The sequence below is a fragment of the Plectropomus leopardus genome, chromosome 9, assembly GCF_008729295.1.
Source record: "Plectropomus leopardus isolate mb chromosome 9, YSFRI_Pleo_2.0, whole genome shotgun sequence".
Classification (NCBI taxonomy): Eukaryota; Metazoa; Chordata; class Actinopteri; order Perciformes; family Serranidae; genus Plectropomus; species Plectropomus leopardus.
This window is the reverse complement of record NC_056471.1, coordinates 22,778,603-23,052,530: the sequence shown is the minus strand read 5'-3', so window position 1 is coordinate 23,052,530 and position 273,928 is coordinate 22,778,603. Positions and strand designations below refer to the sequence as shown.

At 39.0% G+C, this 273,928-nt stretch overlaps 16 protein-coding genes and 1 non-coding gene across 23 annotated transcripts; 9 read left to right on the top strand and 8 right to left on the bottom strand.

Annotated features, from left to right (window-relative positions):
* Window positions 1-250: 250 nt before the first annotated feature.
* Window positions 251-3,716, top strand: pttg1 (PTTG1 regulator of sister chromatid separation, securin). The gene is made up of 6 exons (XM_042494000.1): window positions 251-331; window positions 1,109-1,201; window positions 1,324-1,457; window positions 1,571-1,658; window positions 2,042-2,203; window positions 3,568-3,716. Exons 2-6 carry the CDS (start codon window positions 1,114-1,116, stop codon window positions 3,648-3,650), a joined length of 555 nt encoding a protein of 184 aa, XP_042349934.1. The 5' UTR covers window positions 251-331; window positions 1,109-1,113; the 3' UTR covers window positions 3,651-3,716.
* Window positions 3,717-3,806: 90 nt separating this feature from the next.
* sowahd (sosondowah ankyrin repeat domain family d) lies at window positions 3,807-6,269 on the top strand. Of its 2 annotated transcripts, none has more exons than XM_042493999.1 (2): window positions 3,807-4,069; window positions 4,913-6,269. In XM_042493999.1, exon 2 carries the CDS (start codon window positions 5,028-5,030, stop codon window positions 5,982-5,984), a length of 957 nt encoding a protein of 318 aa, XP_042349933.1. In that variant the 5' UTR covers window positions 3,807-4,069; window positions 4,913-5,027; the 3' UTR covers window positions 5,985-6,269. The 2 variants fall into 2 exon arrangements, with proteins under 2 accessions (XP_042349933.1, XP_042349932.1); XM_042493998.1 differs by having other exon boundaries at window positions 3,807-4,118.
* Window positions 6,270-9,256: 2,987 nt separating this feature from the next.
* LOC121948581 lies at window positions 9,257-9,392 on the bottom strand. The gene has a single exon (XR_006106170.1). It is a non-coding gene; the product is annotated as a small nucleolar RNA SNORA69 (small nucleolar RNA).
* A 3,672-nt stretch (window positions 9,393-13,064) lies between these two features.
* Window positions 13,065-19,214, bottom strand: upf3b (UPF3B regulator of nonsense mediated mRNA decay). Its single transcript, XM_042493122.1, has 10 exons — window positions 18,984-19,214; window positions 17,724-17,830; window positions 17,528-17,634; window positions 17,335-17,433; window positions 16,203-16,313; window positions 16,046-16,089; window positions 15,769-15,957; window positions 15,522-15,679; window positions 15,109-15,436; window positions 13,065-14,057 (listed from the first exon to the last, which is right to left on the bottom strand). The coding sequence occupies exons 1-10, from the start codon at window positions 19,092-19,094 to the stop codon at window positions 13,923-13,925; spliced, it is 1,389 nt and encodes a 462-aa protein (XP_042349056.1). The 5' UTR covers window positions 19,095-19,214; the 3' UTR covers window positions 13,065-13,922.
* A 3,962-nt stretch (window positions 19,215-23,176) lies between these two features.
* Window positions 23,177-26,919, bottom strand: LOC121948352 (NFKB activating protein). Its single transcript, XM_042493737.1, has 8 exons — window positions 26,337-26,919; window positions 25,630-25,710; window positions 25,421-25,485; window positions 25,241-25,333; window positions 25,115-25,157; window positions 24,840-25,031; window positions 23,926-24,075; window positions 23,177-23,634 (listed from the first exon to the last, which is right to left on the bottom strand). The coding sequence occupies exons 1-8, from the start codon at window positions 26,756-26,758 to the stop codon at window positions 23,460-23,462; spliced, it is 1,221 nt and encodes a 406-aa protein (XP_042349671.1). The 5' UTR covers window positions 26,759-26,919; the 3' UTR covers window positions 23,177-23,459.
* A 3,602-nt stretch (window positions 26,920-30,521) lies between these two features.
* On the top strand, window positions 30,522-35,709 carry zbtb33 (zinc finger and BTB domain containing 33). The gene is made up of 2 exons (XM_042493094.1): window positions 30,522-30,630; window positions 32,219-35,709. The coding sequence occupies exon 2, from the start codon at window positions 32,221-32,223 to the stop codon at window positions 34,087-34,089; it is 1,869 nt and encodes a 622-aa protein (XP_042349028.1). The 5' UTR covers window positions 30,522-30,630; window positions 32,219-32,220; the 3' UTR covers window positions 34,090-35,709.
* A 510-nt stretch (window positions 35,710-36,219) lies between these two features.
* On the bottom strand, window positions 36,220-49,288 carry tmem255a (transmembrane protein 255A). 3 transcript variants are annotated; one of them, XM_042493458.1, is made up of 10 exons: window positions 49,001-49,288; window positions 45,872-46,014; window positions 44,656-44,718; window positions 42,196-42,285; window positions 40,185-40,250; window positions 39,939-40,024; window positions 39,694-39,765; window positions 39,181-39,343; window positions 38,906-39,052; window positions 36,220-37,899 (listed from the first exon to the last, which is right to left on the bottom strand). In XM_042493458.1, exons 1-10 carry the CDS (start codon window positions 49,056-49,058, stop codon window positions 37,753-37,755), a joined length of 1,035 nt encoding a protein of 344 aa, XP_042349392.1. In that variant the 5' UTR covers window positions 49,059-49,288; the 3' UTR covers window positions 36,220-37,752. The 3 variants fall into 3 exon arrangements, with proteins under 3 accessions (XP_042349392.1, XP_042349395.1, XP_042349394.1); XM_042493461.1 differs by having other exon boundaries at window positions 36,220-37,896; XM_042493460.1 differs by lacking the exon at window positions 39,694-39,765.
* A 5,147-nt stretch (window positions 49,289-54,435) lies between these two features.
* atp1b4 (ATPase Na+/K+ transporting subunit beta 4) lies at window positions 54,436-61,867 on the top strand. The gene is made up of 9 exons (XM_042493381.1): window positions 54,436-54,596; window positions 54,797-54,865; window positions 55,703-55,919; window positions 58,051-58,179; window positions 58,305-58,409; window positions 58,749-58,948; window positions 60,932-60,988; window positions 61,071-61,163; window positions 61,574-61,867. Exons 2-9 carry the CDS (start codon window positions 54,800-54,802, stop codon window positions 61,733-61,735), a joined length of 1,029 nt encoding a protein of 342 aa, XP_042349315.1. The 5' UTR covers window positions 54,436-54,596; window positions 54,797-54,799; the 3' UTR covers window positions 61,736-61,867.
* Window positions 61,868-67,911: 6,044 nt separating this feature from the next.
* On the bottom strand, window positions 67,912-80,197 carry lamp2 (lysosomal-associated membrane protein 2). 2 transcript variants are annotated; one of them, XM_042492756.1, is made up of 9 exons: window positions 80,031-80,197; window positions 76,673-76,788; window positions 75,598-75,808; window positions 75,346-75,507; window positions 75,033-75,262; window positions 74,812-74,919; window positions 73,682-73,736; window positions 73,420-73,590; window positions 67,912-68,069 (listed from the first exon to the last, which is right to left on the bottom strand). In XM_042492756.1, exons 1-9 carry the CDS (start codon window positions 80,074-80,076, stop codon window positions 67,927-67,929), a joined length of 1,242 nt encoding a protein of 413 aa, XP_042348690.1. In that variant the 5' UTR covers window positions 80,077-80,197; the 3' UTR covers window positions 67,912-67,926. The 2 variants fall into 2 exon arrangements, with proteins under 2 accessions (XP_042348690.1, XP_042348691.1); XM_042492757.1 differs by lacking the exon at window positions 67,912-68,069 and adding an exon at window positions 68,235-72,255 and having other exon boundaries at window positions 80,031-80,196.
* A 2,178-nt stretch (window positions 80,198-82,375) lies between these two features.
* Window positions 82,376-95,536, bottom strand: cul4b (cullin 4B). Its single transcript, XM_042493296.1, has 20 exons — window positions 94,640-95,536; window positions 91,817-91,932; window positions 91,626-91,729; window positions 91,426-91,495; window positions 90,126-90,199; window positions 89,879-90,041; window positions 89,573-89,662; window positions 88,188-88,270; window positions 88,041-88,108; window positions 87,760-87,878; window positions 87,455-87,647; window positions 87,269-87,373; window positions 87,069-87,179; window positions 86,855-86,940; window positions 85,877-85,984; window positions 85,663-85,776; window positions 85,470-85,575; window positions 85,176-85,348; window positions 84,947-85,099; window positions 82,376-83,551 (listed from the first exon to the last, which is right to left on the bottom strand). Exons 1-20 carry the CDS (start codon window positions 95,100-95,102, stop codon window positions 83,456-83,458), a joined length of 2,595 nt encoding a protein of 864 aa, XP_042349230.1. The 5' UTR covers window positions 95,103-95,536; the 3' UTR covers window positions 82,376-83,455.
* A 2,191-nt stretch (window positions 95,537-97,727) lies between these two features.
* mcts1 (MCTS1 re-initiation and release factor) lies at window positions 97,728-100,409 on the top strand. Its single transcript, XM_042493352.1, has 6 exons — window positions 97,728-97,911; window positions 99,267-99,419; window positions 99,499-99,596; window positions 99,679-99,812; window positions 99,994-100,061; window positions 100,155-100,409. The coding sequence occupies exons 1-6, from the start codon at window positions 97,901-97,903 to the stop codon at window positions 100,234-100,236; spliced, it is 546 nt and encodes a 181-aa protein (XP_042349286.1). The 5' UTR covers window positions 97,728-97,900; the 3' UTR covers window positions 100,237-100,409.
* Window positions 100,410-103,317: 2,908 nt separating this feature from the next.
* Window positions 103,318-107,378, bottom strand: c1galt1c1 (C1GALT1-specific chaperone 1). The gene is given in 3 exon segments (XM_042493194.1): window positions 103,318-104,322; window positions 104,324-104,559; window positions 107,238-107,378. Coding segments are annotated over 2 exon segments (954 nt in total). The 5' UTR covers window positions 104,546-104,559; window positions 107,238-107,378; the 3' UTR covers window positions 103,318-103,590.
* Window positions 107,379-109,693: 2,315 nt separating this feature from the next.
* On the top strand, window positions 109,694-112,611 carry urp1 (urotensin-related peptide 1). The gene is made up of 5 exons (XM_042492891.1): window positions 109,694-109,912; window positions 110,195-110,323; window positions 110,414-110,454; window positions 111,021-111,126; window positions 112,580-112,611. Exons 1-5 carry the CDS (start codon window positions 109,810-109,812, stop codon window positions 112,609-112,611), a joined length of 411 nt encoding a protein of 136 aa, XP_042348825.1. The 5' UTR covers window positions 109,694-109,809.
* Window positions 112,612-112,924: 313 nt separating this feature from the next.
* Window positions 112,925-119,396, bottom strand: clic2 (chloride intracellular channel 2). Its single transcript, XM_042493027.1, has 6 exons — window positions 119,148-119,396; window positions 117,468-117,577; window positions 116,770-116,895; window positions 116,554-116,654; window positions 114,315-114,496; window positions 112,925-113,507 (listed from the first exon to the last, which is right to left on the bottom strand). The coding sequence occupies exons 1-6, from the start codon at window positions 119,199-119,201 to the stop codon at window positions 113,346-113,348; spliced, it is 735 nt and encodes a 244-aa protein (XP_042348961.1). The 5' UTR covers window positions 119,202-119,396; the 3' UTR covers window positions 112,925-113,345.
* Window positions 114,503-132,930, top strand: si:ch73-335m24.2 (protein eva-1 homolog C). Of its 3 annotated transcripts, XM_042493026.1 has the most exons (9): window positions 114,503-115,597; window positions 123,776-123,917; window positions 127,916-128,121; window positions 128,217-128,340; window positions 129,825-129,977; window positions 130,313-130,456; window positions 130,547-130,618; window positions 130,706-130,786; window positions 132,169-132,930. In XM_042493026.1, exons 3-9 carry the CDS (start codon window positions 127,969-127,971, stop codon window positions 132,552-132,554), a joined length of 1,113 nt encoding a protein of 370 aa, XP_042348960.1. In that variant the 5' UTR covers window positions 114,503-115,597; window positions 123,776-123,917; window positions 127,916-127,968; the 3' UTR covers window positions 132,555-132,930. The 3 variants fall into 3 exon arrangements, with proteins under 3 accessions (XP_042348960.1, XP_042348958.1, XP_042348959.1); XM_042493024.1 differs by lacking the exons at window positions 114,503-115,597; window positions 123,776-123,917 and adding an exon at window positions 125,891-126,031; XM_042493025.1 differs by lacking the exons at window positions 114,503-115,597; window positions 123,776-123,917; window positions 130,706-130,786 and adding an exon at window positions 125,891-126,031.
* A 736-nt stretch (window positions 132,931-133,666) lies between these two features.
* On the top strand, window positions 133,667-162,355 carry ocrl (OCRL inositol polyphosphate-5-phosphatase). Its single transcript, XM_042492798.1, has 23 exons — window positions 133,667-134,096; window positions 135,843-135,922; window positions 138,646-138,737; window positions 139,623-139,661; window positions 140,024-140,137; window positions 142,692-142,880; window positions 143,037-143,277; window positions 143,422-143,595; window positions 143,729-143,830; window positions 143,940-144,054; window positions 145,254-145,370; window positions 145,715-145,896; window positions 146,124-146,235; window positions 147,294-147,403; window positions 147,872-148,007; window positions 148,122-148,232; window positions 148,425-148,590; window positions 150,694-150,929; window positions 155,221-155,340; window positions 156,549-156,633; window positions 157,305-157,432; window positions 158,155-158,266; window positions 159,277-162,355. The coding sequence occupies exons 1-23, from the start codon at window positions 134,055-134,057 to the stop codon at window positions 159,399-159,401; spliced, it is 2,928 nt and encodes a 975-aa protein (XP_042348732.1). The 5' UTR covers window positions 133,667-134,054; the 3' UTR covers window positions 159,402-162,355.
* A 61-nt stretch (window positions 162,356-162,416) lies between these two features.
* vimr2 (vimentin-related 2) lies at window positions 162,417-186,291 on the top strand. The gene is made up of 10 exons (XM_042492799.1): window positions 162,417-162,734; window positions 164,531-164,675; window positions 164,803-164,961; window positions 165,153-165,272; window positions 169,955-170,050; window positions 174,273-174,404; window positions 176,761-176,892; window positions 180,604-180,714; window positions 180,846-180,970; window positions 185,437-186,291. The coding sequence occupies exons 1-10, from the start codon at window positions 162,625-162,627 to the stop codon at window positions 185,477-185,479; spliced, it is 1,173 nt and encodes a 390-aa protein (XP_042348733.1). The 5' UTR covers window positions 162,417-162,624; the 3' UTR covers window positions 185,480-186,291.
* The last annotated feature ends 87,637 nt before the right edge of the window (window positions 186,292-273,928 follow it).

Here is a 273,928-nt window from a genome sequence, read left to right as displayed (position 1 = left end):
ATCTTTCACCAGTGTTTGAAAAAAATATTTGACGTCTCCCCTTTTTGCACCACCCCCACCTCCATCATAAATAACGAACAGTATCTATCGTTAGATTAACTACAGGGACTAAATTTCAAAATACCAAAGTGGTATCATCATTTATTTGGCTAAATTTTGGTTCTACTGGAAATTATTGTGGGAGACGCCCATCCGGGTCCTCTGAGCTGCAGCCAATAGGAGGAAGGCAGTGAGTTTAAAACGGAAGCGCGGTCCATACAAACCAAACCAAAACAACTTTCTGATCTGAGAGAAAAGCAGCGACCAACCGCGTTTAGCACATCTGACCGAGGTAACGTTACCGCTTACACCGGTACAGCAACTTATTGATGATGTTGTCCGCACTTTTAGCTTGCTATTACCTGTAACGTAACGTTTTATACAGTAACGAAGACGTTACGCGACTTACGTGAGCTAACGTTAGCTAACTTAGCTATAAGGGTATTTGTTTTCAAACGTTAATTAACTTGACATAATAAAGTTCACGTTACGTCGATCTAAATTAACTTCAATGAGCTTTTAAATGGTATTTTGTTATGTATGATGGTTAGCTTTGTTGAACTGTAACCGAAACTTATTATAACAAAATTGTGAAGCTGACGTTAGCTATATGATAATAACAAACGTTGGTAAAAGTTACACTGTTTTTGTTAACGTTTCTTTGACATGCTGCCATGACGAACACAAGTCTAACGTCAATTAAATGATCAAGGCGACCTTACAGAAGTTATTTTTTTTAATGTTTTTATGTCTTTCAGTTTATCTTTTTTATTTAGAGCTTGAGGTTGCAAGACAAATTTCAGTGAAAATGGGCAATAAAGTATCATCTTATCTTGAACTAGAGAGGTTTTTTTTCACATTTTCTGCTTGGAAAATGAATGAAAATGTTAGGATTGTTTATTTTGTGCCGATTATTTGATTACTTGACTGTTTCAGCCCTGAAAACATTACTGATCTCTGATAAGAGCACATGTACAATACCAGGGTCCTTTGAATGCAGCATTTCACCTGTGTGATGTGATGTGATGTGTTTGCTAATGTCACATTTTATTTTATTTATTTTTTACAGATACAATGGCCAATATAATCTTTGCAGAGCGAGAAAATGCACGTCTTCATCCACCTTCTTTGAAGATACGACAGCGGCTTCAGTCTGCTCCAGGTATGGAAAATGTCACCCTAATTGTCAGATTTTTTTTATTTTTTTTTTTTTATTTTTTTTTTTAGTGGTGGTAATTTGGTCTGTGTATTAACATGCTCTGCTTTTTTTTCTTACCCCACCAGAGAAACTGTTGTCTCCTATGACCGGCAAAACCTTGCACACTCCTCTGCTGTCTGGTCGCAAGGCTTTTGGTGATGTCAACAAAAAAATCTCAACCCCTGCCATCAACACCCAGGAAAAACTCCTAAAGCCACAGGTTGGAGTAAACCATCACAGCGTTGTGTTCTAAAAGTATTGCCGGGCTGTGACCGATTTGCTCTAAAGCTCAACTGTGCATGTACAAAAGCAGTTATTTTTTGTCCCCCACAGGAAACTAAAGTCAAACATGCTTCAGACCAAAAGACTAAAGTGGAGGAATATCCAGAAATTGAGAAGTTCTTCCCTTATGACCCACTAGGTAACTATCACACCTTCAGTGGTAACCGTTCTCATAGCTACCAAAGGAGGTCATAGTTAAAAACTTTACAGTAATTTAAGGAACACTTAAGAGTCCATATTTGTACCATGACAATATCATCATTAGCTGTATGGGCGTTGGAGATGAGGATGCTGCTCAATCATAAATTACATTTTCTGTGTAAACTCTGCAGCATCACATTAGCTTTTCTTCCTCTCAGTCTATCAATAATTTATTCCCTCTGAGCTCAACCCATTTAGGCTCATCTGTATACAGGGAAAACTAGGAACATGCCAAATATGTTGATTCATTAATATGTATAAAGTTTATGATTCACCCGTGATGTTATTTTTAACATAAACAATGATGTATTTGTTTTCCAGAGTTTGAGAAGTACAGCATACCTGAGGATCTGATTCCTCTCAGTGGCTTCGCTCTGCCTGGACTGGCCTGTTTCCCTCAAGCTCCACATCTACATGAGGACGACCTGGAAAAGATTGATCCACTTCCAAACTTGTCACCTGTAAAGATGCCACAAAGTTCAGGTATCAATGCTCTATTAGGGGCCGCACTCACATTTTAATGATTAGGTTTGAAAAACATGCTTTAACAAAGTGTTGGTTGATGTTTAATACCATTAAGTACAGGGTGGATAAAGGGCTGGGAATTAACATTTGTCCATATGACCTTCACCTGCCACTTTGTCTGGTGGAGGTCATATTTTAAAACTTTACAGTAACATAAGGAACAGTTAAGTGTCCATATTTGTATCATGACACTATCATCATCAGCTGTGCGATCACATTTTCATATCTGGGCATTAGAGAAATTACAATTTCAGAAATTACATTTTTTCTGTGTAAACTCCACCACAGCATCACATTTGCTCATGCCATGAAATGAGCTAATGTGATGCTGTAGTGGAGAAAATGTCATGGCATGATTATCCTGCCCAAAATAATTGATTTCCAATATTATCCCCATAATCAACAAGATTATGCTCAAAATAATAAAAAAAAACGTATTGGAATAACTTAACATTTTGTCAAAACACATTCGTATTGCATCATAGGATACATCTTTTTCTTAGCTAATAAACTATCTTAAAAAGCAAAGCTTTTCATTATTTGAGAAGGTGTCACAACTATTCGTTTTAAAATCTACCAATGCATTATTAAGATCTTTTTTGTTTTTTGAAGTTGATGTGTATGCAGCCTGTTTGTAAGAGTGTGTTTCATTGTTGGTATCCCAGCAGTCTTTGTCTTTATCTGAAATACACCAAACCCCCTTGGAGCTTTTTTTCCAGAAGTGTTATGTGGTGGTAAGATTCTAATAAGTTAAATGTTGTCTGAATTGGGTATTGGCAGATATTGGCTTTAAAATGAAATATTGGAAGCTGCCAACATGCTGATTTCTGCTGATAGCACAACCTATTTATTTATTTATTCACTATTTAAATAACAAAGTGAACTTGTATAAAACATCAACCCCAAGCTGAAGTATTTTTCTAATTTTGCACAATGAATGAATATTGTAAACACTGAAAACCATTGTATTTCATGTCTCCAGCTGCTGTCGGGTCATCACAGAAAGAGTCTGCATATATGAAATGTACTACGCAAGAGACTTGATGATCACTAGAATTATGTGGGAGAAAAAGTGGATATGTCGGTATCAATTATCAGCCAAATGAGTACCAAAAATATCGGATATCTGCAACCAAAAAATATATATCTTGAATGATACGAATGATTTCAAAAGCAACATGCAACACCTAATTAGAAGTTACAATTGTCTGGCAGCTGTAACCATAAAGTATGGTGCCCAGGTTTAACACTACAAGTATCATTAACTTCAGGTATCATTAACCCCACTGTATCATTAACTTCACTGTATGTCCCCTCTCCAGATTACTGCCCTGAGCTGGACGCCTTTCTCCAAACACTTGACGAGCTGACTGTTGAACTTCCTCCAGAACCTTCTACTGACTAAATATTGATACATGTTTTTATTCTGACTGCATTTTTCCTAAAATAAAGTTGTTTTTTAGCATTCCTGGCCAGCTGATATCTGATTTTGCTCTGTAGTGCTCGTAATCATTGGTGGCAGGCTGTGAAAGTATCAGGGGAGTGTGCAGTGTACTTACTTCCTGCTTGAAGTCCATCAGTGGTCACATGTGAGGGATTCTCGCCATTGGTTTTCACTCAGATTAGAATGAACTTTATATCAGTTCCTCTTGAGAAGGAAAGCAGACTCAGCAAGGCGCTACAGCTCCGTTTTTTGGGGAGAAACACTTGGAATAACTGCTCTGTTTTTAAATCGGTTTACTCCAAACGTTTGACGGGATTGGACGCGGTTAATGGTTAATGGATGGCATTAGGAGAGACGGTGTGCGCTTTGGACACAAACAGGTGAGGACGATCAACCGGATACACAGACGACGGAGTCAAACACCGACTGGTTCGTATTTAACCCTTTTTTAACCTGGATCGACATCAGTTTTGTTGTGTTGCGTTCAGGAGATAATTAACCATTTGAAACCCCAGTAAAATTATTTGACTTCTGTCAAACATAGGCAAAAGGGCAAGCAGCAACTCAACAAAAATGTCCCATATTGAGGAACTTGGAAAAGTATTTTTTAACAGACGAGAGGATTATTAGAAAATTGTCAACAAAAGGGAAAATGTCCAGAAAACGTAATTTTACATTAAAAAATGCTTTACAGAAAAGTGGAAAAGTGTAATTAAATATGTGAAATAAATACGTATACTTTAAAATATATATATTTCCAGCCCTCTTAGCATATTCTAATTCTTATGGGTTTTTTTTTAACATTTCTTTTGCACTCAATTTTAGGTAATTTTCCATAAACTTGTTTTTCTAATCAATTGTTTTGCTAACTCCTGGGCCATGTCTAGTTAAATTGCTCGTTCCTTTCTCCCTTTTTTTTTAAATCAAGCAAATTCAATCTGGGTTTCAAAGTGTTTAACTCGAATTAAATTCTAAAATTATATTAATATTTCTAAAACTGTCTTACAGAACACAACAATTTAACACTTTTTAGGGTAATCTATTTATTTTTGCTTATTTTAGGGGAATTTTCTAGTTAACTTGGTAATTTCTTGCCATTTTCTGAATGAGGAAATGAACAAAATGAGGAACTAAACGCTTATAATTGCATGCTTGTGCATTTCCCAAATGTTTCAGACGTTCATGTGTATATTAAAAATAATCTGTTTCCTCCCATGGCACAGGGAATGAGTCCAGCAGAGTGGAGGGAAACCGGTCCCTGTTTGTAGTGTGACGCTGATATCTTCGGGGTGTTGTCTAAATAAAGGAAGTCGCCTGGAGCTGCTCGTGCAGGGAGGCATGCATGAGAGCAGATCGGATGATGTTGTTGGATCCGAACCAGCTGTCAGTGACTCGGACGCCCACAGCAGCGCGAGGTCCAGACAGGGCACCGTTGTGGAGCGGCTCTCGCGGTATGGCATGCAGGTCATGTTACCCGGTGCTTTCCAGCGTAGGTCGCGGCTGCAGAGGCAGCATGAGGTCACTGACAGCTCCGGAGCCCTTCAGAGGGAGGCTCCGGAGAGGACCTCGCTCACACCCGCCATGCGTAAAAAATACCTGAAGGAGCTGCTCCTGAGCGACCCTTCACACAGCGGCTTCAGCAGCGTGCTGTCTCAAACCCCCTGCGTGTCCACGGAGCAGGACGCAGTCGACTGGGCGCTGTACCCGATGGAGCACGCGTGGATGCTTTCTGCAGTGGAGGGCAGCTACGAAACCATCCTGGAGTTCATCTCCGAGGACCCGTATCTGCTGACCAGGAAGGATTTTATCAGCGGGTACTCGGTGCTGCACTGGCTGGCCAAGAGAGGACAAGACGAGACTCTGCTCAAACTTTTGCGCTACGCGGAGAGCGCGGGGATCCCGGTGAACGTGAACGTGCGGGGCAGCGGCGGGCTGACCCCGCTGCACGTCGCCAGCATGCACAGACAGTACATGGTCATCAAGCTGCTGGTGGGAGCTTTCAGCGCCAACGTCGATGCAATGGACTACAACGGGAGGAGACCGTGGCAGTATCTGAGGGGAGACGCCCCGCTGGAGATGAAGGAGCTGCTGGGGACATGGGACGATGAGCACAGCTGTGAGCACAACGCCAACAAAAACAACAACAGCGCCGCGGCGATCAACTCCTCCGCTCATGATGAGGAGGAGGAGGATGGAGACACAGAGGAGGTGACAGACTCGTTTAAGAGAGCAGGCAGCTGGAAGTTTGGCTCTTTCAAAAAACTGCTTCCCTCCTTTTCTTTTCTCGGAAAATAAAAGCTGAGTGATGATGACACAATCCTTCAAATATGTACATTGTGTCACATTAAGTTTCCCAACACTGAAGAATATTCTTATTAGGGACTGTTCGTTATCTACAAGAAGGGAGGGGGTGGTGCAAAAAGGGGGAGGCACTTAACCCTTTGACACCTGAACAAATTGGCTTGATTTCTTTGAAAAATATTGGAGGGTGACGAGCAACTGTCCCAAAAAATGTGATAAATTGTGAGAAAATTGGTTTGCAATAAGCAAGTAAGTGTTTGGGGTTTTTTTTTTAAGAAATAAAGGTACAACAAAGTGTTAGAAAAATACATCATTTTCCTTTTTACTGTAACATAATTCTAAATGTGCATATAATCAAGGGAATTATTTTTTTTTAGACATTTTCTCCTAATTTTTTGATATCTAATAATCCCCCTTAACTTATTTTCAGATCATTTCCATAACCTTTCCATTTTTTAGGTCATTTGTGTTTTTTCTGTTTTTCAGGTAAATGTCTTGTAGATTTGAATCATGTTTTGCTAATTTTGGGTTGATTCATTCTTTGCTCTTTGCCTTCCTCACTCGTTTTTGAAAGAAATCAAGCTAGTTTGCCAGTTTTTGAGTTTGACAGGCAGAAATCACTGAATAAAATGAACATTGATAATCAAATGGATGTTTTTTTGGTAAAATACTTGATAATTTTAGCTCACAAAGCCTCTAAAAATCCTTCAAATGAAACTGCTCCAAAGTCATGTTCAAACAGGTCATAACCTTTGAGCAGGGTCACCAAAGACACGTTAACAGGGCTCAAAACTGGGAGTCACTATACTATACCATCAATAATCAATATTGCTATTCAGATGGGCCCAGAGAGGCATCGTGTTAAAATACTGGCACTTGAGTATTTTGCATTAACTTTCACTAAACCCAACTTAAATAAAACACTTAACACCGAGCTTTAGACTGAGCTTTTTCTTTACATTTCTTGCAGCTGACCCAGTTCTGCTTGTGTAAACAACTCAAATGTAAACAGCTGCAGACGTGGCAAACGTTTTTCCTCAGTTTTGAGCACTCTAAATAAACATTTCTTAGTCTTGCTACTAGATTCTTAAATGGCAGTGCTGTCTTTGGCACGAGCAACAGAGCCCGAGCTCAGATTCTGACCAAAATCTTCCATGAAACAGTGATTCAGAAGTATTTGCTGTGTTGCCAAAGAGTGAAACCCCCTCAGAGTACGTCTGTTACTGCAGAGCTGCGTCAGCGTTAACCCTCCCCACGTGATATTTGGTTTTGTTTCAGAAAAACACTCCTGCTTGTAAGTGGATCACAAAAGCAGCCGCGCAGGCTCGTATCAAGTTTGATCACAGATCTTTTATTGTCAAACATGAGAACAACCAGAGTATCTGTACAAAACGACTGCTGCTCCAGATAACACGGCTCCCTCCCCGCAGTCCGGCCCAGCAGCTGGACGTCCTGGCAGATGTTGGGATGGAGGGACGCTGGGATCCAGAGACCCTCGTGTTTACAGGCCCAGCTTGGTCCTCCTCCAGTGTCTCCTCTTGGAGTTGTACCTGAAAAGAAACATTTCAGGTATGTCATGATGAATTTAAGTATAAAACTCTAAATCATTGAATGAAAAAAAAAAAAAAAAAGTGACAACGCAACAGAAAAAGTCACCACTGAGTGCAAAGTATTTCTACAACCCTCTTACACAGAACAAGCTGTCGGATTTATTCTAACAATATTGCTATTCATGAGCTGAGCTGTTTGCAAACCGCTTTCTATATTCATGATAAACACTAAAGCAGAACATGCAAATTGCAGCTATTACCAGCGTGGTCTTTTGGTTGTGCAATGCCTGCAACTTAGTCCACATCCACACCAGAATATTTTCATTTAAAAACATTGATTCAGAACAAAACTTATCTCTGTACAGTGTTTAGCATATTTCAGAAAACATGTCACATGAGCATTCACATACAATAAGCCTGTGTGTTCCAATAATCAGTTAACAGTCTATATTCTGTCACTGGTGGCTTAGTTACAGAGGATGAGACAGCGAAAAGCAAGACCAGAGATGCTTTTCTTTGATAACGAGGTGCAACTGTTAATAACAACAATAGTGATAAGCTATTTGCGGAGCACTTTAAGCAAAAGCACAAAGTGCTGTCCAAAAATCAAAAGTAATAATTATGAAACACCTATTATGAAACACCTACACATAAAGTCCTACGTATATGTTTGCATACTTAAATATCTGCAAACACATGCACAAAATAACTTGTTTAGAAGAAATAAAAAAAGTAAATAAAGTAAGTCTATCAACTATTAGGAAAGGCCTTACTATTAAAGTAAGTTTTAATGTATGTAAAATGAGCGTACAGTGGTCAAGGTGGCGGAAAGCCGATTGGGATTCTTAGAAAGCAAATATGCTGAAATATGAAGCGCAGTATCCACCGAGGTCATGGACAATCACCAGAAGAAGTCACGGCATTAGGAGAGAAGGACTCACACAAGCAAAAAATCATTTTTAAAAAGTATATAGGCCGACCTACGATGCATCGACTTGACAAGCTGAGACTGATGAGACCAAATCGGAAACATGAATGTCAACGTGATCGTTTCCAAAAGTCTCTTCTGCCCATCTAGACTTTAATGCAACCCCAGAGCTGATGTGAATCTCACTAAAAGAGTCATTAGCACCCAAGTCCAAATCAGTGGAGTACTCTGATAAGGAAAAAAAAGTCCTGGAGCCACTGAAGAATCCACATCTTTCTACACATCTGAAAACTGATTTTTAAGCTTTAGTGGTTTACAAAGATAGTATTTATGTTTTGGATTGTATTCTCTTATTTCCTTGGACATGTCAAGACTAACTGAACTGTCCAAAAGTACTTACAGATGATACCAGCCTTCTCATTCAAATACCAAACAGTAAAATTAAGGGCACGTTCGAGGGTTCAGTCGAAACTATGCAAATTCTGTTGATGCTGCTCCGATTTCAGACACCACAAACTGTCACAATGTCCCGATTTCACCAGCCTGTGTGATCAACACTATTACTGAAGTCACTGCAATAACAACTTTCTTTTTGGCGACTGTAAACTCACTCGAAAATCCCCCTCTGAAGAAACAATTACATGTATAATCTCTTTCCACTGGCACTAAATCACTGAGGTTATTGTGGGATTCTTTCCAGACCACAGTCATTTCAGAAACAGCCAACACCATGGAAATCCTTCAGGAAAGCACTTTAGTGGGCAGAGCAGCGGTCGGGACAAACAGCCAAATGTTCAGCTACAGAGAGCTTCCTCATCTCGACACAGAGAGGAGGAGTGAGAGCTCTGTAGCAGGAAGATGCTCTCAGCAGGGTTAATGACAGCACTCCATTGCAGTAGAGTGCTGCAATTGCAGACCTGCTTTACATGACAGGAAGTTCCTGTTCGCTCTCAAACAGCTCTGCACTTAATGATAACACAGAGAGCTGAGAGGAAGCTCGACAATCAAACAGTGCTGAAGTGCAATTTTAAAACCAATAAAACAGAAAAGCTCTCAAGATATAACCATCTTCTAAACCTGCAGGATATTTCTTCTTTTCTCATTAAATTTCCCTGTGGAAATAACTGAACTGTCTGCACAAGTACATATAACATGTCATCATATGGATTTTGTTGACACTTATATGCTTGTTTTACATTAAATCCCCTCACTTACATAATGATTTCTAAAAGAACAGCCCATACTTTCTGTTTTATGGTCAATTTAGAGGCTATAGTTTGTGGTGCTGTTAAATTATGTTACATTATACTATAGTGTTAAACACACTGTTGACTATTCTTAACGTAACACTTCTCATTATGACGATGCAAATCAAAAACACCACAAAACACAACAGTATTTGTGACCGTCTTGCTCATATATACACACTAAATTGAGAGTGATATTGAACTGAATGGTTCTAGTCCAGAGCATCACAGTAAAACAGGTGAACCTAATAAACTTGCAAATAGGTATAAATAGAAGTGTATTACTGGGACTCAACACATTCGGATAAACTAAATTATACTAATTATACTATGTTATATGGCTGCACTATACACTGTAATATACTGTCGTACAGTATTACTTACATCATCACACTTCATCTTATACAACATTATGTATCTTAATAATGTATCATAATGTGTCATATTATTGTTTTAATATATCACATTAACTCTTGCATAGTTTTCTGATTAAGGGTCAACCAATATTGATTTTTCAGGGCCGACAGCTTAATGAGACCAATGAATGATATTTAAAACATATATGCACTTACAATAAAAAAATTAAATCTTTGTAAATATTTAGAATAATACTAACTCCAACACAAAATGTTGTTTAAAAGCCTTTAGCAAATGTTTTATCAAAATTGAGATGTGCAATATTATATACACCAAATTCCCAGCAACTTTTTTTTTATAGTCAAACCAAAATTTACAAATAAAATGAGTAAGAGCCGCTCCCTGAGGTTTTCACAGTAAAAGCTCCTCCCATGCTGACACTTTCTTTGCACTCTTTAATTAATTTCTCATTAAATTAAAATGTTGATACAGAAAATCTGTAAAATGCTACATATTGTCCCAAATAATCATCCAGGCCAAAAACTCTGTTGACCCAAAGTCTAATACAAGTGATGAGATCCAATTTAAATCATATATATTAGTCTGATGTCCATACTTTATCCTGCTTTCCACCACACCAAAGTCCCTTTACCATATCATTTGTTTCCAAACGCTTTAGTGTTTATTTTCCCTCTAATATTATTCCAGAGAATAGAGACCACGTTGGTGTAGTGCCATTGAGATGTTTGTGTCTGCAGGTCTTAATACACTGCAAGCCTCATTGAGAAATTTGATGTATAAAGTTATAGGTCGGCTGAACAACTCAGAGAACTGTATAATCATGGCTTTGACCGGCATCAAATTGAGCACTACACGCTATATGTCCAGGATATGGAAGCATTGGTATAGTAGTCTCCTCTGTGGTCATTGACTTTTTAAATTGTTTTTTAAGTGATCTGTACGTATTGTATTAGGGATTTTTAAAATTTTTTTTTTTTTATTAAGTGATCTTATTGCATTGTGAGTATGTTGTGTATGGTACTTCTATGTGTCTTTTATATCTTTTGTCTGTATTGTCTTGCTCTTATCTGGACCATTGAGTCTGTAATAAAATTTATTATTATTATTTAACTTTAGACCCTCAGATCTTCAGTCTATACTTTATACTTTTGCAACAGCCTCATTTTCACGCTGGGCATCAAAACAGTTGTACCTGATCTTGTCATGCAACTTTACAAACTCATGCAGATTGTAAACTTTCAGCGCACAGCTTCCATATTCACTGTGATGCACACATGACACAAAAACACGATACACTCACCTGATCTTGTTGCCGGTCTTCATCCTGATCCACTGAGGAATGGGCCTGTTCTGTTTCTGCTTCTTGGCGAGGAAGCGCTTGATCCTGAAAGTCTTGTGGGACGACTGCAAACAACAAACAGCGCCATTAGAGTCAAAACACAGACCTTTCTCCTGTTCTGTTTGTCTGCTACTTTAAAATAAATATGTTTTAAACAGAGTAAATATGGGCACGCTAGCAGCTAACACTTCAGGAGGCTAACATGCGCAGCTCTACAGAGCGGATACCGGCTAGCATCATCGAACAGCTTTAAAATGCTCTTATTCACTATTTAAAGGAAACATAAGGATTTATAAAGTAACATTAAGATATTTATGGATCACACCACGTATCTGTGAGGGTGTACAGTGGCTGCTGACATGGATGTTTAAAGATTTTGTATTTACCATTTTGTCCACAGTCCTTTCCCGACTATGGCGGTAGTCGAAGAGGAAGAAGGAAGTGACGTCGGCTCTTTTATCCAATCAGCGTCCGCCGAACAGGCTGCACGTTCTACCCACAGCGACCCCACGAGGAGGGTTTGTTTACATGCACCGTAGGACCTTCAGACATAATGTGTGTACTTTATTATTAGTAGTAGTAGTAGTAGTGGTGGTAGTAATAATAATAATAATAATAATACTGAGGTAAATGTACTACCATACCGTGACATATATATTTATTCAGTGTATGTTGGAATTACTTATGTTTACATGGTGGTACTTTATTGGTGGTATTTGTTTTACTAGCCCTCTTGTTGCTGTTGCAGTGGAGGAATGTACTTCTATTCAGTGTCTCTACCTAGTGTGATCCAGTGTGTAGTTTGTATCTGTGTCTTTGTTTACTTGTTGTACAAGTCTTCTTTTTTGTTTTTTGTCAATGGTGGTAAACCAGTTTCCCCTTTGGGAATTGATAAAGTGAATCCTTTCCTACATTATACCAGAGTATTTCCAATGCTACTTTATACCTGTACACCAAAACATCTACATATACATAAATGACATGCATATAGATACACAGTGAGATTAAAGTAAAAGAAGATACATTACTATAGATGAGACTACCCAAAATATTTTAAGTAGTTGGAACTGAGTCCACCTCTGCATGATATATTATTGAAATACTAATTAATTACATTAATTAATTACACAGTAAAAAAAAAAGTTTCATGTTGTACTTTGGGTGCTTTTACTTTTAACACTTTAAGGACATGATACTCTAATGATAATACTTGAGATAACTTACATCTTGGCATTACTACAAACTTAAATTATTCTTACATGTGGTTCATCCTTTGTCAATTATGTTTAAGTACATTATCAGCTAAAGCAGAGTCGGTATTATTATATATTTTTTGGGGAATTAAAAAAAGAGCTCTGTGTCAAGTCTAGTGCTCAAATGATACATATTTCCTTTGTTAAATCAAATTCAGTACTATACGAGTACTTGAAGAGGGTCGACAGGGGCCCGAGAGAAAATTTCTGGCCCAGATTCAAGACTACTTCCAGCAGTTAATTAAGCAAACTCAGCCTGGTTTAAAAAGAGGAAGAGGTGGACAAAACTAAACTACTGCAGTGTTATGAAACAGCTTAAAAGCCCATAACATAAAAAAATGAAAGACTGAGCATTTCACCAAAGAAAGACACAAAGACATTAGCAAAGGCCTCTTTTATTTCCAGTCAAAAGCGGCTCTTGTACGTTAGCATCACCAGCAGTGACGTGTTCTCATGCTGTATTCAGTTAAGTGCATCACACATTAATGTTTGAGGGGAGTTTCAGATTAGAAAAAGGGGGGAAGGCCACAGGTCGATCACTCTGATTAAAGTCTGCATGCAGGCGCGGCTGTCACATGGCAGTCTAGTCAGGAATGGCTATTTCTCCTCAGTCTCTGTATAAACAAAACACATGATCCCAAACTAGGTGAGTTCAGACTGATGTGTCCGTGAGACGGTTTTACGGTTACAGATCATGAAAAGTTTGAATAAAAGTCCTGCACATACATTTGGGTTGTCAAACTCCCTGCTCAGAGGAGGATGTAATGTCCATGAGTACACTTTAAACTGAAAATGGCAACAACAGAAATGTCCTTCAAGACAGTGTAGAAAAAATGATGTTGGGCTTGGCAATGTTGACATGGTGAAGTTAGTGAAACAGCTGTGATATGGACTAACATGTTTGCAGCATGTACAGCTCTTAACATCCGAGAAACAATACTGAAATAAGGTCACTTTGAGTTCACGTGGTCCAGAAAGCTTTGGCTCCATCTGATGTACCCTGCAGCCAAACTCTTTCCAAAGGTTATCGTTACCTTTCCTAACAAATAAAACTAAAGAGGGTCACATTCAGGCACTAAGAGGCTCCACAATCGCATCTCTGCCTGCGAGACTGGGAGAGCCGGATGCAGCCCTGGTTAAGTTGCAGTGGGTGTCGCCCTGCGGCGGCACAGCGCTGCTCTGAGCCTCACAGGCCTGTCTCCTCACCAAACTTAAAATGCCGTAAGTAGAAATCTGCTCAATCGTCCCCCTTGTCTGCCACTTTCTGGGACTCCGTGTCTGGCTTCCTGTCGGCAGGGTTGGATTCGGCTCCTCCTCCACCTCGATTTCGGCTCCTGGCCCCTGGCTGGTACAGCTGAATCGCAGGACGGTCCTGATGCAAGGAGACAACTCTAAATAATACTGGAAATGTTTGCAAAAATGACTTGATTTAACCCCTTAAAATCTGGAGCAATATCTCTTTTCATGTGCCGCTTTCAGATGCCTTTAGAAACTATTTAAATCTTTTAAACCTGAGTAAATTGGTTTGATTTCTTCGAGAACAGGGGAAAATCTGAAATGAGCAACTTGGGAAGAAATGTCAGGGGTGCCTTGTGGCTCAGTGTATAGAGGGGCACCCCATGTATGGAGGCTGTGTCATTGCTGCAGCAGCCGCAGCCCTTTGCTGCATGTCTCCCCCTCTCTCTCCCCCTTTCATGCTCACACTGTCCTGGCAATTAAAGGCAACAAAAGCCCCAACAAATTTAAAAATAAAAAAAGAAATGTCACACAAATTGTAAGAAATTAACAAGTTTAGAAAATTATTTTTTAAAAAGCTGGAGAAAATTTTCCAGAGAGCTATATTTATAATTTTGAAAATTATATATTTAAAATTATTTTACAGAATTTGTATCAATTTGCAGTAGTTTTTTTTCCCCAGGTCATTTTTGTTTTGGTTGGTTGGTTTGTTTTACTTTGATTTCCCATTAGTCTGTTTGTTTTTTTTGTTTCAGGGTCCTCACAACTTTTTATGGAAAAAAAACTTCTCTTTGATTTTTCAAGGATCTCAATTTTTTTGTCTTGACCCACCATATGGATTTTAACTTTTTTTTAAAAAAAATAAATTCACTGTTAAGTTACAGTATTGTAGTTTTATCTATTACAAACTGCACATGTCAATGACTTTTCCCAAACTTTTAATGATTTTTACAAGGTCCATGAGTTTTCCAGGTTTTCAATGACTGTGGGAACCCTAATGTTTGTGCTTTGTTTTTTTGTTTGTTTGTTTTTACTAATTTTTCAAGTGCTTCCTCTTCTTTTTACTTATTTGTTGCTAATTTCTGTGTCATTTCTTCCTAAGCTGCTTGTTGCCTTATTCCCATGTTTTCGAGAGAGATCAGGCCAATTTGCCAGGTTTCAAAGGGTTAAGAGGCTGGTGTCATTACCTTATTTCGCAGTCGTTCTCTTTTACCACTCTCCTCCTTCTTGTTGTCTTTGGCGGGTCTCTCCGGTCTCTCAGAGTGAGCAGAGTCTCCTGTGTTTTCACTCTTTTTCTTCTCTAAGGCACGCTCTTTATCTTTTTTAACCTCCTCCTCCCGTTTCCTGCACGAGTTCTCTCCATCCTGCCGTTCCCTCCTTCTCCGCCGATCCTCGTCCTGTCGCCTGATGCGCTCCTTCTCTTTCTGCCGGCGCTCCTTCTCCCGCTCTCGATCACGCTCTCTGTCTCGATCTGGGTCGCGGTCCCTGAACTCTTTCCTCCCATCTTCATCTGCTCTGTGTGTAAAGAAAATATCTGGCTTAAGCGTCCTGCTCGAAGTGAAAAAACAGATTTTTTAAAGAAACGAGTGAAGCAACTAACTTTCTTCCTCGATCTTCCTTATTTTCAATGTGCTGACGCCTCTTGTGATCAGAGCTCCCCGTGGATCTGTCCTCCTTATTCGGCCTCTCTGGTTTCTTGGACTTTTCCTTCGGCTTCTCAGAATCAGCATCATCACCTCGGTCTGGCTTCTTCAGGAGCTTCACAGTTGAAGTTAAAGACAAGATTATAATGAGATACTGGAGATTACACAGTGGTTTAAGCTAATTTAGTCTACTGCAGCACACACCTTTATCTTTGGTTCCTCCTTCACTTGGTCCTTTTCTTTCTCCAGCGGTTTCTCGAGTCTCTTCATCTTGTCGGCCTCTTTGCGCTTCCTTCTCTCCTCCTCCCTCCACTTACGACGCTCCTCGTCACGCAGACGTTTGCGTTCAAGCTCCCTCCTTCTTCTCTCTTCTTTTTTTTCCTCCCTGATTCTCTGAACAGCATTAAAACAGGACATGAGGCCGCCGTCGTTCATGCACATAAACAATCATAACTGTGTTGTGCCACATTTCTTTATTTACCTGTTTATTCTTCAGGAAGTCCAGTAGAGGGGTTGTTTTTTTAGCTTCAGAGAGGAAAAAAGTATGTTTAGATTCATCACTCCAGCAGCGTGTCTGTTTTAAAATATAAAACAAAACTTCCAGGTGCACTTTTTAATTTGAGGGACTGAACACCTACCAACAAGTTCCTTTGACTTTGCCTCAATCTCCTCTAACAGAGTCTCAGGAGTTGATGCCAACTTATCGTCATCGCCGTTGTAATATTCAAGAAACTTCTTGTAATCTGGATCTGAAAAAAATATAGAAAATACAAATAAAGACATGCTGCTACTTCTGGTAAGACTGTCTGTAGCTTAATATGGTGATATATATTTTAAAGGTCCAGTGTGTCAAAATTGGAGGGATTTAGTAGCATCTAAGGTTGAGGATTGCAGACTGCAACCAGCTGAAACTTCTCCTGGTTAGAATTTGAATGTTCATCGTTCAAAAAGTCTTTCGAGGAGCCAAATTAACTGCAGAGGTCTCTTCTTAAAATAAACGGCCCAGGTTATTAAACCAATAAAATCACTGAATAAAGCAGTTCCACATTTAACAATCAGTATTTTATTTCCAACACTCATCAGAGAGGCTGGGAGACACAATAAGGCATTTCTTGAAGTCTTTAGTAATGTCTGTAATGTAAGGATAATTAACACCATGTTTAGCTGTGTGTTAATGCAGACTTTCATCAGGCATGTGTTAGTTCCTCTAACTAAGCTGTTGCTGCTGCAAGATCCTGCAGATGGATGCTTTCTGTGTGCTTTCACTAGTAGAGTGTTTTCTCCAGTCTTTGTCAGTGTTTCTCTGCTCAGTCATTTTGTGAAATCATATGGAGTTTCCCATTTGGATATAAAAGGCTAGTTGTAAGGTAACAAAAACACAAAGATTCCCAGTGTCAGGAGATTAAACCCTAAAGAAATACACTAAATATTTTATGTTCCATTTCTGCCAAATCCGACACACTGGACCTTTAAAACTATACTTGATTGAAGTAAGGTATTCTCAGCTCAGACAAAACCATCAGCTTAAGAACAGTTGTCCTTAGACACAACATTAAGACAACCCCGAGCACCAATTAGTTATTTTGGATGACTATTTGAGAAATAAGTGGCAAATATATTCAAATGAATATATTCACAAATGTGAAGCAAATACTGGTAGTTAATTGGATTGAAGGCATTATGGAGGAAAAAAAGTCCTACTGAACCAAACCATCACCAAACCTCTCTTTTCAATTATAACATAAACGTTAAATAAATAAATATCTTTACCTTCAGCAATTGTTCCACATTTCGCATCCTTTTTCTTGCTTCTTTTCTTGGCAGTCTTTTGAAAAGGTGCAAACTCCACAATGGCAGGATACTCCTGACCTGTTTAAAAACAACATGTAGACAAACATGAAGCCTCAATTCACACACGAGAGCATCCTTAGGATTTTATTTAATAAATGTGTGTTCTTCATACCTCTGCTGTCAATGAACACATATCCATCAAATCGATCTCTGAAGAGAACTATGTCCTCTTGATTTTTGAAGTTTATGTAAGCCCTTGCAAAGAGGTGAGGGTAAAGGCTGAAAGGAAAACAAAATCACGTCAGGTCACACTGTTAGAATCACTGTTGGGATTTTCTAAACATAGAAACTACCTTATATAAATTCACCTGGTGTCGTTGGAGAAAAACTCCAGGTAGTCCACCTCTGGGAGAGGTTGTAGCTGCTCTTCCAGCTCCTCCTTGGTCAGACTTGGTGGTAGTCGTCTGATCACGATCTGAATAAGGTTCCCACATATTCACAAATTCAATTTCAAAACGTTTCCATATTATTTCATCCCACCTCCATCATGTTATTGAGATAGTTAAAAGAAAAAAAGAAAAGAGGTCAGCCTATATAGAGATAATGCCATACGCTATTGAACAGGCACTTGCAGATAAGCAAACTGTTGTGTGTCCTATGGATGTCAGTGCAATATGATGTGCCTTTGGATTACGATTTTGACACAATTTTGTGAATTTAACTCTTGTTAAGAAAAAGTTTTATGGACATGTCTGATAATTTTTGGCCACAGAGCACTTGATATTTAATCAGTAATAGAAGGAATATATTTTGCACAAACATGTTCTGAGTTTTTTTAACAACATATTAATCCTTTAAAACATGAGCAAATTGGCTAGACTTATTTAAAAAAAAAAAATGGAGAAGGCAATGAGCAACAAAAGAAGAAATGACCCAAAACAGAATAAAAACGTCTAGAATATTACCTGAAAATTAGTATGTAAAAAAGGTGCTTAAAAGTTAGAATAATTTAAATAAATAACATATGTTTTATTTTTATATATGTAATTATGATAATTATAAGTATAGTTTTTCCCCAGCTTTTCTCCTTTTCCCTAGCTTTTCTTTAAAATAATTTTGTAAATCTACTATTTTCTTGCAATTTGTGGATCACTTCTTACCAAGTTGTTCACTGCTCATGTTTTTAAATGAAAGAGTACCAATTTGTTCAGGTATGAAGGGTTAAACAACAGCCAAACAATATATATATAAATGTTTTCCAAAACATTCTGTTAATTCCAAAGTATTTCCAGGCTTGGACAACAGATTTCCTAATGAAATAACTTTTCCAGTAACCCCATGACCGTGGGAACCCTGTCTAAGGGAAAGATTACTGACAAATTAAGGTATTACCACGTCTATGAAAACATTCAGACTGGAAAATGAACACTTAATATACATTAACTTATAACTGGAGTTAATCAAGTTACAATTTATCTAACTCACTATATAAATTACAAACGTTAACTATGTATAATATATCTAACAAAGCAAAGCCAGTTGAGAACTTGCTGTAATTTTATGAAACTAAAAGTATCCATAACTGACGGTTTATAGCAGCAGTAGCTAACATAGCTAGCAAGTTTTACCTTTGTCATGGCCTCTTTCTTTTCCTTCGACTTCTCCGTCTTTTCTCCATCTTCACACTTTATTTCCACTTTTCTCTCCTTCGGCCGAGCGTTTTCCTTGTCCTCCTTCATAGTTGAAAAGCTACTTTTGTCCCGCGGTAGTATTTCATCTCATTCCGCAGACTTGTTTACTTTTTTAGCAAGTTAGCCGGCTGCTAGCAAACGGACCAACTTCCTTTAACCGTTGGGCCTGCAGCTCCGCGTGACCACAGCACGAGGGCGCTGTGAGTGAGAACCGTTTAAAAAAAAAAAAAACAAGCCAAACAACGAAAAAAAAACAGAGAATGTGGACTTTTTTAAATTAAATTTTTGTTTTCAATTTGTCTGCGTTATTTTTCTTGTAGTCTGACAAGTGCGTTATATTTTGTTGTTTAATCTGTTGTTTTTTAAAGAATGACCTCAAAGTCAGCTTCCTCTATCGGGTGCCCTTCAACATAAAAGCTTGCAGGTTTACGTTAACATTTTAAGCAGTTTATTTTTTGTATGACACGAATTATTACATCAACTTAGCGACTATTCAGTGGGCAACTGGTGTAAAAATAATCATTTCGATCTTAAAATAGCGAATACAAGCTAAAGTGATTGCTATGTAATCGTTTCTCCAAAAATATCAATTTGCTGCCTGAAATGTATTTCCTTTATTTAACTGCGGAAGCAATTTATCAGCAAATATATCTTCCAAAAATATTTTTTAAAATGTATAATAACTTCTGACAGCATGACTTTTAAACTGTTTGTACAACAATGGCTATTTTATCATCTTCCGCTTTTCTTTTGACGAAATCCGACCGGAAGTATTTATTCTGTAAGCGGAACACGTCAGGCCGTCAGCAGGACAGTCGACATTTTGTTAGCTTCTTAGCAAAATAAACGGTCAAAGGTAACCGCAGGGCAACTTGGTTGCCATCAAAATTGCTCGCTGTCTTGACAGTCACCGGCTGTAATCATGTGGTATGAAATCCTGCCGTCTTTCGGCGTCATGACCGTGTGTTTGATCATTCCCGGAGTCGCCACCGCGCTGATCCACAAGGGCACCAACGGAGGGAAGGTGAGGAGAAACATGTGAACCTGAACATGTTTACAGGAGGACTGAGGCGGAAACACGCAGACTGTCCGTGTGTCTGTTCTCCAAAATGCTGGACTGGATTATTTCTTGTTTGTTCCCTGTAGGAGAAGAGGCTGGCCCGGCATCCGTGGCAGTGGCATCTGATAAACAGAGACAGGCGAGTGTCGGGGACGGGACGGGAGTTTGACTCAAAGGTGAGAGTCCACGATAGAAATAAATATTTAGGAAGAAAACTCCTACTTTAAACGGTGCTTATTTTTTCTATTGTCCCAACCTCCAACAAGTACTGTTTGGAGGCTGTCTCTCAGGTCTCAACTCAAGGGACCGTTCGTTATTTATGAGAGAGTAGTGGGTGGTGTAATGAGGGGAGGCATGAACACTGGGGAGGGATATACACACACACACACACACACACAATATTTATTATATATAACTTTAAGTGTCTGTGTTTTGTATTTATATTAGTCAATTTTTAAAGGAAACATGCTTTTTAAGTCATCCAGCCTGTTTGGACGGCATGTTTTCTTTAAAATTAGGGTTCCTACAGTCATGGAAATCCTGGAAAAGTCACTTTATAGTCACAATTTCCAAGCCAGGAAACGTCATGGGATTAGCAAAAGTATAAAAAGTTTTCAAAAGGTCATGGAAATTTTGTTGCGTGTGATTAAATTGTTACAGTAATCGTTTGTTGTTACATAATGGAAAGTTAATTTTCTGTTGCTGACAATGTGACGTGACTCTAATGTCCATGAAAAGTCATGAAAAATTGTTGAAATTTTGTCTGTGGAAATGCATTGGACCCCTGTAAAATACACCAAAATTACACCATTTATCATGGGCAGAAACTGTAAAAACAGAAGTTATTGTTGGATGTATGATGTGTGACAAATGCTCCAGTCAGAAAATGCATAACCAAACCTAAGCTTAAAATCGTGATGTTTTGTCAAAATCACGTAACTCTACATTTAGTGTTTGCACTAACCAGTATGCACAAGATAACAAAAAATATTATTTGGGTAGGTGATTTAGTGTTATTTTGTTTTAGGACAAAATGTAAATCTGAAATCCCGAATTATTTTTAACAAATTTCTCCTCAACAATTTAATTACAACCTGACATTTGCTTTAAAGACACTGAAAGTAGAAGGCACAACAAGTGGTTCAATACAAGAAGACAAAAAAATGAGCAAACTTTACAATCATTAAATGGATTTAGATAATGAAGTTTTGGCTTTCATTATGAGAGGGGATTTAGGTGTCGTACTATTTTTTCCATCCTGCTCAACAGCGTTTAAACGTACAAATGCAGCAGAATCTGCACATCTGAGCAACCGGCTTGATGAACACAAACACGGCTTCGGGTGTTTTTAATATTTTGCTGAAGAGGCCTCTGCTGAGGCTTCAAATGGACAGAGCTTTGCTAGAAATTGAAGTTACCAAAATGCACTCTAAAAAGGGGGCGCAGAGGGAGATGTCAGTCTGTAAACACACTAATCCGGCACTTTTACTCCGAACGCCTGAGTCGGCCAACCGCGTGTGCGACGTGGTCACTGTGATGCGTTACACAGCTCAGTTAAGTTTGTGTCACATGAGTTTCATACTGTTATCAACTGAACTAAAAGCAAAAGCTGTATGGATGACAGAAAACGCTCTTCGGCTATGATCATCGTCTCTTTTTCCTCAACAGGGACTCGAAAACATCCACTGATGACGAGGAATTTCAAGACCCATCTGAGAAGAAAACTGTACATTAAAAAATTCTATTTAACATTCAGCTGTTTGTTTTTTCAGTCTTTTAAGGCAGTCGTCCCTGTTATCAAATAAACTCTTCCACGCTGGAAATCCTCTGAGGCATCTTGGCTTGATGTTGAATTTCAACACAACAGACGAGAATAAAGCTCCAGTCAAATAAATGTTTTCCACATGTTCATATGTTGCAGCTGTATTGGGGATAATGCACTGCGGTGCAGGAATATATCAGTGTCTGAGGTGACACTAGACACTGTCTGAGATATCTAGTTCTGATCAGGTCTTGAATGTATCCTCCAGGACTTAAAGCTGCATCGCAGTCGCTGGAAAAAAAACCCTCTAAAGTATTTTAATTGTTCAGACTGAATAAACAGTGAGTCTCTCTGCCAGAAAATGAATCGCCAACCATATAAAGGTTCCCTTTTTCATTAATGTAAGTGCTTCTTAGAGAAGTTGTGATATGTATTTTTCCAAATTTGATGACATTTGATAAACAATTTATTGCGTAACATGATAAACAGATAAATCCAGAGGATCCCTAAACCGACACTCACTGCCTCCGTATGATAAAGTGTCTCCTCACTGCATCGGAAAAGACGTTGGTGATTAATATGATGAAGACCAGAGTTCTTTAGTTATTAACTATAGTTGAGGAGAAAATCATGGACGATGTGAAACCAATGATCAGGATAGTCTGATATGACTCAACTCTCATCGGGATCACTTATATATTTAATCAAATAGTGAAAATAAACTATTGCATTTTTCTGGGGACCCCCGGGAACTCCCTATAGGACCCCCGAGGGTCTTCATGTATCTGGTTGAGAACTACTGGATTAATCAATAATTTAAAAAATAAAATAATTGCTTTCTTGTTAGCCATAAAGTCCACATTAAAATACTCCTTTCAAATCATTTTCAAAATATTATGAGATTAACGAGAAACACGCTTGTTTTTACCAACATCCACCAGCTGCAGTGAACTGGCTGAAAAAAGATACAGAGAACTAAAGTTATTTAACTATTAGTGAACTAAACTGACCTTTGACCTGCTAAAATATTTCCACAAGCAGCTCAAGTAAGTATCAACAAGCGCGTCACTTGGAATAAATAAAAAAATCGCTCTAATTCAGTTATTCTGATGCTGGGGTCGGGGAACCTCCGACGAGTCGAAAGGTAAATCTCACAGGAAAGTAGGGCGGGGGAAACATTTTTTTGACAAAATGATATGTTTCTTGGACATTTCTCTAATCTTTTTTCACTTACGAATTACTGTTAACATTTATCTCTCAGGGCCTCCAAAATTATTTAAAAAAAAAAAGAAAAATCTAGAAAACAACTTCATAATGAAAATTTATTACCGTTCTGATCAGGATAAAACATTTGCGAGAGAAAATGAAGGTTGAACAATTTGAAGGGAAGATTCCTTTGAGTAAATATGATGGAAAATATAAAACAAGAAAAACTTCTTAGAGTCACGTAAACACATTTCTTTACAGTTAAGATCGTCCCTCCACACTGTACATTTAACCACATCTGAATGGGATCATCTTCCAAAAAATAAAACACTGATACCTCAGGACAGACGGTAAAGGTGTCATATAATCTGTACAGACGTGAAATTCACTTCTCCTCTTTGCCTTTGGTTTTTCGGTAAACCATCTCCCTGAAGCTCGACAGGATCTTGCTCTCTCTCTTCCTCCTCTCCTCCTGGTTGAACGAGGCCAGAGCTCTCTTCTCGTCCGCGCTGTAGATCTGGTTTTCCTTTCTCAGACGCACGGCCTCCATACGACGATGTCTGCAGGGTTACGTTAGAAACACGTCAGTGTCGCAGTAATGATAAAGACGGGCACGTCGTGGATCACACCGACATCTGAACCATCACCATTTACTGAAACGCTGCAGTAAAAATCCTAACATAAAAGCCAACATTTTCATATCTTAATATTTGTATTTATATTATACTGCTAATATTTCTTCGTACCTCATAGCTGCTGTAATATTGTGAATTCACCAGGAGACTAATAAAGGATTGTCTTATCTTATCTTAAGATGAGAACGTAGATTCCTGTTTCTAAACATCACGTACCTGCTGCCGCTCATCACGTAGCCAGATTTCTCGAAGTTTGCGATCTCATCGCTGGTGAGACCGATCTCACCTCTTCTGGGGATACGTTTGCCTGCTTTTACGTACTCCGCCATCGCAGCACCTTCACCTGGCAACAGCGCATGACCAAAACTGGAGGGAGAAAAATTCACTTATTGAACCTTAAGAGTCAAAAGTGTAAACAAAAAAAAGACTCTAAAATATTTCCTGTGTGCAGTAAATAAAGAAAGAGTATTTGTTTCTTCTAAGCTTCTTCTCCAGTTCAGTATAGTATATAGTATAATATATAGTCAGTAGTAATGTTAATCAAGGGTTTGGGATTAGATTATGGACGATTTTATCACAGATCACGATTAAAAAAACAGAAGAAGTTGATTGTGGTGAATTTCCATTATTGGGATAATCATAAATATGGATAATTATCTGGATAATACGGTGAACCTAACTTATTTTGGCCGAGATAATAATTTTCATATTGTCTCATGCCGAGCCAGGGCTGCAACAAATTATTTTATTCATTATCCTGCAGATTATTTGGCCAAAAAAAAAAGTCAGAAAACTGAAAAATTTACACAAGCACAAGTTCCCACAGTCAAAAGATGTGGAGTCCACTATCAATTAAAAAAAAAAGAAACATGCAATATAATATTTCAGACGCTGCAATAAATAAATTAACAGGACAGAGTCGACACTACAAGCATGTTTGTGAGTCTGCGGTGCTCTGAGGAAAATGATAAATCCTGATTATTCTGCTCTAAACTGGATTAGAGCAGAAAGCTGTCCTCTTGTCTTCAGTTGCAGCGATAATCTGTCAGAGTTTATTTGTCTTCATTGTGTAAATTCTAATCACAATGTTTTAAACTGTGTTAGTGACGTATGATAAAAAGCGGACTCACTCCAGAGGTCTGTCATCCTGCGACATGTGCGTGAGCGGAGCTTCGGGGCCGACCACATGTTCATCCATGCACGTTTTCTCCACCCACATCACCCCGTTGGGATCCTCCTCTTCCTCCTCCGACTCTTCGCTGCTGGAGTTGCTGGACTCTTTGCGGCTCTTCTTTGCCTTCTTCTTCTTGGACTTCTTTGACCTGTTCGGAAACATTTGATGTTTGGTTAATTGGCCCTGTTCTGTGTGACCGACGCTTGTGTTTATCCGTATGTTTGCACTTACTTCTTGCTCTTCTTTTTCTTTTTCTTCTTCTTTATTTCTTCCTCTGAGGAATAAAAACATTACAGTTCAGCTGACCAAACTTGCGGAGTATGTCACGTAACTACGACATTAACAATGATGTTTTACCATCTGAGTCTGATTCCAGCTCGCTGTCCTCTGAGTGTTTTTGGTGCTTTTTCTTTTTGGATTTCTTCTTCTTCTTTTTCTTCTTCTTCTCTTCTGTAAATGACAGAATTAGTGTAAATTCAAACGGCACAAACTATCACTGTAACTAATTCATGTTCGGGCAGAGATTGTGCTCTTTACCTTCTGAGCTCGACTCGGAGCTGCTGTTTTTCTCGTCTTCTTCGACTGGTGTGAATTCATCAGAGCTGGTGGAGAACAAAGAAAGAAAGTCACGCTTTCTGCAGCCAGACGTGTGCAGAGGGGAGACAGGTGTCACCCTCTGGAAAAACAAATGCGTAGCGCTTCTTTAAAAACAATCTCACATGATTATCGATGTGTTACAGACTTACTCAGGCTCTTTCACTCTGGGTGAATATCCCCAAACTTCAGGACAGCCCAACTCCCCGATCCTCTCCCTCTCCTGAAGACGCCTGCAACAGAAAAACAGAAAGATGCAGCAGTCTAATCAAATAACTGACCGTTACACTATAAATTCAAATAAATGTGAAAAAAAGAAACATTGACACGTTCATACAACTTCCTCTTTTAATTTAACCCTATAAGGCCTGTGCAAATTAGCTTGATTTCATTAAAAAACATGACAAGAAGGCAAGGGGCAAATTGAAAAAAAAAATGACACAACAATTAACAAACAAATGAGTAAACGACAGAGAAAATGACAGAAAATTAGCATATATAAACATATTTTTATATGGAATTATGATAATTATAAATTTAATTTTCTGGACGGTTCCCTTTTTTAAAAGAAAATCTAAAAATCGTTTTCTTGCGTCCGTTTCTTGCTCATTGTCTTCATGTTTTCAAAAAGAGATTTGCTCACATTTCAGATGTTTAAATGCTTGTGAAAGGGATCTGAACACGACTGATACTGATCCAGGTTTCAAAGGATTAAAACTGGAATATTACATGCTAAGTTGTATGTAAATATTGGCATAAAACTTAGAATGTGATATTCTAGTTTCATGAATTGTGTTCTTGAAGTCAATCTTTTAATCGATGACGGATGTAATCGATAGTGATCAGGTGTTTCTGTTACCTGGCGATAAACGCCTCCTGTCTCTGTCTCTGAGCGTCGTCTCTCTGCTGCTCGTAGTAATAATCATCTTTGAAGCCGCCGTGTTTACCGGGACCGTCCCGCTGCTCGCTCCAGTGGTTGTGACTGTTGTTGTGTCGGTCTCTGGACCGGGACCGGGACCTGGACCTGGATCTGGACCTGCGGGGGCTCCCGATACGGATCCGCCTGATGTTTCTGGCCTCTCGGAACCGGCGGTCCCGCTCCTCGTGCTCCTTCTCCCGGTTGCGGGGTTTCGGGAGTTTGGGCCCGAAGCTGTACGGAGACAGGCTGCGCTCGCGGCTGTCGCTGCGGTGGCGGCTGCGCGAGCGAGTCCGCTGTCTCCGGGCGCGAGGACTGCGAGGCTCCCCGCCGCCGTCTGAGCTCGAGCGCTCCGACAGGGGCATCCCGACCGACCGCTTCACTGTCACCGGAACTACCGGACACACTAACGAAAACAAGGTGACCTGAGAGGGAGAAAAGGAGAGAAATGAAAACGCGTCAGTGTTGATGTTTCTAATCGTCTTCTTTGCGTTCAATAACAGGAAGTACCGATACGTCCGTCCCTATTAAGAAACGGTCCTCCGCAACTTTTCATGCACATAGTTCCGCTTTTACTTTGACGCGATAGTTTTGGGTTGTTTTTTGTTTTTCTTTCTTTTTGTTTGTTTGTTTGTTTTATTTTTTATTAACAGTTTTGAAAACGGTACATTTAGTGGTCAATACGTAAGTTTACAAATAAAAAATGAGCTAAGTCAAAACCAGACAGACCAAAAAAATAAAATAAAATAAAACAGTATGAACACACAGAGAGATTTACCTAATTCGTTATATAATAAAGTTGTAAGATACGTATTAATTCATAGTTGGGTTATTCTTTATTACATAATTTTAAGTTTGATATTGTTTTGAGATATTTAATTAGATGTGTTTTTATAGTATATGGGGCAATTTCTTTAAAAATATATATTTTCTTTTAAAAATATATATATATATATATTTTATGAATGTAAAATTCAGCTAAAATAATGAGCAAATTATTTTATACTGTTCATTCATGGAGACATTTTGATTTTTTTTAAAAATATTACTAATGAATCATGTTCTTTGAGTTAATCAGGTTCTTATATTTTCTCAATGCATACTCAAAATGCATGTCCATTCAAAATTCACATCGTTCCCATAACGCATCTCCAGATGAAAGTCCAATGTAAGTAATGACTGCAGCCTTTCAAAATACCTGGGATATGTAAGAATTTAGGTGCATTGTGTTTTTTGTACAGATAACATACAAACAATTTGGGAGAACAGCCTGAGTCTAACCCAATGACGAACCAGTACAAATTTCCGTCTGTCTCCTCCTTTGCGGCTTTAAAACATCTATTCAGTTTAGTCTGCACTAAATTGAATCAGTGTCTGTTTGAAAGAGAGACTGAATAATTAATAAATAATTAATCGATATAGAAAAATAAGTAACCACCATAAAGTTTCACAGGCCTCCATTTGTGCTGCTTTAAGGTTTACCTGTTCTCTGACCTGTCCGTGACACTGAATGTGACACATAAAAAAAATTTTTTAAAAAAAAAAACAGAAAAAAATATAAATGCACACAGAAGGGTATACTCATCTACTGCAGAGCCGTACACACAGCTCTGGTCTACCAGCAATGAGAATGAAATCTAGTCTATTTTTAAGCAAGTTTGCCTGTGTTTAAAAAAAGCTTCAATGATAGACTACTTTCTAAATGTAAACAAGATTTTAGACATATTAAACACACAAACAACGGGATTATTGTCTATAATCATGTAAATGTCATCCCTGTTTAAACTACACATCGCAAACAAGTGGGAAAATTTTGTTTCAAGAAACATTAAACTTTCACAAAGACATCCAACCATGGACATAAAGTTATGTGTATTTACATTACACTTGATTGATCCATGTGAGAGCAGGCAGCGCGCGCTCCCGCGGACGGCAATCAGTTTCTGGCAGACGATTACTTATTGGCACGTTACCGGAAATTCAAATCATTGCGGACTTTTTAAATCCTAGCAACCACGCTGAATGAGTGACCTCGAGACGCCACACAACAGCACCGCTACACTGTGAAGTAGTCCTGCAGACACGCGCTTAAATAGCTCAGGAAAACAGGATGTCTTCTTCATTTATAGTGAAAAGAAACATGGAGCCACTGAACAACAAAGTCAGAGAGGCCGTGGCGTTGGAGTGTTTTTTCACAGAGTTAAATGCGACCGCTACGTGCCTCATCTGCAAACAGAAAGTGTTATACAAGGAGTTTAATATGAAGCGGCACTACGTCGCTAAACACGCAAGAAGGAGTATGATTTATACAAGGGACGGAGGAGGAGGATCAAATGCGATGAGCTTCATGCACACTTCAACCGCCCATGGGGATTTCAACAGGCCCCGGTGAGAAAAGAGACTGTGAACCTCGACAGAGAGCCCCAGGTATATCCATTTATTTTATTTAATGTGTGATGGTAACAGACACTTTTATTTTGAAGGGTGTGAACCCACAATTTCCTCCCACTCTCTCTGCTTGGTATCTCTTCTGTATTCACTTTTGTCCTCTTAAGACCCCAGTGATTTTTTTTCGGCTGCCTATAAAAACTTAGATCTGGGTGCATCCCATCACACAGCAGCGTTTAGACATTTTTCAGTTGTTTGCTAGTAGACATAAAGGATTAGGAGGCGCCTTCACACAATACAAAGTCAATGGGAGCAGGGCTTGTAATTGAAAAATAAAATAAATAACATTAATATTTGTTTTTACTCTACATTACTATGATTAATAGTGTAATTTTGGGGATTTTTTTTAATTTGCAGGTTTGTACTCTCTTAAACTCCCTTCAAACTCCAAAGATGTAGCAGGATTGAGGACAAATGTAATTCAGTTTTTTAAACTTTGTTTAAAAATGACTAAATCTACCTTCTATCTCCTTAGGGTATTTAAATTAAATACAAAATACAACAATTTAAAGTTGAATGTCCATCCCCTAAGCAACATCAAAAAACATAACTTGCTTCTCAGTGCTAAAAAAATTATTTGAAGTGCCTCCCCTACTTTACTCCACCCTCTCCCTTATAAATATCCAACAGTCCCTTGAAGGCTAGCAGGGAGTGCTGTTTGATTTAGTGTCTTACATACATGTTGCATTCAAAAACAGACATGTTACATAAAATTTGGGATCCCTACCCGAACTATGTACAAGCTGGTGTCTCTAGCATCATGCTGCAGGGATTTTAATGTCCTTTTGAACATGATCATTTTAACTTCTGGTGTTGAATTACTTAATTACTCCATCGAGGAAGTGGGTGAGAGGAGGACGTTGGCTAAGCTGACATCCATCATGGACAACCCCTCTCACCCCCTTCATGAGACTGTGGGAGACCTGAGCAGCTCCTTCAGCAGCAGACTGCGGTACCCACGCTGCAGGAAGGAACGCTACCGCAGGTCCTTCCCTCCATCGGCCATCAGGCTATATAACACCAGCCTGAGCCAACAATAACCTGGACTCACTGCAATCAAAAGTTTCTGCCAGTTGCATCTTGCACATGTCACTTTTTTCTCTTTCAGTTGTATTTTAAAAATTGCCCCTGCCTAATTATCCTTATTACTATTTATTACAATACAACAACAGTGCTCCCTCATTCTCCCACATTCTTACCTGCATCTTGTTTAATCTGTATATCTTTGATTTTTTTTCTGGTATATCTTTGATTTTTGTATTTAAAACTGTACATTTTTTTCTTCTTCCTGATACATGCCTAGTTTTGCACTTTTGTATACTTTATATTTTGTATATATAGATATTTTATTTATTTTTTTTCTGTACACACGTCTGCTATGACAAGTTAGTTCCCCACAAGTGGGATAAATAAACGTGTCTAAGTCTAAGTCTAAGAATCTGATCTGTATATTTTGTTTGTTTGGTTTGTTTAGGCTTTTGTACCTTTTTTTTCCTCCCATGGGCGTTTCATGATGCATTCTATTTGTAAAAGAGACTAAAATGATCAATATATTGCCAAAAAAGTGTTTTTTCTAGTATGTCTTGTGATGGTATTCAGTTTTAGTTGTGTGTGGTTGTTAATCGGACACGACGGCGACTCCTTGTGGCTGCACAATCAATGAGGCTGTGCAGCTGGAGGGGGAAGCTGTCTGTTGTTAGCCATTGTCTGTAACGTTAGCCAGTTAACACTCACTACAGCCAGCGGTGGCGGTCCTGCTTAGTCTTGGCAGTAAACATCAGGGTCGCAGGTAAACAAAATACATTTTATGTGCAGACGTTAAAAGTAGCAAGATCGTACGTATTCATTGGGGTGTTGTATCTGACGCTAGCATGCTAACAAGATGCTAAACATTAGGCCGCGCTGTCTCATTAGGGAGGAAGAGGAAACCCTGCTAGCGCTACCTTTGTTAGCTAACAACAGCGTTTTAATATTACTTTAAACACATCAAAAGCAACAATTATAGATGTGTGCGTGGTTTATGTTAATATGCCAGTTAAAGATACATATATGTAATTGTGCAAGCGTGTAGTTTTCACGCGGGACTAATATTTTAGCTACAACTTTATTAGCATGTAGCTAATGTCATCTAATGTAACGTTATTTTGGTTCCTGACATATCTAACATTATGACTATTTGTTTTGCACGACGACAAACACTAATGATCACAGTCACGATAACTGTTCCCGTTTGCATTAATTACTACAACATGACCCTTTCCAGAACTTCAAAGTATCTTCTCTGCTAATACTTAAGATGCAATCGCACCTAATCTGTCTGATTTACAGGGCAAAATCATCATAATCCGTTTTCACTTACAAGGAGTTTGCCTTGGTGTTTGCTGTATACAATATACATACTGAGAGGAAATACAAGGGAGTACAGAAAAAGTCAAGAATATAGGTAAAATATAGAAATTACAGTTGAAGATACAAATATATGTTAAACCATATGTGTAATAGGCCTGTAACTGTTTAAGAACGAGAGAATTGTGAGTTATATTGGGATAATAGTCCAAAATGTGCATTAATGTATAAGGAAAGTTGGTTATGGAGTGTGTCTGTGTCAGTGGGGTACCTGATGTTGTTGATGAGGTCTGCTGCAGATGGAAAGAAACTGTCTTTGAGGCATGAGGGTTTTGGACCTAATGGACTGATGTCTCCTGCAGCTGGGGATAGACCCAAAAAATCTTTAGCTGTTAACACATCCAACAGTATTGTAACAGTACCGTTCAGTGTTATTTTGTTCACCACATTTTTCAGTGTTGGGAAACTAAGTAATAGGAACTATATGGGGTACTTGAAATCTGTTTCTGTGGTGTCAGACGACAAGGAGGTTCAGCACAGAAAAGCCAAGTACATATTTGTGTCACAGATATTGGCATCAAAAATCTTTTGTTGGTCAGATATAATGCACAGCAATTCAAAAGCAGTTCAAACTACAGCCCATATGACCCTGAACTTGAAACAACACCTCATTAAGACAATTTCCACATAAACAGACATTAAAACCCTCATGGATGTTGGACTTACAGTTGGCCTGTACACTCACTGTAAAATGCAGTGTTGCACAAACAAAAGGAAACAAAGTCAGAGCTGGTTTGTTGTTAAAATTCCTTAAACTTTCTGGACTTTTCACCCATTTACTGCTGGGGCGTCAAACATATTTGACTCATAGAACTGGAAAAACAGCTGAATAACAGCCAAACCCTTTAACTACATGTTTTGTTGACACACCTAATGATATTCTGCATGTCACTGTAATGCAGTTAACTGACTTCTCTTGAGCATTTAGAAATGTGATTCTGATTTCTTTCTTTTTCTCTCTCTCTTTACAGCCATGCCAAGTCTAAAGCTGATATCTGCGACTGACACACAGTATTCAGCGGCTGTGCTCAAGTCTATGAATGAGCAGCGAAATCATGGATTATTCTGTGATGTCACCATCATCATACAGGACAAGAAATTCAGAGCTCACAAAACAATCCTGTCTGCCTCGAGTACATATTTCCACCAGCTCTTCAGTGTCGCTGGACAAGTAATCGAGTTAAACTTCATCAGAGCTGAAATCTTTGAGGAGATTCTCAACTACATTTACACCTCTAAGATTGTCCGTGTTCGGTCCGATATGCTTGAGGAGCTCATCAACGCCGGACAGATCCTGGGAGTCAAGTTCATTGCAAACCTGGGGTCACCGTTATCACAAGTCAAGGGTCTGCCTGGTCTGTCCAAGGAGACAGAAAGCAAAACAGAGATGATGCCCATTATCACAGAGTCTTTCTCCATATCTGCAGAGGAATTCAATCAGACCAGCAGGCCTGGAGGGAACGACGAGGACTCGGACAGTGATGTTATGTTTGTTTCACAAACAGATGCTCAAACCAGAGCAGCCGATCAGAAAGCCTCCGGTGAGGTTATCGATTTGGATACAGCTGATACAGAAAGTGCAGCCACAACACCGAATGAAGAATCAAATCACGCAGCTTCAAAACCGAATGAGAAAGCCAAACCCCCCATTAAATCAACTGCTGTAAAGCCTCCGAGCATCACCTGTCCAAACCCCACTTTACCCAACAGCAGCCCCCTGCACAGCCCAGACAGCAGCTCCAATAACTCGTCTTCTCCTGCCAGAGTTTCCTCAGGAAGTGCTCCCACAACGCCAGCCAGGTCAAGCAGTCTCACCCCCGAGCCCTCGAGTGCCTCTCAGTCCTCTGAAAGCAATGATATAATGGGAGTCCACAAGAAGCAAGTGTCTGCATCATCTCAGCAGGGGGATTTAAAATTAAGGATTTTAGATGTAGATGACAGCCAGAAAAATCAAACCAACAGTCCCAAATCAATTATAGCAGCAAAAAAGACAGTGACGCTCAATACAGCCACAGAGATTGATTCAATTTCATCAGGCTGTAAAGTATACGCCAATATTGGAGAAGATACTTATGACATTGTCCCAGTGAAGGAAGATCCAGGCGAAGGAGGCTCTAAAGCCAGTAAGGGGAAGAGATCGTTAATGGCAACGCCATTGAAGCCTTTTGATAAATCATCCGGGTCACAGAAGACCAGCCCGAACAAGAAGAGGGCCAAAACAGAGCTCGAGGATCATTACGAGCTTATCATGGATGGTAAGACTTTCTATGTGTGCATTGTCTGCAAGCGCCCCTACGTGTGTTTGACTAGTCTCCGCCGTCACTTCAACACCCACTCGTGGGAAAAGAAATACCCGTGTCGCTACTGTAACAAGGTGTTTGCACTAGCCGAGTACAGAACTAAGCATGAAATCCACCACACAGGAGAGAGGAGGTACCAGTGCTTGCTGTGCAATGACATGTTCATAAACTACCAGCTACTGTCCACTCACTGCAAGCAAGTCCACAACCAGGACCCCAGCGGGAGGAAAGAGAAGGACGAAACGGACAACAACTTATACCGACTCCTGCCATGTAAAACAGTGCAGATGAGGCCGTACTCGTGGAGCACTGATGGGCAAGGAGTCCCCGTCATATCGGAGGATGGCAGCGTGCATCACATAACCAGCGTCAGCGAAGACGTCCACTCCTCCACCCAGAGCAGGATGTTAAACTGGGACGACATCTTTATCGAGCCTGATGCTCACATGCCATCTGAGGCTCACCGCCGACCGGGGTCGGCCATGAACAGTCCTCCGCAGGGAGCCACAGAGTTTGACTTTGTTATACCAGAGACCTACTGAGCAGCACTCGTTGCTCTATTATCTGTGCCTTTTAGGTGCCCCCCAACCCCCCGCCCTTTTTTCCTCTTTGGTTTCATGTCAACAGTGTTCTATAATTCTCAATAGTGTCAGCCTAAGGTACGGTCACATTAGCCTCTCTGTTTAATGAAATTCATGGTGTAATATTGTACTAGACATGGTGATGATGCACGCTAAGATTGTGTCAGGAGAGTGTTTGAATTTGTCAGTCGTGCCGTCTTCAGTTGAAGTGGGAGGGAGTCAGCTAAGTGTTACAGGATGGAAGAATAATGTGACCCTACCTTTGCTCATGTTACTCTGCTTGTCTAATAGCCTTGATCTTTTTTATCATTGGACTAAATGATAGTCACATTAGTACAAATACATAGAAGTGTTTCACACACAGTAAGGTAAATATCTAGTTCATATGAATCATGCAAAAATGTAAAACTTTGCCCCCCCCAAAAAATAGGGCAGAGTTTGAGACATAATTCAAAAGCTATAATAAAATCATGCGTTATCAGCCAGAACATCTTGGTTACACGATCTGAAGCACAAAGCATCAAAATGAGACATTTAGCTGGTGCTCTCTTGTTGTCGGTTACAGACATTAAGCAGCCTGCTGGGCTCCATTTCATCAAATGTAAATGGAGTTTACAGATTTGACAATGTGAAACCTCAACTGATGATCTTGTGGGTAACCAGGTGTCGTTCTGTTTCACAGGAGGCATTTTGTGCTATCAATTTATTTGTGTAAAAATAAGATGTGACCTATAATAAAATTCAGTTGCTGAAATTTGAATTTTGTCATTACCAGATGCATCAATCATGAGTTTCAGCCTGTTTTTGAAGATCAGATGGAAAGGTTTCCTGAGGACTTATCAGTCTTAACTCCCAGTTATGGCTACATTGACTTCTGTACAAGATAATGTTAAAGGAAGATAAGCAATGGTAATTTAATTTTTCAATCGTTGGAAAAACAATTATGGTTTCCCCCCCTCATTAAACACCTTTTTTGTTTTTGATACACCTGCTCATTATTTTATTTTTAATGCTTGCAATGTTCCCTAAATGCCATTTTAATGCAAAATCTGCTGGCTACATAGAGTAGGCAAGAGATTTTGCGTACAAATGTGATGTTAAGAGACGAAAATTGAGGATTATTTCAGTCCGTACATATAGCACTTAGTGTTGGAAAATGCAGAAGATTTTTTTGTAATATTTTTACTTTTTCACTTGTTTTACTTTTTACATTGTGTTGAAATGTAGTGATTGGTCAGTATGCATAAAAGTAGTGCTAACATGGGGATCTCTACTTAATGTCATTCAATAAATGCAGGATTTGTTTTAAATAACAGTTTAACATAGGTGTTTGATGTACAGTACATTGTGTTAATCCTGCTTTTTTTTTCTTTTTCAACTGTATCAGATGTATTTATTAGGTTTATAGCGGTAGACAAAATCAAATAGTTATCAAATACTCGGTTCTGTTGGCAATGTACAAAATGTCCCTCTCTGTCAATTTGCAAAGAGGATATCCTGATGGTAAATAAATTATTCTTTTACTATTTTAACTTAACTGTGTTGCACTACCAGCATATAAACATCTGCTATTTTATCTATTGTGGTGTCTCGTCTCTTTTAAATGAACACGGCAGATTCACTTTGTCTCTGGTAAAGTAAAAATAAGTCTGAAAAGGTGCTAAAAAATCCAGTCTAGACCTGATAAGAGTTGGACTCACTACAAACCCATTAACCGCAGTCACTAGATCAAAACAAAAGTAAAAAAAAACAACTTTTTTTAAACACTGCGTTAAATCATGGCAATTTTGCTGATTTTATTCAGTTAACCCTTTGAAACTTGAGCAAATTAGCATGATTTCATTCAAAATCATGGGCAAAAGGCTTTTAGCAACTTAACAACAAACAACCCAATAATTAGCAAGACATCAGTAAAACGTAACAAGACAATTAGCCAAAAAATAGCAGAAACCGAGAGGAAAAAACACAACAAAACAAAATAAGAAATGACCTGGGAAAAAAAGAAAACATGCAAAGAAAAATCTGTAACATTATTTTAAATATATAATAATAATTACAACTCTAGTTTTCTGAGAATGGGGGGGGGGGATTTGTTTGTACATAGCTGGAAGAAGCTGGAAAAACCCACAATGAAACATAACACAGACAAACTTTTTATACTTTGTTGTTTCTTATTATTTTTACTTTTCAGTTGATTATTGGTTTCTTGTCTGAAAGACCCCCAAACCCCGTGTCATGTTCCCCGCTCCCAAAGTTGCAACAAAACCTCCACCCTTGTGCTCATCAACTAAAGTTTTGGTAGTTAAGACTTTGACCTGCAGATGGTGCTATGTGCAAACTAAAGGCTCACCAACCTTTTTTCTTGAGAGGGGCCATGATCTGCACCAAATTTCATGGTGATCCATCCAGTTGTTGCTGAGATGTTTCCGTTTGGGCCAAAGTGGTGAACCGACTGACTGACTGGATCGCTAGTTTGGCTAAAAACAAACACACCATCTGAATTACACAAAACATTTTTTAATGGCAAGACAAAAGGAACTGACAATCAGCCCCTGAGAATGTGTTGTTTAAATTATAAAAAGCAGTGATTAAAGCTGACAGAGACCCGTCTTACGGACATGGACTACCTTTACTCTTCTTCACTCTTCCTCAGTGGACGACAGTTACTTTTCATGATGTCCCATCTCGTGTCAGTGAATCCAGCACCGACTGTACACACTTGGCCATAATAGTATTTACTCCTGACAAAGACAGCACATAGATGTGATATTGCGACTACTTATAAAGAGAGATGATATATGCTTACCTGCTTTACAGCTTTGAGTGAAAATACAATAAATAGGGTTTGGACTGTAACTGTTAACCATCTTTCCTTAATAAGTTATTACTAACTACTGCGATACCATGATCTGTTTGTATACCTAAGGCTTAACTGTTAAAAGAGCATCTGTATATCATACTGCTGTACATACATTATGAGCATGTAATACCTCCATTACTGCTAACTCTGCCTAATTATCTGCTAAAGAAAGCTTGGGCCTACACCTAGTCTTTAATTAACTAGCTTATTCAGTTTGGGGAACAGACTGAAGCTTTCATGTAACTGGGGTGAGATCTTACATGAGGGTCGTAGCTGTGGTCATCAGTCCAGATCCTCATAGTGCAAACAATGAGGACGTTATCACCTGTGACACTCGAGGCTCGAAGCATTTACAATATGTACTGAAGAGAGATGGACATAAAGCATGAGCTGTTGAGTTTTTGACCCTGTACAGAATAAGTCATGGTGACCGGAGCTGCAGCGCTGGAAGTCTGTTTGCATTAAGGCAGATAGATGTGTAAACAGTCCTGGCTTTGAACTGGTTGTCTCTCTCTAGATGTGTTTATGTGCACAAACACACACAGTGCAGGCATGAGTGTGAGTGGTGCCCAGGGAGACAAACACTTCTTGTGCTGGGATGAACTCAAAGTTAGTGTGCTCCGTGGCCTTCCTCCTCCTTCTCACCACCTTTTCTTCAGCACAGTTCTCACAGATTGTGAGGAAAAGATCTGAGGACATGTGCGTGCAAACCATTCAGTCAGCATCCAACAACCGACTTTCAGGTGTCTTTGCTCGAAGCCATCTTACGGGCTGTACGGCGGGGGCTTCTCATCAGGATGGTTGTGAGGAGGAGAGTAGCGTGGAGGGACCATGGTGGGCCACAGGTGGCTGGCTCCAGACTGGGAGTCATCCGATAGGCCTGAGGAGTCGGGGAATAAGTAGGAGCCCTGCTGGGAAGACGATACATTTATCACAATTATCTGTTAGTTTTTGTTTCCATCTTTGCCTCTTAGGAACAAATAAATTGATTGAATATACAGAAACCAAAGGACATAAATACAAAATGGAAATAAACAAAGAACACAGAAATTCTGACACTTTGGGTCCTTAATGTCACCTTTCTCCGAGACAGAGGTCGATAAAACTCAGCTATGAAAAGAACCAGTTTTGGCCATAAAAGAAAAAAAAAGATCTGGAGCTTAAATACATAATTGAACCTCATACTTGAGATAACACTAGGTTAACACTAAGTCTAACTTCACCTATCACCATTACTAATGGGTCTAAATGAGCATTTATTATTATCTTCTACCACAGGGAGGCTACACTGCAGAGGGCTATTTCTGTTTATAATGTATTTAAACTTATCCATTCACACATTGCTAAATTCTCCAACTTTTTTTCCTATTTCAGATTTGTAGTTCATAGCTAGCTTTGCTCGTGAGACTTAGGAGCAGGCATTGCTATTCAGGTTTGGCGAAATTTAGAGGAAAAGGTGCAGGCCGCACACGTACACAGCACTTTTTATCTATTTATTAGTTTTGGTTTATGGAAGCAGAAGGCAAAATCTGAAATTCTGCTTTCTTAGTAAAGTGTTGTAATTTTCTGCAGACGTACCACCGTATAGAGAATATTTTTCTTGTTTACAGTAAGGGAAGAATACTGACGGATAAATGTAAAGTTTAACAGCTAGACTGCTGCGCGCATGCATTTGTTCCCTGTTCTGTCAGAGCTCATACACAATGGCGTGGGAATCAAGTATTCCTTTATGTTACCGTATATTTTAGGTCAAAATATTGCCCCATTCATTTCACGTACAAATCCTTTTTCAAAAAACATAATTTTTACAGAAACCCGTCATCTGAGTGCGACATCACTGATAAAACAACAGCCAATAATAAATCAGTTACTGCTCTGATGCAGACAAAGTGCTGCAAATTCAAAGTGTCTCTGTACCTGCAGGTCGTAGGCAGTGTAAGGCGGGAGGCAGGGGGCAGTATTGTAATATGAGTTGAGGGAGGTGGTGGGTGGAGGAGGCTGTGAGGGGACTGGCGCTGTAATGGCCTCTGGTTCAGATGTACTCTCTGAGGCAGCAGAGGGAGTCTGACAAGGACATGAGCAATATTGATCAGTTCCTATCAATGCAAACACCAGACAACAAAAAAAAAGCCTTTACATCAGCTCACACTGAAATGTGTCAGAAGCCGTCTTCTGTTCTTTGTTGTACCCACCATGTCTTTGAAGCCTCCCAGCACTGCAGCAGTAATGATACCCAGAAAGAGGGCCACGATGTTGAGGATGGTAGCAGACCACAACAGGTGATAGAGGTGCACCACGTCCTGACAGCTCTTCACATCCGTGTATTCATGGTAGCCTCCAATCACCTCTACACGGCTGGCCCAGTGGGTGGGACAGAGAGGGAGAAGGCAAACAGTCAAGCCACAAATGTCACAAAAAAGCTTTCAATCTTGTATTCGGGACACAATGTAAGACAGACAACATATTTTGATTTATAAAGATAACTGAGTATATGAGAGCTAGAGACGCAGAGGACATGGGTGGGTGTTTGGTTGGACACAAAAAGGACATGCAGAGGCAATGGCACCCTATAAACACATTTCTATGGTGATTTACATCAGAAAAATTATGCAATTACTTTAATCATCACTTATTTAAAAAAAAACAAAAAACAACATAAGTTGATCATTGATGGCCAACATGGTTCTAGAAAAAAAGGGACCTACTTCCAAATCATGGATGATTTCCTAAACTTTTTCAAAACATCTTTATTCTGAAGTCCCATAAGAGGATGTTCTCTGAAACAAAGGTTAAAAGAAAAAGAAACATTCTTGTTCTAATACAATCAAGGTTGCAGAGCAAAAAAATCTCCCACAAAAATGGCACAACGGTACACGATAAAAATCCAAACAATCAAAGCAGCACAGCAAAGTAAACAGCCACTGATTCAGAGGTTTGTCGGCGTACTCACTTCCCGCAGTTGTAGAGGTCACAGCAGTAACAGGTGTTGCCCTTCACACGCAGGTTACATGATGTGCGTGATGTCTGACAGGGTACCTGAAGGGCAAATATTATATCACGGTCCCTTCACTTTGAGACGATTCAACAATGTCCCTGTACACCTTCAAGGCTAAACACCTAATTACAGTTTAGGTCACACACACTGAGGGTGAATTCATTAAATTTCTGTGAACAGAGAGTGAGATATGTTTCTTACATCACGTTCAGATGAAATCTCACTGGAGTGATACTCACAGCGGCCAGCATACAGAGGCCTGAGGTCCTGCAGTACAATAAACATTTTTATATATTTCACTGCACAATTCATCAATGGTCTACTTACAAACACGTTAGAAAAATGTTGGAAGCAACAAAAAAAAAAGAAAACAGGGTCAAGAGCTCATATTTGATAAGTATTGCATGATTAACGACTGCAATGTTAATCTTGACTATAGGGGGGAAACTACATCAATCAAAGCCCTCTTAAAAAGGTAGTACGCTGGATGATGAGTCGGTCAATTAATTTGTGGTTATTGGATCAATTACAGATCTGTTTGGTAATACTGTATGATAACTCACTTAATCATGAAATAGATGGTAAGAACTTTAAGGAAGCTCATGCATTTTTTATTTTTTGTTACATAGCATACATAATAAAAAACAGTTAGCAATATTTTTTCAAATTTTTATTATCATTTAAACCCTGTTCGATTACTGTGCTAGGAAAAACTATGGGTACATATTGTCCAGCATGAACCAAAGATGCAGGTGCAACATGCAACGTTGGTTTGTTTCATTTTTCGCTGGTATACAGAGTGAGCGTGTAGCAGTGGTGCTACTGGTCCCTTGTCCTCACCAACAGTGACACGGACTCAAGCACAAATTTCATAGACAGGCACATTTGATATGGTTTTCTTATGCTTACATGAGGCGTTGGCTTTGATATTATTTCAATTTTTATGCAAACAAAAAGTGCATATTTTTGGACGTTTTTAGCTTATTTTAACAATACCGTGATAATACTGATGACCATGACCTATAATCATCAATATTAAATATTCATACCATTTCATCTCTACATACATTGGCTCTTAGAATGCTTGTTTTAGATCAATATTGAGTATTAATGAATGTTTGGGAGAAAATTACCTTCACACAATCCCTGTAAATAAAACTAAAACTAAAAACTTTGAAAATGTTGCCTGTGTAGTATAATGCTTTGGCCTGGTGCTCCAAACAAACATGAATGAATGAATGAAGCACTTTGAATGCAAATAATCAATTTTTCATATAATTTATCAACTAGAGATATTATGATTGATGGTAAATTATTATTAGTGTTTACTGAACACTTAAAACATGAATGGTCCTATCTGGGAACAGTGTTTGGTTTGTCCGTTTTGGGCTACCCTTGAAACGGCAGACTCCATGGAAGAAGGCCCACTTGGTATGTGAATACAAACTAAAGATTTTAACTAAGGAAAGCACAGTGATTCTTCAGGTTATTATAAACTCATTATAAACTCAGTCATTGATATTATATTCCATTTCTGCCAATAGCTGTCCCTAAATCCCGCCCACTGGACCTTTAATTGCACAGCCTATGTGTCATGAAGAAAATGTGATTTAGTTTGAAAAGTAAAACTCTGACATAGGTAAAAGCAACAAAAAAGTACACACATGTAACAAAGGTGATACTGTATAACCATCTGACAGCATCACATCATCTGTCACTGCATCATATTGCTTTTTTCTAATTTTCTTTCAATTAACAGTGAGCATCTTTGTAGTTTAGTGTACAAAAATGTGTCTAAAAAGAAATGCACCATTTCCCATCTCACTGACGCCACTGGCAAATGAAAACCTGCTAATGGTGCTGATCTCCTTTTTCACAGAGCCACAACGTATTTTAGCATAATTGTTTTAGAGTGCATTAGTGGTTATTTATTGTTTTGAGTACTTTGCATCATGGAAAATAATCTTGCTCTACCACAAAAATGTGTTTGTCTTGCTGAGAGGGGTGCAGCAGCTACTACATAGAGCCTGTACGTGAACCGTGTCTTTACACAGGGGCATACGTTTTACTGTATATCTGCTGCAGACAGTATATTAAGCTTTAATGGGCATGGCATTGATTAATCAGCTTGTTATAGGTCGGGCCATGAGTGTTATCTGTATTCATAATTTATCAGTTTGGTTAAATAAGTAGAAGCTTCAGTGATACTTACAATGTGCCTCGCAGCAAACACTCCATCGACAATAGCACAGCAGAAGGCAGCCACCACTCCGAAACTGATGAAGACGATAGACGCCACCAACTGTGAAAGAAAACACAAGCATCATCAATCTTCATCAAATTTAGAAGCTCAACTAAAACTTGCACTACTCAAATCACTTCCTCTCACCATTCTGTATTGGGTTACATTCTCAGCATTAATCTGTATCATCCTGCACACGTGCTTCTCTTTGAATATGAATACTCTGAATGGGATGAAGGTGGAAGGGGCGGTGTGGGTAAAGGACAAAAGTGACAGAGCGCCGTGGCTGACACATAGCTCCAGTGGTGATGGTGGCTGGCACGGTGCCCAGCTCTTTATGAGCAATGCAACCCTTAATCCCCCACCACCCCCCTCCCCACCCCCGTGTTTGCTCAACTCTCTTCCTTTCACTTCTCAATGAAAGTAGTATGTATTCAATTACATATCACCCCACCCTGTCTGCAGCCAGCCCAGCTCACAGGAGGGAGGCAGTGCAAGTGACACAACAGATCCAACAGCTAGAGGTAACAGGGATTTATGCCTGCACCAAGATTTCTATAATGCTGACATGGATACATCCAGTTGCATGCGACTGAAAACCAAGGGATGAGCAGCAACAAATTTTATATTTAGATAAGTTAGTCAGGCTTGTCGTTCTTGTCTTTTTTTACTCTGATGTGCTCCTCCATTAACTCACCATTTCCTGACAAACTAACAACGGTTTTCGCTAATTTAATTGAAACATTTCTGTGTGTGTGTTTTTATTCTCTGTGCTCTTCATAATGAAAGGGGGTTAAAGAGACTTAGCTGGAAAAACTTAATGTCACAGCTATGATGCAATCAGGATTTAGCAACATTTGAATTAAAGTCTGATGACAGCTGTGGGGGTTGATTGCTGATGTTGCAAAGCCTCCATAAATCAAATCGGAAGAAACCACAACCACACAGTGCAGATGAGGCAGGCTTTGAGTGTAAACTCTTACTAAATATTCCAATTAATACTCTCTCCTCTTACCTGTAGTGTTATTTGTTAGTCTAGATTTTTTGGGTGTGGGTTGCTGAGTGTTGGAAATATCAACTGTAAAAATGTCTGCCTTGGAACTAGAAAAACCTAACAGCAATGTCTCTATACAGAAATCATGGCCCGGTTACCCAAGGTAATCCACAGACCTTGTTGTGAGCAGTTTTATGGAGGAACTACTTTCTTTCTACCTAACTATACCCGCCAAACACATCACAACACAGAAAGAAATGTGCATCTCCTGCTAGCTCATCCAGCACCACTGAGCTAGCCCAGGTCACAGCTCAGCCGAGGAGACGGCAACTTTGTTTACACCTCACACAGTCACGAGTTTCTCGTCCATGATTAGATGCACACTTCCTTCTGTGTTGTGATGCGGTCTGCCGGTGTAGTTCGGTAGAAAGAGAACTGTTCCTACATGAAACTGCTCACAACAAGGTCTGTGGATTATTTTGACTGACTGTTTAATGATTTCTGGAAAGAGACATTGCTGTTGAGTTTTTCAAATGCATTTTTTTGGTACTTTGAGCAACACAAGGTGAGCACCATCAAACATCAAGATGTTCCTAGTATAAAAAAATATATTTAGTTATTCTACTTACCTCACTGAAAACTTCAGCTGCTGATTATTCTCTCAGTTAATTACTAACACTAAACATCCAGCGCAACAGTCCAAAATCCAAATATATTCAATTATCTATCATACAAGATGAACAACACCGGCTAAATATTCCCACTTGAGAGGTTATGGTTAATGAATTATTGGCTTCTGTGCATTAATACTGAATGAAACAATGAACTGATTATCAAAATGGCTAATTTTGTGCTGATCAACTAATTATTTTAGCTCTACATAAAATGTAAAAACAATAAAATTATGTGGTTTTTCCAATGCCCCAAACTCTAAAATATTTCAACACATTTCATTCTAAGTTATAACATTTTACGGGGAACAACATATCAGGGACAGCGTGCTGCTACATGTCATGGCTTGGTCAGTTGTGGGACTGCAGGCATCCAACCTCTGCTGCGTTATGTGAAAAGGTGCCAAGGTACAAACTCATTCTTCATGTCTGCCCTGACAGTCCTTGCCCAGCACCTCCCACCTGCTGCCCTCATCTGCAGTTTCCTTCCCTACATTCCAGTGTGGACATCTATCCTCCTCCACTTACACCCTGGTTCTATTTCTGTCTCCGTCTCTCTTGAAGCGCAGGATACTTGCTCCGATACCTAAGCTTCCTAAGGCCGAGTGGGACTCACAGTCTGGGTTGGGTGTGCTCTGTCTATTGTCACATTAACAACATAATCAGGCCTGTAGGCTGCCGTAAGGTAATTGGGACTGATGCACGGTTTAATGACAGTTTTCTGAGAGTGATCTCAATGCACAGAGGTAATATAAATCCTCTTACCATCTGCCTCTTGTTCTCTATCAAGTGAGCACCAATAATTCCCAGAAAGGAGCCAAAGCCCAACTGAAAAAGAGAGAAAATAGCTGTTAGGGCATTTATCTAATTAGACTATAAAGCTTTGATTTCATAGTCCAGTGAGATAAATCAGACGTTAAGTGTTTGTGTCAAGCCCTGAGGGAGGCATTTTAGGATATTTACAATGTTATTAACAATTCACTTTTATAGATTTCCAATATACATTTCAAATATCTGTAAATCTCTGTAATATTATTATTCACATTTTCAAATATTTACAGAATATGCATTATAACGTATGCCAACATCTGCATCCCACCAATCCAACCCCAATAACAATTCTCCAATTCTAACTCCAATAACAATTATTATTACTATTATTACTGAAACAAATATTATAAGGAATGCAATTAAAAATGTAAAAAACTCATGTGCTAACTCAATTGGTGACTCTAAATTGCCCTTAGGTGTGACTGTGAGTGTGTATGGTTGTTTGTCTGTATGTGTCGGCCCTGTGATGGTCTGGCGAACTGTCCAGGGTGTACCCTGCCTTCCGCCCAATGACAGCTGGGATTGGCTCCAGCCCCCCCGCGACCCTTACGAGGACAAGTGGTTACAGAAAATGACTGACTGACTGACATGTGCTAAATCCAAAAATAAAGTGAATATGTGAACTGTGATTATAGTTATCAGTTGCAGGCGTCACGTTATATTTCCACGGTCTAAAGTGTTTACACAGTACCAGAAGCTCTGAATGGTGTATCGGAGCTTCCAACTTCAAATGAAACATTAGCTCCAAAACCTCTGTCTATCTCTTTATACTTAATGATTTCAACTATGAATATGATGACTTTGACGTCCTAGAAGAAGAGGCATCTTTAGAAATGTAGCCGACGTTCAGTGGCTGCTTTCCTGCCCCCTCTTTACTTAAGGCAGAATGCTAAAAGCAGAGTACTGTGAAGAAAACACATTTACGGACTGAGATACTTTACCTCACTCAGCCTCTAATGACAGCGATGCTGAATAATGAATGTGGGGAAAATTCACCCCTCAGAGACCTTCAGTAATAAGGTTCATCATGAATCCAGGAGCGGAAAGAGTTGGCTAAAAACTCTCTTGCTTCACTCACACCTCACTCGTTATGAACCCTGACAGTGGACAGGACTGCTGCTGTTGCACGCAGGTGTGAATGTGCACTCACAATGACTCCTGGGTAGTAGCCGCCCACTGTGATGTTCTGCGTCCTGGTAGTCGCTGCCAGGCCAAAGATGAGGATGAGCACGGATACGATGAGCAGCAGCACCGTCACTATTATGGATTTCCTCTTCCTCCTCTTAAAAGAACCTGCAAGACAAATGAGCGAACATTACTGCTGTGACGTGAACGTGGAGGTGATGAGGAAGATGAAGCCGCAACTAGAATCCACCACAAATATTGATCAAAGACCAGTGACTGGATAGGATTTTCTCTGTCACATTGACAATCAGTGGCCAATTCTGTTGAGGCAGTTATCTCTAAAAATGACATTAACTTCTTCTGATGTTTATGATGGAAAAACTCTAGCTTGCAAGCCAACATTTATGACATCCTTACATATTCCAAAAATAATGTGTAGCCGTTTAAAATATTTTCCTAGTTTCTACCCGAACAACACATTTAAGAATTACAGCATATTTACCAGTAACAAACAAATTGTCATTATATTTAGTGGCTTTTTCTAGTCTCTCTAAGTTTAATTGCAGGGTGTCAACATAGCTGAGGGTTAAGATGATCAACTAATCGCAACATTAAAGAGCTGTTTAAAAGGACAGACCACCTCAATTATGAATTTCAATATCTTATTTCCATGGTTTAGGACAGTGCAGTTAATATTTGTGAACATGAGCATTTCTCTCTCAAAGCCACAAACCAGAGAAGTAACTCTCATACTTGTGATGTCATCAAGTATTAAGTCTGGTGCTGCTCCATAGATATGTGTCCCGAGCTTTGAATCGGTCCACTCTAGAGAGTTTGAGTTGACAGATTCTTCAGGTATTATGAGACGAATCAGCGTCTGTTTAAATAGCAAACAACCAAAGGTGGCAGTGGAGGGGACTCAATTAATCAATCAGTGCCACAGGCAGGACTAATGTCATTGTCAAGCTGTTTTTAAGCTGTTGTCAAGCGGTGCGTTGGAACCAATGAGTAGTTATAACGACAATGGTGAGCACTTTTAGAGAGACACTGCTATCGAACCTGTCCTTAATCAAATACTATTAAAAACTTGGGGAGTTCATTGTGCAACAGTACACACAAAACATTCAATACTGAGTACTAATAATATAATCACAATTTCTATAAAAATATACTAACACACATAACAAAATATACATTAAGCTAAAACAAAATATCTTTGATTTCAAGAGGTTTTCCATTCAAGTTTCAGATAGATGGATGAGATTTAAAATACATATATATGATCCTCCTTACTGCTGGCTGAAAATCATCTCTAACAACATCCATGGTATTTTGGTGAAGTCAAACATTATAAACTGAGGAGAGAGGGGAAGGAGTGGCCAGTCATTTTAGATGCTGTCTTAACTATTTTCTCTAATGCGTTTGTTTCAGCAGTACTGATATAGAAAGCTCTATCTATTCTCCCTCTTCCTGTTATTTGTTGCGCAGTGCTCAGAAAGCTCATCACGACATCGTCACTGACTAATATTCATCCACGTCACCTCTATGATCTGTTTGATCAGTTTTTGCAAACAGAGCTGGCAAACCACAGACAAACGGCATGGCTACTGAATTATGAGGCTCCAAACTGGAGCTCAATAAAACCTCATAACTCATTGAACAGGAAAAGCGAATGGTTTCTGTCGAACTGTCTCAACAGTGTGACTGCATAATGACGGCCCCTGACGTCAATTATCTAGAGATGCATGTCCAGCTGGGAGTTATATTACAATAACAATTTTATGGTGATGGGACTACATTTCCTCTGGGATTGTGTTAATTGCAATTCTATGTTGGTAATTGTTTTCATTTCCTGGTCTCAAATGCTAAATTATTGTTAATTGAAACATGTATGTGGCTTTTTCCCATAAGTGAAATCAATAATAAATGTCTTGTTTTCCTATCATATCATGTCCCTTCAAACTTAATCTAAAAGAACAAATTATTTAGTGCTACCTTGTAGGGTTAAACATCATATAAAATGTCAACATTTTTGCCATTTTATATACCATCTGCTTGTCTATCTTAGTTTGACACAAAAACATTTTCGACACATTTGATGCAATCAATGCCCTCAGGCTGCATAACTAGATTTGTTCTACCCGAGACCAGGGGACTGCACGCATACAGTCAAGGTAAACTATTTTTTTCATGCAATGGTCAATATTGAGATTTTTGGGCCATTTTGCTTCCATGTCTTCTTTAAGAGACATGGTAGGAAAACATCCAATATACACATTAAAGTGGTCATTTCAGATCAGATTTCTGCTCTGTAAACTCATGCAAAAGGTGCACATTTATTGAGATAATGCTTTGCAAATTTAAACATAACATTTCCAAAAGCTTGTGGTACAAAAAAATAATTGTTTTAATCAAAGCAATTTTCATGGTGATATCTAGCACTTTTTTCTTTTCTTACCCTGTTCACCTAGGGTGTTTCTCAACTATGGGCATGGGTTATTTTACTTACAGTAAATACTGCCCATGTAGAAGAAAGATTACTTTTGTTTAACATCACTCACAAACTGTTACAAAAGTAGCTCTCTGAAGATTACACCATGTAAAAGTTACATATGGTCTGTGTGAGGTAACCGCTTCAATATGATTGTAACGCTAAGATGTGCCTCTTAGACTCTTGTAGACTGAGAACAACAATGAACAATCTACTTTCTAGTGAGAATTATCTTTTATAGGCTGCACTAGTGTGCAAAATATATATTTTTTCCAACGTGAATTTATTCCTTTCAGTGTCACGGTAGCAGTCAAGCGTCCTGCTAAAATCAGTGTCAGACAGTTAACCATCAGAGCCAAACATCCAGGCTCATGTGGACACTCAACGTCGCTGCACCTGCAGTGACGCGCTGCGGCCTGGACCAGAAAAAACAACGGACTGGTGATGCATCGACTGTTTTTGTCTGCTTTGTGACGAGAAAAAAAAAAGCTACTGTTTTTATCCGACAAAAACACCAAATGTGAATGATCTAAATACTAACCTTGGTGTAATTAAAATACGGTTTCAACGTTCAATAAAAATTTCCGCAGTGTGGTAAAACGGGTTTATTATTTCATTGGTAAAACCTGCTGCAGACACGCCGTTGACCTTGCACACACCTACCCATGCTTGTTTCAGAGAGGGTCAGTCCGCTGGATTGGAGGCTCTGAGGCGGAGGCATGCTGGCTGGAGGATGGTTAATGCAGTCCGCAGGACGATCCTCTTGCAAAATTAAAAAAAAACAAAAACAGCACAATCACGACTCTATGTTATTCGCTATATATTTAAGAGCTACCAGTGAACAATCGTGAGCTAACGCAGACGGCGTGTCCGCTTGCTGTGGCATTCTCTAACAACAGTCCTCTGTCCCAGCAGAGCCCGAGTCCGTCTCATTTACATCCCGGCAGCTGCTCACACGTCTGTCGGTCTCCGTCCTCACGGTGTGTCGGTGTCTGGATGGTGGGTCTCTGCTGCTGCTGCTGGCTTTATGTGCGCATGTCACACACTCACTAATACTCAACAAACAAAGTACTCTCGCAGCCGTTACTAGTACTTGTCTTAAAGCATGTGTAACGATACTTAGCGAACATACTAGCTGTCCACCGTCACTGTTAGCCCTCCACATTCGTTACAAAAATAAAATGGTGACTCTTGAGCGTAATCAAGTTGATATTCTCCAAATATTGTCGTTTCTGTCGATGAAATACATTCACTAAACTTTACGCCATTTTTTAGGAAAACTAGCTAACATAACATTAAGAGTTAATGAGTACGTGACCATTACACCACGATGTTTTTCTACTCTTAGTTACAGACATGTCAGTAGGTCACAAAATGAAATTTTTAAATGTGAGACAAGTGATATAGTTGCTATTTTACCAATACCATGGACTCTATGTATAACCTTCTGCCATCTTGAAGATAATTAGCTAACACAACTTTAATGGTAAGGAACCATTAAACCGCAATGTTATTTATGAGACATCAAAAATGTCTAGACATTAAAAATATTAGCAATAAATATAGTTGATATTATTCTTATACTATGGTCTCTGTGGACAAAATGCACACATTCACTAAATTCCCTACTATGTAAAACAATTAGCTGAGCTAACTAATGGTTAACATTGAAGCTAATGTGAGAAACCCTAAGCGACTATAACAGCATATGCTCGTTGGTCACAAAATGTGAGAGTAATAAATGTAGTTGGTATTTTCCTAATACCATCGTCACCGTCTGTAAAATAGATATATATTCACCAAACTTTTCGCCATTTTTAATTAGCTAACATAACTTTAACGGTTAACATTCCTAGCTAACTTGCCCGTTACACTACCGTGTCCGTTACAAACCTGCCAGCAGGTCACAAAATGAAATGTGCAAGTGTGCGAGTAATCAATATAGTTGATAGTATTAATCAAATATTATCGCCTCTGTCGATAAAATACAGGTAAACATTCACCAAACCTTCCGCCATTTTAAGATAACTAGCTATAGCATGACTTTAACGGTTAACAGGCTAACCTCAGTGTGTTACCGTTACACCGATATGTTCGTTACTTTCTGTTACAAACCTGTCAGCAGGTCACAAAATAACATGTTTAAATGTGAAAGTTATCAATATAGTTGATGTTTTCCAAATACCGTCGTGTCTTTCCATGAAAAACATTGTCAACAAATCTTCTGACATCATTTTTTATATGTATATAATTAGCTAACATGACTTTAACGGTTAATTAAACGTCCCAAGCTAGCGTTTCAAGAGAGGCTGGACGGTTTTTAATTTACAACAAATAACAAATGAAGTAATGGGAATACACGTTTAAAAGTAATCTGTAACGAGTTACTACCATCCAGGCTCACCACCAGGGTTCACCCAGGAATAGAAAAACAGCCTGTTTTGCATCACACAAAGTCAAATATTGATTATTATGTTTAAATTCCGTTAATATTAGTGTGTGTGAGATTGTCTTACATGGATGTGGAGCTTCTGTGGTGGGAGACTGTAGTATTTCAGGGACATCAGGGACATCAGGGACATGTTCAGGCCGAGCATCGAGCGCCATCATCTGTCTGAAATATAGCGTTGCATTCAGGAGCTGCGAGAGACATTCAGGGAGCAGCAACATGCTGCCTTCAGGTACGTCTTTTAAGTGAAATTAAGTGGACAGTACAATGTTTTGTCTTGTAGCTGCATTAAAAGAAAATTGAAGTTAAAAGAGGCTGATAATGCAGCTGCAACAAAATTCAAAGAGGTGAAATAATCACAAGAATGCATATATATATATCCTGGTTAGTTGTCGTTTATATTTAATTTTTAATGTGAGGGTAGCTGTAAAAAGAGATATTTCATAGTTGTTTGATATGCTTTACATGTCTAACATCTTACCATTTAGAATAGTTTTATCGTTTCAATGTTTTCTGTACATTAGTATAAGAAACTATTTTTACTCATGACCTTTCACCTTGTATGTTAATTTTTTTTGAAGACCCAAATAAAGAGTTGGGGAAAAAAGAATGCCAAAATAAAATAAGAAAATATAAATAAATATTTTTTCACCCTGGTTTTAATTTTATCTGCCACATTGACAGGGCTGTAGCCTCTGTTTTTTTTCCTGGGACTTTGGCGGTTTCAACAACAAAATAACTAAATATATAAGATTCTGTGTTTCCCTGTCAGACCTTTATGGTAACCCTGGTCCTGTTAAAAGGTGTTTGAAACACTTAATATAGGGGAAATAATACTGAGTTATTATATCAGCTTTATTGTTTAATTATTTAAAACATACATAATAATGTTATCAGAATCACACACTTTCTCACTAACACAAAATTAATATTGAAAATTATTATTAAGTGTACACATACTTGTAACTGAGACAAGGACAGAGACGTGATAGCAAAATAAACCAAATATATTTATTGAATTAATGAAAATAAAGAAATGTGCAAGGACTGCAGCTGCTGGGGAGGAAAGGAAAAAGTTAATAGACAAACAAATACTAATGAGGGGAATAAAATGACTTTATTACAAATGATCTAAAAAGGCCTGGATACTAAATCTAAAACCACAAATTGAATATAATGCAGTCCAACGTATAGGCTTAACAAAACTAAGGAAAGTGAGCCGAGGCCACTTGCAGAGAGGCAGGCGACACTGAGGAGTGCCCAGGAGGTGCTGTCACCTACTCACCTCTCATGTGACACAACAATCCTCACAGCAAAAACAGTGCAATCTACCCTCGAGTCCCAGTGCTCCTACTTTCATGCATAAGGTGAAGGGACCTCACCATGAGTGCCTCGCCTCCCAACAAGATGGCACTCCAACAGAATTAAAAACAACCCAGCTGGTTTAATCTTAACAAATTAAGTGCAAAACTATAAACCAAGCCAACATAAAAAGCTAAACAAAGGGCAAAACAAGAGTTATAGTAAAAATGTAAATGGGCTAAAAAACAAACAACCAGCAGCAGATTAACCTAAAGAAAAAGAAACACAAACGTTAATAGGGTTAACCATGCTTTTTGCTAAAATGTGTGTTCTGGTAGCTACGCAGAATCACTAAGCAGGTCAACTGGTTATTCCTCATGCATCCAGTGCAGCCACCGAGCATCAAAGCTGCTTTAAACAAAAAGCAGGCAACTACGTGTGCAGAGAAACAGTTTGAATGTCCATATAAAGTTAATTCTCCGACACATACCTGCTGCAGCACATCTACCAGCCACAGCCATGGTAGAAACCAAACAACTGAGCTCTGCCAGCAAGGGCGGCATATAGTCAGACCCTGATTAAGGGAGCCTTCAGGGAGGAGTGAGGCCTGAGGCTGCATTCAACAGCACTACATGCTTTCTCTGATAAACTGAAAAGAGGAGCACCTGATAGATCCATGACCTCACCATACATGTATTTTGTAGACTTTGTGAGACGGTTGTAGTTACAGTGAAAGACTTGAACACATCACCCCTTTATTTTCAAATTCTGGACATAGCTCTGTTCACACAGTCTGATAATTAAAACATCAAAATATCTGATGCACATTTTGTTATCCTCATTACTTTATGTTTAGGGCTACATTTTAAGTAATAGAAATCCTGCCCAGAAATCCTATTCTCATTAAAATATTTTTTTCTTTCTCAAAAACTGACATTAAATTCAGTGATGAACTCCTCTGGAATTTGCAAAAGTAACGTTTGTTCGAAATCAGCAGAGTGAATTTTCTGGTGTGTAGGTGGACTATTACTATTACTACTATCGATTGAGCAAAACAGGTATCCAAAATTATTCAGACTTAACACTCATCAAATCTGTGGTCAGGTGAGCTCAAACTAGGAGAACCACGAAATGTCCTTAATTATAATATGCATTTAAGACTTTAGTCTGAGAAGTTGTTCTTGTGACTTTATTTTTTTTTGTTTTTGTTCTGGTGTTTGCTTTATTAGTACACTTATGCAACAGAGTGTGTTTTGGCTGACGAGGCACATATCTACATGTTTGATGCATTAATGTGTTTATATCAGATAATTTTAAATAAACATTGTTTAAAAAAAAAATCTGTGGCCAGGTAATATTCCAGCATAAGAGAAGTGCACATGCATGTTTACAGGGGCCCAGCAGCTCATTTGTGCCGTGGGGCCCTGTATCAGGTAAACCCGGCCATGCACAAATTCATGTGTGTAATCACTTGAAGGGGACAAAGCACTGAATAAACAGCCCGTAGTTATCGGTAAGAAGCAATGAAGGCACTTTTAAATTACACAAATAAAAAGAATGAGATCAATTCTTCATGAATTAAAGCTTTCTATAGGCTTTTGCTCCAAAATGTTCTGCTGATTTTTGCTGCCAGTGTAAATGTGGAGGTAAGAACTGGCCATCACTGTAAAATACACACACATAAAACACACACACACAAGAACACGTGCACGTTTTTGCCGCCCAAATCTCAAAGAAAAGTTTTTTCCATGACGCAATTTCTCTTTTCATGTAAAAGAAGAAGAAAAAAAGTCCCCCCTCTCCCACTTTTTTTTACATGGGGGTAACAGCGTTACGTGACCGGCGTGCAGAAAGGATCAGGGATGAGGACAACTTGAACTTCTCCAGAGGGGAGCTTATGGTAAGCAGTTGCTGCAGGAGCGTTATGGAGCTGCTGGATTTGGCACATGGACCAGTATGCATGCGTGCGCACAGACAATACCTGATGACTTATATTTCATTTATGACTCTTTTGTTTCATGTGAAATAAATGCTCGATCGATAATAATGACAATAATACAATTTAAAAAATAAAAAATGTTAATTTCCTGAGTGTCTTTGTGCACGTACAGTATGCACCCAGACAATGATTGACAACAGTGTCTTGTGTTGGGATAAGCTATAAATATTGTATTCAGGCTTTGCTTCAGTCTCAGCTTAGCAGACAATGGCTGATGGTGTGCGTGTACTGAATGCAGTGCTGTGGTCCAGGCCGCTGCCAAAACGTCTCCAGGACCAAAAAAAAGCACTTTGTATCCCACCCCCAGTTTTTCTCTGTCCAGCGTTCATTCACTATGATGCGCGCCTAGTCGCAGGAGGCTCTCACACCCGGTCCCCTCCGCATGCCCAAAACTTTCTAATGAAATCCCCAAATACTTTTTGACAAACATTATTTTTTTTATCGCTCTGGGGGGGTCCAGAGGGCTTTCGACACATTAAGACGCGTTTTTATTGCAAAGAAAACTTCAGGTATGTTTCTCTTTTATGTTTCATTCACACTTTATTTGTCACATCTGAAAGTATTGTTTCTTGTGATTCTAGATTGGAAGTTATTCGCGCGGCTTGATGTGAAAAAGTTTTGCAAAGCTTGCAGATGTAAAGGTGTGTCGCTCTGAGTCAATGGTGGTAGATGTGATTGGTTTAACAAGTACCTTTTTCCTTGTGTGAAGAATATGGAGCCCAGTTCCACAGAGGGAGGAGCTGAGGAGAAGCTCCTTAAAAACCATCCAGCAAATGTTGTAAGTGCTGACATTAAATAGAAAACACATCGTCACCTTATAATTATAAGGTCATTCATTTTTTCTTATTCTGTGACAGCTTATTAACATTGTATGAGGTGTTTTTTGTTTGTTTGTTTGGGTTTTTTTTTAAAAAGTTAAATGCATTTTGTTACCTTTTTTTAAGGTTCACATCATTTTTGCTACTTGGAGTGTAAAAATCTGAAGCTCAATAGATATAACATTATAATTCTAAGGTGGCGATACACTTTCATAATTACTTTATTCACTTGGAGCAGATGCAAGAATTAAGGCATGTTTCCCCACTAGCATTGTAACAAAGAGCCAAGTTATTAATAATCAAGTGGTTTAATTGGCACAATATTTAACAACATTTAACAGCAGATTATTTGAAAAAGCCCAACCTCTCACAAATGACTTTTCGGTGACACTCTCAAGCGTCCTGCGGCTCCTCTGGGATCTGTGTGTCCTGGCCTGTGGATGCTGAGAGTCAGTGAGTAACATCTGGCTGTCAGAGTGACCCTCCAGCTCTGCTGTCTGCAGCTGCTGCTCCAAGCAGGAGGGTCCACTCAGAGGAGGTCAGCTCTCCCAACGAGTGCCAGAGAGGTCACCAGCGGGTTTATAATTTGCAGAAACAGGGGACAGGACCATCAGTGCGATGTTCATTAATATGCAGAGCACACTCTGGCAGTTAATATCGTCGGTCATACTCGGATCAGAAGGCATGCCATTTTTTTCCCCGCAGTGATTTGAAAAGAAAAATAGGTTGACTGCAGAGACGTAGCTGTTGAGAATATGTGTGGTGAGGGCTTTTTCTCTCCTTCTTCTATCCACCAGCCTCACAAAGTGCTACTCAAACATGGCCAAGAGTTGGAGGAAGAGCAGGAGGAGTTGGCCGAGCACCAGCCTCTAGAGCAGGAAGACCTGAACTTTGAGAGATGGAAGCGCAGGCCGTTACCCAAGAGGACACTCCACCAGAAAATAGACGACCTCAAGACGTACCTGTGGAATGCAGAGACCAACGAATTCATGGGCCGCTCTGGGAAGAGCTGGAGTGAGTTGATGATAAAGACAAGTTGTGTTGATTTGGGGAAACATTTGGATTATTGCAAAAGTACTTTTTTTAAATGCATGTGTCCAATGATAACAGATGTAATGTGGGATGTTTTATAGCTGAATGGTGTTAAACAAGAGCAGACATGGTGTTTGAATGTCTTTAAAAGATGCACTCAGATTTAGAAATGTCTCTCCAGTCCAGTGAATCACTGTGCTGTGAGTGTGTGTGTGTCCTTATGCTCAATGTTTACATAGGTGCATGGACAATTCAGAGTGGCCCGACAAAAACAGACTGCCTGGGGACGTATCCCCAGCGGGAGCTCACTGTCCCGGGCCTCGCATTGGCCGGGAATCACATTCCTCCACATCTTACCATGCTCTCCACAGCCTCTTTCCCAAAGCCTTGGCGACCTCGTCGCTGAACTTAACATGCTTATGGCCCCTCAGTTGCAGTTAAACACGTAGATCGCACTGCCAAACTGAGCATTGGGTGCAGGCGAACTTTATTTGGCAGAAGCGGCAGACTGGATGAGTTTGTTGAGTCAATGATGATGGGGCAGCCTCTTGGTATTCCAGGGTAGCTGCCATGTGACGCCGTTGCGCCCCCTCCCTCAGCTCCACTGTACACAATGTGCAAACATGATCCGACTGAGTGCAGAGAGAATATCCAAGGGAAGTGTGTGTTACTTGCATAAGCTGAAATGCTGGATCCCAGGCAGGGGTAAGAGCTCATTTCGGCTACAAAACCAGTGTGTGCACACTTGTGGAGGAGTGGGGCCTATGTGTCTGATGAAGAAAGGCCCTGAGTTGAAGTCTGTGCTGTGTGTCCTGTGAGACGAGTGTGTAACAGGGGACACAATACCAGAGTGGGGTGATTGGGGCTCCTTGGAGCTGGCCGGGCCTCTATGGCTGCAAAAGACCTTCACTACGATGGCAACCGGAGGTTCACTGTGTTCCTGAGTGAAAGGACAGCTGGGAGAATTCTCACTGAGCTCAAACAGAAAGGCCTTTGTGGCTCCGGGGACGCAAGGCTGGCTGCAGCTAGTCCCCTGTGAAATTGCCCGCACAGCAAAAGCCATTTAATTTAGGGCACGTTTGGCTTGATTAGTTGCTAATGGACTGTTAATTGAAAATTGCAGAACAATGATAAGTTCTCAGGGTTTCTGTGATAAGGTGTTCTCAGGATTGTGGATTTTAAACCAAAACTATTAGAGTCATTTGCAGGTCCAAACATGAGGGGAGGACAGTGCTTTTGTAAAGTAAACAAATTAGTGACCGTCCTGATCAAGGACAGTAGCTGGAGTCCAGACAGACCACACAGTCTGAGCAAAGAAAAAAAAAAGCAACAGTTCATTATCTCTCCACTCAGATCAGAGAGATGATTTGTTATGTTACATAAGCCACTTTTATGCATGTACGGCATCTGACCTAATTTGGAAATTTATTTCAAATGTGAAAAAGAGAAATGATCATAAAGACTAGCGGAAAGACAGAGAAAGTGATCTTTACAGACAGTGAAAAAAGCAAAAGAGATTCTCACACTCTTGATGACCCTGTTTAAATATTTGAAAAGGAGTGAAAAGTACAAACTTATTTAATCCCACTGCTTCTCTATAAATCATTGATTTACAATTAACCAGCTTCCTTATCGATTTAAACCTATACTCTCATTAATTTTCCTAAACTTGTCTAAATATAATACTTATTTCCTTTTATCTTTGTCATTCAAAACAATATAAAGTCATACTGATATAATATCCTTATTCACCCTTAAAGAATAGCTTGGTACCTATAAATGTTACATTACACGAGATAGATTTTTTTGTTTGTTTGTTATTTATTATTATTATTCTTTCTTTTGTCCTCTTTGGTTTCTTTCTTTACGCCCTCTCTTTCTACTTTTTATTTAATACAATTATTTGATGCTGTTTTCCCTGCTGCACCTGAATGTATTTTCTGATGTAATCCTATAGGTGGGTGGGCAGGATGGTAGGGAGGGATTAATGGTTAGACTGAAGACAAATATACATGTTTTGTAACCTTTTTTAGTGAGATAAACACTCAATAAAACTTATTTACAAAAAAAGAAAAATTCACCCTAATAACTCCTTTTTTCACTCCTCTTTCAGGCCTCATCCTTCTCTTCTACGCTGCACTTTATACGTTTCTCGCAGCCATGTTTGGCGGCTGTTTGTTTTGCCTCATGTGGTCCATTAGTCCCTACCATCCAACCTTCAATGATAGAGTGATGCCACCAGGTAAATATAACCCCACACCCACTCCACTGCATCCTGTCCCGCTCCCCTCTGCTCCACCGTCCTTCAACCTGTCGTTTCTACTGGAGTCTCAGCACAGTTGACTGTCTCTGTGTCTCCACTGGCAGGTATGACGATGGTCCCACACCTAGAAGGCCACGAGATCGCCTTCAACGCCTCTGATCGCAAATCCTGGAAGAAGTACGCCAGGTCTATGGATGAATATCTAAGGCGTGAGTCTGTACTGATTATTGGGGTGATGTTAAAGTTTAGGGGGGGGTCAGATGAGGCTGTTAAACGGGCATGCGATGGGTTAATCCTCATCTTCGCTACCTTTGTCCCCTTTTTCCATTTGGTTCTTGCAGGGCATGCTGGGAAGGGAAGCCTCTTTGTGGGCAGAGTGCAGCCATTCAATTCAGTTTTTTTTTTCTCACCCTGCTTTTGTCAAGCTTCCTTAATCAGAGGCCTGAGTCTGGCAGGGCATTGCTGTAGCGAGGGTTTATTTATGCCCTCCTCTCTCACTCCCTCCCTCCCTCCTTCTCTGCCTCTCTCCCCCTGCTCTCCATTTTCAGCGTACAACGATGGAGCTCAGGAGAGGAAGAACATTCGCTGTGCACAGGACAGATACTTCATGCAGGACGACTTGGAGGAGAAGGCCGAGCGGAAAGCGTGTCAGTTTAAGAGGTCCTGGTTGGGGGACTGTTCGGGGCTGCAGGACCCCCACTATGGCTATTCTCAGGGACGGCCATGCATCCTCCTTCGAATGAACCGGGTAAGACGAGTGTCACCAAAACCTGTAAAACAGCGCACTTTCAAAAAGTGCAGACAAAAGGGGGGACATAAAACAGCAGGGACACAGTTTGTTGCTGGACTGTTGAAGCTTTTCTCAGTGAGGGACATCTTGTGGCCGTTTCAGGGAGAGGATGAAGAAGCCATTTGTGCACAACTTTTTGAATGGAAAGTTATGCACAATCACATTCTTATACAAGTTAGAATGAAAATTTTGCATGTAGTTTTTCTTTTTCATGAATATTTTATTGAACTTTTTTTTTAACTTCAACATACACGCATCTATATATATATATATATATATATATATATATATATAAACAATAAATCACTACAAATATATAAATAAATAAAATACATGACTTAAATAATAAGTAATTAAAAAACACAAAAATAAAAAAAATAAAGCAAAAAAAACCAAAACGAACAAAATTAAATTAAATTAAAAAAAATAAAATAAATAAACATGCAAAATAAATCCATATATCTACATGGATATGCACCATGATCTACTCTGATCTACAGCAGGAAGTTAGGTCTCAGACACCCATAAAGTGTTTAAATAAGTCTCATGCATCTGGTTTATGATTCACTTCATGATCTGTCCACATCAGCAATCTACTCCAAATAGTCTCTCCACTTCGCCACATATTTCTCAGTCCTGTCCATACAGCTGAAAGACATTTGTTCATATGATGCCACTTTTGCCAACTCTGATCCACTCTTTAAAAGAGGGTTGCTGTAATTTTTAAAAAAATATTTATGCATAAAAATGTGGTGCAGACACTAAAATAGCATACAAAATGACAGATTGTCCACATAATGAAATTTTCATGCTACCAATTTGAAGCAACATTTCGACTGACAAAGTCTCTGACAGGCAAACGTCCACTGAAGTTCATTTTGAGGACATCCATTATGTGTAACCTCTTATCCTGTTCAGGGTCGCAGGGGCACTGCAGTCTGTCCCAGACACTGGTGTAGATTTCAGCGGTGACGCAGGGGGACATATTTAGAATATGTGCATTTGTCCCCCACAGTAAAAACATGAAAGTGGCAGAGGAAGTTTATTTAAATAAAATTATGGACTTTTACGCTATAAATTGAGGCAGAAAAACAACAAATTGGCACATAAAAACCCACCAGAATGCAGGAAATAAATTGTTTGATACTTGAAAGTTTTCAGCAGCAGATCCACCTCTCGATGTCGAAATGAATCCCAGCTGTGATTGGATGAGAGGTGGAGTACAACCTGGACAGGCCACCAGCCTATCAGAGGGCCGACACCAAGCAACAGACAACCATTCATTCACACCGGCGGCCAATTTAAAGGCACCAGTTAACCTAACCTGCATGTCTTTAGACCAAAACCCAAACGAACACGGGACAACTTGCAATCTCCCACTTTGAAGACATGTCAAATAGAAATTAGAACTACTTTTTTCTTTACTATTATCATTTCGGATATATTTTTTTGAGAAGCATGTGTACCGCAGTAATACAGATTTCCTTGGAGGAAAAATCATGCCTTGTCGCAGATATTTAACACAAAAACACACAATCCAAAGGAGTAAAGGAGTCAAACAAGACAAGAAAATAAGTAAACTATACAATAAAAAATATTTTTAAAAAAATCAATACTAAAAAAGTGTGTCACTATAGTACTTTTAAGTCCATTTTTATTGGAGAGCCTGATTTTACTCAAGTTCTACTTGTCTTTGAAGTGTCTTTTATTTCCTCAGTTTTATACATCAAATTGATTTTTGATTGTCTTGATTTTTAGACTTTTTTGTTTCTGTTTTATTTTACTGCCCTGTAAAGGATTTTGTATTGCTGTTTTTGAAAAGTGCTCTATAAATGAAGATTATTATTATTTATTATTATTAAGGAGATCATTATTTTCTCCAAATATTTTTGAATTCCCCCAGTGTGTCATTTGTTTCTTACTATTCTTACCTTTAAATAGATTCTGGGTTACTTACCAGGCCAGGGCAAACCAATTAATGTGACTTGTGGAGTTAAGGTAAGTATACATAAACATTTTTAATTTGATCTCAGCAATATGTCTGAAAATGTTAAGGAATCATAACTTCTGTCTCTTGCAGAGAGGACCTCCAGAAGCCTTGGGAGAAGTCCAATTTTTTCCTAAAAGCATTTTTGACCTGAAGTACTATCCATACTATGGGAAGCTCAGACATGTGAGTGAGAGAGTTTCATCCTTGTGGGTAACATAAAGACAATGTGATTTAAAGGGGAACTACTCCCATTTTCAATATGTTGTTCCTATGGTCTAAAGACAATTAAAAAATATGACCATGTCCCAAAATTCAAAATCTAGATAGCAAAAATGCAAACTTGCAGTATAAAGTCTGGAGCTGCTTCATCGATAGTGAATGATTAAAGATGTTCGATATGGTTAAACATGATGACATCACAAGTTTGAGACTTACTTCTCTGGTTTCGTGCTTTGTGAGAGAGTAGCTAAAGTTCACAGATATTAATTTAACTTTCTTCGGGGCTGTGGAAATAACATCTTGGAATCCTAAATTTAGGCGATGTTTCTCTCTAAATAATTGTGTCTCGTCCTCTCACGTCTCTGTTTGCTCAGGTAAACTACTCTTCACCGGTGGTGGCTGTGCGTTTTGCAGGAGTGCAGTACGACACTCACGTCCAAATACAATGCAAACTGAACGGAAAGGGCATCGTCAATGATTCACCCACTGATCGCTACCTGGGCAGTGTGACCTTCACCTTGGATGTCGGAGCGTAAGGCCAACATCTCGCTGCCAGCAGGATGCTCCCATGACAACGAGGCAAGAAAATGTACAAGAAAAAACATATTTTGAAGCATTATTTTCCATGAAATATGTAATTTCCCTCACCTTTCACTAAATATCCACATCTTCTGCTGTGAAATTCCTTAAGAAGTAGATATTTACTCTCGTGTTTCTGTTGTGTCTTTGTACCTTGAGCGTGCTACTGGCACCTGCACCCACAACAAACAGTGCTGAGCACAGGACGAGTGCGTAGAGTGAGTTACAATTCCTGATATTTTGTAATGAAATAAATAATTAGCGAGATTAATCAAACTAAATTACACTCTGCCCAATAGTTAGCATTTCTGGCTATGCAAATCCAATTATGACTTAAAACATTACTAGGCGATTAGAAAATATTGTTGTATCGGGTTAGATTTTGGTTTTGTGTGCACAGTTTTTGTGTGACAGAGTGTACTAATTTTGTTTTGAATTATATTTTTCAAACATGTATATTGTAAGAATTCAAAGAACTATCATGCAAACACTGAAAGCAGGACTTGTACTGTACTTACACAGTAAAAAAAGATATAATAAATGACTGCAAATACACTATTACTATATTTTTTGTTGAATAGAGCAGTATTATACATTTATGATAAAGCATCACAAGCCACTTCTTGCCTTCTTTTGTAAAAACATTTGCTTTTGAAAATGAAATACTACACAAGACTGATCAATAAAGAGACATGCTGTACTGTGAAATAGTTTGTGAAAGGTCTGTACCGTTTTAAAAAGTATAACTATTTTGTGATAGAATTAATCCTGTCTGAACTGTGCTACTAAACATGGTATAAATGTTGTATTTATTCCTATTATAGTTCTTATAATAAATACAATGTTCTGGTATGTACTCTAAGTTTTCTTCCACGTGGGATTATCAGGCTGCATCAACTTAAAAAATATTTAATACATCTCTGTTGTTTTCAGTAAAACTCTACAAATAGTGGGCTATAGTTTATTAATAATATATCGATGATTATCGTTAAACTTTACCTTTTCTTAGAGGTTAACACATTACTAAATTTATGATCATTTTGAACAGCTCCCTCAGAAATCTGCCACCAAAAATTAGACATTACTGTTGCTGTATAACATAAAATATGGTTAAATACGGTTGATTTTCATATCCTCGACATTTCTGATTAGTGTTAAGATTGATTTTTACACATCACTTCCAAATAATTTTAGATTTCTGTTTCCATAGTTTTATAACAAGTTTGTGTATCAGTGTCTCACAGAGTCCTTTTGGGCTGACAAAGAGAATGAATAGTCTATGCATGCTCACATAACTCATGAAACAACAACAGCTATAGCTATAGCAGGTCATCTCAAGCGGGACAGGCATTTCTGGACCGAATTTTATGGCAATCCATCCATAGTTGTTGAGACCACAAACGTGAAGCCTCATGGTGGCGCTTGCGTAAAAGTCCAGGGATCAACAAAGTCGTAAGGGTTCATCCTCCGGGGATTATGAAGAATCGCATTAAATTTAAATTAAATTTTGTACCAATCCAGCTAATAGTTGTTAATATATTTTTAGTTGGGAACAGACAGACAATGTGGTCACGTCTGTATTTTCTAAATTCAGGATTTGTAAGACTCTCATATCTTTTACTCAAGTAAAAGTAGCAATATTACTGTGAAGAAATACTTTGTAATGTATGAAAGTCCTGCATTCAAATCACACTCAGGTAAAATGTATTTTCTATATTTTTAATTAGTTATGCATTTATACGTGTAGATCACTTTAATGTTGCAGCTAGTAGGGGTAGAGCTCATTTTCAAGCAGCTTTACTCTCTCGGCAGTATTTAACATAATTTATTAGCTGATTTATAATTTTGTATTAATAATCTTTGTAAGAAAGTTTGCTAGATATATCAAGACATTTATGGGTGTAAAAAATGTCCTCTGAATTGCGTAAGAAATATAAAGTAGCATGAAAAGAAAATATTCAAGTGCCTCAAAATTGTACTTGAAACTATATTTCACCCACTAAATGACCATTTGTATGCCACCTCATTATGATGGTATATCTTGAATTTGTAAAGAAAACTTTGTTTTTCTCACATGCCTCCACAGGAAATGACAAACTTATTAAATTATTAATTGATTCAGGACAACATTTAACAACAAAACAAACTCTCACAACTCATGCAGTATAATCCAAGTCTTATTCATCCGACACCCATAAAAAGACAATTTGTACATATATATATACATATATATGTACAAATTGTCTTTTTATGGGTGGTATTCCTTTAAACAGTACTTGAGTAAATGTACCTAGTTACAGTCCACCTCTGAAGAATGAAAAAATATTTTAAAATAAAGCAATTGGTTGAATTTGCAATTATTTATGCAAAATCTGTGGGACCCCAAACAATGAGGAGGTAAAACAAAACATGTTAACAGTTCAGCTCCAAACTAGTCTCAGTAATAAGTTAAACCCAAATCAACCGGCGTGACCTCCGCGTTAACCTGCATATCTGTCTGAATGACAGCCAGAGTGAGAGTCATGCCTCTGCTCATAAACGACACGTCATTGATCAAAGTCTAACGGACATTTTGAGCAATCGCAGTGTGAATGTTTGGTTTACAGCCGTTATTAACCTTTGAATGCATCTGTCACAAGACCTTCCTGCTCTGCAGACTTCACACTAAAAGTACAAGCGTTAAAAAGAATGACAGTGATACAAAACAAGAACGAAACTTTATTTAATTTGTTCCCCACTTGTGTTAAACAAGCTCATCACATCACATTCTTCATCAGATGGAGACAAGCTTCAAGCAAGCAACTCAGAGGTGCACAACAGAAAGGCACGAAACTGTCGGGGAGGAGTGATCGAATGTGACTGAGGGTCATAAGAGTGAAATCACGACCTGCTCATGCTGACGATGTTACTGCACTATCACGTGGAGGGAGAAATCAACGTACATTCAGTCAAGTTTGAGCCTGGTGACCACTGTAGGTTTAAAGTTTTATATCCATTTGTTTTTGTGTAATAATAAAGAATTATAAGGAAACAACACTAGAATTAATTCACCAAATACTGAAACGTAATTCTATTATGAGAAGTGTACATATTAAGAAAATAAATCTTCCTAAGGTGAGAGGCAAACATAAAAATTCACACATTTTCCAAAAAAATAAACTAGTGCTGGTAAAGTGTCTCAGTTAGTGTCCCTTTCGTCAAACAACAATTAAGTGACTACATGCACTCTTAGAAATAAAGGTACCAAAAGGGTTCATCCTGAAGGGCTGAGGTTTTACCCAGAACCATCTGCTTCTGAAGGACTCTTTTTTTTTTTTGAAGAACGGGTTCTTCAAGGTTTTTTAGGAAAAACAAAGAGATCTGTTAAGAACTAAAACCATGATAAGTAGACGAGAGATCAATGGGTAATGTTGTCAGTTGGATAGGTTCTAGATGAAATCCTTGAAATATTAAATGGTTCTCCAAAGAATCCTCTAGGTCAGTTCTAAATGAAGCCTTTGGAATATTAAAGGGTTTTCGGTGGAAGCTCCTGGCTGGGTTCTACATGACACCCTTGGAACATAAAAGGGTTCCCCATAGAATCTCCTGGGTGGGTTCCGGATTAAACTTCAGGATTATGACAGGGTTCTTGGTAGAATCCCCTGGGTGGGTTCTAGATGACACCCTTGGAATATAAAAGAGGAATCTACAGAACCTCCTGATGGGTTCTTGTTAGCATGCTTATAAGGTGGACAGGTTTTGGATAGAACCCCTAGAAAGGGTCCTGGGTGGAACAATTACACCACAGAAGGTTCTCTATAGAATCTTTCATAGGGGGTTATGGTGGAACCTTTCACAGATGGTTCAAGGCATTACCCTTTGTGTTAAGTTTTAGGTGTATCCCCCTAAAAGGGTTCCAGTTGGAACCTAAATAAAAGGCTCTATGAGGAACTAAGAAGCATCCTCTATGGGAACAAGCTGAAGAACCCGATAGAGTTCCTTTATTTCTAAGAGTGTGTGCAGCAGGTGGTGTTTGATCTGATGTCAGGTGGAGGTTAAAATAAAGTCGGGGTGTGAACGGGTGGAGCTTGCTCGTTACATTCACGTCATCAAAAATCAACGTCATTCATTCTATACAAGAGAGTAATTTACACAGATACTATTATACAGCACAGAGACCGAGAGGGGAAAAGGCCTCTCTGAGGAGGAGGAGGAGGGGGAGGAGGAGGAGGAGGAGGAGGAGGAGGTCTCTCAGGGGGGAGGAGGTGGACGGCTAATCACAGCCAGAAATTTAATTTTTAAAACATGCAATCTACAATCAAACGATGCAATATTGATCATAAATGTTTTGGTACTCGATTCAGTCATTGGCATCAAAGCAAAAACAAACCATTGGGGGAGACTGCCGGGATCAATTTTAAACTGTGTACGAGAAATAAGCTTATTTTTAGGCGAAATGAGCAGGAAATTCAGGATGCTTCTGATGCACTGACGGGCAGGGAGAGTGTTTTTTTTTAAGGGTTGAGAAGGAGCGAGAGGCAGAAGCAGCCGGGGTGGATTATACAGACTGGTAGCCAGTGCGACTCTTCCTCCGGCCAATGAGATAAGAGATAAGCACAAGGATGATTAGGAAGCTGAGCGCCACGCCCACTGCAATGGGTACCAAAAAGCTCAAATCAGAGTCCAGGAAGCATTCCTCAGCTGACAGACAGACAGAGAGACAGACAGACAGAAAGCACGTTAGTGGTTTTAGTCAGCAGGAAACATCAGTCTGAGAGATCGAGGATATTTACAGTCAACAAAGGCTGAGAGAAAAGAGGCGCAGCAGCAAGAAGGGAGGTCAGAGGCTACAAAAAGAGGAAATGACAACACAGATGTAGATTAGAGGAAACATTTAAACGGCACAGAAAGGAAATCAAGTTATTACTTATTAGATTAGTCTCTATGAAATTTAATATTCAGGCAGAATGAGAAATTCTCAAAGGTGTAGTCTGACATTTTGGGAAATGCTGATCTAAACCACATCTGTTCAACACGAAGCAGCTTTTAAACAGTGAATTCATTCTCCTGCAGTGTCACAAACATGAAATTATTATCTATATTATATTTTTCAATTCAGTCCAATAACATGTATAGTCTAGTAGAACTGTTTCTTTAAATTATTATTATTTTTTTTTGAGGTTTTATATAATTTAGTAGCTTTCCCATGTTCTGTGTAAACTGTTTGATTTTAGCTTGTTTTAAAAATGTTTAATTCCAACTCCTAATGTATGAGTAAATTGTCTGCTATATAAAACCAAAATGTTTGAGCTCTCCAGGACACCGTACTGGCAAAACAGACATATCTTTGAAGGGAGTGATACAGTGGCTTCAGTTTCCGAACAGAAAGGGCTGTTTAACAGCGATGCCAAGCAGTGAAAATACTGATCTGACTTTGTGAACGCGACTTCTACAACTGCACTGCAGAGTTGGAATTATCCCTTTCAGCTTCAAGAAAATTACCAAAAAACCATAAAAGTGCTTTAAAATGTAATAATTCTGTAACACAATTTTAAATAATTATACTTATATAGTTTACCTTTTTTTTTTCTATTTTCTTGCAATTTGTGGAGCATTTTTGCCAATATGCTCATTGCTTTTTTCCTCATGTTTTCGAAAGAAATTGAACTGATTTGCTTTGGGTTCAAAGGTTTAATATTATCAGCGCTTGTCATTCTAACATACATGTATGTCACTGCTTTTTGCTAATGGCCGAGTGACCATTTCCACCCAGAAAACCCAGAGAGGAAACGCAAATGAACCCGCCCCTGAACGTGGAGAGTGGAAAGTCTCGTAAGTCATTTTTGTAAACGTGCTAGTAGACAGATTTTTAATACTTTTGGACAGAACTGCCAGCTGTTTCCCTCAATGTCCAGTCTTTGTGCTAAGCTAACTGTCATATTAACAGAAAAAACAAAAACAGTGGTTTTCTCATTCAACTCAAGCACATTTCCCAAAATGTCAAACTTTTCCTTCACAGTCAGTCAACAGCATTTAACACTACATGGAAACATCAACACAACACATGATGGTAATTTTTCAACAATTAGTCAAAGGCAGCGAGGCAAAGAGGCAGCGATTCACTGACTACACTTTGAAGAGTGTTAAGATCTAAACAAAGAGAGGTTAACTAGAAAGACTCGTAGCCGGTGGCCCTGTTTCTCTTTCTCCCGATGAAAAAGGCCAGCAGAACGATAAGAATGAGAACAAGCAGGGCAACTCCGACAATTATGGGAACAAGGAAGCTCTCCCCATCAGCCTGGCATTCCTCAGCTAGACGGGAGTGAAGAAAGCAGAGAGGTGAATGTTTTAAACATCGGACAAAAGGATGAAAAATATATTAATGATTAAGGCACGAATGGCTGAAAGAAAGACATAGCATCCTAAAGGACTTGGAAGTGTTTAAAGCAGCAAAAGCAATAAACATTTACTCAGGTGTCCAAGGCAGCAATGTATTTTTATTTCCATGAATCTTCAAAGACTAAAAAGCTCTATTTCAGTCTGACACACAACAGAGATCCAATTTACTGCAGCTAACAGCGTGAGTGAATGGAGATGAAATCACTTGTATCCACATAACACAGATCATGATTTAACACGATGGTTTTGCAGCACAAATTCCCTTTGCTGAACATGTGTGCAGTGTCAACAACTAGAGAAAAGATTTTTTTTAACAGTATTTAGTGAGTCATTGAATGAACAAAACAAAGCAAGGTACAGCTGTCATGATTGAGAAAATGTGTCACAAACATTTATGCAAGTGCTGCAAAACCATCTTTTTAATTAAGGCAACTGAGTTTGTACAAAGCTGAAATACACAATCACAAGCAAAAAATCAAAGCTCTTATTTGATTCATAGCCATTTCTCATACACATGTACAAAGTCCTGAAGCAACATTCAAGCATCTTAAAAACTATTTCTACTCATGTTCAGCGTAGCGCACTGCCTGCTTTGCTCCGGTCCTGAGGCGTTGGAGCGGCGCTGACAGCACACAACACTGCTACAAGTAAGCAACGATACACAGCTACCACCACGTGTCACATTGGCTCGCTATCAAAACAGAAACACACATTCTGGGGCTCGCCTCCCTCCCTGAAACTGCATCTCTTAGCCCACCTGACAGAATGAAATGTTGGCACTGTACGGTTCTGCAAATGTGGCATTCCACGTTTTATTATGTTAAAATTTCTAAAGTGACGTTGTTCAGGTTACATGAGTTTGAGTTTCTCATCAAAAGAAAAATATGGTGGATGACGTGACACTTCGGATGAGCAGCAGAGCACTGATCCAGACCAGCGACACTTCCAGCTGTGTTCGACGCACCGAGACTGGGTATTTTTAACGAGACCTTTGGAGAATTCGGGCTGTGTTTGTGGTGACAAAACCTGATTTTTTTAATGACACGTCAGGACATTTTCAACTGTGTTTGTAGTGCCAAAACAGGTGATTTTAAACTAGACGCGGGAACATTTGTGGTTGTGTTTGTAGCGATAAATCCAGGAATTTTTAAACAAGCCGTAGCGACATTTCCAGCTGTCTTTGAGGCTCCAAAACTGAGCATTTTTAAATGAGACGTTTGTGACATGAACCAAACCGGGTATTTTTTTAAACAAGATGACCAAAACCTAAAGGAGACATCAGAACAGTTCCAGTCGTGTTTGATATTTTAAGCCAAAAAATGATGTTTCCCCATCCATAACCACACATTATCCAAAGCTTTCAGCATTCACAACGGAAAATTAAAAATTGAAATGTAAAATTCATCAAATCCGCTACATATGACAATATATTCCGTGGTTTGCAGAAACGTAAAATGCCAACATTTATTCTGGCGATTTGGTTGCATCACTGTAACCTGCACTGAGTCCCTGACTTCAGTTTCTGACTACACAAAAACACAACTTTCTGCCAGCAATATTGTGTGTTTCTCAAGATTATATTGCGCACTGAAGTGTTTTTATTTTCCTAACAACTTTTGAACCAGAACGCGAATACAGGTGTGAGGTTTGTTTGTTCTGTCAATTCTGCTGAACAAAGCCACTCAACACTCACAAGGTCCTGATGGAGCAAATATGCTTTTAAAGGAACTGTTTGACATTTTTGGGAAAAACCCTTTTTGCTCTCTTGCCAAGAGTTAGATAAGGAGATCGATACCACTCGACACAAACTTGATATAACATGCTAAGTCAGCATGAGATGATTTGTTTCATTGTTCAGATCCAGGCCGACTTTTTACTGCTTCCAGTCTTTGAGCTAAGCTTATTGAGATGGCAGTGGTATCAATCTTCTGATGTATCTCTCTGTAAGAAAGTAAATAAGTGACTAAACAAAATGTCTTCATAAACAGGACCTTTTTTATATGCGTGAATTCTAAATGTTACAGAGAACTTAAGATTCGAACCAAAGTTTTCAGGGTCTTTAACGTCCCCTGATCCAGCTGCAGCCCTGAGCTCAGGCCAAGCCCACGCCTATACACAGGTGAGATAATGTGACAACGGTCTCAACATAACGCAAAAAACTTAAAGAGCGCCTTAGTGCATTTTTATGTATGTATCCTCGTTTCAGAATTATCTGTGCTGAAAGTGAATATCTACACAACAAAACTCTCCCTTTTCTAAACCTAATGCCAAAAATGTATTGAGTGAGGGGGAAAAAAAACCAAAAACTTTCTTTTAATATTATTCTCTGACTGGAGTTTGTGCAAATTTTAAGAGACCTTTCAGAACAGCAGACATCTTGTTGTGGTGCAGCAGGAAAAGCACAGGTGTAATTAATAAAAGGAACGACGTCGGCCAGTTCCAGGACTGTTTCTCTGTAAATCAGCCATCGTTAGTGTCATTTATTCCACCTGGACTTTTACTGCTCAATGTCCAAATGTCCTCCATGAAAAAGGTCTGTTAATGCTTAATCAACAAACACTTTCACATTCTCGGCACGATTGGAGCCACATTATCAGGACAACAATTCCAATGTTTCTCCTGCTCCACAGGGGCAAACACGGGCTAAAGCATTTTTTCCCCTTGACTACTTTCTGAATAAAGTAGACCGTCCTTGGTAATACATTTCTGGAAACAAAGAAAGAAAGCTGATTGACCATCTTTCTTTGATTTGTGAAAGTAGTGCCTTTAAAATTATTTAATGTCTCAATGTGAATCATTTTGGGGATGAAAAGTCAAACCATAAAAGGAACTAAAATGTGCACAAAGATTAAATAATGATAAAAGAAAACAACAAGGGAATGTCTGCAGAGCAAGTGCGAGATCCAACATGTTTAAACTGTGACACATCCAAAAATGCATGACAAATAAATGTCTGGAGACTTTTGTAAATGTAGATTACTATACCTATATAAGAAATCTTATATTGTATATTGAAAGTCACTTTTTGTGTGATTGTAATTACTTGAAGGCATACTTTGCAGGATTTTCTTTAAAAAAAAAAAAAAACAACCTATGGACTCATACAGAATCACTCTCAGTTATTACTTATGACCCACTAGAAGTGTGAGGTGGAGTATTTATCTGCAGAGACTCTGCATGTATCCTGTGCCTGTATTTTTCTTATTTTCTTCATATTGTCTGTGTTCGGGACATTCCTGTTCACAGTGGGCAGGTAACAGGTGATTTTGTGAAAAGGCAGTGACTAGTTACCTGACTACACAATTCACAGACACAACGCCAAAAGAAAAACGCAAATTTAGTGCATCTGGGGTTTAATTTTAGGGCTTATGTCCACATAGTGCTTTTTACTCAGCACCGGCATCTTTTTCCATCTGTTCCCAATGAGGAGACGGCATATGTGAAGAAAAAGTCCCCTAAGTTAAGGTTAGCATCACAGTGCCCTGACGCTGCTTTTTTGCTGAAGAAAAACACTTTGTTGTCTTTCACTTTTGCTGTCAATACTGTTTAAAAACAGTAGCTGACAATTCCTGCATAGTATACCTTTAAATTAAAATAAAGCTGTGTGGATTTTGCACTTGCTCGTTAACAAAAACACAACAAAAAAGGGAAGACAAGACATCCAGAAAAACAACAAAAAAGGAAAACAAACTTTGGGGGAAGTCAAGTTTGGTCCTTGAGAAAAACACCAAACCCTCCATTTTTACATGGGTTTCACTCCTCTTATTATCATTAAAATGCTCCATGTGCATTTCATGTTAACGACCAATCACTCCAAACCTGCATCTCTTTTTTCCCCCCAGCAGACTTCAGTTTAGATTTTGACTCTTGGATTTTTAAGTCATTTGCCAATTAAACAATTGCACATGAAACAGAAGGACCAGGCTTGGGAACCCCGTGATGTTGATTGCACACTGGTTTTAAAGGGTCTGATATCCAACATAAGTCTTTCTTCGACCAATCACGTAAGCGATCACTACAATGAGAATCAAGCCAGCCAGAGCAGCGCCAACAATGATTGGGATTAAGATGCTGGTGTCATCCAATGAACATTCATGGGCTGCAGATAAAAAGAGAGTCAGTCAACAGGTGGAACAGTGATTTCCTGAGTAACAACACAGCAGCAGGACAGCAGTTTTATCTGCCATCAGCTGTGAAAAACGCAACACTTTTCAGTTTAAGGTGTCACGTAATACTGTGCATATTTGAATGAACATCTTTGGCTCGACAGACGCACTTTATACAAATGACGACACACTGCAGGAGAAGGAACATTAATCAGACATCCTTTTCAGGGAGAAATGTCATTTTCTCTTTCAAGAAATTAAACCGGTGGTTCCAAAACTACAGGTCAGGAAATATTCCCAGAAATAAAACATGAAAAAAAAATCTGAAAATTATTTTAATGTTTTTTAAAAAATGTTGTAATTTCTTTCTTTTCTTCTTGTGAAATACTGGATACTTTCTTCTCTCTTAAAAAACATTCAGCTGTCTTGTATTGAGGGACCATGAGCAGCTATTGCTTCATTTTAAATGGACAATTTATCCCATATAATTCAGATGTTTCCTGTGGATTATCTCGAGTAATCAGGTCATGATTTCTGTACGTGAGACATTGCTGGTGAGTCTTTCAAATGTTTTTTTCAGCATTTTGAGCACAACAAGCTGAGTGCCATCTAGTTCTACGATGTTGGAGAGAAAGGCGGACATCTCTACGGCTGATATCTCCAACACTCAGCAACTCACAGCAAAGCAATGTAGACTGATATAAAGCACTACAGTACGAGGAAAAATATGTATTTTTTCATCTTAGGGTGAACTGACCCTTTAAGGGGATGTAAATTAGCCAACATTTTATCACTGTCTAATGATTATCAATTGTGGTAACTAACAATTTCAACAAAATACTTTTTTATATGATTTATATGGGTAATTGGCTGAAAAATTGAGTGCATACAGTTTTAAACCTGTATTCTCCGTTTTTTGGTTTCTTTTAGGAAAATTAATTGCATTTAAAATGTGGCATTATGATCACATAATCAGACATATAGTCTACAGCTATTCTGAATAAAATCAGCTAACGACAATCAGCTCTAGTGCTGGTACAAATACTACTCATCTGGTTGCCTCAAACACAACAAAGATCCATTTCCCCCCATTACTCTTAATAAGAACTAGTTTGTTGAGCAGAGTCTGTTTTTAAAGACTGTAAAGAAGAACCTACCTGTACTGAAAACACCCTTCTTCACTCCGAACGGCTGCACCTGCAGGTTGAAGGTGTTGATGGTGAGCAGGCTCGTGATGGTGAAGTTCTGCTTCTTGTTACACATGTAGGAGCTGCCGACAGCCGCCTCCCACAGACTCAGGTTGGTGTTCACCTCAGAAAATGACACACCTTGAGAGAAGCACAGATGTAAAAGAAAACATTAGCTGGGTGCTCATTGTGGCGTCTGGTCTATGTATGTAGATGTGATTCTTCTAATTACCAGAGTTGGTCTTTCCGGTGATGTTCAGAGCGTGTAGGCGGAATTTCTTTGTGTCCTGTTAGATGGAAAATAGAAACATGCATAAATAGAAAGTATTTTTAATAAATGAACATTTCAGCTCTCTTAATAACCAAAGGCTAATACAGACTCAGCATCTGGGATGACCTGAAGGAACATTTCCCTTCTCTTTTTACTGGGATGAGTGATACTGTCAGTGAACATTTCACATTTTGTTGCATCCTGTCCATTTCTGTGAAGTCACATAAAGTCAGTCACCGTGTTCAAGCATTTGTTTATCTATCAGATGCAGTGACTCCTACCCAGAAGTACGAAACAATAAAGATGGAAAGATGATAACCACATATTTGAGTTTAGGATGAAAATAAACATGAACATCAGATTACAGATTGTTGTGAAGCCGATGTAGGTGTATTTATTGACGCAATAAAAGGTGACCTTTGAATTACACCTCAGTTCCACACTGACCCGATAAACGATGGAAATAATACTGGAAACGATACTGTTAGTACAAGTAGTGTACAAATAGCATGACTGCAAAATAAAAAATTCTGTAAAAAAAAAAAAAAAAAAAAAAAAAAAAAAGTACACCGAAAACGGATCTAATATTACTTACTTACTTATTACTTACTATTACTACTTACTAATTACCAATTAAAAATTATTCTTTTAAAATGGTACCGGTGCCTGAACCAATCCTTTTTCTTTCTTTTTTTTTTAATTGTAGAGGCAAAATTAAGCTTGAAATTGAAGCATATATCAACTCTTAACAGTTTACAGTATATTTAAATATATATATCAAAAAATCAAAAAACTCTATTAACATATTCACATAACACATTCACAAAATAAATACACCTAAGCCAACTGCAATAAGTAAACAATAGATAACAGTGACAGTATTAACAGCAAAAAAATGTTGAGATCAACAATTGTCTCCCTAATTAAGGAGAGACTCTGCAACCACTCAGTTCTCCATTATTCATTTACTGATATTGTTATAGCGGCTGAGAATGACAGTTGTGATTACTATACTGAGACATCAGAGGCATCGATCAATCACAGCCCTTCAAAACCTGATAAAATGTGACCTACACGTTTTTCAAACTTACGTTGGTGAAAGTGAGGATGACGGTCATTGTGCTCGACTCCAGCACCAGCTCACTGACGTTGACTCCACATGATCCGGAGCTTTTGGTCCCATTTGGGTCCAAGTTCATCTTGGAACATTAAGGGAAAAGACGGGAATCAAATCAACAAAAAGGAACATGGAAGATCACCAGTATAACATCTGGAAATCAAGATTACAACAATCCTGACTTAATGAGCATACCTCTGCTTGCTTGAAAGTAACCTGCAGGCCGAAGTTGGCCATCAGACAGGCTGTGCTGTTTTCATCTGACTTCACGATGTACTCCCCAGTGGCGGGAGTAGGGAGGGGGGGGGTTGGGGTGGTTATAGGAGGGGTGGTGGATGAAGCGTTTGTGACCGGAGCTGCAGTGCTGGTGGCATGAGTGGTGGGGGCAACGGAGGTTGTGGGCACGTCGGCAGCACAAGAAGTAACTGTGTGAGAGAACGGAGATTTAATGTGAACAGAAGAGAAATGTTAGAGGCAAGATGAGATGTCATGCTGCATCTGCACTTACTGTTTTCACTCGTGGCGTTGTTTGTGACAAAAGCCTGTATGAGCACGTCCCACAGCGTCTGATTGACCAATTCACTTTCAATCATTTCTTTACTATTGCAGGAGTAGCAGGTGTTCACGTCGACGTCTGTAATGTGAGGCTTCACGAAGACAGATAGAGTTTCTATCGGAAATTAAAAACACATCAGGATCAGTACAAGGCCGTTCATCTATGTGTGTATTTTTGGTTTGCACTGTGAGGTGTATCAGTTACCATTCGATGATGCTTTTGGGAAGACTGTTGCGTCGCTGAGGTTGTAGGAGAAGGTGATGGTGTCTATCTGATACACTTTCCCATTCATGGTGAAGTTCATACTCCAGGAGTGTCCTTCTCCAAAATTAATCTTCAAATTTGAGCTCGTGGTATCACACGTACTTCCATCTGATGTGACTTTATCAGGAAGTTCAAACTCAGCTGGTGCACTCTAAAAGAGAACAGAGTGTAACCTTTTGTAACCTTTAATTACGTGTGTTTGATGTTTAAAGCAAACTTCACAGATCTCAATGAAAAAACTTGAGTTTTACTTCCTGTGATAGATACACTGACACTAAACATCATCATTCATGAGTGTTTATTGCCCTAGTTTTACAGTTTGTACAGTGAAACCGTGATATTTTCTGAGACTGTTACCTTACTAAAAAAATTTCATACTATGTAAACCTAATTGGTACTAGTCGGCCCTTGTTGGCTTTTTTTTGGTTGATTCAGCATGCTGAACTGATATCAGAGACGCCAGAGCCCGCCGGTCAGTGGGGAGTGTATTTTAATTGTTCAAACGATGTTGTTGACAAAGAACAATAATTTAAATATGTCTTATTCTTAAGAAAAAAAGAGTAAACATTTTCTTATCTTATAAATCACCCACAATTTCCAGTTTATGGCTTTAGCATTATTTTAATAGGCCGCAGTCTGATATGAATGCTTTATTAAAGTTAATTATAAATAAAGTTTAGTAAATTTCTCAAATGTTCATACATATCTATGAGCTGCTTTTTAAAAATATATTTGTTTTAAATCACAACAGCTCACTAGTGAGAAGACAGGACATAACAACTGCAGGATACCCACCAGGAAAACTCTGACTAAAATGCTGAATTGCAAGAATCTATTTGCTTTGTAGTGAGTCTCCTCATTTCCCCTTTCCATGGTGACATTTGCTTACACTACAGTTGTCTGATAGTCACGCTGGTGAGGCGACATGATAAGAGCAGAGCTGCTTTTCTATAGAGTAACTTCATGAAGATACTGTGTAGCCTGATGTACTAAATATACCGAACAAGACACTCACCGTATTGTCAGTTCTGTCATATGAGACTGAGAAGTTGACCATTAGTTTAGCGTAGAGGCACAACTTGTTGTCTTTGTCAGTGACTTTCACCTCAGTGCCATGTGACAGCTGGAAAGCTGAAAAGGAAAGAAAATAAATCACTATTTGTCATGTTCTAATTAATTAGAAGTCCTGTTGGGTTAATTTAAAAGGTTATTCTTTTCAATAACAATATAGCTGCAAACGACGAAACTCGTTTGCAGCTATTTCATATAAGGTCTGTCTGTTCCAACATGAGGGACTAAGAACACACACATTTTTAGGAAATCAACCACAAACTCAGTGCTGCCAGCTGGCATCGGATGACCTCCACTGCGAGCAGTGTGTACTAAAATACAACTTGGATCCGGGAAATTTTGTAAACAGGCTGGAAATGTCCTAGTTCACTTGCCATATAAGGGTATTTAAGATGTATTCTTATGTACAGACGGATCCCACAATCCTAAATTGACAAGAAACCAGGATAGTAATGTGTAACACTCTAAAGTCTCTGAGAACTTGCATATAATTAAACTGAATAGAGGCCAAGGTCCATTCAGATTTACTATATGGTTTTGCAAGTTTGCACTGTCAACAACTTAAAAACAGCTGCCTGACACAATTTCTAAGTATCATAAACGTATAAATCTCCAGTCAAGAACTCAAAGTTACAAAGATGTTTGTGACTTTGCTCCAAAAACATTGTATTTTTACAGAGGGGCCGGGCTGTCAGATATAGCCACATCTCACCTGAAAATACTCGGTCAACACTTAAAATATGTCTTTTTCTCACATAGAATTCAGTACGTTGAAATCTCAGCTATCAAACTGTGTGACCAGATCTATGGGAGCACCATTTTTGATAAAGACTCTCAATAGGAAGTGTGTGATAATGTATGATAAAAACATTTGCAGTGGAAACATAGCTGAAATTCCTCATCGGGTCACAGAATTTGTTGTAACACTATATCTGTCAGCATAAGAGGTTTAATTTTAAGAAAAACTACAGCACTATAAGCAAAATACCACCTCTGAGTATTAGTTAGCGCTCGCTTATTGACAGCACATGAAATAAATCATGACATTAGCTAACCACTGCCTTACTAAGCCACCTCTCTCAATGCTGTTAAAAATGACAGTAAACATGCTGTTGGTGAAGGGCAGGTATCGCTGCTCTATCTAAATGTAGACAAAACATCTGAGTCTTCAAAAGACAAACTTAAAAACTGGAAGCTACAATTACAGGAGGAGATCTCTGAAGAGGAAGGCTCAAACCCAAGCACTTTAATCTCAATACACATGCTTCAAATGTAACAATACCAAAAAAACACTCTTTTTATGGGAATATCATACAGTCAAATTTTTAGAAGAAGGTTCTTGAAATTGTTTGCAAAAACTCTGAGAAGCGTGACCATGCACTAATAGACTTATGTCATTGCAAGTTAAGAGAGCAATACTGTTGGTACAGGATGGAAACGTGATCAAACCAAACATAAATAAATGTGTAAAGGATCTAACAACATGTATTGGCATGAAGAAACTAACACATTACTAAAGGAAAGCTGACAGTTTCCTGAAAATGTTTAGGGGAGCTTCATGGAGTTTTTAAAACAAAATGTAGGTAATGATCAATAAAGTCAGAGACAAGGTTGAGTGCAGGGGAACTGGAATAAAAATAAAGTTGTTAAGTGCTAAAGCCTACGTCACCTTTAAGATTTTGATTAAATAACTTACATTCTAGCATTAATAACAACCAGCCCCTGCTTATTAAACAAAGCCACACTAAGGTTATTTTTAAAACAAAAGTTACTGAGAAGTTGTGGGAGGGTTTGATTGTTCAGCAGTAAAGGAGGTAACTTGAACCATCAGTGTGGAAGGGGGAAAAGTAGGTCATAACAATGGTTCCCAACAGATGGGTCCATTCAGAATGAACTGCAAATTAGTAATAAAACAGACTTTATTTTGAATTACAATCCTACAGACTGTTAAGGGCCTCATTTATCATGTCAACCTGTTTTTTTTTCCAGTATAGCAACTATTTTATTGCCCTGTTTTATGGTATTATATGGCCTATTGACATGACACGCCTTTGCAGTATTTTTATGTCACTGGTCTTGAGGCAGTAATAAGCACTTTTTTGTTTTAGTGTGCTTTTAAAATTCCTGACAAAAATAAAAAAAAATGCTACAGCATCTGTATTTCCATCCGCTATTTTTTTTGTTTGCGTTTTTAACTTAACATTACCTGCCTCTTCATTTGATGGTACACATTATTTGTTGCGGAGACTGGCCCGTTTATCAATAACACCAATCAAAAATATTGTTAAAAAACATAACCTACTATCAAGTTAATTTAATATGAGAAATCAGCTGAACTCAAGTTCTCTAATTTAAAGCTGATTCATTTTAAACGCCCACCTAACACAAAAAGTTATCTTGTTTGTAGCTATTACTATTTCCTTTTAATATCCGTTAATCTGGATATATCATCTATCCATAATCTATTATTATTTATCGTTTTAAGTACCGTTGTTAGCTAGCTTGCTAACTAGCTAACAGAACGTTAGCTTAACGGTAATTCGTTCTGCCTGTACCGTCACGTGCTAACTTACTGTAAACTGCCAAACCTTGCTAATGCTAACCACTTTAGCCAGTTAACACAATGTTAACGCGTTTAATGTTGTGCTAACGGGGGTTTACACGCCACTAATATCCCGTTAACGCAAGCTACACTCACCGAGGTTATTTTGCAACTCGGAAGGTTTTATTATCACCACGAACTTGAGCTTCAAAACAAGTGTTATCTAATAAATAAGCTAACGGCTAAGATAGCTAACGTTACCCCAGCTAACACAATGTAAAATGGTAGCATAACGTTTAAAAGACAGCTTTACAGTTACTGTCAGCGCAAAGTTTGGATTTTATACAATACTGTGAAAGCATAAATAGCAGTTATGTGAGAAAATGTAGTTTATTGCGGTGGACATGGCGACTTTACGGTGACCCGTTTGATGTTGTTGACGTATGTAACAATTAGCAAGCTAGCTTCATTAGCAAAACATCACGACTGGGCAACTCCTCGTATGACTAGGTTTCCTTTCAGGCCCGCGCAGTAAATTCATCCTCAAATCGTCTTTACAATTAAAAACACAGATAAGTAAATAATATAATTTTAATATCACTTGTTTCAGAGCAGCATTAAGCCAGAGCCCGGTAGCACCAGGCCCGGAGTGTCCCATAAGTTTCACATTAATCACGTCACTTTGCAGAAACAAAAAGCGATTTTTTTCCTCACTTTTTTTGACATTTGTTTAAAGACTAATCAAGGTGATGATACGTACCGATTCCAAGGGCGAGGAATAAAACAAATGCAGCATATCGGTACATGGTTGCCTTGCAGTTTGTAGTGTCAGCTACCGGGAGAGAGGATGAGAAAGATCCGATAGGGACGCTCTGTCAGCGGTGTTTGGGATGTCTGTGAGCCGCCGACTGTACCAGGAAATGGAAGTCATATGACAGGGACCGTCTCAAAGCAGAGGGAGGTGTGGACTAAAGTCTGGCTTTAGATATCTCTCCACCTTTTTCAGAGTTACTTATTGTACTGTGTGCATGTTCAAGGCTCAGGCGAATGTGAATGTTAAATAGCCTCAGACAAAAAGCTTAAAGGTTAGTTTTGTTTTTTATCCATAGTCAGTGTATTGCGTACAGTAGATGTCAGTCAGCACAGCCCAGTTTGGTGAAGCAGGCTGACATGGAAGTTAAATAATCTACGACTGTGGATGGGGTCAGCAGCAAAACAAAGTTTAGTCACCGTTAAAAAAAAAACACCAAAAATATTCAATATTAGTTTAAGTGTACGCTATATTGAGAGTATTTTCACTGCTTCACTTTAATATCAGATAGTGGTTTCTGGAAGGAAAATGAAGCCGTTACATCACTCTCCTTAAAGCCAGACAAAAGGACAGTGATTTAACATCTCTGAACAGAGCAGCTGCTGATCCACTGCTGCCTCTAGCAGTTATTTTGTTGGTGGTATTTTGTGACTGGTTCCAACACATTTTCATAGGTACAATTTCAAAACTATTTCATGGCTTTTTTAGGACCCATAATAAAATTTCTGAGACCGTTCACAATGTATAATACGAATGAAACCGCACAGTATACCATCAAATGTTAATAATCATATGAAAATGAATGTGAAACCTTTTCTGCATCTTTAATTAGGGTTATCTTTAGTTAGAGTTTAACTATTTTAACTATTATTACTATTAACTATTAACTAGGGCACAATGATATACTTAAAATATATCAGTCCTGCACTGGCTTCCATGGATGAGGTAAAACGAAAATGATTATACTATGAGCAGCTAAAATTTGTACTATACTATGAGTGTATTCTTAATGCATTTGATTTTTCACTTTTATCTGGATGTTTGTCTGAAAAATGTTGCTGTAACATAACAATGTGGGTATATACTTTTTAAGCCTTGGGATTGGACCTGGAAGATAATCTACAGGAGATTACTTTAACATTTCATTTTGATATCATAACAAAATTCCATTACTTTTCAAAAACGTTTGAAGACTTTTGCTAATTTTAAAACTTTTACAGGGCTAGAAATTAAGATTATGATGTTCTATGATTTTTCCAGGTTTTCCATGTTGGTGGGAACCCTGCTTAAGGGTTTTAAGACCGTGTTAATACCACCTAGAAGGAAATTTAATGCCAACTTCAAGGCCATACTGGCAAATGTCTAAAGGATATGCAAAATCGGTGTAGACTTTTAGCCCTAGAAATAATTATTTACCAAATATTTATAAAGTTTTTTGAGCCATGTCTATACTCTTGTAACACTGAGTTAAAAAAATATATTAATTTGTTGCATTAAGAGTCCAAACCCCTCTCATGGCCCCACAAAGTGTCTTTTGTTCATAACAAAAACTCCTACTTGAACTAAAGCAAGATAAGTAGGTAAAAATATAACAGAGGTACTGAGCAACATCACTGAGAGGAAAAGTAAAAAAAGGTGACCTTTGTACACAAAATGTATGACCTTGTTGTTGAATTTAAGACTTTTTAAGACCTTAAATTCAAGGCTTTTTAAGACTTTTAAGATTCTGCAGGTACCCTGTGCTTTGGTGTTTAAAAGGGTTAGTTTAGATTCACCAAAGTTGCACAATACTGAAAACGAACTGACAGGCGGTGGTAGAACAGCAGCTCCTGTGTTCAACAGCTAAAATGACTGTTTTTGTCAATGGAGTCTGGTGGCTTTGACCAAAGCAGAGACGGGGGAACTGAAGTCATTGACAACTTTCCCCTTGGGACGGGCTGTCTGCTGGAAAGGTAAAGAGGTAAAAATACTTTCAATATAGCGTCCACTTAAAGTGATATTCATTATTTTTTGTGGGGGGGGGCTTTCTTTAGGTGGTTAAAACACATTTTGTTGCTGTCCTGATCTATAGCAGTACATTGCTTAGCTTCAATGTTGGACTCCAGCCTGCTTCTCCAAACTGAGGGCGTGCCAGCTGACATCTACTTTAATAACATACATCTACTTAAGTAACATACCGTCTATGGAAAAGTACCCCATACGACCCCACTTAAAAAAATCTGAACTGTCCCTTTAAAAATGGGCAGCTTTCATACAAGACAGTGACATGTATGTAAATCAAAGAAAACCCCAGATTGAAACAGTTATTTTAATCTGAAGCAATAAATCTAACAGACTCATACGAACAAGGGCATGTCTAATCAATCATATTTTTCCTCACGTGTTGAGGCGATCCACTTCCACTCCCCGTCTTTTTCAGCAAGCTCCGCAGGGAGACATACAAAAAAATATAGTGTGTTTGTGGTATGACACCAGGGAAGATGGGCTCGGATGTCGTTGTGCTTTTAGTATACTTTCTAAGGGTTAACAAAAAAGCCTAAAAAGCAGTCGACTGTCAGATGAGATCGTTTAAAATGTTTGTGAAGTATGTACAAAAACGTACAAAGACAGAACAAAACTTAAATGCATATACTTGTACAACTGAAGTGTTTTAGCAGCTTGAATACACCCTATAACGAAAGAAGTGCTCTTTTTTTTGGCACAAACTCTGCTCTGTGTGTTCATGATCACAGCTTTATCAGATGGCCTTAATAACAATGTTAAAACTTTGCTGCAGGATCATATGTTTGACACAGATTTCCCTCCAATTTGTTAATTCCCTACAATGAATGTTAGTCCAATAGTCCCATATTTAACACTGACTGAAGAGACGAGCATCAGCTTAATTTTGTGATCCTTTTTCTCTCCAACGTGGGGTATATTTAGAGCGTTAAGTGTGTCAGCATTTGCTTGGGATACTGAGTGAACGGAAAAAAAAACAAAAAAGTGACTTGATAACAAAGAGCATATTGGTTCAAATTGTGGACAAAGAATCTAAGTTTGAAAATAAATATTTTTCCTCTCCTTTAAAAAAGAAAAGAAAAAAGAGCAAACGGATCATCTGTGTCTTCTTTGTCTGTCCACGGTCGCCCAACTCTCTCAGAGGCACTGAGAAATATGGACAATATTCTCTTTTCAATGGGCATGCAGTCCACAGGATCACAAGACCCCTGACAAAAATCCTGTGGAGCAGTATCCATTCACATGTCGGTCGCTGGGTTGAAGATGATAATGGTTAACATCCACCGTCTGGAGCAAAAGATTTAGAGACCGATCACCTCAGCCTGAATGGACCATCTGCATCTTTTCTTTTTTCTCTGTCACTCTTTCTTTCTCTAAGCCACGTAGTTGTACTGGTTGGAGTTCTCCTTGTCACGCTCCATATAGTCCCTGTCAATAAGAGACTCTATCCTCTTCTTCAAGTCAGCAGGCTGTAAGGGAGGAAGCAAAGGTTAACACACGAGGTACATGCCAACATTTCTGGTAACTTTACACTTTGAAGTGTGGGGTAATCACAGGGAAAAGCAGGTTCATGCAAGCCATGCCACCTCCCCGGGATAATTTACCCTCAGTACACGTCAGTTTAGATCTTATCCTAGTAGACTGGTCTAAAATAAACCTTATTTTAAAAGTAAAGTAGCTTGTTTAAAGGGATGGTGCTTTTATAAAATATCACCCAAAAGCAGGGCTGCAACAAACTATTGTTTTCATTGTCAATTTATCTGCTGATTATTTTCTCGATTAACTGAGTAGTTGTTTGGTCTATAAAATGTCAGAAAATGGTAAAAAATGTTGATCATTGATCAAGAAAACACCCTCAAATGTCGTGTTTTTGTCCACAACCCAAAGATACTCTGTTTACTGTCATTAATACGTAAACAAAACAGAAAATAATCCCATTTAAGATGCTGTAAAATTACTCAAACTTATTAACTATTTATCTGATTAGCTGGTGGCTTATTTAATATGTGACAAATAATTGCTTAATAAATGAGTACTTTCAGTTCTAACCAAAACAGCCTTATCAAGATTTTAGCAAATGGATTTAACTTGAACCACCCTCAGAAATGTACCATGGAAACAGCAGGATATTATCACAGCAGAAGCAAAAGATAATTCAGCTATCATTCAATATTTTCTTACTGCTGATGTTTTTTTGACTAATAAGTAATGAAAGAGGGTAGTTATACGCACATCATATATAGTATAGTATATGAGGCATTTGAGTATATGAGGAAATATGACCTGACGAAAATCCAAGCAGCATCAAAACATTGTCTGAAATTAACTTGTGTGGCATGAAGTAAGTGTGCAGGCGTTACTTTTCTCCTCATGACCCATAAGTAATACCACAGAAACTGAAAAAAACATTACTAGAGAAATGTCCCACAAAGAGCATATTGTGGTGACAATTCTTAGTAAAAAATAAATACATAGTAATCGTATATTGTAAAGAAGATAAATCTCTGTGTGTTTTTATATACACTTTTTTCAAACTCTCAAATATCAGTACTGACCCTAAAAAAATCATGTAACTTGGAAAATAATCCTAAATCTTTCTGCTGTAATTCATAAAGGATATAAATTAAATTGGTAGATAATGGAAATCCATCACTTTTGAAACCAAAACAGCTGATTTTAAATGAATAATAGCAAAATAACATCTGTGACCCCGCACAGGGATGAAGCTGACACAAAAAATAGAAAATTAAACACAAAAGATTTTGAGGAAAAAACAGTCACATGGGATTTTAAGACACTCATGACCCATATAAATCAAAGTAGTAATTTAAAAAAATTAAGAGATTCAGTGTTGTATTAATCACCTTGACGGGGAATTTGAGCTGGTTGTACACTTCAGACATCAAGAGGTTATGGCTCAGAGTCTTCCTCATCTTCATGATCCGCACGATGGCAGCATCAATCTGATACTGACGATCCTGAAAGACCCTTTCTGTGGTACTGGCTTGCTCCTCCACCTGAGAGAAAACAATGATTTAAAATAATTCAACAAATACCTTAAAGTGAGAAAACTACTGCAACATAATGTCGTACCGTTTCTTTCATCTGGATCTGGTTTATTTTGATCCTGAAGAGCTTGTGTTTGAAGTCGTCATTGCAAGAAAACTTGTCCCCGTCCTCCACGTCTTTGCTTTTTGGGATTTTGGTGAGGACGCGTGCTTTCCCACAAGCCAGCGACTGCAGAGTCCGACGCAGTTCACTGTCCTCTGTAAACCAACAGACACGCAAACAGCATTTTAGATCAGCGGTGCTGCATAATGCATACCTGACAACCCTCGTTCCTCCATCAAAGCGCTGCCAGTCAAACCCTGATGTGATCACACAGACCGATTCCTGTTGCCAGTTTGATCTCCTCCAGGGTGAACTCCTCTCCTTCGTTAAACATCAGTAGCACAAGTGTTTGGAAGAGTGACACCTGCAGCTCCTTCTTGCCCTTTTGTTTGAAAAATCAAAGAGGAAAAATTAGCACTAAGCTGTATTCGGTGAAAACAGACCTGAGCATTCTCTGATAGAAACCTACCTCTTTAAATTCAGCTTTTAAGACACAATGGCCCAGTGTTGATTGCCACTGCAGCTTCCTGCCGCTGTGTTTGCCCAGGTAGAAGGTCTTGAAGATCTCCTGCAGTCGCACCATCTGGACAAAGATAACGGAGGCGTTATTCAGGATATTTATTGCATAGCAGGTAATAAAAACAGCATGTTGCTGAAAATTTGTATATTTGCTCAGCACTAACCTCAGGAGGCAGGTGCACTTCCATTGGGACGTAGGTTGGCCAGTAACCCATCGTGAGGATATTCACTGTCAGCTCAATGTTGCCAGGAATGTTTTGGCACTGCATATACTGCAGAAACACAAATGACACACGTGTGATATCTTCCTGCATATATTTCATTCTTTGATTTAGGTTAGCGTTACAAAAAATTGGTGAATATTGGTGAAATATTGAAACCAATAACAGAACTTTGTTTAAAAAACGCCATTGGGAGCCAAGGTGGTGAGGGTACAGTGTTTCAGGCATCAGTGAGATGATGAAATATGATCCATGAAGCCCGCCTATATGATAAATCCATGAGTGTGAAGGCTTGTTGGATTTCAAAACAATGCACAGTGGTTTGTAATAAGAGGAGGAGGGATTTTACAGCTCTGAAAACTTCTCACAGTGACAATCACTTTGTCTTTTGTTGCAACAATCGCAGGCTAAAGTGTAGAAACAAGCTATTCCTATTATAAAGTAATCTACCAGGAAGATCTGAAACCACTGCCCGATTAATAAGTTTTGGCAAGTAACCTTAAAAGCACAGTATGTACTGCAATTTTGCCATTGTTTTTTTCTGTACAGTTTACTTCTGGGGACGTTCCAGCCACCAGATTTTGCTGCGGAGTGAGTGCTACTCTTTGCAGCTGCAAAATAATAGGCAGATAAGCCAAATTTTTTTGATAATGAAAATCCTAAACTGCAGCTCCTTATAACAAGTATTCGATATGATTGCAGTTGATTGCTAGATTGCTTTGCATTTGTTGTGGTAAATGCTGAGTCAGGTTCAACTGCTGTATAAATGGTGGGATAACTGAAATGAACGAGGAGCAGGCCCTTTTCATGCAGCACGAACGTCTGTCCGAAACTGCCCTTTATAAAACCTCACATAATAATAATAATCAAGTACAAAACTCACATGGTTACTCTCACAGATTTAACACACTGTTTTCTCACCTGTTTGAACTGTACCATGATGTCTTTTGAAAGCTCCATATCCTTGAACATCCCCTCCAGTTTGCTGGTGAACGCTGCTCCACATTCTGAGGAGACATCAATAGGTCACAAGTCAATGTGCATTCAGGGTCAAGATATCCCTTTCTGTGATGTATGTAACATTGTGTGTGTGTGTGTGTGTGTGTGTGTGTGTGTTAAGAAGGATTAAACTGACCATGTTTCAGCTTTGACAGCATCGATTTTTCAGCATCCACAGAGGCGCTTTTTCCAACCAACAACCTCTTTGCCAGATCCTTTTTGTAGAAGGCCTCGAAAACATCTTTTCCTACAACGACAACACATTATCATAACTAGAACAAGCACAGAGGAGGAAAAAGAATCCAAAAAAGGAACAAATGTGACAGCAAATATTACCATAGATGAATCTAAAGATAATCATGATCTTATCCAACATCTTCTCCAGCTCTTCGTCTGTAGCTTCTTTGTTTCCTGCCCTCAGCTTTGAATCCACGTGTTTTGCTGTAAACAAAAGTATATTTGTAGTGCATGTTTTTCATTAAGATTATATGCCGAATTACTGAAAGTGCAGAAGTAACTGACCTATGAGCTCTGCAGGTTTATTTGGCCGTTTGTTGATGAATGTTTCGAAAGCCTCCTTCATGGCGTTGACAAATTTCTCATTTTTCAAGAAGCAGATGTCAATGATGTGATCCACCTTGTCTTTGAAGTCCAGCAACTCTTGCACCATTGTTTTGTCTTTCTCTGGATTGATTACGATTGTGCTGCCAAAAGCCTAAATTTTCAAGACATCGGTTAGTAACAGAAAATGCAAAACACCTCTTATGAGCTCTGCACCTTCATGATGCATTATCTCCAGACTTTTATCACTGTCGATGCTGTCATACCTTTATGTACTCTATCCAGTGCTGCAGGAGGACCTGAACACCACCTCGGACTCGACTGAAGAGCTGATAGAGGAGAGACAGATCCTGAATTCTGTTTTCATCCAGCAGGTGCGTCAGCCCTGGAAGTTTCCAACAACAGAAATTCAGAGGACAGAACTAAAGACTCAGTCTGCAGTCAGGCAGGCATCACGTTTAGAAATCAAATACATCCGAGACATATGCTTACTGCTGTAATGTGACATGTATATGTTTATTTATATAAAGTATTCACAGTTGTGTACCTTTTTGCAGAGTAGCTGTGAGATGTTCACCCAGCAACTGCTTCTCCACAGTAGCAATGAGCGGTTTTCTGAGCACGGAGTAAAAAGCTCAAGTTACAAATGAATCTTTGCCAAATTGTAATCTGAATACTGAAGGCTAACACTCACTGTGTGCTCTGGTCTAGATATGTGATGACCCTGTCAGCCTCCTCCTCTAAGCGCTTGTTGACATGATGGAGATATTCTGGTACCTACAAAAAGAAGGAGAAAAGGCAGTTCTATTTAAATTAATACCACACTGTGATCGCTTAATATGAACTAATGTAAAGAAACTGTAGGTCTCAATGGCCTCTAACACCTAAAACAACATTTCATATGTGCCTTAAAGGCATACTGTGCAGAACTGTCAGTTACTGATTGTAAACACACTTGCCAGCGAAACTGATGCTAGAAAAGCCATCCCCAGATTCACTGTCATTCAGTGTTATTGCTGTATTGCAATATATGTAGAAGTGTCTCTGTTATTTAGCCCACTCCCATTGATATAATGGTGATAAATGGAGTAAACATTACTCCAAAACATCTTTGAAAAAAATTATGACAGTAGAATTTGTTGCCGGACTGTTCGCAGTTTTGGTGTATCTTTACAACGACACACATCATCACGTTTGAATTTAAGAATGTAGTGAGTAACAAGGCCAAGTATTATTTAAACTGACCATCCATGATTATGTGAATTGTGTTATTATAGTTAATAGTTTTATCAGGCAAGAGTAATTGATTTGTCTTGTTGAATAATATTCTACCTTTCTTAAATATAGTTTTGTTGAGTAAGAAAAAATGAATCTGAAAAAGAGATTTAAAAAATAATACTCAGCGAGCCTTACTTCCTTGACTAAACTTACATCAGGTACATTACTTCATGTGTTGATTTTGAGTTGACCAACTTAATCTTAATTGTGCGTACAGTACAGTCTGTTCATGAAGAGTTTTACTTTTAGAGAACCCGCAACCTACAACATCTTTAGAAAATAAATACATTTTTTACTTTCATATTTGCAAGCAAGTTGTTTTGGCAACCTGTATAAAAACATCAAACAATAAAGTGTGAATAGCAGTATCAAGTCTCAGCAAGTATAAAAAGCTGCTATACTCGTTATCTGAATCAAGGAAAAGCTTTTTCAAAAAAACCTTCACTCAAAACACACCATTCTGTCTGTACTGCGTTCTCATTGTCTGAAGCAGCTGATGTGTTTTTGTTCGTATATGATGGATGTCTTGGTTTGTGTGGTTTTGTTTGAATTTCTTGTTTTGGTTTTTGTTGTTTTGAACATTAACACAAAACGGCAAAAATGTGTGTTTCATTAAGAGGAAAAAATAAATACATTTCTGGTGTTGCATTCCCTGTTTTAGGTGCAGAAATATTACAATAGACACTGGACATATACAGATCATTTTATCTATCTTTCATCTTCATCTTATTCATTAAATAAGAAAAAAACACCAAAAAACAAACACAAATGGGCCCAGAGAACGAGGGTCACATAAATCACCTCTCTCTCCTGCATCAGCCTCTGTCCCTCTGCTGCGTACAGTCGATTAGTTTCCTCCAAAAAGCGTTGCTCAAAGGAGTCTTGATAAATCTGTCAGGGACAGAGAGAACACTGGTTTCATTAAAACCATTTGTCAACAGGAAAGCGACAACTCATCACACCCCTGTGCAGGTGATAACCACAAAACAACACAGCTGCAAGAGCCACAATTTTCCTTAAGCACAGAACAAAGATACAGGCCTTTAAATGCAGATCTACAGCAGCTGTAAGAATCATTATTAAAACAAGAATAGCACGGTGTGTTACCTGCAGGTCAGAGAGCATGCTCAGCAGGCTCCTCAGCAGACTGCGGTCTATCGCCTCTCCATTTCGCTCCCTCTCAATGAGCAGCAGGATCCCGTCGATGGTTTTACTCTGGACCTTCAGGTCACTGATGATGTAGAACCTGAACAGCTCCAGACCCATGTCCCTGCAGAGCACAGCAGCTGGTTCAGACACACACTTTCCACAGAAACCAGCCTCACACCGTTTTAGACCAGCTGTGATCACTCACCAGATTGACGGCAGCATTGAATTTTGTAAAACGTACGTGCGGTCCAAAAACAAAAAAATACTCCTAATCATGATCTGTGAAACAATGACAAACATTCAGTTAGAAATGAGCACTAATAATGATGTGATTATTTTTCAGCCATTTTCTTACTTGATTAAAATTAAGGGGTACCCCACTAATTTTACTACTGCAGATACGTTTTTTCAGAACTCATCAGCTACTGTCTGACAACGATAAAGCTTCTGGGGGCAATATTTCATGTTGGTGTAGCCAACAGATATCCAAGCAAAGGTTTCCTTTTCCATCATTTTGGCCATCGACTGACTAATCTTTATAAAACAGATATCTGCATATTATGACAAAGTAATTTAAAAAGAAGCCAATATAAAGCTAACTTATTGTGAGATAGTCGAGATTGCTTTTTGGCAAATGTGTTTTGCCTCTCTGCATGGACTGTTTACCTGCCAAAAACGTGATTAGTCAGTACTACTCTGAATACAAACGAAAACAAGAACTCTTCCCATTCCAAAATCTTGTCCCATCACCTACAGATTTCTGCATACTTATGCAGACACCTGTTTAAATGTGATTTAGAAATTGCTCCCCTAAGTCTATGTTTCACAAATTTGCACGGGATTTACTGACATTATTCCTCGGATAAGATGTCAAGGCTCTGTTTAGTAAATGAGCATCCCGCACTGGCAGCCTAACTGTTGGAAAAAGCTTTTAATTGCCATCACAGTCTCCATAATTCTCAACCAGGAAAGAGGCAGAACATAGGCACAAAGAAAACAAACGAAAAAAACTTGCAAAAATAAATAAAATAAAATAAAATAAAATACATATGACCCCAAATAACTCAAGATGCTAATTCCCAAAGGACTTCTATTATCACATGGCATCTGTGTTTGGTGAAATATGGTAGGTAATTTGAGGTCAAATTTTTACTTAACAAGTAACGGATATAACAGATCTGCACAGGATTAAGATCACAGACGACTTCCGCAATTATTACAAATGACCAGAGGTCCCCAGGTAATACAAGTCCAATGCCAATAGGGCTTTGTGAAAACAGAAGATTAACGTCTTCTGTGGCTCTGAGGGAGTTTTCTTTAATCTGAGAAAATAACCCTAATCTTCAATTGGATATGAGACATTATGATATATTTTAATATCTTCTTCAAGTTTCATGGAAGTGCAACACTAAATCAGCGGAATACCCCTTTAAACATGAAAATTAAATTAACAAATTGCATGGGAAGTAAGGTTATGTAAACAGACTTGACTTTATAAAACATACCATTTGTCTACAGTGATCTTGCCAGCACTTATCGATTTTCTTTAGGAAAAGCACACTGTCCAGGGCATCCGTATGATCAATGTTAAGGAAAAAGTTTCATTCGAGAGCTTTGCTATAAGACACAATCAACACTAAGCCATGCAGAATCAGTAACTGGTGACGTCCACTAATAGAAGTTAAGTGGACACTGAAAAGGATATTCTCTGAATTGATCAATTTGTGCCTTGATGTGGTCTTCACACACAGCTCTCAGCTGTTTGTAAAGCTTGGCAGATATCTTATGAGAGCACAGGTTCTCAACAGCCTGTGGGGACAAAAAAAAGGGTCATAAAAAGGAAAGTTTCTGTATGAACGAGCTTCCTGTCTGAGGTCAGCAGCTCTGTGTTGATACCTGATAGAGCTCCTCTAGATTGTACTTGATTGAAGTGCTGTTCTGTATGGCCTCCACCGCCTCCTTCAGCTTCTGCCAGGTCTCCTGCGTGTAGTTCTCAGGCAATTTGGGCTTTTCTGAGTGCAAAACAAAAACACAAACAGCTCTGATAACACTGTAAACTTAGCGGACCCTGAATGGCAAACAGTGGACAAAGTGCTGTGTCACCAGGGCTATATAAAACAAGCTTATTTGTTTCTATTTTAAGTATAGCCAGATTACAGTGACAAAAAAAAACAAATATGTGGTTATGGGATTGGGTTATTAAAGATGATATCATATGGGATTCTGGTTAGTGTGATATAAAGATATGACCAGGGCTCTTCAGTATATTCGGATCTTCTGTTAAAGCTCACACCTCTCCTGTATAAATCTCACAATGCAATAACTTTAGATATTCTATATGTATGCAAAAACATTGGCAGGTATTTTATGCACCTTTTAAATTGTACAAACTGCCCTAACACCAAGTTCTTATACTATTGTCAGAGATTTGAAAGTTTAACTGTGATGCTTTTCTATGCTTTTATCACTTTTTTAATTATTTGCAACAGCTCTGTTTGTTACTTGATTGCTGGTTGTTTGGCTTTGTGCTTTGTTGTTGCTGATTGTCTGACTGTGAATGTTTCTTGCAGGGGAGGGGAAATAATCTTTACAGCATAGTATCGCGATATTTTGCAATATGGCAATATTGTATCAATACATGGACATGGATACAAACCAAATTTTGGTAGCCTGGCAGAATCATAAAATCTGTTGCTTTATCAGTCCATTGGCAAAACTTTACTCCAGAAAAAAATGATTTCTGGCTGAAAACTTCATCCACTCAATGAAAGAGATGTTGACAAAGTTTTCCTTTTGAGGATTTAAATAACAGTTAAAAAAAGAAATATATCATATATGTAAATATATATAAATAAATTGCAATATACCACAATATATGTTATCTCAAAACTCATAATATCAAATCTCCACAATACTGTGTAATGATGTCAGTATTGTGATAGTACTGTATCACAGGGCCTCTGGTGATTCCCACCTCCAGTTCCATGCTTCGAAAAACAGATTAAAAAGGTAATTATGGCTGAAACCATAATCATACTATTACATATCATATTACAACATTTTAGCAATTTTGCAATACTGTTAAATTTAAGTAAAAAATAATCAGACTGATATTGAGAGTTATTACCTGAGATCTACTGTAATGACTTTGAGCAGGCAGGCCCAATTCTTCATATGTGCTTAACAACTTTAATAACTGATTTAGTTAGTTTTTAATTACTGCTCGCTCAGAATCATAAATTCAGACAGAAATTTGAGAAAAGATAACATCACCAGATCAAATGATCCCAATATGATGGTGCTGCAAATGACCATAATTTTCAATACTGATAAATCTATAGTGTTTTCACAATTAATTGTTTACTTTTAGTTCAAAGTGAAGCCTTAAAATTTTTCTATTGTACATCTACAGTCCAAAACCCAATGACTCTTATTTTACTCTCTTTTATTTTACCATCCTTAATGATTAGATAATATTTTTGACATAGTTGTTGTTCTTTCTCTATACTGTTTAACAAATGTTAAAATGTGCTTTGGCAATATTGTTTGATTATGGTCATGCCAATAAAACCTACTTGAAATGAACTGATAAAGAAAATGAGCAAATTCTCACTTTTAATAAGCAAGAACTTGCGAATGCTTGACAATTTTACTGAAACTATTAATTATTCATCACAATATTGGCTGGTTGATGTTGCTTTGACTGACAAATTGTTGCAAATCTTCAATATGACTTAACAAAAACTAGATATACAGTAACATTTAATTATCACCAAGACAGTCTTTTTTAGCAATTCCTAAGGGGATATTAAGAACTTATTTGACTTGTTTTAGTCATGTTAAATTAGCTATAAGGGCCTCTTCTTGACAAACTGATAATTTTCCAACATATTTCTGCCTGAATTAAACTAACATTCATCCCCAAGTTGACACATCAGTGTTACACTGTACTAATGAAATGTATAATTTTGTCATGTTTGACAACATTAACAGCACTTTTGAGACATATTTAGGTTGCATTAATGTCAATATGTTGGTGGGAGCATCCACAGTCCATTGACTCTGTTAACTTTATAGTATATTAGTACTTAATGCAGATTTTAGGACCAAGAAAAGGGTCTCAGAGACTCTAATAATCACAGTGCCTGGTGTTTAGTGTTGTTGCTGGTGGACTTGTTAGCAGTGTAAGTTGTGTGTTGCTGTGAGAGGATTTTTTGGAACTTGAACCACCAAAGCTCTTCAAATATGACTTTACAAACAGATAAACAGTAACATTCAACTATCACCAAGATGTGGTCTTTTTTAAGCTATTCCTAATGGGATTTTTAGAACTTATCTGACTGTATTAGTCATGTTAAATTAGCTATGAGGGCCTATCTCCCCAAATTGACACATCATAATTACAATATATTAGTCAATGAAATGTATAATGTTGTCAAGTTTGACTGTATTAATAGCATTTCTGACACATATTTAGTTCTTATTAATGTCAATATGTTGGTAGGAGCACCCATGATCCACTGACTCTGCTAACTTCATAGTATATTAGTACTTAATGCAGATTTTAGGACCAAGAAAAGGGTCTCAGAGACTCTAATAATCACAGTGCCTGGTGTTTAGTGTTGTTGCTGCTGGACTTGTTAGCAGTGTAAGTTGTGTGTTGCTGTGAGTGGATGTTTTGGAGCTTGAACCACATCATCCACCAGTGTTATCTGCTACCTTTGAAGTTCTTGATGACTAGTTTCTTGGCAGCACCGGGTTTACTGTTGGAAAAGGTGCCGGAGCCTGCGGTTTTCGTCAGTCCGTTTGCATGATGTCCCACGCCACCGGGCAGGAACACGGCTTTGCTTTTGTTATTAGAGCACGAAGCAGCAGCAGCCTCCTCAGCCATTTTCACATCCAGTCCAATGAAATCCACTGAATCCTCAAACCTCAACTTCTTCTGGATGTGCAGCGGAGTGGGAGAGCAGGAGGAGGAGGAGGAGGAAGAGGAGGAATTCAGGGTCTTGGGAGGTGAAGAGGAGATCGTGTCAGTAGTGTCTTCCCTCTCGGAGCCGTTTATTTTCCTCTTCTTCGGAGATGTGATGTTGCCGCTGTCGGTTTTGACATCAGTAGCCGCTGGTCTAGCCTCCTGGGTTGGCGGTGGTGGGGGATTAGGGGAAGATAAACCTGTTGGAAACATGAAAAAACGGGAATACTAATTCTTAACAGTCAGTCTGATCCGAAACTTCCAGTCCTGCCGGCGGGGGTGAGCTCAGTGTCCGCGGGATGTTAGCTATCTTCACACGGCGACGTTTGACCCAAGTCCTTTCTCCAGTACAAAACAGACAATAAATTGTAAAACTACACAGCTCCACTTGGACCTAGCCTTGTCTCTTTCTTGTTATTGCTGGCAGAAGAAGAAAGATGGTTGGCTATTGCTTCCTCTTTTCGCCTCTCGTGTCTAACCGCGTTGTCCAGACGTTCACGGAGAGCAGTTAAACTGAAGCGGCCGGTAACGTTTGTTGTTTACGGGAGAAATGTAGCTTAGGCCGAAAACAGGCTCTCGTAATACTAAAATATCCGTTCGTAAACAAGGAGAAAAATTCCGCTCATAAAAAGCTAGTCCGTGACCCCACCGGAAGTACTTTGTACAAAAGTACTTTTTGCACAAGCGTGTTTTTTTTTTTATACAGACTACAGTGTTTTATCGGCTCCGGACACAAGATGGCGCCATGACAACACCGACTGATGTCATCATTGTCCACAGACATGAATGAGTGAGTCTGTCACTGTTATACATCCGAGATTCAAGAGACAGTTTTGGCAGAACCTGCATACTTGGTCAAGTTCTACAATAGAGAACATCACACCTTTTGATATGAATCAAATCCTAATATACAAAAATGACACCGCTGAAGAAATATCTGACACGATCAATATTATCATGATTATGGGAAAATATCATATACATACATGTAAATGGAAAAATCAAAGACCTTCACTAATATCTTTTAAAAATGAACTAAAAACCTTATTTTCCTCTCTAGTACTTTTAGCCTAAAAAAAATGGACCAATACAAGAACTTTGCAACAACCTGTCACAACTTTTAATGCCTTAACTGACTGTAATGGATATGTCTTCATGTGTTAAAGTGTCCTTAAGCAGCACTTTTATGTGTTTGAACTGTGAATGAAATGGGAAGAAGGACTGTCTCGTGGCAAAAGATGGCCTGCCTGCATTATTTAGTTATTTATTTTATTATCTATTTTATGTTATTTTCTAATATGTCATGGTTAATATATATAATTTTATTTGCCTTGCACTTGTTTATGTTTCTGTAAGAAGTCATAGCGAAGATTCTTACTGGAATTTGTAATTATTGTCAAGTTCAATAAAGTTGTGAAAAAAAATACATCCAAGATTCAAGATTCAATCAAGATTCAAAGTGTTTATTGTCATATGCACAGTATGGAAACATGCTTCCCTGTACAATGAAATTCTTACTTTGCTGTCCACAGAATGCCTGACGTGTAGAAAATATAAAAGAAATATGAAATAGAAATTTAGAAATTTACAATAGAAAGTAGAAAGAACAGTGCAAATAAAACAGTACAGTGCAAATTCGAACAGTGCAATTGTGCATGTGCAAACGGAATAATAAACTCCAAGTAAACTCTAAATAGTAAAATCCATGGTTACTAGATATGAATGGTGTACATAGACCTACTGTATGTTCTGTTAAAAGTTGTAATAACAGATTCACTGAAGACTCAAGAGCATTTTTTTCTCCATCATCAAAATGTTTTTGGCGAATTTTGCGTTTTTATTTATTTTTCTTATTTTGTATTCCCTTTGTTAGCCACTACATCTAGATCTAGCCTACTTTTTATATTTTTTTTTTTTTTTTTTTTTTTTTTTTTTTTTTTTTTTTTGCTTTTTTTCAAACTTATGTCTATTTCTGTGGTTTCTTCCACTTTATCTATCTGTGTATCTATCTATCTACAATTCTACAATTTCATTTAGCAGACGCTTTTATCCAAAGCGACGTACAACACAAGCAAGAATTTAGACTTAAGGAAAAAAAACCCTTAGTAAGTGCAAAAAGTGCTTCAGGTGTGATTGGTTACATTAGTTTTTGAAACCAAAGCAATAACAGTATAATAACAATAATAATAACCAGTATCTGTCTGTCTATCTATCTATCTATCTATCTATCTATCTATGATAGACTGCAATGAAATAAAACCAGACAATAACAACAACATAGTTAAAATGGAAATGAAATACCCAACAGTAATATTAAAAAAAGATGATAAAACATGTTAGAAATAAAAATGATGAGCTTGCATTAATATGAAGCTTAAAAAAAAAATATGAGTTTTGAGAAGTTCTTTATGTACGTATAATGTAAACGTAAACGTATAATTTGTCAGTGTTTTGCATACTATATAAAAGTTTAAAAAACAACAACACACTAACATTTTAGTGTAGTGTATTTCTGTCTATTGGACTAAACTACAGGTTTTAACAATAGACTGGTAATAAGTCTGTAATAATAATATAATATATATAATATAATATAATATATATAATATATATATATATAATATAATATAATATAATATAATAATATAATATAATATAATATAATATAATATATATAATATATATAATATAATGTAATATAATATAATATATACAGTCTATGATTTTAATTTAACTCTCTGTGAAAGATCAGAGCCTGTTTTCAAATGATTCGGTTACAGAGGTTACCTAGGTGACAGGACCCGTCGTGTAACGTCAACAGTTGTCGTAAAATGACGCAACCCTTAAACTGCTGGCCCTCAACTGCCAAACAGGCGTGCAATTGCTTTAGCATTACTTGGTAAATGAATTGTGTTCTCTTATTTGATTGTCTTTACTATATCCAATCTACCGCAGTAAGTCCGGACAGGCTTTGTCACAACTGAGGAGCATCCAAACAGCGACCATCGAGGATGTTTAAAAAGTACGTTGTTAATTATTTCCATGTTGTAACGTTAGCTAGCCACGGCTAGGTGGCTAATGCTAACTGATTAGCTGTCGCTTCTTCAAGTTTGTTGTAGGCTGAAGTTCAATCAATGAGACACGAGTTCTGACTGTTTGTGAGATCCTCTGTTATTATAATAGACCCGGCTTGAAGAAATGTATTTAAATGTGTGATCTAAAGTAATTAATTCACGTTTCTGAACCACGTTAAGATTAGACAATAAAAATCAAGTGTCATCTAACGACAACTGGGAACATTCAGCCACATTTCACACTAGTTAAGCTTATTTTCACTTTGAAAAACAGAATCATATATTTGAATTAATAATAATATTGAGTTGTGTATTTCTTGTCTACAAAATGATGAAAACTGCCTCCACTGCAAGGTTGCATTGAAACGAAAGTGGGCACCTTTACACTAATATTCAATTGACTTGATCAGATATAAATTGATGCATATTTTTATTACATGTTCTGTCTCGTGCATGGAAATAATTAGTTGTTCCTCTCAAAGGCTGTAATTGCAGTCTTTCCTCAATATACAATCTGCATACTGGGTGTTGTGTTTTTTGTCTGCCATAGTGGAACCAAGCCAAAATAGTTTACTGCTAATATTTGCCACAATGCGGAATCAGTGTTTTCCAATGTGGAGTAAATACTGTGTGTTTGTGATATATATTTAGGCATCAGTATAGTAACCCTTTGAAACCTAAGCAAATTAGTTTGATTTCTTTTAAAAAGGATGCAGTAAGAGAAGGCATTGAGCATTTTAACTAGATGTGGCCCAAAAATGAGTTACAAAATATTTAAAAAGTTAAAAGAAAATTACCTGAAAATAAGCACAAAAAATGTAAACAACAACAAGAAAATAACCCAGAAAAGTGCTGAAAACTTATATATACATACACATTTTTCTAGACATTTTCTCCAGTTTTTGCTTTTATTTTCCACATACATATTTTATAGAATATGAGTAGCATGTTACTGGGCTTACATGTAGGGTGGCCTAAAGTGCCATGTATAAACATACCTTTTTTTGGTTAATAAAATACTAAGCTGTTAAAGTTATAGTTTTTGACAGACCCATATATTCATCACGCGACACATTTGGAGGGCACAATAATTTGGCAAAGGTAGCTCACATGATTCATGGGTAAAAGCCCATCACCAGTGTTGCGTGCTGTATTGTTTTTTTTTTGTTGTTTTTTTACTGACAGCTTTCTTATTGCTTGTGATATTTTGGACTCATGGTAATAAATTATTATTATTTTATTGATTTAAGACGTAATAAAAAAACCCTCTTGTACTAAACTAATTTTCTGCTTCCTTTTTCAGATTTGATGAAAAAGAAAATGTGTCGAACTGCATCCAGCTGAAAACATCAGTGATCAAAGGCATTAAAAACCAGCTGTTGGAACAGTTTCCCGACATCGAGTCATGGCTCAATCACATAATGCCAAAAAAGGACCCTGTCAAAATAGTGAGATGGTACGACTTCATCATTTTAATGGTTTTAGCTTTGTGCTTTTTCTTGTACAGTTTTAAATGTGTGTGATTCCTCCTGCAGCCATGAACACATTGAAATCCTGACAGTGAACGGGGAGCTGCTTTTCTTCAGACAGAGAGAGGGACCATTCTACCCGACACTCAGACTGCTGCACAAATGTGAGATCTTCTGTTGTCAGCTGCTTGAAGGTTGTGTTTAAATTCTCTAACACTGATAATAAAACATCTTTTCTGCTCACAGATCCTTTCATTCTTCCACACCAGCAAGTTGACAAAGGGGCCATTAAATTTGTCCTAAGTGGAGCCAACATCATGTGCCCCGGGCTGACGTCACCGGGCGCTAAACTCTACCCAGCTGAAGCTGACACAGTCGTTGTATCCTTTCAAATATGATGCTGCACGTGAGAGCTGTTTGATCCTCACACTGAAAGTTGTATTTGTGAAATTGTCCGATGCTATAGTTTTTTCTTCCCCCAACTACACGATAAAAAAAGTCACCTTTCTTCTACTTTTTTAATCACTTATCTATAAGTTTGTCTTTAATAAGCGGATGCAGGCCATAATGGCGGAGGGAAAACAACATGCACTTTGTGTTGGCGTTATGAAGATGTCTGCAGACAGCATGTAAGATTTTTTTCCTACATTTTAGTAAAGTAAGTAAAAAAAATGTCATTGCTGCTGCTATGACGCCTGATCTTAATCTGCTTTTGCAAACAGAGAAAAAGTCAACAAGGGAATTGGAATTGAGAACGTGCACTATCTGAATGATGGATTGTGGCACATGAAGACGTATAAATGACGACATCAACACCTGTAACGCCCACCCCCACCCGCAGAAAAGTGTGGAGCTCTCAACAGCAACCCAGGAGCTGCCCGTCACCTTTTTACACCTAAGGACTTAGCTGTGTAACCTGCTGAACGCTTTGAATCAATCGCCAAAATGCACAAATAAAAGAAAGATCTTGCTTTAAACCTCAGTCTCCGTTGGTATTTTGCATCAGATCTTACTGAAGATCTGATCACATAATCGTGATGCCAGTATGGTAAAAGTGATTAAAGTTAAAAATTTCTTTATGACTTGTTAGAACTCCAAGTCAATATATTCATGATGTAATTTTGACTTGTAGCAATTCTACGGGATATCTACAACTCACTTCTTAATTGTCAAAATGCAAATTCTTGATAACAATAGTTAAATTCTTGCACAGATGTTCATTGTAGATACTTACAATTGTTCTAACATTGCAGATATAATAAATGGAATTCTAAATATCTAAAATTCAATTCTGACTACGCTAAATTATTGACATGTAGGCTTGGGGCTGTAACTAGTAAATGTAATTTCAGATATCTGGCATACAGCTGTAACCAGTGGAAATTATCCAAACTAGTAGCAATTGTTTTCAAGATATCTGCAATTCCTTTTACAACGCAATTGTTGATATCTTCACTGACTGACGCACATATCCAAAATTAATATTCTATCTTCTGACCTCTGGCTTTGTGGTACTTCAGTGATATTATGCTGACATATCTGAAATGGGTTGTTGATATGTTAGAGGTTTTAGAAATGCAGTAGTTGGTTTCCAAAATGGGAAATTACATTTAATGAGTCAATCCTCTTTCAACATGTGGAAATTCAATTGTTTGATATCTGTAATCGTTATTCTTAGTAGTAAAAAAACAAATGAATGAAATCATTCTAGGTATAATCGAAACATTTGTAAATCATTTTACATCCAAAAACCAAACAAACACCACAGTTTTCTCATTTTTGTTTCAAACCTAAGACAAAAATCAAAAACAAATTTGGTTTGCTCTGTTTTCTTTATTTTTTAGTTTTTGGTTTGAAATGAAAAATGTGAAAACCGTGGTATTTTTCTTTGGTTTCTGAATCTCAAATTAATTCAGAATTATTCAAACGATACTTAAATCGACAAGATATTAAATTTGTATATATCTGTAAATCCGTTATTACACGTTGAAATTTATTTTTTTAATTTGACAACTAAATCATAACAGAGAATTTAATCTAATTGTTGACATGGTAGGTAGAATTTCATGATTACCTGTTTATCATGTGTTGTTGGGGAGTAATGATGAAGCGCGTCTGCTCACTAAGTCCAGGATGTGAGTGTATTTACACAGCAGCTGAGGGAGTGGTTGGGTAGCAAAGGTTTACAACTACTCCACCTGCTACTCTGCTCCTCTCTGTAAAGCTGTAAACTGTCTGTGCTGTTTGGTGCAATCAGGTGAAATGGCAATTTTAGAGGTTGTTTGCATAGATGTAAATTTTGGTGAGGTTGCAGGGGATACGTCTCCTTTAACATTTAGAAAATGTGCATTTGTCTGCCCAAGAAAAACATGAAAGTAGCAGAGGACTTTTATTTTGACATAATTAAAGACATTTAAACCATAAATTGCAGCAAAAAAGGCACATTAGTGCTTAAAATTTCACCCAAATGCTTGAAATTATGTGTTTAATTTTTTTAGTTAAAATTTGATGGCAGATTTCATACATATCCCGCCCACAATGTTGAAATGAAACTTACGGCCCTGCTTGGTTGAATCTACGGAGTTACTCGTGCAGTAGTATTTATATCCTTTGTTACAATATGACAATATATTTCAATAGTGTCGGGGCATCAATGAGAACTGCAATATTTTATTCTTCTCTTACCTGACAGCAGCAACATATTAACAGAGTGGTCGAGGCAGAACATAAAATAAGGGCAGTAGAAAACATTCACACACCTATATAGACTTTTTTTCAGCTTTACAAAGCAGTCCTTTACCTGTTAAAATATTTCCCTTTACCAAAAGTCATTCACAGTATGCTCGAAAATGTTACACCGACACCTGGAACCAGCGCTCTTTAGTGTGATTTTTAACACAGAAAACATTCATCCTCATTCTTCGCTTATAACAGTCGTCTTGGATCAGTTGACACCACAGAACTACATTAAATTACTTTTATTATCCAAAGTTTTTTTTTTTTTTTTTGGAAGGAGCCGTGCTTTTTTTGGGTCTTATTTGAAGTTGCATTGTGCAGAACTGAAACTTCTCCCATGTGTTAAGCGTGTAGGAGAACTATGGTCGTCAACACGGAAATGCAAATGGTCCTATCTAGAGCCAGTATTTGGTTTGTCTGTTCTGGGCTACCGTAGAAACAACACAACCGACTCCATGGAAGAGGACCCCCTCCAGATGTAGATATGAACGGCTCATTCTAAGGTAACGCAAACACAACAATCATTATTTCAGGTGATTTATGAAAACATAGTTCTGAACATTATATTCCATTTCTGTCAATAGATGCCCCCTAAAATGCACACACTCGACCTTTAAACAGCCCTCATTGGATCATTTAGCACCACAGAACCACATCAAATTGAATAAGAAACTCATTTTATTCAATTTTTCCTATCCAAAAGTCTTTTTCTTTTTAAGGAATCATGCTTTTAGAATACTAGTTGAAGTTTCTTTTGGTCTTTTTGAATGTGTAGCAAAAGAAATATAGTTTTACCCAAAGGTCAACTCTGAGGTAATTCATTTAGAGGTGAACACCCAATACGTCATTTTAGGAAAAAACCGAGCATAATGAGGCAAGAAACGCACTTCACTTAGAGCTGAGCCTCAAAAAGTTTGACTCAAGATTGATTATGGTGCGTTCACACAATTTTTAAATCAGTCTGGAGATTTTCTCATCTTTATTCTCAAGAGATTAAAAGAAAATAAGTTATTCATAATGTGGTTGAGATGGCGAAGCACTTTTACAGTTAAATCATTTCAGAAACTTTTTTAGAAAACGGGCATCACCCGATGACTCCTATGCAGCTTTGAGACAAAAAGACAAACATTTAAGACAAAAAAAAACCCAAACTTCCAGAAAATCTCCGTCTCATGTCCCAAGTTTGACACGATCCAGCTCTATCTTCATTCAAAAGGACGGCACACCCATCGACGCTGTTTACTTACACCACAATAGGGTGCTGATTGTGCCAAGTGCAAAAGATACAAATATACAAAGAAGTGTTGCTCCCACCCAGGATCCAGTTTTAGAAACAGAATTAGAAAATCTCCCCACAGTTAAGTTTGCCATCATAGAAGCAAAACATTTAAAACGCTGCGTCCATCTTGAAGGAATGAGTCTCTAGTCATTATCTGAACCTTCGGGGGGGTTAAATACTAGCGAGTCACGGAAGTCGTGGCCGTATGGACGAAGTCTGTAAACTCCAAACATCATAACCTGCATTTGATTCGGTGACATCCCGTTGAATGTGACCGCCATGTCGGAGCAGCAGCCCTCCACCACATTAGTGGGATTGTCCTTCATGCTGTCCGTTATCAGGGTGTTCACACTCTTGCTGTTGAACAGGCCCTTTCCGTGTGCGTCTTCTCCGTTCTCTGCGAAGACGCCTGTGTATTTGAGACACACAGCCAGCTGCTTGTCCTCGCTCAGCTTCCACAGGGCGCGCCCTCTTTCTGGACATTTGTCTTCATCCTCAAATATGTGCACCAACCTCTTCAACGCTTCGTAACTCAGAACGATGCCACTATCGTACGACACGTACTCAAGCTCCCCTGACTTCATAGCGTTGCCCAGGTAGAACGGCTCACTGGGATCTTTGGCGAGCACCAGGAATTTGAGGTTCTCGATGATGGCGAACGTTGTAGGTTGTGCCACAAAGAACCAGCGCAGGTCTCCGGCGTTCTCATAAGCATGCTTCAGAGCTTTACGTAACCTCGCCCAGTCGTCTTTTTCATTCAGGTCTACCGCCTCGAGCGCCTTGGAGGACTCAGAGGTGTAAAACACTGCCTTATCGCAGTGTTTGCTCCAGGTGTCCACCGCAGTGGCCCAGTAAACGAGGATCTTGGGCTGGACCCATGATGATGCAAGACACTCGGACTTGATTGCTCAACTCGTGAACGTGACTCTCAGAGAGGCGTGTCAGCTCGTCTTTACTCGGGGCCTTGACGTGATGGTGATGATGGTCGTCTGTCTTGGACTCCATGCCGGGGCTGAAACTACCCAGGAGCGACAGCAGCAAGCAGAAGAGGCCTCCCATCACCATCCCCTTCATGAAGGAGCCTCCTTCAGACAACATTTTGGTAGCAGACACTGGAGAGAGAAAATACATGAATATAGAAATTTAAGTAAAATCCTACTTAATTTATCAAGATTATTTAATTCACTTCTCTAGCAAAACATGCCAAACATGATCTATTTCCATCGTATCAAATGTGATGATTTTCTGCTTTTCTTTATGACAGCAAGTTGAATATCCGGGTTCTGGACTGTTGATTAGAGAAAACAAGCAATTTAAAGATGCTTTAGACAATTGTGATGAGTTCTTTTCCTTATTATTATGTTTTAATCGATAAATAATCGTCTTTGGTTGCAGGCTTTTACCTGTTCGTAGAGAAAATGTGCATTACAAGACACAAAATGTGACTGAAAAATATAGCAGCTGGTAAAGTTTAAGCTGCAAACATTTACCTGTTTCAGATGCTTTTAAAACTTCTTGTATTTTATTATCTAAGAGATATTGAAAACTGCCTTATAACTCTGAGTGTTACAGACTCTAAAACTATATGCTTTTAATTTCCTCACATTTAGATTATCTAACAAGTGTAAATCAGAAATCAATTCATGAACTCCAAATTGTACAAAATGTGGCAATTTGACTACTTTAAAAAAGATACTAAAACTCTCCTATTATTATCTTTACACCAGGACCAGTTTGTAACAGAATTGATTTCATGATATTACTTATAATCTTTTAAAGCATGGAGCTTTTTGTATCATGATACTGGAATTTGTAACTTTTATTCAATACCTTTAAAAATATAATATTCAATAGCATTTGTCAATACTGCGGCGAAAACTGAGGCCATACAATTAAACTTTTTTAGCAGAATGACTGCTGCAAAGATTAACAATAAGAGAGAGCTAGTACCAAGTATGAAGACTGCTGAAAATTAGTATCAAAATCATTACAAATATTCAGAAATGATATGTATCGATAAATCTGTGTTTTTAACAGCAGTAGAGCTTTTGCTGTTGGGGCGCCTCAGCTATGGAATAACCTGCCTGACAAACTCAGGCAATTTTAAGGCTTTTATGAGTTGATTTTCATCTCTATGAATTGTCTTGCTGTGTTGTCATGTTAATATTGGCTGTTATGTGTGTTATGATTGTGACCTCAAAGGCTAAAGTACCATGTCAGAAGTACAAAACTTAAACAGGGACACTAATTCTTTGCAAGGGTCATCCTCCATAACCTGTTTTGCAGCCTCAGATTCTTCAGAGAAACCACATCGTGTTGGCTGCATTGTTACCTGTAACTTACTGTAACAAAAAATGAGAAAGCTGCACTTACCCAGAACATGTGGTCTTTACTGGCTTATTTTACTCTTTACTTGGTTGGAGACAATTTTCTATACAGAAAGTTAATTAACTAAAATTTGCATAATTTATAAACTAATCATATTGTCTATTAAATATCAGAAAAAATGTGAGAGATGCCCATCACAATGTCCAAGGTGGCATCTTTTATATAGTTTGCTTTGTTCAAACAACAGAACAAAACTTAAATAAATACAGTTGACAATCACCAAGGACTAAGAAAACATTTAAATATAATACATGAACAGAATATTTACATATGAGAAGCTGGAGATTTAGTGGCATTTAGAGTCTAAAAAAAAATAACAAAACAATGAATCGCTTATTCAAATAGCTGCATTTTTTTTTTATTGTTGTTGTTGGCTAAAGGTTACTTATCAATTAACTGCTTCAGCTTTTCAGATCTATAAAACACTTTTTCTGTGGCATGTAATCAGATCACTTTGGGAAACAGTCTGCTCTAGATTCATTCAAATTGCTTATTTTACTCAAACTTCCTGCAGTTACTGTGTTTACAGTTTAAGTTTATTGTAAGTTTATCACTTGTTGTAACACTTTTTTCTTTTTTTTTGGCATGTCACAGACAAATCAATTGATTTCAACTGAAAAAATTGAGAGTATAACCCTTTGATACCTGGATTGACATAAGTTTTTTGTGCTGTATTCAGACACCTTTCAATACCATCTCATTTTTTGAAACCTGAGAAAACGGATTTTTTTCTTTTAAAAACACAGGAAAAACAAAATGAGCAACTTTGCCAGAAATGCCCCGCAAATCGCAAAAAAAAAAAAAAAAAAAAGTAAAAGGTGACAAGGAAATTATTTTAAAATGAGCTGGGATGCTTATGTGGCATTATCAACAAACAATAACAATAACAAAAAAATAGGGGAAAATGTCAGAAAAGTATATTAATTATTTATAATTCTCTTTATTATGTATTAAAACCATGATACAGGGAATATATATATAGTTTCTTGTAACTTTTTTACCAACTTCTTTTCATTTTTGGACAGTTTCTTTGTTGGGGTTGGGCTAAGCAATAATGATAGTTGCAGGGTTAGTGTAATTAAACGCATTAATAAAATGGCGTTAGCTTGTTTATTAAACACGAACAAGTTGAAAAGGTTTGAGCTCGACTAAAAACTGATGGTTTCGATGAAACATTACGAACACGTTTGAGCCGTTTACCTCTTGTCAACGTCGACACTTGATGTAACATAACTAAACAACAGGCTGCAGTAACATTCAGGAAACTTCTCCACATTAGAAGAGGTCTGTAAGTAAAACCAGCTGTTAGCTCACTGTTAGCCTCCTAGCTTCACAACGTCACACTGTACGGCTAACTCTTGTTAGCAACATAAATAAAACAAATAAAGAGCGTTTTCTGTACCTCGCTGTGTTAATGCTGCCGGGGAAGGTGGTGCTCCTGCTTTAGCTCGTCTTTCAGCTCCCACTTTTTCCTGTTTGTAGAGATGACCGACAGAGACAGTTAATGTTTAAACCATGGTGGTTTAAACGCGCTACAGCTACTTCCGCCCTTTGAGGTCACGTGACTCCGCTCAGGACAAGTCACAATAATGTAACAGCTGCTTCTGTTTATTGTTTTTTTGTTTATTGAGCCTTTAAAATATTGAAAAAAAGATAAAAATAATATATAAAAAACTTAAATGTATTAATCGAATTCTAAGTACATGGATAATGTACTAAATACAATAAAATACATTAATAAATGAAAAAAAGTGAAATAAAATAAAATAAAAATAAATATTTTTTTTTAATAATAATAATAAATATTTTTTTTTAATAATTACTTTATTATACTTAATAGACCTTTTTCGCAGCACGAATTTTGACATGTCGTAGTAGGAAAAATTAGAAAGTGATAACATGAACAAAGGCCCCGTTCCATTATGTGTCACAGTAAGGTATTTCAGGTGTCACCACGCACTATGTTAGGACCTTCACAAACATAAGTGAAATGCAGCAATCATTATGATAATTAATACACCTGTGCTTTTTTTTTTTTCATTATGACATGTCAAAATGTCTGTTGTAAAAAAGGTCTGTTTCGTACTAACAAAGTTTTTGGGGGGGTTCATATATATTTAATTATAGAATATTTATTTATGAAATGCCCATTTCCCCCAAAAAATATTTCATAATGATATTTTTTTCAAATTTTACTTTTTTCATATTGTAGGCTATTTGATTTATTAATTATATTTTACTTTATCTATTAATATGATTATTTTATCATTTCTTTATTTATTTATTCATTCAATATTGAACACTTTAGTTTTCCCATTGGCCCATCAGGATTTTGACTGCATGATTAATGACCTTAAAATTTGCATTCCTCATGACAATAAACAATAATCTTGTATGTGATTTTAACAATGATAGTCAGTTTTTGTTCCTGTCTTTTTCCAGATTAGAAGTTTGTTTGTTTTAAAGTTACTGCTTGACCTTAAAACTGAACTCTGTTGTGTTTTCACCTCCTCTCATTGACTGCTCAGCAGCCAAATGTATCAAATGTTGTTTTCAACATGGTGGAGACAATCTTATAAATCACCTGATACAACGTACTCTCATCTGAGGAGCATTAGAGACCTTTCAGTTTGACAAAGAGCCCTGCGACCCTGCAGCCTCCTCCAGGAGCCTGAAACTCTTCGCTTATTTTGATCTTTTAGAGAGTAATTATTTCTAATATCTATATATATCTATATCTATCTGTCTATCTATCTATCTGTCTATCTATATATCCATATATACACACACACACACACACACACACACACACACACACATATATATATATATATATATATATATATATATATATATATATATATATGTATGTATTAGATCTGTCTGACCTCAATAATCCCTTAGCACCTATCTGGAACATGTTTTGAGGTAATCCTTTGCATTATCCTGCTTTTTTTTGTGTATTTTGGCGCCTTAAGTACAAACTACCAATTGGAGACTCAAAATGACCTCAAAGAAACACAAAATAACTAAAAATATGGGCAAAATAACCAGAAAGAGACACAAAGTGACAAAAAGACATATGACCTAAAGAAAATCACACAAAAAACACACAAAAAATAAAGCCACAGAATGTCTATAGAGACACAAAATAACTAAAAAGAGGCCAAAATAGCCACCAAAAGTCACAAAATGACCTCAAAGAGACACAAAATGATAAACAGCTAAAGAGACACAAAATCATCTAAAAAAAAAAACAACCAAAACACACAAAATAACTAAAAAGGGGCATAAAATGACATCAAAGGGGCACAAAATGACAAAAAAATACATATAATGACTACAAAGAGACACAACAGAGAAAAAAAAACATCAAAAAAGGACACAAAATGACTATGAAGAGAAACTAAATAACTACAAAGAGATAAAAAAAAAACAAAAAAGGGAAAAACAACCAAAAAAAAGACACAATTTGACCACAAAAAAGTATGTTTCGATCAGGTGGGGTCTTTACATGTTTATGCCCAGAAGCCCAACGTCTCATAATCCTTACATGCATCAGACATAATGAAATGCTTCAGAAACGTTAGTCATTCTACACAACATGATACATAGCTCCACCAGCTGTGTACCTGAGACATGAGCGATGATGCGTTTGAGCAGGTCATCACACAGAAAGGGTGTCAGACATAAACCATCAGAGCTCTGCTGGACAGCTCCTGATTACTGCCGCAGAGCAAACATTTGTTAGGCTTCTCTGTACAAGCACAGATAGGCCGCGGCTCAATTGACAGGGTCCCCTAAATTGTGTCTATGACGCCTGATCCATCGTGTCAAAACCATTAAGGAGGAGACTGGGTGTGATGATAATGTATTGATCAGGTTGTGATGGATGGCCACTGAGGATATATAAGTGAAGATCTCTGCCGAGCAGAGTTTAAGTCCAGCTCTGGCCGTCTGAAGATAGAGACACCATGCTTTCTGTAGCTCTGTTTTACCTCTTAGCTGTGATTTGTTCTGCAAGACAGACACATGCTCTACCTCTGTACCCTGACACCAACCTGGAGCCACAGGCAGGTGAGAGTCTTTTCACATTGTTTTCTTTAATTTGACCACTGCTTTAGGTCAATTTGGTTTTTTTGCTGTCTTTAAATTTGACCTTTAATGTGCAAGATAACATACAGAAACTCAGCTTTGTCGTCCATAAATTTCATTTGAGATCAAATAAATTCTATCTTTACCTCACGAACATATTTGAATATATTTTGCTCTTCGAGATATGGTTAAAATAAGTTATTCTTCTTAAGTCACTGCGTGTAATATTCATGTGACAATAAGATGTTTGTTTTATCTCCACAGATTTCATTCAGAAGTTAGTGTCAGAGGTGGAAGACGGTCCTAACGCTGCTGAGGGGCAGCAGAGAGAAGTGAATGACCTGTATCCTCTGCTGATGCAGCACAATGGAGGGAGAGAGCCCTGGAACAAAGGTAAAAAATGACACAAATATTATGCAAATAAATCAGTCACATATGGTCTACATCAGTATTTATAACCCTCTGTTTTTATGCTTTTTTAAGGGGCTAAAGAATCAGCACAACACGATAAATTTGCAAATATGGTGAGTAGAGCTGTAACAATGAATAAATTAGCTGTCAATCAATTAATCAATCAATAATACTTATTTTTAAAAGTCAAAATTCTCTGATTCTAGTTTCTTAACCCTTTCAAATCTGAGTAAATTGTCCTAATTATTTCAAAAGCATGGGGAAAAGACAGTGGGAAAATTGAAAAGAAATCACCCAAAATAATAAAAAAAAAACTATAAAATTTACCTGAAAATTAGAATAAAACATAAACAAACTATGCCCATTACTTTTATACATTCTATGATTTTTACACACCATTTAATGCCTCTCCTGGTTCAATTTAAGGGTTAAATGTCTTTAATTTTATCAAAATAAAAGCCCTCTGCCAAATGTATGTTTGTGGGGGGAAAAATGCACATGTTCTACATATTGAAAGGGACTTCAAAAAATCTACGCCTGTGTGCCTTCAAGTCACACTAGTGCAGTTAACAGGTTAACACAGGTGACCTTATCCTTTTATTAAAGCTCTGTCTGTAGTGAACCACAGAGGAGTGTAACCACCACACATCACCTGCATCATGTTTCCTCTTGTATTTAGGTTGAGGACCTCAGAGAAGCCATGCTGAAGCTGGCGGCGGCTGACAAGCTTCGCTCTCAAGGTTTTCTCAGATCAGAGCAGAACTTACCAAAAACAAACAAAAGAGGTGAGTGACTCTTAATATTTTCTATCAAGGACACGCCACACCTGTTCTTTACACACGGCTGAAAACATTTTGTCCTGAGCTGACATCATATATAATACCTGACATGATCTCAGAGTTGACGTTATTTAAATGATCTAATCAGGAGGATGAAATACTGTGAAAGTACAAGTAAACCGAAACTATTACATTTCTAATTAAGTAGTTATATAAGTACTGGCACCCTAAAGCACCATCAGGCTATATTTAGCATGTCACATATATTGTATATATTGTTATTGTATTCTTACTTAGGTATATATTGGTTGTTAATAGCATTGCACACACGCACACACACACACACACACACACACACAGTTTTGTTAACTTTAATACTAGTTTTATATATTATATTGTATCATAAGGCACATCTTTATATTGTACACACTTCTTATATTTTACACACTTTAAACACTCAACACTTTATCCGTATTGCAATTTAAATATTCACATCGTGCTAATTGTCTGTTAGTGTATTTGTTTTACATTTACATTGTTACACACTTACATACTCAGCATATTACACATACTTTATTTATTTATTTTTTTAAATTAAAGTATTTACATATTATACTAATTGGATCACACAGATCACTCTTCTATTCTGTGATTGAACGTTACATTTCTTGCTGTTTTGGGTGTGATCCCATGATTATTTGACATTTATTGTTTTGTTGTTTGCTTTTTGTCTTTTTTTTAAATAGGTGTTTGTTTTCTATCTATACTTATTTGGTATTGTTTAATCATCCTGTTGTTAAATGTTTTATTTTATTGTGCTTGTTCTTATTGTTCAGGACCCCTTTTAAAACGAGAAAGTACATCTCAAGGGGTTATTCCTAACAAAGACTTTCCGACAATATGAGGATATTTGAAAACAAGGCATATTTCATATTATTACAGCTGTTTCACTATGTTGTCCTGTATTGTTCCTACATGAGCCTTCACTTTAGGAGTTATACTTGTTGATAAACACATTAATAAACAGATATATCTTCTTACAATGTCATCATAGTGTGCTATAAACCAGATATTAAAATGTTTTGCTGCGTAGAAATCCATAAAAAGGGACATAAAGTAAAGGGTTACCAAAAAAAGTGTAAGTTTACTTTTTATATAATATGCTGCAGTGGTAGATAACACATAATAATGTAGTTATATACATATGCTGTTACAAATTGAGCACCCCAGCACATAGTCAAGTGAAGTTTTTCATTTATAAAACCCAAAATCATAAATCCTGTCAGTGGACTTATTCTTTACAACATATTACCCTCTATTCAGATTAGAGAAAACAGACTAACAATAGCCTCGAGTAAATATAAAGGTAATAACTTTATGAACTTCAGGTAGGGTGTAAAAAGTGTTTAAACTGGAAAAAACTAATTACATTTTCCTGCACTCTCTGACTCCTCCTCAGCGTGTTTCTGGAAATACTGTGTCACCAACTAGAGCCCAGCAGGTGCAGGATGTCTGGAAGGACTTTGGCTCGACTTCATTCTCCATTGTCAATTTTGTTTCTCACCAAAGAGAATATTCATGGTCTATATCCGAACAACAGAAAATATATTTTTGAAGCTGTAAAATGGTCTTTTTTTTGTGGCTGAAAATAAACTTGAATATCAGAAATGCCATTTATCTCACCTGTTTTGGTTTTGTTATATTTCAAGGTCAAAATGTTTATAATAATTACAATACAAGACCTACTGAAAGGAGCATGATAGTATGAGTCAGAGCACACACACAAACAACACACAAATCAGGATTATGATGAATGCATTTGATAGTTTTTATTAGTGAGACAATAAAATTAACTTTGTGGAGGTTTCTTTAACTGCTGCTCACACACAATCACACATATGTTAATGAGGGTGTTTTGATCATAAAAAGTGTGGAAAAATATCTATTTACACTATAAACAAAAACTTACAGTCAATTGCACATTTGGCCTTTTCATCGTGGCATAAAGATACCATCTGTCTGTGAGAGAGTATGCATAAACAGTCAACAAAACATTTTGCTTTAGCATTTTACACAGTCTCACTGCAACAACAGGTCAAGGTGTTAAAGGTGGAAAAGCGTCTGATTCTTTGCCACAGTTTACTCTCGTAGCGCCCTCTACAGATCACCGCCTCCACATGCACAGTGACTGAAAACAGGACATTCATTACAGAGAATCAGAGGTTTTATTTCCTCTGGTTGGCCACCATGAAGTAAGCCTTCTCGATCTCAATGTCGGCCGGACACGTCTGTTTGAACTCCTCTCTCTCGTAAGCGTTTTGAAGGTATCTCCACACACCTGTGAACTCTACGGGGATGTCAAAGTCGCAGTACTTCTTGGCAGCAACCTGAAATAAATGGAAAGGAGGATCAAAATTACTGATGGGTACATAAAGATCATATTTGGAAGAAGTACTTAGATCATTCACTTAAAAGTACTCATAAAAAGCAATACTGTTAATTGTATTTTACAACATTGCATCATATTTTATGCTCATTAGAGGTTTCTAAAATCCTAATCTGTGACTGAAAAAACAGTATTTCTCCTCAAAGCAGTGGAGTGAATGTATAAAGTAATATGACACTGAAATATCTTAAGAAAACTATTTAAAAAATACTAGAAACTGAAACTGTGACTGATATATTATTATATTTTACATCACTACATTGTTAATGCAGATGCATCAATGTGTATGCAGCATTTAATTGATGTAGCTGGTTGAGGTTGAGCTTGTTTTAACCACTTTACAATGTATACAGTTAGGTAGTTTAGTCCACTGGTTCCATAGTAACAAGGGACCCCAAACAAGGAGTCACAGGCCAAAACGTTGGGAAACCACTGATTCAGTCTTTAATAATGCGTTAAATTTTTCAGGGTTATCATGTTTCTTTTTAAAGGTAAAATATAAATTAAAAAATTAACATGTAAGTATGGCGGCAAAGAGTACAATATTTCCCTCTGAAATCTAGTGAAATAGAACTGTAAAGTAGAATAAAATGGAAATACTCGTGTAAATCATGTGTCAAATACCTTAAAATTGTAATTGTAATTGTAGTAATTGCCTACAGACACCTAAACAGCCACGCAACAACCACAAAACCCCCCACACTGTACCAGAGATTACCCCTAAATAAAAACACCACTGATGTCTCACCCTGATGACGTGCAGTTTGGGCAGCAGGTTGCAGTCAGCTAAGGTGAGACGGTCACCGTCCAGGAACTTCCTCTTGGAGACGGTGTTGGTTTCTGTGGAGTTGTGGTCGATTTCCTCGGGGAGGGGAGAGATCAGATAGTTGTCCAGACGCTTGAACTCCCGCAGCAGGTTTTTCATGTGAACTGGGAGTCAGAGACACAGATTTGTTATACTTTTGTAATTCTGTGTGGTGTAATCTCTCTATACATAAACTGAATGGTAAAATGCAAACACATTGTAAATATGTATCCTCAATTATTGTATTTAAGCATAATTATGGAACACGTGAGTTTTCCCAATTTTTGCTACTTTATACAGTTATCAGTACAAACATTTGAACAGCTATAGTTACCTACAAACCTCTAATTTACAATATGATAAATTTATGGAATCCAATCGATTTCACCAGATAAATCGAACCAAACAGAATACAATATCAAAAATTATCTCTAATGCTAAATGTACATAGATATTATTATGAGAAGCATTGTTTTTGCATAATGAGTATTTTTACTTTTAATCAGAGGTGGAATAGGTGTTTGTGATTTTGTAAATTACAAGTACAGTACAGTAGTATTATCAACAAAATTAAGTGCTCATTATGTAAAATGGCTTTAGAGTTTTTCGATTCTAATATTTCATAATTGAATTATTGTTATTATATGGGGTGTGGCAGTGCCGACTTAAAGAATAGCGACCCTATGGATTGTCTTGTTGAGATGAGGATGTATGGACACTTAAATAATTACACAACCAGCACCATATGGAAACATGGACAATTATAAAGCAGCAGCAACAGATGTAAGAAAATGCTAAAGTACTACATCACAGTGCACAAGTTAGAGGATCCCATTTCACTGGAATAGTACAATGTTTATTTTCCACGCGACACATAAACGATAATTGACCTAGTGAACGAGAATAAACAAACTCGCCCCGCCCTCGAACGCCACGAGCCAATCACATTTCGCGCAGCTACGCAACGCACGCGGACATCCTGCTTCATAGAAAAGTATCACAAATTTTGATTTTCCCACGATTTTATTTGAATTTAAGCAGCTACAGCGTAAAAAAGGCCAAACATGCATGTGGTAAATGTAGCACTTATAGGTATCCCGAGAGGTTATTGAATGGAGTGTATTTTATATTGTTCCCTAAACCTCAAATAAACAGAAAAGCGTCTTCTCTGGATTAAGTTGTGACATGTAACGAAGATAAACGAGGACGTCTACTTTTGTTCTAAGGTAAGTCAGCATAGTTTTAGCAAAATTTGCCTCAAAGTAACAAGTATATATTATTGCAGTGGGATTAGTGGGATTAATAATGTTTTTTTTTAACTGAATTGAGTTGAACTGCTGTGTTATAGCATTGACAAAATCTGTCCTCAGACAGACAGCGACTAAACCCTTTAAAACCTGGAAAGACGACAGTTTTCATGTGCTGCGTTCCGACGCCTTTTACAAGCCGTTTAACCCTTTAAAACCTGAATAAATTGGTTTCATTCCTTTTGAAAATATAGTGGGAAAGGCGAGAAATGGTAAGAAGTGTTCCACAAATTCCAAGAGATAAGTAAAAGGTGACAAGAAAAAAAAAAGTTTTTAATAAAAGGGCAAAAAAAAAAAAAAAAAAATAGGGAAAATATCCAGAAAACCATTGACAATAATTCTAATTATTTATTAAAAAATATGTCACAGAAAACTATCCATATTTTTTCTCAATTTTAGTACTTTTAGGTCTTTTTTTTTAAATTTTTTAAATTTTACTTTTTTGGTTAACGTTCAAGTAATTTTCTTGTATTTTTTTTCTTATTTCTTCCTACTTTTTTGGCCTTGTGTTGTTAAGTTTCTCTTTGTCTTTCACTCTTCTTTGCTAGAATTTAAGATTCAAAGGATGAAACACCTGTCAAAATAGTTATATCATCTTCTGCAGTAGTTCCTACTATCAGAACCACACGTCACTATGATGACACACAGTAGCAGCTGTTGTAAATGAAAAAACAAGTACTTCAAAACTGTGCTGCAGTTTAAGTAGTTTAAGTAGTGCTTAATTAGTTTCCACCATGGATTAGTCATATGATAACACATTAAGAATATTTTAGTGAAGCTATGTCTATTTTTCTAAGCATGATATCTCACATCCATGATGGTGAGAATAAGTGAAAACATTAGAGCTGTTGTGTGTTTAATGAATCTCAACTTACAGGCGTTATTTGGGCTGTTCTTGATGAAAGCAGAGAACTTTGCAAAAATGTCAGCGCCTACGTCAAAGGACTCTTTGTTCAGTGGGCTGAGATGAGGATACCTGCAGGGGAGAGAGGAGAACAGAGCAGCCTGGGTGTAAACTTGTGTCATGAGAATAAAACACCACCAGAATCACACTTGATTAATATTTGTGTTAAGATTAAATGCAGTAGTACCTGGGCGGGGCCAGTGTTTGCTCAAGAAACTCCTCGATTTTGATGAAGTCTGTTTTGAGGGTGCCGTTGTAGAGGAGGAAAGGAGGGTTGGTGCCGGGGGCCAGGTCTTTGAGCTCAGCTGGCTTCCTGCAGAGGAGAGAGATGGAGGTGACGAAGGGGAGTGAGGGGGAGACGTCTGACTTATAGATGCATTTACTCATTTTATTCAATCATCCAGTTATCACGCACGTCAGAACTAATAGCGCGTTACTTATCGAGGCTGTCAGAACCGAATGTGACTCTGTGGATTAATGATTTCAACACTGGCTGTTGGTTTAGTTATAAAAACACAGAGTGCTGGGAGTGGCGGTGTGAGAGGCCCACTCCGTGTGTGTGTTTTCTGAATCATTCAATTATCAGTATCCTTTCAAAGTTTCCTGATCTTATTTGCTCACCGGTAATGACCTTGAGAAATTCACACAATAAAACCACAATTAAAGAAGGTGTTTGTTTGACAGCGACACAGAGCTCTTTGTGGAGGGCTCCTCCCTCTACCCGCCGTCACACAGAGTGAGCTACACACCTACTGATAAGTGAGAAATGGTTTTAGGTTTCTCTCAATTTCTGCCTCATTTGCTTCTTAATGGCGTTCTGTGTGAAAGCCCCTGTGACCAGATGCTCAGGAAGTGTTTTTGCCAGAGGAGGGGGGGAGTGCTTACTTCCTCATGTCAACAGTGGTCACTGTAAACTTGACTCCTTTCAGCCACAAAACCATGAAAAGCCTCTGACAGAACGGGCAGTTTCCCACATTCTCCCCGTCATGTCCAGCCTAAAAAACACAGAAAAGAAAGTTTAGTTTTATGACCACATGAGCCACAAATGTTTCAGCCAGTGAAGAAATCACAATTACTCTCCTCTCGATTTTGGAAGTGAAGGCGTGTCTGGGCGGTTTCCTCCACTGAGGGAGAAGCAGGCATTGTGTTGTAGCTGAAAACAACAGACGCTAACATTTGCTTTCCTGCTTTTCAGTATCAAAGCATTTTGACATTTTGGGAGATTATTTACTTTCTTGCTGAGACTTAAATTAAAAGATCGATACAATTTTCACTGTTTATGTTAAATCCAAAATTTGCACCTCTAAAGGTCATCCCAGGTAGCCAAAATGACCTGGCCCAGCATCAGCATGCCAGAGGAAGTAATTCGGGCTGTGTCTGGCCTGGCTGAGATTTGGGATGAATGACGCTCTAGAATCAGGCCAAATAAAGTGGCCGATCCCGTCTGCGGGCACTGCCATCCACGACCTGTTATCAAAAATGATCTGGCCCAGCATCAGCCAAAAATGTGTCCAGATCCTGGTTATTGACACTGCCATCACTAAGGTAACACAAACATGTATCCACATATGTCAAACTATTCCTTAAAGTGACCAACTGTTGAATGTTTTGTTTACATATTAACATTATGTTCTGTCTGGCAACATATTGTTTTGTCTTGAAGTGTTTTTGAGCTTCACTTGACCTTATCTCATATATCAAAGGACACAGTGTCTCTGCACAGATGACACATTTTTTCACAAGTATAGCACTCAGGAAATTAGGAAATCCTGATGTATATTAACGTTTGACTATTAGACAAAAACATGAGGTGAGAAAAGAGAAAAATTACTGTTTATGTGACTTTTTGGAGTATATCTGAATGTGTGTATGACAACTCAGTTAAAGTACTTATTTTTTTTTAAACCCAATGCCTTATTATCATTTTAATACTATTATAATTTAAAATTGTTTTATTTATGCTCATTCTTTTACTCTTTTATGTTTTCTTATCTTGCTCTTATAAATTTGTAGTTTTAATTTGGAATTGTGTTGTTTTAACGTCAAATTACTCTTTAAAATGTTGTTGTTTTAACTTATTTGCACAGCTCCTTGAATCTCCCTCCGTGTGTACAATGGGCTTCATAAATTAAACTGCCTCGCCAAAGTAAAGTAAAGTGGGTGTGCCTGGTTCAGACTTGGGGCCAGACACCCTGCGAGCTCTGAGCTCCGTCTGGGTGTGAGATGATAAGGTGCTCTGTCTGTCTGTGGTCAGAGGACACTGATAAAACCAAGTGCTGTGACCGTCAGCAGGGAGACAAACACCTCAGCATCTGTAGTGCCCGGTATCTGTAGATGGCACCCATCAAAATGAGAGATGACCTCTGATTGATCACACAGCAACAAACTGTAGATCTTTGCCCTTTTATGATACTGATAAGTGGGCAGAAAATTGTGTTTTTCTCTTAAAGTTAGGATAAGACAGGTAAATTATGAGAAATCTTCATGTGTAATTGGCTTTCCTTCACATGTAACAGTTTACTTCTCCTTTCAAGTAATATGTGAAACTGAGAGGAAATCACTGACCTTAATGAACAACTCGATGCTTGGCTCCCTGTCAGAGTTTTGCCGAAGTGCCATGTTTTCCTTAAAAAAGTTTAATTGACTTTTTTTCTTTTAAAAGTCCAGTCGTAGCTTCTCCTTCAGAAATCCTGAGAGCTGTAGAGGAAGAGAGGGCTGATATCAGTTCCCTTGCTCTGGTTTTAAGTGTCTCTGCGGTCGTGGATGTCAGGAGAAAGTGTAACACCTCCTGGCTGGTTGTGTTTTGTCTGAGGGCTCCTTGGAGGCTATCGCTCTGAACATACTTCACGGTCAGAAGAGAGGGGGAGGATCCAGAGAAATGGGCGGGGTACTTACTCTTATATAGTCATAGCCAAAATCTATGAGCTTAAAATAGGTTTCTCTGCTTATTGCAATACATAGGAACTGATAACAGCCTGTGACTCAAAACACACAAATTCAGACAATTCGTTTGGGCCTCTCAAATTCCACCACTGTTAGATATATAAAGGGAATAATAGATAAGACAGTTTTCACTGGAAGGCTGGAGTAAATTCAAAGCTCTCACTTTGTAGTGAAGGAAACACAGGAGACACCTAATTCATTTTAAGGCAGATGGTCTCACATCTGGTTGATTAAATGATGTTTGAGGTGTTTGATTTGGCTATAGGAATGTGAGAAATACCTGAATGAACAGTTTAAAAAATTAATTAAAAAAAATACCCAATACTGATTTTTATGGTTTGTGTTTGGAATTTAAATCATGATTATTGGGTTTAATTTTGCTGCAATGATGAGATACAAATCTATAAAATATGTCTCTGCTTCAAGGTTATTTGGGATAAAAAATCCTCAAAATGTTCTCTTAAAATTTCATTTGAAAATAAATACAGAAGTAGAAGGTAGAATAGAGTCAGTGGTAGAAAGTAACAAAGTTTTTGTTAAAGTGCTGAGTACAATTCTGTAAGTACTGCACTTTTTGCAACTATTCTTCGCAACCTAAAAGGAAATAGTTGTAGTTTTTATTCCCTCATATAATTAGACAACTAGTTGCTTTAAATACAACACATTTAAATACATTATCTTTTCAAAACTGGAATATTTCTGAACACAAGTGGGCACAGAGGTTGAGAGCCACAGCTTTATTGTGGTATCCTGTGGAAACACACTGCTATTTTATTTAGTGTTTTTATTTGTTCCCCAGTAGACTACACTGAACTCAACTGAAGAACCAGGCTTTAAAGGTACTCTGCTGGTTCATCAGTTTAGTTTAGTGTAGTTTGTAATGAGAAAGAATCAATACAAAATCTATAAAGATACACATGAGCTTAAAAAGTTCTTTGCATGGTAGCGGTATGAGTAAATCAACTAACACCAAAGAAAAATTTAGGAACCAAGATTTCTGGTGTGTAAAATGAATCTGAACTGAGTGTTCTTCCAAATAAGATAATAATGGACAAAGTGAAAAAAGGAAAAAAGTAATTGGCTTCACCTTGACCAGCTACAACACTGAATATTAAAATGCTGCTTAAAAGTTATTATCAGTAATAATAATTCAATAACAGAACGAATAATATTAAGACATTGGAATGACTAATTCTACATAGTGATGACTTTTAACACCTTCAAGTAAATTTTACTGATAATATGTAGTTTTACTGTGATGTTGAAGCTTTCCTTGAAGTAAACAGATAGTATACATTTTACTAATTGTATATTTTCTTCCCTTTTGTACCCATAGAAAAGCTCAAGGTTTGTCGCCATTTCGAACAAAGATGGGATATTTTGGGGGTATGTCATCATGGCAAAGGGAATCCCCTCAGTGATGTGGGCCTAAAAATGAAAGCGGTGAAGGTTAATTTTGTTTGTCACTGGATTTGCATTAGATGAGGCGTGACAGTGATATTAAAAAAGAGTTACTGCTTTACAGTTAAAGACATTTGATGATTCATTGAATAGAATACTTTTTGTGGTGATTGATAATGATAAGTAAATCTGTCCTAGCAGATAAATTTGTAACAGTTAACTTTCATATCATGCCCCGCAACTCCTCAGAGACTCGAGGAGTGAGGGCTCAGTTCTGTGTTTCTTGTAATATGATATCACTTTCAGTAAATAAGGGAAGGGAAATTTTATGACAAAATCCCCAAGTTGTGGTTCAGACTTCCCCAAAGAAATGAGACCAACATCACAGGCAGGATTATGAAACACATTACAAGGAATTTAAACTAGAAGATACTCAGCTCTGTGCTTCGTGTTTTATGTGGCTCTGTGCCATCTAAAACAAACCTATCACACTGAAATTCCAAACAGATCCTGGAAATTTGATGAATAACACTCGAACATCACAGGAAATATAACGGAGGCAGAGAAAGTTGTCTTAAAGATAAATATCTTCAAAGTCAGGGAGGTTATGGCCTGAGATTTTCCAAATATTTGAGAGCTGTTCTCCCGTCCTCCTCTGAGGAGACAGTCGTAGCCTTTAACGTCCTGCTCAAACATTTGGTAAAGCACATTTTGAGTCACTATAACTTCATTAAAAAATGTTTTAAACTTAACTCAAACAGACTGAGCCATCTCTACCACTCGGTTTAGGAATGTTATGATAAAAAAGCCCATTAAACGTCTCTGTATCTTTAAACCATCTGCTTTCAGTTCGCCTCTTACAGGAAGTTGATAATGAGACATCAGGGCTCTGTGTGGTGGGATTTTTAAAGGCACACATATTTAATCGACATGTTACATGTTTCAGAACAGATTTAAGTAACTTTACATAAAGATTAAAAATCAAATAAGAGTAAAGTCAAAGTAAAGAGTAAAAAAACATGCTTTACTTTTATGGTAAAGTTAGTGAAGCTTAGCTAACAAAAGATAAAACTGATGATTGCTTTGAACTAAAAAAAAAAATCTTCTAAAAATCTTCTGATTTCTTACAGTCTGAAGCCATGATTTATGGTTGACTTTGTTGTAAAGGAGATGATAAATTTCCAATTCTTATGAAATAAACAAGGATGAATATTCACTTTAGTTAATATATATATAATGTTATTTCATTATATATTTGATAAAAGATATTACATGAGTATGATTTTTTTCACCATTTGTGAGATGTTTTCATGGAAATAATATGAGTACTGGTAATACTTCTAATTTCATGGTTACATATTTAAATATGTTGGCATCCTAACATATTTCAGATATTATGACATTAAATGATTTGTAATTCTGATATTTTTCTGTTTAACCATTACCAGTAATGGCCATCTTAACTGTCTGGTAAAGGCCTTTATTTATAAAACTATGGGGTCTGTTAAAAAAAAAAAAAAAAGGATGATGAAATGATTTTTTGTTACTATAGCCCCAAAGACATAAAAAATGTGAAGAATGTGAAGATGTTTTTTTTTTAATAATAACAAAAATGTTTCCTTTTTTCTTTGGCCGTTTATGGTAAAACAGAGACAAAAAAAGCAAAATTACAAAAAATAAAAAATACTGATAATGCTGTAATATGTTAGTATACCAACATATATCAGTTTGTGACCATGGAGTTGTTAGTATTAGCAGTACTGATTTTATTTCAACTCATTTTTACCATTACAGTACAGTACAGTACTGACTTCATCAAATATTAAATGGACTAACATTAAATAGATAGATCAAAGAAGGCCAACTCAACTGTTTGGTAAAACATGGCTTTAGACAGTAAAAATTCATACTTAGTATTTTGTTTTTCACCATATTTATAATTGATAACATTAAATGTTTCATATAACAGCAATGAATGATCAGAAGTTCATTTATATCTCAGCAAATGGTCCATCTCTTTAGCTTAGCTTCACTATTTTACTGTTACCTGACCCTTAGTAGACTTTTATTTTTCGTATAAAGTGACATGTAACATAAAGTGTGTTCAGCCAGACCTCTGAAAGTATAACATGTCTTCGAAACCTGCTCACATGGAGCGCTCATGTCTGCAGTCTCCCGTAAAGGCAGACTGTTTAAAGACACAGCGACATCTAGTGGATTTTTTTTAGCAGAACAAACCTAAACCGAAATGGTACAGATGGCTCAATGAGGTTGAGCTCAATTCAACGCAATTTTTATCACAATATAGTGACTTGAAATGTGCTCAACCAAACAACTGAGCAGGATGTTTAGACAACAATTAGTCTCTTTATTGACACTTCCTGTGGGAGGTGAGTGGAATTTCACTGAGTATAAAATGGGAGTGCCACTTTCACTTACGCACATTATTAAAAGGTTGCCTCCTCCTTTCAAATGATCAGCCATCATTATAACTGCGCTGCCATGGAGGGAGTGTTTACTAGAGCTTGTGTGATAAATGACTGGAGTGCAGGTCACATATTCATTTAGATTCACCATCACAAGTGGCTGCAATCACTGATAAAGTCCCCGTCAGCACTGGTGAATGACTTCACATTTATTGTGTGTCAGTGTTTGGTTGGTATGACAACAGCCATCACACGCAGGGTTGAGAAAGAGAGGAAGGTTAAAATCACAGCTTTCATAGTAAACTGAAACTAACTGATTCTGGCTAAGCAGTGTGGATGCTCAACAGGAGACGTTTCCTGAGTATTTCTGGAAAAAACTGGCAGTAGTAACTCGCCAGTGACCTTTTTCTTCCTCTTCCACAGACAAAGCGATAGGAAGGCCCGATGTCATGGAGAGAGATACACATATCTCTGCTGGACACACACAGCAGCTGGAAGTGAGTCCTGGAAACAAGTGCCTTATCTCCATAAACAGGACCCTCACTGTTGACAACCCCCTTCAAGAGTGAGTCTTGATTTCGCCATTATAAACACACACACACGCAGGGTCAAGACTTTATAGTGCAAACAAAATATTAACACGCCAGTAAGCAACTGCAGGTCTGTGATGATATAATGTGGCTGTTTTATCATTTTTACACAGAAAAAGCAGTGTTTTAGACAAATACGTTCATCAGGCATTACTTAAATAGTTTAACATTATGGAAAGAGGAAAAGATTAACACTTGACTCTGTGACTCAAGTATGAAGTTGTAGCTGGGAGGTGATTAGTCTACCTCAGCACAAAAGCTGTGACTCAGTTCAGGGGTCATATCCTGTGAAGACAGTATTTGACGACCAAATACATCACAGCGGCGTGACAAGGCTGTCCCATTTTGAAGGGTCCTTCAAATGTGGCTGAGGATCTATAGCTGGATCCTTCATGGCTCAACCTATCCCTAGATTCACCGTGTGTTTTTTTTTGTTTTTTTTAATGAATATATTGTCCCCAAATATAACAGCGGCAGACAATTATACTTTTAAATGTAGGTATCAGGTTTCAACTTAGTTGACTAGCTAACAATACAAATGTTAATAAACCATTGAATTATGAGTTACCAGCAGAGGGAAATAGTTGGTCTGGTGTTCTGCAACCTTTAAAAAATGGTGTGAAATGGATTTTTAAAAATCAATTATTCACTCATTGTACTTTGTACACAAAAAAAATCTAAATTGTGCTGCAAGTATTCATGAGTGACGGCCGAGTGCAGTTTTTTCCTGGAGGCTAAATCTCTCTAAACTCTGCTCACCATCTGGATATGTACATTATAGCTGATTTACCGCCTAAAAAAAATAGCACAGCATATTAATTAGGGAAACTTTGAGGTATCAGTCGGCATATTTGGGTTAAAAGCTGGGTTAGGGTTTACTGTGACCCTTGTCCCCCTATGCTTCGAGTCTTTATGCTAAGCTAAATTAATCAAAATGAAAGTGGCATTAATCCTCTAATCTAAAAATCTGAAATAAAGCAAATGAGCGTGTTTACAATTTCACTCGATTTGCATTGCTGGACAGCAGATGGGTCCTCAGTCAGTCTAAATAAATATGAAACAACATTGTCCTAAAACTAAAGCCACAATTTGCAACAACCAGCCAAAAAACATCACAGGGTTTTTGCTGCATTTTGCTCTGTAAAGGTGTTGTTATTTCATATTTTGAGTTTAATGTCAGTCCAAAGTCTACAACCCAAATATTGCCTTTTTAATAAACTTAGTTCTGACAGTGTGACAGAGGGAGTTTGCCACATTAAATCGCATTACTAAATTTTCCTTTGAACCTGTCTATCAGGTCACTATACAAATTAACCCTTTGAAATCTGAGCAAATTGTCCTGAATTCTTTCAGAATCATAACAAGACATGGCCCAAAACTTGGTAAAAAATTAGTTAAAAAGTTACAAGATAATTACCTAAAAATAAATATAAACAAAGCCAAGAAACAAATGACCTTGAAAAAGTGCTAAAAATAAAAAAATATCTTTTTATTTTATATATTATATCATATTCTTTTTGTAATATAATTTTAAATAAAAAACAATTATTGTTATTATTATAAATAGAGTTTTCTGGACATTTATTCTTAATTTTTGGACTATTTTCTAATAATCCTCCCCTGTTTTATAAAACAAAATTTTAGGTAAAAACTTTTGCAATTTTTTGCCAAATTGTTCATTGCATTTTTTCCCCTATGGACCAATTTGCTCAGCTTTCAAAGGTCCATTTGTGTTGTACGAGGCGTCTGAACACAGCACAAGAAAACTGATGTCAGTCCAGGTTTCAAAGGGTTAAATGTACATGCATCTACACTGAGCCACATAGGGCTTTAACATAAACTGCAGTCAACTGTGATTTTTTTTCATTGCTAAAGGGAGCGGGGGCTGTTTCTTGTAACACAAAGGCATCATTGACCTACTGACCGCTCTCTCCCAGGCAGTCAATAGCACAACAAGTTATCAGAACTAAACCCAGAGATCTGACGTGCAGGATCTGCACGATGACAGTGCCATGGAGTTACTGCTTGTTCTCATTTCTTCTTTTGGCTCTGAAGTTTCGCACCGCACAACCGGCTCCTGATTTCTCTCGTAAGTGATGTGTTTTTGACGTCAGTTATTGCTTGTTCAGGAGAAAGTAAAAATGCTGACAGTTTATATTTAAACTGTGAGCATTTTGCAAAGGAAGTTCCTTGGAAACATTAAAAAAATGTTATCCTCTCTGAACAGCTGGTGCAGTTCATGCTCAAAGACGAGTCAGGGTGCAGAGGCTGCTGAACTCCAAAGATTAGGAGGACCAGATACTCCCAAGGCATTAAATAAACTACAGTTGATTTGTTTGGTTGTTGTGACTCCTGGCAATAAAATAGGATCTGTGACGTTATGTTAACTATGATTTGTTTAGACAAAGCCAAAGGTAGCTTTTGTGTCAGACAAATCTATTGTGAGTGCGGCAGTGTATCTTTCTCCATCTGACCTCAGCAGAGATTTCCATTTTTTTGTGTGGCCACGGGCTCCGGGGGGCCTAATAATAGTTCATTGTGAGTGAGTGCCTGGTACTGCCTCTCATTTGCTCCCTGAAGCTTCACACTGACTCACACACACACACACACAAAACAGAGGAGTCGAGGAAACACACATGGGAGGGGAGACTTCACTTTAGTGTCTGTGCTCTGTTGTCTTGTGTGTTTGTATGCGTGGTCATAGTCCAAATATTGTGTTGGAGAGCTACACCCTGTGACTGGAGCACCACCCAGACGACAACCAGGGCCGAGCTGCACGACTAAAAAAAGCATCTAAAAGAGTCACACTATTGACAAAGGGCTCTTAAATTATGTATCTTTGAGTCATGAGACCTGAGTCACCAGTCATTTTGAAATTAGTGATTTACATTGTAATTGATGAAGCAAATCTAAAACTGTTGTTTTTCTAACTGAAAAGAGTCAAAGGAGTGATATATATGTATTTGCGTATGATGAAGGTGACACATAAAAGGAGCAGTTTGTAGGATTTATTTGCATGTAGTGGTAAAAAATTGCAGATTGCCGCCAGCTGAAACTCCTCCTTTGCGTCACATGTGAACTCCTTCAGTGTTCATTGCTCAGGAGATTGTTACCAGGAGCCAGATTATCCTTTCTCTCTCCAAAACAAATAGACCTGGTGATTCAAACTGGTGAAACACTGAATAAAGGAGTTTTATGTTACTAATCAGTGTTTTTCCAAGGCTGTCCAGCATGTCGGACACAGGCCGATAGCTACGCCCAACTGAACATCCAGACGTTCTGGAGGTTTTTACCCGGAGCCAAATTTTCTTAAAAGATCTTTTCCTCTCCAAAACAAACAGTCCTGTTAAATTAAACTAGTAGAAACACTTTTAAAAACCGTTTTACATTGAAAAATCTGTGTTTTGCAGACGTTCCCATCGTGGTGGGGCTGCTAACTATGGTGGTTGATGAGGAAATGGTACTATCTAGAGCCAGCAGACTCTAGATGAGGACCTACAGCTCATTCTAAGAGTGCGTTCGTTATCCAATCTTACACTCTACACTAAAATAAAAGTGCTGTTGTTGAAAGAAACAAAGTGTTTTATTTTTACGTGAATTAACAAATGGTTAATTTAATCGTGCTCTGCTGCTCCGTCTCCCCAGACAGAGTATCCAGTGTACGCTCTGGTGCTCCGCGAGGAGGTGTTCAGACAACCGAACGGTATATTTCAACAGCGCTCCGAATTTAAAAACAGCACAGTCCAGTTTATTTGTAGTGACTATTTCCAGACACACAAGAATTCGTATTTTCAGATGATAATACACAAAATAAAATGCACTTATTATATTATGTTCAATTTATGGCAATAAATCACTCTAAATCCTACGCACTGGACCTTTAAACCACTGTGTTAGACGTTAGCCTTTAATTTCATATTTGTTTGACCTGTAAATGCTAACTGACTTAAATGGGATCTTATGTTCCCTTTAGTTTATCTTCACACCATCCTGAAGAACCACACGGCTCATGCTTGTGAAGGAGAAATGCTCGTCATCGAGTGTCCCTCCAGGACGTCTGTGGCTGTCCTCTCTGCTTTCTACGGACGTCGTGTTCCTAATCAGCATTTATGTCCCTCTGCAAACCCAAACACGACTGCGGAGGAGGATTACGAATGCACTTCTCCAGTTGCAGTCGAGGTATATACGTAAAGCCGCAGTGAGATGAATGTGAAATAATTTCAAGCCTCAGTAATTGCTTGATTACTGTCCACATGTTTCCCTGTCCTTTGCAGAAAGTCCTATCAGAGTGTCAGGATCGGCGGTCCTGTCACATCCCCGTCTACAGTCCGGTGTTTGGGCAGGACCCCTGTCCTCTCACCAGCAAGTATCTTCTAGTCTCCTACAAGTGCAGACCAGGTATGTCGCTGCCGTCCTGTATTTATCTTTTGGACAGTCCTGTGACAGGAACATTAGTGGTAAGGGTGCCAACATTTTGCCCCTCGGCTTTCGAACAACCTGTCTGAGGATTTACAGTTCGCCGAATCAGTGACTTCCTTTAACTCACTTTTTAAAAGTTATCTTTTCAGACTTACTTTTATAGGATGTCCTCTTTTTATTTATTTTTTAAAATTTTGTCATGTTATTGCTTTTGTGTTCTATTTACCTGTATAAATTCACAATGACATTTTGTGTCTTGCAATTTGAATTTTTTTGTCCTTGTTTAAACTCCATCCTAACTCTACCTTAGATTTGTCTGGCATACATTTTGGTAGGCTTAGCTCGCTGTTGCTATAGCACCCTCTGAGTATCCTGTTTCAGCATGTAAACTGTTTTTAAAGGTGCTACGTATAATGCTGTCATTTTCATTGTTATTATATTGTTATTATTTCAATCAGCTTTGTTGCTAAATTCGTAAAATAACTTAAGTTGTGTGTTTTGCATGTTTAAGCCTTCACTGCAAACAGCATGTCATATAAATGTCCCATTTGCCAAAAGATCTCATTGTCAAGCATCAAAGTTTGGTCATTACCTTGGAAATAGTAGTTTGACAAAAACAATCCAAACTCAAGGTCAGTCTGGGCTTTCATCCATATCACAAAGTCTTAATCAGCAGATTGCGTTTCCATAGATGGTGATCTGTTTTTATCTGCTGGCATGCAGGCTCAGAGGCTGTTATGAATTTCTCCAGAGAAAACAAAAAAACTTTTGGGGACTTTTTGACTTATGAACTGAACATGACAATAGATTTATCTTCATGAAGACAAAGAAAACTTCATCCGCTAATAAGTTTGATTTTGTTTAAAGCTCTAGAGAAAAAGATAAAATAAGACAAATAAGATAATGTGTTGGGATAATGTTTTTGTGAACCATTATTGCCATGGTTTTGTTGAAAGACTCTTTTCTTCCATTTCAATACAAGACAAACAACAACTTGACTTGAAACTTGTTGATCAATAACAGTAAACATCATCTCATTTTGACTTGACGTTATTCATTTTATTGTCTATTCACTGAGTATTCACATAGAATGAAACCAAATGCTGTTTCTCACCAGCTCCTTATCGTGCAATTGTGTGACAGTTCTGTGCAATTAAAAATGCAGTAATAAATATCCTAAAAACAACTACTAACAAACAAAATCAAATCCCTGAGCTAAAAACCAAACAGATATTTCAGACACACTATTGAGCAGCCGAGCCAACAAACATATAAAACACACAGCAACACGAAAGTAAGCTGCAAGGAGAGGAGTTACGATCTTTTACAACAGTACCATGAAATCTGTCTTTCACAGTCACGAGCCTAAACATGCAAACACATCAGTACAATGTGTTCCTTCAACTTTCTAGATGTTTGTCCAAAACACTCCTGTCTGTATGTGCATGTTATCTGTTTTTCAGAGCACCACCGCACGAGGCTGGTGTGTGAAAATGAGCGTCTGAGGCTGATTTGTAAAAACGAGACTGTCCTGGCAATCTACTCGGCCACATTTGGACACCTGCTGCACGGCAGTCCTTACTGTCCTCAGGAACCTGGATCACACAGTGACATGGGTCTGAAACAGGGCGCTGAAGTGTCATCTAGTGGCACAACAATGGAACAAATATCACTTATTAGTATACATTAGAGCTGACTTGAAACCAGGGCCTATTAATACAAAAATAAAACATTTCTTATAATGATTGCATCACAGTTATTTGTTTTTTTAAACAGTATTTTATTAAGTTTTTAGAACAGACAGAAAATGTTAAAGATACATGACAGCAATAGCTGGTGTAAGCACATCACATATACCATACTGGATAAAATAATAATAATTAAACAACAAAAAAAAGAAACACAAACACAGATCACAGTTATTAATTTTACAAAACGTTATTTATTCCAGAGTGTTTGTCACCCTCGGCTCTGAGGAAGGTGTCCCGCAGGTGCCATGGCAGAGCGAACTGCTCAGTGCTGGCCGATACTTTAACCTTTGGGGACCCGTGCTTCCCCGGCACCAGGAAACACCTGCGGGTGTCCTTCACTTGTGGTGAGTGACAAACTGAATGTTATTGCCTGTGACTGTCATGGTTTGCTGCACCATGTTAAAAAAAAAAAACCTCTTCATTTTCTCCTTCAGTGCCTCGGTATCTTCTGGAAGATGTGGGTCGAGGGTCGACGGATCCTTTCATGATCTCAGACTACACACACGGTAAGAGTGAGACTGAAAGATTAGCAGGTTTAGTTTCATGCAGCAGAGTTTGACTGGCGTCTGAGATCAGACCCCTCTCACCTGCAGGTGGATGGTACACTGGCCCCACCTACAGGCCTCAAAACGTGCTCTTAACCAACTCTCTGGAGATCATTGACAAAATATTGGGTATGTGCACTGATGCCTGTGGAGCTCAGGCGAGGGTTGCATGTACTTTTTTAAAGTAAATGTTGCAGATCATATTTAAAGGGCCATACCGGTGTTTTAGCATTTAGTTCTGTCTTGACAAAGACACAGTGGAAGAACTGGCTTCTCAAATGTCTGAGAAGATGCTGCCCGTTGAGGCCTATTTGTGTTGCTTTTACCTCTTTCTGCACAAACTGAGAGTCTAAAAAATATCTGCCCACTTCTCTGGATTAAACTGCTCCGCTCTAGTTCTCTGTGCAGTTATTATGAATACTTTGCATTACTGCTGACCATTTCCCCAAAGCATGCCATATTGTTTTATATCAATGTGTATTTTGTTCTTAATTTCAGTCAGACATTGGTTACTTTTCTTGGTTAAATAATCAAGGACTGGTAATACAATTCAAAGCTTGGATTGCCTTTTTTTTCAATTTCCTTCTGGATGCTGCGATCCTGTGCTGGTGAGAAAATTAGAGTTGGGAAACAAGAACCAGTTTCAGCTGAGAAAACGTTTCCAATCTGTTGGAACCATATGCCTCCGAGCCTATCAATTCTTTTTATTGATGCTGGCATGATTTTCCCACATTTGTACATTGTAAAACAGTCATGTCAAACTCACCAGTCTACGCTGCTGGAAACACACAAGAAGAAGGAGTCATGGCGGAGAGGAAGAAGCTTGTTACGTCTGTAAAATTTCATTTAAAGTAAGGGTGGAAACACTTGCAAACCTTTTTTTCAAACAGAAAATGTATCACAAATCAGTGAGTGAATCTATAAAGATCCAGACTGATAAGCAAAGTCGGTAATGACACTGGTATCAATAAAATCTTATTGATTCCCATCCCTCGAGAAAACTCAAAACATCTATGTCCATTAAGATAAATAACAAGCAATATGGAAACATATTCCTCTTGCAAGTTAATGTAAAATGTACGAATGTTTGCAATAATATTGACTATGATCCAGACCCAACTTTAAAATCTTGCATATTTGTTTATTTGCACACAATCGCACTGTCCAAGAGGAGTTTTCAGTGCAATCTGTACCTTTAACGGCATTTTAAGGACAGTAAAGACAACTTAATGTTGCCATTCATCAGTTGCCTGTGTTTAAACCTCTGCAAGTTGATTTTTATAGAGCACTGAAAGGAACTTGAGTATTGGCTGCTTGGGAAGTTGAAGTCAGCAGTGTTACAATTTGTACTAGATTGGTTGACACGTGTAAAAACACCAGTATTGTCTTTTAAGGAATAGTTTTGTGAACAAGGTCAGGATGTTTAACAAGATAGTTAACAGTGAATTTGCTGTTTTATGCTAGCACATTTTGAATTGAGTTTGATCATGTCATGCCTGAATCTCTTGCAGATCTCCCGGAGCGAGTGGCTCTGTATTTTGTCTCTGGAATCTGTGCCGGTCTGGTTTTCCTGCTCTGTCTGTTTGGTATTCGCTCCACATTGGTGAAGGATGTTAAAGAGCTCGTTTCAGAACTGAAGGATGAGCTGAAAGATTCTCGCAGACGGCGAAAAGAGCTCATGGAGGACCTCTTTGATGATGACATCTCAGACACGTCATCTTTCCGTCGCCTCACACAATCCTACCGTACAACAGAAATCCTCGGTCCATCCACTCTGACAGTAGAGATGGTCGATCGTGGAGTGGAACAGACGAGGGATCTGCCCAACGGAGACATGTGGCCACATCGGGACTCCAGCCCATATGCCATTCATAAGATTAAAACCTACAACAACTGAGAGAAGTTATTTAAGAAGAATGATTGCTAGAGCGTCTTAAGTTGTGGACTGAAATGACACGCAGACATTTATTTTAGTTTTAAAACATGATGCTTCTTTATCTATATATTGTCATTAATGAATAAATGACTCAAAACAATAATGAGTGAAACATAAAGTTTTTATGAGCTAAATCATTAACATCAGACAATTTGCTCTGTAAATTAATTTTAAATGCAAAAGTATTATAGAAAATAAAATAAAAATCAGCATCAACTACTTTTGTGCCCACAATTGTTCTGGTTTGAGGATGTCATGTAAAAATGTTGAGACCAGTATATACTGTACATTACAAATCAAGTCATGTTAAATAATAAAGACTGTTTTACTGGGGTGAGAACTGTAGTCTGTTTACATTAATGTTTTTGATTAATGTTTCAAAAAAGTGCCTGAAAAGTATGGAAATGCTTTAAATTATGTTATATGTGCACTTGTCACTAAGTACAATTACTCAAGATAATATTTGAGATACTTGTACTTTATTAGAACATGTTAATCTAATGCATCTTTTTACTTGTGCTCCACTACATTTTGCAGGGAAATGTTGTACTTTTTACTTTACATTTTTTGACAGCTTTAGTTAGGCTACCAGTTACCTCACAAATAAATATTTTTGCATACAAAACATGCAAATGCACAAGTGCAACTAAAACAACTAATAGATCAATTGACATAAAAAAATAATTGGAGACTATTTTCGATAATTATTTTAATTTTTCATGCAAAAACATTTTATGGCTCCAGTTCCTGCTTTACCTTTAATATATTTAAATAATATATTTATTGTACATTAGTAAGAAAAATACAACAACTCAAAACAACGTTTGATGACTGGTTGCAAATATTTAAAGAACCCAATATGTAAAAACTTATTCTTCCCATTTTACCTGATGTCCTAAAGTGCCTGACTTCACCCTAATTATGAGCTTTCCACATGATGTGGCAGATTTTCTGTCATATTTGAGGTTGCATTCAGTCTCTTGTCCACACTCCGAGGCAGCAGGCGGCGGTATGAGCCTCATCCTTGTTAACCGCAGCTGGAAATCAGGATGATGAAGCCTCGAGGAGGGAGAGGGAGGAGGGAGTCCACCTCAAAAACTCTCACTGGAGCCTCCAAACTAGCTGTCTCAATTCAGACACTACCCACCAGTTATGTAGTCTGCCCAACCTGTCCCGCAAACCGAAGAGAAGCCGGATATTTCACTGACTTACATCAGCTAACCAGGATACTTTGACTTCACGGCTCTGTTGAACATTTGCGCCCCGCAGCAACAACAACAACCGCTGGCTAACAAGCTAACCGCGGTTAGCATTAGCTTCCAGCCGCCGCACAGCTGTCATCCCGGAAGGCCGCCGCCGCCGCCGCCTCGCCGGGTGGGGATTTAACTTTCTCTCTCCGTCTCTGGACAACACAAAGTCGCTAGCAAATGATAAATAGCCATTTATCATATATCGGTAAGAATGGAGTCCTCTTTGGGGATATGCGGCGAGGAGTGCTTGGCAATATCCTTTTTGAATTAAGTTACAACCTTTATTTGTGTTTTTTTTTTATCTCCTCCCAGTTTGTTTTAGCTCGGTGGCTAACGTTAGCTATAACGACAGATTAGCTATTCGGATAAGTTGACAATTATTAGATAAAATATACTTAACTGTGTTTTGGTTGCTAGCTGGTTACCTTGTGTGAGTTTATTCAGCTGGTTGTTTTCTAGCTACAGTTGAACTGTAGTTCAGTTCACTACTAACCACACAAATAAAACCAGTCTCATCTTACTAATTACCTTGTTTACGAGCAGAATAACGTTAGCCGTGATTTATTTTAACTTAAAATGCTGCTACTAACCAGCTTGACCACTCTCTTTGTTTTTTGTGCCTTATGACTTGACAAATTTGTCACATTAATTTGCCTCCTAATGCTCACCAAGCATGGCTGCTTCTAACAGATCACCACCACTGAGTACTTTGAATCTAGCCACACGCCTACTAAGGGACTGTTCATTATTTATGAGAGAGGAGGGGTGGTGCTCTGAGGGGGAGGCATGCCAAATAATTTTTCACCTACTGGGGAGGAATTCGTGTTTTTTATTTTAGCTTAGAGGAGGGGCATGTGACTTAAATTGGCTTTATTTTATATTTATTTTTGCCAAAAACTGTTAAAACAGAAATTATTGGAGGATTTTTAAGAGACATAAGGACATTAGGACTCATCCATGAAACACGAGCAGAACGACTTTGTGTGTACACTGTTGGCAGAAGGAAATTTACCTGTAGTTTGGCATTCAACGTATTTGTAGCTCTGATCCTAATTTAGGCACTAACAAAATCTACACAAGCTTCTGCCTTCTTGTAGTGTTTGTGTTTTAGAAGAATGCACATAAATATTGCTTGTCATCATTAGAAATTACAACTTTTAATCTTATTGTGCTCTGTTATGTTCACAATGTGCAGATACTGTTGAAACATGTACGTTTAACATGACAAAAGTTTAGAAATATAACACATTCAGAGAAATTAGTTGGCAATTAGCAAATTTAGTGAAGAATTAATCAGCGATTGCTGTCAGAATGTATAACGATTTAACACTTAATATAATGCATACGTCACCTTTAGTGTTCTATATTGGCTAAAAAGAATTAGCTACATCCCAAACCGAAATAAAACCTGTGTGAGATGAAGCCTAAACCCGGCAACGTCCGAGATCATCACACGACCTTTAACACTGAGCCTGCGTGCTACTATGTGAGATGAACAGAATGCTTCCATCCGAAAAAAAACATAACTAAATCTGATAATAAAATTATTATATCTCCTCAAAATCACTTTATTCTACAAATAAAATTTGTTTACAATGAACTACACTCGTTAACCAGCATTCACAACAAGAGTAAAAAAATAAGTTTTTTTTTTTCAACTTCAGGATTTCGTCTGCAACTCTTAAACATGAACGAATACATTTTTAACATCTAAAAATTAATTTATGCAGAAAGGAGGGTCATGCATTTTCCTCAAGTCACTCAGGGAGGCTCAAGATAAAATAGTTGTAGCTTCGGGGAGGGTGAAAAATGAGAAACTAAACTGAACTCACACCCCAGCCACCCCCCTCCTCTGATAAATAAAGAACAGTCTCTAACTATCAATCATAAAATGACAGTCCCTTTTTGCCTGATTAATCAAAATAACAACTCAGTGCTTTTGATGTCCAAGCACATTTCTCATCCTCAGTCAAAATAATTCCTTGATTGTGATGCTCACACTGTGAGAGGTCAGGAGCTGAGGGCTGGCCAGAAGGAGCCCAGACTACTGTCACTAATTGAGCGCAGTGGAGAGTTTATGTAAGTATCAGATAACCTGATGGCTGAAAATCCTTGCATTTTTACTGATGGTGAGATGTCAGAGGCTTTAAAGCGGCTCTGAACACCTCGAGATATTAGATGTTAATCTGCGGCATTTGCTTCCTTAAGCTTTTGCTTTATTCTGATGAAAGCCCAGTTTTTGGCAGCTTTTTCTGTGTTTGAAGGTAGATACTTGCAGTTTGTTTTATGGGCAGGATTTGTAATCTGGGAACTGTTATAAATTTAATGCTTTCTGCAGTAGGCGTGCACTGAATAGGTGTGTTGCTTTTCAGGCCAAACATGGCTTTTAATGTGAAAATTAATTAAAATCAAGGTGGTAAAAATTAAAAATTTGTTGTATCAAAAAGGTTTGCACCATGATATTGGCAATATTATTTAGATTGTACAGTTTGATTATTGTGTTTGACGGTTGGTTGTCCTATTTTGTCAAATGAGTTGATTTTAGACGTTGGAGGCAGTTTGTGCAGCTAACTCAAACGTGTCAGGTGTACTTCTAGTAAAAACAAACAAATATTTTGCATTTGCATGAGGTTTTTCTGTTGCTAGACAGAAGACCTGAGGGATCAAATAAACAAATAATCCTGGTCAAACACAGAAGCTGAGGTCCTGCAACAAATGTTGCATGTCATAGTCACAAACTGGTCTGGGTAATATATCAGTATTATATCTATCATGAGACCGCATATCATCTCAAATTTTGGATATCGTATTATCATATTTTCTGCCTTTAAAGGCTGCATTACAGTTTAGTGATATACTTTTCTAAACTTACCAGACTTTGTCAATTACCCACTCAGTCATTATAACTACATTACTTGTGACTATTTATCAAAAATCTTATCGTGTTAATAATTTCTGAAAGCACTCATAGTCAACCCTAAAAAAGTCTCACAATATAAAATATAAAAAATACACTGATTTTTAATTTTCTCCATATTGCTCAACCCTAGAATTGCTGTATTTCCAGCTGAAATAATTTTGTTGCTTCATGGATCAATAAGTCTTCTCTGACCTCTTCAGAGGTCAAAAAGTCATCTACAGGGCATCTTTCAGTGTTACATTAACAGGATTTTCACTGGTGTCTTGGTAGCTTCAGTATTTATTTTGTGAAAGGGAATGTTGTAGGTGACAGCAGTGGGTGTGTCTAACCATCAGTGTTGTTTGTGATTGTAGCAGGTTGTGACGTTTGGCGTTCGCTTGAGAGAGAAAGCATTTACCAAGCAGCAGTCAGCTCACTAAGCATTATCCAGTATTCCTCCACTTAGTCCTGGAGTGTAATGAGACTCACATGGGCACCCGAGCTCCGTCCTCAGCTAACTGTGTTAAAACCGCAGACACTTAACTCCACTCCAGACAAGGAAACATGGTGGATACTAGTCATAGAAACCAGATGCTGTCAGTGTTTTAGATGCTGTCAGTGTTTTAGATGCTGTCAGTGTTTTAGATGCTGTCAGTGTTTTAGATGCTGTCAGTGTTTTAGTTGGTGCTGCACAGATATTTCAACACCTCAGTGTAAACCTATGAAGGTGATATCTGTTGACAGTTTTGTCATTATGGTATGTGCTCTTGTTATCGCAGTGTGAACAAAATGACAGAACAAGCAGCAATGCAAATTGTTTTTCAGTGTTCAGATCCAGTTGAAACTGTCTAAAGTGTTTATGGTCATCTTTGAAGCTTTCTTTTAGTGTTTTAATTAAATATCTTGTTATGGTTTTGCTTTTTTTGTTATTATTTTAGTGTGTTTGTCACAGTCACACTTTGGCAGATTTTACGGCTGATGCATTAATGCCAATTTGCAGTTATATTACAGGTGTAAAAACAAATATTTTAAAGTTATTTTAAGGTGAAATGAGGCATCTTACAGATGTGGAAAGAGTGCAGATAAAATAAACTTTAAACTAAAGTCTCTCAAGAATAAACATTGAGTTGAAGCAACATGTCTGACAGTCTGCAACATGTATATTAAATTCAGAGCTCCTGTTTTGTAAGTTGTTTCTGTTATTTCGTCCACGCCCGTAAGAAGGTCCCTTGTTGATTTTAATGTAGGTTACGACATCAGAGGGGCCCTTGCTGACTCTTAAGAACTGCGTGTCTTTCAGTTGAGCGAGGCTGAATCATTTTCCTCTCTTCAACAGTAATCAGACTTATTGTGAAGTGGACAGGAAATGTGGGCTGTGCCCAGCGTGCTGCTTTGACCCTCGCTGTTAGTCAGCCATTGTTAGAGAGTGAAATATGACCTTGCCCACATTAACCCTCATCAGATTTGAAGCCGCTTCTGCTGCTCAAAGCTTTAGCTCTGTTGAACGTATGCCAGGCTGCTACACTGGCCTTTTGTCAACAAAGCTTGACTAAAGCAGAACGCTTGTTACTTTATTGTTTGCTTATTCAACTAAAGCAACTGGACTGTGCATTAAACCAAAAGAGACTTTTTGCATGTGTGCATGTGCATTTCAGATTTTTTTTTAAATCTTAAATTCACATTTAATTACTTGATTATTTCAATCTAATCCTAATACATTTACCCATGATGCATCACAAATGTTGCGTGCATGCAACACAGTTTTAATTGCAAGAAAATGGCTTTAATGAGAAACTGCTGCAGCCCATCTGTATATGCTTTGTGTTTGAGATGATTTTATTGATAATCTTAAATGATTTTAACACATTACAGAGCTGATGTTAAGTGTGCTGTTTTCATCCAGATTGGGTGTTTTGGCCACCCCTGACGCTGTTGTGTCTCGTCCAGTGGCTCAGCTGAATATACCCATCAATGGTAAATTTGAAATTGTGCGAGGTATGTGCCTTTTGTTTTCAATATTAATTTGACAGTATTAACTGTTTTGGGTATGAAAGAGTAATCACATATTTTGGATGTTTTAAAGGTCCAGTTTATAGGATTTGGGGGATAAAAAGGCAGAAATGGAATATAATAAGTGTTTTCTTTAGTGTCTTAATTACCTGAAAATAAGAATTGTTGTGTTTTTGTTACCTTAGAATGAGCTGTGTAGATCGACACCTGATCGGGTCCTCGTTTATGGAGATCGCCATGTTGTACCGCCATGTTTCAACAGTAGCACAGAACGGACAAACACTGGCTCTGTATAGGACCATTCATGTTTTCACGCATTGGCCACCGTAGTTTGCAGCCTCTCTGCGACAAGAGTGTCGGGAATATACACAGATTTTTTAAAATGTTAAATTGCCTTTTCAGTGTTTTTGCCAGTTTTAATCACCTGGCCCGTTTGTTTTTTGCAAAGACATCCTTGTGGATAATTAATATTAATTAATTAATTAAAATCCTCTTGAGTGATGAACAATTAGGAGACGTTTCAGCTGGTTACAACCTACAATCCTCACTGCTAGACAGATACAACTAAATACCCCAAAATCCTACATACTGGACCTTTAAGTTGCCAGCTGCTACAGACTATTCTTCATTTATATGACTTCTTCACATTCTTTAACCATGGTTGTGCATACTAGTGTTACTGTTTACTCAAGGTCATGTCACAGTGGTGTAGAAGCGAAAGTCCAGGGAGCATTTCCTTTGCACATGGGAAACAATATTTAAAAATCAACAGACCTGAGCCTGTTGAAATAATTTATAACACCTCAGGTTTACTCCCACAACAGACCTTTGGACTGCACTTTTTAAGCTGTCTGTCCTCTTTCGTTACAGAGGCCGAAGAGGCTCTTCTTATTAACTTCTCAGTCAATTGTAAGTATTTTTTTTTTCTTCTTCATGTGAAACTAATTCCTCTTTCTGCAGAAAATGTTGTTTTGGTGCTTCAAGCAAGTCGGCATGAGTAAAATAGGCATGTATTGTGGAAAAAAAAACTAAAGCATGGCATTCATTGCAACACAGCCCCATTTTTAGAGCATGCCTTCAGCTGAATGTCTACATCCTTTATTTAGTAGCAGACACTGGTCATGAGTTGCCAGAGCTCTCTGAAAGAATGCTGAATTAGTTCACTGTTAAATCACTTTTCTTTGTTTCCTAGACAGTCTGCATTTCTAATGCATTTGCAAAGTCTTAAGGTGTCCAACATGTGTGTAAGTGTGTGTGTTTTCCCTCTCAAGCCTGCGTTAGGATACGAATCAAAGGGGAAAAAGCCCCAGAGCTGCTGTTAGAACTCCAGGATGATGATCGGACGCAGACTTTCTTAGCGCAGGTGAAGAGCGCTCAGCAACAAGGTAAGACGTCACTGTCTGTCGGTAGTCTAAGCAGTTGGATGATTAAATATTTAATTACTCATCCAACATTTATTCACTGAGGTTGGATTACACCACTCACTGATTTCCAGTGTATTCTTGCCACCCACTCAGCGGCACAGAGTCCCTTGGCTGCAGTGTTTGAAATCAGATCCACCTTTTATAGGTGCCTAAAGTCAACGTCATCATGCCTTCATTCTTACTGTTTCGCTTTAGCCTAGTCATACTCTTCAACTCAACGAGCACATTTTTGTAACTTTTTTAGAGATTGTTGAAGGTGATATGTTATGCATTTCTGTATTTTGTCTCACAAAGAGTGTTACAGTGAAGGGTGTTCATATTAAACATGGCCAAATAATGAGGTTAATCTATGTAGAAGTAATACCTATGAGACAAAACCTCAGGTTTCTTACCATTTTGTACTCTCCTTTTCCAACATTTTTTTTCTTCTCTGGTCATAATATGTTGTCATAGGCTGAAAGATTTCTTTTATATGGTCATCTACTCCAGGCACACAAATCCAAGTGTGCTACATTAAGCTGCATGCAAACTTCAGGGAAACATATAAACTTGGTTGCTGATTTTGGATCATATTACCGATGTCTGGTTGTGTCTAGAACAGTGGTTACCAACTGGTCCCACCAATGGGTTCAGGTTTTGTCCTCAGTCATAAATTCAAGGTCCAACAATAAGATAAATCACCAAATGTACAATTTTATTGCACAAAATGGAAACAGCATATAGGCTTAGAACATAGTGACGTAAAAGATATTGCAAGAATAAAGTGAAATTACCTAAAACTTCTTAAATAAATAGAACTGCAACCAAAAAAATGCACATTATGCTTCAAGATCAGTGACATAAAAAAGCTGCAAATTCACAGCATGTTAATAGGCCAAATAATAACAAGTATGGGGAAACGAAATAGTTGCTCAACCATAGGAAATGGCACTTCAAAATAAAAGCTCTGTGCTAGAAATTCACTGTGCTTCAAAATAAAGTGTGCTTTTTACAGACTTAACATGTTTGCAAGTCACTTGCGACCCATCCAGATTGGACCCACCAGTTGCGGACCACTGGTCTAGAAGCTTTTGATGGTGATTTTTCACAGTAAAAACAGTTGGTAGAGCAGGCATGTACAGAGGCTATGTCCTCGCCGCAGCGGTCGTGGGTTTGATTCAGCCCTTTGCTGCATGACTTCCCACCTCTCTCCCCCTTTCACACCTAAGCTGCCCTGTCCCAATAAAAGGCAAAAGCCCAAAAAAACTGCCACTATTCTCTGTCACAGTCATTCCCCAGCTACAAGCAAACTGTTAACATGCATATAGCTACATGCTAACACCAGGGAAACATTCCCCATTTTCAGCTCATATTCATGCTGGAACATGTCTGGTTGTATTAAGAAGCTTTTATTTTTGTGAAAATACAACTATGAACCTGAAAATGGGCATAATGGGTCTTAAAGGTTTACACATATTCTGACTGGTGTGTATGACATTTCACTTTAAAAAGGTTCCTGTAAATGTCTCTATTCATACAGCAAGTGAGAGGTTTTTTTTTTTGCAGTTTCACTTTTCAGTGTAAACTGTGGCTATTAAATCCATGTTTTGGTTGCCACCTCACTGACCAACACCTTTGAGAAATAATAGATTTTTATGTAGGATCATAATCATGCAGTGAGCTATAATTACTAATTACTTCTATATTTAGATCCTGTTTGTCCAGTTTCACTGTGAACCACTCACATTTACTTTTATTCACGAGTTGATAATTGTATCATGCTGTCGTAATTAGGAGTACTCCTGCTGAACTGCCCTCTTCAGTGTTATTAGCAACCAGCCGCCTGTCAGCTGGTGTACTCTACCAGGGCTCCTGTGAACCCAAAAAAAGTCTTACAAGGCACTGAATTTATTAATGTAATAACAAGGCCTTAATTGGTTGTAGATTTCAAAAGTCTTTGTTAAATAATTTAATCACTTCCTTTTCTTGAACTCTTCATTATAGGAATCCATCCAGAAATACCAGATATTTCCTCCTCTAAACTAAAAAAAACAAAAGAAACCCAAACTTTTATGACTATATAATATGTTCAGTGTCTTCCATGTGTTCCCTTATAAAAGGTAAAAAGGCCATGTTTTATGTTACAATATTTGGCCAGAATAAAATTGTCCCTCTTCAATTTTAGTTATTAAAAACATGGTCTTAAAGTGAAATCTGAGTGGCATTAAAAAGTCTTAGCTCTGTCATACCTTAAGCTGCAGGAACCCAGTCTACTTCCTGTAATGACAACATTGCTCGTCTGGGTGTTGGCTTATTTTTTTATCTGTGTTCATATTGACATTCAGTGCGGCCAGTTGAAACAGGATGTGAACTTACTTATGTAAAGTTTAATAAGACACAGTAACATCTTTGTTGAGGAAGCTGTAGCACATTTTATTCTTCACACATCATAAAATATTTACCAGAAAGATGCTTGAGTAGGTTTGTGTTGGATCATTTTGTGCTGCCTTCTGATGGTGCTGTTTAATTTTCTTAGTTGAATCCAAACTCACCAAAGCGATGGAGCCGCTTGCACCAACAGCCGTGAGAGGTCCCGTCCCCATCCCTCCGCAAAGAGCAAACAAGACGGCTAACTCTGTGAGCTCTGGAGTCAACCCACCCAAATCTACCACAGCACTGCCTCCCAATCTCAACAACAGCAGGTCAACAAATCAGACAAACACAGGTAATATGCACATACGCTGTGTTTACATTTAGGTGAATCCAGCAGTTCAGAAAATAACATGCACAAGTGGTATCTACTTTGAATATAAAGCCAAAAGTTCTTTGTTTTTATTGCTGTTAGATTAAATCCTCTGTTTTTTTTAAACTGTTTCTGAAGATCCAGTTCAATCACTTGCCTCAGACTTCGGATTCGAGGACAACTTCAACCACACTCTCAAAGTGGAGGAAAAGAAGAACCACCAGAATCGCATAGTTGCTGCGAGAGAGCCTCCTCCTCCTCCTCAGCCCCCGCTACCTCCTCGCAAAGCCTCCTACACTCCATCCAATCCTCTGCCTCCTCCACCGGTCCCTAAAGACAGAGCTGTCTCCCTTCAGACCAAAGACAACTCCAGACCAGAGTAAGTTGACCTCTCATGACATCATGTCAGGTTTACTGGAAACACTGGAAACTGGCTGAATATCATGAAGCCAAATAGGCTCAGTGAGGGGAATCCATCCAAAATGCTGCTGGTGCTAAATGATGTTTACTTTTCCCACTCCAGTAGTTTTAGGTCTGGGTTTGACCGAGTGGACAGGCCGACGTCTTGGTGCGAAAGCCCCACCACCAACACCATGAGACAGGCCATGTTCTCCAGTCAGGCAGGACAAAGAGAATACCTCATCAAACACCGCCTGGGTAAGAAGGAGAACGAGTACGTGGACATCCAAAACTTCAAGTAAGAGGAGCTTCTTTTTTCCTCTATATTATTAATTTTGATATCTTGATGTGAAAATATAACAGTGATGCTGCGGCACACATTAACTCTACAATGTCTGCATAAACACCGCTCTTTGTTTTTGCTCTTTTAGGTTTTTCACGGGTACGTGGAACGTGAACGGCCAGTCTCCAGACAGCAGCCTCGAGCCGTGGCTCTGCTGTGACACAGAACCTCCTGATCTTTATGCTCTGGGGTCAGTGACGATTTATCTCACAGCACGTTTTCTGACCATGAATTGGACAAATTGTCTTCTGGTCTTGCTTCACTAACATTCAATACGATAACTTGGTTTGTGACTCTAGTTTTCAAGAACTGGACCTGAGCACTGAAGCTTTCTTCTACATGGACTCGTCCAAGGAGCAGCTGTGGGTGGAAGCTGTGGAGAGGAGCTTACACCCGAAAGCCAAGTACAAGAGGGTGAGTAGAAAAAAAAAGATTACTTTAACCCCAGCTCCTCCTGTCCAGATTTATAAGTGTCTTTGGTCGGGTTGTTAATGATTATCTGTTTAACAGTTAACCATAATAACAATAGTGAAAACAACCTTTTTATACTGTCAGTTTAACAGCCAAAGTATACAGTAAATATAATATACTGGGGCTACGGAGGGAGATGATGAGACATTGAAGTCTGCTGCTGTCCAGACTGGAAACATTTAACTTACGCTGACACTGAAACGGTTTGACTGTCATTAAACCTGCAAGGTAAAGTTAAACATGTGATGCTAATAGTTAGCTTTGTCGCTGTGTGTGGGAGGCAGACACACTCTCCACATCCCAGTGTGGAGGTCACACTCCCACAGCAGAGAGAGAGAGAGAGAAGGGCAGGGGATGCAGTACGCTACGTGCAGGTCATATGAAATAAGATTTGATTTGCCGGTTAATGGTCTGTTAACAAGGGACGGCTAACAGTCACAAAAATCATTCTAAATTAGCATCCCTAGTCCCTGGCCAAGACACTGAATGAATAAATTAATGAATGACTTTATTTCGACCCAAAAATTAAAACTTATTATAAACAAAACATCAAAACAAAAGTACAGTGTCCAAAAAGGGGCAGGTAGAAGTAAAACTTCTATACCCCTGCCCCTTTCTCACTTTCTTTTCTTTTAACACATAAATTACGTCAAAAAATTCCCAATTTTATTTACAACTAGTGCACAAACAACCATCCCTGGTTACTACTTCCCTACCTACTACCTCATTAAAGAAATAAATAACTCTCTCAATTTTATTTACAATCTAAATATCCACCAGTGTTAGAAAATTTATACAAACACCCAAATAACAACCTTTTCCTCATCCAAATACCTGCCAAAAATCTTTTTGTATAGTTTTTAAAATTGATTTATATCTGTGCTTTGTTTCAACCCATCACCTAACCCATTGCAATGATATAGAAATAAATAATAATACATTTTTCCCTGTGTGTGTGTGTGTGTGTGTGTGTGTGTGTGAATGAATGGTTGACTGTAATGCAAATTGAATAAAAAAGCGCCATTCAAATACAGCCATTTACCATAAATTAATGCTGTGTAGAACAGTTCTTTTCTCTCTGCCATGTTGATAAATACATTGGTAAATGTGCTAACTTGTTTTATTTTTCTTTACGTCGACAGGTTCGCATCATCCGTCTGGTTGGGATGATGCTTGTGGTGTATGTCAAAAAGACTCACAAGAATCACATAAAAGAAATAGCAGCAGAGCATGTGGGGACGGGAATCATGGGAAAAATGGTACGTTCACATTTCTTGGGGGGGGGATCGCTCTGTGTTAAGAAATATTTATTTTCTAGAGCTGCTACTAGATCTAGATCACCACGAAACATCACTTGTTCCTTGCCCATAGTCTAAATTTTTGCCAAATATTATCAAAAGCTGTTTGGTTTTTGAAAGATTATACTAACTACACAGTATAACGAAGCTAATATGATTCTGATCACAGTTTTTACAGGATGTCGCACTTGGCTTCTCTTTGATTTAGTCAATATTTGTTACAAAGACCTTTCTGCCTATATTTCCCTAAATTAAAATAAGGGACTAAATGAATGTCTGATCTTTATTTTATTTATTTTTTGCAGGGAAACAAAGGAGGCGTGGCAGTGCGGTTTGTTTTCCACAACACTAGTTTCTGTATTGTCAACTCCCATCTAGCAGCACATGTGGAAGACTTTGAGCGCCGCAACCAGGACTACAAAGATATCTGCGCCCGCATGACCTTCCACTTACTGGACTACCCCCCTCTCACTATTGTCAAGCATGAGTGAGTTCCTCAGTCATTATGTCCAGAGTGAGAACATTGAATTAATGTGCAAAGTCTGATTTCACACTCATTGGTTGTGCTTGTATCACCAGATTGAGGTTTGTTCACCATAGCTGTAAAGGATTTCTTTCTTTTTTCACATTAGGGATAGGGATAACCATATTCAGAACAGAGTTGTTGCTGTGAATCTGTTGTTTTAAGTATCTCTGTATCTGTTTGCGTTTCAGTGTGGTCATCTGGCTCGGGGATTTAAACTATCGTCTGTTCCTTTACGATGCTGCTGAGGTCAAACAGCACATTTCTCAGAATGAGCTGAAAAAGCTTCAGGAGGTTGATCAGGTAAGAGACTGTTTAAAGAAAACTTAGCACGGATTCTGTTTTTATAATCAATTACAGTTTCCTTCTTTGGCAGTTTTAAAAGTATTACAAAATTAATCAATCTTGTATGCAGTCATGTTGACACTAAATAAGAGAATTTGAGCCGTTACTTTTCTTCAGTAGCCATCAGTAAAATAAAAATTTTTGCAGCTCTTTTTACCAACTTTGTTTTTCAGTTTACACATTTAAGAAAACAACATGCATAAAGTGAAGAGGAAAACATCACCCCATGGGATATAAACAGACAAATTACCCCCAATTTGAGATAATAATGTGCAATGTGCCCCCATAAAAATATAAAAAGAAAAAAACATATAGGAAAAGTAAAACAAAAAAAAGAAGTTATTAAAAAAGTGTGTGTGTGTGTGTGTGTGTGAAAATGTGCACCTGCAGTTTAAAGTAAAAATCTATAGCAAATATTTGAAAACAAGCCCCACCACAACCTCATAGCAGATATTTAATCAAAAAATGCCAAATTTGTCCCTGTGTCCTCAAAGGGTAAACCTTGTTTTGCAACTCTTTGGTGTGTAAATGTATGACAGTAAATATGATGGTAAATAAATACACTGGTGGTGGCGGTAGCTCAGTTTGTGGGGACTTGGCTTGGGAACTGGAGGGTTGCTGGTTCAAGTCCCCCCTGTATGAACTGTAGACGGGCAGCTGAGATGCCCTTCAGTAAGGCACTGAATCCATAAACTGCTTCAGGGGTGTCGTACTATGACGGAGTGTCGTGTTTAAAAGGGAGATATGGAAAAAGGTGCAAATCAACTATCAGTTTGGATTGTGTGAATTGCAAAATTAAACCAAAAGTTAAAAAAAAATTAGTAATTTAATGATAAGCAGAATTTGGCAAATGTATAATGGAAGCTGTTTTGCAAATAGCATTATTACACAGGTTGCTAAAGATTGCCACGCTTGCTGTGTTTTTAATCTGCCGTGATTTCCTCCTCAATCTGTGTGGTAATGATCGAGGATTACTCTTTCACTGAATAATACTGTTGCTACTTGTCATCATGTAGCTGAACATTCAGCGGCAGACGAAGAGAGCGTTCACAGACTTCATGGAGGGAGACATCAACTTCATTCCCACCTACAAGTATGACCCTAAAACCGACCGATGGGACTCAAGGTAAAAACATATTTGTATGCCTTTGTGCCAGTGACTGCTACAGTCTAAGGCAGTATGTTTTCGAATTGTCCGAATGTCTGTGCGTATGTATGCACGTATGCATGTCCCATCCTAGTGGGACAGTTTCTTCAAATTTGGCACAAACATCTACTTTGACTCAGGAATGAACTGATTAGAGTTTGTTGGTCAAAGGTGCCTCTGAGACTTCACGAAACGTGTTTTTGGCCATAACTCAAGAATTCTAGTTTTCAGTTATTTAACACACAGACTCACTTCAGGACTTTGTATTGCTGTTGCCAAGTTGTCCTCAGTTTTAGTTTTTCTATTCTGGAATCCTGATTAAATTTTGCTAATAGGGCTGGAAAAAAGCTCCCCTATCATTAAACTAACACAGAATCAGCAAAACCGAATGTCTGTCTGACGTCTGACCTTCAACGATTTCTCAGAAACTGTGACTTTTTCCTGCAGCGGGAAGTGCCGTGTCCCGGCTTGGTGTGACAGGATCCTGTGGAGGGGCAACAATGTCAAGCAGCACAAATACCGGAGTCACATGGAGCTGCAAACGAGTGACCATAAGCCGGTCAGCGCTCTCTTCAGTGTCGGGGTAAGATGCTATATTGTCAAATAAAAAAAGAAGAATAAACTAACTGATTTTGGTTCAAACACACACCGTTATGTTATTAATTTTAATGTGAGGGACCTTTGTGTTTTGTAACAGGTTAAAGTGGTAAATGAGCAGCGCCACAAAAAGGTGTTTGAGGAGATTGTTCGGGCGATGGACAGAATGGAGAACGATTTCCTCCCGTCTGTAACTCTGAGCAGGAGAGAGGTACGAAATAAAGTCACATGCACTCATCATACTGACAGTCTGTCTTATAGTCCTTACTCCGTGATATCATCTGAAGCACTAATCACTGATACCCTCTGAAACAGAACAGAGTAGCTTGTTATAATGGCTCCTAAACTTTATAGATATAGTTACTGAAAATGTGTTTATGTTATTTCTCTCTCTGTCCTGCAGTTTACATTTGAGAATGTGAAATTCCGGCAGCTTCAGAAGGAGCGTTTCCTAATAACAAATGACGGGCAGGTCCCCTGTCACTTTGCCTTCATCCCCAAACTCAATGACTCGCAGTATTGTAAGCCTTGGCTTCGTGCCGAGCCAAGCGATGGATTCTTAGAACCAAGTAAGTCTGATTAACAGCCTTTTCTTTTTTCATTGTCCATAGGCTTGTCAGCTCGAATTTTACATCTCTGACCATGTAATATTTTAATTATTGGTAATGAAATTTAAAAGGGAAGATTATACATTTTGTTGTATCTGGGGCTGTGTTAATAACCGCGTGACCTTAATACTCCGCTCATGTGATATCTAACGTAGGGTTGAGCTCTTTACACTTGGGTCACACTTCCTGTGTGAGGGCTACATCGCTGAACTGCTGCGGTGTTCACACAGACAGTAGCAGCCTACTGCTCAGTACTCAGTCATTGCAATTTAAAGCTGTGCAAGATGTGCAAGTATTTCACAATAAAAAGCCGTGGGTCAACAATTAGAGATTCTGTCCATAGAAACGTCAGAAGACTATTATTTTGAAAGGAAAGCCATAAGTGTTATAAATAAATATTTATATATTTTTTATGTCTGTGACAGATAAAGAGATTTAAACTGTAGTGAAGGGTGGTATGGTGTCTGTAAATTTTCAGAGGATCATTTTCACTGTCAATTTTTGCTAAAAACTGCATGCGTTTTGTGAAAAAAAATAGGCGACACTGAATCTCTACATGTTCTGCAGCAGATCAGCAGCCAAGCTACACCAGAGCAGCGTCACACCTGCGGGCAGTGTGGCTGCTCTAACCTGTTAAAACGGGCGCCACAGAAGGCAGGCAGGCAGTGTTGCTCTCGTTTAATTTTGTTTTCATTTTTTTAAGATGAGGTGTGCATATGGCGTGTGATATGAAATATAATAAACACAGTAATTAATGTTAAATTATCACCATTGACAGCCTGTGTTCAAGGGCATCTGGGGGAAAAAAAAATTGCCCATGTCAAGACCACAGGTGTATCAGATGTGTTTTTCACTTCACACATCACACGCTATAGATGTGTTCTCCTTTTAATCTATGCAGCTTTCTGCTCTGTGCAGGATGTGTTTTGGCTGTGTCTGACCTGAAGCGTTTATCTGGGCTTTAAGTTTCTGTTCTTCTATTATTTCTCACAGTGCACAGAGTGAGGTGGATGCCCAATAAAAAAGGGCAGTGAATCAATATCTATTTGTCTAAATTTTGCAACACAGGCAGAGCTGAGTGTGCTGCTCTCTGAACAGAGCCAGAGAGCAGCACACTCTGCTCCCGTTTGTAGCCCCGGACTCTCACATCACTTTTGCCGAGCAGCTGGTAAGCAAGACACAGGAACTTCTTTATATTTAGGAGCTGCAGTGTTAATTCAAAACGGTAACCTACACTGTGCACTTACTGCAACCAGACAACTTCACTGCTGCTCGCCTTTTTCTCTGCTCCAACTGCCAAAAGCTGTCTGCCCCGAGTGTAGTCACCGTCACTTTCTCACTATTGCTTCACAATATACACACACACTACACGCTGCCCTATTGAGCCATGCTACTCTTGCAATCATGTGCATCAGTGTTGATTGAAAAATGCACTGTAAATACTCACACATATCAAGAAAAAAACATGATATAGGAGGCAAACTGGAGGATACTTTGCTTTTTCACCGCAGTAACAAAAAATCCATCCTGTCAAAGCCTTAGCTGTACCCCTTAGAGGCAACTTGGTATAATTACATGTTCGAAATTTTGCCACTGTAATACTGTCATTTGACTTTAATGGAGTACCATGTCATTCACCCTTTTGTAATTTTTTTACAATATTTTCTACTGGGGTTTTTCAATTATAACAGATATTACATTTAAATAAAACAGTCTTGGCAGTAAATGAAAAAGAAGGTCAAAAAAAAAAAAAACAGTTATAAAAACAACAAAAAATAAAACAGAAGTGAAAAACAGATGTTACAGTAAATACAACTTACAGAAATCTCTCTCCCTTTTTTGGTTTTATTGGTCTATTAACATTTTGTTTCAAAAAGTCCATGAATCTCCCTGAGATATTTTAAAAAACTGCCACCTTTCCTTCTGCAATATTTGACAGTTTTTCCATAGCAACACATTTTGATAAATCCTTAATGTATTACTTTATACTTGATATGTTTACATCTTTCCATCCTATCCTTTTGTAATTGTTGCATTAAAGCTCTTTGTTATCTTCCTGCACAGATGAGACCCTGGAAATCTATCTGGAGGTCTACGTCAGTAAAGACTCTGTTACGCTACTGAACTCCGGAGAAGACGCCATAGAGGATATTCTGGTGCTCCATCTGGACCGCGGCAAGGACTACTTCATCACCATCTCTGGCAACTACCTGCCCAGCTGCTTCGGCACCTCTCTGGAGACCCTGTGCCGCATGAAGAAGCCCATCAGAGAGATCCCCATCACCAAACTGATTGACCTGGTGAGGGAAAAGGAAATCCAGTTAGATCAGTTTAAAGTGACAGGATTAGTGAACACACAGACATGTTTTCCTCAGATTAGTTCTGATTGTGAAACACTGACCGTCCTTTACACAGAGCAGTCCAGCTCAGATTGTAATCGTTTGCTGCTCTTCACTCTGTAGCTTTTCAACACCTGAATCCTTAGCGAGGACGCGTGAGAGCTTGTTCACCCCCTCAGGGTAAACTCAGTCACACAGAACTATATTTGGAGTGCAAAAAATGTCTCAACCTGTATATTTCTGGCCAAAAGGGGCCAAGGGAACGAGGAAGTGGCAGAAACATAGGAAGGGAGCTCCTAAAGAACAGGGAAAACTGACTCAGGTTAGATCCATATTAGTGCGTTATATAAATAGACTCCTCTGTTCTTCTCACGCTCAACTCTCTGTTTCCATAATGCTATTTTGACATAATTAGATTTTCTTTGAAATATAGTATTAGTATCAGTCGGTACTCTTTTTATTTTCTCTCTAAACCATTTCACTTTCCTCCTGGCCTGGTGTATTTGATCAATGATTTGTGCAAGAACAATCAATAATCTATCTGCTTTTCTGATTCAGTGTTGATGCGTACCTCTTCTATCTACTTTGTTCTTTCTCCTTTTGTTTCCATTCATCGCCTTTAACTGCCTTGATCATTCCTTTCCAACTCTTCACTGTGGTTGTGGGCTGACTTCTTGCTCAGGGAGAGGACAGCTTCATGGAAAAGGTAAAATATTAACACTCATACTGATCAGCTATCAGGCAAATCAGGGTCAATAACACCTCAGTTACATGACCAGCTTTATTACACTTTATTCACCTTCTTCAATGGCGCCTGTCGTAAAGAGAAACTAGTACAAGTGTAATTAAAATTAGTTGTGAGGACTTCATGTCAACAAATACCTGAAAGTGGACTGCATCCTGTTAATGTGTAACTTAAACCTTAAAGAATCACATACTTTGGTAGAAATAGATTTCTAATTCTTCTCATGTATAAAATTATTCGACAAATTACTCGTTCAACCATTAACTGTTATTAAGTAAAGGAATAGTTTCACATTTTGGAAAATATTCTTACTCGTTGTATTTCTGAGAATTGGATGAGTAGTTTGATACCAATCTCAGGTCTGTACGTTATGTATCAAGCTAGAGCTGGGAGGCAATTAGCTGAGCTTAGCATAAAGGCTGCAAGCAGAGGGAAACTGCTGGCCTACAATACCTCTAAATCCCTTTTCACACGGCACTTAGCCCCAGGCTTATGTAGCAGTTTGCCCGGGGCTAATAAAGCTTTCACACTGTCACTTTCAAAGTGGGCAAACCCCAACTTTAGTCTTGTGCTTGTTGACCTGCTACAGAGCAAAGTTAGCCACAGTTTGCAATATTATCCCCTAAAAATCGACTAAACACGGCTTAAAGTTGAGTATGAAATACAGCTAATGGCAGCTGATGGCATCGCATTTTTGTTTTCCAATCACACAACTTCTTCATCACATCATCAGTACGCACATGCTCTCTGTTTGCCATAGTAACAATGGTAACCTCTACCAACCGAAACTGGAGCTACCAAGCAAGCTAGCTAACTTTAAACACAATATGCCTGGAAAAGACTTAAAAGTAAAATGATTGATGCCTTTTTTGCAGTCTTTTCTTTCTCCGCTCTTATCTCTCTTTTTGATGTTTCAGCACTGCTTTCACATAAAGCCTTAATGGTGACATTTTAACTTTGCAGCATGCTTTTGAAGGGTAGTCACATGTCATTCAAGAACAGCAGTGCAGTGTGAATCGTGTAGCCCCGGGCTAAAGTTAACCTTTGGTTAATGATGTGTGTGCCAAAAGGCGCTAAGTCAGCATAGTGATAATCTTAGCCCTGGGCTAAGAAATACAGTGCAAAAAGCTGCTGAGTGAGTGTTAAAACAACACAGTGTCTGTGGGGGCCTGTTGCTCCCGGTGCTTGTTCAGGGAGTCCTGTTTAAGTAACAGATCCAAGAAAATGCTCTAAACAATAAATATGCAGTTTTGTAAGTGTTGTTAGGTATGTTTGATGTTTGGGGAGAGCCCGGCTAGCTGTTCCCACATGCTTCCAAGCTCTATCCTAAACTAAGCTGATCTTCTCCTAGCTCTAGTTTCATACTAGGAGTTTCCACGTGGTGTCATTGATGGTGCCGCTGTCGCAAAGACAACCAGATCAATCTCTGTTTTTCTCTTTTTCTACAGTTTGGCAGTTCCACCGTCTGCCATTTCCACCACTGCAGATAGTAACGGCAAAGAACGTGGATAGATACTGCTTGTTAACTGGGGATAGCTACTGACAGCTATGGGGGGTGGGAAAGCACCATCCTCTTCTTGTTGTAGTTGTGCAATAGTTGTCGCACTTCCTTTGTGTAAATCGGGGCTTCATTTTCCCGGGAGATCAAACTTGGAGGCAGACAGAATTGGACAGTGAAATCTAAAAACTGATGGTGTCATTATTCTGTAGCCATTAACATTCATTTCAGAATGACAAATTAAGGCAAAAACCGTCAGACACGAGGTGTATCAAACCTTTCATCTAACTCTCGTGAAGTAACAAAGCATACTTCCTAAAATGTTGGACTTTTCCTTTAACTTGCATTTTCATTTTCAGCAACAATTTTGTGCACATTGGTTGATTAGAAAGTGGCTTCACTTGCTAATCAGAAAATTGAATCAGTTTATACTCTCTCTGCATTTCAGAAAGCTGACAAGGGCAACAATTGTTAACCCACAGGCAATCACAGACCAGCTTAGTGATAATCTGTGTGTGGATCAGTCACCCATTAAATCTCCCCTGGCCCATTGAGGACAGGGTACACCAGTCCGATGAAACTTAAACACACGCAAACACACTAAATCCCATTTCACAGCAGATCAACCCCGACTGCACAGCTCCTTCATTCACATGATTAAAGCTAATGAGAAGAAGTATTAGCGTCTGTTCAGCTCTGCTATGAAGCCAAACGACAAGTCTCCTCTTCCATTTAATAACTTGTTACTGGTCAGTGAAACTGAGTAGCTCCACATGTAAACGGATATCCACTTAGAATATGAATTAGGCTCTATTTTTTAAAAATGTAGCTGTTCATACAGTTAATATTAAAGCTGTCTTGATCTTGAATCCCCTCTGGAAGATTCAGCACACTGTAAATACCCTGAAGAATCACAGTAGAAGCTTTTGGTGTTAAAACATTTTACAGACTATCCCATTAGTGCTGCTTGTGAGCACCGTGCCCCATTAAAGGCCCACTCCAGTTTCCTCTGTGCAGCCTCACTAGCTGTGGTTATTTTTGGATTTCTCTCTTGAGTCTTGGGAATCCATTTGCAGAGACAGAAAGGATGTGATATTCAGCCCCTTTTTAAAATGGCTCTCCTTCATTCAAGTATACAAAACCCCTGAGATAATCCTAACCCAACGCTGCTGCTCCGACTCCAGCACCGATTGATCAGATGTCTCGTGCAGTCACTCTACAAGTCTATAAGAGACACAGTGTTGTGTTAATGTCATTAATTATGATAATTTGATTTTTATTGCACAAATGGGAGAATTTTCAGGTTTCCTGCTGATCCTTAAAATGTCTTGAAAGGAATTGAAGTAATTTATCTATAAATAAGGCCTAAATCGGTATTAAAATGTCTTAAACCAATCTTTTAAAAGTCTTGAACTCGAACATTGGAAGTAGGATATTAAGAACCATTTTTCCAATGTTGTGTCATAAAATCTTAAAAAAGGTGATATATTTTCCTTTTTTAGAAATAATTTACGGAATTTAACATTATGCATCTAGATAGAGAAACCAACAACATTCATATACAGTTACAGCATCCAAACAAAAGGAAATGAACAAGTTTATCCAAGGGATGGATACTAATATGATAACATATGTTCATTGTTTTTCACATGTTCCACTCTAAAAAAAAAAGTTTTAAATATTTTCAGCATTTATAGTGGATTGTCAAACTTTTTAACTTGACCCAAAAAAGTTATTAATTATGTTGAAGTAAACATTTGTGCAAAATTGTCCATAACCCAAGTAGTTTATGTCAGTTCATGTCTTATTTTTCGTCAGTTTGGGGTATTGTAAAATTGGTCTTAAATTGCATTTTTGGAGGTCATCAAAAAGTCTCACATCTAACTTTCCTAAAGCTGTAGAAACCCTGATTTTGTTATTTTATTCCAGGAAACAGGAAATAGTGTAGTGACTCAGCTAAAATTTGTCACACGTGTAAAACATGGTGACTGACTGTTATCTCTCCTCAGGAAAAGTCAAAGGTGAGCTTCCTGATGGTGGATGGTGCGAGTACCGAGGACAAACCTCTGAAGATCCCCAAAGAAGTTTGGATTCTTGTCAACCATCTCTTCACCAAGTCCTGTGATCAGGTGAGAACGCTGCAACTGATAAAATACTGGCTACAACAAACAATATTTATCTTTGAGAAGTGATAGTGATACTACTGAAGAAAGTAGTTCCTTGTGTCAGCATCTGTAACTTTCAAGGCAGAGTTACATTAGTTACTGGAGAGTTCGAAGGAGTAATACACACAAATGCTTGGAAAAAACAGTGTTGTATATCAGGTGGTGAGAAACACTGACAAATTAGTAAAGCTGGACCCAAATATTCGGCTTTTCGTTGATTGGGTAGGTATTCGGTTTTCAGTTTAGGCATTCGGATATTCTTTCTTTTTTTTGAGAGGGTGAATGCCATTTCAGTGTTCGTGATCCTGCGGTTGTGCCTTTCACACACAGTGACGGTAATGATCATTGAACGGATATTAATGGGTTTATTGACTGAGAGTGGAGCTCTGTCCTGCAGCACAGAGCAGGCGGATTTCAATATTATCCATGACAACACTAACCATTTTAGACGCACAATGATACAACAGACTAATTTCGAACACTGGACACAGATTGTTTTACTGAAAACTGAGGTTTTTTTTAACTTAACAAACCATAAAGTGTCACAATTGCTTTCCCACCTGAAATGCTGAAACTGTTGGGCGTCAGCATCCCGTCTCTCCCTCACCATCCCGCTCCCACTGACCGAAGCTCTGATTATTCGCTGTTGATAAATGGCGAAGCTCCGGAGCCCAGAAAATCACGCTCGGGACAGCCCTGCAAAATAGTACTTAAAAGAAGAAAAAAAAACCTGAATGAGCAGACTTTAATGGATGGATCGACATCATCAATGTTCACTGTCTGTGAATGGCCTAATCACAGTCTCACTTAATTGTAAGTAAACAAACACATTTAGACTATAACATGATAGACAAAGACAAAATATCAGCGCATTTTTCTTCAAAACCTCAACTTTTTGGGCGACCTCTGGCTCACCTTTTAGTGTGTGCACCCCTGAGGCATCTGTGTTCGATTTCGAGTTGCTGGGAAAAATATAATAGTTATGCTGAAGTATGACAAATATATCAGCTCTGTAACAATATCTTTTTGTGTCTTATAATTGAAAGTCCTTGTTGGCTGGGTGCGTGTATGTGCATAACACCATAAATAACTATAGTGATAGTAACTGGGCGCTGAGGTTCTTATGGGAACATTTTTTAAATGTTCAGTATTTGTCTTTTTGTGTCTCCCAGGAGGACTTGTTCCAGACACCAGGCCTGCAAGAGGAGCTGCAGAGCATCATCGACTGTCTGGACACGAGCATCCCAGACTCCATCTGTATCCTTGTTTATGAAGCCGGTCCCATAAGACCAGATTTCATTAAGACCCAGTCCTGCAATCACTGAAATACCAAACAGCATATTAAATAGAAGACACACACAGAGCAGCAGGGACACATACCTGCACGCTGACTAACTCAGTTATCTCATGGTCCCTGTTGTGTGTTGGTCACAAGGATGTATTGGCATTATTATCATGGTAATGAAAGCATATATAACAGTAATCTGAAAATAAGACCTTAATTTAAATATTAAAATTAGATAGTATTGAAATGTCTTAAATCAATCTTTTAAAAGTCTTGAAAATGCTTAGAATCAAAATCACTTTAGTCGCTAAATGTACAGAGTACACAAAGTTAAGTTTAAAAGTGAATGAAAAAAACAAACAAAAAAAAGGGAAGTAGGATTTTTGTGAATCATTTTTTGACGTTGCGTTGTAAAACCTCAACTAAATGTGTTACCAAATGCCTCTTGCATTATTGCGCCAAAAATAACGTTTAATGTTAAAATAATATGTTAACGTGTTTTCCTTTTCAGTTTTGGCTTTTGTAAAATTGGTCTTAAATTTCATTTGGAGTGGCATTAAGAAAGTGTTAAACCCTCTTTTTCCTCTCAGTGTGTCTGTCACTGACACCACAGTTGCTTGTTGTTCCCTGACTGTTCACGTAGCTGGTTGTAATCACTCTGTAGCCGAGGCTCTGCTGATCTTCCTGGAGGCCTTACCGGAGCCCGTGGTCTGTTATGAACTCTACCAACGGTGCCTCGACTGCGCTCATGACAGCCGCCTCTGCAAACAGGTGCAGTGACTACACCTTTGCTGCGTTCCATTCAAAGACGGAGGTCGAAATTTCCGACTTCCAAGCGTTCCAGGTGCACAACACCAAACGTAACGGAAAAACACGACAGACAGTAACGAACTGTTGTTTCTGTGGCTTTTCCATGGACTATTGCACCATCAGCGGGGCCGCCTCCTTATACTTTAATAATACATTCATATTTAATATTAATATCATAAATACATACTAAAATTATAATACTAAATACTGATATATTGACATAAATTTACATGCAGAGCGGGTTTTACTATTTGATAAAAGTGTTATTTTGATGAAGCACATGCAAATATATTTTATGCTGCCTTTTAGTTTATTTCTTATCATTTACAGTATGCGCCTTGTGTGCCTCAATGGCCTCCAGGGATGCTGCCATTTTTGAGGTCGGGGGTAAATCCATGCACCCCGACCTCAAAAATGGCAGCTTTGAGTGGCGTTCCACTGTCGGAATATCTCGACCTCCGACTTTGTACAGAAGGCAGCATTAGCATATCATGTGATGTGTGTCTGTATGATGTACACTTGTTAGATATTTTCTCTTTTCTTAGAGGACGTTTGAAGCTTTTTTTCATGCATCTGTATAGAAAAGAGTGCATAGAGGTTGTGTTTTAGCTCAGCGTCATCACAGGGTTTTTCTATGTCGTATGCAGTAATGTGTAAGACTAATCTTTGTCTATTTTTGACAGCTGATCTCCCAGTTGCCCCGGGCTCATCGCAACGTGTTTCGCTACTTAATGGCCTTCCTGAAGGAACTTCTCAAGCACTCACACAACAACAATCTGACAGCCAGCCTCATAGGTATGAAACAGACACCTCCAATCCTAATGTTCTCTCTGATGTATAACTCATTGAATAACAGCCAGATTAATGTTTATTACCCCAGTGTTTCAGTCTTAATCAGCTTAGAAGAAACATAAGACCACTGTAGAGTAAACTGGCCTGTTGTACGTGTGGTTTTCTACATATTTGTTCATTTTCTACAAACAGCATCAGTTACTTCCACAAGTTAACGTGACGGCAGAAGCTGCTCTTTTGCAATACTTAAAATAGCATTTATGACATCTGGCATCCTTCGCTGAGACAAAACAACATAAGACAAAACAGTGTTAACACTATTATTATTTTTTATAGGCTTGAACATAAAATCTTGCGTTCAGGCAATAATTTAATACAATTTGGAGTCGGTTTTAAATTGAAGCTACAGCCAGAACTTCTAAAATATTTCCTTATCCCTGAATATACTATTGTTCACAGGTAAAGAGGTGATAATATTTTATTCAGTCAGTCTTTTCAGCAGACCACTGAGTCGTTCTCTGGAAGCAGGTGGGAGTGATGTGTTGTACCTGATGAATGCATTGTGGGTAAAACTGAATTTTTGAATTCGAAGTTTTGAATCCACAATTCCTCTGTGAATTCGAGGACTATCATCTCCCAGAAATCCCTCATATGTGACTGCTCCCATGTAAAGGGGCTCGCTCCCACGTCAACTTCGATCGGAAATAGTTACGGCCGGTGCGGTGGCTGCAATAGAAATAAACCTGCTATTGTTTTGAACATCCATCGCCATGCTTTTCGGAACAATAGCATCATTCAGTGGAAACGCAGTAATCTCACAGTTGTGTTTTATCAACATTTCTAAAACATAAATCTGTAATGTAAACCCGGCTATTGTCATGAAATTTTTAATGGTGGTTATACAAAAAATGTAAGTAAATTTCTTTTTTTTTTTTTTACTTGAGCAGAATGAGCTATGTTAGTATATCTGTTTTTTTTTTTCTTAAACTCTTTGTGCTGCTCTCGTATTTTAGCTACACTCTTTGCCAGCCTCCTTATCCGACCGCCTCCCAACCTGATGGCCAGGCAAACGCCACACGACCGGCAGAAAGCCATCGACTTCATCCTTGGTTTCCTCATGGCCGGAGACGAGGAGTAACCGAATCAGTGGTACCTTACAACATCAGCCAGGTTCGGAGTTGATTCCCAACCTGGCTCACTGCCGGCAGAGGACCTGGACCTGAGACACTGTGTGGTATTTTGTCATCTATTGGAGACCAGTGCAGCTGTTTGCACCCCACCTTTCACAAACTCTCGTGTTAGAGGAATTGAAGACGTTCAGTAGAAGTGTGATGAATTTACCAAGTGTCATATCCTCAGTTCATTCACAGTATGACGGCTCGCTGGATTTGGGAGCACTTTGGAGAGGTTTGAACTGATGCCTACGCACTTTCTGATGACCTGAAGGCCCCGTGGCTCCAGACTCGTCCTCAGCTGACACTTCTTGTTGTAGGTGCTTATGCCAAAATAGCCCCTGAACAGTGAGTGGTATGAATGTGAAAACACTATGTATCCATAGATGCGAAGCGAAAAAGACTCAATTACACTAAAGAAAAGGAAATTCCTGAAGTTTTAAGATGTAGACTGAAACAAGTATAAAGCATTAAATAGTTTGAAATGGGATAATTGTGGGAAAAGTATCACTAAGAATGTTTAAGATAAATCATGACAATCATCCATTTTATCTGAGGGGACAATATTATAGATATCTTAAAGAACTATTTGCTACCATACTCATTGTATTTTAATTGTTATTTATATGTTTTCTTCCAAGTTTGCACCATGTGAACTGATTCTGGTTCTGACTACAGTATGGTTTATTTTCAGCTCCACTTTGGTTTAAAATATTCATCGCTTGTTTTATCATCCTGTTATAGAGACTCTGTGTCGTGATGAATGTGTGCTGTTTTTATGTGACTCCAGCCGTGAGCCTTACATCTCGTTTTGCCAGTTCCTCTTGAGTTACAAAACAAGTCTTTTAACACACTAACTTCCTGGTCAACCGGAATCAAGTGAAGAGTCACCCTCTGTGGTTCTCGATGTCTTAACTGGTGTAAATAGTGATTGTTTCCCTGTTTCATGGGTGTTTGAGTGTCGGTACGGTGTTGCAAATCTGTGACGGTGTTTCCTTTTTGTCATGAAGGTGGTACTGTTAATGTCTGTGTTTGTTTACATGTCTCTTTCCTCGCTTCTGCCGCATCTTAAAGCTCTTATTTTTTCATTGTTTTAGGCCTGTGTGTTGCCAAGACACAGCCGCTGCGTTCCTCGTGGTAAATCCAGACGAGCAGTACTTTTTTTAAGCGATGCAGCACTTTCTGGGTGCAGGATTTAGTGGCTCATTACTCTGCAGGATACAGCTTGTCTTTGTGCACCTTTCTCATTTGTGCCACTGAGGACTTTTTTTCTGTACTCACTGTTGCAAAACATGTCACAGTTATTGAAATAAGGAACTTCTCTGCTGTGTATAATGAGCAGTTGTTTCCTCTTTTACAGTTTTACTCAAGAGATGTCAGCACTAGCTTTCCCAGTCGACCAAAATACTCACATTTATGACAATAATTTCCCTTCGCTCCTGTAATGTAGTGATGCCAGAAAAAGCTGATGTTTGCGGGAGGATTTATTGTTTGGAGACAATGTGGTAACACTGACAATCATGGCACTTACGGAAATGCCTGTTGGGCTCAAGTTCCTCAGTTCTTAAGTAGTTTCTTTCGCCTTATTGCCATCAATACACTAAATTCCTCTTTTGGGCTCAATCAAGCCGAGCTTTGCCAAAAGGTGGCACTGATCTGAAAGAACAGTTCCAGGATGTTCAGATTTGGGAAAGCATGTAACACCCGATAATGTAATAATTCCCTAAAAATGTAATAAAGCCTGAAAATGCAATAAAATTTGCACGTAACTCGATTGAAAATGTAATAAAACCCAGTAATGTAATAACTTTATAATGTAATAAAATATTGTGACTGATAATGTAATAACATTACAAAAGAACTAATGCTGCTCACATATCTGACCCCAACCTAAAGCACATATTAAAGCTGTATTGGTGTAACCACAGGTAGCCAAAAATAGACCTCTACTTAATAGTAAATGGTAAATGCTAATAGTAAATAGTAGCAAAAGTAAATAGTAAATAATAATAATAAATAAATGATTTTCTTCTGTACAACCAAACTTCCCTATACCCACTTTCTGCTTGTTGTTACCCTCCCAAACTATTAAGGGAATTCATTTTATCTGGAATTTATTAGGTTTATAGTTGTTTGTAAACTCCTATCTACCAGGGGGATCAAATAAAGATTTCAGTTTATAGCATCTTTGCCTGATATCAACACATCACTTGCCATCTGCTGTAGAAATCATATAAAAACATAAAGCGTAGCGTTTACATTTCTAAAACATGAAATGGTTTTGTTTTCAGTGGGCTAACGTGACACTAACAGCATTAGAAATTGTGTGCACTGGCGCACTTTACATAAACAAAACAAAAAAGAGCTATTTTATTGATTTCTTACATTATTTGCTAAAGTTATTGTACCATCAGTTTTTAAAAGCAACAACAAAAAAAAAGATCCAACATGTTAGGTTTTAAGATTATCAATAAAAATATTATTACAGTATCACTCAGGACATTTAACTACATTATTGGTCAAATTATTACATTATTGGGTTTTATTATATTTTCATCAAGTTAAGAGCAATTTTTTGTTATATTTTCAGTAAATTAATATATTATTGAGTGCTACAGAGCCGTTTCTCTGCTCAAGAGCTATTTATTCATTCTCCGTGTCTCTTGGAATACTATCCTCATCATGTCAAATACGCAATCAGTATAATCAATAACGTCTGATTTTAGGTGTTTTCTGCCACTGTACCAGCTGATGTATCTGTGGATTCATTGTGCTTCTTGTCTTCAGTTTTGTCACAATCTGTTCATAAACTTGAGGTTTGTTTAAAGGTACACAAGGAAACACTCGCACCTGTTTTCAACTTTTCAGATTTTTGGTGCTTTTAATTTATTTAACAGAAATAAAACTATGTACAAAGCTGTTTTGTTTTCCCACTCAACACTGTGTTTTTGTTGACAGCTTCTTGTTTAGATAAAGTTTGTTGAGTTGTTTCTGAGTCTCACTCCTCAGGTATGTGTGAAATCGTTTCTGGTTGATGTTCACGATATATTTAGTGCATTCAGTGGCCGGTGAGAGATCCGTCACCTTAATGCTACATTCTCATACCCTGTGAATATAAAACCCCCACCTCAGACCTGCTGCCGTTATTTGTCTGTTGTGTTGTAGCCCAGATTGAACCCGTCCAGAGCCATGGCCATGCTCAGAGTGTCGTCTTACCGCAAGCTGTTTGAGGATGATGGCTGGAGTCGAACTGGAGGGTTGAGTGTGCAGTGTGCAGGGCAGTACCGGGCCGCCGTCAGGTCAGTGTGGGTGACTTCAGGATTTGGGCTTTAACAAATTTTAAAACATTCAGTGTTGTTCCACGTAAAAAATGTTCATATTTTCCAGCCTGGACCCAATTTTCCCTTGATTTTGTGTGATTAATTGGAACAACAGTTTTTGAAATTGTCCTTGTATTGTGTTAGAAGCCTGCAATGTGACCACAAGGGCAATTATTCACCGTCAGTTTCTGTCCACTACAGGGCTTGTTTTTGTCACTGACAGGCTGAGATTGTTATTGTAAGTGTCTGATAATTAACGGAAAGGATCACGACAGCAGTAGATCTTTTTGTCAGACTTATCCTTTTTATTAAAGGAGAAAAAGCCCCAAAATCACTCGCTAAACTCATCAGACTCCATTTAAATTAACAGTAATTTTGATGTGTATACAACCAACATATTATCATATAAAACTGGGCCAATTAGGGTTTTTTTTCTCAACCAAATCAGAGTTGGTGGTTATTGGAACAGTGGGAATAAATACTTTTTTTGTTTTATTTTGATTCTGTTGATTTTAAGTGAAATGTGCTTTACAATTATAAAATTACTATTTATTTAAAAGTAGTCCGGTGGGTTTGGCGATAGAGATTTCGGATCTGTTTCTAGTAAACAAAAATGATTTCATTTTAATAAAACAAAACGGTCTTTGTCTGTAGGGATCCTTTCTAGAATGCGGTCCAACACTTAATTATAATAATTAACTTTTAGAAGAAGTAAATAGATGCTGCAAGATCAGAGTTCTCACAAATGTTTGATCTTCAAAATGAATATTCTTGTAAAAATTTTACACACTATACAAGCTATGGTTGTTTTTATCTGCAACATTTAATATGATTCTTTTATGAATTTTGTAATTGCATTAAATTGATGTAATTTTTGTGTTTAACCGCCAGCAACCCGCTCACTCAATACTGGAAAAAAAAAGAAAGAAAATCTTGTTTCCGTTAGTCATTTAGGAAAAGAAACAATTGCCCATTAAGATGTTTTTGAACAGAAACAAATGTTTGGGGTCTGAGTTCATGACTCTGGGTGTTGTGATTCTGATGTACTGTACGTGTTCAGGTTTTCTTGAATGGTGATGACAAATTCCTTTCATACTCATGGAAATAATTACATCATCTTCATGTACCGTTGACGGGCAAGTCTAGTTTGCACTCAAGCATTTAAAGAATGGTAAGAATGATGCTGTACTTTTTTTTTTTTAACTTTAATTGTGTTTTTTGTTAAAAGTGATACAGTACTATAATATATTCAGTGATATATGTTCACAACAATGACAAGAAAAACAAAACATAGTGCTAAAGAAAAAATACAATAATAAAAGAAACAAACCCTCAGTAATCAACGGTAAATAAAAAGCAAAAGTAGAGGGCTATCAGATACATATTTCTAAACATTTTAAAAGAAAAATTGCAGAACAAGGAGAGCTGTCTTAAGTAAGCGTGTTCAACTTCTGATTTTTCAATTTTATGGAACAATGGGCATCTTAACTTTCTCTTCAATATGATTAAGAAAAGGATTCATGATGTTAGTTGATATATTGTATGTTGTTTCTCTCAAAATGTGGCAAATAATGACATAGGGACTTTATATTGCAAATGAATGTTTTACCATAATAATAGAATGATGATATGTAATAATGTAACATAATATATGATTATTTTGGTTTTTACTGTATTTAACTTTGTGAAAGAAAACTTTTCCTAAAGGCAGATCAAAAAATCCCTCAAGAGATCCCTCAAAGTCCAGTCTTTGGTTCTCTGTGTCCTCCTCTCAGGGTTGCGGCCGTTGACGAGTGTGACTGTGACAAGTTAGACTTCGTAGCTGCCAAGGAGCTCAACAAGGAGGGTCTGACCCGGTTTGTCCAGGACCGAACCATCATTGCTGCCCTCAACAACCGCCTGGTCAGGCTCATTGAACTGGTGAGGACAAACTTCCAGCGACACATCAGCACTTTGTTTTCCCTCTGCGGTGTCGTGCCTTTGTTCTCAGTAAATGAAGCACTGCGTCTATAAACACAGTGCACCTGTCTGTCTCTGTGCCCTTCAGGCCCATTGTTTCGAGGAGGAGAACGAGTCTCTTGAATGTCAGATTGTTGATCTGGAGGAGAAGCTGAACAATCGACAAGCCTCCTCCGGCATCACCTCCGCTGTGGCCAAGCCCGACTACAGTCTGGATGCAGTGGTGGAGAGACTGCGCAGGCAGAGGGTGGGTGCTGCTGCTGGGTGTGTCTGCTGCATGTTTCTGTGTGTGTGAGACATTCCTAAATTGGGTTTTCTCATAGACGCTCCATTGCACTTCCCATCCCATTAATTGTCCCTCAGTTTGTACAGCGACAGGCAGGACTGATCTGTAACCTTTTCGAGATCCATCACTGTCGTCACTGCGTCTCCCTGCAGGATGAGATTCTGTGTCGCACCGAGGAGCTGCAGAAGGAGCTAGAGCGTCTGATGAAAGAGTACGAGAAGGCAGCACAGCAGAGGATCCTCCTGCAGCAGGGACGACAACATGTTGCTGAGGTAATAGTTGTAAATACAACAGCATCCGTACCTGAAAGAGAGCTGACAAGTTAGTGGAAGTCTGGGCTTGGACCTAAACTCAGAAACACAAAGTCTTCCCACAAAAAAATAAATGTGTTGTATATCATACAAAAAAAAAGGATTAAACTTAATTATAGCAAAACAAGATCTACACTCAAAGACATCCATAAGGGGTTTCTAAACAAATGGCAAATTACCACTCTTGTACAGAAAAAAAACATTAAATTGCAGAAATGAAAATAACTTTTCGGAATATTTTTAAGTGAAAGATCCCTGAAGCTGGAGGATATTTTCAAACCCAGCTGTGTTCATATCTTGTCATTTTCAGAAACTTTTCATCATTTCGTACCACAGATTTAATGGCTTTTTGTAAAGAGAAAAAGGACGGCTCGTGGGTTTTTCCTCTACACAATAAACATTGTGCTGCAACTGACCCTCCAAACCAGAAGACTGGTTTAGTCATAAGATTATAAATAATTATGTTTAACCCTTTTAAAATTTAAAATGAGTATATTGAGGTTATGGGGCACTTGAGAAATGTATTAACTCAGTTACATTAAGTTTGGGGACTTACGGTAGACTATCAAATTAAAGCAGAAATGCAGAGAGGAGATCGCTAACTGCATTAACTTTGCCTAATAGCTATTTACTGTTAACAAACAATGAAACAATAATTTATGTTTGATAAATACTAGTAATGCTACAATATCTTGTTAAACACATGATTGCACTGATAACATTTTCTATGATTACTCAGTGATTTGTAAATTTGTAAACTTCAGAGAAATTGTTAAACATTACATAGATAGAGAGACCAGATATTTGTAACACTTTTTTAATGTTAATATTGGTTTGTAAACCATTTATAAGCATTATTTGGATGGTTAAAATAAAGTTGCAATTGATTATTACTGATACTTTGTTAAATGGTGAATAAATACACCAAATACATAAACAGAATAAATACTGTAGTGTATCTATAAACATTGCAACTTTAGGAATAATTTAAACGATTTTTCAAAGGTTTACAGTCATTAATGTGTGCAACAAACTGTGAAAGTAACAAATTAATTATCAATTGTCAAGGTACAAGGTAGATTTATAAGTCATTTTTTAAACTATGTATTAGTCTTTTTTTATTAATTATGTTTAAAAAATGAAATTAAAATATGTCCTTGATCCTGATACATTGACATCATTTTAACAGAAAAGTAACTATCAACTAAGTTTAATTAACCATCATTTTGCCATTTTGTAACGATGGTTATTATAAAGTGTTGCCTTTTATTCTTGTGTTGTACACAATCAGCCTGTTGTTGTGATAATGTAACTTTGGCACTAGATGGCAGTGTTGTCAAGCGTCTCCCTACTGCTGCTCCTCCTCCTTCTCCTCCTCCTCCTCCTCCCCCCCCCTCCCCCCCCCCTCGGCCTCCTGGTGAATCAGCTGAAACTCGGCACAGCTGCTCCTCTGTAGCGCGACCCAATGGGTGTTGATCACCAGCAGTCACACAGTCTGGGCTGGTGGCCCACTGCAACCTGAGCCACCAACTTTTCCACATCACCCCCTCATCCTCCCTCCCTCACACATGCCAGAGCCCATCTCCTCCCAGCCGGGCCAGATGCGAGGGAGGCTTTAATTTCCCCCTTACAGATGTAATGCCGGCTGTAATACGGTGCCGTAATGTTCCTGCTGGCTCAGTTCTCTGGTTCTGAATTGGAAGCAGCTGCAGGGTGACAACACTTGGTGGGAAATCGACAGGGAGGTAGAGGAAGAGCAGAGATGCGGAGGAGAGGAGCGAACACAGCACAGCTCAACCCACAGCTAGCTGCAGTTCTCTCAACATAATGCTCGACTGACAGTGATTAAGCAAGACACGTTTGGGTTGTTTTAAAGTATACAGCTGGATATTGTGTCGCTTCTCTCCTGCCAGATCTCCTCCATCTTCACAAAGTCCTCCGCGCCATTGTCTCACAGAGATTTTTTCATTTTGTTTCAGCTGTGTCTTGAATCAGCAGACCCAGTTGGCTGCAGTAAAACACACTTGCTCATGTGAAATGAGTTTAGCAACATTCACGAGAACTAAAATAGTTATAAGGAAGTGGATGAATGAGGAGGCCAGGGGCTCAGTCTGTTTCATAAGTGCAGCACTGTGCTGTGAACAAAAAAAAAGGTCAGAAAAGAAAATGTTCTTCACGCACTCTTAGGCAGAACAACGAGAGAAGTTATATTAAAGCCTTTATTTAGTCAGGCGTGTCGGTTAAAACGGCTCCAGGGTTCGACCTCACAGGGACCTCATCAGTAAAAACACTGCATTTTGAAATGTTGAAAAAACTTAACAATCAGCTTCTCATTGTGAGTGATTATACACAAACACAAACATTTCTGCAAAACGGTTTTGGTTATTTCACATGACAGATTTCTGTGTTTCTGTTTTTCCTCTTTTGCATTGGATCTGATGGGACAGGGTGATGTCATGTAGCTCTAAGCACTAATTGGGATTTAGCAACATTATGCATCAGAATTGGATGAAAGTTGGTCAGTCGTTTGGCAAAACACAATTGATGAAGCAGATAAGATCATGTTTTTGACTGTCTGTCTCTTCATAACTAATACCTAATGATATTTTTTCATTGATTTTTGCATTGTCAGCAGCAAATACTCAAAGCTATTGTGAAATACTTCAGATCTGAGTTGGATGATATTCACTGATCGTTGCTGTTTTATGGCCCAAAGCTTTAATTTTTTGGTTCACTCTTACCGCGCTCACCTGTCGTCAATTTCAGCAACGGATCTGCTTTAAATCTACTTTACTCCAGACCTTGGCCCTCTCCACCGAGTTTACTGATTTTGACTGAGGTTTCTCTGTGGTTGAAAAGGCAATTGATCCAATTAGCGCAATGGAGGAGACAAACAATTAGCCAATCAGAGGCACAGGTGCGACTAATGTCATTGTGAATCATAATCAGGCTGTGAGCTGGAATGACATTTTTTCTCAGTATCGTTCAACATTGTAATTTGCTCATTTCCCTCTGCTCATTTCCTGGCAAAATCAGTATGTTTGCATTTCTACACATCGGTGTCAACTTTTAATGACGTTACATTCTGCAAACACGTTGAACTCTACCACAAACTGTATAACATAATGGACATAGCTACCATGACGTTACCTGTTGGTTTGTGGATTCCTGTTTTGAAGCCTCGAGTTTGGCATTTTGGCTGGATCTTGGTTTTTTGAAGCCAGAAGTGACCATATTTGTACGAGAGGGAGGTCATTACTGTACTACGTATGCTACTTGTCGGAGTTTAGTGCAGCAGTTTTGCAGACTTGAATATTGCATGGTGAGAAGAATCCAGTATTGTTAATGTACCTTGCCAGTTGACGTGGTTCTTTCGCATTTCAAAAGCTCTTTGCCGACTCCACCTCCCTCAGCTTGTCAACAAATTCACGGTGTCTATGAGGGGGAGGGAGTAACACTGCTTAGTGTTTTATGACAGTAGTGTTTCAGTCAGAGACCTTTAGTTAGTTATATAAAGTTACATATGTAAAAATTCACCCCTGTACAGTGGTCATGAATGTCGAAATTAGCTATATAGACCAAAACTGTTTTTTTTTTGTACCAGGCTGTAAACATTTTTGGGGATTTAACATCAAGGTCTGCGGGGATTTATTCTTATTTGGAGTCAGTCCCAAGAGCCCATTAGAAGAAATGGCTTCATTTCTCAGCCTTGGAGGTTCCCACTTGGTCTCGATTGATTAGTTCAGGAAGATCAAAATCCCCTCTCAGGGCCGTGTCAGACTGAAGATGGAAACAGTTTTTTATGAGTTAACAACTCTGTCTGATGTCAGGCAACTCTTCACTGTGGAGCATTTAGCTGCGAAAGAGCCAGATATTTCCTTAAGTTGGAGTCAACCAAAACAGAGCTAAAAGGAGAGTCGATATTGGACTTACATTGGTCGGGGGACTCAAAATTGCTGCTCATGCTGCTCTCCTGGGTGTCCAGTGTATTTGCCAAATGGACTTCATAAGGTGTAAATCTGTCGGTGTTATGTTTCTAGCTTTTTCTGTTGCCCCAAATGGCCAAAAAATCAACTAATGCTGCTTTAAAGATGTCACGTTTTGTGATTTACAACACATTTCTCCCAGACTGCTGGCAGATATTCGGACACAGGCAGCAGCAGCATGACTACACCACTTTTGACCACTGCTGTCCATCAAGGACGGTGCCACTCTCCCAGCGAGGCTCCACAACTTTACCACCAAACTCTCTCCGCATGTGTCCAAATGTAAATGCAGGCATCCTCAGTAATTGCATCCAACCCCAATTAATCTGGTTCTTTTAAAAGAATAGATGAGCTAAGAACCCCTGCTGGCAGACGGATGGTGGACAGGGCTTTTGTGTCTAGTTAGCCTCCTTCTGATCTTCCTCCTCCTCCTCCTCCTCCTCCTCCTCCTCCCCCTTCCTCTGCATTGCGGTGTCTTCTTGCTGTTCAGTGAAACAGGTGCTGATGGTTCTTAAAATGGTTGAAACAAAGCCTTTTTCTACTTTTTGTCAACCTGTGGTGTGATTTACTGCAGCGTTCCTCTCAGACACCTCCACAAATGAAGTTGAACTTTTTTACTCGCAGCCTTGTTCTCTGTTAATTTGATTTTCTTTGCAGGAAGTCGATGCTGTGGCAGCAGAGTGTTTGGCGCTGAGGGAGCAAGTGGCTATCTACGAGGAGCAGCTGGCCAACATGGAGGCACAGCACACAACGGTAAAAGGGGGGGGGGGGGGGTATAGCATATATAGCAGCAGCGCAATGAAACAGGAATTGTTTATAGCCATGAAAATGACTCAAAATGTAGCACTTAGGTCAGACGGGAATGTTGGAAACATGCCCAGAGCTGCGGTGACAAACACAGCTGTGATGACCCCGGTCACCTTGCTGAAGAGCCAGAAGCAGCTCTGTCAACACAAACATCCGGGGAGAGGATTAAAACACAAAGTGTGTAATCTAGTGTATCGTGCAACAGGTCAGAATTAGGACTTCATTTAATTTAGAGCTCATTTCAGCCCTTAATGCAGTGTCTTAAAGGGACACTTCACCCCAAAATCAAAAATCCATATTTTTTTCCTTTTACTTGTAGTACTATTTATCAGTCTAGATTATTTTGGTGTGAGTTGCTGAGTGTTGGAGATGTGTACTGTAGAGATGTCTGCCCTCTCTCTGATATAATGGAAGTAGTTGGCACTTGGCTTATGCTGCTCAAAGTGCCAAAAACAAATACAATTTAAAAACTTAGCATAAAAGTCTTTTCCCAGACATGATTACACAAGATAAGATAAAATAATCCACAGACCTTGTTGTGAGCAGTTTCATGGGGGAAGTATTCTCTCTCTAACAAACTACTCCCACCATCCATCGTGAGAAGGAGGCATGCAACTTCAAATGCACTTATTTGTTAAATCTGAACAAAAAATTAAGGGGGTTATGTGCCAGACTAGGAGGTCAGTGCTCCTGGCCAAGAGACAGTTTGGCACATGACCCATCGTAGACCCACATTTTGATGTTTTTACCCTTTGGTTTTTGTTCAGATTGAACAAATGATATGTAACATGTTAGTTAGTGAGCTTTAGAGGTGCTGGTTGGTGGATTTTGTCACCTTTGGAGCCAGACTACTGTAGCTGTTTCCCCCTGATTCAAGTTGTTGTGCTAAGCTAAAATAGCCATCTGCTGGCTGTAGCCTTAGAATGCAAAGCAAGTTTTATACACAAATATTTATGCAAATACATCCAAATTCAACTCAGTGGAAAGATGGTAATTGGTGCAAAGTTTGGTGTTCACACAAATTAAAAATGTTTCAGCCTGTGCAAAAAATGTGCATGTATCCTGGAGTTTCATGAAACATGCACAGTTGAGAAAAGGGAGAAATCCTGGAGGGAAATAATAGAAAGAAATTGAGTTTGTGGTGAGTTGTGAGATCTGTCGGGCGGAGCTGAACACATACACACTCCCACAGACATGGTCAGTGTGTCTGCTGAAAGAAAAGGAAAGATGCTTTATTCATCAATCAACACGAGGCAATTTTAAACAAGGTAGTTGAAATGCATCTCTCTGCATGTCCCTCCTTTTACACCACACACATGCATGTCAGAAGAGTAGCGCAGCGTCCCGGGAGCAGTTTTGGGGTTTTCTGTCTTGCTCAAGGGCCATTAGACAAACTGACGCTTCTCCAGCTGCCACTCAGCACTTCATACTTGGTCTGTGGATGACTTGAACTCGCGACCCTCCACTTCCCAAGGCACACTACAAAAACTGAAGTCTAAATAATAAGAAATATCTTAAATGAAGGCAATATAAGCTTGTTTTTGGGGTGGCAATTTTGTGACTTGTTTTACGCTGTTTTGTCCTTTTGCAGCATTTTTATGTTTTGTAGCTGTGCCAGTTTTCAAATACAATTCCCAAATACATAGCCATATTCTAAGACAATAGCGCTAGCATTTGCTAAATTTTTCTTCATATTGAGAAAATAACTGTAAATCTTATATCTCGACAGATGTGCTTGTTTTTAGTCTGGCTGCACTGCTTTTCAGATATATGGTTGTTTAAGATGAGATACTTTACCTGCCACAAAAAAAATCTTAAAGGAAGTTTTCCTGTTCCTGTTTTGCTAATTTTAAGTAATATTTTCCCAGTTGTATTCATTATTTCCCCTTGTTTTTAGAGTTGCCTGTTGCTAGCTGGCCTACAGCTAACGTCTGTACAGTATAATGACAGTTTGGGGTGAATAAACACAACCCAACCTAATTCTAGTGACGCAAGGTCAAAATTCACTTCCTTTCTGTCTAAACACCTTCATATTTAATCTTCAGTTTTTGGATGTAACTCTTTATAAGAAAGCAAATGTACATACAGTAAATCCCAGAATGTCAAATTAAAATGGGCACATTTGCAACCACATCCAATGCACATCATTACCTGTGTCACATCCACACACACCCCACTCTCTGCACCTTCTACAGTATTCTCCACCTCACCAGGAGATGACAGACGCGCCCCAGCATCAGAGCTGGAGGCTGTAGGCAGAGAGAGAGGCAGCTGAAGCAGGACCAGCTCCATCACTCTGTGTTTTTCTCTGCAGAGCCGGGCCGCCCGGCGTTTAACACACTCCCTCTGGGCCACGCTCGATAACTCACAGTCCGGGAAATGCAGCTGAATACCAAATGAAAACAGAAGTTCCCTTTGTTTTATTAACTGTTGTTATTATCAGCACTTCCAGATACCCCACAGTCCCCTGACAAATCGGCAGCCATGTCGTTGTTTCGGTGCAGGGGGAAAGGAGAAAAATGTTCGGCTGCCACTGCAGCTCAGTAACAGTTCATTTTCTCTGTAATGGATGTGGGTTTCTTACTAAAGGGGCTACATATTGGAAGCTGAAGACAAGTATGATGGTGTTTGATGTGTGTGTAAATGCATCAAAAATGTTTTGTGTGTTTGTACTATCAGATATGGAGTATAACCAAGAACATTTACTCAAGTACTAAATTTTAGTTTGTATTTTAGGTACTTTTACTTTTCTCCATTTCATGCCACTTCTACTGCACTACAATTTTATTTATGTAAAAGATTCAGATACTGTTTATGTTACAAATTAAGATTTTACATTAAAGCATAAAATGGACCAATAAAATATGATGCATTGTTATGCCAAAAACCACTTAACAGGATAAAAATCAGATAAAATGACTCTACTTACAGCAGTAAAATATTACATACATATTAACGCATTAGTAATAAACTTCCAAAAATATACAATATATATATTAGAATTTTTAGTATTATAAACTCAAAACCCAACTTTAAAAAAAACACCAACCTACAATTCCTGTCTCCCACTGCCTCCCCAAATCTGAACTGCCATATCCTCCACATTTTGTGTTTTTGTATCCTGTTCTTGTATTTGTATCTGTTCTGTTCATGCAAGCGTCTTTCAATATTTTGTACTCCCAATTTAGCATTTGCATTTATTTTCTTTTTGCATTTCATGTAAAGCACCTTTAAGTACCGAGAAAAGCGCTATAAAGAAGTAATATAAAGCGCTACGCTATTGGTCAGCCGTCGGTCAGTTTCATGCTGTTGGTGAACATCTGTTACCTTGTTGTTTTTGTGGTGTGTCCCACACCGTTGGCACTAGTCGGCACTTAGTTGTTGTTTTTGGGACAATTCAGGATGCTGAATCGGCATTTGAGACAGCAGAGTTTCACTCTGACTTGCAGTTCAGCGCAGCACAGGAGAACAGAAACAGAAGTTAGTGAAGCAAAAACAACTAAAGTCAAAAGAGAGTGAGATCAAAACAAACTTGTTGTATTTGGTAAAATTATTATTTTTTAGCCATTGAGCTCTTTAGCAGAACGATTTGTAATTGTTTATCTTATAACAAGCGTCTTAAATCAGTCCTGTTGGTTGAATAAGTGCCAATGGTGCCAGACACAGCGCAAAAATCAGAGTGGCAGATGCTCACTAAGGGCCCAACACTGACAAATGGACGACTGTCGTCTTGGTGTGTCAGGGCCCTAACACTCACAGGGGCCATTTGTTTACATAACACGTACTTATGCCTTTACACTTTGAGTGCATTTTTCAGACAGTGCTTACTTACTTAAATAACAGCAACAAATTCAACAAATGCTCAAGTGAAAGTTGTAATAAGACATGGAGAAAATACTCTTAATACACGCAAATGTGCTGCATTCTAAATATTATCAAAATGTACTTGTAGTGGAGTAAAAAGTACAATATTGTAGTGAGGTAGAAAAATGATGTAGCATTAAATGGGGACACTCAGGTAAAATGCAAATACCTCAGAACACATGAATAAATGTACTGATGTACTGAGTTACATTTGACCGCTGAATGAAGGACATGAATGTATTTTCTTGCTCTGTGTGTGTGTGTGTGTGTGTGTGTGTGTGTGTGTGTGTGTGTGTGAGAGCAGGAGGTGGAGAGTCTGCTGGAGCCGGCTGAAGGGACTGCAGGGGCGGTGGCGGCTATTAAATTTGGCAGCCCTGACATCACTCCGGCCCTGGATGTAAAGGAGTACTACTGCCAGCTGGCTGAGAGCCTCCAGGTACAACACACTGCAGCAAAAAACACACAAACATGTCAAGAAGCCTTTTTGTTCCTGATCCTTTACAGCAGCATGTCTGTGTCCATCTGGAGGATCACAACAATGAGATTTCTGGCTTTAGTTCTCATTGAGCTACTTATGAATGGACTCCTCACACACACCAGTGGTGGAAAGTTGTAAAAGTACAGTTACTCAAATACTTCACTTCAGTACAATTTTAATGTGCTTGTATGTCCATCATAGTACTTTGTACTCCACCTTATTTCATAAAAAGTTTCTGTTGTCTGGCAGCTATAAATACTCATTATTTCTTAGATTAATATTTTCAATCTTTGAAAAGACACACTTATAAAATAATGTTTTAAAGATAAAACCAGTCTTTTCAAAACTTTTTGCACTTGTGAGCCCTTACAAAGAAGCAGTGGCAGGTTGGGCAGATGTCTGCAGTCAGGCTACCATCCAAATTTACTGCAAATTGAGACCAAATTTTCAAAAACTCAGCAAAAGAATGCAAATTAATAACTTTCTCCACCCACCACTGAATATTAGGAGCTAAAAACATCAAAATAAACAGCTGCTGAGGCCAATTCTCCAGTCATGTGCCATTAAACCATTGCAAGAAAAGAGGGAGCAAGGAGATAATGTAATTAAAAAAGCACCAGTCAAAACTCAAATGGTGAAAGACAATCTAATAAATGTGATAGGAATATAGCATTTATGTTTGTTTTATGTATTCTTTCGAGTAAGGTCACAGTCTCCTCATTGTTACACACAGATCTGATGTTTTTACGCCTTTTTTCAGATTTTCGGTGGATATTAAAGTCACATGCTGATTAATTTGTCAGTTCCTTTGCTCTTAGTCACACTTTTTTTCATATGTATACCAACTTTTTCACAAAATCTGCATAAAAACTGGTGCATAAAAACTCACTATGTCTTTTTCATTTTCACATGGTAGCATAAATGTTAAAATTATCCAATTTTCTCTGATTAATCGCTACACAATTTATTATCCTTTTTTTTTTTAAATAAAAAAAGGATAAAAAAATTTATTATAATAAATTGTGTAACAGAACTTTGTTTTTTTCTTATTTCTTCCCATTAATCATCTCATGACCCCTCAGATTAATCAGAGAAGACTGACCTCCAGCCTGCTCGCTTTATTGAACTAAACTGTTTATAATGAAGCACTTATTAAACCTCAACCAACCAAAGCAGTAAAATACTGCTTACACATTGATGCATTGGTGTTAAGAATCTAATATTTCATCTAATATATCGATAATATATGATATGATATATATATGATATATGATAATACATCAGTGACAGGGAACATTTTTCTGCACACTTGAGTAATTTTACTAAAGGAGGTTTTTATATACAGAACATTAACTTTGAGCTTTTTTAAATTATTTCATTGCTACTTTCAAGTAAAACAATCTGAGTTTTTCTCCCACCACTTCTTGCCATTCTCGTCCTCCAGCTGACCACTGATCACCTCCTCTCTCTCCCTCCGAAACGTCTCTGTCAGGTCCAGATGCACATCTCAACTTTCACAAATCACACAACGATACTCCCTCTTGTTTTCTTTCCTTCTTAACTAAACAGCGGGGAGAATCTTGAGAATCAGAGGTGCAGGACTCGACCCGAACAGAATGCCTTTGTCTACCTGTGCGTGCGTGCGTGCATGCATGCATGCTTGCGTGTGTGCGCGTGTGTGTGTAGCGAAGGCATGCTGCATTGGGGTCAAACTATAGCTCCGGTGGGTCTGACCCCCTCTGGGGCGAGGATGTCTGCCCAGTTCAGAGGTCAGGGCTGTAATCAGACTGCTGGCCGCCTTCCCAGGCTCCTCAGCAGCACTGGAGTGGACGCTGGTGTTTGTGTTCGTGTGTCCTTTATTTAGCCGCATGGCTGAAGGGTATACATCGTATTTTTATATTTGTGTGTCTGTCTGGATGCGTAGGTGTGTTTCTTGTTCCCCCAAACCCCGTCTATTCCCTCTCTCTCCCTCCCACTCGGTCTCCTCTCTCGCCAGCTGGACACCGTCCTGTCTGCCTGGCCTCGATTACGAGATGCAATTGTCTCGATGCTAAAAAATGATTGCTATTGGGTTTGAATAGTAATGGTGATTGCTGGCTGACTCCCACACACCTGTGCACCCTCATGTTGCTCGTTTCAGCTGCATTTGTTCCATCTAATCAGGAATGTGGCGGACAAGAGGAAAGCTTTAACCATCAGCCAGTGAGAGAGGCTCTGATTGCTCTTTGCTCCCCTGTCAAAGTGCACTTAACTGCCCAAAAGAAAGCTCCATCCCCCCTGGTCTGCACTTATTTCTCTTCTTCTGTCTCTGCAGTACCAGTGTGGTGCAGCCTCCTCCGCTGTGGTTCGCCATGGTGATGGAAAACAACTGGAAGTGGGAGGAGCTGCAGGGTCAGCGGTCAAAGACTTGTCAGAGATAAAGGACGTTGGCGAGATGAAGATGCTGGTGAGTGGACTCACTGCTCACTCACTGTTTTTATTGAATTTAACAGGTCAATTCACCCAAATTACGTAAAAATAATTTTGGCATGCACATCTTGCAAATCTCAACAACATGTTGTGTAGACCTTTGAGTGAGGCAAGCTGATTGGTTGATCCGGCTTCTGTTTGGATGTGGGTTCAAAAGGGAGAAGAACAAAAAACTAAAGTGAAGCAATTCATAGTTTTCAGTCACATGACTGGCACAGAGCCCTGGAGAAAACGACATCGCATCATAAAACAAAGACAAGAAGATAAAAACAGATGAATAAGAGATAGCTGAACAAGTAAATAAATTAAAACATGAATGATGGTAAGAAAAGGACATAAGAGGGATAAGGAACAGATAAATGGAGAAAGAGCAGCAAAATGAATAGAGGAAGAGAGATAAATAAATAAAGGTGACATCACATAAAAGCAAGCCTTTTTACAGAAGTGGTTTAAAAGATGTCACTGATTGTGAAAAAGCACATTTCCTAAAACTTTTAACTATTTCTTCAAGAAATAGACCCCTTGAATGTTGTTGACTGTGTGTTTTAAGGATTATCCAGAGTAATGGGGACATTGTAGTATAAAGTTTAATTCTCAGAAACTAAACCTCTGCATTGCTGCTACTGGTAAGTGAGAAAATGTGTATTTCTTGGGGGTGAACCGAACCTTTTAGTCTCACATTCACACATCATTTACATCCTTCAGTTACGGCCTACTGATTCAGATCTTCCCATGACACATTTTCCATCTCTTAACTGACAAAGAAAAGAGGAGTCTTAACAACCCACAACTGGCTCTGCGTCGGCCATCAGCTCCTAAATCAGACATAATGGTGAAAATGAATGGTTTCCCACAGTGGGCGAAGGGAGCGGGGAGCAGCTGAGTGACAGCGGAGCAACAGTGTGGGAGATCCTGCTGACCAGAGTGTTTACTCTGCGGACACTTTCAGCGGGAGATGTGAAGGGCTCTGCTTCAGCTCAGACGGGATTTATTGCCCTCCGTGTCCTCAGTTATTAAGTACAGTCTTTCAGAGCGCCTGCAGAATCATAAATGTCTTAAAACTTAACACACACACACACACTGAATGGAGACTTCCTCTGTGAATGGAGGCAGAGGAAATAAACCTTCATCTGATATTTCTCATCCAGACAGCAGAAAAATGAAATGAATGAAAAAGCATCAATAAGGAGACGAAACAGGAAATTCTGACTCAGGTAAAATCACCAGGTGACTTTAGTAACTACCTCCTCTTCCTCCACATGAGCCTCTTTAACATCCATCAGCGGTCCGACCGCAGCCGACGCCGAACCACATCTGTAACAAACACGGTGGTTTGGTTCTCATTACTGTGGCTGCAGCTCTACCTCCAGCTCTTTAAATAAACACTGCGCCTCTGTAACCACAGCTCCCAACATCATCTACTTTTCTCTAATATGCAGCTCACAATCCGCAGCTCTGCTCAATCCAGCCTGACGGATGAACAGCACGGCCTGATCTGCTCTGTTTCCTCTCTCACCGGTGATGGACGCCTCGGGTCTGCGTTCTCGCTGAGACACAACATGGCCAAACAAACAGATTGCAGTGAAATCAGCCCTGACGCAGAGATGTATATAATAGAGCGGGCGCTGATGGGGTTGTACGCCACTCCTCGCACACAGGCCAGGCCTCACTCATCATGCCAGGGAGAGCGGAGGAGTGGGAGTTAAGTGACTCGACCAGGTTTGGGAGTCATCATCAGCCTGTGAGTTGTAACCAGGTCTTCTTCTCCTCACATGATCTCGCTGAAAGACGAGCACGACCGCCTGGATCCCCATCTGGCCTTGACAGCTAATTGTTGAACTTCTGTGATTGCTGTAATTACTCACGGCAGGACACCACAGCCTCAGACACGGGGAGGGGGGCCGGGATGCTCCTGCGTTAGTCCGCAATGAGTAAAGGAACCTGTTTTATCTGTGTAGGTCGGGTTGATTGGCATACTTAGGTTTTCGTTTGGTAATGCTTTGCTCCTGTTTATTATTCAGTGTTTCCCACAGGTGGTAGCCAGAGCACTGCATTAGCCTACATCATTATGCTCTTTTTTTAATCACACTTAGAGCTAATTCTTATCATCCCCCTGGCAGCTTGTGTGTGTCTGCTTGTTTCGCTCACTCTGTTTAGACACAACTGACAATTATTTGAAATAATCAGGCCACATAATAAACACAATCACAAAAGAAAAGTGATTCCATATTCTGATAAATAGATCAAGCATGTATGAGCAAATCTTGAAATTTTCGGTATCCTTCTGCGTCAGCTTTTCATGCTCCAGGATGCCACTTCCATGATGTCAACAAATGCACATGGTGGGAGGACGCAGCACGTGGTTATGTTTAGACAACATGTCCACATGGTAACCAACATGGACCTTCAACAAACGCACATGTGGGGAACAGTGGTTATGTTTAGGCATGAGAGGCACAGGGTAAGACGTAGAAAAAAACATCACAGGCACACGGGAAGCGAACATTGGACTCCCGAATGAAATCTGTTGTTGGAACCCATCCCCCACCCCACCCGCCCTATAGGCACACTGGCGCTCCTTACCTTACGTTGTTACTGGCAGCGGTTCAACCTGACGCCATCATTCTCCGTTTCATGCGCACACAACCGATTCCATCCGTCCACGTTCTCAAGTAATGCTGCCCGTGTGTGCATCATGTGCCCTCCGCCAATCCGCCCATGTATAATAAAAACACAACAGGTTCAGTCCAGCCGCATTGTGGAAGTATTTGAAGAGTTCGAAACGAGAACTGGCTGGAATAGACTAGACGCCAAAACTATCATTGCACATTGCAAGTCGGCTGTGTGGCGTCCTATCTGAAAAGCCCAATGGGTTAAAAGGCTCACAGCGCTGCAGGAAAGTGTGCAGTGCTTCCCGGTGGCAAAATTGCATTTCCTTGGATAGCAAAGTCATGACCTGCCCTTCTCTGCCTTACACTGCCTCTGATTAGCTTACTCGGGCATTCTTACCCTGACCCGAACCGATCCCACTCCTTTTGCCCAAATCTAACCAAGCCAAGCAATGAAGGCATCGAGTACTAGCCAATCAGAGAGTGTTGGGCAGGTCGTGCCTTCGCCATCCTTGGAAATGGAAATTTTTTTCCCAGTGTTTTGGGGTTGGTGAGAAATTTCACCATAAAACCACAAAGGTCAACATCATGGTGGTGTTGAGCAAAATATCAGAGGATCTTCAAATTCAATAGGATTCATAATGTGGGAGCAATCAATGTCTTCACAAGATTACATGGAAATCTATTCAGTAGTTGTCGAGATACTTCAGTTTGAACCAGAGTGGTGGACTGAATGTCTGACCGATGCTGCTGTTCATAGAGTCGCACAGCTGGCACGGTTAAGAAGCTCTAATGAACCGAATACCTGCTCAAATTCAAGCAGAAGACAGGGTTTGTCACATGCTGATACACGGGCATCTAAAAACAAAGATATATTTTTCTGTACATCAGAACAAAACAAAAAGAAGAGTTAAAATGGAATTTGCGGATTTCAGGTGGCCGGAAACACGATGATGTCTGTGACGGTACATCGAGATGTAGTTTAGTAGTATTGCATTATCATTAAGTAGAAATCTTTGTTTGTGAGTATATTTTAAATGAAAAACCTTTTGTGCTTTTTGTCGTCTGCTCTTCTGTAGATTTCAGAGCTAGAAAAGGAGCTGGCAGAGCTGGAGAAGTGTAACGAGGAGCTGGAGGACGAGGTCGAGATGAAGAAAGCGGCATACATGGACGAGATCGCTGAGCTGGAGGTCTGAGAGCGGACTGATTAAGATAATCATAGACTGCAAAGGACCAGTGGTTTGGACTCATTCTGTCATTTAATCTCACCCTCTAATCCCAACATGCTGTGTGTTTCCCTGTGTGTGCGTATGATTTTCAGTGTACTATAGATGAAATGCGGCACCAGGAGGCCGACTTCCAACTGCAGATGAAAGAGCAGTGTGAGGACTACAAGGAGCTACTCAATGAGAATATGGCCAGAGACATGGAGATTACCGCCTACAGGTCAGACAGTCTGCTGTAATCAGTGGTGTTTGTATGTGTGTGTGTGTGTGTGTGTGTGTGTGTGTGTGTGTGTGTATCTGTAACTGCTCTGAATAATAATAATAGTAACAATATTCTAGATTTTACAATTCAAGGCAAAACAGTGACACATCCTGGCCTTTGCTGTTGCTCAAAAACTGACATCCATGGAAAAGTTTGCAAGTCTGCAAATTCATTCCATACCTGAAATGTTGTGACCCACTAACGTCAGGCACATTATGAGATGAATTAGTCCCCATTTTTGTTATCTTTGCTGCCATCTTGACTGTAAGGGAGCTGGAAAGAACAATTCTGTTGGGCACAGCTGCACCACGTTCCTGCTGCGCCACGTTCCAGCTGCCATGGCTGCGACCCAGTTTTGTTCCTCTTGTTGTCATACCAAACTGGGACGGGAGCGTTTCTGAAGTGGAGCATTTTGCTTGCTCAATTTTATTGATTTGTTAATTTTTCGTTTTGGTCATTTTGCCATTTTCCTTCTTTTACTTTTCTAGTAAAAAAAAAAAGGTATCGAGTCGTTATTTGGTATTGGCCATGTCAATAGAGGGACAGAAAGAGTTGGATTCATGCGTCTCTATTCAGAATGCAAAGCAGCATGATATGATTGCCTATTCTCTATATATAACAGAGTCTGAGAGGATGTGATTGATTTTTACTCCTGGATCTGACTTCACAGCAATAATTACATTCTAACTTAAAAACTTAATAAGCTGTAACAGACCATAATGTACGAGTGCTGAACCAACTCTCAGTGCTGCCATAAATACAGCTCTTACCTTCATACTCTCATTCTCCTCTTAAACTGAGCTGCAGGCTGTTACTCTGAAATGAGAGCACTAAAATTTTAAAGCACACTTTATATTATACCAAAGAAGATACAGAGACTTTGGGACTGTGAGGTGTAACTGTCAGATTAGACTAGTGGTGGAAGAAGTATTCAGATCCCTACTTAAGTAAAAGTACTAATACCACTCTGTGAAAGTACACTGTTACAAGTAAAGGTCCAGCATTAACATGTTATTTAAGATCAAGAAAGTATGTGTAATCAGGAAAATGTAGTTAAAATATGAAAAGTCAAAGTATCAAATGCAGAAAAATCCTCAAAAAAAAGATAAATGCAAAAAAAAGAAAAGAAAACATTTGAAAAAAAAATGTTAATCAAAATAGTTAGCAATTCATATTCTGTCAATAGACTAATTGATTAATCAACTAATTGTTGCAGCTGAATTCTAACCCTAACTGTTTGGGAGTAACATATAATTCTATTTTATAAACTCTTCTTACGTTTTTTATGCAAAAATCCTAATTTTTAAAGTAACTAAAGCTGTCAGGTAAATGTAGTGTGGTAAAAAGTACAAAATGTCCTTCTGAAATGTAGTAAAATAAAAGTACTGAAGTAAAATTCATACTTAAGCACAGTACTTGAGGAAATGTACTTAGTGACATTCCACTGCTGGACCAGACTGACTGTCTAGACTGTCAGAGATGGACAGGTGTGTCTGCTGGGGGACACAGAGACATTTATTCCAACAAAAACACGGCACCAGGTGGTTTCACTGATTAGTTGGTCTTCTCCTGTGAAAGGTGTCAAAGTCAACTGCTGGAGTTTCTGATTGCAATTAAAGTCTAAAGTCATCAGAGCCGTCCCTGACATGTGTCGTAGATCCTCGTCTCTGCGGTAGGAGGTCGAATGAAAACAGACGTCCCCTGCGGTGCCACACATTTATAAACCTGTTGAGGAGAATGAACTGATTTCATTAGATTAAATTAACTCAATTGCTCTGTTTACTTTTGACTTTTTTTTTTTTTTTTTACAAAGAGTATGAGCAAATCAGACGGGAAAACACACGTGGAAATGCGCAAACGACGCGTCTCTTGTCACTGATTTCCCTCAACATCAACAAGAAGTTTCTGCGTATGCATCAGCGTGAATAATACAAGGAGTATTTCCTCAAGATCCTGTGTGTCATTCTGGTGTTATCTCGTACGATGTCACCTGGACATGTTTTGTCCATAACAAGACATTCCTGTTAACAAAAGGCTGACATCACCGGGGTCACAGGAAACAGCTCCTGAATATGATGCAGTTTCCTGTACGTGACCTTAAAGACTTTTTATGTTATTCACGCTGTCTGCTGAGATTTTTTAACCATCTGCCATCCTGGTATGTGGAGTGACATACTTCAGCCACCTCATCCGGCTGCCACAGACTTCCTCCTGGTCTGTCCATCGCCGGTCCGACTGCGTGTGACCCCCAGGGGGCCCTGCTGCAGACCCGAGCTCAGATGCTCGCGGTGCCTCATTAGAATGGGCAAAGAGGACCTCACACTGTCAGCGCTGTGTGCTGGGACTCTGCCAGCTCTTCTCCACGCCAGCCTGTTAATGTCAGCCCTCCCCTTACACACATTTCCAAATTCGCCACAGTTTTAATTCCCTTCATTACCCAACAGACTGTCCCAAAGACATTTAAAGCACAGGAAAGACACATAGTCGTCGCCAACTTTTTTTTTCACCCTCCCCTTTTTTTTTATTTACTGGATGTTTTGTCATCCGTGATTAAAACCATGAATAAGAAATGAAAATGGTGGTTGTTTATTCTCTCTATGCCGTGGCAAACTGTCTGCACAACAGACCTTAATGACCCCAGGCTGCCATTACTGGGTGGCTTATTGCCTGTGAAAGCATCTTGGAGCAGTTCAGGCAGATGCTCGCTGCTTTTTCTCACTGCTAATGTGAAGCATATTACACTGTAATTCAGGCTTCTGTTGACTGTGGTCCGCTCACCCTCCTGCATGACTCAGCAACAAGTAGCTCAGCTAGGGACCATTTTTTAGACGGTACTGTTGGTCGGTCTGATTTTAAAGTTGCTAAAATAAACATTTTTACACTAGTTACAAATCAAGTGACTGCCCTCAGCTCTACTGAGCTTTACAGCATCTATCTGCTCATTATTTAGGTTTTCTGGCAACTTTATTGTTTGGTTCTCATCATTTGCATTTCCAGATACAGCAGGCAGCTGTTTTCAGTGATATAGCTTAAAATCCCACCGTGTGCAACCTGCCAAGCACCAAACAACAGACAGACACTGTTAGCAACAAGCTGGTGAACAGAGTGGAGCATTCAGCTGCTAAAGGAGCCAGCATTTTTTTAAGGAGTTTGTAAAGATCAAACACAGAGTTTTAAAGAGAGGAAATACTTCAGCATTTGTCATCATAGACCCTTTCTTCCATGTTTTTTGTGCCTAAATGCCTAATGTGTTCAACAACTTTTTAAATGTGTCCAGTACTGAGAGAGAGCGCCGCAGCCATACAAACAGCCCCAGTGTAACCAGATGGGGCAAACTGTGCACCATCACAGTAGATCCATTGAAAGTGGTTACTTTTGCCGCAGACAGGGTCGGACTGTTACATAAGTGTCTGAAGTGTCTCTTTACACTTTGCTTGATTTAATCTGTTTGTCATTGAGTCTCGCTCAGTGAGACGTCTTATTCTAAAATCTTATGAGACTTGTTGTAAGAAGACAAAGCTGGAAAAGTGAGTGAGTGGTAATAGTTTGTTGTGTTGGAGTACAGAAAGTGTTAGATAGATAGATCGATATACTTTATTGATCTCAAAACTGAGAAATTGGGGTGTAGCAGCACCATACAGTAAGAACAAAGAGAATAAAGAGCAAACAACATTAATAGAATATAAAAGGAATATGCTTAAAAAACTAAAAACTAAGAGACTATACATATATTCAAGTGTAAAGTGCGGAGTTGTTTCGTGTTATCTAAAAGATTTTAATGTCATGCATGATTATTGAGCTATATTTAACAAAGTGGAAGAGGCTGTTGAATTCGATGGCCAGCAGTATTTATTTGAGCCGGAGAATACGGATGAACACTTCCTACTATTTGAAGGGTGGACAAGGTGAGAGAGGGACGTAAAACAGGTGGCAGAGGGTGAACAAGCTGCTGTAAGGCTACGAAGCTTGAGAAACTGGTGGTGTTTCTGTCTTGTGTGATTTCAGAATAATATTTCTCCTTGGGCAGTGGTGGATGAAGTTACCTGAAAGCCATACTTAAGTACAGAAAGTTACAGAGTTACAAGTTACAGATTAGAATATTACTTGAGTAAAAGTCTTCAAGAATCTGATATTTACTGTACTCAAGTATCAAAAGTAACTTTATAATATTAAATGTACTTAAGTGGGCCTTTTGAAAATAAAAGCACGTATAAATGCTGTCAACAAAAAGCATGCAGTCAAAGTTCTGATGATCATAAAGTTTCTGTTTTTTTAACTTGTATACCACTTTAAAACTTGAACATACATTTTAAATGTGCTATATAGATACTATACTTTGATAAATGGCAGTGTTCATTCTCCCTGTGAGTACTTCACTGTAATCACCTTTACCCTGTGTGTGTTTGTGTATTTCTCTGGTTCAGGAGTCTGGTGGAGAACGAGGAGGAGAGGCTGTACTGCCTGTGACTCGAAGCCGGAGAGTCAGATTGGCAGGATGCTCCCTCTCACATGGATCAGAAAACAGACCAAAGTGAAAAACACACCGAAACCAGCACTAGGATGAAGCTAAAGGTACCAACGCTGCAGTTAAAGCAGAACTTATCATGACAGATTAATGCCGTCTGGAGGCCTTAAGCCGGGCCATTGATAACAGGTCGCTGCCCGATGACCCCGAGACTCCAAGAAAGATGGAGCTGTCTAAAAGAGTTTGGGAGGATCGGGGCCGCGCCGTGAGAGTGTATCCATTCAGTGTCTGGCAGGGATATTTCCTTAAGTGGGTTTTATCTTTACCAGCTCACTGATATGATTCATAAATGTTTTGTCGCCTCTTTGTTGAACACACACGAGTTAAACTTTGCGGCTCCGTGAAGTCATCTCCCCTCTGATCCCACCTCATCCATCACTCAAACTCTGTCTGATTACAGGCTCTTAACCCTCGACCCCGTCACTGTTAACAAACATATAGACAGCTCTCCGTTTGGTAACTAAAAACATCCCGCCTTCCTTCTGCTTTTACAGTCATGTTTTGTTTTACGTATAACTGACTGTCAGTGTGCGGTGCTCTGTTTGCTTTTCAAATGGTTCATGAAGTTGTTTTCTCTCACAAAATGAGCACCTGGATGTTTCGACAAGAGAAGCCGGTGTGATTCATTATTTCTTCTTTGAAAACCAACGGCCCAAATTTGCTGTCGTTTCAGAAATAAGCATTCGGTAATACATTCCTCTGTAATCTTTTCCTTATTTTCTACATGACTTTCAAGATGTCTGTGATAAATCATTCCCGCTTCTGCACAAAGCATCGAATCTGCTTTAGATTTAAATTAAATAAAACTAGTTGCTTGAGAGATCATCGCATACTCTGTGATTTTTGTCCCCGTTTCATGAGAACTGCTTGTGAATCTTTGGGCTTTAAGACTTTCCCGGCACTGTAAAACTACGCAGAGAGAGCACAGAGTGATTTATGTTCAGTGATCCTTCTTTCATTCATCTTCATGTTCAACGTGAGATTTGAACATTCCCAGCTATTAACGATCTCAAAGGCTTGTTAGCTCTGCCATAAAGATGAAAAATGCTGCTAATAACGGATCAGATAAGATTAGCCACACTCAGTGAACTGATGAGGAGTTAGCCTCTGTAATAATTGAGTTCAGTGTCTGGAGAAGGGGCTGAGAAACGGGTGGATACAGTGACTTGTTTAATTGTCCCGACATGAAACATGGCCGGCTCTCGAGGAAGCTGCTGTGTGTTTTCTCGGGGCCACAGAGCTCAATCAAGAGCTCAGAGGAGGGGAGGTAAGATGTTGTTTTCCTTCAGAGCTCTCCTCTCGAAATCTCAAATAGAAAGCCAACGAAGCGTCCAGTGTTCCTGATCTCATGGGACTGCTTTGTCTCTGCCTGCTGGTAAATCTGAAAATATCTGAGAAAATTGTCTTCCTCTTTGAGGGGTGTTTTCCCACTTTTATTTTCTCTGCTCTGCCTCTTGGGGGGACGGTGGTGGACTGTATGGAAATCAAGGACAATAGACTGGACCAGAATAGTAAAATTTAAACCTCCAGGAAATTCATCGTTCATCTGGCCTCTGTATATGACATAAAAAGGTATTTTTGTCAACTTTTACAAAGAACAACAACCAGTCACAAAGCTGTTTTCCATTAACCCTCAAACCGAAATTTCTAAAATGCATCTAATGGAAACATGTCATTTAAGAAAAAACTCCCATTTATCGCAAAAAAGTTTTTGGGCTCGCATGAGGTGGTATTTCAGCAGATTCTAAAAAGCCATGTTTTGCAAAACTGCCATGGAAACACTTTTTTGGCTTTTATAGGTCACATGATGCTGTGGCTATGTGTTTGTTGGTTTACTGGCTCCCACAGACATGATGCAGCAGGTGCTACAAGAGGAGTTACTGCATTGCATAAAAGTTTAGTGGATCATTCAGAAGTTTTGAATCCACAATTCCTCTGTGAGATCGTGGACTGTCACCTCCCAGAAATCCTCACAGTCGCTCATATGTGACTGTGCCTGCATATAAGAAGCTTTCCTTTCCATCATCGCTCACATCACACGCCTACGTCTCCTTCAGTTGGAAATAATGCAGCTAGTGCGGTGGCTGCAATAATAATAAACCTGCTGATGTTTTGAACATCCATCCATGCTTCTTGAAATGTTATCATGAGAGGAGAAATCACATAACATTTTCAGTGGAAACGCAGTCATCTCACAATTGTGTTGATCGACATTTAGGATACCGCATACGTTTTGGTGCAAATCTGGAAACCCACCTACTGTGAACAAGCAGTCAAATATTCAAAAAGACTTTAATCATACCTGTAAAGGGGTGTAGGAAGACAGAAAAACATTTTTTGGGCACAAATCTTCAATATTGCGCTTGAATCCAAACAGTATTTCAAAAAGCGTTAAATGACTATAAATTGTTCAGTAATGTACAACACATTATAATAAAATAAAACATCCTCTTTGGGTGATATAAAACAAACAAAAGGACCATAAGAAAATCCTTAAACAATATTTTTATTCAAAAAGTAACACAAAATAAATAATGAAATAGGCTGTTACACAATGAGGCAAATCAACAAATGTGTTTCTACAAAACCAAAAACTGTTTAACTTTTCCTTTTAAAACACAACTAAGTATTTCAAAGACTTGATATTTGTGAGTGTGGCGACCTCTGAGCTCCTCTGTACTCCTTTGCCCTCATCACACGTCCTTGACAACTGAGAAAAATGCGCGTTAACCCCTCAAAGCTGGCCGGTGACACCGAGCGGCCCGGGGCAGGACTGTGGCACCTCTGCTCCTTGAAGCCGGACAATTTGATTTGAAGGCAGAGATTTTCAAAGCTGAGTCATGGATGAGTGGTCAGCCAGTGGCTCGGCCTTTTCATCCCTTTTTTTTTCTTGCCTCGATGGTGTCTGTGGATGGATGTCGGGGGGGTTGAGAAAACAGCCGAACCTGCCCAACACCAACAAACAAAGGAGTGACTGCTGGGAATAAAACAGAGTTTGGTCCCTCTGGGTAACGCTCGCTGTGAGATTGAATGCTTCATGATGGTTTGCTCGTGCTGAAAGAAACCATTTCACACAACATGTGCTGTGGACATAACATCCCATTAACTTCACATGGTGCAGGAATGTCTGTGCATTAAGAGTGGCAGCGCTGCGCTGATAAATTATGACATCTGAGCTCGCTGCATCCGTTCGCAATATCTTCAATCTGCAGCAGAGGAATCTGATTAAGGCCTGAGGTAACGGTGATCGAGGTCAGCCTGTAACACTCACACTGTAAAATCTGACAAGCTGACCTTGCCTCGAAAAACTGATTGCTTGAAAAAGTAATGTAGATATACCTGTAAACCTTAATTTGTGTCTACTATATATCTTAGCGTTACATTTACTTGAAACGTAGGTGTACTCACTTGATTTTGTGAAGTTGGTATAACTTAAAAATGACAAGTGAAATTACCTTATTTTTTCTAAAGTTTTTGAAACTTCAGTAAACTAAGTTAGTCTGACTTAACTTGATCATCACAAAGAGGATTTTGTTGAGAGATCAGCAAGTTCTGTTTTCTTAACATCTTTAAGAAAACACAAATATGTTTGACTTATTGCAACCAGCAGAAAAAAAAAATATGTAGCACAGAATACTTGGTTTACTGAAGTTGGTTAAACTTAAAAGGATAGATTTAGTTAAACTTGTAATTTCTAAGTTGCAACAACTTCATAAAATTAACTACACATAATTACATTTTTTGTTGCAAGTTAACAATCAGATATTAATTAGGGCTGTCAGTGTTAACACGTTTATCACAATGTGATTAAGGGATGAATAATGCTCCAAAATTGGGCTTAATTTCGGAGATGGATAAAATGCATGGCCATTTTCCTTGACCTCAAGATATGTGAATGAAAATGGGTTCTGCTGATACCCACGAGTCTCCCCTTTACAGACATGCCGACTTTATGCTCATCCCATGCAGTTTTTTGTTGTTATTTGATTCCTAATTAAGACAATCTGGTAAGAACTGATTCACTTTGTCAGTATGGACTTCTGTGATGCAAAATCATGGAATTGAAAACACACAATTGAAAAATGCAACTAATCGCAATTGACCATTGAAATTCTGCGATTAATTGCGAATAAAAAAATAATCCTTTTAAAGGCCTTATATCAAGTAAACATAAATTACGACTAATAGTTATGTTTACATGTAATTGGTTTCCTACATTTAAAAAAAAAAATAAAATCAACTTGTCAGATTTTACAGTGCAGCTCAGCTGTCACCTACACATAGGTATCCCCAAAAATACTCTCTCCCCCTTCAGGTCCACCCAGACAAATAAACACTGTCCTCAGTGAGGACAAAAGTAATTTTTTAAAGTCTGTTCTTGGCAGCTTGGACGTAATGAACCAAGCTGGTGTTTAGAAAGCAAATAAATAAGAGAGGACAGGGTTGAGTCAAGGAAGAAAATAAGAACAGTAAAAATATACAAAGGAGAGCGAGAGCTATTGAGAAAGTATTTCCTTAACAAGAGGGGAACAAATAATAAATTACGGGGCCCCTCTCCCTTGAGGCAGGACTGGCACGCCTGAGGGTAGCAGGAAGTGGGCATCCCTCTCTTTTTTATGGGGGTCGTGGACAGACTTCCACTGTGGGAGCATCGCTTGGTCCTGAGAGAAAACTCCTTGTGTGAATGTTTACACACACACAGCTCGTCACACTCAGTTTAAACGTTGTGCAACGCTGGATGAAGATGGTGGTAGTGTGACTGCATAACCCCCGGGTCCCCCATCATGTCATCGCTGTAGTTTTCCTCCTATCAGCTGTCCCACTCGGCCTGTATAACCGAGTGACTGCTGACAGCTGTGACCCCACATTTACCCCACACTCCCCCTCGTGTCTGTCTCAAAGCAGGTGGCAAACACCCCCGAGACTCCTCATCTTGATCCGACTACTAACATATGAAACTCTGGTACCTTTTATATCTTGGCAAACACTTCAGTACCTTGTCTTATGATGAGGAGATAAAGCAAAGCAGCTTTTTTCTTAATTTCCCCAAACTCCAAACACATACACACACACACACATACACACACACAGTGGGTTAGTCATGGCCAAAGTTGATAAAAGTTTCTTTTTTGTCCCGAAGTGTTCAATTAATCAAGTTCACAGGGCGTGCTGGATGGAAGCGGATAAAAGTCTGGGCTACAGGGACCGCCAAAGAGAACAGGCAGGATTTGTATTCTGCTGCAGTGGCTTTCATACCCATTAAAGGATGTTAGCATCTTTTTAAGCATAGTGACTTTATTGTCGGCTTCGGGCTTACACCAATCCAGCCATTTGCTGTATTGGATTCTTGGCAAATAGCCTGCGTGGATCTTGGCCACCCTTGAATTTAGTTCTCATGTTAAGCTTCACTTGTCAGTAAATGGGCTGCTCCCCACACTCGCCCTACACAGAGGAACTTATGTCTTGGTTGTAATGGTTTCTTATCTCATAGCTGCTGCTGCATGAGGTCCTCCCACCTTCTGTAGCACTTAACCTGATTATTTTTCTGGAATTTCTGTTAATAGATGGCATACTACGATATACAGTGAGGGCATATAGCATCACTGTAAAGATGTATTAGGTTTGAATTATATTGCATCTTATAGAGTATATGTGAGTGAAGAACACATAAGTGCATTTGCAGACCACCATAAGGATGTTCAGTTTGACATAATGTGCGGCACTACAAAAAGTATCTTATTTATGATTTATTAAACCCGCCCATTTTTCCCATTTAACAGCCTGTAAACAAAACTGCTATACATTATCAACTGAAGGTGTTTTCAGACAGCGAGCCGCCTCCATTGTTTTCAATGTAAACACAAGCAGAGGATGGAGGCTGCTGCTGTTGTAAAAAGGCTGCATTGATAGTTTAACTTTTTTAATTTACTGCTGCTGCTGACTGTGGTAACCACAGAAACCACACAGAGGAAAAAAGCTAATTTTACTGATATCCATCTGATGTCTCAAACATATGCTATCAATTAAGAGAAACCCTCCAAGTCTGATTATTATTGTGCGACAATAAACAAAGTTTATATTAGTTAACATAACATACTTAGTCTTATTCACCAGATGTAGTCTGTGGCTATAAATCTGCCACTGACTGGCTATTTAGGGCAGCAAAACAGCAATGGCTCAGTAAAAAAAAAACACTGTTCGTCACATTATTCAGTCAGAAAATGCAGCGATGCTCAGTAAAAAACAGCCGCTTGTTGTGAGCAGGAAACACAGCTGTCTCGGTAAAAATATCTGGTTTTGTTTGTTTGTTGGTCTCAATCAGTGGTCGATAGCTACCATCCCCTCCACCTCCCGATGACAAAGGAAGCTTATATATTACGTCACTCTAAAAACATTGATGTGATTCGTATGAAATGTGTAAATGTAACATATTCGTGGTTTGCGGAAACGTACAATGCCAATATTTTCTTATGTTTACTGAGCCATGTCTGAATGAACATTTTAGTCAACAGTAGCCTCTTTACTCAATCATCAGACATGGAGCAATATAATCAATCACTGGAATTAAAGTACTACTTAGTACTCAGTATTCTTTTAGCTCTGTTTTGGTCTCCACCAACTACTGTGCCACTAAATTCGCCAGCTAGCTGCTAACTGTGTTGAGCACAGTGGGTTTATCAGAGGTTTTGTGCTGAAAACAGCTGATTGCTGCTGCTGGCTGTAAAACCAAAACAATGGGCTGAAAGTAGCTAAAACTTTTAAAGAGCTGAGTATTTCTTTTCTGTGGGTTTGAGCGGCACCTTTAACATTAAACAAGGTCATCTGATCCATTGTTTTTATAACAATATTGATTAGTGCAGCTTTAAATCAATAAGAAGGTCAAGTTTAGCTTGTGCATTTGTCCTTGTTAACACCCATTGACTGATTTGAGCCCAAAACCAATTCTTCTCCTGTGCCTCTGAGGACTCAGAACCAGAGCAGCAGTAGTCCAAACTATCATAATTTGTGCTGGGAAAAAGAAATCACATGTGTCACAGTTTATGTCGGCGGTCATAGCCTGGAGCAATGACTGGTTTAGAATTTGGGGGGAAAAAACTCCAAAATCATTTTCTTTGCACACCAGTCATTCATCTTTTTCCCAGACACCCAGACATCTCGGGCCTGCTTCCTCTCAAACTGACGTGACCGGCAGGTAAGCAACATTTTCCATTCTTGGATCACATGGACGTTCTTTAAAACTTATATTTTAACATACATTAAAATGTAATCTGCTTGAGCGTTGACATGATTTCCACATCTTGAACTTGAATCTGTGTCTTATTTGACAAAAACCTTCCAGTGTCATGTGAGGGCCAAAAACATGTCGACCAAACTGAGATCCTGTTGTGGTGTAAAGTAAATTATCCACCATTTACATCTTTGAATTGTCTGCTGCATTATTTACTGCGTGTAGGACAGCTCAAACACTCCTAATCTTTGTTGTACTTCAGCTCTGAAGTAGGCTCTTTGTTCAGCGTGTCTCCTGAAACCTTTCTTCATAAGTGACCATTAAATGGATGGTTGAGCGTTCAGCCACCAGTGAGCCTCAGTAGACCTGCTACAGGGCAATATTGCCCTTGTGCCGTTTCACCTCAGAGGCTCACCAGAGGACCTGTCAGGCCTGCGATGTTTTACAGCTCCGTTTGCAGACAAAACACCTCACAACCAAATCCCCTCAACAACATCTGCTGCCAATTTAGCCGAGGCATTCCTGCAGTCTGTGCTGTTTAATATTCACAGGGGTTAGGATCTGCCGGGACAGGGGTGGACGGGGATGGTGGGGAGGGGGGGGGGGGGCAGCTTCTAGAAGCCTTTGGTCCGAAGTCCAGACACAGTGAAAAATGAGGGGTTAACAAAGAGTGAGCTGGAGCAGGGGTGGGTTAACTGGGCTAATTTGCCGGGATAATAGGGGTGCTCATGGAAGGCCTTTGGGGAGCAGTGGTGTGGAACAGACCTGATGGTGCAACCACACAGGAAGTTTACAACACGGCCAAAAATGTATTTAATCATCAAACAAGCAGAGAGGAGCCGGCAGCATGGCCAGAGCCAGCAGCCGTCCTGAAGATGAAGACAAATGTTTGGACAAGAGGCCAGACAGAGCTGCAGATCCACACCTCCAAGATTTTAGAGCGTCGAAACTCCTGACTTTATTGGCCAGCTCTGAGCACAACATGTCAAAGGTGCATATTTTCTTTTACTTTTGACAGTAGCCTTGAGCCTCATATTAACATTATAGATGGAGTACATTATATACTGAATGGTTTTAATTATTCTCATGTGAGTATCTGATAATATTAACATAAACCTGGATGTATTGCAACTTTTATAGGAAATTATTTGTGAAAAGTAGGACTAAAAACAGTCTTTTATTAGCAGTAATAAAAGTATCCTGCATACATAACGGCACATATGTGCCGCCTGACTGAGTTGAGAGAGAGTAATAACCCAGTTAATTGATAATTAGACTCATGGCCTCCTTTATTATGGCCACACAACGTCCTTGTGAATTTTCATGGATGTATCCCAGGCACTGCTAACTTTAGAAACAAAGGAAATTCAAACCAGTTTCCTTCCTTTCGTCCAATCTGTTTATTTCTATGAGAAAATATATTTTTGTGTATGTGATGTTTTTAAGATATACAATACCTTGCAGTAACGGAAATCTTGACATGCAAGCAATAATACACAGAACTTAAAATACAAAAGTTCAACTGTATTTGTTTCAGTCTTCATTTGTGGGAATATTTACTTTTCATCATGTGCAGAAGCCATCAGTAACTCCTTCGTTGTTTTGGGGTGAAATGGCAATTTATGTGAAAATAAATTCTGTCTATATTTTGCAGAAAGGTCCTCGTTCCCATCAGAACGTGCTGACTCCGTAGAGAGGATGGTATTTCAGCGGTTGACACGACCGGGGCTGTCTCATGACTCTCTGAAAGGGTGATGTGGATCTTGCGACACCTCCGCTGCTCCCTCACTAAAGGACACCCCTCGCCATGGCAACTGCATAAACATCTGTCTCCCCATTCAAGGGAAGGTCTTGAGGGAACATACAAGGCTGCAATTTATTATATATAAGAGGAGACCCAGCCTGTGTGTAATGTGTTTGTCGATATTGCTGCTTAGTGGACCAAGAGAGAGCTACATGTGATAATGAGGACATCAGGTTTCACATTTATATAAAGTGCAGTTTGTCCTGTGCACAGTGTTGCATTACATGTGAAATCTGATGGCAGTAGGTTTTACTGTATCTATATGTTTTTAAAGAAAACGAGGGAAATATACCTCTTTGCTTTATTACTGAGAGTTAAATCTATGCCAGTCTCATGTCCAAGTAGGTGGGTTTTCATTAACCCTCAAATTGTGCAAGTTGAAATTGCGAATATAAAATGGAAACGGAGTCACCAAACTAGTCACCAGAGTTTTGAAAAATCTGCCCGTGAGGCGGTGTTTTTCAAAAAATAATAATAATTGTAGTTTTAGTGATCTAAAGCCCAGGTCAAATTGTATAGGAAATTGGTGAACTGGTAAACCAAAAAGTTGTTCATCTCTGTTCAATAAATTATATAAATAAATCTCCATATATTTAATTATTGGTTACAACATATTACCATTTTACAAAAAGTGTCTCATAAGAAACTGGTACCTTACAGGCTTCAGTCTGTGTTTCCTGGCTCTCGTCTGACTGTGGCTGTGCGGCGTTCTACTGCTTCAGTTCCGTGGAGAGAGATCGCCGTTCTTCTGGCCGTCCTCAGAGCCACCCGCCGGGCGAAACATCTCCTCCGTGTGAGTGCCGCTGGTATTTACTGTTCTGATGGTACATCGACTCCCCACCCGTCCTCGTTAATCCTGCTGCCTGCTCCTACTGGAATCATCTGCTCTGCCGCCTGCCTGTGTGATGCCAACTCTGCTTCCTCCTTGACCACGAGCCCTGGCCACCTCTCTCTGGAGTCCCCGCTATTCCAACAAGCTCCCCACTGTAAATGTTTCTGCAGCTTACCTGATACATTCACCTGCCAGCCCGCTCCACGTTCACAATTTCCCCACTGGAACTCCGAACTATCACCAGTGAACGTGAGCTCACCCCAGTCTCTCGACCCTTGAACTCTGCTCCACCCCAGAACTGATAACTGTCCCTGCTTACCTGCAACCTGATTATACTCACCTTTGCTCCATTCAACCTGCCAAAAAATTAAATATAGGCCATAACCAACTACTCGCCTGCTCTGTTCTGCAATTGGGTCCTACCACACCCTGTTACATGGCATCCAAGAGCCGTCCACACTCTTCAGCATGTTTTACATTCCCACCTCACACCATGCATCACACCGAGGAGCAATCGACTGGATGTTGACAGAGTCAGTAAACATTCTCCGTGTAAGGATGAGTTTGCTCATGTTGAAAATGAAAGCATTTCAGAATGAGGGAAATGCATGCCGTAGCCTTGTTTAAAAAATGATTTATGTCAATATGATTTATGGCCAAATACCACAACTTAAGGTACAGGACTTGGAAGTTATGAGTATTTCTTGTCCCAAGGTTTTTTTCTGCTGCACTTGTGCACTGTTTGCTGCACAGTAATACTCATGAGCAGAGCATTCATATGAAATGTGCTGTAAAGTCTTGTTAAGAGCAATAGCTGTAAAAGTAGTTTTTTTTTTGGAGGGCAGAGTTGAGGTAAAAGTCTTTTTTAACCATTAATAGATATTTTTTATGCTAATGAGTCCCAGAATCAAAAACACAACAGTCTGATAAATACATTAAGTATTTTTCTAACCCCAAACAGAGTCATTTTGATTGTTTGAAGTGGTTGTTTATGTACTAAAAAACAAACACTGGTTGGCTAAAACCACAGCCAGGAGCAGCCGATCTCTATCTCTAAGCCTCAGTTGGCTCCTGCATTTATTATCTGGACAGTAAATGAAGCATTTCTAATGGGATAATAACCTGTCAGATATCCAGGTTGAGCACAGAGTTGCTTGTGTTTCGGGAGAATGCTGACTGTGTCAAAGAGCCAGAGGTTTGTTTTGGTGTCCCTTTTGTTGCCTTTTGAGTTGTGTTGCTGGCGCACGCTGAAAGGTCCATGGAAAGCCGCCAGTGGCTGAGCTCATTACAGTGTGAGCTTCTAGTAAGCTGTGACCACAAAGTTACTTTCACTGAATCAGACTCAGCAGACAAACAATGCAACCAGTCATCTTCTGTGGTTTGGACTGGAGTCGTTACTGCAGCTTGAACAGTGAATCCGACTATATTTAGACAACAGCCGAAAAGACTGTCCTTTGAACCCAAAAACTTTGTCTTGTGTTCAAACCCAACATGTGCCCTACTGAGTACCTCTGAGCACAACACTGTCTTTTAGAAATTATCTTTATATACTACAAACAGCGCATACATTTTGAGTGAAGTGTAAGGCCCAGTCAGTCTGTCCACCAAACTGAAAACACCTATTGAATGGATTAATATGAAATTTAGTCCAAGTGAGGATATCAAATAGTTCTGACAACCCATTATTACGAAATTCCAATGTTCCAAAAAAATCTCCTACTGCAGCGAAAGGTCATTTGTCCGACAGTCTGTTATTCCAAAAACAAGTGCCAGTTTCTCCGAAAATGCACACACTCCTCAACAGAAGCACATGGCCAAAAATCGTGCAAAATTGCATCACTGGACCTCCCTGCTGCCATTTTTCTTCCTACTATGGCAAAGACATGACCCGCCCTACTTTGCCTCTGATTAGCTTATACTCCTTGCCTTTGTTTTTTGGGTTGGTTCGACACGTTCTCACCCCAACTCGTCACATGGTACTACTCTGTTAATGATCTTCCACATCTATTTCTGATGTTTTAGGTATCCTTCTGCGTCAGCTGTTCATGCTCCAGGATGCCATAACTGTGATGTCAACAAATGCGTGTGGCAGGATGACGCAAAAGAGGCACATGGTAAGGTGTAGAAAATAAAAACACACACATCAAAAAGGGAAGTGAACTCCGGACTCCTGCACAAAAGTTGGTTGTTTGTGGGTCCCATCCACCTGCCCTATAACTGCTCCTGAGCTCCTTATATTACGTGGTTACCGGCAGCGTTATTACCTGACGCTGGGCTCCAGCGTTTCATGAGCACGGACCAGTTCTGTCTGCCTCAAGTGACGCCAACTGTGCGCGTTGCTTGTGGACGTGCCGGGTGCCATCTTGGCGTCCATCAGCATTTGATAACGCCACTGGTTCTGTCCGAGCCCGTTCTCATCTGACACCATCCAGCTGTGTTTCAGTTCAACCCAGAAGGTGGCTTTTGGCGTCATGCTCATACGCTGAAAGCATTGACAGAGCTGCACTATGTGACGAATTTGGAGCGAGAACAAGCTGGTCGGTTAGGTTTAAGCATGAGGATTGAGACTGGTTAGAATTTGGGTAAGATATCAGAGTAAGCCAATCAGAGGTGGGGTAGGGCAGGTCATGCCTTTGCCATAGCAGACAAAAAAAAGGCAGACAGACTGCAGACCATGAATCTTTTCAACTGCAGGGAGAGTATGAATTTTCAGAACAGTGGGAGTTTGTTTTTAGAATAATGGACATCAGACTTGCACATTTAAGTCCGGGGCTTGTTGGAACCATCCACGGCCCCTCCCACCTGGCCTAGAGGTGCCCTCGCGCTCCCGTCATGCTGGCTTTCCACAATTACAGGCCATCCAAACCCACTTTCAGCATGTCTTCTGTACGATACAGGATCATAATACTTCCTTGATTTCAGACAACATCAGCAGTGATCACAATCATGACAGCAGTTAAGTCCTTTAAAACGCATTTGGCAGAACACAATAGTGAGGTTGTACACAAACAGAATTTTTAGGGACACAGGAATGTGCGTGCAGCTTTCTGAGCTGATTTGAAATTTTAAACCTTTTCTGTGCCAGCAGGGCTTGAAGTGAACTTCTCTGCCACGGAACAATAATTCCCAGAATAAGAAGACATGAATCTGACAACAAAGTTTGTAAACTGACATGTTTTTGAGGGATTATTTCCTGAAGGTGACTTGTCATTTCTTCAGGTGGAGACAGTGAGAGAAGTGTGGTATAATGATGAGAAAACAGTCAACTCATTCACAGTGGAAAGTTAAACGCAGACTCTGACAAAAACTAAAATTAAGTGTTTTTTCTTTGATGGATTTCTTTGCTTGTCAGTGTCACGTCACTGTGGTTCTTCATGCGGCACAAAAATGTACTTTTTAAGGTTTGTCATCACCAGTACCAGTAATGTAAAGAGCAGTATTACCGTTAAGGAAACCTCTGCTCCTCGAGATAGCACTCAGTGGAACATGACAGGAAATTCGGGAAGGAAACAGATGATGTCTCGCAGAGGTTGTGAGCTGGTTTTGAACCCGTGATGACAGGAACACATGGCGTTCACCTTCAGCCCGCTGAGCCACACAGACCCATGATTTATCTTTAAGTTTAGAATGTGCCACTGCATGTGTCTCTATCTCTGCTAAGCCTCATGTGTTTGGTGCACACATACTTGGGGATTTTCAAAGTGCCTGCTCTGGTTTTATAGCGAGTCCCCGTAGAATGAGATTACTTGAAAAAAAATCAGGCTGCTGTTAGTCTAACGGAGGTCATGTTTACATGAGTGGAGTAGCTGTTGAAGGGATGGCCCCATGTGGGCCAACTGAGCTACAAGGCAAATCTGGACTTTTAATGGTCAAAATGATGTATAAATATTCTCATCACAGCCCCTGGGGTCATTGAATGAAACTCTTTTGTGTTTAAATTCAAATAATATTAAACAATTATGTGAATTTATCAGATTTTATATAAAGTGCATGATGTCAAATATTCTTAGTTGCTTGTTTGTGTTTTTTTCTCAGAATGTTAAAGGGAATTTAGGGATAGTTTTTAAAGTGGGGTTGTAAGTAACCCACACGTCTGACCTGTTGAGATCTGAGTCATGTCAAATAATCCTTAATCCAGAGTTATCCTTATCAGTCTGTGTGTACACTGGCCACCACTGGGCCTCCTCGTGCTGTGATTGGATGGCTGTGTGTTGATCCATGTGGTCAGTAATGTTTACCTGTTGCAGGCAGATGTTCTCCAGGAACAGCAGGAACACGTCATGTCTGGATGTCAGCAGCTCTGTGTACCCAATACAAACAGCCAATCATGTAGTGAACAGTAAACCTAACTAAACACATGCCTTAAACTGTAAACAACAGCATGTCTAAGCCTGTGGGTCGGTTTGAAATATCAATATTGTTTTGTTTTTGCCTGGATTTACATGCAGGAATCATATGTTATTAATGCAGTCACACATAGAGCTGCAATGATTATTAAATAGTTATCAACTAATTGCCAACTAACCTCATAACTGATAAATCATTTTGAGACATTTTTTAAGACTACAAGCTTTTTAAATGGGAATATTTTACAGCTTCTTTCCTCTTTCATTATATGACAGTAAAGTGAATATCTTTTGGTTGTGGACAAAGACATTTGAAGACAGTATCTTTGGCTTTGGGAAAAGCTGACATTTTTCACCATTTTCTGACATTTAATAGACCAAATAACTAATCAGTTAATCGAGAAAAAATAAACAGATTTATCAACAATGAAATTAATCATTGGTTGTAGCCCAACACACACGTTATGACTGTTGGGACCATTATAAATGTGGGTCAGGTGACTGATGACCATGTCTGTTCCTCTTTTGGATCAGCTGTTGTCAGTGTTCCCAGGTGTTCAATAACTATTATACTTGTAAAACAATTAAGCTTTAAATGCATGACTAATTTACCATGTTGCAGTTTCAGTTTTTTGTTAAGGAACTGATTCCAAAACAGTCTTTTTAATAGTATGCATCATATGTACCATGCTTGCATAATGACAATAAAGTTCTTGAATCGTGTCTGATTTTTATTTATATGTTAACTGTTTCAAGGATGCATTAGCCGACAGAAAACCTGATCCTGGATCTGTCCAATTGTAGCTCTGCTGAGATCTTGTGAAGCAGCTACTCGCAACCTCTTATAAACACTCTGTGACAATTTAAAGCTTTAGTTTGGTATGTCAAACTTTTTTTCATTTGGTATGGTTATTCTCTTGTTTGTTTGGTTTGGTGGTTCAAAATGTTTTCTGTAGACTATATCCCTAAATGCAAGGAAGGATAGTCCTGTAGTCCTCACAACAGATGCTGGCCACAGTGCCCAGCAGTGGAGTTAATTGCAGTCAACCTAAATTTAACTTGAGTCCTCTTAATCAATATATGATTAGTCTTCAAACAGATTACTAGGTTAGTGTTGACATTTGGCAGATAAAATCCTACAGTGTGATGTGTTGAAGGATACCAATCTTTATCAGGTCCAGATTCTGCCTGTTCTTGTCATTTAGATCATTTTAAAAATGAAAAAAAAAATGGATGATGGATGTCTGTTTTCTGTTTTAGTCCAAAAACATGCAAGAATTACTTTATAATTGTAGAGTTTACCAGTTAAGGCCACTTGTGTTGTGCAATATGTGCTCCTGTCTCTCAAGGCTAAAAGGTCTGTAAATGCTGGTGTGGATAGTTGTAATGCATCTAATCTTTATAGGTTGAAATAATCTTTATTGTTTATTCATTTACGTATTTTTTAGGCGTGAATAGGCCTATTGGTGACAAAAAGTTAGATTACACTTTACATATTGTCACAAATTATATGGTTGTAAAAAAAACTTTCCTCTTTCAAACCTAAATCTTGTTTCCTGTGAGGAAGTTGTAAAAAGCTACTTTAACATGAACCCTTGCTACACCCCCAATATCCATTTGTTTTGTGTTTAATTACAATATCTCCTTGAATCTGTTTCTAAGATAATGACGAACAACAAAAGCTAAAAGGACCTGTATATCTTATTAAAACAAACAAGGTGTATATGTCTTGGTTTAAATCTCCCTTGTACCATTTAATGTCATCTGTATTATTGTTTTTGTTTTATTTTGTGTTTTTAATGTATTTGGAATTGAAAATGTAAAACAAATAATGTGTACTGTATGATTTTAAAAATGGTAAAAAAAACAAAAAAACAAAACAAAAAACAAAAACAAAAACAACCAAACAAAAAAACGAAAAAAAACCCCACTTCCTGTCCCACAGCTGACTGTTTCTGGCGCTCCTCTACTGCCCGTCTTTCTCACTGTTAAACACAGTGTCAGCTAACGTTTCACAGGTTGGATCCATGGATGTTTTACAGTGGGTTGAATCCTGCTCTAACTACAGTCTGTAATTTCCGAGTTTTAGTCGTCAGTCTGTGATGAAGAACATGAACATTTCCACTTTCAAACATCAGACGTTAACGTAAATAGACGCCATCTTGCTAACCGGCTAACTGTTGGGGTTATCGTTAGCATACTTCAAGGACCAAAAAGGAATAACCACGAGCACCAAACAATGAGTAAGTGTTTTGGTTACAAGTTGTTATGCTTATTTTATTAACGTTGGTTAATAGTTAGCTAGTTGACTAGTTATAGTGAAATGTCTGGCTAACGTTAGCTGTTAGCAACATTAGCTAGGTGCTAATGACCAGTTATTAACATCATGTTTTTTTTTTAATGTCGGCTAATTCCTCCAAACAATTGAGATAATTCGCCATTATTTGGTTGCCGTGAATCATAACTCCTAACTTTATTTGTCAGCCATGTAAGTACAAATTGTTTATTATGCAGGCCAAGTTCAATGTTAATGTTGTTAAAGATATTAGCATCTAGCTCGTAGCCATTGTGGTAAATAGACTTTGCTGTGGCCATCACTAATAAACAAACAGCGCTGCCTGGTGTTAATCAGGGTGCACTGGGTGCATTAAAAATATTAAAATTAAGACACCCCCTGATAGTTTTACTGGTATTGGTGTTGCAGTGATAATTTTGTTTTTAAAAAAATAACACTCAAATGATCCTTGGCAAACACAACAATGTTTAATAACTTTTCCTTCTATTTAATTAAACACAACCAGAGCACACAAAGACTCCAAAAACTAATGTTATTTGGATTAAAAGTAATTATTCAGTTTACTGAAAAAACAGTTAAAGATTTTTTTCCCCACAACTCAATTTTCTTGTTTTCTTATTGTGAATAAACAAAGAAACACAAGATATGTAATGTTCTGGCCACCATTTCTGTTTGGATAGAAAACAGTACCTTTGTGAACAGGTTAAAAAACTGTTTATACCATGCTGTGGATGGATAATTGTTTTCTCTCCAGATGGTTGGATGGATCTTTAAGTATTTTGGATTTTATGCCATAATTGTTGTTTAATCACCTGCTAGGTTCTTTTTAATTGTTTCTTTTTTGGGGGGGATATATCTTTCAGCAGAATTAAAGCCTTTCTGACTTGAACACGTTGAAAAGACACGAGAAAGACAAACAGGCACTTCAGTGATACATCTTCAAAATTGTTTTTCAGTAGACTCAAATCTTCAACTGAAGGGGACTGCCCACCACCTTTTGGGGAAAAAAATCTGTATGAATAAGGTAAAGTATAAAACTATATGACATAATTGTATGACATTCAACCACTATAAAAAAAACTGTAAGTGCATCTCATATATAAAAGCAACGTGTGCTCTTTTCAGCTTTAATCTGCTGGCCCTTGATCATTTCCTCCACCCTCCGGCCCTCCTGACTCATCTCTGCTGTGTCTCCCTGTGGCATCCACGGTCAGTGTGCTTTGTATATTGCTGATGTCTGTGTTTACCAACCTTACACGCAATGTTGCCCAGAGATGTCACCTACCGACACACAACTCACACAACTATATGTGCACTCACAGAGATTTACACAGAAACACTGTAGTTGAGGATAGAAAAGTCTTCAGGGTTTGTGTTTGATAAACAATTCAGTGGAGATAATTAGTTGACAAGACATCACTTTGATTTACTGTGGGGACTCGACTGCATCTATTGCCTGCAAGCAGAGCCTCACTCACAAGCTTTGTATTACCATATGTTGAATTTTTAATCAATTAAAGTCCTGAAGGAGAAATGGGAAAGTGCAGATCTGCTCCAGTGGGGATGTAGGGGCAAGGACAATTCTCTGATATTTGCATATGGCTCATGTTTGCACTCTTATGCACTGTTCTAATGTGTGCTCCTATATGGCTTGAGCGACTGTCGAAAAACTGCTGTCTGCCGCTTCTGAAGTAATTAGTAGCTCTGACCACTCAGACAGCTGGCCAATTAAATGTGCTCGTGGCTGCTGCTGCTGCTTGATGTGTACTGGGCTTCACACAGAGGTGTAGATGGGAGGACAAACTCATCTCTCCGTAGTGGGGGGAGAGATGCCAGGAAAGCTTGGCTGTGTCTGACAGTGCTGTGTCTGTGTGCTTCTCAACTGGCTGTGCGAGCAGATAAGAAAGGAGGCAGAGGGAGAGCTGCTGATTCTGGGTTTATTCCACAAACCCCCCGCCTTTCCCTGGTCTGTCTTTCTCTGTGCAGCTGCAGGTCTGTGAGCTGACCTGCATTAAGACATCAGAAACTGCCTGACGGGCTAATAGGAACAGTTTTCTTGAACGTCTTCAAAAGCTTGTTAAACTGTAGAGTTTTGGCAGTGATTTAAGGAAATGTGCTATTATGGTTTAAATAGAGTTCACCTAATCTGTGTTGGCAGATTAGAAACGCCTGGACATCGCCCAAATGCTTCCTCACTAACTGATATCTCTATCTCCACACTAATGTACTCATTAGACATGCGGGAATGCAACCTTTTTCTATGTTACTGAATGAATGAAATGAGTTGGGAGAAGGTAATTATATTCACATCATGTAGAGGCAAGGCTATAAAAAAACATTTTTTATAGACTTGGACACACAAGCAACTTAAAATTTGTTTATCAGTATAACTGGTTTGTTTGTTATTGTAACATTTTTTGTTTTTAGGTGTCTTTTTGTATGTATTGGATATTACTTCTGTTCTCCCTTAACCTTAATTTAATGCAGTTGTGAACGCAGGTGATGCAGACTGATGATGAATTGTCAGTTGTTTCTGAGTGGTTCAGATGGTTAACCACACCTGCCACCACAGAGTTCATCAGCTTATCGGTGTGCATTTTGTGTAAATATAAGTTTGGTTTCATCTTTTCAAACATTTTGACGCGACAAAGATCCTAGTTGGATGGAAATGTTGTCTTCATTAAACTTGTGCGTGGCATGGAGTAAGTGTTTAGGCGTTACTGAATGGATGAAACATATGAGCCAACATTTCCATAGCTCTATTACTTTTCTTTATGTTACTTTTCAGTGCACTCAAGACTGTCATTATTGGAGAGTACAGTATTGTGCCAAGATAATCTCTCATTCTCACTCAAAATGCACTTTGTTCTTTTTTTGAAACTTGTCGCCTTAAGGATTCTTTCTGTTTTATTGTGCTCATTTTGCTTTTATTGTTTTCTGTAAACCCTCTGATGCTGATGGGAAAATAGCTTTGGTTTGGAGTGGTCTAGCCAGTGGGCATCTGACAGTGATTTGCTGATCCTTTGCAATTGGATGATGGCTCTCATCCTCAAAGGCCACAGGGCCGTCAGAACCAGCCAATCACTGCCCCTCAGCACTCTGCTGTTGGCAATTATAGGTCAGTGTGTGTCACGACATCATTGTCTTGGCTTTTAAAAGTTCGGGATTAGCTCTCGCTGCAATCAGTTATGTTTTTCTCTTTGCCATTTAAAGTGAAACAGAAATCCAGTAACAACATGACCACTGTTTTCTGAATCATTGTTGTTTGAGCTGTTGTAGGATAAAGCTTTCTTGCCAAATTCTGGAAAAAAATGAGAGTGAACGCAGTAACAAAACTTTCCTCTTTTTCTGCTTTTAAAGTTATTAGTTTGATCACAACACCCATTCCTCTAGTTTTAATCTTCCAACCTTGGTAAAATAGATATTATCTGTGATTAATTTGAGATTTTATGTGGGAAAAGAAAAAAGTTTCAGTGTGAAGTTAGCACAAACTGATGTGTTGTAACTGCTTAGTTTCACACATAACTCCCCACTTTGTTCATTTGTACAGTCTGTGACATAATTTAACTCCAAAACAAATTGCCAAAATGTGACCTTTCACCTGTTCATCACTCGGATAAGATGGGGGTGAAAGCCACAATCAATTATTGATTGAATTAAGAGGCCAACAATACAATAAATTATTGAAATGGAGAATGGAATATTAGCAGTCATGTGTGTACCAGTGAACAACGCATGTTTGTCTGCTACATCATTAATAATTTATCCTCATTTATTGATCGCTTATGTTGTGGTTTGATTGTTTTTTCTATGTGTTGTTTGTTTCTATCCAATTGCTGTGTCACATAAATTATGAAAACACAAACAAAAGTCTCTGGAAAATGTCCATCTTCGTGAAATAATTCTGCTAATGTCAATACCTGAACAGTTACAGGTTTTTGTTTCAAACAAGCACATGCTAACAGCATCAGATTCCATCTCCAGTAAATGCTGTATGAAAATCACATCATGCCCTCATTTAATATAGCATTTTAGTACCTAGATGTAAAGAAATGTAGTCTGTCACAAACACAGTGCTCCCAGTTCAAATATAATATATATAATATAAAGGAAAACACAAACAACATTTTATACTTTTACTCCTAAACTGTTCGCCAGATTTCAACCAGATTCTCTGTGAATCAACACTGGAAAAAGTTTACCAAAAGTTGTGAAAAGCTTGTTGATATTTCATTGCGTTTTGAAGATGTTGACAAATAAACTGTAGAGGGGGCAGTGGCTCAGCACATAAATAACCCTAATTTTATAACTGTTGAGCTAATCCTCACAAAACGTGCTGGATATGTCCACAAAGTTTCTCAAAAACACCCTGAATTTTCCATTTAAATTGACCACTAGTGGGCACAACAAATGTAAAAACAAATAGGTGAAAAAAAAATCAGACTATAAATTAGAAAATCACGTGTCCAATCACTACAAAACACGCAGAATATGTTTCATAACAATGTTGAATGAGAAATTACTTTGAAATTGGTTTATATGGGCCTTCTTATTGTAGGTCTTATTTGTACCAAATTTTCTGTGGAAGATTATTGGACTATCAGCATTAAATCTTATCAAAAGCTTGTCGAAAATTTCTCAAAAAATAAAAAGACACATTCCTCTAGATAATCAATCTCTCTTAGTCTTTAAGGGATACTTTAAGACCTGTTTGGGGGACGATTAAATTTTAAGAAATAACTTGTTAGATGCAGAGCTTTATTGTGAGTTAAAAAGTAACTCCCGTACTATGTTTAATTTAAGCCGTATTTGAATTTACACATAGCTGATGCAACACCCTGCTGCATAGACATAACTTGTTACTGCTTTGTGTAATTTTGGCTGCTTAGTAATTATATGAACATTGATTTTCTTAGTGTTATTTAATTTAAATTACTTGGAATAATAGCTTTCTTAATCTTATTAGCAGGTTGTGTCTCTCTGCAGACTCAACTCCTTTTAGCCTCTTGACAGATCAGGGAAATACCTTGGGGGTAGTCATGTGACTCAAGTTGTTGTCTGTCTTTGTGTGTGTGTTTTTCTTTGAGTGTCCATGTGGCAAAGAGGTTTGGACCGTTAACGCCTTTGTGGTCTCATGGCAGCCCACAAAGTGACGCCTTCCTGACAGGGTCGACTTGGCCCTCAGAGACACGGCCTCTTAACTGGCCTTAACAAGATAATAACACTGCACGGATCCCCTGATCAGCAGCAAATTGTTTCTTTAAAAGCTGTGGGTTAGCGGAGGACAGGAGTGGGCTTGACTGACGTGACCTTGAATAGATCTCATCAACAATCTCTGTAAAGTCAGGGATGTGTTATCAGATAATCTGTGCCGCTCACACAGCTGATAAACAGCTCGTTTTGGGTGACACCCTTATGATCTCCTCACTCACTTCCTGGCACTGAGCACGCTATTCATGTGTGCACTGTGGTTACAGACAGGGCTATCGCAGAAAACCTCAAGGACGCTTTAGATTTTTTTTTAAAGCCGTTAACATCCTATGTTGTTAAAAATATAACTCGTTGGACGGCATGAGGAAGTTTTAATGTTACAAGCATCCGAACAATAGAAAGCATTGCTGTAAATAGTCATTGCTTAATAAAAAGTTAACACGACAGCCCAACACAATGGATTTGCACAGCTTAGTTTGTCACATAAATCCCCTGAGGGTTTCTTGTTTACCACCTCATATACGACCATAAAGATTTTACTAAACTAGCTACACAGGGCGCGACACTACATGTGCTCCTAAATGCAAAATATTAGGAGAACACTTAACAATGTTCCAACATGGAGTCTATTAAACCATTAATTGCATACATTTTTACACAACTGCAGGTGAGTACCTTCTCGTTGTGTGTTGTATTGGTTTTTCCTCACTCTATAGGTGAGGATGCTGGTGGATTTTTTCATCTACCAGACATTTTTTTCAGTCAGCCAAAATGATAAATTGTCTTCTATGTTTTAAATAAACATTAGTTCCAGTAAATTTAATTGAGGTAATAGTGTATTATGTTGAAGGCACACTTAAACAAGAGGCCAGAGCAGAATTTGAAGCAAATTTATTTAAACATATTGAACAGCTTATCACCACAGCCTCAGCATGTGAATAAGTTTACTCTGGTAAGCTGTGATGCAGTGTTTATGTCCAGGGCTTTTATTGTAAAAGGTAAGAACAAAGGAAGTGGAACTAATGGGAGCTCTGGGCAATGCTGTCGTGGTTCAGACCACAACTTTATATAAGCCTTCATAAGTATGCATGCAACGCTAGCTAGAAGCAGACCAGCGGCAAGTGATAATTAGCTGATCAGCTATGTCCCATATGGAAAACAGTGCTGCAGAGCTAGCAGTGCCCAAGACGATCACGTTTTGTCAAACCGAGGCAGGTGTGTGTGTGTGTGTGTGTGTGTGTGTGTGTGTGTGTGTGTGTGTGTGTGTGTGTGTGTGAGAGAGAGACAGCCAGCAAGGGAGCAGCTTAGAAGTAATGTTAACAGCAGTGTGCCCCTCATGGTCGTCCTCAGCTGCGGCTGCATCCGCTTTTTCAGGGCCAGTTGCAACGAAATTTCGTTCCATATACACAGTTGTGTATATCTGGAATGACAGAATTAAGTCTATCTATCTATCTATCTATCTATATATCTGTCTGTCTGTCTGTCTGTCTGTCTAAATCATACCAATTGCTACAGAGACATTCAGCATAGTATAATTACATTACTTTTTGGGTACAAAGATTGTGGCGAACAGCCTTCGGAGATACTCCCTAAAAGAATAATCGTCCTGCATTTGACGCTTGGCGGGTGTTAATTTCGGACCCTGCTTATGAATATCCCTCGCCAGATTCCTCCTCCTGCAGCTACTGCATCGAAACAGAGTGTTTGTAAGCAAAAACTGTCTGTCTGTGACTGTGTCAGAAAGTTAGTCCCGCTGAAGTTAGTGTTGCCAAAAGCTGTTTCTGTTATGGTGAGACTGCTCTTAAATTATTTTTCCAGTTTACACATATCAGTTTTTCAGATGCAGTTGCGAGTGAATTGTTCGCACTGTAGAGCCCTGCTTAGCTAGCTACATGGACAACACATGTTCATGCTCGTGTAAGCGTGATGAAGAGATAATGTCAGGGAGACGGGTGCTAACATTTCTTTGTGTCATAAGAAAGGAAGCATCCTCTTGGCCCCGAAAGAGATCCCTTAAGGAAGGGCTTTAAAGAGCTAACAGTTTATATCCTAAGTCCATCCGTCATCAATGTGTAATGTTGAAATGATGGGAAAGTTATGACCCTGATTTTATTAGTCTATGGGCCAGTGCACTCGCTTTGTTCCTGGCCTGTGAGCTAAAGCTGATGTGGCTAAGCTGCGCAGTGTATAGAATAATCCTGAAGGAAGTCTTGGCTCATTAACAAAGGACTCGAGTTCAGAGAAATTCACTAGTCACCATTGTCATGTTCTCTTATTGATGTTTTTAAAGAGCACGAGAGGTTAAAACTTACAGTAAATCCCAAACACATGGACAGTAGAGGGGAAACTTTTGGCAAGTCAAGCAGCCACTAGTTCCTTTTTCTTTATGTCACCCCCATCCCAGCTTTGCATTTCTCTCCCAGCTGCCCCCCGTCCCTTTGTTTGTGCTGGCCTTGTTTTTATGACCACGCCAGTGATCCGTCGCCACTGCAGAGCTGCTGGTGTTAACACAGCTGAGGTGCATTACAGACTGTTGTTCCTGCCTCTTACCTGGCTCCAGGCTCTGTTTGCAGGCAGGAGTTGTTTTGTGTTCACTTCAGAAGCAGATGCAAGAATTTACTCTCACACACATACATCGGTTAAAGGACAGAGTGCACCAAAAGATAAAAACGTTCTGTCACTGCAGCCTGCCTGCACTCAGTTGTCCACCATAAAATCAAGGGGACGATCAATGCTCGGCCAAAGATGGTTTGTTAAAGAGAGAAATGCTTCTCTGTGCCATTTAAATATATAAAAATTTATCGAGGAATCTGTTTTTTTCTGTTGAAAGGGACCAACAGAGTGATGAGTCTTTTGCTCAAAAATCTAGTGTTTGTTGAATGTGCTCTTCATTTTACAGCCCTGTATGATGTAGCTAGATAGGGGGTCTGTATGTGACCCAGGATTCATCTGTTGAATAATATTTGGCTGTCAGCAAAATGCAATTTTGAAAATGTCCTAAAACTTTAGTATTATTTTAAATATTATTTTGTAGTAGTAAACAACATACAGTTTTTTATAGTATTTGACGCGGCCTTGGAAAGAGCAGTGACTGTCTTGGCTCAGACACTGCAGACACACATACTTTTAATCATCCACTTTTTGCTACATAACTAGAATTACATTGATTAAAAAAAAAAAAATGTAATCCAAACCTTTGCAACACCTGCCCGCTCCATGTGCGCTTCATTTGCAGTCTGTATAATTTAAGTCTGTGGAGTCCAGGTGGTTGAGTGACAGTGGGTGAGCTGGGTAATATCCATCGCTGTGGGTTTGTCAGCGGTTCTCTGGGCTTTGTTGGTGGTATTGTGGGAGAGCCAACTGCAGTAAAGGTTTTTATGATGTGGCAGGAGTTGATTCTGGGACTCTGTGCCAAGAGCAATCCAGATGTTACTTCTGCAGTCTGTTTCTATAGTATACATACATACATATATACATTGAAGTACCGAAGGCGCTGAGCAGCACATACTTGTGATCTCCTTTTCCTTTTTTCTCTAGCTGAGGGGAAGTTGTCAATAATTTAAAAAAAAATCTCAAGAGAGCTTGCAAGTGTGTCTGACACTCATTATCCACAGTACCTCACTCATCATGCTGAAGGTTTTATTTTTTCCTCATAACAAACCGAATATACCCACCGTCTCCTTCACCCTCCCAGCAGTGTACTGGTGGCTGGCAGGCAGTGACACACATTCCTGCAGTGACAGTGTACAGGGCTGGAGCCGCTCTCGCAGATGGACCTTGAACTCTTTAAAGGGACGTCTGGTCTCGCAGTAATGCCCCATCGGCGGACCTCACTGCCCGGCTACAAACTGTAACTCTATAGCCTCATTGTCACGCTCCATATCCTCCCAGTGACCCCAAGCCCAATTATACAGCTGACCCAGGCTTGATGATATAACCTTGGGCGTCTTTTGGGGGCTGCTGGGGCTCAGGGGTGCACGTCTTGTCTATCATGACATGTCAGCTCTGTGCGTTAACCAGACACTTCCCTGAGTGGTCCCAGTGGGGATTTGGGAGGAAGAGTGGCTCCCATGCAAGGCCCAATGCATTTCAACACATTGCCTCACTGCAGCACTCTGTTTAGATAAACAATATGGTGAGAAAATAGCGTGTGTGATATTATGAAGTGTATAATTTCCAGTAGGGCTGGGCGATGAGGCTAAAAATGTTATTATGATATACAATTTCCATACTGGTATATTGATTATTTTCTACCAAAAAAGTCACATCATTATTTCTTTAAATTTCAAAGGCTGATTTTTTCTCTTGAATAAAATTCGACAAAGTAATATGGTTAATTGTTGTTTAAACTGTTATTTATTGTCAGAACATGAGAGACATTTTCCAAACAGCAGAATATTTCACGGATCTGAGGTAGTTTAAAAAAAAATTATAACTGAAACAATGTTAAAAAAAATAAACAGATGAAGAAATGGTGATTATGGTCGGCAGCACGTCAAAGTCTTAACAGATGGTTCAAACATTTTCCAAGTGTTGTATTGACAATTTAATCAGAATAAAAACACAAAAGAAAAATCTTAACTGTGGTCAGTAATTTCCGTGCAGTTTCTTAAACAAAATAATAACAAAGATGAACTTTGACGATGTCGTGAAGTAGTGACGAAAGTCTAGTCTAGGTGGTAACTTGCATTTAAGGTGCATTACTGCCCCCCTCTATGGGCATACATCTATATGTAGGATTTATCAAACATTTATTATAGCGGTATGAAATTATATTGAGATAATTATTGTTGTTTGATTGTCCAGCTCTGATGTCTTATGTAACTTAAGATAAATATTTAGCATACACACTTGGAGGGGTTTATTCCAACAGTAAGTGCTCCAAAAAATCTGACATATAAATGTGGACAAAGTCCGCTTACCTCTGCTGAATTCTTTTCTGATTATCCAGCAGTAAAGACTCTATTGTATGTAGATATGACATGTTTGTATGCTGAATCTCAGTGCATCCAGACATATCCATAGTCTCCATGCATACTCAGCAGCTGCGATGCATTAATGTGCAGCATGCTTAGTATGCACTATAAGCTCTAGAAAGGCTACCTGTCACTGGTGAAATGTTCCTTAATGGATGAGGAGTTGATTTACATTTCCAAAGGCCTCTGCACACTGCAGCGGATGAATTTCTGCACAAGATTCAACTGAAGGTAAAGGTTAATGGCCATGGCAGTCAAGTAAACATGTCTTTTGTTGAGTGTGAGGCCTGATTCAGCTACACAATGGTAGAATACACAAACAACCAAGCTGACTTGAAGTAAAATATTTTAAAAATGTGAATAAATCTTCAGGAGCTGGGCACGTCTTTAACGCGAGTAATGAGATTGTTTTAATCTCTTAGGGCCCTGACACACCAGGCTGACAGCCTGCTGTTTGTTCAATGTCAGGCTGTTAGTGAGCAACTGTTTTTGTAAAGTGTTGGCACTTATCGGCCCTTGTCGGTATTTTTTTTAGCCCATTTAGTATATGAAATCACTCACTGCACAAGAAAAGAAACGAAGGTGCAGAAAGCAAACAATTGGCTAAAGTCAAAGGGGAGTGAGATCAAAACAAGCCTGCGAAGTGATGTTAGATTATATTTTTAGCCATTGAGCTCTTTAGCAGAGACGGTTCATAATTACTTGTGTTGTTGTTTACATGTTCAGGTAAATATCCTTTGTTCTTTCAACATTGTGTTTTGTTGTTAATGTTTGAAAAGGCTAACTAGCGTCTTGAATCCGTACCATCAGTCTTCCGGTTTCCTTTTTTTAATGACGTATACAGACTACTGCTGCCTGCTCATGCAGAGAGTTATTTCCTCTCACGAAGGCGCAGGACATAAATGATAGTTGGCTGCTGGCAGTAGTTTTTGGGGAGTGTTCAGGTGCAACGTTTTGGCTGAGACACAGATGACATGAGGTGACAATGCGCCTTCATTGGCACTAATTCTTTGATGTCGGTTATTTGTGTCGGGAAATTAACTAACCAACAACTTTGTGTTTAGTGCTAATTAGTTAATAATAGCATGCCAACACTCTAAACTGAGACAGTGACCATGATAAACATTACCAGATAAACATCAGCATGTTAGTTGTAGTCTTGTCAATTCATTTTCATAAATGTAAACTTTTTCATCTGCCAAAAAAAAGACATGACACAGTGTTTTCTTAAAATAAGATTTTTAATATTACTTATTATCATAAAGATATATTTACACACTTTACAGAAATAGAAAATAAAAACACAAAGCTACGCATGAAAGGAAAAAATAAAATAAGTACTCCAAGAGCTAAAGCTTATCTTTTATAAATTAGAAACCAAAAGTTCAAATATGTACACAGTATTTCAACCATTTCTGATACACTTGTTTTATTTATTTATTTATGTCATTTATTTTTGCCCAGTTCAACATCAAAACAGAGACAGGGACTGTACATTTGGCCTGGTGAGTAATATGAGCACACACCATAAACAGAATATAAGTTTCAGGAGTAATACATTGTCTTTTAAATGGTATCTGCTTGAGACCTAGTAACACTGTTGCGATGGCGTGTAAGCCTACAGACTGCATCTCTCCTTGGATTGTTCTGAGTGTAGCTGATCTCGGACACAGTGGTTACATAGATGGAGAATGTGTCGCAATCAAGGCAGGAGGGGCCTGTGCTATTCTGGGTGTAGGAAGTCTCATTTTGAGGCTCCAAGATAATGACAGATCTTAGTCATTTCCCTTGGGAGATAAAATCTAGTTATCCTTTGGATTGCCCAGCCGGTGGAAATGTGTGAATGCATTGGATTGAATATCAGCCACTTGATCTTGCAGACACCCACTCTGAAGGCCAACATGATACAGTTTGATGGGCTTAGAGATTCACAAGGTAAAATCAAGGAATGTGTTGCGTGCCAACTCTGTTTCCACTTCCACAATGAGTGAAAAGTTCAGTGTCGTTTTAAAAGGAATTTAATCTGGTAGAGAACTGAGTATAGAATGACAGTAGGATAACAAAAACAAACAAACAAAAAAAACCTTGTGTTTTTCTGTGATCTTCTTGTGTTGGGGTTGTGCCTATAGCTATTGGGAAACAGAGATCAATGGCTAAGCTAATATTTTAAAACCTGCTGCTGGCTTATTCTCGTCTCCACCTGTAACACAAATCTATCCCTCTGCTCATCCCCACTCCTTACACACTCCCAGCCAAATGCATTTGGACAAAAAGAACTAAACACAAAGGGGTAAGTTCTCAGAACAAACATTTTTCTACCAGGAAAACATGCTAACAAGTGCATAGGAACATTACTCAGGCCTTGTGATGGTCACAGAGAAGAGGAACTGGAGAGGAAACATTGAGAGGATAGGAATCGTTTCTCTTGTGTAAGCCTTGCTGGAAAAGACCATTAAGGAAAATGGTTTTGCTCCCCGAGCATAATGTATTGGTTTACCATTTCAGTTTGAGCCTGGACGTGCTTGTCCTTCCACACCACAAGGCCCATTAACCTGATGTGCAGGGGAGGGCTGTGGGCTATGATCTACAAGAAAAGAATGCCTGAAAGCTTTCACGTGTCCACGACATATTGTGCTGCAGACTACTTTTCTATTTTGTTACATCCACAAAAGATACAGCTTTTCACACTGTATTCAAAAAGTAAGCTTTGGACAACCAGCTAGACAAGAATCAGACAAAAAAATTGTCACAATACACTGGAAAACCATTCCATACCAAGAGACTCTTGTTTTCAGGGTGTATTTTTCCAGCAGCATAATGGAATTGCAAAAGTGCAGCCTTGCGAACCCATACAGAGAAGTCTTGGAGCAAAGCCACGTCTATTTGTTGGGACTAGTTGACACCAGAGGCTTTGGATCAGCGGGATATTTGGCTTTTGATTTGTTTTTTTTGGATTCAACTGATAACCAGACCAAGATTAAAAAGAGTACTTTACATAAACATTGGTTTGCTCTGGTCTCTGAAAGGGCAGCATGGCTGGTGCAGATGGTGAGGATACATTCATGAAGAACAGTGCGGATACAGACGTTGCTCGGCTCCGTAACAATAACTTCTGAGATGGGGAAATATTGATTTTAACCCCTTGTCATGACCCAGTCTACTTGCAGCATCCCAACTCCTGCGGCTTTGAACTTCCATCCCCAGCTCATATCTTCCTACTGTCTTCCCCAATAATACATGAGACATCCTGAGCAAAGCTGTCTCACTCCCGAGGAGCATTAATGAAATCTACATCTCTGTCTGAGAGGGTATGAAAAAATAATGGTGGAACTGAAATTATTACTCTTCACAGTGCCCTAGGATTTAATACATTTTTAATCACGGTGATCTTGGCTGGGTGGATTACCACTGTGATTTTAGATGCTCTCTTAATAAAAGCTTCTCATGCTGGGACTGAGAAGACTCTGCTTTTTTATTATAATATTTGCATGAGACATGGCGAGAGGGAAAATGTGTTGGAAATCTAGGTTAACCTACCAGTTGCTTGTGTGGTCAAAACTGACTTGAAACAGGAGTGTTTGCTGATTGAATCGCAGTGGATTGAATTCAGATTTCCATCTTAAAGGTGAAGTGTGTAAAATTTAAGGGGATTTAGTGGCGTCTAGCGGTGAATTGCAGATTACAACCATAGAAATGTTATCCCTGCTAGAATTCCTTTAGTTTTCATTAATCAGGAGGTGATTATCTGACCTCTGCCGAATTATCCACAGACTCCTCTTCCAAAACAAACAAATCAGGCAATTGAAACAGCTATAAACACTGAATAAAGCATTTTCATGTTATAAATCAGTGAATCTCGGCTGCGGTTTAGCATCTCGGGGATGGGCTGCTCGCTCACAACATGCTCACCTTTTTCTGATCCAGACAATCAGAAGGTTTTCACCAGAAGCAGAGTAATTCATAAAGATCACTTCCTCTCCAAAACAAACAGACCCAGTAATTAAAACTGATAAAAAAAACTGAATAAAGCAGTTTCAGGAATATTTCTGATGCACTTTGGCATTACGCTGCGAGTGGCTAGTCCAACACATGCTACTGTTAAGTCAACTTTTTTCACCGATTGTTTCAGATCCAGACCTTCAGGAAGTTTTTCACCAGAAGCAGAATAATCCACAAAGGTCACTCCCTCTCCAAAACAAACAAACTTGAGTGATTTAAACTGCTATAAACACTGAATAAATCACTTAAATGTTACAGTGTAACTCTGATGATGCCCACTGCAGTTGGGCTTCTCACTATGGTGGCCACCGCGAAAACATGAATGGCTGTATCTGGAGCCAGTGTTTGGTTTGACCGTTCTGGGCTACTGTAGAAAGATGACGATGCAACATGTCGATCTCCTTAAACTAGTAACCTGATTTTTATGTGGATATAATTGGCTTATACCAAGGTATGGACAACAAAAATAGTCTTATTTTCTGGTGATTGTACACTAAAGAAAACATACTTATTATATCATATTCCATTTCTGCCAATATATCCCCCTAAATCTTACACACTGGACCTTTAAAACCTAATGAAAAAAAACAAAGAATTAGGTAGTTGCTCCGCACACCTAATACACAACAAACAATTGCAAGGTGGCTGCTCTACAGGTTACAGTCGTCATATGTTACATGAATACACACTGAATCAGCAGGGGTTTGAGGATTGGAAAAGGGGGAAGGGTGTGGTTTCAGTCTAAGCCAATTTAACAATGAGCTCAGACTAAGTGGCCCCGGCCAGCCTTGGGGAGATCCATCTGAGAAAGATTAACTCTAGGATTTAATGAGCGTAATGATCAAAGCCACGACCACCTGTGCTGTGGTAGGGCAGACTAGAAAGGCAACTGTACCCGACATAATGTAGGGAAAGGACTAGAAAGGACTGAATCTGGATACATGGCTATACTGGTGAATACATAGAGGGAGAGTAAGGAAATATACGAAAATATGCTCATATAAGCTTTAAATGTCCTGTATGTTTGTGTTTTGTTAAATAAATGCACAAAATAGACTGCTCTAGTACAAGCCTCTATCACAGCACCCTGAGAAAAAAGAAATGAAACTACTTAAACACAGAAATAAACATAAACAGTAATATATTCCAGTATGATGGAAAGGCATAGCATTTCATTAGTGAAAGATTTCGGTCAAAGGGTCAAACCAGCCGTATGCTGAATATTAAAACAGCCAGAGCACTAGTAGAAGGCCGATCATGTTGGCATATTAACTGAGCTGATATTTGCTTTTAAACATCTTTTCTTTTTTTTTTTTGGTCTAATTGAACTGTCCTCCTCGCTAACATTGACTCATGTGGGATTTCTGTTTGCAGAAATTTAAAAATGCATAATGTGTCAGTGTATCAAGACTTCAAACAAGAGGTAATGTGTTTCTCCCTAACCTTTCATTCCTTCATTCCTGGCAGCATTGTGGAGAAGGTTATTATTTGGCACTTCATTAAAAGGCGAGGCAGCCTGTCGGTGGAGCAGACTGCCCCTGCCAGTTAACAGTCGTGTAGAGCAGCTGCACAGGGCAGCAGTGTGGTGAGAAGGCTGGGGATTGGGGACAGGATTGGGATTGGGATTTGGGGTCAAAGGACTCATCCAAGGTGGGACATGTTACAGTAACCTTGAGCGCATCGGTAAACCCCCCTAAGGTGTTAATGAGTTCAGAAACACCAAAATAGCTTTGGATTAAAGATTCTCCTAAATGAAGGAATTATTCAGTCACTTAAATAGATTGTTTCGACAATATGTGCTCTCTTTTCAGTCCAACTTTACTTTGCATGTGGACGTACTGTCATTAGGAGGTACAAAGCACCATTAATAATGATAATTAAGCAATGGATATAATGCCATTCAAATGTCTTGCTCTTTAAACACCTTGAATTCCTTTTCACAGCAGACATCCAGAGTATCATAAGTGAACTTAATGTTGTCAACTGTTAAAACTGACACTGCCCTTCCACATAAACCAGCGCCCTCTCCCGCTAGTAAAGCCGTTAAGTAGCTACACAGCAATGAAAATCAGCGGCTGCAGTAACCTTGGATCTGAGAGATGGGAATACCACACCGTGGAGAAGTGACAGATGCTTTAAGACTCAGATTGTTTTGACCGGGCTCCCTCTCCACCACATGTCATGCAAAGTGTGTGAGACACTCAGGGAGATTGCTATGATTGGGCTCTATTAAGCAAATGATAGGAAAAAAAACACTTGGGAGAAGACAGAGATAGATAAGTAGTGAGGGAGTGAGAGTAAGAGAAAGAGAGAGAGACAGAGAAATAGAGTCTGATAGCTCGGGCTCCATACCCCACCCACCCCCCTTCCCTGCCCCCAATTCCTCCTAGAGCTGAGGGTGAGCGGCTTGTCCTGATTTTTTGTGGACAGAGTTGCTTGAAGAACCAGCAGGTGCTATGGACATCACTCTTCAGGCTGGGCAAGCGTAGGCCCTTCGTTGCAAGGCCCCCCAAGGCAAAGGAAGAGCATAGAAATCAGAACCTGGGGGAGGGCGCTCAAAGCAGTGCCTGCAAAACAGGAAAATAACAGAAAAATGCTGTCAGTACGTGTTTCCAAAAAATCATTTCATGAGTTCTTCAGGCATTTCAATTTCCTCTCCAATAAGGATGCCCTGCAGGGAGTTCCTACACTGTAAAATCTGACAGCTTGACTTTTATTTTAAAAAAATGTACGAAACCCATCGCCATGAAAAATGTAAGTAAATGTAAATATTAATCTTAATAATCTTAAGTCATTTTAACATTATATGTAATTTTTAAGTTTACTTATAATTTAGTCATATTTACCTAATTTTGTGAAGGTAGTGCAACTTAATAATGACAAGTTTAATTAAATCAATATTTACAAGTTTTAGCAACTTTAGTCAACCAAGTATACAGTGCTATATATCTGTATTATGTTGGTTGCAAACTAGTCTTATTTGTATTTTCTTAAACATGTTAACAAAACAAAACTTGCCGATCTTCTAACTTCATCACTCTTCATCAAAATCCTCTTTGCGATGATCAGATTCAGTCAGACTAAATTGGTTTACTGAAGTTGCTAACACTTAGAAAAAAACAGATTATTTCAGTTGTCACTTTAAAGTTGCTACAACTACACGAAATGTAGTAAATACAGCTTAATTTTAAGTAAACTTAACAATTAGATATAAAGTAAACATTAATGAAGATTCATAGTCATATTTACTTTAATTTGTCAAGGCAATTAGTTTCAGGAATTTTTAAAAAGTAAAATCAACTTATCAGATTTTACAGTGTACTTGAGCTTTTTCTGTGTTATACCCTATGTCATCTTGCAGCAGTTCGAAAACAGTGAAGACCTCGGACATGTTCCAACCAGATGTCATGGTCTTTGATGGAAAAGTGTGGCAGGGAGTAAGAAAAACAATTGTAGCATATCTCGCTTTAGAAAACACAAGCATAACATTATTCTACGCTCTGGGCTCTGGATCTCTCCTTAACAATGAAGAAATCTTTTATCTTCCCTTGTCTTTTATCTCCTCATGTTCTGTGATAATTTCCCAAGATTTTAGATGCAGTAAGCTTTGTTGCATGACAACAAGCTTCATTCATGTATAAGAGTCTGCTCTTGTTTCAAGACAGCATATTTCTGTGGTCATGTAATGCCCCCAGAGCTGATGCTCCATATATCTAATCTCCGTTGAGTTGTTGTTTGTTGCCGTCCTTTGTGTTTTTGGGTCCACGGTATGATCTCAGCGCTGCAGCCCCTTGAAGTCGCACTACATCACAGACTGAGTGTATGGGAAGAGTTGCAGACCTGCTATGAAAGACTCATTCACTGAGCTTACCCACGCTCAGGGTCTCAAGGGGTTTTCATAAATTCCCTCCGGCTTTAAATCTGTAATATCCTGTCATCTTTTAGACTGTCACTGGCATGGCTTAGATCCAAGAGTTGTGAAGCACATTTGGATCTGAGTCTACTTTAAATACTCAAAGAAGATGACCCGGGTCGCCATCTTTCTTCTCAGAGTCGCTCACATCTGGAATGTGTAATGATGAAAAGTCTGACTTTGCGTCAGGTGTCTTAGGGAATAAAAGAAGAGATGCTTTGACACTGAAATTAGGGGATGTTGCTAAAGAGTACAGAATTAGTGGACTGACACTGCCAAGTCAATCATTGTTTTTAATCTCTACTTTAACAGCGCTGTAATTAAGTTCAGGCAAATAATGACATATCCACATACAGTCTGTCTGCCTTCGAGTTTCACCAGCCCTCAGCTGGATGTCTCCATTGAACTGGAGCTTTGATCAAACAAAATGCATCTCCAGCTGCTTCCAGAAGGTGTTTTTCCCATCATCAGCTCAAAGTGAAGAAGAAAGCAGGACACATGAGGAAGAACAGAGTCGCAAAGCTCTTAGATGGCTGCTGGATGGGTTGATGCTAGATAAGCATTAATTTCTTTAGTCAGAATACATCATATTAGGTGCCGTTACATGGACCCTAAAATATAAAAGACACTGTCTATAAAAAGTGTAAAATTGACACGCCGTACTGGAACACCAAAAACAGATGTTGGAGGGTACCTAGCGCATAATTTTTAGATATGAAGGTCCACTGACAAAGTGGCGGTATTTGACAAATTGAGATGAAAAGTCTATAGTTTCCAGGAGCATGAGCTTGCATGTAAGATGTCACGGGAAAATTGGTAAATTGTTGGGTCTTCCGATCCAAAGGTGAAGTTTTTAGGGGTCATCTGTAATTTGCAGCCACATAAAATAGGTTACACTTATGTTACTTTTGAATTGTATTGACAGGCATAACCACTTCTTCTCCTCCTATACTTTATGTACTGAATGAATTAAATTTTCGCAATAAAGACAGGTAAAAAACTTCCTCCTTCTGTTGATTTTCAGCAGGTTAGATGCTCTCTAGATGCATCCATGGAAAAAGCTAAGCTGGGATATGTAAACAGATAAAAAAATAACGTCCATGTGGCTGCAACTACTCAGGCATAAAGTCTGACCTGTGGAGAAGTTTAATGTGCGGGATCATTTCCTCATGGCAAGTTGGTAGCATTATCACTGAAATGCTGCTAACGGACAGCCTGATTCCACTGTGTTCAGGTTGGGGTAAATTGGCATGTTATGTGAGGAAACTCTTCAATGAGCTGAACTATGTACTCAGGAAGAATGAGAGGAGCTGGAGTGGGAAGCTAACACAAAAAGGAAATCTTCAGCGTGTTGTGGTTAAGAGGTGTTTGCAGAGACAGCATTGTGACTCACTGAGCCGTCACTTTTACAGAGCTTCACAACTTCCTGTAGCTCCCCGTATTTGTGGCCAGCACTCTGGCACTGAACACTGAAAGCTCTGACCACTCAACTCGCAAAGAGGATTCTCACATTTTATTGGCAGACTGAGAAAAGTTGGACTCGTGTTGTCCTTCAAGTGCAGACTGCTCTGGCTCAGGCCTTACTCATTGTTTTCACTTTTTTGCTGAGCCTCGTATTGAAAGCGGTTCAAAAGGAGTCTTTTCAAAAACGCAAAAAATACAATAATGATCAGAAATTCGCTATAGATTGTAAAACCTCTGCGGCTGCTTTAGAAAAAAGAGCTCCCAAATTTTTAAAGCTTTGATCCCTTTTCCTTAAAACTGATTAACCATGCCTTGACACTCTCTGGCTGCAGCCTACTCTCGCTATGCATTTAATTTATGGCGACCCTCTGCAGGTCAGTGTTGTATGGTCAGCACCTCCTGCTGGGATATTGTGTCGTGGTGAGTTTCCCTCTCTTTCACAGTGTCTGGGAGAGACATGTGAATAGGTCTTGTGCTTCTTTATGCAGTGACATATTTGTACTGCTGTTGCTTTCCATTCACAGAGATGTGCCAACATTAGCAAGTGCAACAAGAGTTTTAATCTGTATATATTTGATCATGTTTAATTAGCTGAAGTATGTTTTAGTTTCTCAATGAAGCTTGATCTGTTTTTATAGAAATACTGAGTTTGTTTTTGGTTCAGAAAAGAAAATCAAACTCTGAAAGGGTGATAAGTAAAATATTATCTCTGATTTTGGATGAAAGAGCTTTTACACAATGACTTGTTTTACTTGACAGCAAGTTAAACATTCCCTCACCAGAAAAAGAGGTGCTGCTAGGAAACCCAACTCTACCAACTATTATCTTTGGAAAAAGGGGGTTCAATTGATTTTATTAGGTGGAGAGAAAAGATTTTCGTTAGATGAATTGACTCAAAGGTTAGGTTTCTAAGTATAAGTGTCTCCCATTTGAGGAAATAAATGACGTAGCCATGAAAACAACCTCTGTTGTACTATAAAAGCATGCAAGCTGGTAGGCTAAAGTCCAATAATCTGTTAAGACATGCACTTATTTTCAGTGCCAACAATAACATCCTTGTGTTTGAGTTGAGTCTGGCTGCAGAGTTTCAAGTGTTCCTATAAGAGTTTGAGTTTCCCATTCGTCATCGAAAACATCCGAACTGGTTCTGCCAACAAAGTATTTTAGGACTCAACATCATATTCCTCTCAGAAATTCCTCTATGAAATTGCGTTTCCTCTTTAGTCAGCAGTTATGATTTAATATATCGGGAAGTGCTTTTGCTTGTATTCTCTCGAGAAACAAGTAGCTCTGACTTGACAGAAAATTGGACGGAAAGTTGGTCCGATGCAGCAGAGATAGGCTTTTCCACAAGAATCCACTTTTACTGTTTGACACTGACAGTTTTATCACAGGTTTGATCTTTTCACCCCTGACCAGTGGTTGAATGTAATTAAGTATATTTACTCGAGTACTGTACTGTAGTACAAATTTGAGGGCCTCGTAGTGTACTTGATTATTTCCATTTTATGCAACTTTCTGCTTCTACTCCACTACATCTCAGAGGCAAATACTGTACTTTTTACTCCACCACATTTATTTGACAGCTTTAGTTACTAGTTACGTTTCAAATTTAGATGTTTCCTTGTTTGTTTTGGGTTCAAATACACGGTTTTGTTGTGAGAAACATGATTGTAAAATGTCCTGTCATCTTATTAAAAATACCTTGTTTTTTTGCCAGAGAATTGTCTGCAAAAAGTCCTTACAACTTGTTAAAAATACCTGGTGCTAAATGTTACATATCTCATTAAAAATACCTGGTTTTGTTTACAGAAAACTGCTGCTAAACATTTCCATGTCTCGTTAAAAATACCCTCATTTGTTTACAGAAAACTACTGTTAAATTTCCTGAAGTTTAGTTAAAAAACCCTGTTTTTCTTTTTTTTTCCAGAAAACTACTGCTAAATGTCTTGACATCTTGTTAACAATACCTGGTTTTCTTTACAGAAAAATACTGCTAAATGTCCCTACGTTTTGTTAAAAATACTTGGTTTTGTCCCCAGGAGCAACAGCTGTTAAGTGTCCAGATTTGTTATTATAAATACCCAGTTTTGTTAAGTACTTTTCATCCTTAAAGTACATTTTGCTGATTATACTTACATACTTTCTTACAGAGGGTTTTGAGTAAAGGACTTTTACTTGTAACAGTTTATGTTTAGAGTGTAGTATTGGTGCTTTTAGTCAAGTAAAGGATCTAGATACTTCCTCCACCTCTGCCCCTGACTACTATAAACTCACCTTGCTCTAGAACGGCATGGGCCCCTTGTGGGAAAGACGTGGCCGTGGGCGTCTCCTCTTCCAGCCGGCTGGTCTGTGGCTCTGACCGCCTCTCGCAGGGTTTTGCTGGACCATTTTTCTCACCGTAGCCGCCTCTTCCAGCTCTCTGCCATGCTCCGTGGAGGCCATGGGACCTAGAGGACACATGTAGAGGAGAGAGACCAATTAGATGACCTCTCCACTAAATGGTATTTCACAGTCTCTTCTCACCCAGAGTATCACATTTGATTATCAGCTGAGTCCATCAGTGCCTATGGAAAATGTGTAGCATGATCTAAAGAGGGATCACAGTGGTAATGGATGAGGAAACAAGAGACATGTATAGATAAGTGTGAGAGTGTAATAGTGAGTGTGGGTGTGTGTGTGTGGGCCTCTCTAAGCCCACCCAGCATTGTAGCTCATCGAGTCAGTGTGGTGGAACCGAAGCACAGCAGATAGACGAGAAACCCTCGTGTCTCATGTCTCTGTCACTCTCCCTTAAGATTACAAACAGCGCCAGACCTTGCGGAGGTGCATCCTGTCGCAGTGTTTGATCCAAGATTAGAGATGAGTTTAATAGCGGTGTGTCTGTGTGAGAATGTGTGTGAATGTCCTGGGTGTGTGTGAGTGCACGTGTGTTTGAGAGCGATCCCAGATGTTCTCAGTCATCTCTCAATAAGTGTGGCTTGATCCCCTTAAGCCCCTCTTTTCCAAATGGTTCAGTCCACCTTAAGTGTCTCTATGACCTTCCGACCTTTCGCTAACCGACAGACCTCCTCAACTCTATTTTAAAGATTGTTTTGCAGTAATATCTTTACTTGTAATAGGATACTTAACGTGTGTGATCTTTCACACTACAGCCAGTTATTCAGTCCAATAAAGTTTGAGTGTAGGCAGAGCAAGATTTTTTTATTCGCATGTAAAAGTGGTTAAACGTCTCAGTACAGAGTTATTGTATGTATTAGAGCTGGGCATGAGTACTCGAGTACTTGATTAAGATGTCAGTATTTGTTTAACATACAGAGTAATGTGTAAAAATAGAGCTTCTTATCGAGCTGTGTGCAGTGTATGGCTTCACACAGTGCGTCATTGCCCTGCTGTCACTCTCTTTCAGTTTATCGTGAGGCTGCTGCTGCAGGAGTGGGAGCTACACCTGGGAGAATAATTGCGTTAGCATCACACAGCTAACATTACTCAACAATTATTTAATGGTTTAATGACAAGAGTCAAGTTGTTTTGGTGTTGGCGTGATTTTGTTGGGAATAATAAGCGGCTGCTGCTGCCCGGTGATCTTGTACAAACTAGACAAATGTTGAACTGACTGGGAGGTAAGCGGCTCAGGACTCCAAAGATGGTCCTTCGGTGCTAAGTCTAACCAATGTAAAGGCACTAACAGAAAGTTTTCCGATTTTTATTAACTTTGAATTTATGGTTTAATTGGTGCCTTGTTTGTCATTTGAATTGAATTTCTTTTTTTCTTTTTTTTAGTGAGTTATCTATCGCTTTATAATAATTTAATATGAGTACCTGAGTTAGTTAAAACACCCACCGTTAAAACGTATTACTTACACAGTGATGCATTTTAACTTTACAAATAATTAAATGTACACAAATCTTCATTTATCTCATCAATAATGTTAGTTAACAGAGATGTGTAGATTTAATTAAAAGTTTATTTCATAATGCATTTTCCTCCCTGCCTCTTAAATTATCACTCTTCAAATGCCAAACCTCTAGTTCACAAGTCTCAAAACTGAGCCAAGATTACCCCGATGACATTATCAGGGATCTTTTTTAAAATCAAATTCATTGATAAAAATCAGCTGAGAATCCCCTCAGAAGGACACCTTGCTCAGTTTTTTTTAATTAATAGTATGTCTTTGATCCCTTCTGCATTTCTAAGACTTCTTCAGACACAGTTTAACCCCCTTTACTCACGAGACTCTACAATTTCCCGTTGGGTATTTCCTGTCTAATCATTGATTGACATAACTCACATGGGGTCATGACATTCCTGTCTCCTCTCCTCCAAGACACTGGCACCATTTTTAGAATTCCCAAGAGAATGAGTTTCTTCCAGTTTACGAAGGCTCGGGTGAGGACACAGCTTAAGATAAGTCAGCCAGAGACTGCAGAGGTTTAGAAAAGCGACAAGTCTACTGAGGACAACAGTTTAGCAGCTTACAAAAGCCATGATGATGCAAGGTTCCCTGGTTACTTAAGACTGTTTTCATCAGTTAGTGTATTTAGTTGTGGCAGAGTGGCGATAATACGGGCTGTAATATGAACAAACCACAGCGTGGTCTCTAAAACCCGCCCAATGAATTCAGAGCACTCATACTTCTCGAATAGCCAGTATGAACTTGTTTGAATGAAGGGCAGCTTACTTCAAGAGCAGAATTCAAAACACCATTAGGAGGAAGGTAAAGTCTGTCTGCAGCCTCTCTTAATTGTTGACCTTCAGCTGTGGCATATTGAAGACCTTTTAAAAGAACAACTCTCCACAGAAAAAGAGGAAAAATAGAAGTGTTTCTGGCCTTCAGTATTAAATGCAAGACTGAGCTAGACAGCTTGTTGAATGTTTTCGATGTATATCCCTGAAACGCCAGACATCTCAAGTTCCACATCCACACTAATCTCCTTCCGCAAGCACATTACACACTGTATTTGTGGATGAACAGTGGGCTAATTCATTTGGAGCAGGGAAAGTCTCTGTTGCATATTTCCGCATCTAAAGCCCATCTTTGCCTCTAGGAGCACTAATCTGCACATTACCCTGTTGTTATTGTTCCAAATACACTGTGAATGAGGGACGTTGACACATTCTGAAGGCTTTCAGCTCATTTTTTTCAAATCCGATGTGAATATACTTTGTGTTTGAGTATTATTGGGTGGCCTCACTTCAGAACACCATAAGCATTTAGAAGCATAACACACAGAAACAAAAGGCTGTAGTCACTATTTAAAGTGTAGATATGCAGGATTGGGGAGTAACGGAATAGAAGTAACAGCGTTATTTAAAATGCAAAATATGAGTAGCTGTATTCTGTTACAGTTTAAATTGGAGGTCTTCTTATTACAGTTAATGTCTTCACAAATAGATTACTTGAAGGTATTGCTTTATTTGATTTTGTTTTATTTGTCCGAACACCGTGTCCTGACTGAATGCAGTGCAAGGGAGTGTCAATGTTTCTTTATTGAAAATAGTGCTTATTAGTCGAATAATTTTTTACTCAATTGAACAAACTAATAGTCAATTATTTTGATAGATGTTTATTTCAATCATTTTTAAAGAAAAAATGTCAAACATTTGCTGCTTACAGTCTCTTAAAAGCGAGAATTTGCTGCTTTTCTTCATCATTTATGATAGTAAGGGAAGACTTTGGGTTTTGGACTGCTGGTTTGATAAAAGAAGCAATTTGAAGGCGTTGCTTTAGGCTCTGCAAAATTTTGATGAGAAATTTTCACATTTTTGACATTGTGTTTCCCCAATGATTAATGGATTTACTGTGAAAATAATCAATGGAAATATTTATGAGTTGGTTGCGAGTGATGCAGCACTGTCGCTTTGAGCTGGACTTTTATCAGATGCCCTGTTTCTTTATCCCTGTCGCTTGCTTTGAAAGCTCTGCAGTGGACCAGATGTGGCTGATTTATGAAGTTGAAATGTGTTGTTAGCTGCACAACACCTCCTCATTTAACTCCACAAACATAAATATTATGGCAGCTGTGCGGGACATTGCAAGGGGCTGAAAGACTCACTAATAACGACCTACTTTCTGTTGGTTAGATTGTATGTAATTTCCAACAAACATCACAATACAAACCATGTGTTTTCTGTTTAAAAAGTACAATTGTAGAAAGATGGCAAGTTCTCGCCCATCTTATAGGTGGCTACATCTCCAGTCGAGCACGCAGCTGATAAGTAGCTTATGTGGTTTGTTTACGTGACATAAGAGAAGTGCATATTTAACGCATTCTGTTACAGAGAGCAACGTTTACTTGCTGCTAGTGAACAGTGTAAAATTCAAATGGGGCACACATTTCCCATAAACTGATTTTTTATTAAGTACGTGCAGTGCACTTGCTACATGATAATGACACGGGGGATGCATAGCTGTTGTGTGTTTTTGACGTTTAAATATAAAACTAAGACAAAGAAACTCAGCCAGAAAATTTTGAACTATTCCAAAAGAAATCCAAAGTATTCAGAATATGTTACATAGTTTGAGTAATCTAATGGAATATATTATGAATGACATTGTTAGGGTGTTTAGAGGGCGTTTTCATAGTAATCTCCCAAAACTGTTGAAATGTGTACATGTGTAAACAATGTGCTCGAAACAAAGGAGTTCATATGCTGTTTCATACGACCTTGTCTTAAGGCAGAAGTAGTTTTAGCTGTTTTGAATGGTCAGTTTAAGATTAAGTGAAAAACTTGATAGTATTCAAACAGGGATTACGGTGCACCCTTACAGTCAGAATCTCTTTGAAGACATTCATGGTATTGCACTTGGTTGTATACATGAAAAAGTGCCAAAAGTAATTAGATGAAAAATGACAAAAGTCCCTGAGAGAGAAGTTCTACCTACTTTCTCACCACCACACTCCTGACTGACTGCTGCACAAAGCGAGCGTGATTGTCGGATTGTCAGTTTCGTAAAGTTACATAACCTGTCAGATGCACCAACGCAGGAAAGGACACAAGCACTTAGCTTAAAGCACACTGACACCTTAAATGTCTCACAGTGAAACCTGCAGTAACTACAGTACTACACAATGTCCAACTGCAGCTGAAGTTTAAGTGAAGGCTAGTTTAAGAGGTGCTGCAAACACGAATGGAGTCGTACTCAGTCGCCATGAACACACACTCGAACACACTGCAATGCAAGATGGTAAAGTAATTGTACCTCGGCTCACACAACTCATCAGCTGTTTCTCTCACACGGTGGCTCAGGCTGTCATAACCCAGGTCCATAATGAGACAATTTAGATGTCTCCTGCCACAGCGAGCTGTCAGCCACTGCTCGGCACTGAGGTTTGAAGGGAGAACATCTCGTGATTCTCCTGACAAATCTCAACCCATCCAATCTGGCTACAGGATAGAAAAGTGTAATGAAAGCTTCTAAAAATAAGCCAGGCCCTAGTGATAATACTGGCAGTATAGATTAACTCTTGCAGCCTGTAGGGAAAGCATCTCGCTTTGACAGATATGACATACAGCAACAGCTAGCTTTGTGTCTCTACCCATCTGTAGAGGAGCTCATATTGATTGAATGTGGCAGCATCTGTTGCATCTGGATAAGAGCTTTTGACTGTTTCCATGGCAGGTTTATCATTGCTTAATGCATATTTCATCTCCATAAACAAAGATATCTCAGCTATCTTATTGCTCTGAAATTGGATCCAGTCTCTATAGTATCCCATTTGATCTTTTCCCATGAGAGATTCCCATGTCTACGTTCAGCTGGTAAAACAGCACAATAGCACGATAACATATGTCCAACAATAATAAGCTTCTTATCTCTACTTCTGGTGACCTTGGAGCCCTGGGTTTGCCCTCTTTCCAACAAATCTCAACACCTCTTCCCCCTCTTGGCAATTCCCTAATTAAAGTTTAATAAAGGGGGAATTTCAGGAATGCCTCATTACTGCAACCACTGCTGCAGGCTCCTTAAAGGGACAGTTCACCCCAAAATCAAAAATACACATTTTCCATCTTAACTGTATTCATCTGGATTGTTTTGTTGTGAGTTGCAGAGTGTTGGAGATATTAGACACAGGGTTGTCTGCCTTCTCTCCAGCATAATGAAGCTAGATGGCACTCAGCTTGTGGTGCTCAAAGTGGTTCTGGGTGGGCAAAAACTTCCGGCTTCAGAACATCCTGAATACTATACTCTGTTTATAATCTTTTTTTTGTTTTTTGTTTTCTATTTTTAAGACGAGCTGACTTCAGCTCATATTTTTTTTATTTGATCTTCTGCTTCAGGCACATTACTGCATTTTGTAACCTACACTGCTTCAAGTAGCTACATGTTAGCGTTAGGGAAACATGTTATTTTGGTTGGTCATTGTTAATTTTTCCTGATTTTGGACCATATTCTTGCTTGAACAAGATTTTGGTTTAGAGACTTTTATTTGTAATATTTCACGGAAGAAAGTGCCGCCATACTCCATTACAGTCATTTCCCCAGCTGCAATAACCATCCAAAGACCTCAATGTTATTTTCCTTCCTGGGCATTTTCTGCCTCGTTTCGCCTTACTGCGCTGTGATTGCCTAGAACTTATCTTAATGATGACCCTTTTGTCCTTATCGCCTCCGACCTTGACGTGTAATTGTGAGGAGCACTAATAAATCAGAGCACATAGTTGTAGCCAGTCAGCACAGTAGGGCAGGACTAGGTGAAAAAATATATTTTGACTCAAGACCGACTACAGGCATCTCAGTGAAACTAATCAATCATCAACAGTACCTATGTTTGTGTGCCAGCTTGTGAGCCTTTCAAGACCACATTTTAGCATGTGTTGTACCTAGGGGTTGACAGATTATCAGCCTGGTCAATTATCGGGGCAGATATTTGGCATTTTGTCAATAATCTATATCAGCATTTTATTTTAATGAGATTAAATTGACTTAAGTGCAAAGAAATTGTCAGCCTGAGAGGAAGGGTGCTATTTTTATTTATTCATTTTTTATTTAAATTTTCACTTGACTTGAGAACTAGCTGTATATGATATTGAACATTTCAGTTTTGATTGAACATTTGCTAAAGGCATTTAAACAAAGTTTTGTGTTGGAGTTTGTTGTATTGCAGATTCTAAATATTGACAGAAATATTTTCATTTTTATTGTAAATGCATATCGGTTCCAAACATTGGTTATCCGTCTCATTAACTACTAATAATCTAGCTCAGTATCGGCCCTGAAAAACCAATATCAGTCAAACCCTGGTTGTTCCCCAATGACACGACGCAGCGTGACACAAAGTGATGTCTTGACTTCTCTTTCTAACCTCATGAGCTGACAGAAGGTGAATACAGACGTTCCAGCACTGACAGAATAAGGAAAACAGAGTTATTCAGTATATTAAAGCACATAAACATGTTCTAGAAGAAACCCAAAATACAAGTATAAACCTGAAAATGAGCATATTAGGTTCTCTTTTTAAAAAAAGATGAGAGGAAGATGTGGTCAGGCAGAGAGAAGCTGCCAGTGACACAAACTGGCCCATCTCCAGACTAGTGATGAATAGCTGGTTGGCTGCCCCCTGTTTTCCCGCCCTAGTTTCACCACCACCTCCTAAGGTAATATCTGTTATGTTGTGTTTTTCAAATGGCTGGCTCTCTGTCTTATGAAAGCCCAGCGGAAAGTGTTATACTGACAGCTTATCCCTGTTGATGCTGCAAAGAGTCCATCAGTGGAGCCTGGAGAGATTTACATCTCCCAGCACTTGTCCATCCAGTCAGAGAAGAGAAATGGCTGTCCTCTGGTTTAATGCCAAGTTCATCAACTGCCCTCATGGCTGGCAGGAGCAAACTGTATATCACAGCGCTCTGTGTCAATGCAGGAACACAGACAGCATGGCAAATGGGCCAGAGCTGCTTATTAATAGTTGTAAAGCTGATTTGTGTGTATCGACTGCCAAAAACAACCACATAACAAATGTCTGCACTTGTAAATGCAGCCACAGCATAATGGTTTTTCTGCCACTCTGACATAAGAGATTTAACTATACCAGCCTGTGAGACTAACTGTAGCAACAACTAAGCGCAGGGCTATGTTCACAGTTTAGAAACTGTTGCGTCAAATGTAAACATGCACAGTCAAGCATGGCTACCAAAATGTAATCCTTGCTGTGTTTAATTTTCTCTGTGTCACCGCAAATTGATTTGCTGTCCTCTTGAATCTTATCTGTTTGTTTACTCGTCTTGCTCATCACTCACAGTCACACCAATTATGAATCAATTGCATGCAATCACATTGATGCATTTTCTTGGTTGGCTGAGCGTCTCGAAAACATTTAATCTCTCCTCTGTTTCTTTACTGTTCCTGCATCACTTATCTGACACCTCTGCGCTATAAATCTGGCTCACTGCGGTTTGTACAGGTGTATCTTAATGTGTAAAGAAACAGCTGGGAGGATAGGAACAGGGGTTAACCCTTTGAAACCTAGATCGACATCTGTTTTTTGTGCAGTGTTCAGATGCCTTTCATGAGCATTTAAACATTTTGAAAAAGTGGTTGAATTTCTGTCAAAAACATGGTTGAAATAAATTAATAGCAATCAGCAGCTTGCCATGAAGTGTTGTGCAAAGTGCAAAAAAATAGAAAAAGGTGAAAAATATGACCCTAAAGATTAGCTAGAAGAAAGACATAATCATGAGAAAATTGTTATAAAACTAGGGAAAAATATTTAGAATTATTATAATTTTGAATTAATAATTCTAAGAAATACATTTAGCATTTTTTTTTTCCTGGTCATTTATTTTTTTCCCTTTTTTATGGCTAACTTTCAGGTAATTTTCTTGTAGTCCTAACATTTTATGAACTTTTTAAAAAATGTTTAGGTAATTTATTATGAAGTTGCTAGTTGCTTTCTTTACATGTTTTTGAAAGAAATAAAGCTCAGTTTTTTTCAGGTTTCATAGGGTTAACCCCATGTGTCCACAGTGTGATTCTACTTCATATTTTGGCTTCAAAAACCTCATAAATGATCAAAGCTGGATAAGTAGTTTCTTTCACAGATGACTGGGAGTCGTATAGGTTTGATTGCGGTATTATTCTATAGATGGTTGTTCTGTTCACCACTTTGGCTCACACTGACAAATCTCAGCTACTATGAGATGATTTGCAGGTAATTTTGTGCAGACTTTATTGTTCCCCAGTTGATGAATACTACTGATACCATCAGTGAAAACTCTGATGATGTCCTGACTTTCCCTCCGGCACCGCCTCCACTAGTGATAACTTTTAAATGGATTACCGACACATTTACCACAGATCTTAATACTCTCATCAGGATGAATTGTAAAAATGTTTCATAACCTTTAATTTAAAACCATCATCATGACAAAAGTTTAATGTGTTTAGTACTTTGCTTTATGAACAAATACCTGCGAAATTAGTGATATTTCCATCATCCTCGGCTGTACTTTGTGTTCATTGTTGATTAGTAAATGTTGACATGCTATACCAAGGTGGTGAACATGATGAACATCATGCCTCCTAAAAATCCACATGTTGTGTTGGGAAGATCACATTTGAAATGTAATAGATTACAGATTACTAGTTACCCTGTCAAAAAAGCTATAAGAAATGTAACTATTTTATTTACTTTAGAAGGAAGTAAAGTACTAGGCAATAAAGCTGCAGGTAAGACATCAAACATTTCGATGTTGACAATATTTTCACTGCTGTTAAACAAGCATCTCACTGTACAGTGATGATAGAGCTCTTTTCTGATTTCAGGAGGAAAATATTGTTTTAATTTCTTGCACTGAAAGGTGTTCTTTTCCAACAACATGGCCACCTGCCTTGGCCCGATTGGCCAATCGCAGCCAGGAAACGGTAGACTCAGACTGCTAAGAGCAATGCACACTAATATAATTAGCAGGGCCACTGCAAATTCTAGAGAACCAGAGAATCAAACAATGCTCAAAACCTAAGCGCACAATACCAAATGCATGAAGCATGTCTGGATGTAAAGATAGCTACTTGTAAGCCATACTGTTGATGGTGTTGCACTAACATTTGTCGTAGAATAATGGACTTGCTGACTGGCGTTGTCTGGGAATATGCACGTTGAAAAGATGCAAAGCAACAGAATGAATGTCATATTCTACGTAGAGCTTTTAATGTATTCAGATGTAAACTCACTGTAATCACCAACAGTAATTCAATTACATATTTTTTCTCAATAAATGTGACTGATAACAATTACATTTATTTTGTAATTAAATTACATAACACCATTACATGTAACCAGTTCCCAACCTTGCATTTATGTCAAAGCATGGATCTTGACTCTTAAGGCCGCGACACATAAAGCTAACATCAGAGAACTAGCAGTGACAAAAGCCCTGTGCTGTGGCGCCTCATGTCGCCATGTCTTGGCCAAAAAGTTACACAGGACCAAACTTAACTGAGTGCCAACCAGTACGTATGTTCTGCTCCATCGTGTCTGTAATTGCCATTCAAAATTGGAAACCAAAAGACCGCCATGACGCTAGTTAGCCAGTTAGCACATTAACAACAAAACCCAATATTGAAAGAATGATGCATATTAACTGTGCACCAGTGAATAACAACACAGACCATCAAGAAGTGCTTCTTTCAAGGAGCACAGTGTCAGGAGAAAAGCAATACTTATATATAAAAAGTTTGTTTTGACGTCACTCCGTCTTGACTTTAGCTTTTACTTTACATTTTCCACTTCCATTTTTATTCTCGGGTGCTAAGCTGAATGGCCAGTAAGAGTGGTTTTATTCACCGACAGGCTCCACATGCTGAATTGGCGGGAAAAAAAATCAATGAGGGCCAACGGCACGGGACACAATCCAGCGACGAGGGCCGTGGAAGCTCGCCGTTGACCCAACGTGAGCGGATGGCCAACCGTCAGCTTGGTGTGTCACAGCCTTCAGTCTTATTTCTATCTGGACTCCCTGTTAGCATTATGATCGATTAAATCTGAGACCCCGTTAAAGCTTGCCCTCTTTTCACAGTTACATGTCATATTCACCTAACACAAATACTATTAATACTAAAGTATTCCTTAACATTGTTTCCTAATGTTATGGTGGATTGGGTTTATAATGCAAAAATAAACCAAAGCCATACACAGTAATATAAAGACACCGGCATTATTTGTGTCTATATGGTAGGTAGTTGTAACTCATTATGTGCATGTGTAATCCTTATGGGTAAGACAGCAATATTTGTGTTAGTTGCAGAGAGGAAGAATAAATACCCTGGAGTGTGTAGCCATGGTTATAACCATGACGTTGGAGGAGCAGGCCTGCTGTCTCCATCGTGTGCCTCCCTCCTTCATTCACTAAAAGTAGCTTTAGCTAATGAATCCTTCTACAGCACGCCATTACCACAGACAGACACACTAACCCACACAGCCAGACAGAGACATGTCACGGGCAGAGATGCTTCCTACTGCATAAGCACATTAGGGGATCAGGATTATTTAGCCATGGATGAGATGTGTTAATTGTGCCAGATACAAGCCAAACATTCTTTTAACCTAGAATAAGCCCCAGCACTGCTACAGCATCGTATTGGGGATTTGCTCGCTGCCTGATAGCTTCCCCACACATTCATCCTGCACATATGGAACGGTGCCTAACCAAAGGAGGCAGTCCCTTGTTGTTCAGCTTTCACAATCCAACATTTAGTGTCGGAAATGCTGCTTATCGCATGCCTACCAGTAAGTCTGGGCCTTGGCAGAAACTGGTACCAATTGCTTGCCGACTTTCAGACCACGTTACCATGGCAGCCACCATGAAAGGCGCTCAGTTTGGAGCAAAAAGAATGACATTGTCAGCTGAAATCGACCAGGTTCTCAATTTACAGATTTCTCAGCACACAGCCTGAATCCCTGATCAGCCCTCTGACTGTGACTGGGATGTTTTTAACCTCCTCTCTGGGCCACCACACTTGGCCTCTGAGTGTTCCTCTCGGGGGGGGTTTGTTTTGGTCGTGAGCACTTGCTTTTATTTCTGTCGGGGACTGTTTGATATGCAGCATTGTTGTGCCGTGATAATGCTAGGCTTGTGGCTGAGTTGAAGGCTGGCTTTGTCTATACAGAGTCCAATGAGGAAACCAAAGTGCATGAAAAGTTTCTCCCATTACTGCAGTGTTACCCCTTTGAAACCTGAAACCTGATCTTTCAAAAACATAGTAAGAAGGCGATGAGCAGCTAAACAAGAAATTACCCCAAAATTATTTAGAAATTTTCTGAAATGTTGCCAGAAAATTACTTCATGTTAACCAAAAACAAAGGAAAGAAACGTAACAGAACATAAACAGAAAATGAGTTGAAAAAAAATTAATTACAAACTCATAAGTAATAATAGTAAAACAATTTTCTTTAATTACATTTTAAATATATAGTTATGATAATTATAATATAGTTTTCTTGATATTTCCCTAGTCATTTGATAATTTTCTATTTTTCAAATTTAATTGAGCTAAGTTTTACATCATTTTCTTGTCACCTTTTAATATATATATATATATATCCATTTGCAGGACATTTCATACCAAGTTGCTAATTGCCTTCCTATTTCAAATGTTTAAATACAGTATTTTCAAAGGACATCTGAAACACTGTGCAAGAAAACTGATGTCCATCCAGGTTTTAAAGGGTTAACCCTTTGAAACCTGAGCAGATTGGCTTTAATTATATCAAAAGAATGGTAAGAAGGCAATGAGCAGCTTCAAAAGAAATGGCCAAAAAATAGCAAGAAATTAGTAAAAACTTCAAGAACATTTCTTTAAAATAAGCAACAGAAAAAGAAAATTTCCTGACCTTTCTTTCTGTAATGTAATGTTGAATATATAAGATCCACAAATTAGTTTTCTGGATTTTTCCCCCAGTTTGTTTAAATAATAATAATTTCAGGCCATTTTCTTGTCACCTTTTACAATTTGTTTGCAAGACTGTTCTTGCCAAGATGTTCATTGTGTTTTGTATTCACAAGAAACCAATTTTCTCAGGTTTCAGAGGTATAAATACTTATGAAAGGCATCTGAATGCAGCAAAAGAACACTGATGTCCATCCAGGTTTTAAAGGGTTAAACTTAACCGCTTGTCCACCCTGCTTTCAAAGCAACCCCCCACTCTCATCGAAGGTTCACAACAAATTAAAAACAAACTGTGCACCCTTCTCGTTTCTGGCCTTCTGCAGATGTCCCTTTGAGTCAGCCAGCCGCCTGTGAAGTGTGCTGCTATATATGCTCCTGAATTAGAGAGTGTATGAAATGATGAGGTGTGAGACTGCGTACTCTGCTATGATCAGAGCGCTGCGAGTTCAAAGGGCCTGCAGCAGCATTGAGCCAGCTAATAAAGCCACTGACTCCCCTCACCACTTGACTGCCTGTTGGTTTATTCACAATCACACTCTAGTTGAAGGGGTGAATTTGTGGCTACAAGGTTACTGCAGGTTGGAGGCTATACAGAGCACGAGCAGTCATAGAAGCAAACATAAAATAACTCCAAGGGGAGATTTCTTTTCACAACTTTCCTTGAGGCGTGTCAAAACGGAGGGCAGGAGAGATGCTGGTGTTGCTGTTTCCGCTCACAGCAATGGGCTAAATGTTTGCGCATGGCAGGTACAGTAGGTAGGTAAGGCTACCAACCGCTGCCCTAATCTCCAGAGATTGCATGTCAAGGGCAAAGGGATCCTCCAACCATCCGTTTCCATGGGCACGCTAATCAGATGTGAAACACAGCCCCCTCCCTCTCCTGTGTCATCACTCCCCCCATGCTGTGAACCTGCGTGCCTTCTCCCATTTTTAATGTGGGAGAAAGAGCGAGACAGTGAGGGAGAGAGACGTCACTGTGCAGGGTTCACTGCAGCTTTTAACGCCTTAGGGGACCATCGCTTTTCCCCAAAGCATATACAGTACTATTAAAGGAAAATAGCAGCAGTATTGCATCAGACAGTGTTACCTCTCAAACAAACTAAAGAATGAAAAACAATGGCATCCACACCTCAAACATCGATAGATTTACTCAGCAAACAAAGGCACTATTTGAGATCTCAATATCAAGATATGGCAAATATTTGCAAAATCACATGTAACAATTGATGTTTGATGCAATAAACTGTATCACAGTACATTGTTGTGCACTGCATCAGAAATAACTCTTCAGATATGTGAAACAAAAACCCAGCAACAAATTTTCCTTGCAATTATTAATTTTGACATCCTAACTATAACACAAAAAGACCACATCAACATAATACCTCTGAACATAATAGCTGAATTGTTGCCTATTCCCAGTCTGTAAGTAATGTAAAACTGGTGCCACGGAGGTTAAATGCTTGCTATACAAACAACAATACTGCAGCACAGAGATAAAAATGTCTCTAATAATACAATGACACGTACTGAATTCGGCTACGGTGCATTTCTTTTTTTTAAATCATATACTTAAGAGTGTGACTCGTATTGAATTGCCAGTCACTGCTGTTTGGATTGCACACTTGTTTTGCTTTATCATTTAACTCGAACAGCGTTGGTTTTTATTCATCTATAAAGCTTTGACACAGGCGCGTTTATCCTATATTTCATCCCTTTTAACACTGAACTTGGTAATCTTTGTACTCGCTGACTGAAAAGGTTGTTGCTCCACATTTCTTTAATCAGAACTGAAATAGGAAAGATGTCACTCTTACAGTGCACCTTATACATAGAATATACTGCAAAAGACCTAAAACTTACAGCTGTTCCAATGCCTCTTTTTGGATCTTGTTTTAGGAGACTGTAAATGTTTTTTACAGTATACAGTTTATTTTAACTTTACACGATTATAAATTGTTATTGTTTGTTGATTTGCATGATTTTATATTTGTTATAACTGGTTTGCATTGTGGTTATCTGTCTATTTGAACTTATATTAGGATTGGTTATTAATTGTTTTTTTATGCCTTTTTTTAATGCTTGGATCATTGGAAATGAATTTTCTCAGGTCCTGAAGGTTTGAGTACATGACTGAATGAACTTCTAGGACGTTTAGATTATGTCTAATGGAAAGTGTCTGCTAAACCAGAGATTCATTATTAATATGCTGAGCATATGGTGTGCAGGAAAGAAGCACCTCTGGTTAAAGGTGATGCAATGAAACGTAGTAAGCAGTTCTGTCACACGTATTCAGTGAAGACATAAAATTCATGAGGATTTTTTACTGGCAGGTTCAGCTGCTCTGCTGCAGGTGAGCTAAAGTTTAGTATTTCTTGGCCCTCTGTGATTTCATCAGCTGTTAGGATAAACTGTTTGCCTGATGCGGATGCGTGTTTATGAATTCCATATATTATTTTGCTCTTCTGTTTTTACAAACATCTGTTTGTGTTCAAGGGGCCCCTGAGAGCAAAGCGGTCTCTCCTGAACAGTGTTTGAGACACAGCAAGGGGCCCTGTCCTGATCCAGGAAACAGCCAGTGGGGAGATCCACGCTATTAGTCAGTGGCAGATCATTTGATTGACCAACGTTTAAGCGTGGACCTGTACGTGTGAAATAGTCTCCCAGGGAAAGTAACATTTGTGATCAAAGACAGAGCGATTGTGATGAATAATGCATGGTTTCATAAATGAATGATTTCTATGTTGTCACACGAGGGCCCCAGTTCTGTGGAAGATGGGGGAGATCTTACATTTTCGAGCATTTCAATTACAGGCAAGAACATGAGGTGCATGACAGTTTGAAACCGCACGAGGTGCACCGCAACATCCTATAATTCTCCGAGAAAAAAAGTGACATGCACATCCTGTTGCCTGAGGCTTGGAGTTTAGGCAGATCCCAGTGGGGGCGTCACTAAATGAACCCAAAATCTACTAAGTCCCTCTACACCATCCATAGCCCAAATCCACACTACCGTCTTTGTAGCAGTAAAATCCCTTGTCTGACTTAGAACAGCCTAACAACAGCCAGCTGTGCAGCGCTTTTAGCTGTACGCTATATGAAATCTCTCTGATCCATGATGGCGCCTATAGAGATTTGACGTTAATGGTGACAATACCTAAACCATATTTATTTGATTCTCTTACATAATCTATTAGCGGCTGCAAAACAGAATTTCTACCATAAATGACATCTCTAAAGCAATACACAGAAGTAATATTTTTCCATTCTGGGTTCCTACAAATTGAGCATGAAAGTAATTAAAGCACCTGCATTCCTAAAGACCACAGTATTTATTCCGCGGTCTGGAAGCCCGTTAATAAAAATGTCCACTCAGATCTTGATCAGAAATCTGATCTGCCAGGACTACCGCTATAAATGTAACACTTAATGTTCACAAAGAGAGCCATAAATCACTTTAATATTGGTCACTGGTGGAAAACATAGCAGTTTTTGAAAATATCTGGCTCTAATTAAGTTGTAAGGAGCGCCCCGGGCCTGAGGATAAGGTCTGGTGATCACATGAGGTCTGGTTAACACAAGATCCCCTTCCACACCCCCACCACCCCAAACCTCCAGGTTGTGCCCTCAAAACTCAAAGGGGGGTCTGGACGGCAGCCGACATGGAGTCAGAATTTAATTTACAAGTAATTTCAGTATTAAGCCCAACAGCCTAGACGTGTCATTAGTAAAGACGGACTAGATCACCAGCTGTGAGTTTTTAGATGTAGCCGTGACTTCCTCTCCCATGGCAAGCTTACACAACCTCTCAGCTCCCAGATAGCCTCTCTTCCTGTCCGCCCTTTCATTTTTCTGTCCAATGGCCCGTCTTTTACTCCCCCTATTGCTTTTTTTTCTCCCCTTCACTGCATTTGCTCTCAAGGGAAGATCTAAGTGAGTAGATTTATTCATTCAAAGGGTTCTGAATTACATTACAGCAGCCCAGCAGTCACATATGCCAAAGTCTTCCAACAGCCGAGCTCTCGGGGGAGTGTTAGCCCAAAGGTTAGCCTTATATCCCTACCAAATGAGTTATGATTTTTCACTAAATCTCTTCCTCAACTCCCACCCACTCCAGAGCAATTGTGGGTGTCATTCACCAAGCTCATGTTGGGTGATATTGTACAGATGTGAAGTGGTTTACCACAGAGCCTTAAAAAAATGTCCTCACTGAACAACTTCACTGAGTTGTATGTTATGAACTTTGTAGGATGGGTATTATGTATGAAATCCACAATCTATGTAGTTTTAGATCATAATAACAATACATTTTCATTGATATATTGATCATTTATCAAATAACCACACAGAAACATCTGTTTTTAGCCAATTTTACAACTTAGGTCAAAGTACTTTATCACATCGCCTGTATTACCATTAAGCAGTCCTGCTTATTGATTTGACTGACCACAAGGATTTAATGCCAGTGGAATGAGAAGAACTGGAAAACCTCCCGTTATTTCGACTCGGGAGCGTTTAAGCAGTATTCAAAGATGGCTAACCCCACTGCTAACCTTGTAGGCCCCCAGGAAAGCTTTTCAGCCTTACAGCCATTTTTTTCGTTTTGGCCTCAAGCAGTATTGCAGTGAAAAAAAAAATCGCCTGTGGCCGCAAAAGCGTTTTCCCCATTGACCATCATTGTAAAAGAGTCGCCTATAGAACTGTTGACAGGACACCTCAAACTGCAGACAAGGCCAATTAATTATGACTCTTTCTATGATTAATTTTGATCCATAGAGCTTTTATATTTGTAAAACTTTCTTTAAGCTGACAAAAATGATTTAAAAATTTGCAGGTGCCAGCATGAGAAACACTACTGCACATGTTCAGTGGGCCACATACTGTGAAAGCAAACCTGGATGTTAGAAACTTTTTTGGCATATGCTCCAGGTGAGCAGCTCCATTAGAATGAATAGGCGCCATCTTGTCATCTGGTATCTAGTTAATATTATTATAATACATCTATGCCTTGTAGTCACTTTGGGTAGGGAAAAAGTATTGTAATATTAAATGTAGCAATATTGTATTCATACATAGACTCAAAGTGCCGCTGTTTTAGTATATAGATCATTAATATTGCAAGTACAAATTAAAATGTTGGTTGTCTACAAGTATAATAAAAACAATTGCCTTTTTTAGTTTGCTAAATTTAGGTGGAAAAAAACATTGAAGTAAGAAATATTATCTTTAAAGCTTTATCTCTTAATAAACATATTGACAGTTTTTTCCTTTGGTGACACAATTTACAGTTGAAAAATGGTAATAAATGGCAATATAGGTTATCGCAATACTCAGCATAATATAAAAAGTTTCAAATTGCAATAATATTGTATCATGATGAAAACATTACAATAATCAAATTGTAGCGCCTCTAATGATCCCCTCCCCTAATATATTCACACCATTTAACAACCTTAATTTGCTCCTTCACAATATTTGTGGTCATTTGTTAACAAGTGTTAACAATCTGTTTCTTTCAGCTACTCTGAATTGACTGTGTTAGTGTTAATAATGGGTATTATTCAGATGTCTGTTGACATTTCTGTAGTTCGAAATATGACGCAAGGAATAACATTAAGTAAACGCCCACCCTTAAACCCAGGCAGCATAGGTATGCAGTGTGTGGAGCGACTATTTAAAAGGCTAAACAAGAGACAGAGCAACAAGATGATGATAAATCTCTCTTTACTCACATCCCCAACACAACTCGTGTGTGTGTGTGTGTGTGTGTGTGTGTGTTGTCTGCAGCAGATAAACTACTCTGATGCTGCAGACTGCTGGCTCTATTTCCTGGTAATGCTGCATGAAGAGGAAATCCAGGTTCCTCATGAAAAGGATTTCATCTGACCCTTGGTGTGTGTGTGTGTGTTTAGGTGTGTGTGTGTGTGTGTGTGTGACATAAACCCAGCTGGTGCTCAACAGCTCCCGTGCCTCAAAAAAAAGAAAAGAAAAGAAAAAGAAAAGGCTCTGTGATTCTCCATAATCCTGTAATAACCTTTCCACCAGCCCCCCTTTGACACAAATGTTTGCCCACTGTTATTATGTTATGCCTGGACATCTGGAAAAGTTTAGCTGCTTTTGTTCTCTCCACGACCACCATAATCACGTCCTAAGGCACAAACACCTTCTTTACATCGGAAAACCTGGGATTATGATTTAGAGCTTCCTTGTTACAGTTGGTTTACATCGATGCATGTGGTTAATAAAATAATCACATCGAGCTAGGCAGCGTTTTTATGCCTCTAGTTGCTGTAATGAGTGGCTGCATGTTCTGTAGCTCTGCTCTTTTTGGCTGTACTTTGACCCGTAACATTTGGTTGAACATGTGAGAGCGAGGCGGACTACAGTCAAGTATGCATGCATGATGGTGCCACAGAGCAGCCAGCCCCAACAATACATCAAAGTTTAATATGGAATAATAGCACTGCTGACAGCTCTCATAAAATCACCCCCCTTCACAAGCAGACGATTTCTCTGCCAGATAATGGCTCTGATCTGGGCCTCGTGCCCCGCTCATACTCACAACTGGCTCACCTGTTCAGCCCAGGCCTCACAGTTACACCCGCTGTGTGTGTGTGTGTCTGTGTGTGTGTCTGTGTGTGCCAGCTGCTATTGTTTTTATCCTGTGCATCCCTGGGTGCAGATTGTCAGGGTTTTTCCACGACAGAGAAAAATGAAGCTTTGATACTTCTAAGAGGCTGTGACAGACAGGAGAATATTTTGAGACTGTTTATATTCCATTCTTAAGAGTTACACAGGGAGGAAGTGATCGGCCTCGGGATGAATTATGGATACCACATGTCTAAAGCTGGAGCCCACTCTTGAGCCAGAGTGCTCTTCAAGGATGGGTAATTGAAGTGCGCTGCTAAAGGATGCTAATATTACATAGAGAAGGCCACAGCGGCTCTTTTAGTGTACTGAATGAATATTGTGAGTAGCATTAGGTTTTTGAGTTGAATTGCCTGTTGCACTAGGACTTCTTGCTAATATGCAAATGCATCCATAAATACAATCATGCACACTTCCCCACCCTGTAGCATTCAGATTCAGCTCTATATTCATTGCTTCCTGCAAGTGCACACACACATGCTGTCTCTGTGCATCTTCTCTCCTCTCTCTCAAACACACATGTCCACACACAGATGCCTGAGAGAGAGAGAAAGCCCACTGAACTGGAAAAGCGTTTGTCTCAAGATGAAAGGCTTCACACCCACTGCCTACATGCAGAGCCTCTTCCGACACCTTCCCGCGACAGCGCATACTGTAGCAGAGGCTTGTGCTACGCAGACACACTCCAGCTAGCATCCCTCCCCACACCCATCAACGCCGCAACACACTTGCATCCCCTCCTCTCTTTCACTCCCTTTCTCTCTTCTTCCTCTATGTCAATGGAGCTCTGATACTACAGTAGCAGCCAGGGAACAGAGAGGCACGCAAGCGGCATGACTTGAACAACGTTGAGAAGGATAAGCTCCCATGAAAGCCCGAGGCGCAGCAGCCTTGTTTTCCCCGTCGCTGGTGTAGCACGGTGGGCTCTCAGGCGTGGAACATGCTTAGCCACACGCAGGGCGTGAAAAACGACACTGACCATGATGCTAGATAATTGCTTCCCATTTACTCATGTGCTGAGAGCCTCTGACAAAAATAGCATGTCGCTGTAACGAATGTGCTGGGAAGCATGGGAACTGTGAGTGCTGTGGCCGTGGATCGATACACAGAGTGGACAGCATCTAGCAAGCATAAAGTCTACACAGCATCTTACAATCACAGTCTATACTAGCAACATTTAGCCTATACAGCGTTGTACAGTAAATATTCCAAGGCCTATATCTTCCAAGATGTAGTGTAGACAGCATCTTATGATCTACATCTTGTATTGTCCATGTTATACAGCACCGTCCACATGAATTAAATATAAACACAGTGTGTCTTCTGAGCCACTGTAGTTGGTGGGTAGGTGACAATCCCAAGAAGGGTCCAGACATTTACACAGGCCTAACTGTTGTTTTTTCACACCACAATGTTACCTGCATCACATCTGCAGACTGCCCATCGCTCTCCAAACTAAACCCCCCAGCCACATTTCTCAGACCCCATTCGCTCCCATGATCTACCAGAGACAAATTTGCCCTGCCTCTCTGTAATTGGCCCAAGCCAGTGTTTTTGTTCCAAATATTAGACATTTGAGGTCCACATTGGAATTAATATCTAGTCCAACAATAGCTCCAGAGACGCAGCAGCACTTTACGGAAATTTACTGTGACAAGGCATCAAGACTGAGCCCCTCAGGAGACGATCCATGCATCTGGGATCTGTGTTCCCCTCATCGATGCGTACAACAATTACAGTCCTCATTACCATCACCACAGGAGGCACGCACGCATATATAGGAGCTGTGTTGCCCCTGCTGCACAATCACAGTCATGTAATAATCATATAGCACTTGGGTCAGATGGAATACATCAAGCCATAAATTCATCTGATTCACTCCACCTCGCAAAACATGTGCCATGCATATCTTACATTTCATAACAGCCACAACCACACATCCGGCGTTATCTATCACTCAGGCATAGCTCCACACATCAACAAAAACCTCCTAATATTTCATCTCAAGTCTTACAAGCTTACATCAAGGTGAAGCAGGGAGGAAAAAAGGATCAAGCTAAGCTAGAAACCACATTCAAGTTTACAATAAAAGCCATGGCAGTACAATAGCAGACAGTATAACCACTGCAGTGCAGTACTGTATACAGCCAGGTGCTGATATTCCTGCTTTTTAGAGCCCACACAAGGCTAACCATGCTGGGTAACTGATCAACTACAGATGCCTGCACGAGCACAAGGCAAACAGAGAGAGAAATAGAAAGCAGAGAGAGACGACCGGCGACGAGGCTGGCCGCTCCTGTACTCACCAGCACTGGCAGAACACAGCAGAGACACCAAGAGCACAATCACCAGCGTCAGGATCTTCACATTCATTTCTGCACTCCCCTCTGGCTCTCTGCTAGTCACTCGCTGATATACTGTAGTGGTGTGTGTGTGTGTGTGTGTGTGTGTGTGTGGATGGGAGGGAGAGAGAGAGGGGGAGAGAGAGCAGCTGAGCGAGCAAAGAAAGAGAGAGAGACTGTTTGCTGTTTGCTCCCCTGTGTGTGTGTATGTGTGTGTGAGAAGTGAGTGTGTCAATTTGTGGGAATATGTGTGTGGTGGCTCCCTGACTGTGCCTGTGTATTTGTCTAAATACGTATTTGTATATGAGTGTGTGACAGCGCCACTCCAAGACTGAAGGCACGTCTTTATCTGAGCTCTCCCACGGAGGTGTGTGTGTGTGTGTGTGTGTGTGTGTGTTTCTTCTTTTCTTCTGTCAGAAAAACGGCAGCATGAGCCAAGTTCAGTGGAGCTGTGAATGTGCTGGAAGTCAGCTTGCAGGTCTGTCTGTCGGCAAGTGTGCGTCTCTCTGTGTGTATGTGTGTTGGTCATGTGGCTTATGTATCATTGACTCTGTGGGTCAAGGAAAAGCCCCCCTAACACCACCATCACCCACCCTCTCCACCCCTTTTCCACAAACATGCAAGTGCACACGGCTGAGGGAGGAGAGCGGTAGCAAAGGGAGGGAGGAAAAGAGGGGGAGGTGAAGGGTGGGGGTGCATGCAGGTTTATGATAATACCCAAACAGATGCTCTTGTTGAAAACTCTTTGAATTGCAAGCAGGGCAGCTTGCCAGGAATCCAGGAATCAAAATACCAGCTTATTAGGGGAAGTAGATGAAAGAAGGGAAGGTGTGAGATGAGGTTCACGCTTTCCTGCTTTTGTATCTACGCCAGCTGTATGGACCTTTTCTTCCTCTCACTATTCTTTACCCTCTGTGGCGCTGAAGGTACGGCTTAAATCACTTGCGCCGTTTGAAGTTAGTGTCCGTGACACTGTGAGTAACTGCAGGAAAAAACTTATCAGACTCTGCCCGATCACATCGCTCGCAATATTTGTTTCCCTCCCCCTGAAGTCATTTGTTTTATTTTGTTGCACGGATTATATTCTTTCCACGAACAAAAGCCGCAAGAAAACCACCACCCTGCAGGGCTATGGAAAAAATCTTTTTTTTTGTATTTGTTTATCATACAATCAACAGGAAAGGTTGCATTTCTCGCTGTGAATTGTGAGAACTGTAAGCAAGCACTAGAAGTACAACAAGTTTTCTTATCGCGTTTGGCCACAGAGCGACATCAATTCGACATCCCCACTTGAGAAGAGAATCGTTTGGGACGGACCATAAATTTTCGTGTTTTGAACTTTGCATACAGAATATGTAACATGTTAAACTCCACCCAATTACGACATCTTACACTCCGCTTTAGTACAATGAGTGTGCAGGTCTGGACCGCCAACCCTCAGACAGGGTGTCTGCAGGTTTTTAAAAAGTTTTAAAGTGTCTCAAAGGAGAAGTGTGTAATATTTGGGGAGATTTAGTGGTTTCTAGGGTGACCATTGCAGATTTCAACCAGCTGAAACTTCTCCTGGTTAGAATTTCTTCAGTGTTCATCGTTCAGGAGGTTTTTACAGGGAGCTGACTTATCCGCAGAGGTGCCTTCCTTTTAGAAACAGACCAGGAGATTAAAACCGGTAAAAGCACTTTACAAAACCGTGTTTCTTCTACTTGTTTGGCATGTCACTGACGGGTCACTCACCCAACGCTTGCTATGTGTGCTCTCTTTTAGACTTTGATGACCTAATGTGTGCTCACATTATTTCTGATCCAGATATTTAGGAGGTGAATTATCTGTTCTCCAAAATGAGCAGACCGGTGAATTACATCAGTAATCAGTAAAACACTGAATAAAGCGGTTTCACATCACAAAACAGTGTTTCTGCGACATGTTTGGCATTTAGGAGACAGGCCATTAGCCTAGCACTTGCTAATTTGTGCTCACCTTTTTTTTCCGATAAGCTATGATCCAGACATTTAGGCGTTTTGTACCAGGATCTGAATTATCTGCAGAAGTCTCTTGCCCTCCAAAACAAACGAACCAGGTGATTAAAACTCTAAATTAAAGAGTTTCACATTAAAAAATCAAATTTCAAATTTGTGAGGTTGTAATTGCCACAAACATTTTATGTAATTAAATTCATCCATCCTTAAATATGTTAATGTCAAAATGAGTCAAGCTCTTCTGTGTGAAAGTCCACATTTCTAATGTTACAAATCTTTAAACCTAATGAAACTGCGACTTTAGTTCAGTGGTTCCCAACTGGTGGGTCGTAGTCCAAAAGTGGGTGTTACAAATGTGACACTTCCCTAAAACAAAATCATAACGATATTACAATACTTGAAATATACTAACCTGTCAATTTAATGAACTTAAATATAGGTGTTTTTATATTGTTGGTATGACTGCAGTTCACTTTGGGCTCATAGCTTTGCGTCCCCAAAGGGCTGGGGTGACACATGATGGATGGACCGCCTTTGGTCACAACCTCCAGACACAACCCCCCTACCATAGTCTTCCACACAACCCCTTTTCTATGTGTTGTCACTAAACAGTCACTTTAGTGGTGTAGACCTGAGAAGAGGGGCCCTGTGACCCTGGACTCTGCAGCTCCCGCTTCACACAGCCCATCCTTTGTCTCCCTAAGGCCCCGGGTCCCAGAGGGCAACATGTCTGTGCCACCCACTCGAGATCCAACAACAAGAGTGCCTTCCATTTTTACATGCAGCACTTGAAGCCTTCACTTCATGTGAAGCAATCCTCTCACCTCAGGGGTGGCCAAGCCCCCGCGGGCTAAAGATGCTTATCCAAGCCTGTCCTTTTTTTAGCTTAAAGATAATTCGCCCAAGTGCCCTTAAAAGAATCTGTTCACAGCATTTTCTCAAAGGTGCTCAGTGATCACTGACAGAAAGCATGACCAATTCTTTCCAATTGTACATAATGAGAGATAGTGGGGATTATAGCGCTATTACCAGCCCACATCGCAGTTAGGAGTAGTTAGGAGTAATTCAGAATTCAATTTAATTCAACATTCAAGGATAATTTCAAACCAATGTGGGATAACTGCCTGCAGAGTTATTTCAAATTGACAGTTAATGTAGGCATCAAAACTGACAGTGACGCAAATATCCAGAATGTGCTGAATCCAGGTGCATGATAATTTATGGCAGTGGATTTACCAGTCATTAAAATGTCTTATGGATATGGATAGGAGTGTGTGAGACATTATAAAGTTGGCAGTACGGGCTCAAACATTTGCACTCTATTAGCTTTAATTGTCTTAGCTTGAAGCAAAGCCTGCAATGAAAATGTAACAGATGGTGTTTCCTCGGAGTGTATCAGAGGACTTTGTGCCATGACGTGAGTGTAAGCCAGTGGAGGATTGCCTTTTTGCATCCAGGGACGTGGAGTGAGACCTGGCAACATGACACACTCAAGTCAAGCCAGTTTTATTTATAATAATTAGTTTATTTATAATAATGATTGTATTTATTATATCGAAAATCAGAATTTGGACTAGAAAGTATATGACATACCTCTGTCGTTGGACCCTCACTATGGATAAAGGAAAAAAAAAACCTTTAACGGGGAAAAAAATGTTTGAAACCTCAGAAAGAGCGACTGAGGAGGTATCCCTCTTTCAGGACAGACAGACGTGCAATAGATGTCATAAAGAATAATAAATTTACAGTAGTATATGACAAAATGATACATGAAAGAAAGGGAGAAAGAGAGGGAGAGATGTGCAGCCGCAATAATAATACCATAACATTACAGGGTTCCCACAGTCATGCAGAAGTCATGGAATTTCACAATCACATTTTTCATGTTTGAACACTCATTAATACATTTTGATTCATATATATACTTTTAAAAAATGTTGGCATTAGTAATTTTGATTATGTGTTGTAAGATGATTACAGCTCATTACAGGATGTTAAACAGGTTATGATTCCATCTCTACTGTCCATTTTCTATTGCTGGGAATACAAATCTCTCACCCAAACAACGGTATTATTCAAGTTTTTTGCCAAACAATTTTCTTTTTTTTGATGTTACATTTGAACACATGATGATGTTTTCTCTACCATTTTACTGAGCTGACCTTGAACAAATCACTATGAAATCTTATGCAACCTTGTTTATTAAGCTAACTAGCTCATATTCTGTCGATTTCAACTCAGATTTCAACATTGGATTACTATTTTTAACTGACGGGATTTGCTACAAAATTGGGTGTGCTTACCACTGCTGCTTTGAGTAGATGATGACTGTTCAGCAGCAGCTGACGGAGATGAAGGAGTTTTTTTTTGACCTGTAGACAGCCGAAGGTACTTCATTAAGGTTTTACTTGATGCACAATGTTGATGTGCTTGGCCAAGGGGGTTATGTTACCAGATTTTGATTCTATTCTATTCCTATTCCTAGTTATAGGACATAAATATTTGCAAATGAAGAGATAGAGAGAGAAGTAGAGATGAGCTCAGTGTATCATAGGAAGTTCCTCAGAGCGCAGCAATACAGCCACATGTGCCTCAACACAGGAAACACTTGGCTGTTTACAGGAAGTGTTTGATGAAGGAATGCAGTGTATGTCGGGATTCGGGCACTGACGACTTTTCCTGATTCCTGGGTTTTTAATAAAAGGCAGACATTCCTCAGATAACACAGATGATGGAAAAGGTATCATTGCATTTCCTCTGCGTTTTCAGATATTAGTCAGACTGTGCTGCAGGAACTGTCAACAGGTGGCCTCTCAGCTGTGGATAAATTAGTCCCCTGATCTCAGAAAAGATTTGCTGCATTATTTACTGTATTCACAATTAATGCGTTTCCTGTTTATCATCCGCTTCTATATAAAGCCCCTGATTTCTGCAATGCTAATGAAGTGTGCGGATGTTTGTTTGTATTGTCGTTTGGATGATTGAATGAACAGTGGCAGGCTGCTCGTGTTGCTGTTGTTATTGTTGTGCAAAAGTGAACTCCACGGTTCCGTGTCCGCTTCCCTTTCCAGGGGCTGCCATCAGATACAGCGCACCTTTATTAAAATGGAAAACAAATCAAACCTCTATCAAGATAAGCGTCACACTCAGAAGCTTGAGTGAATGCAGAATGTCAATGTGAGATCAGGTCGTGGTTGCTAATTAGCTTCTCTGGAGAGATCAGCAACGAGAAAAAAGAGTATGACATCTTCATTAGGACGTTTCAAAGTCTTTTTTTTTTTAAAAGATATGAGAGAATCTGAGCTGTGTTTTGCTCGTCTGAAGCTTTAAACAAATGTGATTCTCCCCTCAGGCGGCCTGGGCTTCGTATCATGAAATGTCAAGAATCAGAGGCTTGGTGGATTAACTTATCTGCCTTTAATCGTGACATTATCAGCAGCGCTGCAAATTCAGCTGAGAAATGTTCTGGGCTCGCCAAAGCCCCCTGGAAGATAGGGCAGCAATTTTCTGCCAGTTTGTGGTTTTTATTCTGTCGTATTGCCTCAGAGCAACCACACACGTACACACATTTTCTGTAATTTCATACTTGCATGAATAGAGTTCCTAGTATTCATAAAAGGACTATGTAAAAGTGCTGTTTCTCTGAAATTCAGCAGTTAACAATTATCTTCAGCAGTTTCTGCAAAACACTTTTTTTCCATGCAGCTAATACAGTGATACAGTTATTAAGTCTTTTTGGGAAAAAATTATGACAGACAGGAGGTCTGCTTATCCCTGAATTTGAACACCAGCTGGGGTTTATCTGCTCTAATGTTGAACAGTCTCTGAACTCAGTCATGAACGGAGAATAATCACAAACCCTTGACATCAGTGCAAGTCCAAAGAGGAAAGCAATTTACACAACAGTGATCATATAAATACAAATTAACTTCTCATCTTCCTCTGCTTCTTCTTCGCACTTTGACAGATTCAGGCTCAGTAGTGTAATTTTAAATCCAAAATAACCAAAAAGAAATGATTACATTTTTCATCATGAACTTCCAAATCGTTTTCACTGCTGCTCTTCCCCTTATTATCTCCTGGGACTGTATGCTGTGGTGTTGCGTGACTTTCAGACAGTTGTCTCTATAATCAGTCCAATATGGCTCATCAGTCTTTCAAAACAAAGCAGCCCGCAGATCGGAGAAAGATGCGTTGTGAGATGACAATTCACTGTAACCGCCTAGATAAAAAGGCAACATTTTATATCCCCAGAGCTCTTTTCACCAGCAGTTTTATTAATCATAATATCCCTGTCAGGTGACTTCCATCTCAGCGGATTTGCAGGCGCAGAGGGCAGATTTTTATCCTGTGATGTTGCACCTGTGAACGTGCGTTTCCAAAAAATCTATTCACATCTTATTCTAAGTCTCTAAATCATGAAACGGTCTTGTGTTTTACCGTACATTTGTTGTTCTGGTTTGCAGCGAGGCTAAGATCAGACTCAAAGAGCATGTACAAAACACGCTTCACACCCTCATAAGCCCATCGAGGCCAGATTCTCCACAGATATTGTAAAACAACAAATAAGGGAAGCCTTTAGAATCTGTCTGCACTCTCCGCCGGCTAATCAGTAATGAAAATCTTCTGAGGGTTTTTCTCCAGGTGGCAGGTGATACCAGCCCAGCTTCTGACATCACCCTCAGAGCTCCGAGACTCACTGATAGTGTTGAATGTCTCTTCAATACTTTTAGTTCGTCTCCTCACCTTCAACTTTGCCGCAGTCGTTGATTTGTATAGGTGTGTGCTGCTTCTGTGGCAGCATGCCAGCTTTTCACACGCTCCCATGCACTTAAAAATACCAATCATCTGTACCCTTGAAGAACTATTCTTCAGGGTTTTTTCTCACTATGCAGAAGATGTGATGATCATCCACCCTTCCTTTATTGTAACAGAGGATGAAAAAGAGTCAAAACAAGCTGAAGAAAGGAGGTGTTGTATCCAAAGTGGTACCTGCTCTTTTCCCCTGTAATATTGTTGCAGTTATCAGAAGTTTAATCTGTCTGAACAGTGGCATGTAGTTTGGAAATGGCTGATTTGTTTCTTGTGGACGCTGGTTCTTTTTTTTTAAGAGCTAGGGGCTGAGCATGCCGCAGCTTGGTCTTGCTGACATACAGTGAGACAGAGAAATGTGACTTGACAGATGAGCGATAAGGAAATGTTTTCTGGGGGAGAAGACAGACTCTGAAAACAGACATGAGGTGTGTTTGAAAGTTCGCAAAGCTCCTGAGTCTGTGCTGCGAAGTGAAAGAGCTGAAGATCAACGTCTGCCGGAAACCAGCTCACTGAACCTTTCACTAAATTAATTCATTTTTTCCGCCTTCATACAAGTGGGGGGATGTTTTAAGAAGCAACAGAAGCACACTTTTGAAAACAGGTTCACATTTGTTTCAAAACTAGTTTTTACCTCTAACAGAAGAACCTGAACTCACAAACTCCTTTTCTATAGAAATATTTTTTCCACTGTGCATCTTCAATTTTCCCACTTGCCTTTTCTATGTGCATATTAACAACAACAATAACTCCAAATTCAAAACAAATCCCACACTTACATCACAACTTCCCCCAATAGAGAACATGATCTGATTACTTTTTGGAGCGCAATGTTCCAGGGTGTTTTGTGGAGAAAATCTGATCTTCTTGAAAGGTGGGGAAATTATATATTTTTGCTGTTGCCAACAAATCTTGTGAAAGGACCAACGCCAGCAGTGCATTAGATCACAAGCTGTCCAACTTCCTCAGCCTGTCTCTGGCTCTCAGCCCCAAAGAATATTGCATGTTTCTCCTGAAGTCGTAAATCTTGAAAAACGATTTCAAATGTATATTTTCCCTTTTTTCAAAAGGCTTAGTGAGTTCATAAAACAGTTGGACACTGTTGTTTTTATAATATTTTTCTGTAATATGAGTAAATAGTGCATCAGTTTGGGACTATTTTAAGGTGGATTACAGGGTATGGCGATGTCTGGATGATGACATCGTTGTTTGGGCGGTGAGAAGGGCATAATGCAAAAATCAACCATCCAAACTGGACCTGACCCATGAACTACCCGTGTTATGCTGTAGAGTCGCACAATTGTTGGGACGAATGCTGCGATCACATGGAGTCCGGTAGATGGTAGATGGCAGACCTGCAACACCTCCTGGACAGCGAAGTAGAAGAAAAACAACCATACAAGCCGGACAGGCGTGCTGTACCATTGGGAAGAAATGGTTTTGATGGCAACACTTTTCTATCGATGCCTCTCGGCACGATTGGCCCATGATATGTTTTAAGAAACATATTTTAACCCTGTAAAAGTGAAAGTTGTGAACAGGAAGTGGGTGCTGTGCTGCTTCCTGCACAGTGAAAACAGAAGCTGAAAAAATGGACATCAAACAGTAAAACTACTACTACTACTACTACTAGTACAAACCGAGATTCCATTACTGAGTTGCATATTTCTTGCCTCAGATGTTTTCAGAAACGTGTCACAAGCATTTATAAAAGCAAAATTTTGTTTTTATAACACATCTCCATTATTGATGGATTTGCTAGCAGTGTAATGTAAATCTGAATTTTGTTGTATTGACCTTTGACTTGCAAATTGTAGCAGTTGTAGCGAGATGTACTGGTAGCGTTGACCTTTAAAACGGAAAACGGTGACAGATACATGATTATTTTAAATAACACAAATATGTATGTTTAGAAAAAACAACTGCAGCATGTTGACAAGGGAATATGATTATTGGTATTGTTAGTACAGTGGTTTAACATGTTATGGTGATTATAGTGGAACTTAAAGCAGCTGAAATGCCTCTTTTTCCTGCAGTGATTGATTTTTTCATACCCATAGACAGTATTATGGTGAACTGCTTCTTAAGGCAGGAAGACTTTGAAATGCCACTTATAAAACTTTTTTTTTACGACTGACTCTTTCAGTTGAACGTGAGCAAGTAAAGAAAAGTGAGGGTTACTTAAAGAACAAAGTGGGGAAACTCAGTGTTTTGAAGTCACAGTTCTTTTGTGTCTTATCTATCTGTAAAATTTCCCTTTGATGTTTTGTCACCTTCCCCCATTATGAATTCTCTTTGCTCTTTCCGAGAAGAAAAACTCTGCAATCCTTCATTTCAAACTTCCCCTTTTTTTATTTTTCCGATATGTGCAATCAAAGTAAATTATTCATGCTCGCATAGACTATAAAGTTTAAGCAGATCTGGTGACTATTTCCCCAGCTGCTATTGTCATGAACAGAAAGAGGAAAAGGGCAAGAAAAGGCAACTTCATTAATGGCACATTATGTTTTATGGCGGACTTGGAACTTGAAGTATCGTGAGCGTAATTTGTTTCTGTTTTATGTGAGCCACCCCGGTCCCCACCTGGCTCGGTTGGGGTAGATGAAGGGCATTTCTCGACATGAGGTTTGGGACCCATTAAACAGGCTTTTAAATGCACCTCAATGAAATGCAGACGGAGAGCACCTGACAGTTGAGTGAAAGCTCATAATCCAAAAATTATTTTCTCCACTATGTGGTTTGCTTACTTAACAAATAGTAGGACTAAATATTTATGGGTGGTTTGGAAAAATGTATTGGAAGAGTTAAAGAGTTGTGCTTCTCCGCCAACAAAGTCCACCATTCAGAAAAAGAAATATGGTCTTTCCTTTGTGCTGTGGCCATTTTAAAGAAGTTAAATACGACTGTGAGGAGTCTGAAAGAAGAAAAGAGACAAGAAAGACAAACAAAAAGGGAAATGGAGTCAGCGAAGGATATGCTGTCCTTTGTACTTTCGACATGTTGGCAGCACTTGATGAATGGACGTCTCCTCACAGGGAAGGCCTGACCTCTCTCAGTTACGTAGCAACTCAAAGTTTGGTGTTAGGAATTGTATTTCACATCATTTTTATCTATGAAAAAGAAGTGTTCCATTGAAGAAGAGGCATAATGTTTTCCTAACTCTTTCTCTCTTAACTCCTCGTCTTATGTTTGGGGTCAATTGAACAGTTCCTGCTATTTGGTTTCACTAACTGCCAGACGTTGTTTTTCTGGCATTAGATCTGACAAAGCTCAACAAATGGCGAAGGCCACAGTATAAACTCTTCCCGTCAACCCACAAAAACACATGTACACACACAGCCACTCTAGCATATCAACACTGTGAGGCTGGAGTCTTTCACACCACAGCCAAGCCTTTTAGTGCTGTGATGTCGACATGTAGCAACATACAATTAACACATTTTCACTGTAACAAATCGCCAAAGCATTTGTTGATGCTTTGTTTTGAGAAAAAGGGAAGACATCTAAAATAAAGTCTACAAATGCCTCCAGATAAATTGCACTTAAAAAAAATCACTGACTTTGATCAAGTGGTTTAGCGGACTTTCAAAAGCAATAAGGAGAAAATATTAAGTGATTGTTCCACAGATTCAGCCAGCTTTAAATTTCCTGTTCAGTGATTTTGTAGTATAGTAATCAACATTTTATGAGGAAAAGTTTGATGAGAAAATGCAAAGATAAAAGGCATGAGGAATGTACTTTTCAGAAAGGCACATTAAAGTTATTTAGTCATAATTGGTGAATAGAAATCAATGCACTTACATTTAAAGCACAATTTCAAAGTCTTCCTACTTCTACGTTGGTCATTCAGCTCTTTGATGATATAAAGTTATGAGTGTGACACTGGTGACCAGGCTGGTATTCATGCTTCTCTGCAGTGTGGTATGTTGGCGTCAGGTTCTCTTCTTCAGGTTTCAGCTGTTGGAATATGTTTAACGTTCCTATCAAACCATTAAAGCACACTATGAGCTCGACAGATGAACCCAAAGACACCCACCTTACCACCCTGCTGCTCGCAGACATGTTGGTCAGCAGTCTTGTTGGGCGGTCCAATATACCTAGAAATTATGTCCATATTGGACGTTTCTGCAACACACTACTTATTTCCAATGCTAACGTTCAGTGCCAGTGAGGTGGAAATGATCAGTGTTGAGGCTGCAGTGGTGGATGGGTGTGTTGTACGTCTGTGTTTTGATGAGGAGATGAGAGTTTGCATCCCTTTACAGACCTGCAGTAAGTTTTCATACTGGTCAGTAAGAGGTAAATAAACAAGTAGTACTGAAACATCTTCAAACAACACCTGCATTTTGTAATTTTGCACTTGGAGTCTGATCCTGGATTGTCTTGACTTCCTGTCGGACTTGGTACCGCATTCGGTACTTTTGAGACTACCGTCTGCATTGCATTGGCACCTTTATTAACTCCCTCTTTGCCAAATGTCAGTGAGAGCATAGTGTTTGGTTCTTTTCTATGTTATTTTAGTAATAGCCTAGTATCACTGCTTGATGAGCAGACTTACTTAGTGTGTGGTTGTTTATGTGCGTCAAACACACACACACACACGCACACACACACACACACACACACACACACACACACACACACACACACACACACACACACTTGCACACACCCACAAGCAGAAGGACAGAAATGGAAAGTTAGTTCTATGTGTGAATAGAAAAGAGCAGAGGAGTAGAATTACCTTTTAGTCTACTACATTACCTCTGCAACTTGTTCAAAAATTACATTTTTGTTTTAGGGAAAGTGAAGCACTCAAGAAAAGGTGCTGTTGTGTATTGGTACTTTGAATAGTACCCAGCCTTAAAGGTTAGCATGAGCTCAACAGCAGCTGACAACATTCAACACAGAGCCATCCCAAACAGTCCCAACAAACTCACACCAGGAGCTAAATGGTTCGGTAACATTAGCCATCTGATGCTGCCAGTAACCTCTGTTACAGTGTGTATGCAGCAGGACCAGGCCCCCAGCAAAGCTGCTCAGCCTTGCAGATATTTTTTCCCAGTGGTCACTCTTATTATTACAGAAAAAAATCCCCTTTGCCCAAAAAGCATTTTTACTATAGACCACTGCTGTAACAGTAACTGTATTGGCATAAATAGACGCCGTCTTTGGTCTGCTGTCTAGGTATTGTTGCAGTCTATGGACAGGACGGACTAAAGCTAAAAGTCTTTGGTGTGGTGAAGTTGAGTATGGTGTATTGACAGAGCAGTTTAGTGTATTTAGATGCCACCTGAATGTTCAAAAGTATGGCTATATTACACACCACTCCAATCCCTTTATGGTTATTGAATGAAGTACTCCATTGGTATTGGCATCACTTTAAGTGAACTGGTATTGATATTCATATTTAAATAAAATATTACTGTGCTGCAGAGATTTCCTGGCCTGCACAACATGTTCTACAGACTTAACAGAACATCTTGTTTGGTACAGAGCTGCGCAAAAATCACACCATAATAATTTTCAGTGTTTTCCAGTGAAATTGAGAATACTGAAATAAAAATGATAATTTCCTGAAATATTGCAAATAATATCACAATTGCAACACCAGTCAAAATAATGGCATCAACCCTACTTCAGATAATGTTTCCATTTAAATGTGCTGTGAAGAAACTGCCACAGTGTAATAGCAGAGCTTGCTTTGAAATGTGTTGTACATGAAGTAAACATGCTGTCAAAATGTCTCTTTTAAAAGACAAACAAACCAGCAAACAATCCTGAAATGATTGGAGTAATTGCGATATGATCCTGCGGAGCTGTGTTTGTGGCTGAGTGGTTCAGTCTCTGCATGTCTGGATTTCAGCTCCAGCACCGAAGCTTTCTGACAGCTCTGCCTGAACCATCGCAGCTCTCCAGAAGAGATGGTGACTGAGTTACCCTGGGAAAAACAGCGCGTGATGCTTGTTGGGCCGAGGTGTCCAGCATGGCAGCACATTCCCCTCTGATCACCACTCCAGCTGGTTAAATGAGAGCAGGCGGCTGAAGCGTTTTGCCCTGCTTGTCCTGATGTGTTTGTGATCAAATGAGTGGTCAGGCCCCTCGGTGCTCGCTCATTATCTGGACACTGAGCCTGCTCTGCGCTGTGGGAGGCCCTTCAGCTCAGATAAGACTGGTATGCTTCATGTTTGGTGTCACTTTAAAGCATACAGTGCAAAGAAAGTGATGTTGCTGTTGTTTAAAACCTAGTTTCCTCAAATTCTGAGGATGTTTGTGAAACTGTGCATGAAAAGTCAACATTTTTGGGTAAAGTGGTTTTCCTCCAGTGGCACGTTTCCATGCTTTGTCTTTGAGTTATAATCGGTAAAGATTAAGAAGCAGCTTTGTGAGCAAAAGAATAAAATGCATCTCCCTGTCCAATATCAGTCAAGTGTGTGAAATAAGCTCAATTTGCTGGTTTTGTGACGCGTTTTCAACCCATATAAAGTCGTTTTCACACTCTGCCTCCCCTGGCAGCAGTTGCAGTCGGCCTCTGTGGGCTGCTGGAATGGTTTGTTTGTTGCACACGAAGGAAATGGGTCTGAGCTGTTTTCTGCAGATGTTTATTCACCGTGGCAAAGCTTCAGAAAAAGTCCAAGAGAGACTGCTCTCTCTGTGGCATGCAGTTTGTAAAATAATTGATTTATTTGGTGAGGGAAGATTGCATGCATCACATATTTAGAGCAATCAAATCAGCAATTATGTGGTTTCAAATTTCATGTTTGCGCCCAGCTGTGACAAGCCTGACTGTCCTCAGAGAAGTCTGGCTGGATTTAACGTCTGTTGAAGAAGGCTGATTGCCTGGAATCACGACTAAAGACAATGCCAAACAATCATCTGTTGAAACGATAGAAAAACATGCTGTTGTTGTTAAAATATAGTGTAAACTTTGATGTATTTCATGATTAAACTCAATTCTTTCATCAGTTAATTCATGATAGAGTCACTACTGCAGATCTTTGTTTAAAAATGTCTAGAAATACTTACTGCTGTCAACTCTCCAACCAGAGTCAAGAATGTAAACTTGAGGGAAAATATTGAAGCACCAGTGAGGAGCAAATCAGCAAAATAGCAGGAGATGTAAAATATTCTGTATTAAATTACATGTAGGATATGTTCTGTATATTTTCTTTACTGTGCAACATTTCCAATATTTGCTTAAATACATTCAGGCACATGAAAGCTCGCTGAGAGGAGAAATGATGAAATACGATCCCTATTTTCTGGTGTCTATTTAACTGGTGGGAAGTAGCAAAGCTGGAAGACTGATTGAGTCTACGGGGCACAAGCCCAGGGGCCCAATGTGTCGGGACCCCTCACCGGCATTCATCCACAAAATGTCACTCCAATTACTGTACCATGTACCGACCCGGAAAAAGACTCAAATTGACCACAGAGAAATGCAAAGAAACATGAAATAATTTAAAGCAGACACTAAACCACAAAGAGATGCAAAACAACAAAAAAAGGTGTGGCGTGTGGAAGTAAATCTGTTCCATCTGATTTTGAAATTAAAAAGCTATTGAATTTCTAGCACTGCATATTCATGCATTGAAATGATGTATCTGATTTCTTTTGCCTCTGCGAACGACAAAATGTGTTTAATTTCATACTTGAATATATATTATTAATTTTATAAAGTGAATTTTTGATTCTGAATTTGTGAACACTGAAAATTAAGGAATTACAGGTGAAATTGAGTTACTGAAAATCTGAAGAATTGAAATCAGACTTTTCAAAATTTCTTCCACAGATTTACTTACAAAGTGGTGGGGCCTTTTGCACATCTGTGCCCAAGGGCCCATTGTCATAATCTGCCCATGAAAGTAGTTTAATAGACGTAGTGTTAAAAGTAACCTGGGGACTTTTGGCCATCAGTGAAGCCATTAAGCAGCCTTTTGATGACCAGGTGCCCGTTCTTGTGCACCCTCTTGCACATGCAAGAGGGTGCACATGTATTTGTGCAAGCACCTTTCCGCAGGGCAGTAATACAAATTTTTAGTGCATGAAAGCCATCAAACATAAAAAAGAAAAGGGAACGTGAAAAAACTCTGTTTAGGATCTTATACTTTTTCTTTTTTCTATCGGTGTGTACTGGAGTTGCTCTTAAAAAGCATGCATTGATGCATGGAGTATGCATACATTGGGACAAACTACTTCATAACATTGAACCTTGTAATTTGACTCCCTTGCACATATGTGCATCACAGTCCACGTTGTGAAATCAGTTAGTGCAGCAATTATACACAAGAACCTCAGGAAATATGTAGTACTTGTACTTGAATGTGCTGTCGTCCATCATTGCTTCTTCTGTGAACTGTCGATGAGCCGTTGATAAGCTGTCAATGAGTTGTCATCTGTTTGTGGCTCGGTCGATGACACATATCCTCCAGTGTGTAGAGGATTGTGGGTCCAAATATCCAGAAAAGCATGCTGGCTTGCACATTGCAAAATGTGTTGCAATAGAACATCTTTATATTTTTGCCATACTGTATTTCACATACGAATGTACTGAGACATGCCAAATCTTTTTCTGGCTGAGTAAATGGTAGGGTTGTATGGGTTTTGGAATACACTGAAGATAATCTACTGAGTCAGCCTTTTAGTCAGTGGCCAACCAGGGCACTATAAATATAAAAAAAATCTCAGTGGCCCTATAAGGATTTCCCAATAGAACACTGTTATAGAAGAGACATCTTAAAAACTGTTGACATCTTAAACTGCAAACTGAGTAAAACCTGAGTCAAAACTTATTCTTTGTATTATGTAAACCCTGATTGAATATCTGTGCATAGAAAAGCTATTTTTATGTGCAGGACATCATGTCAATGTAAAATCATGCTGAAGGAGAAAACTTTGGCACATGTGTTGGGTGACCAGTTGAACAAGTGTCATACTGAAGACCTAGCTAGACCTGCATGTCCAACTGTCCTTTGTAACAGCAAACAACAGCCATTTACCTCAAAGACAGTTTCTGTGGAGTAACTTGTCAGAAAACGTAAAATGTGCCAGCAAAATGCGGGTAAGAAGAAGTCTACTACCTGATGCAAACCTGTATGTAAGCATTGCCTGTTAGAATTCAAAATATTATTCAAAAACATGTTACATATTTTTAGTTGTTTACCAGTTTATGTGCAGCTTAATTCACCCTGCGGAGCCTTTAACCACAAGTAGTGCTATTAAGCAATGTCCTGTGCACTTACACACGAGGACGCACACGCATGACTGAAGTAACATGACACACATTCCTGACAACGGTTTGATATTGATCGGCAGTTGCCAAGAAAAGCAGCAATGTGTCAGGAAAGGCAGAGGACAAAAATACTGCTGGAAAGCAAACAAGATGTAAACAATCAAAATATTTAAGAACAAATGTCTTTGCATGAAAGAAAATACATTAAACATGTCTAAGAGATGCAGTGTGTTTGGGTGATCATAGAAAATGATTCATAAAATAATAAAAAAATAAAATTTTAACTCCCATCTATTACTACTGGTGAAAGCTAAATGGCAGTGGTGGAGGAAGTACTCAGATCGTTTGCTAAAGTAACAGTACAAATACCACCCTGTTAAAATACTATGCTACATGTAAAAGTCCTTCACTGAAAATTGTACTTGTAAAAGTAAGTAAGTATTATCAGGAAAATGTACTTAAAGTATTAATAGTAAAAGTACCCCATGCAGAAAAATCTTTTTTGTTAAAGAAGAAAAACACACATTTAATTTTTTTTGGAAAAAAACAACACCCAAAAAAACATCTTATTTTTTTTTTTTTTAAAAAAGAAAAAAATATCCCAAAAGGTCAAAATGATTATAAAAATAGAAAAAAAAAACACCTGCAAACTGATTTTTTTTCAAAATTATTAAAAATGAGAAAGAAAAGAAACAAACATTAGAAAACCTTAAATTTATAAACAATTATAGAACCCCCCCCCCCAAAAAAAAAAAAAAAATCTTTAAAAAAAAATCATTGCAGCTGTTTGGTATGTTAATTTACAACAAACATCATATTCTATAAACTCTTCTGTCAGATGAATGAATGAAATGAAGTAAAAAGTACAATATTCCCTCTGAAAAGTAGTGGAGTAATTCAAAATCTTCTGCTGCTTTAATGCTCAAGCAGGTATGGCATCGCATGCAACAGCCCAAGGGCAAACAACGATGGGGGTGGGTGGACAAAACTTTGGTGAGGGCCATCTGTGTGCTATTTAGTCCAGTCCCAGCAGTCATGGCTGCTTAATTCAAAAACTGTCAGGGAGTGTCATTAGGTGCAGCCATTTAAAAGCTTCAGATTTCATTAGCCACAGGAAGGACCACATTACCCTCAGGATTAATGTCAGGTTTCGTGGTTCAGTGCTACAGCAGTGGACTGCATTAATGTGACTGGGTTGACCCTCTTGTTTAAATACACCCCAACTCATTAAGCGTTATGTGGACCAAGAGCAGCCCTTAAATAGCCTGTGAATTATGGCCATTTTGTACAAGCAACATTCTTTTTACACCTCAAAAATCGCCCACCACTTCCTGCGCAGGCTAAGATTCAATCACAGAGCTCGAAATCTTCAGCAGAGGGGAGTCATCTGCCATTCCACAGCCAAATGTTTTGTTTATACTCTTTAAGGCTGCATTGCTCCCAGTGTTGCATCATCGTGGCTGTTTCATAACAAGTTGTGCTCCGCAGTGTCTTGATGATGCGGGGTGGGCGGCGTGTGTTGTAGAGGTGACACCATACTGAACATGCCAGGAACCGTCCTGTCAGGAAGCCGGAGCTCACTATCTAGAGGAAGACACGGAGAGCTGAGTCATAGCGTAGTGAGACGCCCAGAAAACGATAACTCAGTGAGGATGAGCCGAGTCATCACTCTTCCTGTTTTAATTAGGCAACATGGGCCCTTCAGCAGCCAATCATCTCATCTGCTTCCTTCCCTCCGATGACTACTTACAGGGAGTTGTGTTAGTAAGATGGTGAAAGCTTCTTGAATTTCCAGCAGCTCAGTTCTTTCTTTCTTGCAGGAGGTTTTTAATACCATATTTAACTCTTTGAAACCCGAGCAAACTGCCGTTAATAAAACTTAAAGAAGGAGCCAAAAATAAAAAAGAAATGGGTAAAAAGTACAAATAGATTGCTTGAAAATTTGTTTTAAAAAAAGGAAAAAGAAAAAAAAAAAATATACATAAATATTGTGTAACATAATTTTAAATATGTAATTATGTAAATTATTATAATTATACATATATTTTTCCCCTAGATTTTTTTAAAATATCATTTTCTAAATCCACTCATTTCTTGCAATTTGTGTAACATTTCTTTTCTTTTTTTTGTAAGGATTATTTTGTAGCCTTTGCCTTTATTTGAGATAGGACAGCCATAGTGTGAAAGGGGGAGAGAGAGAGAGGATGACATGCAGCAAAGGGCCGAGGCTGGAATCAAACCTCGGCAACTGGAGCGAGGACATAGCCTCTATACACGGGGCACCCGCTCTACCAACTGAGCCACAGGGCTCCCCAGAACATTTCTTTTAATTCAATTCAATTTTATCTATAAAGTCTATTATCACAAATCACAATTGGCCTCAGGGGGCTTAATAGGAAAGGGCATCCCTCTGTCCTTAGGCTGTCACAGTGGATATGGAAAAACTCACAAACAAAAAACCTCTAATGATGGGAAAAAAAGGGCTGAAACCTCAGGAAGAGCAACTGAGGAGGGATCCCTCTTCCAGGACAGATGGACCTGCAATAGATGTCACAAAGAACAGTAAAATTACAGTAGCATATGACAAAATGATACATACATAAGAGAGCTCACAGTCACACTCATTCACTTTCATATTTTTTCATTTGCTCATTGCCTTTTTTTCCTGTTCTATAAAGAAATTGCACCAATTTGCTCAAGGTTCAAAGGTTTAAATACTTGTGAAAGCTGTCTGTAGGCAGCACAAGAAGAAGTGATGTCACTCCAAGTTTCAAAGGGTTAACCTCCTTTGCTTAATAACGAACATGAAGCTGTCAGCACTGGTGACGCAAACAAGACTTAGTCAAGCAACGTGCAGCGCTCTCTGCAGTTTTGCTACATCACGTTGACGTCTATCCAAGGCCGGAGGCTGTGAGTGTAATACGTTCTGTCCTCCTGAGGGGTGGCGGCACTTTCTGTTGTTGGGGGGGGGGGGGGTCACAGAGCCTCTGTGTTTCATCACTTACCCATTCATCACAATGTCACCCAAGTGCCTATGTGTCAGGACTCTCAGCGTGCTTTACCAGGTGTGAGAGAGGTCTGAATTTTCGGGGCTCTTAATCAGGAAATGATCGCAACCAGCCATGATTCATGGTGTGGTCTGGTTGTCATGCTATATATATGTTGAGCTCCAGAAGCAGCATCTTAAGGTTGAAATGTATACTCCCACTCCTGAGAGCTATACCTGCACCAATGGGATCTGTTTCCTCTGCAGAGTGGAGGCCTGTGCTCACTTGTCAGACTTTTGACGGACCTCAGGAGACAGAACAATATAAATGTTTGAACGGCAGTTTGGACTCAATTCCCTTTCATCTTTTTTCCTTCACACGAAATCTGCAGACTGTTTTCTGCGTCAGCCAGAGGGGGTTAGACCTTTGTGGAGGAGCAGCAGCAGCAGCACTGCTATACCGCTGACTTGGCAGTGAATCCATTTTTTTGCAATTAACACTTTGTTTATGCTCTCACTTTGGTGCACAGTGGGCTCTGAAGTAAGCACATAATCTTTAAAGTGGGTGGGGGCGTCACCGTTTAATGCCTTTTATTACCCAAGTGCAGCTCAGTCAATATCTCTGTCACAGCAGAGGATGTCAGACAAATATGCAGTCAGTGTGTTCAAGTGCAGCCTTTAATACATTCCAGACTTAATATCAACTGTAGAGTATTACCACTGAAACCAACTGGATATTTAGCTCATTTGCTCTGTCATATTTGATGTTTATGTGGAGTTTTATTTGCTGTCAACAAAACCAAAAGATTTTAAGCGTTGTGGATGATAATCACTTGAGAATGATCTTCTGTCTCAGTGAGTTTTTCAGGCATTATTCTGCAGGGTTTCCTGCTAGAAGCTGGTTAGTGGAGGAGAGAGGTGCTCTCACTGATTTTGGTATTTTTGATAACACTGTCCTGGCGCATGTTCTTGTAAATAAAACAGCACATGGCTTGAGTAACCAGTAGGAAACCGGCCAAGATGGAGGCAGCATTAGCTGCTGTGTGCCTTGTGTTGCCGTGACGTTACCTGGCCATCAGCTGGCCATCCTTCCTGGGCATCCTAGCAACATCAAAATATTATGTTAACACAAACATATAATAAACAAACATTGAGTCACTCAGGACTCAAACATCGGTCTCTTGGATGAAAGTCTTGTGTTTCACCCATCCATCCAACTCAAAATCCTATCAATGTGGATTTTGTCGCTCTCTATACTACAAGTATGTCACCCGACTTTCTGGCAGAAAGCCTGAAAGCAAAACTTGTCCCATGTGTGAGCAAAGAACGCATTGAAAAAGACTTAACACAAGTCTGTGGACATTGAGTAGACGTCAGTGTGGACATCTGATCACACACTTTTTCACAATCAAACAAATAAACTAACAATAAAATGTTGTAATAAAAAAAATAGTTGCAATTATTTATCTGAAACTCTTGAATCAGTTTTACGACACAAATCGTTTTTTCTTGAAACTCTTGCTCCCGTGTTCCTCTAAGTTATTACATAGAAGTTAAATTCTCCTTCGGCTACACACTTGCTACCCATCAATCTGGAGCCAAAATCTGCGTCATGATTTGGTCTGGAAGGTACTGCTCGTTAAGGAACTGGTACCATGTTGGCACCAAGTTTTGGCACCCAAACCTGACTGAGACACGTTTGGATCGTTGTAATTTCAAGGTACGTCCTCTCCATGTCTGATTTCCTAAACTTAACCATGGCAACTTTTATTGCCTCAACCTAACGTTTGTAACTTTACATTTATTACGCAACTTTGCATTAAAGACGTTTTCATTTGTGGGAGGCTAATTTGTAGCATATCATACAAGCCGTTCCATGACATTATGTTGTTCAATCAGTATCTATTTATAAGATAAGCGCCGCATCTACCAGTCACAGGATCCTACTGTTTTTAGTTTTGAAACTCCATCCTGAAACATAATCAATATAAAATTGTTTTCCTTCCAGGTGGGCTGATTTGAATCACAACTCCATTGTTATTGTCAAAAAAGTCGAAGATTAATTAAAATAGAACAGCGGGAATAATGTGTTTTGTGCTGTAAATGATTGTGCTCATGCTTTGATGTACTTTGAATGTCTGTTACTGCTGATAGACTGGGAAAAAGACAATGTTGTGAATGGAAAGGACCTTGACCCAGTTAAAACAACAAAGCCGTGCCGTGGGAAATAAAGGAAGGGTAGTTTAAAATAGAGGTGAGATGAAAGAAATACAACCAAAAGCAAACAATGGTAGTATTTTCTTACTTTCGCTTATTCAAAGACGTTGCCAACAAGTAGTCTACTGTTCACTTCAGTGGAAAAATCATAATGATGACTACACTTAGTGTGAAGAGCTTATTGAGTTTTCCCCTGGAAGCCTCCCCAGTGCATCGTTTGGAGCTGTGCTGTAGGCAGTCACTGCAGAGACTCCAATTACTGACCAAGTCCCACTTGGCTGGCTCCTAACTGTGACCAGCAAATTAGAAAGAGAGAGAGAAACAGAGAGAGGGAGAAGGGGGCAGAAAAAGCATTTAAAAGGAAAGTCTAAAGTTTTTGGTTGCAGTGCGATACTGGCCTACAGGAAGCCAAAATTGACGTCAAGCTGCGTTTAACAAGTGCATTGCCTGAGCGGAGGGAGAGATAGGCAGCTCTTTGTTCATGAGTTGGACATGCTCCAAACGCCTGCTTCATAGGATGTTCTTCGATAATCCAGCAGTGAGCAGCTGATTTATGACCTGCATTAGGACTGAACTTCCTGGACAAAATCTTAAACTATAACCAAGCCACATGGAGAGGGGGGGGAAATAACATCTGACAAAAATACATGATAGATGTCATTTTCTTGAAAACACTTGAATGGGAATCAATATCTGTGGCATTACAGTGTTAAGACATTCATGAATTTTACATAGTTTTTGGTTAAGAAGGAAAAATGTCAATACTTAAATTGGCCAGGCACCAAAAAAATTAATTGAATAAATAAATCAAATTAATAATACTTTCATCAGTGAATTTACCTTGTTATTGTTTTGATTGATCATTTAAATATTGGCTCTGTAAAATGTCAGAAAGTAGTGACTTTTTTTTCACTATTTCACTATATTAAAATGTTGTTGTTTTTTGTAACCAACAGCCCAAAGTAAAAAGATATTCAGTTAACTATCATATAAGACTAATGTAAAGGTATCAAGGTAGAGTTTACTGTTTTTATTTGAAAAATTACTATTAATTGGTTTTCAAAATATGATGACATTTCTGTTGATTGTTGATGCAGCATTTGCATGTTTCTGCTGCATAGACAGCCTAGTTTTGTTAACAGACCATCTTTTCAGCAGTAAAACACTTCTTTAACCCCTTGAAACCTGAGCAAATTGGCTTAATCTCATATCAAAAACATGTAAGGCAATGAACAACTTCATTGCCTTACATGTTTCATGTTTCCCCCAAATTCCCCCAAATTAGCAAGGAGTTGGTAAAAAGTTACAAGAAAATTACCTTACAACCAGCACACTTATAAAGTAAAGAACAATGGTTAACTAACAAAAAGGAAATGGCTTGAAAAAGGTGCTCAAAATGTAAATGAACTTACTTTAGTTATAATTAAATAATTATTTTCTAATGATTACTTTTCTAATATTTCTTTGTCTCTCATGCCTATATTTCTGCCTTCTTTATTTAGTTGCTTATTAAGTTATTTATGTAGTTATTCATGACTAATTTTTGGTTCATTTTCTCATCAGTTTATCCTAATTTCTTGCAATGTGTTGGACATTTCTTGCCGAGCTGCTTGTTGCTAAGTTTTAAAAAGAAACCAAACCAATTTGCTCAAGGTTGGAAGGTTCAAGTGCCTTTGAAAGGTCTGCAAACGTCACACAAGAAACTCATGTCCATTAAGGTTTCAAAGGGTTAACCAATCAGTTATTTTCTCCCTAACCAAGTTGTTTTTGTTTTTTTTTTACTAAACCTAAGCAAGAAAATCAGAAAACATGACATACTCATTTAATTTAAAAGACTTGTTGCTGTGTCAGCTTGGGCACAGATGTTGTCTTCCTGGCAGTGCTGGCCATCAGATGCCGTGGAAAATACCCAGAGGCTTGAAACTTAGATTAGAGCTTTCATGAACAGCTCCAAAAACATCAGTTTTTATCTTCTTAAAAAATAAATTCAATATAGGTTTTATCTTGTTAAACAAACAGTGATTTCAGTCTAACTCTAAGTTCACGGTGCAGTGGTAATGACAGCAGTGTAGGTCAGCGTAAGATTTTACTCTTGGAGTACGTGCAGATAAGTGCATGGTGCAGAGCTCGGCCAAAAGTGAGTGTTGGTGAGATAATACTTCCCGTCTCTGAAACACTTCCCAAGTTTGCAAAATGTAGGAGTCACAATGGTGTAGTGACGCATCACACCACAGTTGTGATGAAAATGTGGATGAAAAAAAATGATTCAGCGCCTGCAAACAAACCAATTATCTTGAGGTTCACAGGCCGAGAGCAGCTGCCATTTGTAAAAGAAAGCAGAGGAGCATCATCTTTTTTTGTGTGTCACTGCAGACTTTGAAGGGATCACAGGCGCTTTCAGCCCATAACTTATTTCTGTTCTTCCATTGTTTTGACGTGATATCGTGTTTCCCAAGACAGCAGTTTGTACACTCGGGAGGGGAGATGGATAAGCGTGGATGTGCCACGTTTGACACTGAAGTAAGATTACTCTGTTCCCTCCAAGCAGACGCACATTAAACAAGAGGGAGAGCAGGGAGGCAGAAAGGCAGATGAGAGGTAGCTGTGCGTGTGTGCACTTCCACATGGGGCTTAGGAGGCAGAGAGGACAGCTGGTTCACTCATCACTACTTTGCTGTGTCTTGGGCTTTCAAAAGCCCGCAGGGACAGATTGTTTCTGATGGAGGGCTGATGCGTACTGTTCAGTAACTGGTTAAAAAAGGACAACAGGATTTTCTCATGTAGCTCAAGCTGTTTTCTATTTTGTGCCATAATGGTTAAATGAATAACATGTCATTAGCCTGAAAAAAATAAAGGTTAATATTTACTTTGTGGAGCTTGGCTGAGGATGGCAGTTTTGTTGTGGTCTGTATCTAATGAATCTGGTCAAAATAAAATAGAATAGAATCCTTTATTGTCATTGTACATAGAGTATACAACGAAATTATGAGTGCTACATCTGATCAGGTGCAAGTAACACGCAATTAAAAAAGCACTTGGAAAATATTTGAACAGCAGACACACTCAGTCATAGATTAGTATAAATATTTGTTAAATAAAAATAGACTGTATCACATATTGCACATCGATACTGAATTGCACTTAAGGGTGGGCTAGTTCAGATGCATCAGTCTGAAAATATAATATTGCTGCTATTACACAGTAATTGATCATTTAAGCCTTGTTCCCCTTCGAACTGACTGTTAAGCTCTCCGTTCTCATACAGTACGTGTGTATTTAACAGTGATAGCAGCAGTGCTAATGGGGGTAAATGTTGGCATTAAAAATATGATTTGTCAACAAAACCTGAACTGAAAAAGGATACACTGGCATCGAAACATTTGTATTTGAGAAAGTTGTATTGGCACTGAAATAAAGATTTGGCACTGAGGAAAGTTACATCTAGAAAAAACACAGTCATTACAAACATAACAATCTTACCATTTTTTTATCTTGTTTCATTTTTGTCATTTTATGACAAAGAATGGCTTGCCCACTGCAGGGCTCCAATTATCACTTATTTAATGCACTAAAGTGACATTTGGAGCAACACAGCTCTTCATGATGTAAAAAAATCACTTTGCCCATGAGCACATGAACCATGTTGGAGACATTAAGAGACAGGACAGGACAGCTGGACAGATGCAAAATTTTGCTTGAAGTGAAAATACCTAACAATATTAAAATTTCATGTTGTGTAGATTTTAATATTTTAACATTTTGCACACGTTAGTTTTTGACTAAATGTCTGTCTATATTCGCTGTCAATATTGATATTATTTCTATTGTGATATGCAACTAGATATCATCTTAGATTTAGAATATCATAATATCGTTAGTGTTGTCTTTTAGTTAGTTTAGTCTAGTTTGAGTCTCGTAGTCGGTGTTGCTGGTTTTAAATCACAGAAAAGTTGTGTAATTATCTGAACTTACCAGACTGTTCTGTTTTATTATTACCTTTACCCACTTAGTTATGTATCCACATTTGTGTGAAAGCACTTATAGTCAAAGTACACTATCATTACAACATACAGTTTCATAAAACATTTTTTTTTTGGCCTTTTCTAAAACCAAAAATGGTTTTAGAAAAGGCCAAAAAAAAATCTTACTATAGCCCCATGCACAGTGCTTCAAAATGGGAAGAATCTAAACTTTATTTAGTTACGCTTGCTTAGATGTGATTGAACAATTACTGTTCAGGGGAGGGAACTGTCATTTATAATCTTGAAATAGTGAAATAAACAATTGTATTGTCGTAACTCTCTGTTAGTAGACAGATACTTAAATAATGAGCACATTCGGACCAAAGTGTACCTTTTACTGTCATTGGCATCTGATTAATCAGCGGGTAAAGTTTCAAGTAAGTGATGCTATCTCAAAGAATACAAGTAATAAACAGTTTGAGCTATTTGTGGGAAATATGACATACTTTCTCCAGTTTGGACTGGATTCTCGCTCGCTTATCTTTGCTCGGTCCACATCGGCGCTTTGCACAATACAGAGCTGTAGTTTTCCACTCCCACATGATTTGGTGACACTTTGATGAATCTTTGGTCTTGTTGTGGTATATGTTTCACTTTCCTTAAAAGGTTCAAACTGGTGTTTATCTTTTCTGTTGTGGAGAGGTTGAAAATTTTTTTTCATGGGAAAGACGAGTTAAGAAGAGCAGCTTTGCTTTTATGAGGTTAAAGGAGTGGTAGCAGTAGAGGTAAATTAAGATATTTTCCTGGATGTCTGCAACTTTTAAATGAAATTCTTGCTGCGTGAGAATGTACTGCAGGCATTTTGAAACAATCTCTCCGGGGTTTGTAACATCTTCGATGGCTGATTTGAGGAGACACTGCAGATAAAGCAGATGAGTTTGACTGACCTGTTGAGGTTACCACTCTGTCTGTTGTCAGTGCACCTCTCCTGGTGATGACAACATCCTATTGGCTCCTCACGCATGGCTAACTCAGACCCATCACAACAAATCTGTCTCTCTGGGCTGGCCAGACAGTGTGTGTATGTGTGTGTGTGTGTGTGTGTGTGTGTGTGTGTGTGTGTGCATGTGTGTGTTTGTGTGTGTGATGGCGTTGCAGACGAGAGAGTGATGGACTTGAAGTGACATGTGACCCCTGAAGCAGCCAAGGATTAATGGCCTCAATAGGCGAGCTCCTCTAGAAGGATGTGGACGAGTAATAAGGACTTCCACAGGCCACAGTGCATCCATCCATCTGCCCTTCCAGATCCACGCTCTCCTGCAGCTGGAGCTCCCAGATGTGGAGCCACCTGTGGAAAAAGGGACTGATTTCCTGCCACAGAGGCAGAGAAAAAAAATAACAAAAAAATAGCTTTTGACAATACTCCCTTGATGTTTTGTGCACAGGGAACAACATTTTTGAGTCAAGGGCACCTTTGGTGGTCTGAGCAGAGATGATTTTCAGGCGGGGACGGCGTCATTGGTGGTGTGATAGCTTAAACTGAGAACCTGGGGAGGCGAGAGATATAAGACACTGCAGGGACTCCAGTGAAGGTCCAGAGGAAAATGAAACATTGAAAATGTCACTGAGGTATTCTGACATTTTGCACTCTGAGCGAGTCTGAAAAGGTTCAAACACCAGCAGAGAAGTGAAAGCGGCAGCTATGAATATGAGTCACCTGCATGAGAGGAAATGTTGCACTCAGTTCACCTCGTCTCGTTCAGAGGTGTTAATGTGTGCAAACTAATGTGAGAGGCATCATATATTTCCACAACTCTGAGTGGTGCCTGAACTATTTGTGCCTACGATTTTGCTTAAAATGACAGCTGGCAGCAGCAGAGTTTTGGTTGGTTTGATTGGTTTAACTGAGAGAGTGGATGTCCATAGGTAGCTGATGGGATGCTTCATTTTCATTTATTTTAAAGTGCTGGAATCAAACTATCCTGGCTTTTAACGGAGGATGAGTGATATTTTAAAAAAAATGGGTTGTTTATAATGAGTGTCTTATGTTTTTGTTGTTGTTTTTTTGCCCAAAAGTAAAGAGATGGACTTCCGCTTTTCTTGGAGTGAGTTATTGGACTCACAGTGCAGTACAAATGTATTAATTAGAGATTTCTCAGAAATACTGTCAATTCCTTGTGTCAGGGTTTATCAATGGAATAATTCTGTTTTATTACAAGATATGCCGTTCTGATGATCATTTGGTATTACCCAGTGATGACAGTGTCCACAGTCAGTTTATTTATTTACTTAAATGGCCTGTTTCTAGGGCGTCATCAGACCGAGTTTTAGCCGAGTCAGCCAACCATATGTGGCACAACTAATTTCTTCCAGCATGTTGATTTTGGGCCAGGTCACTTCTCATAACAGACCAGTGATGACAGTGTCAGCAGTCATTCATCCCGAGTCTCAGCTAACTTTTTTTTTTTTCTGGCGGTTTGGCTGATGCTGGGCCAGGACATTTTGGCTACCTGGGTAATTACATTGTAAGATAATTGCAGAGATCTCTGGTTTTACAGCACAAACCACTTGAAGGAAGTCAAAGGCAGGGGGAAACATGAGTAGCCCAACTTTAGATATCACAGCGTTCAGACACAACTCTGTCAAACTTTGACCCGCTGTACTTGCAATAGTTGTGTGTGGACACAATTTTTGATAATTTGGCTTCTTAACAACCTCTAGGATCCTCTGCTTGTTTGTGTGATCATTGTAGTGATGTTTCCATGTTCCCAAATCTAAAGATTACTAGTTGTGACAAACATTTATCCCTGAATGAACCCATTAGCTATAGCTTGAGGCTTTCCTGCCAATAAAGACAGGTTCGAAGACAACACCAAAATGCTCTGTTTGACCCTGTGGCCTCCGACGGAAATCAAAGATGAGAGTGCTGCATAGGACATCAGGAGGGCCAGGAGGCAAAACACCTGCTGTCACCGTCTCCCACTCTCAAAACCAGCATGAACACACAAGGTCAAATAGCCAGGGCGGCACTTCACGTCCCCAATCTATTAGATTTTCAGATGCTCCGCTTTTCACCGAGATCAAATCACTTCCTGCCAACCAGATTAGAAGTGCTGGTGGGGGGCGAGGAGAGGGCTAGCGGGCCGATATTAAAAAGGACCCATGCTGCTGACAAGTCTTTGAACGGGATCGAGCTCCCTATTCAGGAGAGATTGTTTCCCGAAACTCGCTCTGAAGAAAATCTGACAGAGAAATTGTC

Coding starts and splice junctions, on each gene's coding strand:
- LOC121948352 (XM_042493737.1), bottom strand. CDS start 26,758: ATGCCCCTGTCGGAGCGCTCGAGCTCAGACGGCGGCGGGGAGCCTCGC. Junction 25,711..26,336: donor CAGGAGGCGTTTATCGCCAG/GTAACAGAAACA, acceptor TTTCTGTTGCAG/GCGTCTTCAGGAGAGGGAGA. Junction 23,635..23,925: donor TACGTGATGAGCGGCAGCAG/GTACGTGATGTT, acceptor GTAACCCTGCAG/ACATCGTCGTATGGAGGCCG.
- vimr2 (XM_042492799.1), top strand. CDS start 162,625: ATGGCCATGCTCAGAGTGTCGTCTTACCGCAAGCTGTTTGAGGATGAT. Junction 176,893..180,603: donor TTGGCGAGATGAAGATGCTG/GTGAGTGGACTC, acceptor GCTCTTCTGTAG/ATTTCAGAGCTAGAAAAGGA. Junction 180,715..180,845: donor ACGAGATCGCTGAGCTGGAG/GTCTGAGAGCGG, acceptor TATGATTTTCAG/TGTACTATAGATGAAATGCG.
- clic2 (XM_042493027.1), bottom strand. CDS start 119,201: ATGGCACTTCGGCAAAACTCTGACAGGGAGCCAAGCATCGAGTTGTTC. Junction 116,655..116,769: donor CAAACACTGGCCCCGCCCAG/GTACTACTGCAT, acceptor TCTCCCCTGCAG/GTATCCTCATCTCAGCCCAC. Junction 113,508..114,314: donor CCAAACTGCACGTCATCAGG/GTGAGACATCAG, acceptor CATTTATTTCAG/GTTGCTGCCAAGAAGTACTG.
- si:ch73-335m24.2 (XM_042493024.1), top strand. CDS start 125,944: ATGACAGTGCCATGGAGTTACTGCTTGTTCTCATTTCTTCTTTTGGCT. Junction 128,122..128,216: donor CTTCTCCAGTTGCAGTCGAG/GTATATACGTAA, acceptor TGTCCTTTGCAG/AAAGTCCTATCAGAGTGTCA. Junction 130,457..130,546: donor GCGGGTGTCCTTCACTTGTG/GTGAGTGACAAA, acceptor TTTCTCCTTCAG/TGCCTCGGTATCTTCTGGAA.
- atp1b4 (XM_042493381.1), top strand. CDS start 54,800: ATGGAGCCCAGTTCCACAGAGGGAGGAGCTGAGGAGAAGCTCCTTAAA. Junction 55,920..58,050: donor CCGCTCTGGGAAGAGCTGGA/GTGAGTTGATGA, acceptor CTCCTCTTTCAG/GCCTCATCCTTCTCTTCTAC. Junction 58,949..60,931: donor TCCTCCTTCGAATGAACCGG/GTAAGACGAGTG, acceptor ACCTTTAAATAG/ATTCTGGGTTACTTACCAGG.
- mcts1 (XM_042493352.1), top strand. Junction 99,420..99,498: donor CCTGTCAAAATAGTGAGATG/GTACGACTTCAT, acceptor TTCCTCCTGCAG/CCATGAACACATTGAAATCC. Junction 99,597..99,678: donor ACTCAGACTGCTGCACAAAT/GTGAGATCTTCT, acceptor TTCTGCTCACAG/ATCCTTTCATTCTTCCACAC.
- pttg1 (XM_042494000.1), top strand. CDS start 1,114: ATGGCCAATATAATCTTTGCAGAGCGAGAAAATGCACGTCTTCATCCA. Junction 1,202..1,323: donor GCGGCTTCAGTCTGCTCCAG/GTATGGAAAATG, acceptor TTACCCCACCAG/AGAAACTGTTGTCTCCTATG. Junction 1,659..2,041: donor CTTCCCTTATGACCCACTAG/GTAACTATCACA, acceptor TTTGTTTTCCAG/AGTTTGAGAAGTACAGCATA.
- zbtb33 (XM_042493094.1), top strand. CDS start 32,221: ATGCCAAGTCTAAAGCTGATATCTGCGACTGACACACAGTATTCAGCG.
- cul4b (XM_042493296.1), bottom strand. CDS start 95,102: ATGTTTCCAACAGGTTTATCTTCCCCTAATCCCCCACCACCGCCAACC. Junction 89,663..89,878: donor GCATGCTCTCTGACCTGCAG/GTAACACACCGT, acceptor TGTCCCTGACAG/ATTTATCAAGACTCCTTTGA. Junction 86,941..87,068: donor GCTGTCAAAGCTGAAACATG/GTCAGTTTAATC, acceptor ATGTCTCCTCAG/AATGTGGAGCAGCGTTCACC.
- upf3b (XM_042493122.1), bottom strand. CDS start 19,094: ATGAAGGAGGACAAGGAAAACGCTCGGCCGAAGGAGAGAAAAGTGGAA. Junction 17,434..17,527: donor TGTGTTCATTGACAGCAGAG/GTATGAAGAACA, acceptor GTTTTTAAACAG/GTCAGGAGTATCCTGCCATT. Junction 15,437..15,521: donor AAGGAAGATCGAGGAAGAAA/GTTAGTTGCTTC, acceptor CTTTACACACAG/AGCAGATGAAGATGGGAGGA.
- urp1 (XM_042492891.1), top strand. CDS start 109,810: ATGCTTTCTGTAGCTCTGTTTTACCTCTTAGCTGTGATTTGTTCTGCA. Junction 110,324..110,413: donor GAGAGAGCCCTGGAACAAAG/GTAAAAAATGAC, acceptor TGCTTTTTTAAG/GGGCTAAAGAATCAGCACAA. Junction 110,455..111,020: donor ACGATAAATTTGCAAATATG/GTGAGTAGAGCT, acceptor TCTTGTATTTAG/GTTGAGGACCTCAGAGAAGC.
- sowahd (XM_042493999.1), top strand. CDS start 5,028: ATGCATGAGAGCAGATCGGATGATGTTGTTGGATCCGAACCAGCTGTC.
- ocrl (XM_042492798.1), top strand. CDS start 134,055: ATGGAGTCCTCTTTGGGGATATGCGGCGAGGAGTGCTTGGCA. Junction 139,662..140,023: donor TATTAACTTCTCAGTCAATT/GTAAGTATTTTT, acceptor TTCCCTCTCAAG/CCTGCGTTAGGATACGAATC. Junction 147,404..147,871: donor ACCGACCGATGGGACTCAAG/GTAAAAACATAT, acceptor TTTTTCCTGCAG/CGGGAAGTGCCGTGTCCCGG.
- lamp2 (XM_042492756.1), bottom strand. CDS start 80,076: ATGTACCGATATGCTGCATTTGTTTTATTCCTCGCCCTTGGAATCG. Junction 76,789..80,030: donor ATTCCTCGCCCTTGGAATCG/GTACGTATCATC, acceptor TTTCCTTTTCAG/CTTTCCAGCTGTCACATGGC. Junction 73,591..73,681: donor CACCGGAAAGACCAACTCTG/GTAATTAGAAGA, acceptor GCTTCTCTCAAG/GTGTGTCATTTTCTGAGGTG.
- tmem255a (XM_042493458.1), bottom strand. CDS start 49,058: ATGCCTCCGCCTCAGAGCCTCCAATCCAGCGGACTGACCCTCTCTGAA. Junction 42,286..44,655: donor TAGAGAACAAGAGGCAGATG/GTAAGAGGATTT, acceptor TTTCTTTCACAG/TTGGTGGCGTCTATCGTCTT. Junction 40,251..42,195: donor TGTTTGCTGCGAGGCACATT/GTAAGTATCACT, acceptor ATTGTACTGCAG/GACCTCAGGCCTCTGTATGC.